Source organism: Bubalus bubalis, chromosome 14 (genome assembly GCF_019923935.1).
Source record: "Bubalus bubalis isolate 160015118507 breed Murrah chromosome 14, NDDB_SH_1, whole genome shotgun sequence".
Taxonomy (NCBI): domain Eukaryota; kingdom Metazoa; phylum Chordata; class Mammalia; order Artiodactyla; family Bovidae; genus Bubalus; species Bubalus bubalis.
The window spans coordinates 72262774-72549775 of record NC_059170.1 but is presented as its reverse complement, the minus strand read 5'-3'; the positions used below and the strand labels follow the sequence as shown (position 1 = coordinate 72549775).

The window sequence follows — 287002 nt, the reverse complement described above, 5'->3', positions numbered from 1 at the left end:
GAGACTACTATCAACAATTATATGCCAATAAAATGGACAATGTGGAAGAAATGGACAAATTCTTAGAAAAGTACAACTTTCCAAACTGAACCAGGAAGAAATAGAAAATCTTAACAGACCCATCACAAGCACGGAAATCGAAACTGTAATCAGAAATCTTCCAGCAAACAAAAGCCCAGGTCCAGACGGCTTCACAGCTGAATTCTACCAAATATTTAGAGACGAGCCAACACCTATCCTACTCAAACTCTTCCAGAAAATTGCAGAGGAAGGTAAACTTCCAAACTCATTCTATGAGGCCACCATCACCCTAATACCAAAACCTGACAAAGATGCCACAAAAAAAGAAAACTACAGGCCAATATCACTGATGAATATAGATGCAAAAATCACTAACAAAATTCTAGCAATCAGAATCCAACAACACATTAAAAGATCATACATCATGACCAAATGGGCTTTATTCCAGGGATGCAAGGATTCTTCAATATCCGCAAGTCAATCAATGTAATACACCACATTAACAAATTGAAAGTGGTCAACCACTTTTAAATGAATGAAACTAGAACCCTTTCTAATACCATAAACAAAAATAAACTCAAAATGGATCAAAGATCTAAACGTAAGACCAGAAACTATAAAACTCCTAGAGGAGAAGATAGGCAAAACACTCTCTGACATAAATCACAGCAGGATCCTCTATGACCCACCTCCCAGAATATTGGAAATAAAAGTAAAATAAACAAATGGGACCTAATTAAAATTAAAAGCTTCTGCACAACAAAGGAAACTATAAGCAAGGTGAAAAGACAGCCTTCAGAATGGGAGAAAATAATAGCAAATGAAGCAACTGACAAACAATTAATCTCAAAAATGTACAAGAAACTTCTGCAGCTCAATTCCAGGAAAATAAACGACTCAGTCAAAAAATGGGCCAAAGATCTAAACAGACATTTCTCCAAAGAAGACATACAGATGGCTAACAAACATGAAAAGATGCTCAACATCACTCATTATCAGACAAATGCAAATCAAAACCACAATGAGGTACCATTTCACGCCAGTCAGAATGGCTGCTATCCAATAGTCTACAAGCAATAAATGCTGGAGAGGGTGTGGAGAAAAGGGAACCCTCTTACACCGCTGGTGGGAATGCAAACTAGTACAGCCACTATGGAGAACAGTGTGGAGATTCCTTAAAAAACTGGAAATAGAACTGGGACCCAGCAATCCCACTACTGGGCATACACACCGAGAAAACCAGAATTGAAAGAGACACATGTACCCCAATGTTCATCGCAGCACTGTTTATAATAGCCAAGACATGGAAGCAACCTAGATGTCCATCAGCAGACGAATGGATAAGAAAGCTGTGGTACCTATACACAATGGAGTATTACTCAGCCATTAAAAAGAATACATTTGAATCAGTTCTAACAAGGTGGATGAAACTGGAGCCTATTATACAGTGTGAAGTAAGCCAGAAAGAAAAACACCAATACAGTATACTAATGCATATATATGGAATTTAGAAAGATGGTAATGATAACCCTGTATGCGAGACAGCAAAAGAGACACAGATGTATAGAACAGTCTTTTGGACTCTGTGGGAGAGGGCGAGGGTGGGATGATTTGGGAGAATGGCATAGAAATATGTATAATATCATATGTGAAACAAATCACCAGTCCAGGTTCGATGCGTGATACAGGATACTCGGGGCTGGTGCCCTGGGATGACCCAGAGCGATGGTATGGGGAGGGAGGTGGGAGGGGGGTTCGGGATGGGGAACACGTGTACACCCATGGTGGACTCATGTTGATGTATGGCAAAACCAATACAATATTGTAAAGTAATTAGCCTCCATTTAAAATAAATAAATTTAAAAAAGATGAATACAAGACAGAATGAAGGTCAAGATGAAACATTATTTTACAAACACAACAGAAATAGTGGGGGTAAGTCAGAGGAGGTGCTCTATATTATAAATATGAGATAAATTATTTCAAATTCAACGTAGGAGAAAGTGAGGTTGTGAAAACTCAATACTTATACACTTCTGAATGACATATAGCTGATTTTTATGAAGAACTGAAAGAAAATTTGATACTTAGCTTTTTTGGTGGTTGTTTTTGAGGTTGGTGGTTGTTTTTGTTTTTTTCTTTAAAGTGTAGTCATAAACTAACAATACTGTGTTAGTTTCCTGTGTATAGCAATGTGACCTGGTTACACTTGTATATGTATATATCTATATTGAATATAGTTCCTTCTGGAAGTTCATTTCAATTTGAAGTGATTTCTCTTTTTTAAAAAATTCTCACTTTGAAATTAATCAAGTGATGTCTTCTATTTAATCTAGCAAAACTTTCATTTATAGGCAATTCTAGATGAGCTCTATTTTAGGCCTTAGCAGATATATTATGAATTAAGAATTTGTGGCCCTTCTGTTTCTTGTGGTTACTAACTTACTGTTTGATACATACTTAATGTACTTAACTAATTTATCTTACTCTTTGGTATAATCTTGGTGGAGGTTTTGAATCTTTTTGAAAATAAAGAGGAAATAAGCATTTTATCTTGTCTTTTACTAAAATTATAATTTATAATTATATAAATGAGATTCTTAAACTCTTTTCATGTCATGAGAAAATTTTAAGCTGCAACAGTCTTAAAGAATAAAATGTAGAACTCCACCCCGCCCCACCCCCAGAGAGATTCTGATTTATCTTTTCCTAATATCTGCAAGTCACACACATTGAATGAATGAAATCACAATTCATGATTTTTTTCTTATGGAGACTACTTGTTATAAAATTATAAGGAAAGAATTACCAACAGAGTTTATAAAATTATCTCAGAAAGATAATTTTTTACTTTAAAAAATATCTCTAGTAATATGTATATTCCATTTTAGGAATTTTATTAAAGAATAAAATTTTAAGAAGTTTATTTTTAAGAAGTTTTTTTAAGTTAAGAAGTTATTTTTAAGTTTTATTTTTAAGAAACTTTATTAGCTTCAGTATTTGTAGGTGTTAAATTAGCATGTCAGTTCTTTGCTATACATGCTAAACTAAAATGCAAATTCTTCCATATCTAAAACTCAGTCATTGTGGTTACTTGATTGTTTCAGCTCATTTGTTCTTTCCTGATGTGAATATTGAATTCTGCTGGATAATCATAGATGTATTTGAAAACTTTTAAATCTCCAACTTGGATAATCATAGTTTTACTACTTTTTATATATCTAAATTGTTCCTTCAATCTTTATCTGCCATTGAAGAGGGCATAGAAAGAAAATTAGGGTCGTTAGTGTGCTGTTTACAGGGAAAAAAGAAAACGATGAAATTTTCAAATGGGGTTTTTAGAAAATGTATTTATTTTTTAATTGAAGGATAATCACTTTACAGAATTTTGTTGTTTTCTGTCAAACATCAACAAGAATCAGCCGTAGGTACACCCATGTCCCCTCCCTCCCAAACCCTCCTCCCATCTCCCTCCCCATCCCACTTTTCTAGATTGTCACAGAGTCCCTTTCTGAGTTCCCTGAGTCATATAACAAATTCCCATTGGCTATCTATTTTACATAAGGAATTGTAAGTTTCCATGTTACTCTTTCCATCCCTCTCACCCTCTCCCCACTTCCCCTCCCCCCATGTCCGTAAGTCTGTTCTCTATATCTGTTTCTCCATTGCTGCCCTGCAAATAAATTCATCAGTACCATTGTAGACTCAGAATCTTTGTAGATTCCATGTATATGTGAATAGTATATGATATTTATATTTCTCTTTCTGACTTGCTTCACTCTGGAGAATAGGCTCTAGGTTTGTCAACCTCGTTAGAACTGACTCAAATGTGTTTCTCTTTATGGCTGAGTAATAGTCCATTGTATATATTGTTCTAGTTCTATGAAAAATGCCATTGGTAATTTGAAAGTGATCACACTGAATCTGTAGATTGCATTTGGTAATATAGTCATTTTCACACTATTAATTCTTCCTACCCAGGAATATGGAATATCTCTCCACCTCTTTATGTCGTCTTTCTTTTCTTTCCTCGGTGTCTTAGAATTTTCCATATACAGGTCTTTTGTCTCCTTAGGTAGGTTTATTACTAGATATTTTATTCTTTTTGTTGCAGTGGTGAATGGGATTGGCTCCTTAATTTCACTTTCTGATTTTTCATTGTTAGTATATAGGAATTCAAGTGATTTCTGTGTATTGACCTTGTATCATACAACTTTGTTAAATTCATTGTTTAGCTCTAGTAATTTTCTTTTACTAGAAAATAGATAGTTTCTTTTGGGTTTTCTATGTGTGGAATCATTTCATTTGCAAAAGAGAGAGTTTTACTTCTTCTTTTCAGATCTGGATTCTTTTTATTTCTTTTTCTTCACTGATTGCCATAGCTAGGACTTCCAAAACCATGCTGAATAATTGTGGTGAGAATGGGCAACTTTGTCTTGTTCCTGATCTTAGAGGGAATGCTTTTCATTTTTCCTCATTGAGAATAATGTTTGCTGTGGGTTTATTCTATACGGCCTTTACTATGTTGACCGAGGTTCCTCCTGTGTCTATTTTTTGAAACGTTTTTGTCATAAACAGGTGCTGAATTGTGCCAAAGGCTTTTTCTGCCTCTATTGAGATGATCATATGGTTCTTATTTTTCAATTTGTTAAGATGGTGCATCACATTGAAATTGGTTTGTGTATATTGAAGAATCCTTGCATCCCTGGCATAAACCGAATTGATCATGGTATATGAGCTATTGAATGTGTTGCTGAATTGTGTTTGCTAGAGTTTTGTTGAGGATTTTTACATCTGTGTTTGTCAGTGATATTGGCCTGTAATTTTCTTCCTTGTGTTGTCTCTGCCTGGTTTTGGTATCAAGGTGATTGTGGCCTCATAGAATGAGTTTGGAAGTGTTCCTTCCTCTGCAATTTTTTGGAAGAGTTTCAGAAAAATAGGCATTAGCTCTTCTCTAAATGTTTGATAAAATTCCCCTGTGAAGCCATCTGGCCCTGGGCTTTTGTTTTTGGGAGATTTTGGAGAACACTTTCTATTTCAGTGTTTGTAATTGGCTTGTTTGTAATTTTTATTTCTCCCTGATTCAGTTTTGGGAGGTTGAACTTTTCTAAGAATCCGTCCATCTCCTCTCGGTTGTCCCTTTTATTAGCATGTTGTTGCTCATAACATTTTCTTATGATCCTTTTCATCTCTGTGTTGTCTGTTGTAACTTCTCCTTTTTCATTTCTAATCTTGTCAATTTGATTTTTCTCCCTTCTGTTCTTGATGAGTCTGGCTAGTGGTTTGTCCATTTTGCTTATCTTCTCAAAGAACCAGTGTTCAGTCTGATTAATCTTTGCTATTGTTTCCTTCATTTTCTTTTTGATTTATTTCTGCGCTGATCTGTATGATTTCTTTCCTTCTGCTGACTGTGGGGGGTTTTGGTTCTTTTTCTAGCTGCTTTAAATGTAGAGTGTTGCCTGTTCAAAGTTTTTCTTGTCCTGGAGGTAGGATTGTGCTGCTATCAACTTCTCTCTTAGAAGTGCTTTTATTGAATCCCATAGGTTTTGGGTGGTCGTGTTTTTGTTGTCATTTGTTTCTAGGAATCTTTTGATTTCCCTTCTTATTTCTTCAATAACCTTTTCGTTATTTAGTAATGAATTGTTTAATCTCCCTGAGTTTGTGCTTTTTTACATTTTTCTCCTGTAGTTGATATCTAGTCTCATAGTGTTGTGGTCAGAGAAGATACGTGACATATTTTCAATTTTTTAAATTTACTGAGGCTTGATTTGTGGCCCAAGATGTGGTCTATCCTAGAGAATGTTCCATGTGCAGTTGAGAACAAAGTGTATTCTTCTGCATTTGGATGGGAAGTCCTGAAGATATCAATTAGATCCATTGGGTCTAATGTTTCATTGAAGTTTTGTGTTTCCTTATTGATTCTCTGTTTTGATGATCTGTCCACTGGTGTAAGTGGGGTGTTAAAGTCCCCCACTATGGCTGTGTTGCTTTTGAATTCCCCTCTTATGCCTGTTAGTGTTTGCCTTGTGTATTGAGGTGCATCTATGTTGGGGGCATAAATACTTGCAATTGTTATATCTTCTTCTTGGATTGATCCTTTGATCATTATGTAGTGTCCTTTGTCTGTTATAATATTCTTTATTTTAAAGTCTATTTTGTGTGAAATAAGGGTTGCCACACTGGCTATCTTTTGGTTACCATTCAAATGGAATACCTTTTTCCATCCATTTACTTTCAGTCTGTATGTGTCTCTAGGTCTGAAGCGGGTCTCTTGTGGGCAGTATATATTTGGCTCTTGTTTTTGTATTCATTCAGTTATTCTGTATCTTTTGGTTGATGAATTGAATCCATTTATATTAAAGTAATAATCAATATATATGTTCCTGTTGACATTTTCTTAATTGTTTTGGGTTTGTTTTTGTAGGTCTTTCCTTTCTCTTGTGTTTACTGGCTGCAAATCCCTTTAGTATTTGTTGTAAGACTGGTTTGGTGGTGCTAAATTCTCTTAACTTTTGCTTTGTCTGTAAAGCTTTTGATTTCGCCATCAATTTTGAATCAGATCTTTTCAAATAGGGTTTTCTATTTCTTTCTTATGTCATAGTAGTACTTTAAAATGCCTCATAATTCCATCCTCACATAAGCATTTCTCTTCTACAAATTAAAACTTGTCTTTTAAGATCAATTTTAAAACAGAGTCTTCTTGTAGCATCTTGAATTGGTGTTTAACAATTAAACCTTTTCATTACACAAAATGCTTATTATGGTAATATGACAGAAATGAGTATTTTCATATATTTATAAAAGTATAGTTTTATATCCTTGAAACATGTTGAAATATATAATTGACAATTTTAATCTCATAGTTTTCTTCCCCTGGTATTGTTTTATTTTCAAAAGTTCAGATTTCTGCCTAGGGTTGCATTAATTATACCAGGTTAGTATTTTTTACAAATAATTATCTTTACAGTATGTTTTTCCTGAATAAGTTTATCTATTTCTAATTCAAATGTATTTACCCAAATCCTTTCTTCTGAGTCCCTTGCACGCCTCAAAATAATTTATTACACCCCAAACTGAAGGCATTGTCCCTGATGCTTCCCTCATCCCTGACTCTTTGTAAGCTATCCCTTCATCTGTCTTCCCCATCCTAGTAGACAGAATCACTGAAATGCCACAGCAGGAAAAATCCTGGACTCCAAACTTCCTTGAAATTACCGCTTCCAGTCACTCAAGAAGTTCAGTATTTTCTGCCTGCTTCTCATTTTTCATATCTTATCACCATAACTCACTGTCTCACCTATAATCTTGAAATATTCTTTTCTAGTTTTGCTACCCTGATGTTCTTTTTTATGTTGCTGCCAGAGTAATCTTTCTAAAATATACTTGTCAATCTTTTCATTCCTCCTGGCTCTGCAGTTTGTTTTAGAATGACTGTTACCATTTTTATTTGGCTATTTTTAAAACCAAATTAGCTTTTTAATTACAGTTTAATGGACACTTTGGGTGATGTACAGTATCTAGTGTGCTTACTGTCCACTCTGGAGCATTGCTTATAGGTTTTTGTTTTTGTTCTTTTCTTTTTAATGCTCTCCTGTAATACACTGTCATACTTGCTACTTCCTTCAATCTAAGTCTGAATTTGGCTATGAGGGGTTCATGGTTTGTGCCACAGTCAGCTCCCAGTCTTGTTTTTGCTGACTGTATAGAACTCCTCCATCTTTAGCTGCAAAGAATATAATCAACCTGATTTCGGTATTGGCCATCTGGTGATGTCCATGTGCAGAGTCTTCTCTTGTGTTGTTGGAAGAGGGTGTTTGCTATGACCAGTGCAATCACTTGGCAAAACTCTATTAGCCTTTGCCCTGCATTCTGTACTCCAAGGCCAAATATCCAAATAGGGAAAGGAGTACATCAAGGCTATATATTGTCACCCTGCTTATTTAACTTATATTCAGAGTACATCATGAGAAACTCTGGGCTGGATGAAGCACAAGCTGGAATCAAGATTGCTGGGAGAAATATCAATAACCTCAGATATGCAAATGACACCACCTTTATGGCAGCAAGTGAAGAACTAAAGAGCCTCTTGATGAAAGTGAAAGAGGAGAGTGAAAAAGTTGGCTTAAAACTCAGCATTCAGAAAACTAAGATCATGGCATCCAGGCCCATCACTTCATGGCAAATAGATGGGGAAACAGTGGAAACAATGACAGACTATATTTTCTTGGGCTCCAAAATCACTGCAGATGGTGACTGCAGTCATGAAATTAAAAGACACTTGCTCCTTGAAAGAAAAGGTATGACCAATCTAGACAGCATATTAAAAAGCAGAGACATTATTTTGCCAACAAAAGTCCATCTAGTCAAAGCTATGATTTTTCCAGTAGTCATGTATGGATGTGAGAGTTGGACTATAAAGACAGCTGAGCGCCAGAGAATTGATGCTTTTGAACTGTGGTGTTGGAGAAGACTCTTGAGAGGCCCTTGGACTGCAAAGAGATCCAACCAGTCCATCCTAAAGGAAATCAGTCCTGAATATTCATTGGAAGGACTGATGCTGAAGCTGAAACTTTGGCCATCTAATGCAAAGAACTGACTCATTAGAAAAGACCCTGATGCTGGGAAAGATTGAAGGCAGGAGGAGAAGGGGGTGACAGAGGATGAGATGGTTGGATGGCATCACCGAGTCAATGGACATGAGTTTGAGTAAACTCTGGGAGTTGGCGATGGACAGGGAGGCCTGGTGTGCTGCAGTCCATGGGGTCGCAAAGAGTCGGACACAACTGAACAACTGAACTAAACTGAACTTTCTACTTCCTAGTGCAGTGCAGTCTTTTCCCTGTCACTTGAATAAAAGCATGGCACCAAGTAAAATAAATTGGTGATGATCCCTGTCACTTGAAGGAAGAAGATGACACTTGCTTTTCCCTGTTTGAACCTGGTCCTCCAGTTTTGTCTCTCTATACAGTTCCCAGTAACTGTGATCTAGTTTTCCACATGACTTGTGAATACTGTTTCACACCTCATCTGTTGGTTCGGGCCTCCCTTCCTAGAACCCCCCTCACACCCCGGCTCTGCACTCTCTGTCTTCTGAGACACCGCCCTTTGTCACAGCGTTCCTTGAGCTTCCCAGGTACACCTGCCTCTGCTCTCCTTTGTGCGCGTCCTGTGCTCTGTCCACTTCAGCTGCAGAGAGGTCGAAGGATACTCTTCTGCTCTCGTTTGTTTCCACCTGTCTCTGCCTTGCCTAGACGCAGAGCAGAGTCGCTCTTCTCTTTAACAGTTCTAATTTCTCCCAGGACACCCTAGAGGATGTGCTAGACACCGTGATTGTCGTCTCACTGACGGGGTGAAGGACCAATGAATGAATATGTTTTCTGAAGTTGGGTTTTGGTTTTATTTTGTCTTGTTTCTATAGGAAGGAACCACAAAGCCAGAACTTGTTGAAAACGAAAGTGATGCTGATATTATTGAAAGGGCTCCCCAAGAGCAAGCAAATCATGACCATTTGACTTCTGTTGATAGAGCACACAAAAATAATAGAAGTGGTAAGTTAGTGAATGCCTGTGAATTTTGTCTATACTTAAAAGTAAATATAAAAACATGTAAATGGTATAGATCCAAATACAATATCCATTTCATTTGAAATACATTTCTTTTGCTCTCTTTCTTCAGAAGTGTCCCACTTACTACCAACTTTTTCTTCCTGAAAATGCTTCAACCCTCTGAAATTCTTTTCCACTACTTTATTTTATTGAAATATTTGTGGATAGGGAGAGACTTACATATGTCTTTAAAATTCATAGTAGTAAATGTTCTCATTAATGCATCTGTGACTGCATTTTACAGACATGATGTCAGCCATAGGATTGGGAGAAGAGAAAGATACAGAATCACCTAGGATTTCTGAGGTACTGTCTTCTATTATTATTTTGAAATGTAAGCCCTGAGTAATGTAAGTACATGAAAGTGGGAGATGCTGTGACTCTCTCACCTTTGCATTTCCCCATCAAAAGTCTTCTCTTACTTTTAACCTATATTGAATAAAATAATTCTATGCCAAATACTACCACCTAGTACACTGTTGTTCATTTGCAAGATTCACCTAGTGAAGTCAGTGTAGTACAGAAACCAAGGCTTAGAGCTCATAAGGAATCCGCTTGAGTTCTGAAGTTACATTTATCTGAAAACTGAAACATTATTTCAGGTCAGCCCATGGCCAAATGTTTCTTTGTTTCATGTGTGTGTGTATCACCTCTTTTTTAGATTCTTTTTCCCATATGGGCCATTGCAGAATATTGAGTAGCATTCCCTGTGCCATACAGCTGGTCCTCATTAGTTATCTATTTCATACACAATAGTGTGTAGTGTGTATGTGTCAGTCCCAATCTCCCAACCAAATGTATGTTTCTTTGGTACATGTGCACGTGTAAAACTGCTAGAGAGGGTCAGAGAGAAACAGGTTGAATTGTGGTTTTTATCACTTGGACCTTGAAAGATAGTGCTTGAAACTTAAAAGTGTTACTGTGTTTGGATTGTCAGGTTAATCTGGAAGAAACATTTCAAGAGAGGCAAAAGCATGGGGAATAGCAATAAATATGTGGGGTTGTAATAACAGCAGTTTGCTTTAGCAATGTTTTAATAAGTACAAACCATTTTGGATTGTTTAAGTAGCAGGGGGACTTCCCTGGTGCCTCAGAAGGTCAAGTATCTGCCTACGGTTTAGATCAAGGTTCGATCCCTGGGTCAGGAAAATCCCCTGGAGAAGGAAATGGCAACCCACTCCAGTACTCTTGCCTGGAAAATCCCATGGATGGAGGAGCTAGGCAGGCTACAGTCCGTGGTGTCGCAAGGAGTCGGACACGAGTGAGCAACTAAACTTAAGTAGCAGGGCAGAGTACCTTTATGGCAGCCGTACTTGAGGTAACATAAAGTAATGATGCCCTATTTGAAGGTGGCAGCTATGGAAGGAGATAGGAAGGGCCTGATGTCTTCGTTGCTGGCAGCCACTACCTGGTGATCCAGCAGTGTATGAAGTCAGCATCCAGGTTCTGTCATTTGGCAGCTGTGAGATCTTGGCAAAACCTGTCTTAACTGGGTTAAATGTAGGCAGTTTTTAAAAGTAGGGTATTTTCTTAAAAAGACATTAAGAAATCTTCATGGAACTCAATATTCATTTTAACAGAGTATCTCTGAGACCATTCCACAGAACTCTGTGTGTCATTTACCTGAAGATCAAAGAGGAAAAAATACATTAAATGGACAAGTAGAAGGTGAGAACTGTATTTTATAGAAAGGTTATTTGACAGAACATTGATTTAAAATGGGAATATTCTAACAGGCAAAAACAAACAAACAAACAAACAAAACATCTGTCAGATCCGTAGTGAGGAAAAAGACAAGAGGAGGAGGGAAATTGTGTATCTTATCAGGTGTCAGCCACAGATTAAATTGAGAATCCAGTTTAAGGAGCTAAATTATTAGTTCCTGGACTTCTTGGAGGTCCAAATGTTAAGACTGTCCAGTGCAGGGGTGGAGGTTTGATCCCTGGTCAGGGAACTAAGATTCCACGTGATGCTGGACAAGAGAAAAAATTATTAGTTCTGTCTCAAGATATTCTACAACCAAAAGAAGGCCGAGAAATAAGAGGAAAGAGGAAATGAACGATGAGAGAGGCAGAGAGTATAGGGAGGAAATGAAGAAAGGAAGCACAGGTCTGTGGGGGAAGGGGGCAATAAGTACTGAAAGTCTCTAGATAAAGGGAGAGTATTTGACATGGACGATGAATTTGAAGTGAGCTTCCAGCACCAAAACTTGTCAGAGAAGAACAGCAAAGTTCTCCCCTCTTCTTGTTTACTCGTTATTAGGAAGATGTTCAGAACTGTGGTCCCTGGGTGTGCAGAGCACTCTGTCATCCTCTGGGGGAGCGTGGGCACAGGTGCTCAGCTGTAAATGTGTGCAAATTGGTGTCATATGAAGTGTTGCTGCTTTCCAGCATGGTGTCACATGGGACAAAACAAGAGAGCTGGAAAGAAGGAGAGAGTGGGGGCACAACAGGGCGCTCAAGGAACCTACAGCCTGATAGAGAGTCCACTGGAAAGTTTCCACCTTGTAATGCAGTTTCAGTTTGGGAGGGGGGGAAGTGTTAGAGTGAGGAAGTTGAGGCTAAGATTTCAGGAGAATAAATTAAGTTGAAGTAATGTAGAAGCAGACTCCGTATAGACCAAATAGTTTCTCAAATTTTCATTAGTCGCCTGGGGACCTTGTGGGAAGTGCACATGCTGAGCACGAGGTCTGAGATTCTGCGTTTCTAACAAGCTCTCCGAGTAGCAAGGGTGTAGCCTTGCATTTAGAGAAATCTGGAAGAAGAGCATTGGCTAGTGCAGGACATAACAGGATCAAGGGAAAGCATTATGTTGTTTTTCTTTCTGAGCATGTTTATAGCCAGAGGGAAGCAAAGAGTCGAAGTAGCAATTATAGGTGTAAGATACCATTGCTGAGCAAAGAAGGAAAAGAAATGCTGGGGATGGTCCATAGAAAGAATGTAAAGGGGGAAGAATTCAGACCACGGATCCAGAGATTACCCTTTATAGAGGGAAGACTCTAGTGAAAGGACAAAGGGAGGAAAGTAAGGCTTTAGGGAGGTGAGTTTGGAGTCGATGAGGACACTTGAGAGAACTCCATCTGGATGGCTTCAGTGTATTTACCCTGAAAAGAGATAAGATCATTGTTGTTCCCGATAATACGGGAGGCAGGAGGGGGTGCTAGAAGTAGGGACAACCCCAGCTACTCCAAGTAACTATAGACATCAAAGACATATGTTGTACTGGTATTTGTTATTCAAATTAGATTAATTTGAATATGGAGGGATTGACTTTATTTTTAAGATAACTGAGTTTCTGACAGTGGTTTCACAGAAATCCTTTGAAGCATTAGCATGATGTACCCAACCAAACTAAGTTTTGAAACAAAACAGATCGATAGGGTTCATTCCCTAAATGCTAGAATTGTTATTTTCAATAAATACTACACTGATTTTAAAACATGCAAGATTTTTAACATCTAATAATTCTGTGGCAATTAAATTTATTATTTCCTTTTTGATCATTGTATTTCAATGTTGAGAATTTATTGTACATTATTTTGTAAGTGTGTCTTACATGCCTTCTTGCGTGAATGGATCGAGAAATTTTAAGATGACTAAACTAGAGGAGCCAAGATGTGCAGGCATACCAGTAGCCCACATGGGTATGGGAAAAAAATGAATATTTTTATGAACCGTTTTTCTACAAGTGTATATTCGAGCTAATCAGTTCATTACTCTTTCTCTGATGAGAAATGAATTATACATTCAGCTGAACTGTCATCCCAACTGTGCACTTCTTAAATGACTGGACAGGTTGAAGAACATGTTAAATACTTGCAGTATAATGGTGGAAATGTTACTGCTATATTGCATTCAAGATATACTGGTGCATTTTACCATCAGCTTGCACGTTTATCTTCTTGGGGTCATGATTTGCTCCTCTGATTAAGATTAATTTTCTCCTCATCAGTCAGCACATTCACATTGGTCTATGTACTCTTTAATATTTTCTGAAGTCATTGAAAACATGATGTTACTTTTGGAATCTTACTGCATGTTTTGGTAAACCTGTATTCCTGTTTTTTCTTCACTATCTATAATGGATTCCTATGTCTGTTTTGCCTGTGTCCTAACATCCCCCTAAAAACAAGACACTGAAACAGAATGTATTCAATGTCAAGGCTGAGCACGAGGATTCTGCTCGGTACTAACTCTGCCTGGATGTACAGCTGGCTTTCATGTTTACATGTAATTAACTCTGTGTCCCTTTTGCCTTTTAGCTTCTCCTGAGAAATGTCCTAATGTGAAGGTACAAACACGTATACTTTTATCTTGAATTATGAACTGTGGATTGTATCATATGTACATTATTTAATAATCAACTTGTTTCCAAACCAATTCAGCCTGCAGTCAGAGTGAAAGATTCTGTTCCTAATAAAACAGTAGGAATGAAGAAACCACAAACATCTAATTCAGGTAAATTTTGCAATACACACTTAACTCTGGCTGCTGCATTGCTGGCAGATGCTTTACCATCGAGCCATCAGGGAAGTCCCTTCTGGAAGGAGGGACACTGAAATATTTGAAATGCTAGCTCTTCGTACTCCTGACTTCTTTTTGCAAATTTAGTTGAAGAACTGGACATACATAAGGCAAATGTTATTGTTGGTATCCATGTTTTGAAAAAAAAGATATTTACAAGCATATGAACAAGAAATGTTTAAAATGTAAGCTTGAACTCAAGATGTTTCTGTATATGTTTCAATACCCTTAAGTTCTCAGTTTGGAATCTCTGTATTCTCAGGAATTCTCAGAGATTAATTATTAGACCCTAAGATTTTTCAGCAGATTTGGAAAACTCGGCAATGGCCATAGGACTGGAAAAGGTCAGTTTTCATTCCAATCCCAAAGAAAGGCAATGCCAAAGAATGTTCAAACTACCACACAATTGCACTCATCTCATACGCTAGTAAAGTAATGCTCAAAATTCTCCGAGCCAGGCTTCAGCAGTATGTGAACCGTGAACTTCCAGATGTTCAAGCTGGGTTTAGAAAAGGCAGAGGAACCAGAGATCAAATTGCCAATATCCGCTGGATCATCGAAAAAGCAAGAGAGTTCCAGAAAAACATCTATTTCTGCTTTATTGACTATGCCAAAGCCTTTGACTGTGTGGATCACAATAAACTGTGGAAAATTCTGAAAGAGATGGGAATACCAGACCACCTGACCTACCTCTTGAAAAACCTGTATGCAGGTCAGGAAGCAACAGTTAGAACTGGACATGGAACAACAGACTTGTTCCTAATAGGAAAAGGAGTATGCCAAGGCTGTATATTGTCACCCTGCTTATTTAACTTATAGGCAGAGTACATCATGAGAAACGCTGGGCTGGAAGAAGCACAAGCTGGAATCAAGATTGCTGGGAGAAATATCAATAACCTCGGATATGCAGATGACACCACCCTTATGGCAGAAAGTGAAGAGGAACTAAAAAGCCTCTTGATGAAAGTGAAAGAGGAGACTGAAAAAGTTGGCTTAAAGCTCAACATTCAGCAAACTAAGATCATGGCATCCGGTCCCATCACTTCATGGCAAATAGATGGGGAAACAGTAGAAACATTGTCAGACTTTATTTTTGGGGGCTCCAAAATCACTGCAGATGGTGTTTTCAGCCATGAAATTAAAAGACACTTACTCCTTGGAAGGAAAGTTATGACCGACCTACATAGCGTATTGAAAAGCAGAGATTACTTTGCCAAAAAAGGTCCGTCTAGTCAAGGCTATGGTTTTTCCCGTGGTCATGTATGGATGTGAGATTTGGACTGTGAAGAAAGCTGAGCACTGAAGAATTGATGCTTTTGAACTGTGGTGTTGGAGAAGACTATTGAGAGTCCCTTGGACTGCAAGGAGATCCAACCAGTCCATTCTGAAGGAGATCAGCCCTGGGATTTCTTTGGAAGGAATGATGCTAAAGCTGAAACTCCAGTACTTTGGCCACCTCATGTGAAGAGTTGACTCATTGGAAAAGACTTGGATGCTGGGAGGGATTGGGGGCAGGAGGAGAAGGGGATGACAGAGGATGAGATGGCTGGATGGCATCACTGACTCGATGGACATGAGTCTGAGTGAACTCCGGGAGTTGGTGATGGACAGGGAGGCCTGGCATGCTGCAATTCATGCGGTCACAAAGAGTCGGACAGGACTGAGCCACTGAACAGAATTGAAGATTTTTCCAGTGTCCAAAAATGCTTAATTGATCTCTGACCTTTACCTAGAGTAAAGCTTCACTTGTTAATATCAGTTGTAGTTCTGCTTATAATTATTTCATTTTAGTGTCGATACACAGGTGAATGTAGGCCGATCAGATGTTTTGATTAGCAGACTGTGTGTGTGTGTGTGGTATCTTTGATTATTAGAAGTAGGGGAAGTAATCATACCTTAGATTCGATAGACATAATGTTTTAAAACAGTGATTTTATTAAAAGCTTCTGCACATCAAAGGAAACTATTAGTAAGGTGAAAAGGCAGCCTTCAGAATGGGAGAAGATAATAGCAAATGAAGCAACTGACAAACAACTAATCTCGAGAATATACAAGCAACTCCTACAGCTCAACTCCAGAAAAATAAATGACCCAATCAGAAAATGGGCCAAAGAACTAAATAGACATTTCTCCAAAGAAGACATACAGATGGCTAACAAACACATGAAAAGATGCTCAACATCACTCATTATCAGAGAAATGCAAATCAAAACCACTATGAGGTACCATTTCACACCAGTCAGAACGGCTGCGATCCAAAAGTCTACAAGTAATAAATGCTGGAGAGGGTGTGGAGAAAAGGGAACCCTCTTACACTGTTGGTGGGAATGCAAACTAGTACAGCCACTATGGAGAACAGTGTGGAGATTCCTTAAAAAACTGGAAATAGACCTGCCTTATGATCCAGCAATCCCACTGCTGGGCATACACACTGAGGAAACCAGAAGGGAAAGAGACACGTGTACCCCAATGTTCATCGCAGCACTGTTTATAATAGCCAGGACATGGAAGCAACCTAGATGTCCATCAGCAGATGAATGGATAAGAAAGCTATGGTACATATATACAATGGAGTATTACTCAGCCATTAAAAAGAATACATTTGAATCAGTTCTAATGAGGTGGATGAAACTGGAGCCTATTATACAGAGTGAAGTAAGCCAGAAAGAGAAACACCAATACAGTATACTAACGCATATATATGGAATTTAGAAAGATGGTAACAATAACCCTGTGTACAAGACAGCAAAAGAGACACTGATGTATAGAACAGTCTTATGGACTCTGTTGGAGAGGGAGTGGGCGGGAAGATTTGCGAGAATGGCATTGAAACATGTAAAATATCATGTATGAAACGAGTTGCCAGTCCAGGTTCGATGCACGATACTGGATGCTTGGGGCTAGTGCACTGGGACGACCCAGAGGGATGGAATGGGGAGGGAGGAGGGAGGAGGGTTCAGGATGGGGAACACATGTATACCTGTGGCGGATTCATTTTGATACTTGGCAAAACTAATACAGTTATGTAAAGTTTAAAAATAAAATAAAATTTAAAAAAAAAGAAAACTAAAAAACAAACAAACAAACAAAAGTCTACAAGCAATAAATGCTGGAGAGGGTGTGGAGAAAAGGGAACCCTCTTACACTGTTGGTGGGAATGCAAACTAGTACAGCCACTATGGAGAACAGTGTGGAGATTCCTTAAAAAACTGGAAATAGAACTGCCTTATGATCCAGCAATCCCACTGCTGGGCATACACACTGAGGAAACCAGAAGAGAAAGAGACACGTGTACCCCAGTGTTCATCGCAGCACTGTTTATAATAGCCAGGACATGGAAGCAACCTAGATGTCCATCAGCAGATGAATGGATAAGAAAGCAGAGGTACATATACACAATGGAGTAGTACTCAGCCATTAAAAAGAATACATTTGAATCAGTTCTAATGAGGTGGATGAAACTGGAGCCTATTATACAGAGTGAAGTAAGCCAGAAAGAGAAACACCAATACAGTATACTAACGCATATATATGGAATTTAGAAAGATGGTAACAATAACCCTGTGTACGAGACAGCAAAAGAGACACTGATGTATAGAACAGTCTTATGGACTCTGTGAGAGAGGGAGAGGGTGGGAAGATTTGGGAGAATGGCATTGAAACATGTAAAATATCATGTATGAAATGAGTTGCCAGTCCAGGTTCGATGCACGATACTGGATGCTTGGGGCTGGTGCACTGGGAGGACCCAGAGGGATGGAATGGGGAGGGAGGAGGGAGGAGGGTTCAGGATGGGGAACACATATATACCTGTGGTGGATTCATTTTGATATTTGGCAAAACTAATACAGTTATGTAAAGTTTAAAAATAAAATAAAATTTAAAAAAAAAGCAATTTCAAAAATAACACTTAAAAAAAAAAACAGTGATTCTGAAAGTTTTTGGCTTTAGGATCCTTTTATACTTCTAAAGATTATTGAAAATTCCAAGGAACTTTGTTTAAGTCTATTGTTGTTCACTATATTGGAAAATAAAACTGAAAAACTTAAAATACAAGCACACACAATCATAGTTGCTAATTCCATTAGTCTTAGTGTTATGATATCACATATTGTCTCTGAAGAACTCCACTGTGCCCTCAGAGTAGAATGAGAATGGAAGTAATGTTTACTGTTGTTGTGAAAATAGTTCTGACCTCTTGGACCCCCTGACTCGATGGGTCTCTGGACTTCAGCAATTCTGAGGGGACACTTGAGAACCACTGTTTTAAAACATTGAAGTGGTTGGATGTAAAATGATAAAGGGGCCCTTGTGTTGACCCAGGGTTTTAAGTTTCACTTTTACATTTCTTGCTTGTTTCTTTGACTTCTCTTAAGAAATTTAGATCTGACCGTTTTAGTTTTTTGTGGTGTATTCATTCCTGTCTTCCCTCTGTGCTCTTTGGATCCAGTGTGGTCCTAGACTTACCTGTTTTCACATGGAAACAATTAGTCACACACCAGGCTATCATTTCTTATAGAAGTTTATGATATTTTTGTTTAGTCGCTAAGTTGTGTTCAACCACTGCGACCTCATGGACTATAGCCCGCCAGGATCCTCTGTCCAAGAGATTTTCCAGGCAAGAGGCAAGAATACTGGAGTGGGTTGCCATTTCCTTCTCCAGGTTATGACGTTTATCCAAGGCTTTAAAAATGAGTTCTGAAGATATTTCTACATTGAGGAAAGACTGTCTCATTGAAATTAAAGTAGTTGTTGATGGTGGTGGTATTCAGTCGCTAAGTCGTGCCCAACTCTTTGTGACCCCATGGACTGCAGCCAGGCCTCTCTGTCCCTCACCATCTCCCGGAGTTCACCCAAGTTCATGTCCATTGAATCAGCGATGCTGTCCAACCATCTCATCCTCTGCCGCCCCCTTCTCTTCTTGCCCTCCCCTTCTCATCCTGCCCTCAGTCTTTCCCAGCATCAGGTGCTTTTCCGGTGAGCCAGCTGTTCACATCAGGTGTGCCAAGTATTGAAGCTTCAGCTTCAGCATCAGTCCTTCCAATGAATATTCAGGGTTGATCTCCCTTAGGATTGACTGGTTTGATCTCTTTGCTGTCCAGGGGACTCTCAAGAGTCTCTCCAGCACAATTTGAAAGCATCAATTCTTTGGTGCTCAGTCTTCTTTGTGGTCCAACTGTCACATGCGACTACTGAAAAAACCAGAGCTTTGCCTGTACGGACCTTTGTCAGCAAAGTGATGTCTTTGCTTTTTAATGTGTTGTCTAGGTTTCTACCATTAATGAAAGTAGTACCACTCATTAAAAGTGTTTTTAAAACCATGGTCTCTAGAACACACAATATTATCATGCAAAATTAAATGTAAAATAGAGATGAATTTTGTTAATAAAATATTTGTATGTTGAAGGAAAATAATAATAAAGTTCTTATGAAATACAGGTAGACAGAGTTGTATTCTTACTCAGATCCTGATAAATGGAGACTTTGTTTTCAGATTTTTCAGATTGGGATTCGACTAGTTTGAGCTTCAATAGTGAGATTTGTCAAAGAGCCAGGCATTTGAAAGGTGATGATCAGCGTCCGTTGGCATCCCAATCAATGACCAAAAACCAATTGGCACCCACAGAACTCGGACAGAAGACCGTAGCAGATAAAGAAAAGATGAAAAATGCAGCGGTGTTTCTTGTAGGGAATTCCATGCCCCATCACCCGTGCCAGTCCCCGCTGCCAGGAAACAGAGGAAGCAAAGAAGGTAATAAAGATCGAATCAAAGTAATACTAGAACATAAAAAGTAGAAGAAATGAGACATGTTAGTTAATGTCTCTTCGTGAATGACAGTGACATGTAAGATAGAGTCACCTCTGAAGGAGTAGTGAGTTTGAGGGGAAGGGGGACGTGGAACTGATTCTCTGAAGAAAGACTTTGTACGAGGTAGTCAGAGTTGTATTCTTACTCAGATCCTGATAAATGGAAACTTTGTTTTCAGATTTTTCAGATTGGGATTCGACTAGTTTGAGCCTCAATAGTGAGACTTGTCAAAGAGCCAGGCATTTGAAAGGTGATGATCAGCGTCTGTTGGCGTTCCAATCAGTGACCAAAAATCAATCGGCACCCACAGAACTCGGACAGAAGACTGTAACAGATAAAGAAAAGATGAAAAATGCAGCAGTGTTTCTGGTAGGGAATTCCATGCCCCATCACCCGTGCCAGTCCCCGCTGCCAGGAAACAGAGGAAGCAAAGAAGGTAATGCAGAAGCCCAGGGCACTCAGCCATGCACCACCTGGGCACAGCCTTACCGCCCTTCTGACAGTTCTGGATTAGATTTTGTGGCAAAATCTACCTTGTGCTGACTCCTTTTATGCAACCTGCAGCCAAACAATATCTCTTAGCAAAGTGCTTGCATTCTCCCTCTGACCATAGTAATATAATAAATAACAGAGTTTGGAGGAAGCAAGTTTGTTTAGGCTAGTATTTAGCATACATCTGAGGGTGGGTAGCAGGATTATATTTAGAACTCTGGGACTCTTTGTGAGACCTAGGTAGACAAGTAATTATTGAAAAAAATAAAGAATATTTATACTAAGGTGATTTTTTACAGCTTGTCCTCTGCAGTCTAAAAGCCAAGAGGATAGACATGTGAAGAAATAATTTACAGCTCAGATCTATATCTATCACTAGAGAAGTCTAGAAAGGTACACTAGAAAAATCTACAAAGTACCAAGGTAGCTACAAGGAAAGGGATACCTCTTTATCAGGGGAAAGATAGCTGTAATCAAGGGCAACTTCACAAAGCAGGTTGAGTCTTAAGAGATGAAAAGTAATTTGTCAGAAGAGTACAGGGAAGCATTTCAGATGAAGGAATTGATAAAAGCATAAAAAGTAAGAGGAATTTTGTAAACTAAGAATAATAATGCAGTTGAAGCTTGGCGTGTTGTTAAAAAGGTACTGTGATGAAGTAGAGAAGAGAATATACTGTAACTTTATATGTCTGTCCTGTATTTTGAAATTTTGTTTAGTGTCTGATTGTTTTTTTCACTGATGCTTGGATGAATTCATGAATGAACCTTTGAGGTGTTTGTGTGTCTGTATCCTGGTGACATCTGGTGTTTCCCAAATGGTTTGTTGAAGTTTTTGATCATTGGAAGTATTTCTTAAAGAAGTAAATATTCATCTGAAGACAAATATCGACTTAAGCTGTCATTTGATACAATGTTTTAAATCTGTGTTTTAAATAAAGATTATGTCTTTTATCTAAATATTCTAAGTAATTTTAACTAAACATGCAGATTTGTCAGGAGAACTAGACTTGGAAGTGATATTGGAGGGAGAACAAGAAAAACCTGATGGAGATGAAAATAACCATACACAGGTAAGTAAAACTATAAATTTAAATTTCTGGTTTAATACCATTTTCTATGCTTCAGCAACACAATACAGTGTGTAACAGAGTCCATAACAAATAAAATTGCCTTTCAAAATTACCTTTTTAATTCCAAGCATCTTTTCTGACCACAATGCAGTAAGATTAGATCTCAATTACAGGAGAAAAACTATTAAAAATTCCAACATATGGAGGCTGAACAACACACTGCTGAATAACCAACAAATCACAGAAGAAATCAAAAAAGAAATCAAAATTTGCATAGAAACGAATGAAAATGAAAACACAACAACCCAAAACCTGTGGGACACGGTAAAAGCAGTCCTAAGGGGAAAGTTCATAGCAATACAGGCACACCTCAAGAAACAAGAAAAGAGTCAAATAAATAACCTAACTCTACACCTAAAGCAACTAGAAAAGGAAGAAATGGAGAACCCCAGTGTTAGTAGAAGGAAAGAAATCTTAAAATTTAGAGCAGAAATAAATGCAAAAGAAACAAAAGAGACCATAGCAAAAATCAACAAAACCAAAAGCTGGTTCTTTGAAAGGATAAATAAAATTGACATATCATTAGCCAGACTCATCAAGAAACAAAGGGAGAAAAATCAAATCAATAAAATTAGAAACGAAAATGGAGAGATCACAACAGACAACACAGAAATACAAAGGATCATAAGAGACTACTATCAACAATTATATGCCAATAAAATGGACAACGTGGAAGAAATGGACAAACTCTTAGAAAAGTACAACTTTCCAAAACTGGACCAGGAAGAAATTGAAAATCTTAACAGACCCATCACAAGCACAGAAATTGAAACTGTAATCAAAAATCTTCCAGCAAACAAAAGCCCAGGTCCAGACAGCTTCACAGCTGAATTCTACCAAAAATTTAGAGAAGAGCTAACACCTATCCTGCTCAAGCTCTTCCATAAAATTGCAGAGGAAGGTAAACTTCCAAACTCATTCTATGAGGCCACCATCACCCTAATACCAAAACCTGACAAAGATCCCACAAAAAAAGAAAACTACAGGCCAATATCACTGATGAACATAGATGCAAAAATCCTTAACAAAATTCTAGCAATCAGAATCCAACAACACATTAAAAAGATCATACACCATGACCAAGTGGGCTTTATCCCAGGGATGCAAGGATTCTTCAATATCCGCAAATCAATCAATGTAATACACCACATTAACAAATTGAAAAATAAAAACCATATGATTATCTCAATAGATGCAGAGAAAGCCTTTGACAAAATTCAACATCCATTTATGATAAAAACTCTCCAGAAAGCAGGAGTAGAAGGAACATACCTCAACATAATCAAAGCTATATATGACAAACCCACAGCAAACATTATCCTCAATGGTGAAAAATTGAAAGCATTTCCTCTAAAGTCAGGAACAAGACAAGGGTGCCCACTTTCACCATTACTATTCAACATAGTTTTGGAAGTTTTGGCCACAGCAATCAGAACAGAAAAAGAAATAAAAGGAATCCAAATTGGAAAAGAAGAAGTAAAACTCTCACTATTTGCAGATGACATGATCCTCTACACAGAAAACCCTAAAGACTCCACCAGAAAATTACTAGAACTAATCAATGACTATAGTAAAGTTGCAGGATATAAATCAACACACAGAAATCCCTTGCATTCCTATATACTAATAATGAGAAAACAGAAAGAGAAATTAAGGAAACAATTGCATTCACCCTTGCAACGGAAAGAATAAAATACTTAGGAATATATCTACCTAAAGAAACTAAAGACCTATATATAGAAAACTCTACAACACTGGTGAAAGAAATCAAAGAGGACACTTACAGATGGAGAAATATAGCATGTTCATGGATTGGAAGAATCAATATAGTGAAAATGAGTATACTACCCAAAGCAATTTATAGATTCAATGCAATCCCTATCAAGCTACCAACAGCATTCTTCACAGAGCTAGAACAAATAATTTCACAATTTGTATGGAAATACAAAAAACCTTGAACAGCCAAAGCGATCTTGAGAAAGAAGAATGGAACTGGAGGAATCAACCTACCTGACTTCAGGCTCTACTACAAAGCCACAGTTATCAAGACAGTATGGTACTGGCACAAAGACAGGAATATAGATCAATGGAACAAAATAGAAAGCCCAGAGATAAATCCACGCACATATGGACACCTTATCTTTGACAAAGGAGGCAAGAATATACAATGGATTAAAGACAATCTCTTTAACAAGTGGTGCTGGGAAATCTGGTCAACCACTTGTAAAAGAATGAAACTAGAGCACTTTCTAACACCATACACAAAAATAAACTCAAAATGGATTAAAGATCTCAACGTAAGACCAGAAACTATAAAACTCCTAGAAGAGAACATAGGCAAAACACTCTCCGACATACATCACAGCAGGATCCTCTATGACCCACCTCCCAGAATATTGGAAATAAAAGCAAAAATAAACAAATGGGACCTAATTAACCTTAAAAGCTTCTGCACATGAGAGGAAACTATTAGCAAGGTGAAAAGACAGCCTTCAGAATGGGAGAAGATAATAGCAAATGAAGCAACTGACAAACAACTAATCTCAAAAATATACAAGCAACTCCTACAGCTCAACTCCAGAAAAATAAATGACCCAATCAGAAAATGGGCCAAAGAACTAAATAGACATTTCTCCAAAGAAGACATACAGATGGCTAACAAACACATGAAAAGATGCTCAACATCACTCATTACCAAAGAAATGCAAATCAAAACCACTATGAGGTACCATTTCACACCAGCCAGAATGGCTGCGATCCAAAAGTCTACAAGCAATAAATGCTGGAGAGGGTGTGGAGAAAAGGGAACCCTCTTACACTGTTGGTGGGAATGCAAACTAGTACAGCCACTATGGAGAACAGTGTGGAGATTCCTTAAAAAACTGGAAATAGAACTGCCTTATGATCCAGCAATCCCACTGCTGGGCATACACACTGAGGAAACCAGAAGAGAAAGAGACACGTGTACCCCAGTGTTCATCGCAGCACTGTTTATAATAGCCAGGACATGGAAGCAACCTAGATGTCCAACAGCAGATGAATGGATAAGAAAGCAGAGGTACATATACACAATGGAGTAGTACTCAGCCATTAAAAAGAATACATTTGAATCAGTTCTAATGAGGTGGATGAAACTGGAGCCTATTATACAGAGTGAAGTAAGCCAGAAAGAGAAACACCAATACAGTATACTAACGCATATATATGGAATTTAGAAAGATGGTAACAATAACCCTGTGTACGAGACAGCAAAAGAGACACTGATGTATAGAACAGTCTTATGGAGTCTGTGGGAGAGGGAGAGGGTGGGAAGATTTGGGAGAATGGCATTGAAACATGTAAAATATCATGTATGAAACGAGTTGCCAGGCCAGGTTCGATGCACGATACTGGATGCTGGGGGCTAGTGCACTGGGAAGACCCAGAGGGATGGTATGGGGAGGGAGGAGGGAGGAGGGTTCAGGATGGGGAACACATGTATACCTGTGGCGGATTCATTTTGATATTTGGCAAAACTAATACAATTATGTAAAGTTTAAAAATAAAATAAAATTTAAAACAAAAAAAAAACACAAAATTACCTTTTTAGAATTGATAGATAATAATTTAATAGTTTTTATAGCACTTTAATTATACAACTTAAAATACTGTTAGAATCTATTATAATTTATAGTTCGTCTTTGGAATTGAGGGAAAAAAATTTCCTGACTTGTTTACTTCTTCCATTTTTATAACTTCATTACATGATTAAGAAGGTGATATCAAATACTGAATCATAAGATTAAGCAGTTGAAATTATGAATATGACAGCCCCTGACCTAGATACATGTAAAGAGAAATCATTCCCAGTGGCTCAAGGTTTTCCGTTGAAATCGCCAGCCACTGATGCCAAGATGAAAGATTCATTCTGCCTGTGATCTCAGCATAACTGACTTGGGATGAACATTCAGGGAGAGAGTAGGGTCATAGAATCAACCCAGTTGCCTATTAAGAGAATCGAACCTTCTAGACTGGACCTTTGTTTTTAGGGTACAAATAATAATGTTCTAATTTATTTCATTTCAGGGTGGGAAATCAGTAGATATTACTAAAAATGCTTTATCCACTTTCTTTGGTGGATATTAGAACATAATATAACTGAATGTAGGGGCTTCCTGGGTAGCTCAGCTGGTAAAGAATCTGCCTGCAATGCAGGAGACCCCAGTTCAATTCCTGGGTCGGGAAATTTCCCTGGAGAAGGGATAGGGTACCCACTCCAGTATTGTTGGGCTTCCCTGGTGGCTCAGACAGTAAAGAATCTAGTATTCCAAGTATGTCCTGAACAAAAAGAACCCAGTCTTGAAAATGTTTTTTCCTTGAATAAACTATGGGTCCCCAGGATATGCTTGTCAGTCATCTTCAAAGCTTTGTTTCAGTGAAAATAAAATAGACCTTGAAAGTGATAAACTAGATATTGAACATGTGTTTACCAAAAATGAGGAGAGTTTGTATAATGATGCAGAAAATAAAAAAGTAGGAGACCAGGTAGTTACATTTGAAGTGAAAGAAGACCAAGAGTTTGATATGTAAATGTCAGACAATATGAGGCAAAATCCCACTAGTCGGAAAACAGACATCGGACAGACACGTCGGTCTAGTCTGTGGCTTGTCTGCTCCGGTAAGATGAAACACGTAATTCAAATAAAAAGTCACGGTACTCCTGCTGTCGTTAAAAATACTGATAAGAAAAGCAGACCAATACAGGACTGGTTCCAGAAGCTACTGCATGCAGATAATTGCAGTACTAGTGAGGATGAAAGCATGGAGCCCGATTTAGAAAATGGGAATTCTTCTCCACCAAATAGTCACAGAGAATCCAAAGTGTATCTGAATGAAGAATTACAGAAGGATATGCAGAGGTTTAAGAATGCAATAGACATGTTACAAGTAGTGTTGTTAGCTTTGGAAAAAGAGAACATTCAGCTTCCAAAAGAGGTAGACATTCGTTTGCTCTTGCTTTGGTTTTTCCCTTTCTGGATGATCTGGTCGATTTTGATTTTCTACTTATGGATAAAGTGGGGTCATCTAAATAGGTAATTGTGTAGAAATAGATTATTTCTGCCATCCAAATAATAGGAATTCAGGAAACTGTTTTCATGGCTTTTGTCCTTCAATCAATCAAATTCTGTCTCTGTCAGTCTTTCATATGGACTGGGAAACTCATTTAGCTGTATACCATGTAACCTTCGGAGCCAGAATAAGCACCAAGGAAAGTGTTTAAGGAGTATGATCAACGAGGGTTTTGCAGTGTTTTTTTTTTTTTAAATTTTGTTGGATTAAATATAAGTTGCATTTCCACGGAATGGGAAGAAAGCAGTGACTGAGAGAAGGGACATAAACACGTGTTCCCTCTAATCTCTTCATTGTGGTTGAATATGTGTGATCTTTTCTGCTTTCCTCAGTCCCTGGGCACTTAGATATCCAACATGGCCAGGATGTTTTTAATAACAAATACATGCGCTCCCACATATGCCTTAATCACCACTTTCAGATGTCTCTTTTGAGAGAGACCTCTTCATGATGTTGTTTACTAAAATGTAGTAAGTTTTGATATGTGTGATTTTATCACATAGGTAGTATATGTGTGTGTGAGAGTTGGTCAGTCATGTCTGACTCTTGGCGACCCCATGGACTGTAGCTGGGCAGGCTCCCCTGTCCATGGATTTCTTCAGGCCAGAATATCATTGGAGAGGATAGCTGTTCCCTTCTCCACGGGATCTTCCCAACCCAGGGATCGAAGCCAGGTCTCCTGCATTGAAAGCAGATTCTTTAAAATCTGAGCCACCAGGGAAGCCCATAGGTAGTACAAACCCTCAGCAAAAAAAGAAAAAAAAAAAAAAATCAAGTGTTTATCTCCAAAGGAAAGAATGGAGGTTTGAGATGCTGTGAGATTTTTCTTTCTTCAGTAGTAGGTTTTTAAACTTGCTTGCTCTTTTGTGTAAGACAAAAAAAAGAAAAAAATGTAGCTATTCCCCTTTAAAGAAAAAGGAGAATGAACCCTACCCCAACTAATGAATTAAATTACTTTGCCAAAGTCACGCTTTTAACTTATCTGATTCATTTGAGGAATTCATTTGTTAATTTCATCAGATTCAAGATTATAGAATTGTATCATCTCTTTTGGTGCCATAAAATGTTAGGGAATGCCACTTTAGGGGCTTTGAACAAATCATTTAACTTTTTTTTTATTTTAAAGCTGTTTTTGGTAAATAGTGGGGCAAAGGTAGATAGTTATTTCCATACCCTCTAGCTATAAAATTTGATGGTTACTGAATGTGGAATTGGGAAGCATTACTTATATTCCAGAATTCCACACTAACACCTCCTCAGTTTCATTCTGCTCCTTGTGTTTTGGTCAACTTTGGTTCATATAGTTCAGTGAACACCATCAGGTTTTTGCTATCTCCTGGATCCAAATGAAAAAAGAATTAGAAAAGGCAGTGGGGAAAGAATAGCTTTAGTGCAGAAAGAAGAAAGTTTCCTTTCTGTTTCTGAGGCACTAAGGTGTCACATCCTCTACATCTGACTGTTTAATGGAAAATCCAGGTGGTAAAGACCGAAGAGGACAGATGTTGTGTGTTTTTATTTCTCTATCTCTGCCAGTCAGATGGGGAAGACTGGATGTGAATAATTGTATCTTATTAAAAAAGCCTTTCTTGAGATTTGGGGAATTTTGTTTCTTTCCCTCAGAAAGAAGCACATTTTACAAAAATTTCAGTGACTTGTAAGTGATAAAATTTATGTAAGCACAAATATATTTTTATCACTTAAACTCAGGGCAAATGCTGAGTCAAATAATAAATTGAAAACAGAGTCTCTAGAATTAAGTAATAGCGATTATTCTTAGTGTCAAACTTTCATTAAAGGTTGAAGAAGAAAAGAAGCACAAAGATGCTGCTGATGAGAGTCGACTGATTCAGCAGAGAAAGAGTGGAGGAAATAACAAGCAGACGTTTCCTGCTATGGAGAATAAAGGTTCTGATAGGTAAGCCTATATCAAAATTTAACAGTAGGTCATTTGTTATTTTCCTGTAAAATCATTTCTAACTTGAGCTAATGTTTGTGATTTATGAATTTTATATTTTACTAGGGATATAGTTATTTTGAATACTCTTGTCCTTTAGTCTTAATACTAGAGTTCCTTTGTTAACATACCACCGTGTTACAGTATTAGAGGATTCTGGATTTGACTGCATACTTGCCTTAACCAGTGTGTTGTAAAGTTAAATTTATGTCACTAATGAGCATCCTTTCATTTCAGTCGGAGGACTTCTTTCAGCATTTCTCATGAGGCGGGACTAGTGGTGATGAACTCCCTCAGGTTTGCTTTGTCTGGGAAAGTTTTTATTTCTCCTTCATTTCTGAAAGACACCTTTTCTGGATAGAGTACTCTTGGTTGGCAGTTTTCTCCTAGCACTTTGAGTATGTCCATGGATGGAGCCAGATCGCTGTTGGTGGCGGGAGAGCCGATGAGGCACCTGCCTTTCATCCGTGATGCTGACGTCACACATATGGGTGGTTTACAAGTAAACTGACCCCGCCCCGCCTAAATTTGATTTCTTCTTTCATGGTGGATGTGCCACATGTCATTTTAAAAATCATCTAAATTAAGCGTTACCTTTTTCTTTGAGTTTTTTGTTTTTTTTTTTTTTTTGGCTGCACTGGTTCTTTGCATCTGCAGTGCTTGGGCTTCTCAGTGTGGTGGCTTCTCTTGAGGCTGAGTGTGGGCTCCAGGGTGCTGGCTTCAGTGGTTGTGGAGCACAGGATTCATTGCTCTGCGGCATGCGCTATCTTCCCTGCCCAGGGATCGAACCTGTGCCCCCTGCGTCAGCAGGCAGATTCCTAAGCACTGGAGTACCAGGGAAATTCCTAAAATAAACATTACTGTATTTAAAAGCAAAACAAAAAAATATAGTGTAAATCTAATTATGACTCCCATGTCTAAGAGTCATGGTGTTTAGACAGTGAACTCCAGGTTTTCAGTGTAGCCCTTGAGGTTCTTCCCAATGTCTTTCCAGATGCATCTCTCTACTTTCTCGCATGTATTTTGTACTTTTCCTTCCAGGTTCCTAGGAAACAACCTAGATGCCGTGTGCCTGATCTGTGTACTCACATTCTAATCTCCCAGTAGAATGATTTCTCGCTTTTCTCTTCCTTTTGACCTCCTGTCTTCACTTCTTCTGTAAATCCTTCCTTATTTCACTTATCACTTTCATATGTCAACTCTTACATATCATATTGTATCATAATTGTATATCTCTGTTTGAAGGAAGAATTTGTCTTCTTGCATATAGTTGGTACTTCATAACTGTTTTGTGAATTAATCAATGACTTAATATGGGTAAGAGTTGGAATTTTACAAGAATTGGTTTTTTATTCTTTATTAGTCAAATTATTTGAGAACGTTGGCTTTTTTTGGACTTTTTAAAGTAGCGATCCTGGTGTGCACAGGAAGGGAGTAAAGAAAAAGCACGCTGACAAAAGGACACCGGAAGGACGTGTGATTGCACCGATATTTGAAAAGACCAATTCACTGACTGGTGGCCTGCTGCACGTGAATGGTGACAGCATTTTAAGGGAAGTGGATCAGGGTGATGGCAGGTAACATGGACAAATTCTTTATTTCTAGGGGAAGAAATATTAGCACTGAATACTTCTTCTGGAAATAGAGCAGCATAATATAGTATACAGGCCAAGAGAAGAGAATCCTCAACTCTACTGGATGAACACTGCAGAAAGGTTAAGGAGAGGACTCTTGCCTTTGGCCGGAAGTCATTTCAGTAAATAGTCCACTTGGAAGCTGGACTGTAGTGAATACACATAAACAACTCCGTAGGGAATACTTACTGGGACAGGCAATGGAGACCTGGATGGTAACTGAAGGGGAATGTGGAGTTCAAAAGAGTTTCTTGTTTAATGTTAAGAGGGGAGCTTGTAGAGTGTGTATGCTGTTGGAAATGAGCCAGAGGAGGAAGTGTGTCCTGAGTTTAATCTTATTTGCATTTCCAAATTAAAAAGCTTATTGATTGTATGACATTATCTTTAAACTATTACAATAAATTAATTGTACATTATTATTGTTATACATGATTATTATGTACATATGTACTTCTGTTCATATGTAGATTTTGGTAAGGCCTTGTTCATTGGCTCTGAAGCGTAATATTCTTATGTAAATGAATATGTAGATGATTACTTCAGTTAATTCTATCATACATAGATTTTTAAAAATTATATAATCATGAATTTACAATAGGTTATACTGAATAGGATTTAATCATTCCTTGATGATTCTAGTTGATAGTATCATCGTGGGTAGCTATGATTTTGTAAGGTGCTCTGAAACATCACATCATATTAACTTCATGGTTGTTTATAGCTTCCAGGGAAAAGGGGAGGATTTTGTTTATTTTCAATAGAAACAATTAACAATCTTTTACAGTTTATTACTTTGGATGATAAAGATCTAAATGACAAAACCATGCTTCCTGTACTAAAAGTTTCATTAACACATATTATGTGCTCAATAAGTGTGTGTCAGATGCATAAAGAAACAGCAGAATGGTTGAATGAATGTGTATTGATGAATTTCTTTACAAAAAACAAATCTTTATTGAAAGTAGATTTCCACTATTGCCTACATCTAAAGTATTTTTGTTTTGTTAGAAATATGTTTTAAGATTCAGAATTATCATTTGTAGTTATAGCTAGACATGAAATAATAATATAGATTCATTTGGTATCATATTACTTAAAAAGACTTTTCAATATCACTTTCTCAGCATATTTTGGAACAGCAGTGTTCAGGCCAGATTTCCTGGGTTTGAATTCTGGGCTGTTGGTGAACTGCTGTGTGGTCTTGAGCAAGTTCCTCAGCCTTTCTTTGCTCCATTTCTTCCTAACTAAAGGATCTAATATATTACCTATCTCCCAGAATGATCGTGAGGATTAAAATGCCTTTAAGACATGTCAAATGCTTGTAATAATGCATAGCCGTTGCATAATAAGCCCTCAAAAAGCTAATATCATGGTGATAAAAAATGGGTTTTTTCTTATAAGGACTTAGGGAATACTTCTGAAATAGGTTTTATTGCCATAAAAGTTAGTTCTTATTAAAAAATGACAACTGCAAAAAAGCCTGGTATACTGCTTCTATCACATAACACAAGTAGTGTTAGGTTTTTCCTTTTCTTTGATCTAAATTTAATGTTTTATTAATATTACAGATATATTTTCTTTGTCCTTTAATGCTACTCTTTTTTGTTGTCTCATCATTTTATAGAAATTACTTATGAATGCAAAGATGTTATATAAAAAACAAACATTTAGGTATTGTTTATATTTTCGAGTTATTAAATTTTAGCCTGAAAAGAATCATTTGTTTTTTTCAGGCCTGCAAGGAAAACAGCATATGAAAAGAAGAAGGTATAGTAAAAAAAAAAAATATTAACTTTAAAATATATTATCCTCTAAAAAATACTTTGTAAAAGGAATAGTGGCAAAATAGAAAATCTTTCTTTGCTGAAGAGACATTTACTTTGAAAACATAATTTAGAAACTCTGTTGATAAAGTTATCCTGTTGATAAAAACCTGTTCTTTTAAGAAGTCTCTGCTTTTGCTTTGATGAAGATATTTATCACCTTTGTACACTTGGTATATTTTATACATATTTTGAGGACTTTGTGAACCAGTATTATTTATGTGTAGGTCAAAGAACAAATTAATTACGTGAATGACCTTGATAACCTAACTCAATCATCTGAAACTGCTTCTGAGGATGGCAACATGCTTTACTCTAAAAATTCCCTGTTGCCATCTGGCAGGTGGCTGAGGGTCGTGGACCCACTCCCTCTGTGCCCGTCAGCCCTCCAGGCCACCTGCCCCATGAACAGCTCAGAGCTGGCTGCACTTTCCCAGCTGGGTTCTCCCTCACAGTAGAGTCCTCAAGGAAGGTGTGTTTAACTGGCATCCTCAAGAGGTGCAGGAATGCTCCCTGTGGATTTTTTCCAGCAGTTGGTAGAAACCAAACACTCTTGAAGTTGATTGTCCTTCATTCTGCAGAGCTCCCAAGTGGCATCTCAGAGCAGAGGAATTCACTCCCCAACCCAATGTCCCTCTCAAACACGGACCGGGTCCCATCCCCGAGGTACTAGCAGCAGATCTCCCACAACGAAAAGCTCTCAGGAAGAGCTCGGGAAAGTAGTATTTGTCATTCAAATCCATTGGTCTACAGCAGTCAGGTAGGGACACACCATGGCCTCATCCAAGGAGAGGCCTTTAATATTTTCCATAGGAATTGATCTCAAAATTTTTGCGACTGTCTCGCAGAGCCGGGACCCTGATTGTGGTTTAGGCCAGGACCGTGTGTGCTCCACCAACGACTGCATTACCCGACCAAAAGTCCCTGTGCTCTGGAGTGAGCGTGTCGCTCACTCCATGCACGGCATCACCTTCAGTGTCTAAATCAGAGTCTGTTCTTGGCTAAAAAAAAATGTCATTTTTTTAACCAGTACCCTATCAACGGCCTTTTCATATCATTTACAGTTTTTTAATTAATAAAAACTGCGACATCAGTTGTAAAAATACTTTTGTACACTTTAAAAAGTTGTTTCTTTAGAATAAACTTATAAAAGTCCCCCTCCCACCAAGGAAAAAAAGTAAAAAAACCTCTTGCTACTAACAGTAGCTATTCTGGCATTTGGTCGTGATTTCCCTTCCTTGATAGATGATTTAGGTTAGTTTATCACTTCCACTAAAGGTAAGGAGGAAACTACAGGCAGTTCAGAGACCATACTTTGGAAGTCATTCTTGAACTTGTGAGAAAATGAACCTTTGCTGTGTAGTGTCCTGTGTCAGTACAAGGAACTTTTGAAAACAGTGATAGATGTGCCATAGTATACATTTAGTGATAATTGTTTGTCATTGTATTTCCCCCATCTTACTATTTTAAACAGTATGAAGAGAGAATGAAAGTTATTGCAAATAATCTCATGATTCTCTAAGAAGAGCTCTCTAAATTTTACCTCATTTACCATTAGTGTATATACCAGGAATGAAATAGGAGGATTATTTTGTTCTGATATGTTTGTACTAGAGAAGTAACTGTGATTTGATGTAAGAGGACTAACAGAGTCAGAAGACCTGATGAAAAGCCTGCAGCTTACTTACATAGTTTTAACGTCTTCCTTTCCAGAATCATTATAGCTAATGAGTTAATTGATGTTTGTAGAAGTGCTTAGTATAGTTGTCAATAGGTATAAGCCTTACAATTGCCTATTAAAATGTTAGAAAGGTAGCATATTCTTAAGAGAATAATTTTTGTATGAAATTTCATCTATTTAAATATATACAGAGCTAAGGCTCTTACTTGAAGTAGCTGTATAGGAGGCATCAGATGCAGTTAAAGGTAGCAAGTGGTGTTGTTATGGAATTATAATTGATTTACAATATTGTGTTAGTTTCAGGTATACAGCACAGTGATTCAGACATATATGTATATGTGTGTGTATATTATATAAATGGGGCTTCCCTGCTGGCTGAGACAGTAAAGAATCCACGTGCAATGCAAGAGACCTGGGTTTGATCCTTGGGTCAGGAAGATCCCCTGGAGGAGGAAATCTTGCCTGGAGAATCCCATGGACAGAGGAGCCTGGTGGGCTACAGTCCATGGGGTCACAAAGAGTTGGACATGACGGACTAACACACACACACACACACACACACACACACATATTCCTTTTCAGATTCTGCTTGTAGAATATTAAATGTAGTTCCTTATGTTGTACAGTAGATCCTTACTGGTTATTTTATATACACTTGTCTATATATAAAATGGTATATGTTAAACCCAACCTCCTAATTTATCCCTTCCCCTACCCACTTTCCCATATGGTGAGTAAGTTTGTTTCCTATGTCTGTAGGTCTCTTTCTGTTATGTCAATAAGTTCCTTTTAGATTCCACATATAAGCAATATGACTTGTCTTTGTCTGACTTACTTCACTTAGTGTGATCATATCTACGTCCATCTTTGTTGCTGCAAATAGCATTATTTCATTCTTTTTTATGGCTTCATAGTTTTCCATTTTATAAATATACCACATCAGATACAATTTTTAAGTGTACTGCTACTGCTAAGTCACTTCAGTCATGTCCGACTCTGTGCGACCCCATAGACGGTAGCCCACCAGGCTTCCCCGTCCCTGGGATTCTCCAGGCAAGAACACTGGAGTGGGTTGCCATTTCCTTCTCCAATGCATGAAAGTGAAAAGGGAAAGTGAAGTCACTTCAGTCGTGTCCGACTCTAGCGACCCCATGGACTGCAGCCTACCAGGCTCCTCTGTCCATGGAATTTTCTAGGCAAAAGTACTGGAGTGGGGTGCTGTTGCCTTCTCTGATTTTTAAGTGTAGTCAGATCTGTAAATCTTTTAAGCTTTCTGTGTTTGTTGTAATTCAGAGAAAAGCCTTTCCAGTTCTGAGCTTCTTGAAAAGTCCCTCGGGCTTTCTTTTTCCTTTCATGGATTCATTGTCTTCAATTAAATTTTTGAACCTTTGGGAATTTCTGCTTGTATAAGGTCTGAGGTTTGTATCGAACCTCATTTTTTCCATTTGGAGATCCACTTGGTGCAGTCTTTTCACTGTATAAACATACAGGTTAGTCTTTTATTTCAGAGGAAATGATGAAATGTCATTTTATTGAGTACTAACTAAAAGTCTCCTTTGTCTCACTTAGGTTTCTGATAGTGGGAGAAAAGCAAAAGGTCTGTTGCGCAAAAACCACATGCAGGATGAAATTGCCCTGCCAAGACTAGAAATAGACACAGTGAACAATCAGAACCAGGAAAAAGAAAAGAAATGTTTTGAGGGTATTGAAATTGTAAAAGGAGAGAATGATTATCCTCAAGAGGCAATAAAATTGAACAAGGAAATGTTGACAAAGGCCATATTCCAGCATACTGGCCAGCTTAAGGTTCCAATAGCTGAAAATACAATGCTAAACCCTGAGCTGGAAAATGCAAAACAAAGCAAACAAAGACTGGAAACAGAAGTGGAATCCTACTGTTCTAGACTGGCTCCTGCCACACACGATCATGATCAAGGTCAGACATCACAAAGAGACCTGGAACTTGCCTCCCAGAAAGCAAAAGATAAGAGGTTACGCTTACAGGACCAAATGAAGTTCTATATGGCTAACCTGAAAAGTGACAATGAGATGCTTTCCCAGCAACTTTCTAAAGTGAAAAATAAATTCGATCAGCTAAAAATCAAGCTGCATCAGACGACAGATGATCTCAGAGAAAAGACTTTGATGTTAGAACGTGTCCAGAGAGACTTATGCCAAGCACAGTGTCAAAAGCAGGTTATTGAACACATGTTCAATGAACAATGCAAAGTGAATGAATACCTTGGAAAGCAGGAATCCTTAGAGGAAAGATTATCTCAACTCCAGAGTGAAAACACGTTGCTCCGACAGCAACTGGATGATGCACAAAACAGAGCCAACAGTAATGAGAAGATAGTTATTAGCATCCGAGACCAGTTTCAGCAGATTTTGAGAAAACTTCAGGCTGAACGTGAGAAACAAGGTCTGATGCTGGAGGAAAGAAACAAGGAGTTAATCAACAGATGGAAGCATGTACAAGAGAGAATGCGTCAGTATGAAAATGAGAAAGCAGAAGGAGAAGTGAGTATCCAGAAGGAGAAATAATTCTCAGATTTCCCGAAAGAAAATTCAAAGTGATTCTTAATTCTGGCTAAATGTTGAATCTAGCTGAATATAAAAAATACACGGGCTGTAAATCTATGGTCTCTAAAACAGACTAAAAGCACACCGTGTATCCAGCAAATAAAAATTAGACCCGAGAGATGCTTCACTTTGAGTAGAGACATCGTGTCGCTTATGAAATGTTAAGAGATTAAGTTCTAAATTTTTAATATAGATGGGTATTAGTAATTTACTCTTTTACTATTCAGATAATAATTTTAATCTCTATGTAACCACATGTCAGTATCATGATGAAGCAGATAAAAGAAATGCTCAAACCTAAACTGAATATTTTGAAATTAAGCTTCAGTTACATGGATTACCCTGACAGTCAATTCCAGGTTTCCCAGATGCTATTACTTATATATCCTACTTTGGCTTCCGTAGCTTGTCATACCTTTTTGTCATATTTGTTGGTATAATTTTAGTTTTATTCATGTAAATTTGAATTAACTTGGAAAGCATTTCAGGCTTGAATCATTTGTTCTTATGCCTCTCAACTCTTTAAAGAGTTGTCATTAAATTGAGAATTCATTGACAAGTCATTTAAATATACTTGTCATTAAATCATAATTTGGGACTCAAGTGGTGAGCTTTAACCAAGCTCTTCTTGATTTAAACTTCCCACTGCTATTTATACTATTTACTTAGAACATTTTTACAAACAATTTGCTCCTAATTCTCATTTTAAGGATCAATTACTGTCATTTGAATACCAGTTTGCCCAATAAAAATGGAGGGTGGCAGGATTCGTGAGCAGCAGGAATGGAGTGAGTCAGGGAGAGGGTTGTAGGGGCTGCGGTCTGGAGGCAGGTGGAGGCCAGGTTATCGAGGCTCCTTGAAGGCATGGGAGCAACCTCATTTTTTAAAATTTCATTATTCTTTTATATTGGAATATAGTTGATTTACAATTTTGCGTTAGTTTCAAATGTACAGCAAGTTGATTCAGGTATAGGTATACATATATCCATTCTTTTTCAGATCCTTTCCCAAGTAGATGCCTGCAGAATATTATGGTTAGCGTAGGTTAAAGATGGGGAGGAGGGATAAATTAGGAGTTGGGGTTTAACACAGACACACGACTAGATATAAAATAGATAAGCAGCAAGGGAATGGCCTCATTTTCCTTCTGAGGAAGGAATCTATTGGAAAGATCTGAGCACTGGATTGAATATGTGAAGATCTCTGATGTTAATTGAAGCCTCTAATAAAGAAAGAGGAAAAATGTTTCCACAGTGTGGAATTTTCCACCGCTTGTCCCACTTACACACCTGTTTCGTTCTGGACGTGAGGTGGTGAAGCTCTGCAGATTTATCGGGAGGGGCAGGGTGTGGACAGTGGGGCTGCCTCCTTCGTCTGAGGAACTTAATATCAGGAAGGCCGGTGGGGAGCCCTTCTGGGTCTGTAACCACATTCAGGGAGAAGAAAAGAAGGTGAGTTGCTGTCCATGGTGATAGTTTTCAAAGTACATGTGCTGGAGTCATTTATTACTAACATAACGTGATAGTAAAGTGATTTGATAAACTCAGTAACAAAGCATCTTATTAGGCACTTGTGAGACACCTTCAACAAGAACTGTCTGACACCTTCAAAAAGCAGTCTGAGTTGGCGGAATCCCTGGACGTCATGTCATATCACCGTGCCAAGTTAGAAGTTGAGGCACAGGATTTAAAGAGCAACTTACATCAACTCACAAGTCAGGTATGTGTGAAATTGAATGTGTCGACAGTTAATACATAGGATAAAGTGTTTTAGGATGCTCATTTTCATGGACAGCTTTCTTTTTTATTTTCATTACTAGTAATTTACTATAATTTTATTAATCTTTAAATGCACTCATTTCTTAAACTCTGACTTTCATTCTGCCATTTGCATTTTATATATATATATATATATTTCATATATTATATACCCTTAGGAAAGTGGAGAATTGTGCATCATTCTTCACACAGGTTGAGAGACTTTTTTTTCTATTGAACAATATTTTATTTCTTGATCCCTGTATTACCATGATGAGGCAAGCCAGATAAAATCAGAGGATAATGTTTAATGGAATGTTCCAGAAAATTATCATTTCTCATCTTCACTTTTGTGAATGGCTGTGGCGTTCTGTATATATTTATTTCGTGCATTTCAGATTAACTTGTGCAGAAAGTGTATTATACAAACCAGTTGAAGTTAGGCACTGCCTTCTTTTCTTTTCATTTAAGATACATTGTAAAGGCATGGAGGTACTCAGATGGAGTATAACACATACATCAAAAATAGAGAATTAAGAACATTATCTAGATCATGCCTTTGGATTTTTAAAAAGCTATTGAGATATAATTCACGTATCATATAATTCACCCATTCCAAGTGTGTAGATCAGTATCTCTTAGTCTAGAGAGGTGTCACCTGTGACCACAGTCAATTTTAGAGCATTTCCATCAGCCCCCCAAAGAAACCCTGCATCCCTTAGCTACCTCCCAAGGCCCCCCCATCTCCCCCAGCCCCAGGCAACCCCCAGTCTAATATCCGTCTCTGGAGACATGCCTGTTCTGGGTGTTTTACATAAATGGAATCATGCAGTATGCTCCTTTGGGATTAGCTTTTCTCATTTGACCTCATGTTTTTGCGGTTCATCCATGGTATAGCACGTATCAGTTCTTCCATTTCTGTTGACTGTCAAACAATAAACAGTACGTGGCTATATTTATCCATTCATAAGTTGATGGAGATTTGGGTGGTTTCCACTTTGCAACTCTTAATAATGCTGCTGTGAACATTGGTTTATACATTTCTGGATGGACATGTTTTTATTTTCCTGTGGTTGGATTTTATCCTGAGTTAACTGGCTGATTTCACCTTTTCTTGGCCTTTGCTCAGACTGTCCTTTCTGTCTTTACAGTCTCTTTTCTCTTGGGTAGTCCTCCATTTATTCAGACCTGGCGCCCAGTCTCTCCTCCTCCATGGAGCTTTCCTGACTCTCCAGCTCTCATGGAGCCTTTTCTCTTCAGCCCTGTTATGTAGTCTGTGAAGAACAGTTTAGCCCTTAATTGTGCATTGTTGTCATTTTTCCATGAGGGAGAATCTTATCTAGGTATACCTTGTTCTAACAGGGAATATTTATGGATATGCACAGCACTTGTCTTGCATAAATGGAAAACAGTTTAGTTTAACAACTGTTAGGACACAACTAAGTACTTCATCCCATGCCAGTTATTTTTTCCTGAAGATGTTTGTATAGTAAAACTTTTATTAAAATGTATTTTAAGCAACTCAATGTAAAATTGAAAGCGCTTAGTCTAATAGAGGAGAATTGTTCAATTAAATGCTCATCTTTCTCCCTGACTCTGGGAGAAAAGTGTAAATTCGCCTTCCTTCATTATGTAGGCAGAAGTGGGATTTACAGATTTCTAGCCTTTCACCAACTGTAAAGTTCTGGGAATAGCTTCTCTGATATCTGTACCTCGTAACCTTAATTTTCTCCCGGGAGTACTGGCTAGACATTAACAGTTGTGAGAATGAATTGACTCAGAACTTTGATTTAGCAGTAGAGTTATATTTCCATGGCAGTGACTTCATCCTTCCTCTGACAGTTGTGTCATGTTCTGTACCACTCCATCCAGGAGGTGCTATTTGCATATTAACCGGTGGTCATTGTCCACTGAGTAGTACAGAGAGGAAGGAAGTTGCAAATTACTGTAAGTGGAGAAAAGTACTAGAATACTAGTTTGTTAGTGGAGTCAGTGAACATTTTTGAAGTCTGAACGCATGTGTTCTGGGCCTCATGCTCCCCCTTACTGCCCCGTGCAACGGTATGGAGAGTGAGTTCACTGTGATTGTGTAGAAGACCATTTCCGTTGGCATGCCATCTGCCTGAAGTATCAGATTGTTTTGCAGATAAAATACAGCGACCATAATAACGCCAATTACAAAGAGCTCTTAGTATCTGCCACGTCCTCTTCTAAATACATTATGTATGCTGCTGCTGCTGCTAAGTCGCTTCAGTCGTGTCCGACTCTGTGCGACCCCATAGACAGCAGCCCACTAGGCTCCTCTGTCCCTGGGATTCTCCAGGCAAGAATACTAGAGTGGGTTGCCATTTCCTTCTCCAATGCATGAAAGTGAAAAGTGAAAGTGAAGTCGCTCAGTCGTGCCCGACTCTTAGCGACCCCATGGACTGCAGCCTACCAGACTCCTCTGTCCACAGGATTTTCCAGGCAAGAGTACTGGAGTGGGATGCCATTGCCTTCTCTGACATTATGTATAGTCCCCAATTTAATCTTCCCAGCATCCCACTGAGGTTGATGCTACCATTATCCCCATTTTATGGATGGAGAAACTGAGATACAGTAAGGTTAAGTAATTTGCCCCAGGACTCACAGCTCAGAACTGATGGAACTGGAACACAGGCCCACGGATTCTGGCTCCCATGTACCTACTGCCTCTCACACTCGTCCCTGAAGCAGCTGGGTGTCACCAACTGCAGTGCTGGCTCTCAGAATCACTGAAGAGCCGTGGTCATTCACAAATGTGGATATTTAAAGTGATGGCTGATGTGGAGCTTAGAATAAATATATATATATATATATATATTTATCCTCAGGTAATTTTCTGTCTTTCCCCCTTTGGCCAGTTTATAAATTTGTGTATTTATTTGAGAAAATCTAATTTAAAGCATGAGTGATTTTGTGTTTGAGTGCTAAAGGGGAGGTCAGTAATATACAAAGGGCAGACAGTAAATATTTTCACTTTTTGGACTGTAAGGTATCTATTGTAACAACTCAACTCTGCTGTATGGCAGGAAAGCAGCTGTAAACAATATGCAGATGAAAGAGACAGAAACTGACATTGGCAGATTCACTGGGTCATTAGTAATTAAAACAGTTGGTTTTTTTCCCTTTTTTTTTTTCTTTCTTTTTAGTTGCAAGAAACACAGGATCAACGTACAGAGGCCGTGAGATGTGCTGAAAAAACACAGGATCACATCCAAAAGTATGATTTAAAGCAGCACAGAAAACAACTTAAATATAAAGCAGATAAACAGTATAATATGAGAATTAGATCAGTAATGATAATAAAAAAACATCATTGTGAAGCTGGGCAACATTTCAGCTTTGAGCTGTTTTGAGAGGCATAATTTCCCCCCATTATTTCCATATTTTGCACATTATCCACAAGTGAAAAGTGAAAGTGTTAGTCACTGAGTCATGTCCCACTCTTTACAACTCCATGGACTCCCACCAGGCTCCTCTGTCCATGGAATTCTCCAGGCAAGAATCCTGGAGTGGGTTGCCATTTCCTTGTCCAAGGGATCTTCCTGAGTCGGGGATCGAACCTGGGTCTCCTGCATTGTCGGCAGATTCTTTACCGTCTGAGCCACCAGGGAAGCCAATTGTCCACAAAACACAACTAGAAAAACAGTGCTGTTGCCAGATCATTTACTTTTCAAAATTTTAAAAACCTATGTAATCGAACCTGCAGATGTTTTTCAGAAACAGTATGGTATTTTAAAAATCCATGTGTGAAGGACTGCCGTGACAGTCCACTGGTTAAAACTATGCCTTCCAATGCAGAGGGTTTGGTCCCTGGTTGGGGAGCTAAGATCCCATGTGCCTCCCAGCCAAAAAACCAAAACATAAAACAGAAGCAATATGGCAGTAAATCCATAAAGACTTTAAAAATGGTCCACATTCAAAAAAACCTTTAAACAAAAAACCCTATGTGTGAGAATCATTGTTTTAAAATCTGCATTTTAGGCTTAAAATGGAAAATACCGAGTTACAAACTACAGTCAAAAAGCAAGTGGGCAGAATCAAACAGCTTCAGGGAAAGCTGTTAAGCATAAGATTGGTAAGTCAACCTCTTGATTTCTGTCATACTGAGGAAGAGTTTTAACTTTTTAATAGTAATATATAAGAATATTTTGGACAATGTGAAAAGTCTCATTGATTAAAAAGTTTATGGTATTTTTACTGATACTGCCTGCTACTAGCAGCATAATTACTCTTTAGAGAAGAAATGGACTGAATTCATAAAATTAATGATTTTTGTAGTAAGATTTTAATTGAAAAGATTGTGACAATCCAGTCCAAAAGCAATATTTTATATAGAAAATATTTTGTGTGTTCATTCCTCTGTCAATGAAATCAGGGTTTTTCCACTGTCTGGCTATTATTAATAATGCTGCCTTGAACATTGGTACACAAACATCTGTTAGAGTCTAGAAATTTGAGTAATGATTTGATTGAGAATTCTGAGTATCTCTTGTAATCCTAACCCTTCTGTGAGATTTTTGAGAATGAATCATTTTTAATATTGTAGCTTATTCTCTTCACCAGGAATGAATACTACGTCTGTATAGACAGTGTTTCTGAAAGAATGTATTTTTCCTTTGTTGGATTTTTTTTTTAAAGAGCTGGGGTATGCATGGGGATTTTTCAAAGATTACTTTAGTAAGATGATATTTATCCTGGAATATCTTGAACCACTGATGATAATTATTTTAGAGCATCTTTAGAAAGTAAAATGTAAATATAGCCACACTTTTAAAAAATTTCACTAGCATTTAGTGTTTTATGTGTCAGTTCAGTTGCTCAGTCGTGTCCGACTCTGTGACCCCATGGACTGCAGCACACCAGGCTTCTCTGTCCATTACCAACTCCCAGAGCTTGCTCAAACTCATGTACATCGAGTTGGTGATGCCATCCAACCATCTCATCTTCTGTCATCCCCTTCTCTTCCTGCCTTCAATCACTCCCAGCATCAGGGTCTTTTGCAATGTGTCAGTTCTTCGCATTGGAGCTACAGCTTCAGCATCAGTCCTTCCAATGAATATTCAGGACTGATTTCCTTTACGATTGACCGGTTTGATCTCCTTGCAGTCCAAGGGCCTCTCAAGAGTCTTCTCCAACACAACAATTCAAAAGAATGAATTCTTTGGTGCTCAGCTTTCTTGATGGTCCAAATTTCACATGCATCCATGACTACTGGAAAAACTATAGCTTTGACTAGACAGACCTTTGTTGGCAAAGTAATGTCTCTGCTTTTTAACATGCTGTCTAGGTTGATCATAGCTTTTCTCCCCAGGAGTGAGGGTCTTTTAGTTTCATGACTGCAGTCACCATCTGCAGTGATTTTGGGCCCAAGAAAATAAAATCTGTCACTGTTTTCATTGTTTCCCCATCTATATGCCATGAAGTGATGGGACTGGATGCCATGATCTTCGTTTTTTGAATGCTGAGTTTTAAGCCAGATTTTTCACTTTCCTCTTTGCCTTTCATCAAGAAGCTCTTTAGGTCCTCTTTGCTTTCTGCCATAAGGGTGGTGTCATCTGCATATCTGAGGTTATTTATATTACTCCCAGATATCTTGATTCCAGCTTGTACTTCCTCCAGCCTGGCATTTTGCATGATGTACTCTGCATAGAAGTTAAATAAGCAGGTGACAATATACAGTCTTGATGCATATTTTCCCAATTTGGAACCAGTCCATTGTCCCATGTTTGATTCTAACTGTTGCTTCTTGAGCTACATACAGGTTTCTGAGGAAGCAGGTAAGGTGGTCGGCATTCCCATCTCTTGAAGAATTTCCACAGTTTGTTATGATCCACACAGTCAAAGGCTTTGACATAGTCAATAAATCAGAAGTAGATGTTTTTCTGTAATTCTCTTGCTTTTTCTATGATTCAACAGATGGATGTTGGCAATTTGATCTCTAGTTCCTCTGCCTTTTCTAAATCCAACTTGTGCATCTGGAAGTTCTCATTTCATGTACTGTTGAAGCCTCACTGGAAGAATTTTGAGCATTACTTTACTAGCATGTGAGATGAGTGCAGTTGTGCAATTGGTTGAACATTCTTTGGCATTGCTTTTCTTTGAGATTGGAATGAAAACTGACCTTTTCCAGTCCTGTGTCCACGGCTGAATTGTCCAGATTTGCTGGCATATTGAGTGCACCACTTTCAACGCATCATCTATAGGATTTGAAATAACTCAATTGGAATTCCATCACCTCCACTAGCTTTATTTGTAGTGACACTTCCTAAGGCCCACTTGACTTTGCAATCCAGGATGTCTGGCTCTAGGTAAGTGATCGCACTGTTATGGTTATCTGAGTCATGGAGATCTTTTTTGTATAGGCCTTCTGTGTATTCTTGCCACCTCTTCTTAATATCTCCTGCTTCCATTAGGTCCAACAATTTCTGTCCTTTAATGTGTCCATGTTTGCATGAAATGTTCCCTTGGTATCTCTAATTTTCTTGAATAGATCTCTAGTCTTTCCCATTCTATTGTTTCTCTTTATTTCTTTGCCTTGATCACTGAGGAAGGCTTTCTTATCTCTCCTTGCTATTCTTTGGAACTCTGCATTCAGATGATTGTATCTTTTCTTTTCTCCTTTGCCTTTAGCTTCTCTTCTTTTCTTAGCTATGTGTAAGTCCTCCTCAGACAATCATTTTGCCTTTCTGCATTTCTTTTTCTTGGGGATGGTCTTGATCACTGCCTCCTGTACAGTGTCACAAACCTCCACCCACAGTTCTTCAGGCACTGTCTATCAGATCCAATCCCTTGAATCTGTTTGTCACTTCCACTATATAATCCTAAGGGATTTGATTAAGGTCATACCTGAGTGGTCTAGTGATTTTCTGTATTTTGTTCAATTTAAGTCTGAATTTGTCAATAAGGAGTTCATGATCTGGGCCACAGTCAGCTCCCAGTCTTTTTTTTTTTTTTTTTTTTGCTGATTGTATAGAGCTTCTCCATCTTTGGCTGCAAAGAATATAATCAGTCAGACTTTGGTATTGACCACTTGGTGATGTCCATGTGTCGAGTCGTCTCTTGTGTTGTTGGAAGAGGGTGTTTTGGTATGACCAGTGCAGACTCTTGGAGGGCACAAACAAAACCTTGTGTGCACCAGGAGCCAGGAGAAAGGAGCAGTGTCCCCACAAGAGACTGAGCCAGACTTGCCTGTGAGGGTCCAGGTGTCTCCTGCAGAGGGGTGGGTTGACAGTGGCCTGCTGGGGGTCAGGGGCACTGAACACAGCAGTGCAGGAACAAGTCCTTTTGAAAGAGGTGGCCATCACCGTCATTACCCTGCCATAGTTTGACCTCAGGCCAAACAACAGGGCGAGAACACAGGCCCACTCATCAACAAAAACTTGGCTGAAAGATTTACTGAGCATGGCCCTGCCCATCAGAATAAGACCCCACAGTCAGTCTCTCCCATCAGGAAGCTTCCATAACCCTCTATCCTTATCCCTCAGAGGGCAGACAGAATGAAAACCACAATCACAGAAAACTAACCAAACTGACCACATGGATCACAACCTTGTCTAACTCAATGAAACAACGAGCCATGCCATGTCGGGCCACCCAAGGTGGAAGGGTCATTCTGGAGCACTCTGACACAACGTGGTTTGCTGGAGAAGGGAATGGCAAACCACTTGAGTATTAGTGCCTTGAGAACCCCATGAACAGCACGAACAGGCAAAAAAATAGGATACTGAAAGATGAACTCCCCAGGTTGATAGGTGCTCAATATGCTACTAGAGATCAGTGGAGAAATAACTCCAGAAAGAATGAAGAGATGGAGCCAAAACGAAAACAATGCCCAGTTTTAGAATGTGACTGGTGATGGAAGTAGAGTCTGAAACTGTAAAGAACAATACTGCATAGGAACCTGGAATGTTACGTCCATGAATCAGGGTGAATTGGAAGTGGTCAAACAGGAGATGGCAAGAGTGAACATTGACATTTTAGGAATCAGTGAACTAAAATGGACTGGAATGGGTGAATTTAACTCAGATGACCATTATATCTACTACTGTGGGCAAGAATCCCTTAAAAGAAAAGGAGTAGCCATCATAGTCAACAAAAGTCTGACATGCAGTACTCGGGTGCAATCTCAAAAATGACAGAATTATCTGTTTGTTTCCAAGGCAAACCATTCAATATCACAGTAATCCAAGTCTATGCCCCAGCCACTAATGCTGAAGAAGCTGAAGTTGAGCAGTTCTATGATGATCTACAAGACCTTCTAGAATTTACACCAAAAAAAGATGTCCTTTTCATTATAGGGGACTGGAATGCAAAAGTAGGAAGTCAAGAGATACCTGGAGTAACAGGCAATTTTGGCCTCAGAGTACAATATGAGGCAGGGAAAAAGTGAACAGAGTTTTGCCAAGAGAATGCACAGGTCATAGCAAACGCCTTCTTCCAGCAACACAAGAGATGACTCTACACATGGACATCAGCTGGTGGTCGATTTTATGTGTAAAATACCCTATTTTTAACAAATAAATGTTGGCAGTTTAAAATCCAGAAAGATGACAAAATGATGAAAAATTATTTTAAGCTGTTTGAAGGAAAGTCATTCATTTTGAAGTCTGTCCTGACTGGCATCAGGTTTATAAACTGTGTTGAGTATAAATGCATATCACTCATGAACCCATGAGAAATAATACTTTCTTTTATTTCTGTGCTCACACTCTGGGCTCTGTGCTGTCCTTTTCTTAAGAAATGACCTCTGTCTGTAGCTGAGTCATGTTTCCTAAGCCAGGTTCCTCTTTATCGAACTTCTAAGAAAATCCCAAAGGCCTTTTCTCATTTTGTATGTCTTGGTCTCTGTTGGACTTCCCGGATGGCTCAGACAGTAAAGAATCTGCCTGCAATGCAGGAGACCCAGGTTCGATCCCTGGGTTGGGAAGATCCCCTGGAGCAAGTGAGAGTGAAAGTGATCAGTTGTGTCCGACTCTTTGACACCCCATGGACTACACAGTTGTTGGAATTCTCCAGGCCAGAATACTGGAGTGGATAGCCTTTCCCTTCTCCAGGGGATCTTCCCAATGCAGGGATTGAACCCAGGTCTCCCACATTGCAGGCGGATTCTTTACCTGCTGAGCCACAAGGGAAGCCCAAGAATACTGGAGTGGGTAGCCTATCCCTTCTCCCACAGTCCATGGGGGACACAAAGCGTCAGACGTGACTGGGTGAATAACACTTGGTCTCTGTGAGGTCAATCAAGCAAGCAAGCGGTGTTTTTGCTGCCAAAGTTCTCTTTAAAGCTTTCGGTGTCCTGTGAATTTGATTGGGGTTCATGCCATTGGAAAAGCTACCCTCAAAAATCTTTTTTGAGGGAAGCATCATACCTTGGGCTTTCTGTGAAGCTTTGCAAGATGATGCCCTTAAAATTCTTAAGCTCTTAAGATCCTTAAAGGAATCTGAGGCACCATCTTAAGTCTTTCCAGGGTCTTAATGAAGGGTTTTACAGTCTACAGGTTCTACCTTTAGACCATGTTTTCCTGGCAGCACCCTAGGTTTGATCCTAGCCCAGAAGCCATTTCTGTCTTTTTGCATCATGTGACAATTGGACAGGTGGAGATGCTGTAAAGGGGATACAGCATTGAACCCAGTGAGTCCTGGTTCCTTTATATTTAATAGTGCTTTTTTTTTTTCTCTCATAGCTTATCCCTCTCATTGATTTACTTTCAGCTGCTTCACAACAAGAGTCTCTGCCCCCCATGTTTCAGTGTCAGTTTCTTCTCTTGCTTAGAAGCCGACACCGGTAGCCTCTTCAAGGACCATCAGGCTTCTGTGTACAATGTCATGAAACCCATTGGGTTTTCATTTCTTTCTCTGCATCCATTCAGGTCCCATCTACGTCCAGGTTCAAAAGCATTCTCGCATGTTTTAGTTCTTTTTTAATGGCAATATCTCATTTTTGGGCATCACCGCCTCGATGGACATGAGTTTGAGCAAGCTCCAGGAGTTGGTGATGGACAGGGAAGCCTGGTGTGATGCAGTCCATGGGGTCACAAAGAGTCAGGCATGACTGAGTGAACTGCACTGAACCCCATTTTTAATATCAGTATCTGTGCCAGTTATTTATTGCTAACAAATTGCAGTAGAGATCACCCAAAGCCTAATGACTCAAAACAGCATTTCCTTTGTTCACAAGTCTGTTTTGCGGCAAGGCTCAGTGAGTGAGGCCAGCTCATTTCTTCTCCAGTCATCATCAGCTGGGATGTTGTGAAGGTGGGGACCAGAGTCATCTGAAGACTTGCTCATGCACATGTCTGGCAACTGGAGCTGGCTTTTGGATGGGTCATTAGGTGGGGGAGGACACTGACTTGTGCTCAGTATGTGGCCTGGGCTTCTTCATAGCATGGTGACTGATGCTAAGGGTGGGCTTCCCCACGGAGCCAAAGTCAGAAGCTATTTAGCTTGAGAAATAACATAGCAGTTCCCCCAGATTCTGTCCACTAGAATCAGCTACTGAGGCCAGCACATATTTAAGGGGAGGGAATTTCGTGTGAAAAGTGTCAAAGAATTTGTAGACATGTTTGAAAACCACCAGCTCCACTCACCTTGACTTACCAAGTAATCATTCTGTCTAAATGAAAGTTCTTTCCTACTTTGTGTCACTGAAATTCCAGCAAATATTTTTTTGTTTGTTTTGTTAGCTATGTTCTCTTATTCTGTGGAAAGTAACAATGGGTTACAAGAAAGAAGCATTTTTTTGTTGTTCAGAAAAATGTATGGATCATCTCACTAAATTCTTAGGAAACGGGATATCTTTAGCCTTGGGAATCATTTCTCTTTGGAATGCAATTCAAATTAGGAAAAACTATTTCTAATTCAGAAAAAGGCTTATTGGATTAGAATCCATATTTACAAGATTTTGTCATTAGAGTCTTATTTTCACAACCTTCTTTTGGGAGGCATTTATTAACTCAGCCCTAAACTCAATACAATATACCTCTAACTTCTTTAAAAACCATGGGACATGTTGAGGGGAAGGAGTAAGAGACGTTCTACTATGGGGTGACTTGCAGTCATTCCATGGAGGAAAGATAGAAAAGTTTTATTATAGAACAATAAAAGAGTGTAAAATCAAGTGCAAATGTTGTGTGACAAAGATGATGACAGTGAAGAATATATTTTGTGACTCTTGGTGACTTCTTTCTTGATTCTCTGAGTAATTCCTGGTCCTACATTCAACAATACAGATATCATGATATTTATTTGATCCTTGGTTTGTATTAGGCTGGGCTCAGTCCACTTCCCTCATTACCAAATGGTATTTGTTTTATTCTTGCAGACTGATGATCTTCCAGCAAAGCTGGAAACTGTATGTTCAACATGTCTGCACATGAATGCAAAAATTCAAGTTCTTCAAGAGGAGTTCTTATCTATGAAAGAAATGCAAAAGAGATGTGAAAAACTAGAGAAGAATAAAAAGAAGTTGGAGCAAGAAGTAGTGAACCTCAAAAGTCATATTGAACTGAATATGATAGAACACAGTCAAGTAGAGCACTATAAACAGGAGGTTGAAGAAAGAGTGAGACAAGATCTCATAGAGAAATTAAGAGAAGTCAACATGGTTTTACAGGTTAATCTGTTGATTTGTCATATCCTTGAATTCGCCTCACTGTGAATTACATTTTGGATGTATACAGCTTATGTGTTTCCTCTGCTTCCCTTAGAACTGTTTGTTTTGTAGATTTCTGGAAGGAAGGGGACACTTGTCTCCCCCTGAAGAGAGAAATATTTCAGTTTCCATCACAGTTATCACTAAATTGATACTTCAGAATGATTCTCACTAGAGGATCCTTTTACTTATAAGACCAATTGGCATAAAACAACACCATGAGGAGGAAAAAAAATACTGTGGTTTAGAACGGGTACCATCCTCTTGAATTATTCTCAAATTGTCTTGTTCAGTTTTTAAATTTTAAGTTGATCCTCTTATTCTTTGAATTATCAGGTTATATAAGTACTACTATAACATTGATTCCACTTTAATTTTACAATTCAGATTTAATTCATTTCACATTGACCATGATTATTGTAAAGTTTTACTTTTCTTTTTTTCACATTTAAAATTGCTCTCTGAATTACTGACTCAAAACTAAAGGGAACAAATATAATTATTCAGGTTATAATCATTAACAAAAGAAATATATCTTTTAAAATTTGACTTAGATACAAGCAGCATCTCAAGAAAACTTAGAGAAGTTACGAGAGAATGATACTGCTTCCATAATAAGTCAGATAGAATTCAGAATTAAAGAGTTGGAATCTGAACTCTCCAAGACGAAAACTTCTCAAGCAGAGTTGGAAAAATATAAGAAACTCTACCTAGAAGAACTAAAAGTTAGAAAGTCATTGGAAAATAAGCTAGACACGTAAGTCAAAACACAGAATCACAAAATAAATTTAGTTCATTAATTTGTCTCTAAAGCCTAATTTTTATAGAGCCAGGTTCCTGAGATGAGTATGAAGTGAAAGCTAACTAGATAGTCACTGCCAAAGGGGCCCTAAGTCAAACTAGTAATACTATATCCTTGTAAGTTTTCCTACACTATGTAAAATCATGGTTGTGAAATCGGGGGAAATGAACACAGGGGTGACTGGCAGGATAATTCACAAAGTGCCTAAAAATAACATGGTGACCTGACTCAGGGCGGGTGTGGAAGATGCAAAGGGCAGATCGCAGCACCTCCAGTGCCTAGTCCAGGTTTCCCTACTATCTGAAGGCAGAGCATTCCTAGGAAGCCTTTCATAAGCCAAAACATCAGAAACCAAAGAAGCAGGGACCGAGGACACATTCTGCTAGTAGATGCATAAAATGAATATGCACGAGTAAAGCACAGGTGCTCCCACACAAGGTTTAGGGGTGTGGTGACTTGATGCTGAGAGGTGGGGTGTCACTCCCGGGGAAGGAGCTCGGTGGGGCCGGTCTCCCTGTTTGTGGAATACGATGCCTCTCACTGTAAAAACATGCACTGAACATCGTTTCAGCTTTTTGCCTTTTTAAATTAAACCAAAAATCCTCTTCAGATTTTTTTTTTATTATTATGAAAAACAGGTGCCTATGTAGGCCCTTCGTAGAAGTGAAGTAACATAAAATGAACTTTGGAAAAGCAGGGGATGCTTGAAATTGTTCCTGGGGCTGTTTTAGCCCTTTTCAGTCTCACCCAATGACTTTCTCATCCTACCCTCGAGATTGTGGCTCTAGGTGATTCCTCAGAGCCAAATGCTTAATTTTTCTGAGGTCACGAGTGAAACATTTATACTAGGGTGGTGAAAGCAAATACTTGAACGTGGCTTTGTGGGATGGGGTGTTTCTTCATCCCTGAACTCTTTCCTGGAGGCAGGTGTGTCCCAGAGGGCAGCAGATATCACTGTGAGGCCACCTCCCTTTCTCTCTGACGCCCTTTCTCTCCTCTCCCAACTGTGACTTGTTAGATGAGGAGCCCCAGACACATGTGTACTTCTTTAGAACATGTTTACAACTATCATTGTTTACAGGAGGTCTGCTCTGTGATTTCAGTGCTCAAACAGTTTAGTGGGACATTCCATTTACTATATGGCAACTTAAAAAATGCAAATCATTTAGGGAATCGTGCTGTAAAGAGCAATATTGCATAGGAACCTGGAATGTTAGGTCCATGAATCAAGGCAAATTGGAAGTGGTCAAACAGGAGATGGCAAGAGTGAACATCGACATTCTAGGAATCAGTGAACTAAAATGGACTGGAATGGGTGAATTTAACTCAGATGACCACTATATCTACTACTGTGGGCAGGAATCCCTTAGAAGAAATGGAGTAGCCATCATAGTCAACAAAAGAGTCTGACATGCGGTACTCGGGTGCAATCTCAAAAATGACAGAATGATCTCTGTTTCCAAGGCAAACCATTCAATATCACAGTAAACCCAAGTCTATGCCCCTACCATTAATGCTGAAGAAGCTGAATGGTTCTATGAAGACCTACAAGACCTTTTAGAACTAACACCCAAAAAAGATGTCCTTTTCATTATAGGGGGCTGGAATGCAAAAGTAAGAAGTCAAGAAACACGGGGAGTAACAGGCAAATTTGGCCTTGCAATACGGAATGAAGCAGGGCAAAGACTAATAAAGAGTTTTGCCAAGAGAACGTACTGGTCATAACACCCTCTTCCAACAACACAAGAGAAGACTCTACACATGGACATCACCAGATGGTCAACACCGAAATCAGATTGATTATATTCTTTGCAGCCAAAGATGGAGAAGCTCTGTACAGTCAGCAAAAACAAGACCGGGAGCTGACTGTAGCTCAGATCATGAACTCCTTATTGCCAAATTCAGACTTAAATTGAACAAAGTACGGAAAACCACTAGACCATTCAGGTATGACCTAAATCAAATCCTTTATCATTATACAGTGGAAGTGAGAAATAGATTTAAGGGACTAGATCTGATGGACAGAGTGCCTGATGAACTATGGACGGAGGTTCGTGACACTGTACAGGAGACAGGGATCAAGACCATCCCTATGGAAAAGATATGCAAAAAAGCAAAATGGCTGTCTGGGGAGGCCTTACAAATAGCTGTGAAAAGAGAAGCGAAAAGCAAAGGAGAAAAGGAAAGATATAAGCAGCTGAATGCAGAGTTCCGAAGAATAGCAAGAAAAGATAAGGAAGCCTTCCTCAGCGATCAATGCAAAGAAATAGAGGCAAACAACAGAATGGGAAAGACTAGAGATCTGTTCAAGAAAATCAGAGATACCAAGGGAACATTTCATGCAAAAATGGTCACAACAAAGGACAGACATGTATGGACCTAACAGAAGCAGAAGATATTAAGAAGAGGTGCCAAGAATACAGGGAAGAACTGTACAAAAAAGATCTTCATGACCAAGATAATCACGATGGTGTGATCACTCACCTAGAGCCGGACATCCTGGAATGTGAAGTCAAGTGGGCCTTAGAAAGCGTCACTACGAACAAAGCTAGTGGAGGTGATGGAATTCCAGTTGAGCTATTTCAAATCCTGAAAGATGATGCTGTGAAAGTGCTGCACTCAATATGCCAGCAAATTTGGAAAACTCAGCAGTGGCCACAGGACTGGAAAATGTCAGTTTTCATTCCAATCCCAAAGAAAGGCAATGCAAAGAATGCTCAAACTACTGCACAATTGCACTCATCTCACATGCTAGTAAAGTAATGCTCAAAACTCTCTGAGCCAGGCTTCAGCAATATGTGAACTGTGAACTTCCAGATGTTCAAGCTGGTTTTAGAAAAGGTAGAGGAACCAGAGATCAAATTGCCAACATATGCTGGATCATGGAAAAAGGAAGAGAGTTCCAGAAAAACATCTACTTCTGCTTTATTGACTATGCCAAAGCCTTTGACTGTGTGGATCACAATAAACTGTGGAAAATTCTGAAAGGATTTAGAATAGGATGGGAATACCAGACCACCTGACCTGCCTCTTGAGAAACCTGTATGCGCAGGTCAGGAAGCAACAGTTAGAACTGGACATGGAACAGACTGGTTCCAAATAGGAAAAGGAGTACGTCAAGGCTGTATATTGTTGAGATAGAGACAAAAGTGAGCTTCATTTAAAATTTTTTCATGTTTGCTTTAACTACAAATTTAGAAACATTCTACAATTGCTCAGAAAAATATTTTTTGTAAATCTCCTTGCTTCTCATGAGGAGGGTAGGAGTATAAGTCCTCCCCTTGAAACTTCGGGCTGAGGAAATGAAGTTCATCTGTAATTTCTGACCAGATTTATAGTTGAGATTACACTCATACTTTTTGTATATAGCAATTAACGATGAGAGCTCGGATAGAAGTATGCTAAATAGTAAAGAGAGATCTTATTTGTGTTTTAAATTTTGTCCTAAATAACTCAAAATGTGGATAATTCATTGTGCTGACTCATTTTAATAAACCAGGTTTTATCAGGAGGAAATGAACATCCTTTTAAGACTAATCTCTTCAGTTTCGGCCTGCTTGATTCAACTCAAGATTTTCAAGTTTCCTGTCCTGTGTTTAAAAAATATCTATGCTTTACAAATTAACTATATCAACTACTACAAATAGGAGTTTGATATTGATTTATTTTTGTTCACACATTTAAGACATATAATTTAAAACACTTATTAAATGCCACAAGCATTACTGGCATTAAATGCCACAAGCATTACCGAACTATGTAACAAGGTTTTACATATTCATTTTCTCTATGTTATAGTTAAAAATCTATGTGTGTTTTCTTAATCTGAGGAAGTAGCTGGCATAGGACTCTAGACTCTTTTGTAGAATTGTAACTTTGACTACATCAATGACTCTCGTACCTTAAAAACAACCTTTCTTTTAAAAAAAACCTTCTGCACAGAACCGTATTATATAAGAGACAAGTATAGAGTCATTTAGCTAAAGGAGTGGCCAGAGACCATGCAGCTGTGACTTCTCTGTTCCTCAACCCTTCAGTGACCCCCATGGGACCTTCCCCTTCTATGGGACATAGTTCAGAAACTAACACTTGTGAGAGACTCCTTCTCGCTAAACACCTTTAGAATTAAAACTTGCTGGTACATTGTTTTCTTGTGTATAATTTTCTTACCTTTCTATGTTTTGCTAAATGGAAAAGTTTAACGAAAACTGCAGATGTGTTCTTCTTATTAATATTCGACTTCAAACTACTTCATTTGAACATGATCCTCACCTAGAAATCAAAATAAAGGTCTCAGAAGTACATATTTAGGGCAGGAGCTGTTAAGGGAGAAGATGGTGATCTTGTGCATCATTACCAGGATTATGGGTCATTCCCTAATTCTCTGAAATTATGTGTACTCAATAGACTGATATTTATTATACTTTTTATCAGATTAATCTAAATAGCATTCCATATATATGTTCTCTGTTATCTAAAAGCAGAATAAGTAGGAATTCATTTTCTTTTATTTATGTGATTATTTTTCTACCTAAGTAATCTTCAAGTTAGGTCTAGTCTCAAAGTATTATTTAAATGTCACATGTAGGAAATTATATGTCATTCCTATGATAGTATCTCTTGTTTAACTTAAACATAAATAATATTTGACTTATTTCAGATGCAGGAGGAGTTGGACAGGAGTATAACTAGAGAACTAGAAGAAGGTATGTTGCCAAAATGTATGAATTAAATTTAGACATTGATTTCTGAAATACATGGTAAACAGTCAGTGGCATCTCTTTCCATTGTTTGGATACCAGTTGCTATCTTAAATATTTTTTCTTACATATAGCTAATGAAAAATGTGAGAGCATGAGCAGTCATAGTGAAAAATTCCTTCTTCCTCATTTATTCACCATGTTCCATTGCTTGAAAAACAAGCCCAAAAGGTCTATGTATTTCTTTTATTTCTGACTATTTCCTTCTTCTACTGCCTCCATCCCTGTGGAACTATCCGCCTACACCCTGACACTATTCTCAGGATACGTGGAGTTCTTCAACGTCTCAAGTGTCTGATGGTGGTTAAGGTTAGGAAACCCAGACTGAAGCAGTCATGTTTGTGTAGCTGTCACTTGGTGGGTGACTTTAAAATTTCTCTGTCGTTGACTTTGTCACCAGTTTATCTTTCACCCTCAGGAAAAGCTCCAAACACCCACATCAATTTGGGTCCTGCCAAAGTAGTTGGCCTTATCTCTTTACCACCCTCCTCTGCCCCTCAACTCTGCATCTCACCAGCCAGACTGTGTAGGATCCCACAGGTGTGCTTCCTCACCTCTGGTCTTTGTACATGTTTCTCCCCTCTACCTCTTGTACTTTTTCCTGTCCTTCAGATAGCTACTTACATATCACCTCCATCAAAAAGCTGGCAGTACTGACACAAAGCTGGCTGTCCCTTTTGAGTGTTCCTTGTGCCATCTTTTATCTGTCTTAGTATTTATGACTCTGTGTGGAAATCGGCTGTTCATCTATTTTTCCAGTTTAGGGCATATCATTTTTCAGCGTGCAGTGGGTCACCTTCATCTTGTAATTCCAGTGCTTGTCACAGCACCTTTGCACGTAGTTATCGAGTAAATGAATGAAGAATGAGAAAACCAGAAGCCCTGATACTCAGCCACACGTGCGACCATGAGCAGATTATATAATTGTAATCTTGTTTTTTGTGTTGTGTCATCTATAGATATATTTCATTCTTCGGAACACTTGGAAAGGTCTCCATTTTTTTTGTTTTTTTCTTAACTAATACTTAGTTAACTCAAGTATTTTAGGTAAAGAATATAATTCTTTCCTTTTCTTTCCAGTTGATGCTGAATTTGCATCTAATTCCTTTAGAGTGTCTCCTTGAGGATCTACAGATGGGTCAAATGTATATGAGGACCTACTATGGAAAACATCACAAGAATATGTACAGATTTTGAGGAAAAAAGATATGATTTGAATGATGAATAGTAAAAGTTTCCCTACGGGACTGTTTACAGGAAGTTTTCATTGTTTCCCATTAAACCTGATGAGAAATTCTTTATTAAAGGAAAATATTTTCATATTATGTGTGTATGAAAACAATGTATATGGTATTTTAAGCGATGTTTCTCTGCATCTAACTTAGCAGACTTAAAAGCCAGCACTGCTGAGTTTTCCATATTCAAAGTGATACTGTTAGTCACTCAGCCATGTCGACTCTTTGTGATCCCATGGATAAGCCCGCCAGGCTCCTCTGTCCATGGAATTCTCCAGGCAAGAGTACTGGTGCAGGGAGCCATTCCTTTCTCCAGGGGATCTTCCAGAATCAGGGATCAAACCCAGGTCAGCTGAATTGCAGGTGGATTCTTTACCATTTGAGCGGCCCTTTATGAACTCAAACCCTAATATCAGCTGTTTAAACAGCACCCAACCAACCAGACTTGTCATTAATATTTAGTGGTGCTGATTGATAGCTTTTTTGTATTTTCCAGTTTTTATCACTATATATAGATCTAAAGATTTAGATACTGCTGTTATGGCTTCCATCAATGTTTTGATGTATTACAACTGTTAATAGTGGCATAAAACTTACTATATGTAACTGTAAACATGGATTCATAGGTCTTTCCTCATGGAGAAATAAGATTTGCCTGAGTTTTTGCCTTTGCAATGAATTAACTTTTTTTTTAATTTTATTTTTAATTAGAGGATAATTACTTTACAATATTGTGATGGTTTCTGCCATACATTGACTTGAATCGGCCATAGGTATGCGTATGTCCCCCCCTTCTTGAACCTCCCTCCCACCTCCCTCCCCATTCCACCCCTCTAGGTTGTCACAAAGCACCAACTTTGGGTTCCCTGCATCATACAGCAAATTCCAAAAAGACACATGTAGCCCAGTGTTCACTGCAGCACTACTTACAGCAGCCAGGACACGGAAGTGCCCTAGATGCCCACAACAGGTGAGTGGAGAAAGGAGCTGTGTGTTATTCAGCTATAGAAAGGAATGCATTTGAGTTGGTTTTAATTGACTTTTGATTTACTTTTGGAAACCGTGTTAAAATGAGAGAAAAGTTCCAAGCGCCAGACAGACATTTTCACAAAACTCCCCTATCTCCCATATATCCTCCTAAGGTACCATTTATATTTCTTAAATGTTTTTGTTATAAGTGCCCCTCCTTCCCCAAGTCACCTGTTTTTCAGAAGATGCCTTTATCTCCTACTCCCTGTCATTTATTAAGTGGTATATCAACTCCCAGTTGTAGTCACCCCCTCAAGTCACATTTCTTTGTGAACCTCTGCACGTTGTTACTGTTCTGTCGCTCAGTCATGTCCATCTCTTTGCGACCCCATGGACTGCAACATGCCAGGCTTCCCTGTCCTTCACCATCTCCTGGAGTTTGCTCAAACTCAATGTCCATTTAGTCGAAGATGCCATCTAACTAGCTCATCCTCTGTCACCCCCTTCTCCTCCAGACACAATCTTTCGCAGCATCAGGGCCTTTTCCAGTAAGTCGGCTCTTCCCATTAAGTGGCCAAAGTATTGGAGCTTCAGCATCAGTCCTTCCAATGAATATTCAGGGTTGATCTCCTTTAGGATTGACTGGTTTGTTCTCCTTGCTGTCCAAGGGACTCTCAAGAGTCTTCTCCAGCACCACAGTTTGAAAGCATCAATTCTTCAGCACTCAGCCTTGTTTACGGTCCAACTCTCACATGTGTACATCATTCCTGGAAAGCTATTTAAATGTTTTTTTCTCATGGTTATCTGCTTTTGTCAATTTAATTGGCAGATTCCCAATAACTGAACCTAAAGGGTGGAGGAAGTGTTTTCCTCACCAACAGTTCCAAGAGCTGACATGTTATTACTGCTCACTTAATCCTTCATCCCCTTGTCTTTCTGTCCTCTCAGTGATCTGACTTGGCAGAACTCCAGTTTCATATGAGACTGATGATCCTTCTCCCCATCACCCTCTCCAAGGGTCTCAGTGCTGCACTGCCCAGTGATCCTGCTACTTTTATTAATCTGTATCTTCTGATAAGGATTTCAGATCTCTTCTCTACGAACTTCTCACCATGCTTCTCCCCTCTCACTTGTACCAGACAATCTGAGGTCCCACAACAAACTTCTTGAAAGGTTCACCTGTATCCCTAGCAGTTCTAGACTGTCTTCCCTTTCTTTCCTCAAAACTACTCCCAAGACACTGATGACTACCACATTGCTGAATCAAAGCCACACCTTTCCTGCCCTTGTCCATCTGAATTCCTCCTACCTCTTGGCGTTCACTCTAACTGACCTTTTGGAGACACTCCCTCCTTTTGGCTAGGCTTTCAGTATTCATTCCTTTTATCCTGAAGGCACGGACAGGTCATTGTGATCAGACACACAGTTCTTATTAAATATCTGATAGTAAACATACAAGTGTTGCCCCCTTGCCCAGGACTGCACCTGGGGCCGTGTGTTGAGAGCAGGTCAGTTGTTCCACACCAGCAGGTGCAGAACGGAAGAAAACCTTGTCCCTGCTGCTGAGAAGGGCCTTCTCCTCTCCTGGGAAGGATGTCCTCCTTACTCAGGCCTTTGGTACGTAAGTAAAGGTGTCACCCACCCCAAAAAGGGTCCTTCTGCCCCGTGTTTCTCCACCAATGAAATGAGTTGTGTTGAGAAGCAAAGGAACTGAGAAGTGGGAGCACCCACTGTACAGTCCACACTTTCCAACAGGCTATGGGTGGGGCTGCTCTGTAGGGCTCTCATCAGCGGGGGAGTGGGTGGAGTTGGCGGGGTTCTGGGGAGCAGAGATAGGTGCAGCTGCTCCTGGTAATGGGGCTCACAAGGCTCATTGCCATCTTGCATTAAGGTGGGTGCAGCGTCTCCACACACGGCACCTCCAGCCCAAGCAAGAGCATCGGCCAAGCTGGTTCACACCAGGAACTGGGGTTTGAAGAGCCAGGAGCAAGGCCTCTGCAGGAAACACCCAGCAAGCAAGAGAAACCAGACTACGCACAAGGGAAAGGAGGTTAGTATTTTTATTCCTAATATTGTTCTTTTTTGTTTGTTTGTTTGTTTGTTTGTTTAACCTGGTAACTGTTTATGGGCTTTGCTGGTAACAAATCTCTCCAGGAGCCTGACCTGGAGTCTCCAAGGTTCTGGGCCTCATCCCACCTTGAAATATAAATTCTTAGGGAGATGGAGCACCTTTGGGGGACCTACTCTGGGCTGTAGGTCTCTCCTGCTCCTTGGGGAGATGAGACTATGAATTCTTTCAGATCAGAGCTATTAACTAGATGAATGGTTGCAGATGTCTGTGCTGAAGAGTCTCAGAAGATCTGGGCTTTTTACAAAACTGATCCCAGGGAAGTTTATTTCCCCACAATTTCCCTCCTTGTTCCTAGAAGAGTTTTAGGCCGCAATTCAGCCACTGTAACCAGTCCAAGGAAACCTGAAGTTGATGGGCACCAAATCCTTTTGGCTTGTCTTGGGCAACATTTAATCAGCAAGACCCTTACTGAGCAAAAGAAATTGGTCTCAGCCAAAGTCCCCCAAGTCTTAGATTCAGGAATCTAAGCCAAGTCCCCCAAAATTTTAGGGACTATTTTGGGAAGCAAGGTGGCTTCCTCCTTTTGTTTCCATATTAACCTTTTCTACCTGATCCAGGGCACTGTAGGGAAGCTAAATTTGTCACCCCAAAATGTGTCTCTTTGGCAAGAGAATGATTTTAGGCAGAATATTTTTAAGAAACAAAAGACTCAAAGCCTTTCTTTTGACTGCCTCCTTAAATGTTGAATAGTTTAGATAAAGGGGCTGGCCCAGGAAGACAGCTACTACCAGAGATACTGAGAAAAAATGTGGGCCAGGTGTGGTCAGGGGAACTCCAAATATTTACAGAGAGTTCCAAACACTTGCTTTTCCATCTCCATGTGAATCACCTTCCTCCACATTCTAGTCCCAAACCACTACCCACAACATCCTCCTCTGTCTCTAGCTGAAGATGGCATTTAAGGTGAGGGTTTCAACCATTCTGGTGAGTTACTCACGTTTTCTGGTTCTCACCCATGTATACAGAAGTATACATGTTGTTAACCTTTTGTTTGCTTTTCTCCTGTTAATCTGTCTCATGTTAAGTCGCTTCTTAACCAGCCAGATGAACCTAGAAGGATAGTTTTTGTCCTCCCCCACAGGACACACCTAAGTACAGGTAGTTACACTCATTTACAACTGGCATAGACTTTGCCTCGTCTGCAAGAAGAGATCTCTGGTAAACTGTTACCTATACAGCAGCACCAGCCAGTGAGCTGACGCTCACTTGAAGGCCTTAGACATAAGTAGCATCATCCTGTTACCAAGTCCTGTTGCTTCCTACAGGATGGGCCGATAAATCAAGAGATGAATTATTGGGGCAAGGAATAGCAACTTTGTTTGGAAAGCTGGTAGATCAAGATAATGGTGGACTCATGTCCCATAAGAACCATCTTGCCTGAGTTAGAATTCAGGCTTAGTTTACACTAAAAGGAGAAAGAGTAAAGTCAAACCTTTCCTGGTTCCCATCAGCCTCTGAAGGGAATGTGTTAATTCCCTTCCTGCAGTCATTGACAGGCGGGCTTGGTCAGGTTGTTTCCTGGGAGGTAAACACAGGTATTTAAGCTTAATCCTTATTATGCGGGAGGCAAGGCTCCCAGCGACGAGCAACTATGTATAATATAAGCATAAAGGCAACATCCCTTTAGTGCTGAACTTGTAATAGAATACAAAAGGGTCTTCCCTGTTACAGTTGTTTACTTCAGCAGAAGTCAGGGACAGATTTCATACTGCCTTTTGTGAAAGAAAAACCATGGAGTCGGTAACGTTCCCTAATTTGAACAAACTCCATGAGATAGTGAAGGATAGGAAAGCCTGGCGTGCTGCAGTCCATTGGGTCAAAAAGAGTTGAACATGACTTAGCCACTCAATGACAATAATGCTCCCTAAAGAGCTCTCTGAAACAGAGCCAGGAGGCCATTAACGAGTGTGACACAGGCATGTCTCAGCCTGGATGGAATCTGACCTTCCGATCATTTGTTGTCCTAATGAAGTCCTCCAGAATATCTGCCAAAAACTCAAGCTACTTCTTGGACCACCCCTCCCCTAAATAACTTGTGACAAATATTTCCTGGCTTGTATCAGAGTCGCTCACAGTTCTCATCAGGCAATTTTTGACAACCTGTGGCTTTTTGTCTTCATACACCCCTGACTCCTTTTTGGAACACTCTTTCAGTTTAACCTGAATCTCTGTTTCCCGAATTGCAATTTTTTTCCCTTCCAGTTTTACTGAAATGTAATTAACATGCAGCAGTGTATAAGTTTAAGGTGTAGAGCATAATGATTTGACTTACAAGATGACTACCACAATGTATTTTACTATGATAATAAACATAACTATATTCCTGCTGCCTGGATATAGTGAAACATAACTAGAACCACACTGCTAGAATACAGTAGAATTTTTAAGGTTCTCCAGAGGGGGAATAAAGACAGTAGGGGATTCCCTATTTATCCATCTGTCAGGAGACCTGAAATCTGTAGAGTGAGCCAGCAGACTGGAGATTCAGGGAAGAGTTGATGTTGCAGTCTTGAATCTGAATCCCCAGAACAATAGTCTGGAAACTCAGCCAGGGTTTCTATGCTTCAGACTTGAACTCCTTCGACTTTTCGGTTGCTGTTCAGTCACTAAGTTGTGTTCCACTCTTTGTGACCCCATGGACTGCAGTCTTCAGGGCTCCTCTGTCCTCCACTGTCTTTTGGAGTTAGCTCAAATTCATGTCCACTGAGTTAGTGACACCATCCAAGCATCTTGTCCTGTGCTGCCCCTTTCTCCTCCTGCCTTCAATCCTTCCCAGCATTAGGGTCTTTTCCGAGCAATCGCTCTTTGCATCAGGTGGCCCAAATATTGGAGCTTGTTTCAGTATCAGTCCTTCCAATGAATATTCAGGGTTGATCTCCTTTTGGATTGACTGGTTTGATCTCCTTGCAGTCCAAAGGACTCTCAAGCGTCTTCTCTAGCACAATTTGAAAACATCCTTCCACTTTGAGGAACGTCAGTATTTGAGCTTGCAGTCTTCAGCTGATTGGATGAGGCCCATGGACATTACAGGGGGTAATCAGTTTTATTCAAAGTTACTGCTTTAAATACTAATCACATCTAAAATATACCTTCACAAAAACATCTAAACTGACTTTGGAAAAAATGAACGCATTTCTTGGTAAACTAGAAAAAGAAAAATATGTGGCTTAGGTTTCCTAAGGACAAAAATTATTTTTTTAAAAAACGTGTATTATTGGAGCATAGCCAACGAACAATGTGTTGAGTTTCAGGTGCATAGCAGAGTGACTCAGCCACACATATACATGTATCCATTCTCCCCCAAATTCAGGGAAGGGTTTCTAAAGGCACCGTTAGGGGTGAGGGTGTGAGATGCCTGATAGCTGGTGTACATCCTTCTGGATTGGTTGGTGGTGAACTAAGTGGGTGGTTTTAGGAGTCAGTATCATCAACCATTAGGTTTCAACTGGTCTGGGGTCTACATAGGTATAGTCAGCATGCCGGTTAACTTCTTCCACCTGGTGGGGGTTTCAGTATCTGCAGAACTCCAGGATATGGCTCAGAATGTTATCTACAGCCCTTGAGGAGGAGCTGACTTTGATGTTTTAACTATTGTTATTTTGTCTTGGACTGTTCATTTATTTCAGCTTTTTCTCACTTCTCTGATTACGTTTGCTCTTTGGGACTTGGGCAAAGCCTCAGAGGCTAAAGCTTTTCTACAAACAAGAGGCAGGTGCCATGGGGAGGTCTTCACAGTGTTCTGCTCCATGTCCATTAGTTTTTCTTTTTAGTGTGTCCTCCTTTATTTTAAATAGATTCAAGAGGTGGAGGGAATGTTCCTAGTTAGGAGGTTTTCATTCGTTACCCACCTAGTCTGAAAAGTCTAGAAAAATCTATCTTCTTAAAATACTCTGTGTATCATATTCCCCCACCTCAGCTATTCAGTGAGTATCATGTCCTTCAGAAGCTGCACACCTAAAACCAACCAAGTCCAGAGTCTAGTCTCTGTGCTGGATGCTAGAGATTCAAAAACCAACAAAATGTGGCTTCTTCTCTCTCGTGGGTTGTTACTGGTTGTCATTGGGCCCCTCAATGCTCATGACCCATTGGACTGAATAAAGGTACTTTAGGAATCTGCAAATTTAATGGAAGGAAGTCATAGGCATGACCCCTTAGAATCTGAGATACTTATTAGGAGTTGGAGAGATTTGTTCTAAAGAGATATAAAGCCTTGTTCCAGCAGGAAACAATTTTTTGAAAAATTTCATTGAAGTATATTTGACTCACAGTGTTGTGTTAGTTTCAGGTGTCTAGCAAAGTCAATCAGTTCTATATACATACATACCTCCCTTCTTTTCAGATTCTTTTCCCATATAGGTTATTATATAAAACTGAGTAGAGCTCTCTGTGATACACAATAGGTCCTCGTTGGTTATCTGTTTTATGTGTTGTTGTTGTCGTTCAGGGGGTCAGTCTTCTCCAAGTCTGTGTGACCCCATGGACTGCAGCACACCAGGCTTCCCTGTCCTTCACCATCTCCCAGAGCTTGCTCAAACCCATGTCCATTGAGTTGATGATGCCATCCAACCATCTAGTCCTCTGTCATCCCCTTCTCCTCCTGCCTTCAATCTTTCCCAGCATCAGGGTCTTTTCTATTAAGTTGGCTCTTTGCATCAGGTGGCCAAAATATTGGAGGTTCAGCTTCAGCATCAGTCCTTCCAGTGAATATTCAGGATTGATTTCCTTTAGGATTGACTGGTTAGATCTCCTTGCAGTCCAAGGGACTCTCAAGAGTCTTCACCAGCACCACAGCTCAAAAGCATCAGTTCTCTGGTGCTCAGCCTTCGTTACGGTCCAACTCTCACATCCATACATGACTACTGGAAAATCAGTTCAGTTTAGTCATTCAGTCGTGTCTGACTCTTTGTGACCCTATGGACTGCAGCAAACCAGGCTTCCCTGTCCATCACTAACTCCTGGAGCTTGCTCAAACTCATGTCCATCGAGTTGGTGATGTCATCCAACCATCTCATTCTGAAGTCCCCTTCTCCTCCTCCCTTCAATCCTTCCCAGCATCAGGGTCTTTTCTAATGAGTCAGTTCTTCACATCAGGTGGCCAAAGTATTGGAGCTTCAGCTTCAGCATCAGTCCTTTCAGGACTGATTTTCAGTCCCGAATATTCAGGACTGATTTCCTTTAAGATTGACTGGTTTGATCTCCTTGCAGTCCAAGGGACTCTCAAGAGTCTTCTCTTTTGAACACCACAGTTCAAAAGCATCAATTCTTCAGCTCTCAGCTCTTCTTTATGGTCCAACTCTCACATCCATACATGACTACTGCAAAAACCATGCCTTTGGCTAAACAGGAGTGCTTTGGTATTAACTACCAACACTATTTCATTTTTTTGTTTCTTTAATTTTTTACTTTTTATTGGGGTATAGCCGATTAACAATGTTGTGATAGTTTCAGGTGAACGGTAAAGAGACTCAGCTATAGATATAATACATGTATCCATTCTCCCCCTTGGAGAAGACTCTTGAGAATCTCTTGGACAGTCAGGAGATCAAACCAGTCAATCCTAAAGGAAATTACCCCTTGATATTCATTGGAAGGACTGACAATGAAGCTCCAATACTCTGGCCACCTGATGTGAAGAGCTGACTCACTGGAAAAGACCCTGATGCTGGGAAAGAATGAAAGCAGGAGGAAAAGGGGATGACAGAAAATGAGATGGTTGCATGGCTTCACTGACTCCATGGACATGAGTTTAAGCAAGTTCCAGGAGATGGTGAAGGATAGGGAAGCCTGGCATGCTGCAGTCCATGGGATCACACAGAGTTGGACATGAATGAGCAACTGAACAACAATTCTCCCCCAAACCCCTCTCCTATCCAGGCTGCCACATAACATTGAGCAGAATTCCCTGTGCTATACAGTAGGTCCTTGTTGGGATAGCTAGTGAGTTTGAGACAGTCATGTACACACTGCTGTATTTAAAATGTTTTGCTTTTTTTAGTTTTGGTAATGTAGTAATGAGAGTGAACGAAAAATCAAAAACGAGAAACCAAGATGCATGAAGGCTAGAATCTTGAAGAAGTGCTTTACAGAGGGAATGAATCCAGGGTAGAAGGGACATGAGAAAGCCAGTAAGGTGAGAACAGGCAAAATGTCTTGCTGTAACTGCACTTCCTAAGCACACAGTCAAATGAGACTTGCCCTTCTGATGGTTGTTTGGGGAGGCTGTTTCTTTATCCACAGAACTGTTTTTAAAAAAGGTAATACGCCTCCACTATCTTTGGACCAGCAGAAGAAAATGTCTTGGGCTCAGTCACAGCCAAAGCCCAAACCTCAAAACGTAAGCAGGCGTATTCCCCCATGCCAGTGGGCAAGATGCACTTTACTTAACTGTATCTTTACTTAGCTGTATCTTTCTGATGTTTTTCTTGTTTATGTAAGATCAGGAATCCCTTGTGGATTCATTCAGGAACTTTATCATGGTATGAATCTTCAGGTGTTCAAATGTCTACGGAGGTGGACAGTCAGTACTAGATTGTGTGCATCTATTAATAACAGAATGCAATTGCTTTGTATAATGGTTATAGGTGAGCATGGCGACTGTGGAGGTCATGTGATAAAACTACACAGAGGACCCCACACACCTGTGCTCATCTATGTACCTGTGCAATGGGAGTAAGGGCCCTGATAGTAGCAACGTCATAGCAGTGTCAGTTTCTTCTTGTGACTGTACTCTAGTTGTAATTCATTAACTTTGGGGCAAGATGGGGAAAAGGTGCATGGGACTTCCCGGCTGTCTTTGCAAATTTCTGATAAGCTATAACTAGGAATTTCAAAACAGAAAATTAGAACAATGTCATCTGTGCAATAATCATTTAGCGAGATGTTTCCAGAAAAACATCACACCTGGGACCCTTGCTATAGGCAGTGAGTGAATGAGTGATAGTCGCTCAGTAGTGTCCAAATCTGAGACCCCATGCACTGTAGCCTGCCAGGCTCCTCTGTCCATGGAATTCTCCAGGCAAGAATACTGAAGTGGGTTGCCATTTCCTTCTCCAGGGGATCTGAACATGTTCATTACAGCTCTCTGCTCTATCATGGGAGGCAGTCTGAAACAGAAGGCTGGAGCAGTTAACCCCACAAGGACAGCAATGATGTTCTGTAGGGGAAGCCTGAGAGGCTATGGTGTGGAGACTGACCAAGCGTGGGAATCTAAGATCGGCAGGAAAGGGTGGGGGTCTCTCTGCAAGGCCCGCCACTTACCAGTCGGCCTTCCAAGCAGTCGACGGCGGCCCCCCGGGCCAGCAGGTACCGCACGCAGTCCGGGTGTCCCATGGAGGCAGCCTCGTGCAGAGAGAGCCCGCTTGTAGTCCTGGTGAACGGCTTCGATGTCCAGGTCCCAGATAGGCCAAGATGTCCCAGCGGCTGTGGCGCGTAGCGTGTGCAGGAGGGTATCTCCGGCAGGCCCCGCGCAGCCCGCGCGCCCAGCCGCGTGCAGCTCCTCTCATCCAGCACCAACCAGCACAGCCGCCGCAGAACCCGGAGCGCGGTCACGGCCACGGGCTCGGGTCCGGCGGGAACGCTTGGCGACCCTCCCCCGGCCCGGCCTCGCGATCCTCCTCCACCCTGCCTGCCAGGACCCTTTCCCAGACGCCCCGACCTTCCCCCACACCCTCAGGTTCCGAGCTGACCACGCGACCCACGGGCCGCAGCGAACGCACGCGCGGAGACTACCGCCCGCAATGGTTTCACTTTGAGGAGAAAGATTAGGTGAACCCCAGGTACCACCACCTCAGGTCGTGTCACAGGCTGCGCGAGCCCGAGAGGACCGGGTGGGGCCCGTGCGGCCCCGCCTGTGGCCCCGCCCTCCGCGGCCGGTCCCGCCCATACTCTTGGCCCCGCCCATCGCGCCGGCCGCGGCCCCTCCGTGAGTCCCTGAGCTCGGAGGAACTCTGGGAAAGTTACTGCTCGCCTCTTCCGCCCTGGCGGAAGCGCAGAGGGGGCGGGGCCTGCTAGCGGTAGCGCGGTTGAGCGTTCCGATTGGCCGCCGCAGCAGTCCGTCAAGTGCACCCTTCCTCTTGCGTGCTTCAATTGGTCGGGGATGCATTCCGTCAGCGTCGGCGGCGGGCTCTTCGCGGCTCTGCGGCGGCGGCGGAGCTGGTGGAGGAAGTCCACGGCCTGCAGGGGCTCCCACTACCCCGGGAAGCCGCGACCCGGAGCCCGGGTGGCCCGGGACCTGAGGCGGCGGCGGCGGGAGCCCCGATGCGGATCGCCATAGTGAGTGAGGCCGCCGGCGTGGTGGGGGCGCGGACGGGCCCGGTCGCGTGGACGTTGAGTCTCTGGGGTCTTTAGCGGGTCTGGTCTCTGCGAGGTATGGTCCTGCGGGGTGGTGGAGCGCGGGCTGGGGCCAAGGCGGATGAGAGAGCGGTAGGCCGGGGCGCTGTCGGTGATGTGGGCGTCGCCGGAACGTGGCCTCGGCCGTGGGCAGCCAACATTTCCTGCTGCTCAGCTGTTTTGACCTTGGGCGAGTCATTTTGTGGCATTCTTTTGCCTTTTGCATTTGCAGTTGCCCTCCCCCTAACCTGAATATTGGGAAAACTGGGGTAATGTAGGGGGGGCTGGAGCTGGTGCAGAGTCTGTGAGTTCTGAGCAAGCTGTGCGGGGTGGTGGCAGACGTGAGGGTCGGTGTTGACTTCTCTACCTGATCTTCCGAGGTGCTCGTCGTTTAACCCTCCTGGTGTTTTCTGTTCCTTCCGAGGGAAAGTGGGAGCAGCTCTGCTCTTCAGGCCTGGAAATCGTTATACTTTGCATCTTGTATTGCACTGTGGTTTACAAAATACTTTACGTTAGTTACCTCATCCGCAAACAAGCCTGTAAGGCCTCATGGTAACCCACTCATGGCAGGTGGGGAAATTGAGGCCTGAAGAAGTTAGAGATTTTCCCACGGGAGGGTAAAGATCTCTGGAAGGAAGGATGGTAGCTGCCAGTGAGGGCCTGCTCGTACCTGGTATCTGCTCAAATAAGGAAGATAAAATGAAAAAAGATCTCTGACATGAAAGCAAGCTCATTTTGCTCATGAGTGGATTGAATTTGATTAACTGAATAGTAAGAATAGTCCTTGGAGACAGAATCAGGTCCGGTATCAGCTTTACCAAAGTTATTGTTCCCTTCTGTCTCACCAGTTCAATTAAAAAAAAAAAAAAAGGAAGGCATGAAAGTTCTTTAAGGTTCACTAAGTTTTAGGAAATGCCAGGGGTTATTCTTACTGCAGCCGTTGGTATTGGTGCAAGTGCTTGAAGTTGCGATATCTGGTAGCTCCACACACTTTTTACTGCTAACCTTCCCCTGCCACCACCCGCTCCATCCTTATTACCAGTTGACTCCCTGGAGAAGGGAAAGGCTACCCACTCCAGTGTTCTGGCCTGGAGAATTCCATGGACTGTATAGTCCATGAGGTCACAAAGAGCCGGACATGGCTGAGCAACTTTCACTTCACTTTGAGTTTCCACCTTTTCTTGGGTTAAGCCTCCAGTTTCCTTGCTTTTAAAATCAAAACACATATTTGCAGTATAGGACAGAATATTTTAAATTCAGATGATTGGTTATTTAACTGGTGTCTCACAGGCAGTTCTCCTCCTGTAGTCTTCTTTTTTTTTTTTTAAAAAAAAAAAAGAGTATTTTATTTATTAATTTGGCTGCACCAGGTCTTCGTTGTAGCATGCAGGATCTAGTGCCCTGACCAGGGATCGAACCCGACCTCTGCATTGGGAGTGTGGTGTCTCAGCCACAGGACCACTAGAGAAGCCCCGCTTCTGTCTTCTTTAGGAACTTATTTTGGCCTGTATCCCCCTTTCAACAACTAGAGGACAGTGTATGTGGATCTGTTCACAGCACCTGAGATTGTCTAGAGCGAAAGCTTGCTGTTCAGGGGACAGGTCTTGACAGTATGCTTGCGGAAGTAGATGTTCTGGGGTCTTACTGGTTTCCCCATTTGTCTGCTTGTCCCTTTTGTGCAGGTGTGTGGAAATTGTGGTGTGCCCTGTAGTAATTCGTTTCTCCAGTGGCTTACCTTGGCATCACTGCTCCTTGGCTATCCTCTTTCCTTTTCCTCTCTGATTTTTTTGTGGTTCTGTTGCATTCCACAGTTGTCATCAGAGCGTGTCCTGATGGGTTGACATGTTTTGTGGCCTCTGAGTGTGCAAACACTAGACTCTTGTTCATAGACTTAGAGCTCTGATTTCAGATTTGTTGTCATCCTCTCTCTCTCTGCTTATTGTCCCCCTCTGTCCTTCCTAAGCTGATTGTATTTAAAGATTGTGAGTTCTGTTTTCATTGGTCTGTGGAATCGTCTGCTCTTGGAGCATCTCAACAAGGCACCTCCAATCTTCTGTCTCCAGCTGTCACTTACAGATGTTTTGAGGGCTAGTTTCCTATTTCAAAATACCCCCTGGAGCTTAACCTGTCACTCGACAGATAATTTGAAAACAAAACAAGCAAGCATTTTCGAAACTGAAAACTTTCATTCTCCCTTGACTCCTGGAAGAAGTGATTAAAATGCAAGCACGATTACTTCTTTACTCCTCAATGTGGTTAATGCTGTTATGACTGAGATCTGGCTAGCAATGTCAGTTGCCTTTGTTGTTTTTTCTCTTCTGATCTCTCCAGTGTTGGTCTTCACTTTCCCCTTCTCCCTGTTTTTGCCACCGCTGCCCTCAGTCCTTGACCAACTCTTGCCTCTGTTAGTAAAGTGACTTTCTGCCTTGTTTCTGTGAGTTTACTCTCAGTCTGCGAGTTTACTCATCCTCTGCCTGCCTCCAGAGTTCCCATTCTAAGGTGTAAATTTGACCAGACATTGACCCTGCTTAGAAAAGTGAGATAATTCTCTGAATCCCTCTAAGATAAAGTCCAAGTTCATTAGCATTATACTTGAGGGCCTTTGTACTCTGTGTTTGCAGATTCCCTTTTCATCCTCCTGAGCCTCTCGGTGTGATGAAACCCGACTTCCACCACTCCACTGCCATGCATTTCTTTTGTGTTCCTGGATCCTGCTCACCTTGTGAGGCTGATCTCTTCATAAAGCCTTTTTCATCATTCCTAACTGGTCACTTGTCTTTACTCCCGTAGCATTTCATAAGTGCGTTTGTGTAGCACCTGTCATGCCTTACGTATAGTAACTTGTGTGTGTGTTGAGAGCTACCTTGTGGACAGGTGAAATCATTCATTTTTAAATCTGCCGTGTCTCAAGTAGCATGTGACCCCAGAGATGCCAAGAGAGGAAGCCAGGGGGCTGAGGAGAATCTAGTCTTCGGCTTTGCGCTTGACCTGGGGGTGCAGTGGGGTGATGACAGTCATCAGGGTGAAGAGCACAGTGATTGGCAGAGGGCTCCAGGTACTCACCACTTGGGAGTCAGACACAAGGACTGGGACCCGCACTTGCAGTGCCAGTGGTCTGCCAAGCAGAGTGGGGTGGGGGGAGGGCGACTCTAGAAACGGGGGCCTAGCAGTGGAGGACCTATGAGACGTCTCGCTATAAGAGAGCCGTCACAGGAATAGCAGCACGGGATGGGCAAAATCTTGTTTAACAAATGGTTTTCCTGCCTTCCCAGTGTTTTCCTGTCGTGACATAAGGGATATGACACTGTGGTCAGCTCTAGAGGCACAGGTGCCCACTGCCGCCTGGAGACGATTCTGCTGGACCCTTCTGGGGCCTCGCGTAGTTTGGAAAGCCCACCAGCAAGTGTCATGTCCCTCCATCCCTCTTAATGCATCACAGTGCACTTTAGCTGCTTCCTGAAGAATCACGAGCATCTTCTAATAAGTGCGCTTAGAGTGCCATGCAGAGAACACCTGCTGTTTGGAGGAGGGGACCTCACGAGGTCTGGGGACTCAGAGAAGGAAGGGGTAGCATTTGAGCATCCTTATTCTGGTAAAGTTAGGTTTAAGCTGCTGATTTTAAAATATATTAACAAAGCTAGAAGCTGATTAGAATTTTACTATAGTAATTTTAAATAATTTCACAAGAACATTGATGCTGTTAGAACATAGCATCTTTTAAGAGGTTCGTAATGGCATGGTCCACGTGTGATTCTGAGCTGATGGGCTGTGTCAGCCTTCCTGTGGGTGTCACTAGGTGCTTCCGTCTGTCTGGTTGGAACCGTGTGACTGTGGTGTGAACTCTGTGTGTCAGCTTCTCAGGGTCCTCACTGTGACTCGACTGTGAGTGATTGCATAGAGGAAGCCTCCCCGCTCCACATCTGAGCGCATCACACAGCCTCAGATGCCTTGCTAACCCCCGAGACGGTGGCAGGGGCCCCGGCTCCCACACAGTCACCTGAAACAGCTACAGGACAGAGAAACTTGCTGGAGTCCTGCGGCCACTGTGTTTTTGGATCTGCTTGTTACCGAGGTCATGCCCACCCTAACCATTCCAGGGTCACCTGAAATTGACACCAAGTCAATGTTTTATGCAATCACATCTAAGCTTTGTTCAAGAGAATAAGCAGATGGGTGAATTTGTGTCGGGTTTTATAGTTTGACAAGTCTTTGGGGGTGTGTTTTCTCATTTAATCATTATAGCACCCCTGAGCCTTCAAGAAGCTAAGTAACTCTGAATTCAGGTAGTTAAAAGGTCTCTCTAGCATACTTTCAGAGGGCCTTGTAGAGCTATTTTTGTGTGGAGAAATAATTTTCTATAAGTCTTGAAATATCCATGAAGTTTTTTTAAAACTTCTGTTCTGTTCAGTTCAGTTCAGTTCAGTTCAGTCGCTCAGTTGTGTCCAACTCTTTGCAACCCCATGAATTGCAGCACGCCAGGCCTCCCTGTCCATCACCAACTCCTGGAGTTCACCGAGACTCACGTCCATCGAGTCAGTGATGCCATCCAGCCATCCCATCCTCTGTCGTCCCCTTCTCCTCCTGCCCCCAATCCCTCCCAGCATCAGAGTCTTTTCCAAAAAGTCAACTCTTTGCATGAGGTGGCCAAAGTACTGGAGTTTCAGCTTTAGCATCATTCCTTCCAAAGAAATCCCAGGGCTGATCTCCTTCAGAATGGACTGGTTGGATCTCCTTGCACTCCAAGGGACTCTCAAGAGTCTTCTCCAACACCACAGTTCAAAAGCATCAATTCTTCGGCCCTCAGCCTTCTTCACAGTCCAACTCTTACATCCATACACTTCTGTTAAACCTTCAAAAAATGAATTGAAATTTTGAAGCATCATTTCTGAAGAAGCTATGGGCTGAGGGGGGTGGGTTATTGATTAATATAAATTATACCAGATACACGTATTAGTGTCTTGGTTTTAGATGTTTTCAGGGTTACAGGAAATGTTGAGTGGATTCTAACACGGGATGTTGCAGTTTACTCTAGAATGTTTTTAGGACCTCTGGCAGTATGGTGCTGGCAGGAAGTGGTTTCTGTGGGCCATCTGTAAAGGGTCACTTTAATTCTCTTGCATGTGTTGTTCTCCTCTCTTACTGTTTTTTTAAAATGTAACTATTCTTTTTTACAGTAGTGAAACTATTGTATTTAGTGATATCGGAGGGGTTAGATCGTAAATGCGATGATATGCAGAAACAGGAAGAGCATCAGCTAAATATGGAAAATATTTACCTGGCAGAAAATGCCTGATATAAACATAAATATGTCAGTACTCTCAAGACAGAACTCTGGTCACAGTTGCCGTTGTGTTGCTGAGGGGGAATATGAAACCTCGTCCCATGAAGATGCTGAAGAGTGGTCTCGATTCTTTTCCTCTCGGGGGCCTTGCTGCCATCCTCTCACACCAGTGCTGAGCGTTGGGGCGCTCGGGGGGTCGGGGGTGGGCGGAGGTGCACAGGGGTGAGCTGCCCCTTGGGGAGCCCGCAGGGACTGTCCCCTTGGTGCCTTCTGCTTCTGCCATTTGGGGAAGCTGGTGTATTCAGGGGACAATGTCTGAGTTTATTTTTAAAAAGCTACAGCCAGCTCTTAAAATATTTATGATTAATATGGGAATATAAAGGGCCTGGGTAAAGTCAGCAAAAGATGACAGATCTCCGTTTGGGCAATAGTGGCAACTTTTCGAATGAGCATTTCATGATCAGGGCTTCTAGAAAGCATGATAGGCGAAAAAGAAGGTTATTTTAGGATTCAAAAATCCTGAGGAGGAGATATTAAGAAACTATGAGATACTGAAAATTGATGGGAAAGTAGAAAAGATGGAAAGGGCTGGCTCGGGTGGTCCACAGTCACCAGATTCCTAAAAATTAAGTTTAATTTGCTGACTAGCTTGTAGAATTTGTGATAACTAACAAGAGTCCCATTTCTTCTGCCCTTTGGTACAAAACAGTGAGACGGTTTAAGCGGAAGCATCTTACAGCCATTGAGTGCCAACATCTCGCTCGGAGTCACTTGGCTGCGTCCCAGTCCTTTCAAAGATGGACAAGCAGAGACCCGAACCACGGTCTCTATCCTAGACCCAGAACCAAAAGAGGGGCCAGGGGTATGTCTTTCCCCCAAATACCCTGTGTTTCAGAATCTATAGTGTGTGTGGCCTTTGAGTATCTCAGTATTTGTAAATGTTGTTACTGTGATCTTACAGTCCTGTTGAAATAGTCTGACCATATGATAGAGCCTGATATAAATATTTTTTGTATTAAGCTTTATATGTAATCACTAGACCAATAAATATATCCTTGTCTCTTTCCCGTATTAAAATAGTTAATTGAAAATTAGTTTGTCTCATTCAGGTCAGCGAAGGGTCGTCAGTCATTCCTCATTTCTCATGTGTTCTTTGTGGGTTCTCTGTCTAGGTCGAGGATGCCTGAGATACAGCCTTGACTTCTTCCTCGCTGGCCAGCAGCAGTGCACCAATGACATGGCCAAAAGCAATTCTGTGGGCCAGGGCAGCTCTGAGGACTCAGAGGATGAAACGATCTTCGCGGCAGGGAGCCCCTGTGCCCTGCCTCCAGGGGGAGACGGAGAAGCCAGGCTGCACTCGTCAGGGTCCACTTTGCCTGCAAGGAAGCGGTCTCGGTCCTTAGAGGATGAGAGGAATCCGGCCCCAGGGACCAGTCCGTGGGATGGGGTGTCTAAGAAGACCCCATGGCATCACTCGTCCCCATCATGCACACGGCCCAGGGAAGCCAGGCCAGAAGCAGAGGTCGGGGTAGGGCAGCTCACTGTGCAGCCTGGAGAACCCGGCCAGGAGGCGGAGGACATTGGTCCAGACCCTGTGCCTGACTCTCACTATGGGCTCCTTGGGACCTTGCCCTGCCAGGAGCCCCTGAGCCACATCTGCAGCCTGCCCAGCGAGGTCCTGAGGCACATCTTTGCTTTCCTGCCCGTGGAAGACCTCTACTGGAACCTGAGCTTGGTGTGCCGCCTCTGGAGGGAGGTCATCAGTGATCCGCTGGTATGGAACGCGCTCTTCGTTCTCTGATGTTTGCTCTAAATCTTCACGGATTCGCCTCACTTAACGCGTCCTCCTGATGATGGCATTTCTTCAGAAATGTTAGTGTCCGTTGTCCTCTAGAATCAAATCCCAACCCCTGGAGGCACCTGAGACCTTCCGTGTGTGTCCCACCTTATTATTTATTCCAGGCTCACTGCTGACTTCTCTCCAGTCCACTCTGGTATTCTGTCCACAGCACGCGATGTGCTGCCTCTCAGCTGGGGACTGTGTGGTACTGCCCTTATGTGGATCTAATCTGCACCCCACAGCTGACCAGTCCAAAGAACCCCTCATATCTCGGTTGACATCTCACCTCTTCCGGGCTGCACTCCAAGTAACTCCTCTTCCCACAAAAGGCACCCTCTCTCTTCCTTACGCTATTATAGTGATTTATACCTCTATTCAAGCCTATGATGTTCTGCTATGATCTTAGAGAGCTTTCCTCCTTTATTTAACATTAGAGCACTGCTGGAGGGCTGGCTGTCCTGTTTGTGCATTCTCCACTGTATGTTCCACTGTGTCTCACAGTAGTTTACACGTATTAATAGGAGGTGATTGCTAAATGAGTGTTGCATGTAGTCACAGGAGTACCTTCTGAGAATGACACAGGGGCAACCCACACTCTCAGAAAGGATTTCCTGGTACCGTTAGCCCACAGCCCGTGCTTCCGTTTGTTGTGTCATTATACTTCTCAGGTTCAGGTCTCGGGGAGGGCTAGGAGAATGTTCTGCTTAGCTCGTGTGTCCCTTAGACCAGCCATTGGGAATAAGCCAGAGGTAGAGTTTAACCCGGAGAAGGCAGTGGCAACCCACTCCAGTGTTCTTGCCTGGAGAATCCCAGGGACGGCGGAGCCTGGTGGGCTGCCGTCTATGGGGTCGCGCAGAGTCAGACACGACTGAAGTGACTTAGCAGCAGCAGCAGCAGAGTTTAACCCATTCTTCAAATGTGTGTGTTTAGTCACTCAGTTTCATCCAACTTTTTGTGACCCCACGGATGTAACCCACCAGACTCCTCTGTTCATGGGATTCTCCAGGCAAGGATACTGGAGTGGGTTGCCATGCCCTGCTCCAGGGGATCTTCCCAACCTAGGGATCGAACCCAAGTCTCCCACATTGCAGGCAGATTCTTTACCGAGTGAGAAGTTGAAAACCTTGGAGATGGAGGGCAAGATGGATATGTTAAGAGTTAATACATTTCTCTTCCAAGCCCAAAGGATTTTGGAGGAAATTTCTCATTGCTCTTGCTCCATATTTTGCTTGGGGGTCTTGTCTCCTACCTTCAGACAAATATCTTTCTGTTTTTAGTTGTGAACTTTATTTTGGGTCAGTATTTCTGGGCATTTGATTAAAGTCTCTGGTGGGAAATGGGGATAAGTGAGGGTTCCTGCCGTTCTGCTTGAGAAGATGTTGGGACGATATCACAGCTTATTCTTACATCTTGAAATGTTAGAACAATGCCCTTTTTATCATCACCAGCAATGACATGATGGTGTTACTTTCAGTGACCTTGTCACAGCTCTCATTTTCATTTCTTGTGGTATCTTTGTCTGCCTTTGGTATAAGGTTATGCTGGCCTCAGAATAAGTCTGGGGTGCTCCCTCCTCTTCAGTTATTTTGAAGAATTTGAGGGGGATTGATACTACTTCTTTAAATGTACAGTAGAATTTTTCAGTGAAGCAGTCTAGTCCTGGATGCTTCCTTTTTGGGAGACTTGATTATTGATCCAGTCTCCTTACTCATTGGGCTTCCCTGGTGGCTCAGATGGTAAAGAGCCCGTCTGCAATGCAGTTGATCCAGGTTTGATCCCTGGGTCGGGAAGATTCCCCTGGACCAGGAAATGGCAACCCACTCCAGTAGTCTTGCCTGGAAAATCTCATGGATGGAGGAGCCTGGTGGGCTCATTATTGATCTGTTCAGATTTTGTTTCTCCATGATTTGGTCTTGGTAGGTTGTGTGTTCCTAGGGATTTATTCATTTCCTCTAGAGTGTCTGGTTGGTTGAGTGTCTGGTTGGTTGACCTGCAATTATTTGAAGTATTCTTATAGCCCTTCTTATTTCTGTGATATCAGTTGTAACATTGCTCTTTCATTTCTGATTTTGGTTATTTAAATCTTCCCTTTTTTCCATAATGTATCTAATCGTTGTCAATTTTGTTGATCTTTTAAAAAAAACCTCTTATTAGTTTTATTGATTTTTTTCTCCTATTTTTCTGTTCTTTATTTCATTTATTTCTCCTCTATAATCTCTTTTATTTTCTTCCTTCTGCTAGTTTTGGGTTTAGTTTGTTCTTTTTCTAGTTCCTTTAGGTGTAAATTTAGGTTGTTGATTTGTGATCTTTTTTAATGTAATTTTTATAGCTATAAACTTAACTCAGCATTGCTTGCATTTCATCCCATGCATTTTAGTACCTCTGTTTTTATTTGTCTCAAGGTGTTTTCTAATTTCTTTGTGATTTCCCTTTGGACCCATGGGTTGCTTTGAAAATGTGTTGTTTAATTTTCTCATATTTGTGGGTTTTCCAGTTTTCTTTCTGCTGCTAATTTCCAGTTTCATTCTGTAGTGATTGAAAAACATACTTTCAATAATTTCAGTCTTTTAAAATGGATTAAAACTTATTTCATGGCCACATACATGATCTATCCTGGACAGCGTTCTATGTGTACTTGAGAAGATTGTATGCTGTGGTTGGGTAGAGTGTTCTTTATATGTCAGTTGGGTTCAATTGGTCTGGTGTTATTTGTGCCATCCGTTCTTGAAAGTGGAGCATCAGAGTCTCCTGTTGTCTGTTTCTCTCTTCAGTTCTGCCCGTATGTGCTTCCTAGATTTAGGATGTTGATATTTGGTACATGTGTATTTATAATTGTTACAGCTCCTTGGTGAACTGACGCTTTTATCCTTATATACTCTTCTTTGTCTCTCCTAAAATTTTTGACTCACGGTCTGTTTTGTTTACTGTTAGTATAGCTGCAGCTCTCATGTTGTTTAATCCGAGTTGAAACTCTGAGTCATTAGTGTCTTAACAGGCACCAGACTGTTTCAGACAGGAAAGCTGAAGCTCTAGCTCTCCCCAGATTCTGTAACAAGTTGGTGTTGGAACCAAGAAACTGAGACCCACCTTCTCGTTTTCGACTAGAATCTGTGTGATGTTTCTGCCCTTTTGTCCAGCTGTTGAGTTGTGAGCTATAGTTGTTTTCTAAACAGCTGTCTATATTTGTAGCCTGGTCTCTAATAGCCATTGCCTGCATGTCGTTTTGGATTTCTTAAACTATCTAGTTCATTCCTTGGAAAAAGCTGTACCACCGATACCTGATGAATGAAGAGCAAGCCGTCAGCAAGGTGGATGGCATCCTGTCGAGCTGCGGCATAGAGAAGGAGTCGGACCTGTGTGTGCTGAACCTCATTCGGTAAGTCACCGTCCTGTGGGAGGAAGTGGGTTTCTGAAGTCCCTTCTGAGAAATCAGCACTTAATGGATCATTTCCCCATGGACACTGCTGTGAATGTCTTAACAGCTACACAGCCACCACGAAGTGCTCCCCGAGTGTGGACCCTGGACAGGCGTTGTGGAGTCTGAGGGATCACCTCCTCCTCCCCGAGGCAGAGGCCTGCGTGCGCCAACACCTCCCTGACCTCTGTGCTGCCCCTGCCGTACGTGAAGAGGCTGTGGGGAGGGCTGGGAGGCGGCGCCTTTCCTCTTTGGAAGAAAATGTCTTGGTGGTCATGTGTGGCTGAAGGTTGTTTTAGATTTATTTTAAAAATCTTCCTTAAATCTCTGCTTTGAAGCCTTAAGCTTTGTCATTGGTCCCATAGAGAAATGGCCACAGATTCTTTAATTTGGAAGGAGTTTTAAAAAGCATTTCATCCAGTTTTCTATTCTGTTGAGCAGTTTCAACAGAGGATGGTCACCTAGCCTCCAAATACTTTGATTTTAAGAGTTTCTTTACAAGGCAGCCCATTGTATTGGTGACAACTTGGGTTTTCTGAAAGTGAAAGTCGCTCAGTCATGTCCAACTCTTTGCAACCCCATGGATTATACAGTCCATGGAATTCTCCAGGCCAGAATATTGTAGTGGGTAGCCTTTCCCTTCCCCAGGTCGTCTTGCCAACCCATGGATTGAACCCAGGTCTCACGCATTGCAGTTGGATTCTTTACCAGCTGAGCCGCAAGGGAAGCCCAGAGAAATGACAGGCTTTGTACTGACACATGGTGAGTTAATGAGATGCTGGAAATAGTGCTCAGTGTCCTGACTCCGTCTTCTGGAATTGTCATCTAGATCAAGGGTTCTTCTTAAATGTTCTCTTGGAAACCGCGTGCAACCCCAGCCTTATTCTGCAACCAGTGGAAGGTTGGAAATCTAGCCCTGTGCATTTCTCTGCCTTTAGTGAAGTGGCTGTCGATGGTGGAGTGAGGTTTGTTTCACAGGATGGTTGTAGTGAGCAATGTGCAGAACTTTCCTTTTGTGGATGTGTTTTTAACAGGGAGGCTTGCAAGGAGTTAGGAATAGTAGTATCTATTTTTGATATATCCATGTTAGTGTACGTTTTCTCAGACATTAATAAATTGCACATACTGTGTCCATAATCATACACTTTGAATAATTTATTTACTATTTATTAAACTTAATATTTAATAAATATTTTAAAAAATTCTACCTATCTTTTCTTTTTTTAAAAAGTTTTCAAAATTTATTTGGCTGCATGGGGTCTTAGTTGCAGTATGTGTGATCTTTTAGTTGTGGTATGTGAACTCTTAGCTGCGTCATGGGGATCTGGTTCCTAATCAGGGACCAACCCCGGGCCCCTGCCATTGGGAGTGCGGAGTCTTAGCCACTGGACCACCAGGGAAGTTCCATTAATAAGTTATTAAATAATCGTAATGTAAAGTAAGGAGTAGATTAGCATTTCTTTTTAAAAATTTATTTTTTTAGGCTGTGCTGGGTCTGCACTGCTGCACGGGCTTTCTTTATTTGCAGCAAGCAGGGGCTGCTCTCCAGTTGTGATGCTCAGGCCTCTCGTTGCAGTGGCTTCTCTTGTGGCGCACAGGCTCGTGGGCGAGTGGGCTTAAATAGTTGCCGCTCACAGGCTGCAGGGGAGAGGCTCAGCAGTTGTGGCACACAGGCTTAGCTGCTCTGCGGCATGTGGGATCTTTCTGGATCAGGGATCAAACCCGTGTCTCCTACATTGGCAAGTGGATTCCTTCCCACTGAGCCACCAGGGAAGGGCAATAGTAAATTAACATCTTCATGCCATTGAATTGTCAGCCTTGATTTCTCTGTAAAGACTGCTGTTTTCTTTTTATGCGCCCTTTTTGGCACATTTATTAGTAAGCGTGTTGGACTTGAGTGTCTGGACCTGAGAGCTCACACTGACCTGGGTGGAGAGAGTATGGATTACCTCTGTGCAGGGTCTTATATATTAGGGACTTTATAAATATTATTCAGTCAACGGAAACTGAGAAGTCAGATCCAAAAGTGATGAGAAGGAAGGAATCCAGAGTAAGAGGAGACGTTCCTGTTGTTTCCCAAGTGTCATTTGGGAAGTTGGCCTCCTTGCAGAGGGTCTGTAGGAGACACGTGAACCCTGAGCCTGACTTTCCTCATTGTCATCCCGTGTGCTTCTCACCAACTGTGTTTCGGGTCTGCTCTCTCACCCCCCCGCCTCCCTCCTCAGGGCGTAAATGTGTGGGCCTTGGTGGCGGCCATCGTCCTCCTGTCTAGCAGCGTCAGCGACATCCAGCAGCTGCTCTTCTGCCTGCGGCGGCCCAGCTCCACTGTGACCGTGCCGGACGTCACTGAGACCCTGTACTGCATCGCCGTGTTGCTCTACGCCATGCGGGAGAAGGGGATCAGCATCAGCAACCGGTAAGGGCGCCAGGCGAGCCCCCCGCCCACTGTGCCCCGGGTTCTCGGAGAGACCAGAGTGCGACGGTGCCAGCAAGCGAGCGCACTCCGGGGACAGGAGGCGCTGTTTGGTCACGCAGCGTCCTGGGGCCGTGTGCGCACTCACAGCTGCGTCCTGTTCCCCAGAGAGCATGTGCCAGTCTCTCTGGCCCCTGCAGCCAGGCCTCTCTCCCAGAACATGCTCTCCAGATACTTACCCGCACTGCTGCTTACCTCCAACATTGCAGCTAAAGACACTACAGCTCTTGGTATATTTAAGCCCTTCGCTTCTCTTTTTTTTTTTTGTAAAATAATGGTACATATTTTCTTTTTTAGCAACAGTTAGGAGTCTGAGGAAAAATAATATACAGGTTATGACTGAATATGAAAATCTCTAATCTCCTTTCTTCCTATTAGGATTCACTACAACATTTTCTATTGCCTGTATCTTCAGGAGAATTCCTGTGCTCAGGCCTCAGGAGACAAAGAGGAACCGTCGGTCTGGCCGGGGTACGTCCGTCTGTAGATGTGTTGTGGTGTGTTGGCCCCTTTGATTCGTGACTGTCACACTTAAGGAGAAAAAGGGTTTTGTATTAAGCACTTTATTGAGTTATAGTTTACATTGCATAAAAATCACCCATTTTAATTGTTAAATTCAGTAATTTTTAGATTTACTGAGTGTTCAGCTAACATCATAATCTAGTTTTAGAACGTTTTTATCACTCTAAAGGACCACCCTCTCCTTTTTCTCTTTTCCTTAAAGAAGAGAGCATTCTTCTTTAAAAATAATTTTATTTTTTAAATTTTTGGCTCTGTTGGGTCTTCACTGCTGCACAGGCTTTTCTCTAGCTGCAGTGAGCAGGATTACTCCTTAGTTACGATGTGCAGGCTTCTCACTGTGGTGGCTTCTCTTGTGGAACCACAGGCTCTAGGCACTTAGACTCAGTAGTTGTGACTTGCAGGCTCTAGAGCGCAGGCTTGATAGTTGTGGCTGATAGGCTTAGTTGCTCCATGGCATGTGGGATCTTCCAGGACTGGAGAGTGAACTTGTCTCTCCTGCATTGACAGGTGGATTCTTAGCCACTGTGCCACCAGGAAAGTCCCTTCTTTTTTTTTCTCGTTAAATTTTATTCATTCCATTTGGTTTCCTATTTGGTTTTTGGTAGTCTATCCCCTGATCTTTTCAATTCCTTGCTCTTTTCCTAATTTCTCTTCTGTAATGATTAGAAAGAAAACAACCATCCAGCTGACACATGAACAACAGCTGATCCTAAGCCATAAGATGGAGCCTCTCCAGGTGGTGAAAATAATGGCATTTGCAGGTAAGGGGCTGCTGCTCCTGAAGGCCCCTGGTCGCTGCCTCCCCCTTCCCTCTACCTGCTGAAGTATCTTACCATCACCTGCTATTCCCCTGCTGCAATTTAATCATCTAAAAAGCAGTTGTCAAGGAATAATTGCGTTTTCTTACCACTCCAGGGAGCATCCACCCTGGAGTTCCTGGGGGCAGATAGTTCATAGTTTGTGGGATTGACCCAGCCTGTCACGTGTCATCGTGTCTGCTCACACACGGGTGGCTGTGGGGCAGGAGGTCATGTGACTGTCTTGTTCAGACAACATCAGGAGTTCCTGGCTTTCTGTAGGGTAAACCTAGAAGGGCTTCTGCCTTCTAATTCTAACCTGCATCCCCAGAGGTGTGGTCCAGTGTTTTGCCTCGATCAGCTAATTGTCCTAGCTGGCTCCCAAAGTACTTGGTCACCCTTTGTCTGACCTTTGCTCACAGTGCTTTTTCTCCCTGTGTGTTACCTGCACACGGTTGCGGAGCAGACTAAAGTTCAAGGAAATCAATGGGCCCCTCGCTAGAGCAGCTGGGTCTGCGACCCCAACCTGGGTGGCTCTGTCTCAACTCTGCTGCTCCCTTCACTGCTTGGCTTTTAGTTCTCATCTGTAGAGTGGAGAACTTGCCATTCTCGGGTCCCAGGCCGGTGGCAAGATAAGCATGGGGAGATCCTGATTAGAGTGCTGTTGGAGCAGTTCTTCCTGGTCAGAGGGTGACCTCCCTTCCTCTTGGCATCTCCAGGCACCGGGAAGACCTCCACGCTGGTCAAGTATGCTGAGAAGTGGTCTCAGAGCAGGTTTCTATACGTGACCTTCAACAAGAGTATCGCCAAGCAGGCGGAGCGCGTCTTCCCCAGCAACGTCATCTGCAAGACCTTCCACTCCATGGCCTATGGTCACATCGGGCGCAAGTGAGCATCACAGTGCCGCTTTCAGATTGCAGTCAGCGCACTGCAGTGACGGGAAAGCGTAGTGCCTTATCTCCGTTTACAGGCAGGGAATATAAGGAAAGATTTAGTGGTTTATACTTTTACCCCAGAGAGATACATTGTCAACTGAGGGAGGCATGCTCGTGTCTCTGGAGTTGAGGCACAGGTCAGACGACAATGTCTGAAGTCCCAGGTGCCACCAGCCTGATTGATCAGTTCAGGTTCTACTTGGAAGTGGGAGGGGAGAGGATGAGGGGCGCTAGACCCAGGCTCCAGGGCCTCTGAGCCGCACCCCATGGGATGAGAAGGCTACAGGGAGATTCAGGGGCCTCCTGGAGTTGGGGCCACACCATGAAACAGCGGTGTCTGCTGTGAACCCCTTTGTCTCCTGGGTTATTAGATCTGAATTCTGGAAAGCCTAGAGGAGCGCTTTCTGGTCCTGCAAGGACCTCACTCAGCCCCTCGCTGGTTTCCTCACCTGGAGGAGCCACTGCCAGCAACCTGGTGGTGTCATTTGGAGAGAAGGTGGGGAGGCCTGGGGGCTCACAAGTCCTGTGTGGCCAGGAAGGCCGACCCTGTGCTCTCGGGATGTGTGTTGCAGGTACCAGTTGAAGAAGAAGCTGAATCTCTTCAAGTTAACCCCCTTCATGGTCAACTCCGTCCTCACTGAAGGGAAGGGTGGCTTCATCAGGGCCAAGCTCGTGTGCAAGACTCTGGAAAACTTCTTCGCCTCGGCCGACGAGGAGCTGACAATCGACCATGTACCCATCTGGTGCAAAAACACCCAGGGGCAACGAGTCATGGTGGAACAGAGTGAAAAGCTGGTGAGCGGCTCAGTCTCTTTGGAGTTAAGGCTTGGGAGGTTGAGGGCGTGACCTGGGGTCAGGTTGTCCCAGCCTTTGGTGTCTTCAGAGCTGCTGGCGGGAGGCAGAGGCGGAGGCAGGCCACAGGCGGGTGTGGCAGCAGGGTGTCCACGGTCTTCTGTGAAGTGTGGGCCTCTCCCGTGGCCCTCAGCCTGGCCTGCGCTGCATCGACAGGGCTCCTGCCAGGGTTATCAGAGCTCATCATGGGGTCGGCTGGTCCTAGGATCTAAGGATGAAGTATCTCTCTCCTCATTTTTATCAATTCTTTTCAGTCATTGATCACTGTTTTTTTTCCCTCACTCCCACTGCACAGCATGTGGGATCCTAATTCCCTGACTGGGGATCTAGCATGTGCTCCGTGGAGTGGAAGCACAGAGCCCTCATCTCCAGACTGCTAGGGAAGTCCCTGGTCACTCTCCTTATGAATTATAATCACCATGGGTCATAAATCTAGAGGAATCATCCAGCCTCTCCTGGTTCGTTGGATGCTGTGCTCCCTGAGAGATGCTCTGCCGCTGGGTGTGGTCCAGCCCTGGCTGCTTGCTGGCTGGGTGCCTGATGGTGTCACAAGGCCCCCATGCAGCCAGGGGAGGTCAGGGAGGGGCCGCCACTCACCATGTGCTGGAGCCTTCTCTCTGACCCCTGCACACACGTGAAGCCCTTATTTCTGGGCCCTGACCTTGGCGTCACCGTGTCACTTGCTTTCTAGAACGGAGTCCTTGAAGCGAGCCGGCTTTGGGACAACATGCGGAAGTTGGGCGAGTGCAGGGAGGAGGCTTACCATATGACGCACGATGGTACGCATGGGCCTGTCCTGACCCCTGACCCCACGTGGACCCACCTCACCCCGTGTTCTGACCCTTCTGCCCCTTCTCCTAGGCTACTTGAAACTCTGGCAGCTCAGCAAGCCCCTGCTGGCCTCTTTTGATGCCATCTTTGTGGACGAGGCCCAGGACTGCACCCCAGGTGATAAAGCATTCGGGACACCAGTAGTCTCAAACACATAGAAACTGCATCACACATGTGTCAGAGGACGTATATGCAGTGAGTCCTTGGTTCTTATCTGTGGTAGGAGAAAGGGTGTCTGATGCTTAGTCACTCTGAAATCCTTTACTCTTTGATTCCAGATTTCAACAGTCTCTGCCCTCACCTCCACCCAAAGGAGACTTATTTTCCTCTAAATATTTTGCTTGGGTTATTCTTAAAATATTGGCTGAGCCTAGGTCATCACATTATTAGGACAAAGACTCACGCCGAAGGGAAAAGGTAGTCAATTCAGAATGAACAATTTTTTTTCTTTCTAGTGGCTGATAGAAAATAATGTGACTTGGTAGGTCATCTTTAGGCCCCAAGTTATTATATTAAAGAGGATAATTTGCATCATTTTATATTTGCCTCTATGATTTCTTAGACACAGTCGCATGTTCAGGAGTAAAAATAATCTTCACTTGTAGGATTAGAAACTGTCTGTTATAAACTTGTTTCTTCGGGACTTCTGGATGGTTCGTGGTTAGGACACTGCACTTCCACTGCAGGAGACGTGGGTTCAATCCCTGGTCAGGAACTGAGATCTCACATGCCTCGCAGCATGTCCAGAAATAAATACATGAATGAAAATTGTTTCCTTGGACTGAGTGCATGTGCCCTGCAGGGAAGGATGCCTGCCACCCAGTGTGCAAGTGTTCTCGCCCTCTGCTGTCTTCCGTTTGGTTTCCTTTTGCTGTGTGGGTGGGCCTTGCATCAGAGCGCTTACTTGCCCCTTCTGGACTGCAGCCATCATGAACATCGTTCTGTCTCAGCCCTGTGGGAAGATCTTCGTGGGAGACCCCCACCAGCAGATCTACACCTTCCGCGGCGCCGTCAATGCTCTGTTCACAGTCCCTCACACACACGTCTTCTATCTCACACAGGTAAGACTCTTCTTTGCTTCCCAGCCCCCACACGCATGTACACAGACACACACAACACATACACAAGCCTGTGTGGGGCTCCCCACCCCGGTTTTCCAGTGCTGCCTGTGTGCCGGGCCCTGTGCAAGGTTTTGCCTGAGCTCACAGCATGCAGCAAATCCACGCCTCTAAGTAGGGGCTCTCCGTGGTTCTTGGGGGTCTGCAGAGTCAGAACGGTTTTCAAAATAGTCACTTGCCTTTTGCGCCGTGTTGACATTTGCACTGACGATGCAGAGCCTGTAGTGAGCCATGGCCTCGGTGCCAGCCCGCCCTTGTAGTCTCTGTATTCTTCAATGTGAGGCGCTCACTAAGAGCATCCCTGATAGCAGAGGGAAGAAAGTCTCTGTCCTGCAGACCCTGAGCCCGTCTCTCCAGCAGTCCGCGTGCGGAATGGGAAGGAGAGGGACGCCCTCCTGCCCCTGCAGTGTGCCGGCCGCTCTCTCACCTGGGACACTTCTGTGACTGTGCTGTGAGCTCCACCGGCTGCTGCTTCCTTTTGTACTTAAATGAACAGTCGACAGACCAACTCTGGTTGTTCAGACTTGGGGATTTGGCATTTTCTCAAGAATGAATGAGATAAGCCGCGTCTTCAAGGGGAACAGCTAACAAATGTTCATTGCCAAAAAAGTCTTGCTTTCAGGTGAAATCTAGATTTTGAAAAACTGGTTTCCAGCACGAGCACAGCAACCCTTGGAGCCTTGATTGCCCGGAAAGGCTCTTAAATACTCCAGTTTTCTGCAACCATCTGTGTGAAGCCATCACACCAAGCTGGACACCCCACAGAGCCCCGAGAATCGGCTCTCCTAAGCTGGGAACTAAAGACATTTGCAAAAATGTAAAAGCAGTGCCACTCTTGTCTCTAAAATATTTTTTTGGAGGGGAGGAGACTACAGTTTTTGAAAAATGTGTCCTTTGTGTTTTCATGTAATGAGATTATTGTTAAATTAACTAAAATTGCTAACGTGGTAATTGTAGATAGATAAAACTCACATAAATACAAGCTTCCTTGGGTCCTCACTAGTTTTCTGAAGCATGAGGAAGTCCTGAGACGGAAATCTGTGGGAACCACTGGTTTTAGGGAGCTCCCAGTTAGGGAGCGTGCGCGGTGCTGACACACACGGACGTCGTCCGCACCGTGCGTTCCGCTCCAGGGAGCCCTGGGCCCCAGTCTGTGACGCTGTTCCCCAGGCTTTCTCTTACCGTTTGCTCTAGTGATCTAGGACGACGTCAGCGCAGAGGAATTTTTTTTAATGGACATTTTTAGTTTCAGAGTTTAGCGATCTAGGACGACATCAGCGCAGAGGAATTTTTTTTAATGGAGGTTTTTAGTTTCAGAGTTTAGCGATCTAGGACGACATCAGCGCAGAGGAATTTTTTTTAATGGACGTTTTTGGTTTCAGATTTAGAAAAAAGTTGAGAAGACAGTACAGACAGTTCTTAAACATGCTGCACTCAGCGTCCTCCAGTATTCGGGTGATGAGTTTGCCACAATTAATGTGTCAGTGTGGGCACATTATTATCTACTAAAGTCTGCAGTTTATTCAGATTCCCTGGTTCTTACCAAATGTCCTTTTCCTGTTCCAGACTCTTATTCAGATGACCCCACTGCAGTTAGTTGTCAAGTCTTCTAGGCTCCTGTTGACTATGCTCTGTGGTTTCTCCAGCTTGCCTTGGTCCTGGTGACCCTTGAAGGGCACCACTTAGGTGTCTTGTCACATGCCCCTCTGATGGCATTTGTCTGGTGGTTACACTGATATTTGGGTCCATACCATCAACATGATTTACAACTGATGACGTTGTCTTGGTGCCCTGGCTGAGCTGGGGTGTGGCAAGTGATTCTACTGTGACATGATCCCCCCACCCACCCTCACCTCTGTCTCCCCTTTCCACATTGTGTGCCCTGAAAGGAAGTCATGGCTCACAGCCCTCAGTTAAGAACAAGAGTTGGAATATCCACATAGATTGTTTGGAATTCTTCTGTGAAGGAGACACTGTGTCTTCTCTTCAGTTTATTTATTTATTCATTTATTTGTTTGTATCAGCATGGACTTGTGGATCTTGATAATTTGGGGATGGCTCACTTAGAATAGGAAACATCAAGATGGTGGAGTAGAGAACCCCATGAACAGTATGAAAAGGTAAAAAGATATGACACCGAAAGATGAACTCCCCAGATCAGTAGGTGCCCAATATGCTGCTGGAGAAGAGTGGAGAAATAGCTCCAGAAGGATTGAAGAAACTGAGCCAAAGTGGAAACAGCGCCCAATTTTGGATGTATCTGGTGGTGAAAGTAAATTCCTATGCTGTAAAGAACAGTACTGCATAGGAACCTGGAATGTTAGGTCCATGAATCGAGGTAAATTGGAAGTGGTTAAATAGGAGATGGCAAGAGAAAACATCGACATTTTAGGAATCAGTGAACTAAAATGGACCAGACTGGGCAAATTTAATTCAGATGACCACTATATCTACTGCTGTGGACAAGAATCCCTTAGAAGAATGGGAGTAGCCCTCTTGGTCAACAAAAGAGTCTGAAATGCAATACTTGGGTACAATTTCAAAAACGACAGAATGATCTCTGTTCATTTCCAAGGCAAACCATTCAGTATCATAGTAATCCAAGTCTCTGCTCCAATCACTAATGCCAAAGAAGCTAAAGTTGACCGGTTCTATGAAGACCTTCTAGAACACACCAAAAAAAGATGTCCTTTTTATCATAGGGGTGAGTAAAATTCACTCAGTCGTGTGCGACTTTGCAACCCCGTGGAATATACAGTCCATGGAATTCTTCAGGCGAGAATACTGGAGTGGGTAGCCTTTCCCTTCTCCAGGGGATCTTCCCAACCCAGGGATCTAATCCAGGTCTCCCGCATTGCAGGCAGATTCTTTACCAGCTGAGCCACTAGGGAAGCCCAGGAATACCAGCAAGGGCTATCTCTTCTCCAGCGGATCTTCCCGACTCAGGAATCAAACCGGTTCACCTGCATTGCAGGCAGATTCTTTACCAACTGAGCTTTCAGGGAAGCCTCATCATTGGGGACTGTAATGCAAAGGTAGGAAATCAAAAGATACGTGGAGTAAACGGAAAGTTTGCCTTGAGTACAAAATGAAGCAGGTCAAAGGCAAACAGAGTTTTGCCAAGAGAATGCACCCTAGCAAACACCCTCTACCAACAGCGCAAGAGACAACTCTACACATGGACGTGACTAGATGGTCAGTACCAAAATCAGGTTGTGTTCTTTGCAGGCAAAGATGGAGAAGCTCTATAGATGCTCTATATAGAAGAGAAGCTCTATATAGATGGAGAAGCTCTCAGCAAAAATAAGACCGGGAGCCGACTGTGGCTCAGATCATGAACTCCTATTGCAAAATTCAGACTTAAACAAAGTAGGGAAAACCACTAAGCCATTCAGGTATGTGGAGAAGGCAATGGCAACCCACTCGAGTACTCTTGCCTGGACAGTCCCATGGATGGAGGAGCCTGGTGGGCTGCAGTCCATGGGGTCGCTATGAGTTAGACATGACTAAGCGACTTCACTATCACTTTTCACTTTCATGCATTGGAGAAGGAAATGGCAACCCACTACAGTGTTCTTGCCTGGAATGTCCCAGGGATGGCAGAGCCTGGTGGGCTGCTGTCTATGGGGTTGCACAGAGACACAACTGAAGTGACTTAGCAGCAGCATTCAGGTATGACCTAAATAAAATCCTTTACAATTATGCAGTGGAAGTGACAAATAGTTTCAAGGGATTGAATCTGATAGAACTATGGATGGAGGTTCATTGCATTGTACAGGAGGCGGTGATCAAAACCATCCCTAAGAAAAAGAAATGCAAAAAGGCAAAATGGTTGTCTGAGGAGGCCTTACACATAGCTGAGAGAAGAGAAGCAAAAGGCAAAGGAAAAAAGGAACGATATATCCATCTGAATGCAGAGTTCTGAAGAATAACAAGGAGGGACAGAAAGCCTAAGTGAACAATGTAAAGAAATAGAGGAAAACAGTGGAATGGGAAAGACTAGAGATCTTTTCAAGAAAATTAGAGAGGCCAAGGGAACATTTCATGCAAAGATGGGCTCGATAAAGGACAGAAATGGTATGGACCTAACAGAAGCAGAAGAGATTAAGAAGAGCAAGAATATACAGAACTATACAAGAAAGATCTTAATGACCCAGGTAACCATGGTGATGTGATCACTCACCTAGAGCCAGACATCCTGGAGCGCGAAGTCAAGTGGGCCTTAGGAAACATCACTACAAACAAAGCTAGTAGAGGTGATGGAATTCCAGCTGAGCTATTTCAAATCCTAAAAGATAATGCTGTGAAAGTGCTGCACTCAGTATGCCAGCAAATTTGGAAAATTCATCAGTGGCCACAGGACTGGAAAAAATCAGTTTTCATTCCAATCCCAAAGAAAGCCAATGCCAAAGAATGTTTAAACTACTGCACAATTGCACTCATCTCACATGCTAGCAAAGGAATGTTCAAAATCCTGCAAGTTAGGCTTCAACAGTATGTGAACTGAGAACTTCCGGATGTTTAAGCTGGATTTAGAAAAGGTAGAGGAACCAGAGATCAAATTGCCAACATCCTATGATTGTTGGATCATAGAAAAAGCAAGAGAATTACAGAAAAACATCTGCTTCTACGTCATTGACTATGCTAAAGCCTTTGACTGTGTGAATCACAATAAATTTGTGTGGAAAATTCGTAAAGCAGTGGGAATATCAGACCACCTTACCCGCCTCCTATGAAACCTGTATGCAAGTCAAGAAGCAACAGTTAGAACCAGACATGGAACAACAGACTGGTTGCAAATCAGGAAAGGAGTACATCAAGGCTGTGTATTGTCACCCTGCTTATTTAACTTACATGCTGAGTACATTATGAAAAATGCTGAGCTGGATGAAACACAAGCTAAGATTGCTGGGAGAAATATCAATAACCTCAGACATGCAGATGACACCATTATGACAGAAAGCGAAGAACTAAAGAGTCCTTTGATGAAAATGAAAGAGGAGAGTGAAAAAGCTGGCTTAAAACTCAACATTCAAAAAACAAAGATCGTGGCATCCAATCCCATCACTTCATGGCAACTAGATGGGGAAACAATGACAGACTTTATTTTCTTGGGCTCCAGGATCACTGCAAATGGTGACTGCAACCATGAAATTAAAAGACACTTGCTCCTTGGAAGAAAGCTGTGACCAACCTAGACAGCATGTTAAAAAGCAGAAACATTACTTCGCTGCCAAAGGTCTATCTAGTCAAAGCTATGGTTTTTCCAGTAGTCATTTATGGATGTGAGAGTTTGACTATAAAGAAAGGTGAACACCCAAGAATTGATGCTTTTGAACCATGGTGTTGGAGAAGACTCTTGAGAGTCCCTTGAACTGCAAGGAGATCAAACCAGTCCATCCTAAAGGAAATCAGTCCTGAATATTCATTGGAAGAACTGATGCTGAAGCTGAAACTCCAATACTTTGGCTACCTGGTGGGAAGAGCTGACTCACTGGAAAAGACCCTGATGCTGGGAAAGATTGAAGACGGGAGGAGAAGGAGACAACAGAGGATGAGATGGTTAGAAGGCATCACCAACTCAATGGACATGAGTTTGAGCAAACTCCGGGAGATGGTGAAGGACAGGGAAGCCTGGTGTATGCATTCCATGGGGTTGCAAAGAGTCGGACACGACTGATCAACTCTGAACAGCACCGCTTAGAATAGTTCTGTAGCAGCAAAGTACTACTTGTTGAAAATCTCCCTCTCCTTCAACTGTGTTCTTGCTGGTCACCCAAATATATAGTACTTCTTTACCTCAAATTATAAATGGGTGGGAAAAGGCAGTAAACACCATGAGTTTGGGCAAAAGCACTGACTTTCCAGCTGCAGAGGTCAAGGAATTAGTGCGTTGGGTGCTGCTTTGAGGGTAGGAAATTACTTTGCCACATGCAGTGGGCGGGGACGGGGAGGGGGCAGGAAATGCTCAGGACTTGGTGATCTTTCTCACGGCTTGTTAAGTAGAGCAGTGGTTTTATTTATTTATTTTTTCCCGATCAACATTGTGCTCAGTACAGTAAGGAATAGCTGTGGGTAATGCTGTGTGTTGTAATGTCCACTTTCATCTCATCTGTGGCCAAGCTTTGCAGAAGCGGTGCCTTCCTCAGTGGGGCAGTGGCTTTACATTGGTGTTGAAGGAACCTCAGGGGGCAGGGAGTTGCACCCTCCCCCCTTGGTCTTCTGAGTGTAATTTATGTAATTTATGCTTCTTCAGATGGTGTTTGGAAAGAATGAGGGATTTGCTTAAAAGGAAAGTCTGCTGCTGGTCTCAGGGAACAAAGGAGCTGAGAGGGTCCTGAAAGTCCACACCCCACCTTTTTCTTCATGGGTTATTCTTCCTGTTTGCGACGAGGCACAGGGCTTTATGGAAGTGTGTGGCAGAGGATTCATCTGGCAGAGAGAAGGGGCAGGGGAGAAGGGTTGGAGGCCAAGCAGGTGAGACATGAGGCGGGGGTTTCTGAGCTATGCTGGGAGCAGCAATAAGAGAGTGTAAAAAATGTGGTGGAAAGATTGTCAGTTTGGATTCAGGGGCAAGAGATAAAGACAGATAGGTCAGTCTCAGGTTTCAAGATAGAAAATTCTGTTTTGAAAACTTAGAATAGTGATGTCTGCCACTAAGGCTCCTGTTCCATGTGAGTGGCTGTGCAGTAGGGAATTTCCAAGGACCCTCTCAAGGTTGGATGAGCCAGGGATGTGCAGCACGGTTTGCAGAGGCCAGGCCTCGGTGGTGACAGCAGCGTGTTCTCATTCTTTGGTGGGTGCTAACGCCATCTGTTCTGTTCTTCTCCCAGAGTTTCCGGTTCGGTGTAGAGATAGCCTACGTGGGAGCTACCATCTTGGATGTCTGCAAGCGAGTGAGAAGGAAGACATTGGTTGGAGGCAACCATCAGAGTAAGGCTGCAGTTCTTCGTATTTGTTACACAGATTAGCTTCCCTCGTTGCCTGGATCGACCCCAGAGTTTGTGCTCTCTCCCTCAAGGCGGCATCCGGGGTGACTCAAAGGGGCAGGTGGCTCTTCTGTCCCGCACCAACGCCAATGTGTTTGACGAGGCCGTCCGGGTCACAGAGGGAGAGGTGCCTGCCCGGATTCACCTGATTGGGGTAGGAGTGCATGTCTGTCCTCTGCTCTAACTTGGAAACCTCACCCACACACAGAGCCGATGAAAGTGCCCCTCGCTTAGACTCATCTTGCACACAGGAGTTGAGGTGACTGTCCTGCGTCTGGGCTGGGAGACACTCCCTCCAGCTGTTCTGCTCCAGCGAGTCCTGTAAAGTAAGGCCCAGCAAGGACCGCGGACCTTTTCCCCTGCTCTCTAGAAAAAACTGCATGCCCTTCTCGCCTGTGTGCACACACAAAAGCGTGCCACATTTATGCTCTGGCTGCAGTTTGAGAGTCTATTCCAAAAAGCCAGCTCATTTCAAAATCCCACCTGTACATCCTCTTTACATTGTCTTGTTAACAACAGTAATGAAAACAAAAAACGAAAAGAAGCCCAAAGTTTCACCAGCAAACTTTTTCAGGGGATTAAATCATTTGGATTGGACAGAATCATTGATATTTGGACACTTCTCCAGCCAGAGGAAGAACGGAAGAAACGTGAGTACTGCCTGGCCGTGTGGGGCAGCCACAGGCACCCTGGTGTTGGGCGGGAGGTGGACGGGCATGTTGAGTCGCTTGTTGTCTGCCCTGGAGGAGCCGATATGCTGCTTCTGGCAGCGGTGAAGTGCCTGAGGCCACCTGTTCTCAGAGGCGGTGATAGCTCTTTGCAGGCCCTGGTCTCGGAAGTCTAGATCTCTCTCTCACACACTGGCCCCGCAGCCGTCATCCTCACCCGCTTTCTCTTCCATCTGCCTGAGGACCTCACATGTGGTGACTTCTACCTGGGCCCTGTGCAATTGTTTCTAACACTTCCATAGCACACTTGCTTTTTAATTACCGCATTGTTTCAAATCCCCGACGAGCAGGGATCTCAAGGGCAGAGCTCTTGACCCCGAACTTGATGCACAGGTCACTGTGCTGACTCACCCCGGTGCCCAGGGCAGGTCATGGGTGCTGTCGGGCCTGGACTCAGGTCTCCAGCTCTGAGTCCATTCATTTGTCTCATGGTCCATTAGGAATGTGGAACTGCCACCACCGAGCATGGGTGCAGCTGTGTCCCCCTGACCCACACGCATGTTCCCTCTAGGAAACCTCGTCATTAAGGACAAGTTCATCAGGAGGTGGGCACACAAAGAGGGCTTTAGCGGCTTCAAGCGGTACGTGACTGCGGCCGAGGACAAGGAGCTGGAAGCCAAGATCGCAGTCGTGGAGAAGTACAACATCCGCATTCCAGAGCTGGTGGCGAGGATAGAGCGGTGCCACATAGAGGACTTGGACTTCGCAGGTGAGGACGTGGGGCGGGGGCGGCCTCTGGGCCTCTTGCCAGCGTGGACTTCACTGTCCGGGGCGACCACACCAACGAGAGGAGCTGGGCTGCCTTCCTCCCGCCCCCCTCTCTTTCTGCTCTACTTCCAGCAGGAAGAAGGGGCTCTTGAGCCCCAGCTCTGCCACCGCGTGAGCCTGGGCAAGCCCCTGCCCTCCCCTGGGCCTCTGTCCCCTCGTGTGCAGGCAGTGGGTGGCAGGTGGCAGCCGTGAGCTCTGGACAGGACTCTGCCGTGCACTCAGCCCCTGCAGTGGGCTTCTCATCCCCCTCACCTGTTTACTGTCTCCCTGCCTCCCTTTTTTTTCCAAACTGAGGTTCCCTTTTCTGCAGAGCTGCACCCAGGCGAGAAAACCAGGGCAGCATACACTTTTCTCCCCTCTGCTGTCTCCCCCTGCCTGCCCTGGCTGACGGTCGGCTGTGTTTCTGCTGCAGAGTACATCTTGGGCACCGTGCACAAGGCCAAGGGCCTGGAGTTTGACACCGTGCATGTCCTGGATGATTTTGTGAAAGTGCCCTGTGCCAGGCACAACCTTGCGCAGCTGCCCCACTTCAGAGTCGGTGAGCAGACGGAGTCCTCATTGTGGGGCTGCCTTGCTTTTTCCGGGATGGTGTGGCCTCTTGGAAGGATCCTCCTAGAACAGAAAGGTCCTCCTGGTCCTAAATTTATTATTCTTAGACTGTGGTTTTTAGAAAAACTGAGCTTCCAGGGCCTACTTCCGTCAGGCTTCTCCAAGGGCAGGTGCGCTTATCACGTCTTGGTATTTCGCCATCAGACAGAAGCTCTAAATCATATTTTACCTACCCACCAGGGTTTTCTTCCTGTAATTTTTTTTTTTTTTATTAAAGAGGCCTGAGAATCTTAAAAGGCGTCAGTGTACACTATCATTTGTCTTCTTTTGTATCAGTTTATACTTGAGGCTACCTGTTAAACTCTGAGCATCAGTGCTGTTGGTTTGGGGTTTAAGTCTTAGAATGAAACCATTTGAAGTCTTCCTATAAACAGACAAAATCTCTCTCTTAGTCATGGAGTCAAAATTTGGGTCATAGCCTGCATGGGCAAGCCCCAAATAGCAATACTAAAAATTCCTTATCTCTGACAAATATATTCCTAAAACAAGAGGAAGACATAGTGTTGAACATATGTTGCTGTGGAGCAGGGAGACACAGTGGCCACAGAGAGATACCAGCTGCTCTGTCTTGAGGAAGTGAAGTTTATTGAATAATGTAATAGAGTGTGGCCACATGCAGCCCTTAGCACGAGACTGTCGCTGTGTGTTAGGATTACAGCCGGACTGTTAGCAGTCCTGCTCTCTCATTGGTTGGTGCCGCAGGGGCCCCTCCCACAGGCAGCCGGCTGTCAGGGATCGACTTTTAGTGGTCCATTCAGCCAGCTATCAGCGGAGTGGTAGTCATCAGGAGAGTGAGGTAAGAGGCGGAGCCTGGCTTCCTCCCTGGGGCCCTTCAGCTCACCCAGCCCTGGGCCAGCACGTGAGCCAGGGACCCAGGGAACAGGCTGGGGTCCTTGTCCTGCAGGGCTCCAGAGCCTTCACCAGAACTGCACCCTGGCTGGGCCCATGCCTTGAGGTGGTGACCCGGTCCCTGATCCCCGCCTCTGAGACCTCACTGCAGCAGCTGTCTACATGTGTCACCGTCTGTGGGGCCTGCCTCCGCCGTACTGGCAGCCTGTAGAGCCTGAGGGCCGTTAGGGCCTGGGTGCCCAGCTCCCTCAGTGATGACAGCCGCACGGGGTCTGGAGGCCTGGCTCTGAGGGAGCCACCAGCTGAGATCTGCCTCCCCTCAGCCAGGACCCGCACTCATTGGGTGACGGTTGTGCCTGGGGACTGTGTCCTTTCTTGTCAGAACAGAGCATAATATTCACTTGGTGGAGGTTTACAGGAGCATCGTTCCCTGACCGTGACCTGATCTCAGGAACACAGGCTCTGCCACCAAGACGTTTGCAACAACTCACTCGTCCCTCCCTCCCCTTCACTAGAAAAGGGCTTTGCTGAGAGCTCTCGGGCAGCTTGGGCTGTTTAGGGCACAAGCCATCCAACTCCTTGCAGGGCCCTGCATTAAACTCTTCTCTGCTCCAAAGTTCAGTGTTGTGGTGTTTGGCCTCATCCTGTGCCCACCCTTCTAGGGTGGATGGCACAGCTCCTTGTGTGTTCTCAGACGGACCCCATGCCTTGTGGAGGGCTCCTGTGTGCAGGCACTGACAGGACAGAAACTGCACGAGCCCATCCAGACTGGCTGAGGGAGAGGGAGGGCGTTTGGAGGGAAGAGCATAGCCCCCGAGACAGAAGACTCAGGAGCCCCGGGACCCTTGTGTGGCTGTGGCTGAGGTCTGTCTGTCCAGGGACTTAACCTCCATCAGCCTGATTTCTGCCAGCCTCCTGGTTGCCATGACGATGCTCCAGGCACGTCACTGCTGACCACGCACCAGGTTCTGGGTGACCAGTGAACAAGCCCCCAGGACTCGCCAGAGGCAGCACAAACAAGAACTCAAGGTCCTGTGTCCCTTGTCTTGTAAGGTTTGTTTGTTTCTGGATTTGGTGTTTGTAGGAAAGCTTCATTTGTGAAGCCAGCAGATCTTTAGGGATTTTTGCGGGGTGGGTGGGGAGTAGTAAACGTTTAGATGAGGACACAAATTTTTGTAAGCAGGCTTGTGTGTTGATATATTTTTTTCCCTTTTCTTTCTTTAGAGTCGTTTTCTGAGGATGAGTGGAATTTACTGTATGTAGCAGTAACTCGTGCCAAAAAGCAGCTCATCATGACCAGATCTCTGGAGAACATTTTGACTTTGGCTGGGGTAAGTACAGACAGTTGTTTGCTGACTCCTGGTTTATAGATAAGCCTGGCTTTTCTTAGTCTCTAAACCAGTACCCCAGAGAGTGAAGTAGGAGAGTAAATTTTATGTACAAATAATCTCTACCTGTTGTGTGAGTTTCTGCATGAACTTTGACCTTGTGTATTCTTAGAACCTGCAGCGTGGTTTTCTTGTAGAACCTGCGTTATGGTACTGGTTAGATCTGTAACAGAAGCAAATTATCACATTGGCAGTTGATAACAGATGGCTTGTAGAGTAGTGATACCATTTCACAACATGGGTTATATGAGGAAATCTGAGACATTTTAATGTTGAGACAGTGATATATTGCAGTCCTACATCTGCGTTATGTTTGGAGTCCATGTCTCTGAAACACCAGGGACTTTTCTTTCACATCCGCAGCCCCCGTTATTGTCTCATAAAATTTATGGTGATTCCACATGGCCTCTACCACCCGATCCATAATCATACTTTTATGATTATCTCGAAAATGTCTTTGTACAGTTGATTTGTTCAGATCAGGACCCAGACAGACATTTGGTTATTAGGTCTCTTAAACTTCTTTATTTAGAGCAGCCCAGGACCCCTCCCTCATCCCTGACACTTCTGACTGTTTGTGGAAACTGCGTCAGTTGTTCCCCGGAGCATCCCCTCTTCTCTGTTTGTCCTGCAGTCGCCTGCCCTGGGTCGCCATCAGGGCAAGTCACCTGAGGGGCGTGACTGGGCTGGGGTCTAACTGTTCTGGCAGGAACCCTCCACGGTGCGGGGGCAGCAGGCTTCGTGCTGTGCCGTATCCCGTCAGGAGGTAGCGGTTTCAGATTCTCTCCCTCTTGGTGATGCTCAGACTGTTCACCTCTTTAGCAGACAGAGCTAGGAGATCCATATTTTTGACACTGATCATTTCAACCCCAGTCTTTAATTTAAGCTTCTTGTTGAATGCAGCACAGATATATAAAATAGACACGCAGGCGCAACGGGCAGAGGTGGGCTGCCCTCTGTCTGCACCGTCGGGAGCGGGTGGTCAACTGCACTTAACAACCTTCGTCACTTGTGGTTCTCCAGCCCAGTCCTTTAAGGATTTTTACGTCTTTACACATTACACAGTTTACTTTCTTTTACATTTGAATCTTTTCTCTTACACTGAAAATCTTGGTTCAGAACCGTATTTATTAATTGCTTATTTATATTATTCTGGGTGTCAAGTTTTTCAAGTAGTACCAATATTACTGTTGACAGAATACTGGGTGGAACTGAAGATTTCCTAACAGCTCTGTCTGTTAATATTCCACTGAAGATGTGTAGTCAGAGTACAGTGTTTTGAAGTACCATGCTTGAAATGAGTCTTTTCCCCTCTGTGTGACTTGATCACCAGTTTAAGCACAGGTAGACTTATTTGTTTATCTGCAGCACCTACAAGGATTGCTGTCCTTCTTCATTATCTTTTTTGAATGCATAAAGCTTATGTTTCTGAAATCAGAACTTTGTAACAGGTGTCCTTTGAGAAGTCTTGTTCCCTCCCTATCCCTTGTAGACTTTCTCTCCTTCCATCATTGATAGCTAGCTTTTAAAAATTAGTTTTTGATATTTTTTTTCACAGATATTGACAAATATGTATAGATGTATTTTTCTATTTTCCTTTTCCATGAAAGGTAGTATTCTATAATATTCTATACCTCACTTTTTATCAGTTTCTAAAGCTTTTTCTCCTCCTTTTTATAGCTGAGTAGTATTCACTGCATCCATCTGACATGATTTATGTAGTTCCTCACCCATGGATATTGGCTTTTTTCCAGTCTTTTGCACTTAATACTTTTGCCACCATGCATGATCTTAGGCACAAGTCATTTTCTGTTTTAGTTAATGCATCTTGGGGATACAATTCTACAGTAAAAATTTCTGGGTAAAGGATAATGAATGTATCACTTTTCTAGGTATTGCCATATTCATCACGGGAATTGTATGTCTTGGAGTCCCACAAGTTTTGTGTTAGAGTCTAGCAGACTTTTTAAAGCTAACTGGAAGCATGTCAGTTGCTCCTGCACACATTTTATGGGGGAAATGAGCTTTCTCCAAGGAGAAAAGAACACAGACTCTGGAGAAGTGCTTCCTTCTCACCAGGCTGGTTAGGAGACATCTGTTGGTCCAGGGGCTAGCACGGCCCGTTTGTGTGACCAGGTGATTCTTAGTCTGAAGGGCCTTGCATGAGGGGAGGACTTCTGCTTTTTCTCTGTTGTGGCTTATGACTCCATCTGGGAACATCCTGTTTCAGACGTGGTGAAGTCCACCCTGGTCAGCAGTTAGTTGTTTGTACACACTGGCAGGAACATGAGCATTTGTATATTTTCTGTTCTTTCCTGTAGCAGGTAGGCAGACCCTGAAAGACAGAAAAACCACATAAATCAGAACTGTAGACCTGGATTTTGGGGGAAAAAAAAAAAAATGGATAAATAGCTAGTTGTAATTCAGAAAAACCCATGAAATCATCCTTGTTTTGTCGGCAAGCGTTGGAGGTCTTTCTGGTGTGCCAGCCCTGGTTGCCCTCCTCTGCCGCGGTGGCAGACCAGACCCTGGTGCCTGTTCTCAGGCGTCTCCCATCTGGGGGGGCGCTGGCATTTGACGCAGTGTCCACTGTGTGCAGACGATGCGCGCCTGGCACACACTATTGTGCATCTTATCCAACAGCCAGCTGACCTGGGTGCTGGGTCTGTGCCTTTTGCAGGTAGAGCAGCAGAGGCTCAGAGCTCACTCAAAGGAACAGCCAGGGGCTCGGGGAAATGGGCATGTGCAGGTGTTTGAAGCTCACTGGGCTGTGAAGAGAACATGCAGATCATGTTTAATGTCGCAGAGGCAGGTCAGCCTCAGATAAAATCCAGAAGTAGTCCTAAAATATTATACCCGATAGTGTCACATGTTTGTCCATTAAACCTTTTTTTTAAACCAGTCATTTTAGTAAGAATGCAGCTGGACTGGGTCCCACTGTGCGTGTTCTTTTGGAATTGGTGTTACGTGCAGGGAAAAGGCAGAGAAACAAGGGAAGCCGCTGTGGTCCGTGCTTTTCTTATCTTGGGACTCATATGATGTCCTAGAGTGTTGGACGTCCAGGTAGAAAATTGCAGAGGCACTGCAGCAACACCCTTGTTCTCTCCTTCTCAGGAATACTTCTTGCAGGCGGAGCTGACGAGTAACGTGCTGAAGACAGGCGTGGTGCGCTGCTGCGTGGGCCAGTGCAGCAACGCCATCCCTGTGGACGCCGCGCTCACCATGCGCAAGCTGCCCATCACCTACGTACGTGTCTCGGCCGCTGCCGCTGCCCTTCCCAGCGTTTAGCTCAGTCATCCGAGCTTTATTGCCAGGCAGCCGTGAGCCTGTCCGGGCCATGGGTGAGGGAGGTGAAGGGGAAGCTTGTCTGATCCTTCCATGAGGAGGTCTGGAGGTGCCCTGTGGACCTCAGTGTCACAGACACTGGACCCCTTGGGGCCAGGCCAGGTGGCAGTCTGGGAGGCAGGCTGGTGCAGACGCCCAGATAGCTTTTTCCTGGCTTTTTCATCTCGTGCCTTAATACGTCCTGGGAACATGATAAAGCAGAGTCCACCCTGGATGCTTTGCTGGGGGAGGTGTGACCTCAGGGCCACATGGCAGGTCTGAAAGCATCAGAGTCTGATGGAGGGGGGTCATACTTGTTGGTGGAAAACGTTTGTCCTCCAACTGTCCCCCTCCCCTCCTTTCCTTACCCCGCCCTGCAGAGCAACAGGAAGGAGAACAAGGGTGGGTACCTGTGCCACTCGTGTGTGGAGCAGCGCATCGGGCCGCTGACCTTCCTGACTGCCTCCCCTGAGCAGGTGCGCGCCATGGTCCGCACGGTGGAGAACGTCGTGCTGCCCCGGCACGAGGCCCTGCTCTTCCTTGTCTTCTGAGCGCTGGGATGCCCGGGGGGCTCCTGCCCCTGCAGACAGTGGCGTGGGGGGCTCCCTCCCTGAGGCCAGAGTCGCTCACAGAGCATTTTCCAAGGATGATGACGGCGGCCAGAGTTGGACCTGCTTTGTCTTCACCCCTGGAGGTAGCCAGACCCTGCTGCCCCTCCTCCACGTCAGTGGGCCAGGAACGCGGGGGATGGTCTCTTGATAAAAAAAAAAAAAAAAAATTTATGTATTTAAACTTTTATTACAAGGTCTCAATTAAACAGGCATTGTAGCACTGGCATTCCACTGTGTGAGGCCCCTGCCTTCACCCCCGCTGTTTCTGGACTTTCTCCGTTTCTCCACTTACTGTTGTCAAAGCTCTGTGACTGTTCATATCACACACTGAACAGAGTAGGAGGCTTTATGTCCAGGGACAACTGACACATCAGAAAGGAGATTTTTCATGCTCTGGGGAGGCATGCACATGTGAGACCCAGGGTGCTCCCTTTCATCTTGGGGCTCACAGCCTGAACAGGGAGGCACATGACACATAACAAGTGTACAGCGACTGTAGCTAGACATCTCACGTCCCTGCAGGCAGAGCAGAAGGCCAGAGCCCGAGAGCGGGGCGAGGCCGGCCAGCCACCACACGGGGACACAGGCAGCTGGTTCCTGGTTGGGTACTGGGGGGGTGTCAGTAACACAGCTGTTCTCACAGAGGTGTGGCTTAGCCACACGTGGATCCGGTGTTTGCACGTTTTCGCCATGCAGCACATCAGGGAGGCAGACAGCAGGTGGGGCACTGCCGGGGAGGCTTTGGTGTCTGAGCCCAGGCCGCTGAGTGGGAAGCGGGCTTCCCGCCTTGTGTGGCTCCCCTCGTCTCTCCCACATCGGGCCTCTAGTGGAGCTTGGCGAGCGAGCAGGCCAGTGAGGAAAGCAAGGGTGCTGGCGGACGGGGTGGCTGTGTGGAGAGGGTGAGGGCTGCGTTAACATCTGCACAGGGAGGAGCATTCACGCGGTGGGCCCTGAGCACAGCTGGGGCGGACTTCCTCACCCCCCTGCCGTGCTCCTGGCCCAACCTCACTTGGTGCTCCTGGATCACTCGGCAAAGCAGCGAGTGGGAGGGAGTGGTTTGGATTTGCAGGGCACAGTGTTCAGAGTCTTTCAGTAGAAGGGTTTGGGGAGGGGATGGCTAGAGAGGGCCCCACGAACACGTTTTCTGGAAGTCTGGTTTTGCTCACTGGAGAGGAGGGTGCTTGCGATTGTTGGAGGAGTATATCCTAGGCCTCCACTGAGCACCTGTTGGGCAGGCCCGACCATGGGTGTCTGGAATCACATGCAGTCCTGACTGGGAGAGGGCAGTCAGGGCTGTGATGCTGTGTGGGGGCTTTAGAGGAGGGCGTCCAGAGCTGGAGCCGCACTGCTGCCATGGGGCCCAAGAGGCGCCCATCAGAGTGGAGGGTGGGGGACCACCAGAATGGGTGGTGCTGGAGCTGCGTTTAATGTCGGAGTGAATGGCTAGCTGCCCACTAAAGAAGGGGAGAAGCTTCTGGAAAGAAGGAGCAACGTGAAGGACAAGCGTGTTTGTGGTCATGGTGCCACAGTAAACACCAGTGTTAGGATTTTGGTACTTATTTAAAAAATAATAGGATCCAGGAATTGATACTGGTACTTTGTTTTTTAAGTGTCATATAAGAATTTCTAAAATGTCAGTAAAAGCAAATAGTTGGTGTGTTTCAAATAGAAAAATAATTTTTAAATACACAGTAAAAATAGAAATGTTATTTATTTTAGTTTCTTAAGGAAATCAGTAATCAGTTTATTAAGATAGAAATTCCTATATAGAATTTATAGTTTTGTTAAATATACTTATAAAGTTAATTATATTCTACTTATTTTTATTACAGATTTTTTTATTGAAGTATAGTTGATTTACAATATTATGTTTCAGGCGTACAACATAATTAATATTTTTATAGATTATACTCCATTTAAAGTTATTAAAAATGGTTATATTTCCCTGTGCTGTACAATATATCTTTGTTGCTTATTTACTTTATACATAATAGTTTGCATCTTCTAATCCCATACCCTTGTGTATAAGTGTTAAATATCCATTATCATTTTAATGAGTGATTAGCTGAAAAAAATAAAAGTGTTATTCAAAAATATAAACTAAGCACTGCATGGAAATGAAAATCTTTTAGCTCCTTTATAAAGGTTAATCTTTAAAACATGGGGCTTCCCTGATTTCATTTAGTTGTGAATGTGTTTTTGTGCACATTTTCTGTAGAGATTTGTTTTGTTTCTACACCACATAAATTGGGAGAATAAGGAAAATAATTATAAGCTAGCTCCAGATATTTTTCTTTGGTTCATTCATTTTTAAGTAACCCCTTCTCATTGATAGCTTAAATGAGATCTTTTTTCAGCTGTTTAAGAATGTTCAGTCTGTTAATAGCAAGTTCTAGTATTTTATTTCAAAGTTAGGATTTCTGATTTGTCTCCATCTTCTTTGATTTTATCATGTATAGAGAGGTTCTGATGCAGAATTAGCCATATAAAAACAAATTCTGTTATGTCACGTCATATTCCGTTTGTTTAGAAGTTATTGGAAATAAAAATTATTCTTGAAATAGTGTTAAAATATCATAGTGCATTGTAGATTATGCATTACTTTGTCCTTTCATATAATTATTCTCAAGGCAGATTTTAGATTTTTTTTAAAAAACTAGGTGATAGCATTTGATGAACCTAAAGTATTGGTACAGAGAAATTTTAAAATATCACAGAATATCAGCAACTGAAATTGCAGTCATTAAAGGTATGACCTGTAGGAAATGTTTGGAGAGATGAGATGTGTTTGGCTGGGGCATGTGTGCAGTAGGAGCAGGCTAGGGAGGGCCAGGTCACCAAGGGTGCTGGACACGAAGGAGTGTGGGTGGTGTGCTCAAAAATTATGAGAAGTCAGTGAGAAATTGTAAGACATTAGATTTCCTTTTCAGGAAGAGCATTCCAGTTGTAGATTGGAGGATGTTTTGAGAAGGTCAGCTCAGTTAAGAGGCTCAGAGTCCTGATCTCAGCTAGAAATGACATCTGCTGGGCTGGACCAGCACAGGCGAAGTGGTCCAGTGAGATGGGCTTGTCCTCTAGTGAGTGGTCCTCAGAGTGTGGCCCCCAGGTGAGCAGTGTCACATCCCCTGGGACCTTGATACAAATGCACATTCTGTTCTTCACCCACATCTGCTGGGTCAGAACTCATGAGACTTGAGGCCAGCAGTTAGTATTCTTATTATTATTATTACTTTTTATTAGAATGTCTTTGCTTTACAATGCTGTTAGTTTCTGTTGTACAGCAGTGTGAATCAGTTATAATACATATACATGCATCCCCTCTCTTTGGGGTTTCCTTCCCATTTACATCATCATAGAGTATTGAGTACAGTTCCCTGTGCTTAGTGATCAGTTTTATACATAGTACTGTATATACGTCTGTCCCTGTCTCCTACTTCATCCCATTCCCTTCCCCATTTTGTGTCCATACATTTGTTCTCTGCACCTGTCTCTTCATTTCTACTTTGCAAATAAATTCATCTGTACCATTTTTCTAGATTCCACATATGAGCGATATTTGTTTTACTTTTTCTGACTTACTTCATTCTTTATGACAGCCTCTAGGTCCATCCACATCTCTGCAAATGGCACAGTTTTGTTCCTTTTTGTGGCTGAATAATACTCCATTGTATATATGTACCACATCTTCTTTATCCATTCATCTGTCGAGGGACATTTGGTTGATGTTGATGTTTAACGAGCCCTACAAGTGATTCTGATGTGCACTGAGTTCTGAGAACTTCTGCTTTTGGGATTAAAGAGGTTGAATCAGTAGGACTTAGGGCTTCATTGGGGGTAATAAGTCGGTGGTAGGAATCCTGACAAGACCCCGGGGTTTCTGGCTCATTTGCAGCGTGGGTGAGGGTACCCTTCATTGGGACAGAAAACATGGGGTGTAGTAGGTTTGTGTAAAAACACTGATGGACTTGGTTTTGACTTGTCAAGTTTGGGTGCTTATAAGAAACCCAAGTAGGTTTGCTGGTGGGGACACAGGTCTGTAGGTCAGCAAACTGGCATGGACTGCAGGCAGTTTAGATTTGTCGTGTGTAAGTGGCGGGTGAGGAAGACCATCATGAGGGTTTCGACGAGTCCACTCCACCATAGCGTCCAGAAAAGAAAGCACAGAGGAACACCAGGCTTGAGCTGAGAAAGGAAGAGCATTCTCTGAAGAGGCAACAGCCAGTTCCCAAAGATGGAGTTGCTGCTGAATTCAGGAGAGGAAGGGGTTTAAGTGGAAGTGGCTTCAACATCCAGCACTGCCCAGACCAGCACGGGTGGGGAATAAAGTTGCAAAGCCAGAGGCGGTGTTAGCGTGGTCAGTTCAGTGAGGCCAGGAGCTGGACCGCGGGGGCTAACGTGGATGGGGCCTTTAGGTAACCGAACATGATCATGGACCAGTCATACATATGTACTTTGGTTGCTTCCTGAAGCCATACTTCAGGGACAGCAAATAGGATCCTTTTTTAAAGGCATAAACCTGTTCGGACAAAGACAACGGGGAGAAAGTGACAGCCACAGGAGTCTGGAGGTTGGGAAACAGATAAGTGAGTGACGACTGACAGCTCCCCAGGCCCAAGAATTCTGACAGGGGGCGGGACTTGATGGTGCTGGGACCACGGGAATTAGGAGTAAAGGTGGAGCAGGAACAGTGGCAGAGAGTTTGAATAAAAGCCAGTTGCATCCTCATGTCCTTGCTGTCCTGTGAAACTGGGCAACGTCTCGTCCTCAACCCTGGCGGAATCCAGAGCTTTGGTCTCTAGGAAGGATGAAACAGGAGGCTCTCCTGAAAGAGACCAGGCACAGCTGAGGGCCAGGGCCACGGTGGTCACAGGCCGTCATCGTCTCGAGCTCAGGCGGCTGCAGCAGAAAGCTTGTAACCTTCAGACTCCAACTCCTCCCAGCTCTGGAAGCTGGGAGTGTGAGGGGAAGGCACTGGCACCTGCCTGTTGAGCACCTGCTTCCTGGTTCACAGAGAGCATCTTCTCACTGTGTCTTCACCTGAGGAAGGAGCAGGGAGCTCTCGGGTCTGTTCCCAAGATGCTGATCCCATCCTGAGGGCTTCACCCCGTGACCTCATCACCCCCAAAGGCCCCATCTCCTGACACCGTCCCCTTGGTGGGGGTGTGGTTAGGAATCAACATCCTAGTTTTGTACATATACATGCACATGCTAGATGGGAGACCAGCAACTTCTGTAGGGAGTAGACCCAACTTCAGTGAAACACCCACAGTGATGTAGATTCCTTGGGTGACTGGCCCCCTGGAACCCACATCGGCATCAGACTACCCAAGTGCCCAGGGTTTCAAACAAGTTTTTAGTGCTCGACCCTTAAATAGGAGCTGCGGACCAACCAAATGTGGATCTCCAGCCATCTGAAAAGAGCCTCCAAGATGAAAGTGGGATATCAAAACAGAAAAGAATCAACTTGAAAGAAATGGTCTGTACAAGGAAAAGAAAAATCTAAACCTCTTAAATGTATTCAAAGAATAAGAGAAGACAGTGTATGCATGAGATAACAGGATCAGTTGTATGTGTGTGTGTGTATTTGGAGACAAAAGTATAAAATGAAAAACCAATAGAATAGTTGAAAGAAAGAAGTTGAAAAAATAATATAGGAAGTTGAACAAAAGATTGAAAGGAGACACGTGATCAGAACCACCTTAAGAGATTGAGCATCTCAATGCCAAAGGAGTTTGGCAAAAAGAAAACAAGCTGGCAACTTTCATTTTTAATATGAAAAATCACCCAGAACTGAATTATGAGTTTCCAGGTTGAAATGATCAGCAAAGTATATGAAGATAGACCTCCAGTGAGCCAGAGATGGAGATCCTACAGGAAAAGCATTACCTGTGTGCAAAGGTCCAGGAGTGGAAACGTCTTCAGGTTATGCAACTCCACACCGAGGAGCTGCACCTCAGAACCCAGGGAAAGCGATTTCCAGCCTAGCATCCCAAACCCAACCAAAGGACCAGTAAAATAAAGGCGCTTTTACATGTAAAAATGTCATCCACCATGCTGCCTTCCTTAGGAAGCTGCAGGAAGGCTGAATCCCAGCACAGTAAAGGGCCAGTCAGGATGAGGAGGACCTTCCCTAGCAAACAGCAAGCCTGACCCAGGACAGGGGAGTCCTGGGCAGAATATTTCCGTAGAGGGCAGAGTGTGGGCTGGAGTTGGTGATGCATAGAATAATCCAGATTTGCTTTCCTGGAGTCTGGGTGAGGTCCACTTCCTTTGATGCACACGACAGTGTGGAAGGTAATTAATACCCCAAAGTGGGAACTCATTTGAGAAGGAGGGAGGGAGCAGGCAGCCACTGGGGCCTGGTTGTCCGGTATTTACATTGACCTTATCCAGGAAGCAACTTCAATGTTTATGAGCCTGGTAGACACACTTGGGACACCAAGTGTGACCTCCTTCAGCTCTTCTGACAAGCCTGGGGGAGCAGGTGGTGAGCCAGGCTCTAGGGTGATTGATCAGTAGCACGTAGCGTAGTGCTCAGGTTGAAACCAGTGTGATCTCCAAACCCATGGTGTTTCCACCACCAGCACGTGGACGGTTGGCACTAGAGCTCTTCCGAAAACCCAGATCTGTCAGAAACAAAGCATAGAAGCCTTTCAGATGTTCTCAGCCATGGCATTCTTCAAACCAAATTTTACTCACAATAAATATAGCTGCCATACTTAGAACTCAGAGTAGCAGCTAGAATTCCTTCTAAGCTCTCCCCTGGGAAGCCCCCAAGCTGAGCAGCCTCTAAGGGTTCTGGGAAACCTTAGAGGTTTCTGGAAGACCAGAGACACTGCAGCCTCATGTAGCGCAGGGGGCACTGGACCTCTTGGAGTTAGAGCAACTCTGGCGCCCTCCTGATGTCGGTTTTCTCAGAGGGTATTCTGAAGATTCCATGCGAGTTTTGTAATTAGTGCCTTTGGCTCTCTGCCCAGATACATGAAGAAACAGTCCTGTACAGATAACGAAGTTCATGGTGATGGAGTCCATGAGAAAGGGCCCCCTGGGTAGTGCCTGGGACTTGAGCAGGACCCAAAGATTCTGATTGCAACCAGTCCCTGCACAACCTTCACTCTTCAAGGCTGCTTTTGTTTCAGTTTGTTTATATAATAGTCACTGAGCAGTCCTGGAACCACCTAAGGTCACAGCAACCCCTGGAACAGGGGAGGGGGTTGTAGGAGAACCACAAAGCTGCACAGTTGGTGAGTGTGCCATTCCAGGCCACTCCTGCTCCATCTCAGGCTGTTAGCAGAGCTTATGCTGTTTTTCTGTCATCTGTAAGGCAGATCACGATTCAAAGTTATTCCTCCTTCCCTACTTCTCTGTGATTAGCAATACTTGCTTCTACTACCAAATTGTTCTGGTGGGAATGCTTTGGTGACAAGTGGTGGAAACAGTCTGTAATAAGGAAAGAAGATGCAATGGAAGAATGTTGGGGGCTCGGAGGATCACAGGAAGTTGGAGAATTAGGTTAGGAAAGCTGGGAGGAACTGAGGCAGCCTGGAGAGCTAAGACAACGGCAACGTGACAACCACTTGGTGCTTCCGAAGCACTGCCGGCTGCTGCTCCATCAGTTCTGTTGTGTTTGCTCATTCCATACTCGGTGCTTCTCACCAGGTGAGGGCATCCGATGGGCCTCATGTGGGTCTGGGTCTGCACCCTGGTGGGAGCCGGAGAAGGGGATATCAGCCTCTCTGCGTGTGGGCGAGAGGTCTCCAACATGATTGCATATCACTTTGCCAACAGTGGTGTGTTTAATCAAAGCTTTTTCCAGTAGTCACATGCAGATGTGAGAGTCAAACCATAAAGAAGGCTGAGCCCTGAAGAATTGATGCTTTCAAAGTGTGGTGTTGGAGAAGACTCCTGAGAGTCCCTTGGACTGCAAGGAGATCCAACCAGTCCATCCTAAAAGAAATCAACCCTGATTATTCATTGGAAGGACTGTTGCTGAAGCTCCAGTACTTTGACTGCCTGATGAGAAGAGCTGACTCATTGGAAAAGACCCTGATGCTGGGAAAGATTGAGGGCAGGAGGAGGGGACAACAGAGGATGAGATGTTGGATGGCATCACCGACTCAATGGACATGAATTTGAGCAAACTGAGAGACGGTGAAGGACAGGGAAGCCTGGCCTGCTGCAGCCCTTGGTTTTGCAAAGAGTCGGATGTGACAGCCACTGAGCAACAACGACAAATTGGAGAAGACAGAGCGTCACACCCCAGGTTACTCAGGTCCAGAGAAGTAGAATGGGTGGGTTCATAGACAGGACCCTAGGGGAGAAAAGTGTGAACCATGACTGCTTTATACTTGTAACACCATATATTTATAAATTCTGTGAAAATGTCACATGTTGAGTTCCTGATTTGTTCCTGACAGTGTGAGGTGTTGGGGATGCTTTGATTTGAATTGAGCTGGTTTCTTTGCCTTCAAGACTTATGGGAAAACCAACAAGTAAACCCAAGATTCTCAGCTACGTTCTTGAAATTCTGAGGCCAGAATTGAAGCAGATCGGTCAGTTGGAAACATGTAACCACCCTTAAATGTGCCCCTTTGGTCCCTGTTCTCTTACTTCCTAACATCTAGAAGAGAGTTTATAAAGACGAAAGTCTTATTTACTGATCAAGTCAAGGTAAAAAAGATGATAGGCATTTTTCTTTGTGACAAATGTTGTGTAGGACAGGAAATGAGAGCAGGGAAAAATATGAATTATGTAGGTTCATAGCCAGCTGACAGTGTCATCTGGGCTCAAGACCTCTAACACCTGTAGAGCTCACAGATCCTTTTGAGTCCTGTGTGCTTTCTCCATTAAAAATAAAAAGATGGACTCTTCCCAGTGCCTGGCAGGTGCTGACTCCTATCATTCTCCTCACTCATCCATCCAACACTCCTTGGCATTTACGGACTACCAAGGATGGAAAGACAGATGCTGGCCCTGGGCAGTACCGAGGTAGAATCTCCCCAGACGGTTCCCCTGATTCCTTCCCTCCTTTTTTGTCAGCCCACCACATCTCCGAGAGGATGGGTGGCCCAGCGACTTGCTTTGACCAATGAAATGAAACAGATGTGCCCATAAGATGTGGCAGTCCCCACCCTTAAGGGGCCTGGCAGTTTCTTCTTTCACCTGGAAGTGGTCTGGCTGTCCCAAGGCCACCATCTGTGAAGAAGCCCAAGCTAGCCACATGGAGCATTCATGCAAGGGAGCGCTAGGGCCTCACACAAGGGAGGTCTTCTCAGACCTTCTAGCTCAGCCCAGCGACTAACAGAATGCAGACAAGTTGACGACGTGCAGAGCAGACCTGCCTGGCTGAGCCCAGTCAGCCCCCAAGGGCAGCAAGCAGTAGTAGTCTGGAGCTGCTGCTGGGGAGGCCCGACACGTGGTGACAGGTTGAAGGAAGTGGCATCACATCGGGTTCACCTGCAGGACCCTCCAGGTTGGCTGAGTTGAGGCTTCCAGGTTGGGTGGGAAGTGGTGGTTTTGGAGAACTCACAGTTAGCCTGCACGTGGGCACAGGTGTGAGGGGATGGGAACGAGTCCTGATGCAACAGAAGAAGGGCACCAGAGACCCCACGTGCCACTCATCTGCCCTTCCAGGTACGTTGTGGTCTCCGTGATGACGCCTCATTTCTGGGCCCCCTGTGTCCTCCCAGGCCAGCCCTCTGGGATCAGTCACTGCATGTAGAAATGGGGGACATGTAGAACTCGAGGTGCTTGGAGATGTTGGAGAAGGATAGGGAGCTGGGTGCTGAGCGTCCCCAGGTTACCTCCTTTTAACTCTGCCTGAGAACCAGCTCAGAACATTTGACCTTATTTTGATTAGGAATATTTTAATTAACCTATTTTTTTCTTTTATATAGATTGTGAAGAATTATGGACTTTGAGAATTTATTAAAGGGATGATTTAAAATGGGCTACAGAAATCATAGGCACCCATAGGGTCTTAGCCTGAGATACATTGTGTGATCATTCATTCAGTTGTGTCCGACTCTTTGTGACCCCATGGACTGTAGCCCGCCAGGCTCCTCTGTCCATGGGATCTCCTAGGCAGGAATACTGGAGTGGGTTGCCGGTTCCTTCTCCAATGGAATCTTTTAGTTTGTTGATCTAGCATCTGTTAATGACCTTCAGGGCAGTGTGCCAGTCTCTGAGAGAATTCAAAGACGAACACATAGTTCTTTCCAAGATGTTCACTGCATGATGGATGCATTCTGGGGCCTTGGTATGTTTTGGCATCATAGAGGTTGTTTAAACTTTCGCCTAGAAGAACTGCACCAGCTGGTAAAAGAATTCATTTTATCCCTTGGACTGGAAAAAAAAAGCCCTGATTGAGTGAGTGATTGATCTGTCCCCACCCAAGCCCTCTTGGTCCTTTTAGACTGCAACTCCACCCAGCCCTGCTTGCTGCTATGTCTAGATCTAACTTTTGACATATAATTCACCCAGCTTGAACTTGGTTGGTGCTTGGTGGACAGCAGACTTCGTGCTGGACATGAGTCAGGTGATTCCACAGCATCACATCACTCACTCTCCCCAAGAGGATGTGCATAAATCCATGAGCTAGCCCTGTGACCCAGCCCTCTTCCATCCCATGCTGCTGCTGCTGCTGCTAAGTCGCTTCAGTCATGTCCGACTCTGTGTGACCCCAGAGACGGCAGCCCACCAGGCTCCCCCGTCCCTGGGATTCTCCAGGCAAGGACACTGGAGTGGGTTGCCATTTCCTTCTCCAGTGCATGAAAGTGAAAAGAGAAAGTGAAGTCGCTCAGTCTTCTCCGACTCTTACAGAAACCTTTCAAATCCCTGGCTCCACTGAGCATGTGCCTTTTTGTTCATGTTGTTCCTGTTAAATAAGTTTTAAAAATAACAAGGGTCATACACTTAAAAATTCTTGTAAAGAACAAACTGGGTCCAGGTATTAATAAACTCTAGAAACTTAGGGACAAACAGCTGTAGAGAGAAGCAAAAAAGTGTAGGTAACCAGTGTATGTAAGGGTAAAAGAAAGTGAAAGTGATGTCACTCAGTCGTGTCCGACTCTTTGTGACCCTGTGAACGAACTGTAGCCCACCAGGCTCCTCTGTCCATGGGATTCTCCAGGCAAGAATATTGGAGTGGGTTGCCATTTCCTTCTCCAGGGGATCTTCCTGACCCAGGGATTGAACCCAGGTCTCCCGCATTGCAGGCAGATGCTTTAACCTCTGAGCCACCAGCTGCTGCTGCTATGTAAGGATAACCAGACAACCAAGTGTATGTAAGGCTCAGCTCAAGTGTTAGCAGTGTTTCCTGTTCATTGAAAGAGACAGTGAATATGGTACATCTCTGAAATCCCCAGCACCAGCTATTTAGCATTCCTGCCCTTTCTTCCTTCACTCTTTTTTAAAAATTAATTATTTTAATTGGAGGCTAATTACAATATTGTAGTGGTTTTTGCCATACATTGACCTGAATCAGCCTTGGGTGTACATGTGTTCCCCATCCTGAAACCCCCTTCCCACCTCCCTCCCCATCCCATCTCTCAGGGTCATCCCAGTGCACCGGCCCTGATGAAGGCATCTAAATTCATGACCTGAAGAAATTCACAAAAAAGAACACTCTGAGAGCCCCAGCAGCGGGTGGACTGGTTGCTCTGCCTCCAATCCACCTCCCCATCCTGGCTACCCTGGCCATGTGATGGGGCGGCTGACACCTGATTTACAGTCCCGCCCCTGTACCTGCCCCCATCCGACTCTGTGCAGACTCTGCATGAGTAAATGGGCAAGTCACTTCTCTAGGTCTCAGTTTTCCCATCTGTAAAATGAAGAGCTGGGACAAGGCCCATGATTTTATAAACAAACATAAACACCAAAGAAGGAAAGAACACAGGGACAGCGTGTGCAGCAGACACGCACGTGCTTCTCAAGTGGAAACGCTACCGGAAATTCTCCAAAGCCACAGTCCGACTTGGCTGCAGGCAAGACTTTTTCCTCCTTTCAGAAAAGCTGACCTCAGTCATGCGGGACTCTGCATTCCTGATCTCCTTTTTTTCTTTCTGGTACATTTCTCGTCAGTGGTTCTTTCAGTGCAATCTTTTTTTTTTTTTTTTTTATTGAAAATAGACATTTTATATTGTTTGTACAAGGAACAAATTTAAAAATACAAATCTTACAATACGTAGATATAAAAGACTAGGATATAAATATAAATGCACATCTATAGAAAAACGTCAACAACTTTTCTTCTTTCTGAATCCTTAAATCTAGAGGAGCCACTAGGCACAGTCTCTCTCTGCTCCCTTTCCATGCACGCAGAGCACCTGGCCGAGAGAAGGTTTTACAAGTTGAAATGCTGGTGTCATCCTTGTTAACACCTCCCAATCCAGGAGGAGTCTGGTAGTTCACTTGGAGCCTCGGGTGGGTTTCTTCTCTTTGTAACCTGCAGGTCAGGCTGAGGAATGGGATTGAATCGAGTGGACAAGCTGTCCTGAATAGATGTCATGATGAAATAAAAGCCCTGATAGGAAGCCCTGAGGCCTTCACTCCCTCCCGGGTAACTGTTGACAGCTGGGACTTTGGGAACTGGGCCTTACGCCCAGGACAGGCAGGCAAGGCAGGCGGACGGCGGGCATTTGTCCTGAGCCCAGAGAACCCACCGGTAAGGGCGATGCTTGAGCTGGGCCGTTGGTAAGATGATGGCCGGATGTTTCCTCACCCTGGGGGTCTTTCCCCTGGGACCAGCGCCCCAAGTCTTCCCTAGGTCCTCTCTGACTGGGGAAGAGCTGGGCCTTCACTGCGGCCGCTGCTGGTCTCGGCGTCCCCAGAGCCTCCTAGGCCATGCGGGTGGATTTCCGTGTCCTCCCCTCTGGCATCGGCCCCTGTGGTCATTGGCACACTCTCCATGCTCTCCATCTCAACACCCGGTGTCTGGTGGGCTCGCCTGGAAAGCAGGATAATTGACAGAGGAGAGACTGTGTCAACAAACAGTTCCTTTCGGGCACTCTGATGGAGAGCACCTGGACTGCCTCCACTCACAGGTGGTCTTTAGATCTTATTTTGCATTTCACCCCTTTGTCCACCAAGTTTTACCAGCACTGTGGGGGCAGCTCCCCCCACCTTGCCAACCCCCTGCCAAAAGGCAGTGGTTCCAGTGCCAGGTGCCATGGGAGGAGTGAGTGACGAGGAGCCTGGCCAAGCCAGCATTGACAGTCCTGATAAAAGTGATGTAATGGTTATAAAGCTCACTCAGTCATGTCCGACTCTCTGTGACCCCATGGGCTGTAGCCTACGGGGCTCCGCTGTCCATTGGATTTTCCAGGCAACGGTACTGGAGTGGGTTGCCATTTCCTTCTCCAGAGGATCTTCCCAACCCAGGGATTGAACCCGGGTCTCCTGCATTGTACACAGAGACTTTACCATCTGAGCCACCAGGGAAGCCCTGACATTTATTTAGTAAGTGTTAAATAAATAAACAAATATATTAATCAGTTCTTGAGAAGCCAGGAGTAGGGGATGCAGAGAATCTTCATCCCACGCCTCCCCACCTGTCACTGGAAGTGTGTTTTAGGTCCTGAGTATGCGGACCTGTGGATTACACAGTCTGCCTCCTGAGAAGAAGCAAGTTTTTTGTAGAGTCAACACCCGAGCCGCTTGGAGTAAGGCCTAAACTATAAATCAGAACTCTAGGCCAGTTTATAAAACCAATTTTCTAAAACCCAATTTGTTGAATCACTAATCCACCTAATAACCCATTTGCAGATTAATCAGCTTATGGAAAGAATCAGCTCACCACATGCCCAAGTAGCAATGTTTATCATGTTTACCAGTTCTTAAAGATACATTCATGACTCGTACCATAAATACAGTCAGTGAATATTGGTGTATTCCTTTTAGGAGCACATTTATTGGCCATATTTATCAAATTTACAAATTCTTTTTAAGAATATATTTTTAATGTCTTTAAAAAGATTGTATATTTATTCTTTTTTAATATAATCAATGAATGTATTCTATCTCCTAAGAATAATTCTATATATATTTTATGTAGAAATTATTAAATTGTAATGATATTCTTAAAATCCTTTTAAAAGTAATTTTCTATTTTGCAAATATTTTAGCATTTAGGGGGATTTTTTGATGAATTTTTAAGTAAAATATCAGCTTTCTTTTCTTGATTTCTAGACTATGAAGTTTGTGGTATTTCTTTTTGGATAGGGTGATATTAATAGCTTTTGAAGATGTGTGTGAATATTTTGATGGCTGTTTTATATTTTGGCTTTGCAGTGCCATTTCATGGAATATTCATTTCATCAAAGTTAGGCTCGAAGAGTGGTATAATCTTTATATTGATATAATATTTAGGAAGAAATTTTTGTGACTAGTGATTGAAAGTTTAGTTTCAACACACCTGATATGTCTGGAACAGCCATATAGCTATGGAATGGAAAAATACTGGTTACCAGCTGATGGAAGTACAGAATTAAGGCTAACATGCTATTTGAGGCTTTTATGAAGAAATGGTAAAAATGCCTAAAGATTAGAAAAATAAAAGCTGAAATTTCAGCAAGTGGCAGAAACAGTCTTGCTGAAATATAGAATTTCTAGTATTATAAATGCCAAGGCCAACACGTATGAGCCTATTTATGGGGACATGTGTCCGTATTTAACAAGTACATTCAAGAAGAACAATCCGTAAATATATCATACAAATTGCACGTCCATCAAATCGGTTACTTGGCACATTCTTTCCCTCTGAATTGGCTTTTGGTGAATTGGCCCCATGCCGTCCATTCATTTCTGGCTGCCCAGATTCTGACCAGTGACCTGCAGGCTGCCTTTGGACGGTGAAGGAAACAGGCCTGACTCAGTGACCACTTGGCCTGGACACCCCTTTTGCCCAGCACAGAGTGGGTGGGAGCACCCACACCTCCAGCCAGGAAAGGGTCTTCCTTGGCAAGGGCAGACCCAGGTCATCAGATGCAACCCTGCTCTCGGGGGAGGAAGCATCTTGTCCAGCGTGGGTCTCCTGTGCTACTCACCTTGACCACAGGCAACGTCCCAGAAGAAACACCAGGCATACTACAAAGAGCACGGTGACAGTTGTGGAGACGGCTGCTGGAAAGAGAGCAGAATGAGTGGCACCCTGCTCAAAGTCCCAGCGTTCCTGAGCCTGAAAATTCTGTACAGTTTACGCTTCTGCAGGGAGATCCAGATGCCTTCCCAGCCAGCTCACAGTTACTAACAGATCCTGAGATCCACACTGTTCTGTCTGTTCTACATCAGGGCAGAGAGGACACTCCTTTCCCGGCAGCACAGCCACAGTGGTTGTTTGGGAGTTGTTAGGGAGGGTGGGACCTTCATGTGGATGCAAGAGGGCTGGGCCCAGGAGCAAGTGAAACAGTACTATTTTTAAAACACTTTTATCCATCAGAAGCTCCCAGCAGATTTGGCCAGTTTGCCTTACTATTGTGAAATCTCCCTGCAAAAATCACCAACGTGCCCTGCATCTAAGATGACAATCTGGGGCTTCCCTGGTGACTCAGTGGTGAAGAATTCACTTGCCAATGCAGGAGACATGGGTTTGATCCTTGGTCTGGGAACATCCCACTTGCTGCGGAGCACCTGGGCCCAAGTACCCCAACTACTGAGCCTGGGCCACAACTACTGAAGCCCATGCAGGCCCTAGAGCCTGAACTCCATGAGGAGGAAAGCCACTGCAACGAGAAGCCTGAGCACTGCAACTACAGAAAAATGCACACAGCAGTGAAGACCCATCACAGCCAAAAATAAACTAAATTTTAAAAAATTTAAGGTGACAACCTGAACAACTGCGGACCCAGGAGTCTCACTGTGGCCCAGGAGGCATATTGATCACCTGGAGCCTTGAGCTTTTCAGACCTGTGCCTCGACAGACGGCCACAACTGTGTGTGCCTTCAACTAGAACTGTCCTCAAAAACAGCTAGAGATAAGATGAGGGAACATACCCGGATTTCTACAGCCTAGAAGAGGAAACGGGTGATGCGTAACAGAAGCTTCAGAGAAGACCATTCCTTTTGACTCTAATTTCACTTCTAGAAATGTATTCTAAGAAAATGGGAAATGCATACACAGGAGTAGTCACTAAAGCATTAAAATAATTTTTTTAAATATTAATCTAAATCTCTTATCAGTAGACAGTTAAATGAAATGTGGCATACCCATACAATGGAGTATTATTCAGCTTTTCAAAACTTTGAAATCTACATTTGTTAACACAGAAAGATGTCTACAAAATCTTAAGTGAAAAAGCTGGTTGAGATAAAAATGAATAAAAGAATTTCCAGTAAGCCACGTATGTGTCCATATATACAAAATAGTCTTGAAGAATATATGCCAAGTATTAAGTAATTCTTTGGGCTTGTAGATAACTTTATTTTCTTTTTTAAAATGTTTGCATTTTCCCCAACCCCCGATCTTTTTGCAATGATGCTCCAATCAGAAGAGACACTAAAGTTACAAAAACAAGACTACTTTTATTTATCTAAGTAAATTAAACTTAGAAAAGCTATTCCAAAAGAAGTAAGAGAAAACATGAGAAATTAGTGAACATTATTCTGAGCTTCTAAATTTAACATTAATCATCATTATGACTAAAAGACAAATTTCTTAGCAGAGATGTCTTACCCTCCAGTAAACTATTCCTTCACGTTGACTAATCAGGTTGGCATGCATTTACTGTTCATGGAGAGATTTATTGGAAAAGGCGAGCTGATGTTAACTCTACTTCCACTTTCACAATGCTGCTTCCTGTTTCTAACTGAGAATAGAAGATGCGGACTCAGACTCAAGTGCAAAGAGGGGTCCTGAGCCAATGATATGACAAAGCAATTTGAATTCAGCCCCTGGAACTCAGACACTTGGTTCCTTCCCCAGTTATTTCCAGGCAAATGTAGTAAAGAAACTGAAACAAGAATCACCAAATTTAGTAAAGAGATTGAAACCAGAATCGCCAAAACAGTGGATTAATGCATCAACTGTCATGTTTTCCAACCTTTTATGTTTCCTAGCAGGCTGCGTGGGTTGGAGAAAGAGGAAAAGAGATTTGATGAGACAGAGAAGGGAGGAGGATTAGCTTGAGAGAGGAAGCAGAAGATGGATTATTGCACAGGCCAGAAGGCAGGAGCCCCTGCCTGGCCTTCAGCCTACAGTAATGTTGGGTCTGCAGTGGAGAAGACGGCCGAGGTGGCCAGTGGACCATGTTCAGTGTGGGTGAAGGAGTCCTCTGTAACCACAGTGAGGTACCACCTCATGCCAGTCAGAATGGCCACCATCAACAAGTCGACAGATAATACTAATTTGAAAAGATATGTGCCCCCCAGTGTTCATAGCAGCACTATTTTCCAAATCTCAAGACATGGAAACAACCCAAATGTCCATGAACAGATGCATGGATAAAGAGGTAGTATTTATGTACAGTGTAACATTGCTCAGCCATAAAAAAGAATGAAATTCTATCATTTGCAGCAGTGTGGATGGGCCTAGAGTATATTATGCTTAGTGAAATAGGTCAGAGAAAGAGAAATACTGTATGATATCACTTATATGTGGAATCTAACAAGTAATACAAATGAATGTATATGTAAAACAGGAACAGACACAGAGAAAACAAACTTGTAGTTACCAAAGGAAAGAGGGAAGAGAGAGGGACAAATTAGAGATAGGGGATTAGCAGATATAAACCACCATACATAAAATAGATGAGCAATAAAGATATACTGTACAGCAGAAGGGCTTACAGACAATTATCTTGTAATAACATGAATGGAGGGAGTATAATCTACAAAAATGCTGCACACCTGAAACACATATTGTTGTAAATCAACTATACTTCAGTTTTTGTGTTGTTTTTTTTTTTAATCATCTATTGGTAGCTGGCTATTCTTTTTTTTTTTAACTTTACAATATTGTATTGGTTTTGTCATATATCAACATGAATCTGCCACCGGTATACACGTGTTCCCCATCCTGAACCCTCCTCCCTCCTCCCTCCCCATACCATCCCTCTGGGTCATCCCAGTGCACCAGCCCCAAGCATCCAGTATAGTGCATTGAACCTGGACTGGCGACTCATTTCACATATGATATTATACATGTTTCAATGCCATGAATGGATGGAGTATAATCTACAAAAATGCTGCACACCTGAAACTAACATTGTAAATCAACTATACTTCAGTTTTTAAAAAGTGTTCTCTGTGCATATCCAGGGAATCGTCATTTCTTGGCAGTACCTGCAAACTAGCTCAGGCAGACGGTAGGATCTCTGACATGCTTTGTGCCTACATTCGCTGAAAGCAGTTATGAAATGAGAATGTCAACACCTTAGTCCCTGCCAATGGTTTCTCTTTTGTGTCTTCCTGTACTGAGCACATAGGAAGTGCTGGGTTCAGAGTGGGTAATCAATAAATGATTAATTGATGGAATTAAACCATTAACCTTCTGCAAGCTAAAGAACTGGAAAAGGTCAGTTTTCATTCCAATCCCAAAAAAGGGCAATGCCAAAGAATATTCAAACTACAGCACAATTGCACTCATTTCACATGCTAGCAAGGTAATGCTCAAAATCCTGCAAGCTAGGCTTCAACAGTACCTGAATCAAGAACTTCCAGATGTACAAACTGGATTTAGAAAAGGCAGAGGAACCAGAGATCAAATTGCCAACATCCGTTGGATCATAGAAAAAGCAAGAAAATTCCAGAACATCTGCTTTATTGACTGCGCGAAAGCCTTTGACCGTGTGGATCACAACAAACTGTGAAAAATTCTTAAAGAGATGGGAATACCAGACCACCTTACCTGTCTGCTGAGAAATCTGTATGCAGGTCAAGAAGCAACAGTTAGAACCAGACATGGAACAACAGACTGGTTCCAAATAGGTAAAGGAGTACGTCAAGGATGTATATTGTCACCCTGCTTATTTAACTTATATGCAGAGTACATCATGCGAAATGCTGGGCTGGATGAAGCACAAGCTGGAATCAAGATTGCCGGGAGAAATATCAATAACTCAGATATGCAGATGGCACTACCCTTATGGCAGAAAGTGAAGAGGAACTAAAGAGCCTCTTGATGAAAGTGAAAGACGAGAGTGAAAAATCTGGCTTAAAATTCAACATTCAAAAAACTAAGATCATGGCATCTGGTCCCATCACTTCATGGCCAATAGATGGGGAAACAATGTAAATAGTGACAGACTTTATTTTCTTGGGCCTGAAAATTATTGTGGATGGTGACTGCAGCTTTGAAATTAAAAAGCACTGCTCCTTGGAAGAGAAGCTGCGACCAACCCAGACGGCATATTGAAAAGCAGAGCCATCACTTTCGCGACAAAGGTCCGTCTAGTCAAAGCTATGGCTTTTCCAGCAGTCACGTATGGATGTGAGAGATAGACCACAAATAAAGCTGAGTGCTGAAGAATTGATGCTTTTGAACTGTAGTGTTGGAGAAGACTCTTGAGAGTCCCTTGGACTGCAAGGAGATCCAACCAGTCAACCCTAAAGGAAATCAACCCTGAATATTCATTGGAAGAATTGATGCTGAAGCTGAAGCTCCAGTACTTTGGCCACCTGATGAGAAGAGTCAACTCATTGGAAAAGACCCTGATGCTGGGAAAGGTTGAAGGTGGGAGGAGAAGGGAATGACAGATGGTTGGATGGCATCACTGACTCAAGGGACATGAATTTGAGCAATCTCTGGGAGATAGTGAAGGATAGGGAAGCTTGGCATGCTGCAGTCCATGGGGCCACAAAGAGTTGGACACAACTGAGAGATGGAACTGAACTGCAGCTGAAGGACATGTAAAGTGCCATTTGCTTTTTAATGAGAAATCTGCATGTTGTTGCAGCTTAGGACCATGTCTGGCACAAGCTCAATTTGTATCATTTGAACAGACGAATGATATGATATAGAAGTAGCTCCCTTTAAAGGCTGAGCATGTAAACTGTAGCAGATATACTTCTGCTCTGAGAGATCAGTCTGAAAGATGAACCCTTCCCCTTGGGTGCACTAAATGGACATGGCAGTGTAAACACCGTCGTAGCTGACATTCTGTCCTTTCATTTCACAACTAGGAATCTTCAAAAATAGCCTAGGTAAGGAGCAGAGACAGACATTGGAATAATCGAATAAGGTTATTGATTACAAAACAAGGCTGCCAAGTGAGTGCATAGATATAGAAGATAGTGAAATGAGAACCATTTCCCTCAACATGTATTAAAATGTTAGAGCCCTCAAACTCCAATGAGTATTTGCTCACTCACTTATGGAACATTTACTATTTACCATTTTGTTGCACTAAAAGAGCCACTTTTAAAAGTTGTGAAAGGGACTTCCCTGGCAGTCCAGGGGTTAAGACTTCCCCTTCCAATACAAGGTGTGCAGGTTCAATCACTGGTCGGGGAGCTAAGACCCCACAACCCTCGGGGCCCAAAACCCAAAACATAAAACAGAAGCAATATTGTAACAAATTCAATAAAGACTTTAAAATGGTCCACATCAAAAAAAATCTTCAAATACATAAAAGTCATGATAATCATTTACATGATTCATTTTTTAAGAACTGATAATGGTAATACCAGTGGACTGATTAAAACATTACATTAATATCTACTGAGCAACTGCTATGGTAAAGCATTATTTATATCATCTTCCAAAGATGATCAATCAGTGGCTTATTGCTGCAGAAATAGGAGCCCCTACCGACGCCCAAGGTGCCATGAGCGCCTCTGCCTCTTGTAACCGGCGGGACACACTCCTAGGGCCCAGGTGGCTGGGATTGTGTGTGACAGACATACTTTGGAGAAACTGTTCATCACTAAGTGTTTCTAGACACCTACCCACTCCAGTGTTCTTGCCTGGAGAAACCCAGGGATGGTGGAGCCTGATGGGCTGCCATCTATGGGGTCGCACAGAGTCGGACACGACTGAAGCAACTTAGCAGCAGCAGCAGCAGCAGCAGGGTTTTAGTTTTAATTCCTATCTTCTTAGCCAATAAAACCATTTAAATGGATCTCATTTTCATGTCTTTGCTGACTAGGCCTGTCTTATAGTTAGTGTCTACATTAAGCAGTCTGGAAGAAAGAAATCTTATTCATGCCACATAAAAGATTTAAAGTGTTTTTTTTTTCATCTCTGTATTTCCACAGTTCCTTGAGCAGAGCTATCTTTGCCTATTGTAGGTATTCAGTTAATGTTTATTATCTGGCATTTTAGAATAAGGGAGAGAATTTTTGATATTTTAATCCAGTGAAAGTCATGAAGTGGAAAGAAATACAGATTAGATCTCATAATAAAATAGTTTGGAAATCCACATTGGAAAAAAATGGCCCTCAAATTTTGTAGGATATTTTTTCTTTCAGATATACTTGTACATGGGCTTCCCAGCTGGCTCAGTGGTAAAGAATCCACTTGCCACTGCAGGAGATGCAAGAGTCTGGGGGGTTCAATCCCTGGGTCGGGAAGATCCCGTGGAGAAGGAAATGGCAACCCACTCCAGTATTCTTGCCTGGGAAATCCCATGGACGGAGGAGCCTGGCGGGCTACTGTCCATGGAATCACAAGAGTCACACATGACCTAGGGACTAGACCAGCGCACCACCAACCTCGCACATGTGTGAAGCCATATAAGGCTTTCCAGTTAGTCCTCCTTTGTTACGTAGCCCAAGAATGTAAGCAACCCCAAGGCCCAGTAGGGGTTTTGGCTAGATAAATTGTGGCAAATCCATATAATAGAATATCCTGAGCTGTTGGAAAGAATGAGGTGGTTTTTTCATCTATTGATATGAAAAAATTTCCAAGACATATCATTAGGTAAAGACAAGGTGCAGAATAGTGAAAATAATATACCTAACTGTATCATGTATCTTCTACATGCTATTTACAGATTGACTTTCTCTGAAGGATACCCTGAATTCTAGTAGCAGGAGTTCCTGCCTAGCCTGCAAGGGGACTTTCAGTCAGAGATGGGCTTTTTACCGTACAGCCTTTTGTAACTTTTAATTGTTAAGCCCTGGGCAAATATTAACAGTTCAAGAAAATGACCAAAAAAATGTAAAAGTCTGTAGAAAGATTAATGTAATATGTGACATAAGGAGAAAAATTTGGTCAGCTCTCTGACTTACTGGCTACCTCTTAAATGATAAACATACTTCTGTTTCAACATCGTTGTCATTAAACGCCACAGTTTTTCCATGAAAACAGTCTCCAGAGAGCCTTTTAAAAATATCTTGTGTTGGCATATGTTTTGATCGTTCTTAAAACCATTCTAATCAACTAAATGCAAAAACGACCAAAGCCACTTGTTTTTTTTCCCAGAACACACTTGATGCAGATAAAATATAACTACAAAAACTTGAATCATTCTCTAGCAAGGAAACTTGTGAATAGAAATTAGAAATTAATTTTTGCCTGCGTTGAAATTATAGTTTTTTTTTTCCTCACTGAAAACTTGCATTTCTTCCTGCTTCTGTTTCCTTGCATTTCTCCCTGCTTCTGTTTCCTCCCCTCTCCTTTTTTCTCTCTCTCTTCCCTTCCTCTTCGTCTTTCATTCTTGCAAGCACTTTTCCACTTTCCTCCTTATACTCTCTGGGACTTTCTCTCTCTCCCAGCCTTAAAGTCATGTGTCTTCTGTAAAGATGCCTTTTAGACCAAGAACGCGAACTAATCGCTGTTGAGTGTATAGTGCTAACTCCCTGTGAAAGATAAGAGCGTCTCGTGGCAGAATATCATTTAATGATGTTAACTGGTTTTCCAGTGGGTCCTGAATGAGTCCAGCCCCCAGTTAGTAGGCCTGAACAGCTGCACGAGGGGGCCCTGTGGCGCACCGGCGCTGGCTTCTGTACTGATCGCCTGACAGTGAGAACCTACCAACATTAAGATAACTAGCCAACCTAGAATTCTGCACACACTAAACAGCACAGTCATGTAACTCATCTACACGGAGACACTTCTGAGAGTGAAAGGGGCAGCTGTTGGTGACCACACTGGAACAGCAGGCGTAAGTCAGGACCTTCCAGCTCCCTGGCACTGAGGTCCCCTGAACATAGACACCACCACTTGATGCAGATAAAATATAACTACAAAGGACCAAGGAAAATACTTACCGGTCACAACTCTGGGATTGTACTGATACGCACCTGCAGGGAAGAGATTACAGCTCAGTTATTGCCACGGTCCTGAAGGCACTAATTTCTCTAAGCAGGAGAACTCCTGGACGGTTTGCCTCTCATCTTAAAGCCTTGAGAGATTCACAGCCGGCAAAATCAGACTAACTTTAGCACAGAACCAGGATCACTTGTTTCCATGCTGAGCCATGCTTAGGAATCAGAGGTGCATTTACAGAACATGCAGATTACCCAGAGAGCATGCCCCCATCCCTCACACTGTGATTCCAGATGGCAGAAAGCTTCCTCTGTCCTCCCATGTCAGGAGGAGGCAGATCTTCATCAGATTCTCAGCAAAGGCTCTGCCATGCAACTTAATGTGGGGCGAGACAGTTCTCTCCCCTCTGAAGCAGGGTGGAGCATAGAGCACAGGCCAGAGCGAGAAGGCTGTGGCAGAGAGCAGGAGGCAGAGGGTCACGCAGTCATCCTGATTTTGGATTGGACGGTGTGATGTGATTGGCCTACTCTGGATCTGCACCCGCGTCTCAGAAACAGCCCCTGGGAGCTGCGCTGTCCTCCAGCAGGCAAAGCCAGCACTAACCGGGCGTGTCCTGCAAGGCCGGGTATGTGTGTTCCGGAGCCTTGGCTGCTGTCTGAGCTGGGACGTAGGTGGTCTCCTTACTGACTACCCCTGTGGTTCCCACAGGAGGAGCTGTGGACGGCAGCCTGGAGCCTGGTCCAGTAGCTGGCCTTGTGGCCACTTTGGTGTCTGACTTGGAAGTAAGATCTGGCTCTGCAGGGGAGTGCAAGACATGGACAATGAAAACATTGAGAACAGTGTCTTTTCTCAGCTTCGGAAGAGAGTGGACCAACACCTTCTCCCGTGAACCCACCCCAGCCAGCTCTCTCCCAGCAAACTCCTCCACAGCTCTGGGGGAAGATCCCTTGAGTGGGTAACATCTTCGTCGGTTCCGAATGGCCAAGAGGTTTTTGTGGACACTAGTGGATTTATGACTCTTTATCATGGGCCACATAAGCTAACAATCTCAAAGATTTGAGTAGAATCAGGCACTGGAGAAGTGGTTACCAGGAGACCCAGCTCAGACAAACAAATGGAACTGGAGATTTCCCTGGTTGTCCATTGGATAAGTATCCACCTGCCAATGCAGCGAACAGGGGGTTCAACCCCTGGTCTGGAAAGATCCCTCATGCTGTGGAGCAACGAAGCCAGTGCACCATGACTGCTGAGCCTGTGCTCTAGAGCCCACCAGCCTCAACTACTGAGCCCGTGCTCTGCAACAAGAGAAGCCACAGCACTGAGAAGCCTGAGCCCTACAACTAGAGGGTAGCCCCCACCCACCACAGCCAGATAGAGCCCTCGCACAGCAATGAAGAACCAGTGCACCCAAAAAAAATGAATAAAAATAGTTAAGAAAAGAGGAACTGTACTTGCCAAAGACATCAGGATGCTAATTTTAGTTTACTTTGTACATACTTGCACAAAACTTTTGAAATAAGGGGAACCTGGGATTCAGCCCATCTGACCTTTTGTGAGTGGACCTGAGGGATGCGTCCTGGCTCGGCGCCCATCTCTGGGAGGCGGCTGAGCCACCTGCCTTGCCTTGAGGTCCTTGACCTCCTGTCCCTCACCGGCCAGCAGCTGCCGCAACCTGTAGGCTGCAGTGCACAACCCTGCTGTTCTGTTTCCGTGGTGAGTGGGTCTTCCAGGGTGATAATACAGTCCTGATGAGCCCAGCCCTGGAGGGGAAGCTGTGATCACACATTCCGGGCTATCCGGCCCCTGGTTAGGCCTCTGCCCCACGTTCTCCCAGCCACGTGCGCCGGAGGAGTCACTGTGCCCTTTCACCCTCTGTCGGCACCTCGTAGGGCCCAGGCACTCTGCAGACCATGCTCCCCCTGACCTGGAGCAGGCCCATGAGGTGCCCCTGGCCACAGCACCCACCCTGGAGGTTGCACTCACACCTGAGATTTCCCTGCATGGCTGCGATCTGCCAAGTGCTTGGGGCATGAAGGCCAGGCTGAGGGAGGTCCCTCGAGCCAGGTGTGACTTGGGTCAAAGGGGTTGTGGTCACCCCAGCATCTTCTTCCTGTTTGTCATTGGCTCAGTAACTGGAAGGAAACCCTTGCTCCACCCCTCCACCTTCCCGTCAGTGATGGTGTTCAGCCCCGGCCCCCTGAGGGTCCCAGGAGAGCTTCTGGAACTCCAGTAACCAGGTGCTCCCCAGACCACCCAGAGTTCCAGGAGATCTCAGAGAGCATACTTAGTTAAGAACTGGCTCTCGGGGGAGGCGGCCCGAGAAGCGCTGTCAACCACTGTGGGATGGCTGCGCCTGGAGGGAAAGGAGGAGACAGGGCCAGGAGAAGCCTGGCACTGGGCCTTCCCTGATGGCTCAGTGGTAAAGAAGCCACCTGCCGACACAGGAGACGCAGGTTTGATCCCCGGCCCAGGAAGCTCCCACATGCCGCAGAGAAACTAAACCTAGACACCACAACTAGTGAGCCAGCACACTAGAGCCCTCGAGCCACAACTCCTGATCCATGAGCTGCAACTTCTGAAGCCTGGGCACCTAGAGTCTGTGCTTCCACAGCAAGAGAAGCCATAGCAATGAGAAACCCATGCACCGCAACGCAACCATAGCCCTTGCTCACTGCAGCTAGAGAAAAGCCTAAGCATCAACAAAGACCCAGCACAGCCAAAATAAATAAAAAATTAATGAAAACCTCACACTGGGTAATGGGCCACAGAGAATCAGGAGTCAAGAGAGGGTGTCAGAAGACACAGGGCGAGTCTTCTCAGGATATTTTGCATCCAAGAGCTCAGATTTTCTTAACAGTGCAGAGGAAACTAGGGTAGAGTTTCCTAAGACTCGGTCAAAATGCAGAACCCTGGCAGCTTTGTGCAAGCGTGTGTACCAAAACAATCACGGGTAGGGTTGTTGGGAGATGGTGTGCTTGGGTCTCTCCCAGTTCTGCATGTCTTGCCATTGGAGGCGCCATCTTTTCAAGGATGCTTAGATGGCCTTGGCAGGTGGAGATAGTACCTCCCCTGGAGCACAGGGCAGATGTGTTCACACCAACAGTAAAACATCAGGTTTCTGCTCAGGCTCCCTCCTCTCCAGGGATGTCCGCCGCCCACACAGGCACCTGCTTAGGCCTGTTTAAGGCACGTGTGGACGAGGGACTTGATGAAACCTGCCGGTGGCCCCGCTGCCTGCAGTGCCAGGCAAGAGTCCTCCGTCTCTGATCCAGGAGGATTGGGTTTTCTGCCAGTGCCCATGAGGCCCAGGAAGGCTGATACGCAAAGTGGGCAGAACCTCAGCCCCCAGCCCCCCATTCTCGAAGCTACACATCTACCACGAAGTGTTATCTGGCCTAGTAAGAGTGGCTTTTAAACCATTATGAAGTGTGCACCCGTGAAGCCTGGTTATCCGGCAACTTTGGCTTAAAAGAGAAAATGAAGCTAATGTCAGTTCTTATCCTTGACGTGAATAAGGGGTGTTTGCGGTCGAATCCCGGCAGCGGTCCACAGATCTGCAGGCTCTCTGTGGACCTGAGGGCAGCCGAGGATGGGAGTCCTGAGAGAGTCTGCAGCATTCCTACCTTTTCCGGAGGGGGTGGGGCTCTCTGGCTCTGGGGTCAACCCTGTCGGCGCTGCTGTGGAGGGTGGCCTTTGGTGACTCAGGGAGGGGTCTCCTAGAGAGAGGATAACCACACGGCATTTATGATCCCAAGGGTGGAACCTGGGGTGGCTTCAGAACTGGATGTAGATAAAAGAATAATAATAATAAATGTATACTTTAAATAAATAATACATTTATAATTTAAAGTGGACACATCTGGCCACCCAGGCCTGGCCAGACACACAGGAGATAAACAGCTGTTTGTCCGCAGTTCCCAGTGCAAACAGAGTGCAAAAGTTCAGAGGCAAGTGTCTTATCTTTGGCTAGAATGATAGCAATGACATCAACTCGGCTTTTTAACGCTGGCTCTTGCATGACAAAACAAATGATTACTCAATGGATTGTTCTGGGCACAAGTTGTTGGGGAAATCATGGAGGGAGTGGTTAGTAGTAAAAGGTGGGGCTTTGGGGGCTAAGACCTAAAGGTTCCCCTAGTCTTTGGTTCTAAACATCTATGATTCTAGGCTTACCCCCATCTTTCATTCCCCCCCACCCACCCTGCAACCCACCCTGTTCAGTTCAACATCCTTGATTCATTCACCCAGAGGAATTGGAAGGTTGAGGAAACGCCCACTTTCTCTACAGTAGGAAGCCCTGATTTTTGCCCCTGGACTACAGTTCCAGTGGGCCCCCGGGCTAGACCAAGGAAGACAGCCATGCTCTCCCCAAAGTTACTGCTCAGACCTGGCCTCACCCAGCTCATTCCCATAGGCCCAACGGTCCATGCAGTGGGCACCCTGTTCCCAGCCCAGCGATGCTTCTGCTACAAGCAGAACGCCTGCCTGGCCTCTGAGCCCTGCACGGCAGACACGCGGTGGGAGGGCAGAGGCTCAGGGTGATCTCAACACTACAGATTCAACAGGAGACTGGTTTTTCAAGGAGTCCCCCAGCCATGAATCTGCTCTTGAACAACCCCGTTTGTCTGCTTTCCCCGGAAAGGAGCTGAGAATGTCCGCAAATGTTACGTGAGAACATGTCCCAGCTGGACACACACCATGTGTGCAGTAACTATTCAACACATCCTTCTCTTGGAAGACTATGGGTTGCTCTTCCTTCTCTCGAGTACAGGGCTTAGTCTTGCTGAAAATAACACTGCTGGCTTCCACTCTAAGATTCTTTGACTTCTCCTGGCATGGTTATCCAGCTGTGGATTTTTTTTTTTTTAAAGGTGGGGGAATCCCATAGATCTCTCTTCATTCTTGGTCTGGAGCTCTGGCTGGATCCCAGACAATGTCTGGACCAGGAGGTCTCTGCTCCATGGGTCTCCCCACTTCTCTCAGGGCAGGTATCAACAGGGGAGGAAGGGCCGTGATTTCCCTGTGGGCTGTCCCCTGGGGAGGAATTGGGCAGCCCTCCAGGGAGCAGGGTGCTATGAGCAAACACCTCTGTCTGTAGCCCAGTTCTTGCTTCTGTGATCTAAAGCACTGATGGTAATAATAGTTAATATTTACCAGAGTTTGCTTACTCCTCCTACAACCCACAATGTTGAAAGGACCTGATGAATCAGGCCCATTTTCTTGATGAGGAATCAAAAGATTGAAGACATTGAGGCCCTTGCCCAAGGTCTCATGGGTGGTTATGTGGCAGAGCCAGGATTTGAATCCAGAACTGTGTGGCCCCCAAAGCCCACATAGTTCCCCCTCTTTGAGCTGTGTTTAGAGGCCCATTGGTTTATTTAGCCTCAGTCCTCAACCCAGACATGTAGCCTCCCTCATCAGCTGCCCATACTGCGGTCTGCTCTCTGCGTGGCCATGGCTAAAGGGGTGGAGGGACAGTACTGGGACAGCCACTTACTGATGCACTTGAGGTTGGGAGTGGTCCAGTGGGCGACTTTCGCGGTCTCGTTAAACACACACTGGGTCAAGCTGGAGGTCCCAGCTTTACGCTTGAAGCCAGAATTACAAACATACCGCTCCCTGGAGTTGATGCTGTAACTCTTGACCTGGATGTCTGCATGCTCCACGGATGTGGGAGTCGGGCAGGTGATGCCTACAGAAGCGTAGAAGAGAGGGAAGATGTGAGCAGATTGCAGCTTGCTCTGCAGGATGCTTGGGTGGAAGTCAGTAACTTTAAACCCGAGGCACCCTGGGGATCCACCCCCCAGATTCAAGCATGTGGAAGGTGTCACGTAAGGCGCCCACCATCTAGAAGTGGTCCAGGATCTTTCTTTAAGAGCCAGCCACTGAGCATCACTAGAGCCTGGGGGTCATCAGTGGAGACCCCTCTCCCTATCCTCTACCCCCATGTCTCCAGCCTCTGTATCTTTCAAACATATCCATCTCTGTCTCTCTCCTACCCTGAACAACAGCAAAAGGCTCCAGATGGCTACCTTTAACAAACCTTCCATTTCTACAAGGCAGCTGGCATCATCTTCATTTTTTAAATAGTTTATGTATTTATTTCTTTGGCTGCCCCGGGTCTTAGTTGTGGCATTCAGGATCTTTAGTTGTGGCATGTGAGATCTTTAGTTGCAGTATGTGAGATCTAGTTCCCCCACCAGTGATGGAACCCAGGACCCCTGCACTGGGAATGTGGAGTCTTAACCACTGGACCATCAGGGGAGTCCCCAGCAGCATCTTTATAAATGCATATTTGATGACTTCACTTTTTCCTGGTTGCCCACTGCCATCTTTCCTAAGCTGAGTTTAATGTCACTTTCTTAGGAAAGCCCTCCCTCACCCCTACAGTCACCCGAGTCCCAGAGTTCTGTGTCCTCTTCCTCTACAATGGGTTCCACCCACAGCTGTAATAAGACACGGAGCCTTCAAGAAGGCTCTGCTGGCCCCGTCTGCCTCTCCAGCTACTCTTGTCTCTGGCCACACTGGCCTTTGGCCTATCACCACCCCCCATGCCTTCACCATGCCCCCCTGCCTCCCCCCATCCCGCTCTTCCTACTTAGTTCAATGTCACTTCCTCAGGAAAGCCCTCCCTCACAAGGGTCCTCAGTTCTTACAAGGTGAGGACCCAGCCAGGTTACCACCTTTCCTCCAAAGCAGCCTCCTTTAAGACTGAGTCTCATGCAAAGCCAGGAAGAGTTTATTGAAGCTAAAGTTTCAAAGCAAGATTTTCCTGTAGCCATTTGAAACAACTGTATGATTTCTTAATGCTCTTTCCCCTATCAATTCAGTACATTATTAGGTTTTCTTGTGCATGGAAGAGATGGGAGAACTAGTTTCTGAGGGCAAGCCTCGCATATGTGGGGCGGTCGAGGCAGCTGAGAGTGGGCTGTCCTGGAGGGAAAGTCCCACGGAGGGAAATTCCTCAATAGCATTTGCCATCATCCTGAAGGCTCCTTTCTCAGTTACTAAAGGGTGTGTCTGTGCTGAGTGGCTCGTTGGTTGGGTGCCTGGCTGCCCACAGCTGCCTGCAGAGCTGACTTCCGGGTTCCAGGTTGGGAAATGAGTAAGTCTCTGCTGAGCAGCTGCAGCATCATGAGGGTTAGGACTCTGGCAAGAGAAGTGAGTGAAGTAATCTTTCTGCCAGTGAGGGACTCTGAGGGGAAGACTGAATGTAGCGCCAGTTGGATTCACAGTCTGGAGGAGGAAGGCGCCCTAACTGCCCCTGTGTCAGGGGTCCAACCTAGGGCTCAAGGGCCAAATCCAGCCTGCCATCTACTTTTGCCAATAAAGTTTTATTGGCACACAGCCTTGCTCATTTGTTCATGAAGATAGACGCTTTCACTCTGCAACAGTAGGACTGAATTGTTACAACAGAGATCTAAATTATTGACTTCCTGGCACCTTTTCAGGAACAGCCTGCCCCAGGCTGTGTAGCCTTGAAACAAACCACTGCCCTGGTTACTAAGACCAGCTGAGTGAGTCAGCAGAGAACTAGTGCCGTCCTCAGAGTAACTGAGGTTGACAAAAGTAATATTGCCCCACATAAAAAGAAAAACTGCCCCACATGGCAAAACTCAGTGTAAGTCAGAAGACAAATGACCAAAATGAAAAAAAAAAAAAAAAAACTGCATTTTCTATCACATAGGGTTAACTTCTCTCATGTCAAGAGCTCCTGAAAGTCAATCAAAAGACTGCCAATCCCACAGAAAAATAGGAAAAGAGTATAAACCGGAACTTGACAGAAAAGGAAATACAAATGGTGTTAAATACATTTTAAATATACTCAACCTCAGTCATAATGAAGGAAATGTAAAATAAAACTACCTAAGACAGTGCTTTCAGCTCCCAAGTTGGAATAGAGCCAGAAGTTGGTTACTATACCATTACTGGAATGTGGCTCATACAGCCCCAAGTGAGACATACTTGTAATCTAAATACCCATGCATTTTGACCCTGCAATTCTGCTCCCAGGGATTTTATTTTACAGCTATATCTGCATTCCTGTGAAATGTTGTTACAACATGCATATACCCCTGAACTCAGCAGTTCCACCTCTAGGATTTGCCTTACTGGTGTATTTATGAAGTGAGTGTGTACAACATTATCCATTAAAATAGCCAGTGAATTACCCTGTATGTCGTCAGTAGGAGAATAAATAAATTACAATAGAGATTATAGCACCACTGTACCATGAAGTCCTACCCAGCTCTTTACAATAGAGATTAGAAAAAAAAAGAAAGAAAGAATTTATTTATGCACTGAAGTGGAGAGATTTCCAGGATAAACTGTTAGGTTTGGAAGCAAAGGGACAGAGCACTGTGTTTTATACACTACCCTCAGTGAGAGATGAAGCAATACATATATCCAGTTTTTTGTTTATACATAAAATCTCCAAAAGCATACACAAGAAACTATTCACACTGGAGGTGAGGCAGCTGAGGGATAAGATTGCTGCCTTTTCATGCTTTCTGAATTTTTATTAAAAATGCTTTTGAAATATTTTGTAATGCTGTTTCTTCTGCTGATGTGTACACCGGTGTTTTTTTTTTTTTTTTCCCCATGATATATACTGGGGTAACAATCAAAATAGCTAGCAGCCAAACAGTGGCCTGATTCAGACAGCGAACAATCAGAATAGCTGCTGGCATTAACCAGGACCCGATGGGGTGACCACTAGCCACAGGTCAAAAGCCACACCAAGGATGAGAACCGGCAGAATATCAGTCATGTATATATACTATATACTGTTTTAAATATATGAAATACTTCATAATAAAAAAGTTGGGGATGGCATTTAAAAATACCCCACCACAGGAAGTCAGAAATCACAGGACAAAGGAGAACTAAACCACGTGGAGCGTGCTCATTGCTTTTACTGTAACACCATGCCGCCTCTGCCTGGAGCCCTAGCTTTCTGCTTTCCTGCCTGACCCTCTGCCCAGGGCTTACCCATCTTCTCCTCCAGAAAGCGCCCTCTGGGTTTCCACACTCCCCAGCTGCTAGCCTAGGTACAGATGTCAGAGAATCACTGCCAGAATGAGTGGGACATGTACTCACCTCTCGGGGTCACCACCTCCTGAACCCCTTCTGCCACATCCTGCTGGCTAGGAGGGCCTCTTTAGACATCAAATCAGAGGGAGCCACATTCAGAGTGTGGTTGGAACAGTTAACTGCCAAGTGCTCAGCAGTCTGCAGACAGGCCAGCCATCACAGAGCCAGCTATCAGACCCTCCCCTCCCACTTCAGGGTGTATTGGTGAGGCGTCAGCATCCTCACACCAGAGCACACCTGAGTCCAGTGGGTCAGTCACTCCAGGCTTTACTTTGGTCTTCCTAGTCTCAGAAGGGAAAATAGACTGTTTGATTTTCATTCTTAATCCAACCCTGACTCTTCCTTTAAAACCCCATCAACATCTAATATTAGATTTTTAAAATATTTATTTACTTATTTAGGGTGCACTGGGTCTCAGTTGCCACATATAGCATCTAGTTCCCCAGTCAAGGAGCATGAAGCCTTAGCTACTGGACCACAAGAGAGGTCCCTAATGTTACATTTTTAAAACTATAATATCCAGCTTGCTGTCCTTTATCACTCCATCCTGATGCTGTCAATGCTCTCTCCACTTACAGTGATTCTATAGTGGACACAGCATTTTCATTCCCTTTTCAATGAGATCATAAGATAACCATTATATTTTAATGTAGTAGTTTTCTAAAAAAAATTTTTTTCCCTATTAACTTGTGTGAACAGAGATCATGGGATAAGCGATCTGGCTATTTCGGTGTACTCCCTTCCTCCTCCACTCTCTCCATCCGATGTCTGGGTTGCATCTTGCTCACCTGAATCCCTTCCCAAACATTCTTATTCGCCTTGTAGTCCTCAAGTTCAGCTTCATCCACGGATTCCAATTTCGAATCATGTTTTGAATCTATTGATCTTTCCTTGGTCACCTTTTTTTTTTTTTTTTTTTTTGGTCCTCACATTTTCTATGTTGTCTTCAGGTTTGAGATCATGTGTCAGCAAATTGTCCTACATCTTCTAAATCTGGAAATCCTTTCCTCCATTTAGGGCAATGGATTTCAACTTTGAGTGTTTGTGGCACTCTGAAATAAAACATTTGCCCTGTCACTCGAGGGGATTTAAAAAGTTGAGGCCATGGCAACCGTGTCAGTAAGAGCCACGAGAATCATTGCCACAGTGTAAGGACGCCGTGCTAATGTGTCATTCTGCAGAGCTGCCTGCTATGTGGGTGGGACAGTTTATTGAATGTATAAGTACCTAAGTTTATGGCATATGTAATAATTCTAAGTTTGGGGCAGGCTTAAGTAAATAGGCAGTCTTCTCCACGGTGGCCTGACTCCACCTTAGATGCATAGTTAACCTGTGACACGGTAAAGATGTGTGTGAGCACCCTGGCAGGATGGAAGAAGCACTCCTGTTCCTTTGCACTTGGGAGATGGCTGCCCTTGCAGCTCCCGCTGTCACTCATCTGCAGCCCCCACGGGCGGCCGAGCAGCTCCTCCAGCCCTGTGACCCTTTGCTGCAGCTTCTCCCACCTTTGGGCCAGGTGTGTCCAGCTCCAGGATGAGGAGCGCCCCTTGTGGAAGCTGGAGTCTCAGAGGGAAGATGAAGGACCCACATGGGTTCCAGCTCTGCCTCTCGGCTCCCAGGGGGCTCTTGCTTCCCCCCGGTTTACATCCATCTTCCCACCAGACCATGACCTGGAGGCTCCGGCTTCAGATGCCGAAAGGACAGCTCACGTAGAGAATAACCAGCTCCCACAGCAGCACAAGGTGGTTCTGCTCCTCTTAGATCCTTAGGACCACAGTCCTGACAGATACAGTCTCAGAGTATCTTTTCACAGTTGGTTACTAGTTACAATAGGGAAAATGGGAACTATGTTGCTTCCCACAGTTGGTTACTAGTTACAACAGGGAAAATGGTAACTATCTTGAAGAAAGCTGACAGCTGCCACCTGAACCAAGTGATCAGACATAACATCACAGGGACTTCCCCCTGGTGGTCTAGTGGCTATGACACTGTATTCCCAATGCAGGGGGCCTAGGTTCAATCCCTGGTCAGGGAACTACATCCTGCATGCTGCAACTAAGACTCGGTGTGGTCAAATAAATAAATTAAATATTAAATAAAAAGAAGTAAGATCACCAACATGGGGATATACAGCTGTCATATGCCTCCTGATCTGATTCACTGCCAAGGACACAGGACCACATCTGTGGTCTCCCTCCCCTAAATCCATAACCTGAATCTAACCATGAGGAAACATACAGAATGTTTCAGACTGAAAGAGGCTCAAGAGATATGATAACTAAATGTTACACGTGGTCCTAGATTAGATCCAGAATTAGGAAGAAAACAGCTAAAAGGACATTAATGGGACAACTGACAAAATTTGAAAAAATGGACCTTGTATTAGATAATATTATTATGCCGAGATTAAATGTCCTAATTTTGATAGTCATACTGTGATCTGGTAAGAGTGTTGTGTTTTAGGAAGGTATGTAATAAAATGTGTTCCTGGGAAATACACATTGAGATATTTAGGCATAAATATTTCAAGCATAATGTGGCAAACCGTTTAGATGCTTCAGAAGAAGATGTACATGTAATATAAATATGCAAATGTACGTATACTTAGAGAGAGGGGGAAACAGTAAATAAAACGGTGGTCCAGTGGTCAGGAATCTGCTTTGCAGTGCAGGGGACACGGGTTTGATCCCTGGTTGGGGAACTAAGATCCCACATGCCACGGAGCATCCAAGTCCACATGCCACAACTGAGAGTGTGTGCGCCACAATCTCACATGACGCGACTAAGCCCCAACAAAGCACATAAATACATTTGAAAAAAATAAAATGCGGCAAGATGTAAACAGTGGGCAAAGATGGGTAAAAGGTATTCAGAAGGCCTTTGTACTGTCTTTACAACTTCCTGGTGAGTTTGAGGTTGTACTGGAATAAATAAAAGTAAAAAAATAAATAAAGAAATAAAAAAGTAAGCATCCAAATCAACATTAGCTGAGTGGTGCCTGGGGCCCTTTCCTTGAGATTTCCTCTTGAAGCAGACTCTACGAGCCCTCTACAGCTCAGACCACGATTACCTTTTGGTCAGGAAAATCTTTGATTATTTCCCTCGTGATCTTCACGGTGCTCACTGCCCCTCATTACCTGTCCTCTCTTCACACCTTTTAGAGTTTCTTGCTCATTTCCCCGGGGGCCGGTAGTGGTGCTTCCACTCTTTCTACACTTGGTTGTCTTTTTTTTTTTTTTTTAATGTTTATTTCGCTGCTCTGGGTCTTTTAAAAAATTTGACTATGCTATTTCTTTATTTTTGGCTGTGCTGGGTCTTTGTTGCTGCGTGGGCTTTTCTCTAGTTGTGGTGATCGGGGGCTACTCCAGGTGCGGCGCTCATGGCCTCTCTTGTTGCTCTGGAGTCCGAGAGCTTCAATAGTTGTGGCTCTAGAGCACAAGGTCAATGGTTGTGGCGCATAGGCTTAGTTGCTCTGCAGCATACGGGATCTTCCCGGATCAGGGCTCGAAACCAAGTCTCTGGCACTGGCAGGCAGATTCTTTGCCACCGAGCCACCAGGGAAGCCCTGCTCCGGGTCTGAGCTGCAGCGTGTGGGATCTTTTAGTTGCCGCTCACAAGCTGCAGCCAAGAGTCCTGCATTGTCCCTGATGGGAGTGTTCGTCTCCATCAGGGCCACACTGGAGGCCTTGCTCTGCCTTGTCAACTCTGCTCTTTGCTGCCTTTACCCTCCTCTTCTACCCTCCTTGTCAGTGCTTCTCAGATGTGCACCAAACCGTCTGGAGGGCCTGTGACAACACAGAGTACTGCACCCTCTTCTTGGAACTCCCGAGTCAGCAGGTCCCGGGCAGGAGCCGAGCATCTGACTTCCTAACCCCAGCCCTAACAAGCTGCAGGTGATGACGATGCTCCTGGCCCAGGGACCATGCCCTCTGCTATTTACAGGCGTAGAAGCACCTTGGCATCACAGCAAGTTACTTTTCAGCATGAAAACTGCTTGTTCGTTCTTTTTCAGGTCATGGTCTTGGTTCCATCAGTGAGGATTTCTTTTACAGTTCTTCCTGGTGTGCTCCTCTGAATTTATAATATTTTTTCATTGAATCTAATTCTCCCCCACCTCCAGCTCAAAAATGTTCTGTGGGTGTGTTTGTGTGTGTCTAGCTTGACAGTACCACACCACAAAATCTCAAATTAAATCTCAGATTTTTGCTACCAAAATCCTAAGTCTGTACCTGTGGGGCTTTGCTATACGTGAACAGAGCTGGGGAAGTATTTAGAAGTGGACGGGTAGGTTAAGTGGAGAGGAATGACCGTAAAACTCAACCCTGGAAGCATTTGACCATGACCAGCATGGATAGTCCCATAAAAACACTAGACTCTGTTCTGTGATAAAGTGTTCCTTCCTTCTGTGGGAGCCTGAATGGACCTTGGACCTTTGGACCTCTCAGGGTACATTACTGATGGCTGGACGGTCTCTCCAGTCACAGAGGAGTAACTCCAGAGAATACAGCAGATGGGAGAGGGCTCGGCAAAGACGGGATTTAGTTGGCAAGAGTGTATTTAGCTGGTTTCCTTCCTTATTCCAAGTCTGGTCTCTGGAGCTGACACCATCATTGTCTTGGCCTTGGGAGAGTCTGTAACGTCAGAGTCGAGTGTTGAGCCTCTCTGCCAGAGGTTGTTGTGAAACCTTAAAAGGGAGGAGACTCAGAACCCCCGCCTCACCCCAAACACCACACACACAGTGATGCTCAGGACCAGTCCATTTCCTCAGAATTGCAAAGGCAACGTGCTCAAAGCTGTACCTGTCTTTTTTGTGACCAGCTTATTTCACTTTAAGGGCTTCCCTGGTGGCTCAGATGGTAAAGAATCTGCCTACACTGCAGGAGACCTGGGTTTGATCCCTAGATGGCGAAGATCCCTTGCAGGAGGGCATGGCAACCCACTCCAGTATTCTTGCCTGGAGAATTCCATGGACAGAGGAGCCTGGTGGGCTACAGTCCATGGGGTCGCAAAGAGTGAACATGACTGAGTGACTAACACACTATTTCATTTAGCATAATCAATATTGTAGCATATTTCAAAACCGCCTTCCTTTTTAAGGCTAAATATTGCACTCTGTATCAACCACATTTTGATTGTCATTCATCTGCTGATGGACACTTGTGCTGCTTCTACGATTTGCTTACTGTGAGTAATGCTGCTATGATCATAGGTGCACAAATATCTCTTTAAGACCCTACTTTCTTATCTTTGTTCCTCTGTATATAATGTATCTTTATTCTTTGGGTCATGATTTTCTCCCTCTCCTCATTTTTCAGCAGTCTGAATATGATGTGTCTAGCATGAGATTATTTCAAGGGGCTGGCATTTATCCTGCTTGGTGTTCTCTTAGCTTCCTGCATCTGTAATTGAATAGCTTTTATAAATTTGGAGAAATTCCCAACTATTATCTCTTCAACTATTTCTTCTGCTCCATTCTCTTCTGTTTCTGGAGCTCTGATTATACATGTATGAAACCACTTCCTATCGTACCACAGCTCTTGGATGCTCTGCTCTGGTCTGTTTTCCCTCTCTTGTTTGCTCTTTGTGTTGCTGTTAATGTGTACTGACCTGTCTTCAAGTTTACTGATTCTTTTCTTGGCTATGTCAAGCGCTCTGATAAGCTTGTCAAAGGCTTGCTTCATCTCTATTGTTGTTAAGTTTTTTCTAATATTACCATTTGAGACTTTCTCATGATTTCCATTTCTCAGCTGAAATTCCCCCCTTTACTCATGAATGCTGTCGATCTTTTTCATCTGAGCCTTTAACATGTTAATGATATTGAGCTAGCCAAAAGGTTCCTTTGGTTTTTTCCATAAGATGGCTCTCATAGAGCTTAGTTGTCTTTAACTTCATTGGAAACAATTTTGTTAGATTGTATTGTGACAACTATCATATCAGCATACATTTTTAAAAGCTTATCAAAATTGGTGAATTTGTATGTAGCCATTTTAAATATTGAAGATGGAAGGAAAAAGCAACATTTTTGGCATATTGTGCATTATTATTTCAGGAAAGGTAAAAGCACAACTGCAATGCAGAAAGATATTTGTGCAATGTATGGAGACGATGCTGTGACTAATCGAACATTTCAAAGGTGGTTTGCAAAGTTTCATGCTGGAGATTTCTCACTGGATGACACTCCATGGTTGAGTAGACCAGTTGAAGTTGATAGTAGTCAAATTGAGACATTAATTGAGAACAATCAATTAATTGTTATATCATGCAGGCGATTGCTGACATACTCAAAGTATCCAAACCAAGGGTTGAAGATCCTGTGCACCAGGTTGCTTATATTCGTAGCTTTGAGGTTTGGGTTCCACAAAGTTAAGAAAAAAAAAAAAAAAAACAACCTTCTTGACTGTATTTCTACATGTGATTCTCCACTTAAATGTAATATCTTCCATTTTTAAAACAAATTGTGACAGGTGATGAAAAGTGGACACTGTACAATAATGCAGAATGGAAAAGATAGTGGGCCAGGTGAAATGAACCACCACCAACCATACCAAAGGCCGATCTTCATCCAAAGAAAGTGATGTTGTGTATATGGTGGGATTGGAAGGGAGTCCTCTATTATGAACTCCTTCTGAAAACCAAACAATTAATTCCAACAAATACTGCTCCCAATTAGACCAACTGAAAGCAGCACTCAGCAAAAAGCGTCCAGAATTAGTCAACAGAAAACACATATACATCAGGATAACGCAAGATCGCGTGTTTCTGTAACACCCAGGCAAAAACTGTTGCAGTTTGACTGGAAAGTTCTGATTCATCTGCCATATACACCAGACACTGCACTTTTAGGTGTCCATTTATTTCAGTCTTTAGAAATTAATGGAAAAACTTTCAATTCCCTGGAAGATTGTATAAGGCACTTGGAACAGTTGTTTGCTCAAAAAGATACAAAGTTTTGGGAAGATGGATTTATGAAGTTGCCTGAAAAAAATGGCAGAAGGTAGTGGAACAAAACAGGGAATACATTGTTGAGTAAAGTTCTTGGTAAAAAAAAAAAAAAAAAAAGAAAAGAAAGTTCTTGGTGAAAATGAAAAATGTGTCTTTTATTTTTACTTAAAAAACTGAAGGACCTTTTTGGCCAACCCAACAGTTCCTTTAACTTCCAGTGCAAAGAGTCGGACACGACTGAGCGACTGAACTGAACTGATAGTTTCAATTTCTGGGTCATCGGTGAGTCTTGTTTATTGCTTTTGATCCCTGGGTCGGGAAGATCCCCTGGAGGAGGAAATGGCAACCCACTCCAGTACTCTTGCCTGGAAAATCCCATGGACAGAGGAATCTGGTAGGCCATAGTCCATGGGGTCCCAAAGAGTCGGACAAGACTGAGCGACTTCACTTTCACTTCATAGTGGGACTTTTCTGTTGTTGTGACGTAGACATACAGTATGTTGAGACATATTTTTTGGTATGGCTCAATTTTTGATTGAATGCTTAACCATATTTGTAGAACTGAGATAAACAGTATTTATACCTGAAAGTGTGAACACTTCTAATGCTAAACTGATGATGTGGGAAAGGTTGAGTCAGTCAAGTCAGTTGTTGAATTGGATTTAGATTTTGTTGTTGCTATGGTTACGTTCAGACTAGCATTGGCTTCAAATTCCCCCAGTTTTGTTGTTTTTTTTTAAGTGGGGGGCTGTGCTGGGTCTTCGCTGCAGTGAGCAGGGTCTCCTCTCTAGTTGCTGCGTGCGGGCTTCTCACTGCAATGGCGTCTCTTGTTGCAGAGCATGGCTGCAGGGCACACACAGGTTTCAGTAGCTGCTGCTCCCAGGCTCGAGAGCACAGGCTCAGTAGTTGTGGCACACACACTTAGTTGCTCTGTGGCATGTGGGATATTCCTGCGCAGGGATCGAACCTGTGTCCTCAGCATTGGCAGGTGAATTCTTTACCACTGTGCCACCAGTGGTAAAGTCTTTTCTTGTGCTTAGGGTGAATTTGAGTAAACTCTGGGAGATAACGGAGGGCAGAGGATCCTGTTGTGCTGCAATCCATGGGGCTGCAGTCAGACACCACGTAGTGACTGAGCAACAAGTGCTTCGAGTGGGGGCTGGAGTGGCAGGGGGTTTTTCTCAGTGTTCCTGCTCCACCCTCATCTTGAGTCCTTTTCTGTTTATCTAAACCACAGGGGTTATCTCTCCACACTCCTGCCCACCCCACCCTGGGCAGTTGATGGCCGTGCTTGTGACTTGGCGTTTGCTTGCCTGGATGGGGTGGGGTCAGGGGAAGCTGACTCTTGTCCTGGTCCAGCCTCAGTCTTAGGCAGGCCCGCTGTGCCTGGCGCTCAGGCTTGCAGCTTTCAGTCGTCTTGCTTTTTCCTTCCGTGGCAGCCAAACGCCCCCTCGTTATCTTTAACAGGGTTTGTGCAGGTAAAAGCGTCTCCAGCAGCAGCAGTAGTGGGCCTCCAGTGCTGTTGGTATAGGATCTGTACCCAGGACCAAGTATACGTGGGGTTATTTAGGGACTTGACATTCTGTTCCATTGATATATTTGTCTATTTGTTCATCTAGACATCCAATACCTTGCTGTCTTGATTATTGTAGCTTTATTGTTGAAGTCAGGTAGTGTAAATCCTCTGACTTTGTTCATCATTTTCAAAGCTGACTTTGGTCCTTTACTGGGTTATCGAATCAGTATATCAATTTCTAACTGGAAAAAAAAAAAGCCTGCTGAAAGTTTGATTGGAATTGCATTAAATTTATAGATCAAGTTGGTGAAGAACTGACATCTTAATAGTACTGAGTCTTCTCAATACCCAATAACTCAGTCTTTCTTGATTTAAGTCTTCAGTAATTTATCTCAGAAATGTTTTCAGTGTATCAATTTTGTACATCTTTTGTCAATGTATCCCTAAGTACTTCATATTTTTACTACAATGCAAATGACATTATGTTTATTTCAGTTTTTAATTGTTGCTAGTATTTTGTATATTGATGTTTGTAAATTGGTTGTGTGCTCTGCAACTTTGCTCAACTCATTCCATTAGCATTTTTGTAGATTCCATGGGATTTTCTATGCAGGTGGTTCCATAGAAATTTCATGATTCCATTTCATTTACTGTGTTGTCTTACTAAATGTAACGCTCTGTTTTATTATTGCAGTGTTTGCTTTCAGATCTGTAGTATATGTCTTTACCTCATCACAGCTCACCCACAGGTGAAATCATACTACTTCACATGTGTAGTATAAGAACCTTGAACAATATACTTTCATTTCTCCCCATCCAGCCTTTTGCTATTCTCTCAAATGTTTTGCTTCTACTTATAAACACCACAATACATTATTATTATTTTTACTTTAAACAGCTGATTACATATTTTATTGGCTATGGATTTTAATAGATGTTTTCTATCTATTATTAATCATTTCTGGGTGTTTTGTTTCCAGCAGGATTTTTCAGAATGTCTACTCTGTCATTTTACTGAAAAAGGAAGTCTACTTTCCACTGTGAACAGTGTATGTGTGTGTGCGTGCACGCTTAGCCTCTCAGTTGTGTCAAACGCTTTGCAACCCCATGGACTGTAGCCTGCCAGGCTCCTGTGTCCATGGGATTTCCCAGGCAAGAATACTGGAGTAGGTTGCCAATCCCATCTCCAGGGGATCTTCCCAACCCAGGGATGGAACCTGTCTCCTACATTGCAGGCAGATTCTTTACCACTGAGCCACCTGCACAGCCAATCAACCACATATTGGTCAGTAACTCACTTTATGAAGCTAGGCTTTCACAAGTGCAATGGAGGTAACACATTGGATTGTGTCAATAATCTTCATCTCAGAGGCCTTAGTCACACCTTTTGATACTTCAGTTATAATTTCTCTTCTCATAACATTGTTGTCTAGATAGTCAGTGAAGCAAATCTCACCTTGTTTACAACACTGTAAGCTCCTGATTACAGTTCTCAGGTACTCTTATTACAGGAGCTAAGCCCAGTATGTGATGGGTGTTTTCTGAAGTTAGTTTTCAGCTTACAAATCTATAGGATGGAATGGATGAAGTAATGGAAATGGGAGAAAATGTAAGATTCTTGGATTTTCAAAACTCCTAAGTAGGCAAAAAATATACATAACAAGTCTTAACGATTGTTTAAATGAAGTCATCAAAATATTTGTGTAGGGCTACACCTCTTTCTACTTCCCAGAACCTGTGAATCAGACTTTTTTCTGACATGAGTAAGTAACCCTGGCCTACTCTCGAATCCAGAGTTCAAGAGTAGCAGGCTCCTCCCATTCTGTAAGAAAAGTCAGAATCCATTTCAGTATTTTCTGCCTCTTATTCTGCTGTTGAAATGCCTATAGCACGCTGACTGGTGGGATGCCAAGACGTATAGGATATGATCGCTGCCCTCATGCTCATTGTGACGCTGATGTAGCCAAGGCATAAAAGCCTTTCTGTGTTTTCACTAATCCATTCTCCCTCTTTATTCTGGCTGAAGCACGAGCCAAGCCAACACACATTTTCCTCTTGGCACTCAGTGTAAGTACCCACTACACCCAGGTCATGCCTTTAACTCATCAGCTCTCTCAGGCTTCTTAACTAAGCCTCCCAGTCTACCTTTTGTGTGGTAGGTAGACTCATCGTCATTCAAATCCTTAAATTATGACTTCTGAAAGCTTGGGAGACTTGAGTGGCTGTAGGTTGAAGGAAGAACAAAAGGGAAAGAATGAAATACATTCTATACTCGAAGGACTCAGGAGGAAATCTGCCCCCCCCACCTTCTGCCTTACCAACACCGCCTTGGTTCAGGGTTTCATCACCACTTACTGGAACTATTGCAAAAGTCTCCAGTTTAGCTTCCTGCCTCCAGACTCTCCTGCCTACAGTTTATTCTCCACACTCTTGACAAGAGTAACCCTTACACCACGTGCGTGCATGCTAAGTCGCTTTAGTTGTGCCCAACTCTTTGTGACCCTGTGGACTGTAGCCCGCCAGGCTCCTCTCTCCATGGGATTTCCCAGGCAAGAATGCTGGATTGGGTTGCTATATTCTCTTCCAGGGGATCTTCCTGACCCAAGGATCAAACCTGGGTCTCCCACACTGCAGGTGGATTCTTTACCATCTGAGCCACTAGAGAGGTCCAACTCTTCCGCCATACAGCTCCAGCAATATCCCCCTGGACCCAGCCCTTAATTACCTTCCCTCTGTGCAGGAGAAAATCATCTTTCCAAGTAGAAACATTCAAATAACATCAATCATGTTTAATAAGTAACATGGATATGACTCCAAGAGAATGTACTAGGGGACTTTATACATGTATTTACTTAGTTATGTGCTATTGGGTAAAATCAGTTCGGTAGAAGTGATCTAGCCCAATACAAGTTAGCTGGAGTGATGATTTTATTGCAAAAGAATATCCTCAAATGTTTATGCCATTTAAAAAAGACTTTAAGGGCTTTCCCCTTGCCTTATTTGTTCTATATAGCTAATTTTCATCCAACTTATTTTACTCTATGCTGTTTAGAATAGCAGAGATTTTGAAACAACCTGAATATCCATCCTTTGGCAGGTAACAGAAGCCTACCAACAACTCTAACAATAAGGGATTATTTAAACAAGTCATAAAGGATTGTAAAATATATGTATATAATGCAGTTATATGCAGTGACTTTATAGAGCCCGATTTTGAGCAATCTGCAAAATTTACAAAGCCACCAAAACATTGCCAAACAAAATTGGTTATAATTAACTAAAGATGAATTAGAAAAAACTCCAAAATTCCTGCTCTTTTTTGTGTTACTTCTTTTGTAGTTTTATTTTTTCCTTTTATTACAAAAGCAATGCAAATTACATTGGAAAGACAAGAAAAGGCAGAAAACTACACAGACACAGACGCATACACACACAACCTATCATCTCTCGACTCTAGATCTCTAGTAAAGGCTGAATCATACAGTGCATACTGTTTGAAAGCAACCCCATTATATTTATTGCAGTCCTCCACTGTTGGACATTCAGGTTGATTTCAACAAATCCCATATTTTGTACATTTAAGTTTGTATCACTTTTTTGCCATCAGTAGCAGCACAAAGCAAAAATGAGATAAAAATGATTTGACAAAAGTTTTAGCAAAACTCCCCAGATGTCTGAAAAATGGCTTATTAATTTAAAAAATGTTTAAAGACACAAGCTGTACAACCACCCTTAGGCACACCAGCACCCTGCATAACAAAACCCAAGCTGGTGAGCAGGGATATTGATCTTGAAACAAATCATCATCGTCTCCAGCTGCTTTGGGCAAATCACCTGAAGCCTCACGGCTTACGAGGGTCTTTAAGAAGCTGCCTGGCCAAGATGATGCATTCCCCTCCAGAGGAGGCCTCCTGAATCAGAACAGATGACAGCAACTCGCTTTGTCTATTAGCACTGAAAACTAGCGGGAACAGATCTGAAACTATCATTTACCCAGCTAGTTGTAAGGAAGAAGCTGCTCTGTATAACTCCCGACCAGGATCACACTGCCAAGTAGCAAATCTAATCATCTGTGTCCACTTCCCTTCTCAGTTCACTTAAAAACATCAGGTACCCTTTGTTCTCTTAGCTATTCATCCATTTTTACACCAGGAGAACATGTCCTGGCGGCTACCCAGGTGGCATTAGTGGTAAAGAACCTGCCCGTCAATGCAGACCTGGGTTTGATCCCTGGAGGAGGGAGTGGCCGTCCACTCCAGTATTCTTGCCTGGAAAATCCCATGGACAGAGGAGGCTGGAGTGCTTCATTCCAAGGAGTCTCAAAGAGTCGACACAAATGAAACACTTAGCATACACGCTATCCTGATTACTGCAACTTTATAAGTCTTAAAATCAGAAGTGCTGATCCCCCAGCTCAGTTGTCTTTCAAAGCTGTTTGATTGTGCTAGGTCTTTTGCATTTCCTGTCTCGATTTTGCAACCAGTCTATCATTTTCTATAAGAAAGCCTGCTGGAATTTTTATCTGATAAAAATTTTATCTGGAGAACTGATACCTTAGCAGCATTGATTTGTCCAGTCCGTGAACATGACACACCTCCATTTGTTTAGATCTTCTTTAATTTCTCTCAGCAGTGCTTTGTGGGTTTTAGTGTACAGTCTTTCTTATTTTTTTTTTTTTTTTGGTCAGAGTTATCCCTAACTTTCTGATGCTATTGCAAATGATATTGTTATTTTAAAAATTCAGTTTCCAATTACTCATTGCTAATGTATAGAAATATAATTGATTTTCATATAGTGATGTTTTGTCTATAGCAACCAATATATACAAACAGCTGATGCTGAATACAGGTGTAAGAGCAATTCAGCAGAGATCATCTTTTCAACAAATGGTGCTGGAAAAATTGGATAGCCACATTTGCTTGGAAAACCAAACAAATACAAAATTTTCAACCCATATTTCACATTATATGAAAAATTAATTCAAAATGAATCACAGACATCAATAAAAGCTAAACTATAAAACTTCTAGAAGTAAACATAGAAGAAAACCTTTGTAACCTTGACTTAAGCAAATATTTCTTAGATATGACACTAAAAGCACAATGCAAAAGAACAAATTAATGAGCTGAACTTCATCAAAATTAAAAATGTCTTCTCTTCATCAAACACTGTTATGAAAATGAAAAGAGAAGTCACAGACTCTGAAAATTTTTTTTTGCAAATCATATATCCAATAAAGGACTTATACCCAGAAAATATAAAGAACTCTCAAAACTCAATAATAATTCAATAACTCAATTTTTTAAAGGGCAGAATGCTTAACTAGACACTTTACCAAAAGAAGACAGATTGATGGCAAGGAAGCACAAGAAGAGATGCTCAATATTATTAATTATTAGGAAAATGCAAATTAAAACTATGAAAGACAACTACACATCTACTAGAATGGGAATGATTAAAGAGAAAGACTGATCACACACACATAATTGTTTTCTTTTGGTAACTATGGGAGCTGATGATGAATGTGTTAATCTTATTGCGGCAATCATTTCACAATATATACACATATCAAATCATCACTTTGTACACCTTGTGTATGCGGTCAGTTGCTCAGTTGTTCTGATTCTGCGACCTCATGCACTGTAGCCCACCAGGCTCCTCTGTCCATGGGATTCTCTAGGCAAGAATGTTGGAGAACATGGGTAGCCATGCCCTCCTCCAGGGGATCTTTCTGACCCAGCGATCAAACCTGTGTCTCTGGCATCTCCTGCATTGGCCAGGTGGGTTGTTTATCACTGTGCCATCTGGGAAGCCTTTTGTACAGCTTAAACGTGCACAATATTATATATCAATTACATATACCTCAATAAAACTGGAAAAAAATTAAAAGTTAACAAAAAAAGACTGGCCATACCAAGTACCAACAAGGATGGAGAGGAAGTGGAACTCTTGCCCACTGCTGGCGGGAATGTCAATGAGTACAATTACTTTAGAAAACAGATTGGCTGTTACTTTAAACAGTAAGCATACACATGTCATGTTATCCAGACATTCACTCCCAGCCATTTTCTGTACCCAAGTGAAATGAAAACCTCTGTCCACACAAAAACCTATATGGAAATGTTCATAATAGTTTTATATTTAATAGTCAAAACCAGAAACCCCCAAAACGTCCAGCAACAAAGTGGATGGATAAAAAAACTACAACATCCGTGCATTAGAACAGTTCTCAGTAATAAAGAAGAATGGACTGCTTGATACAAGTTACAAGCTGGAGAATTCTCAGGATAATTATTATAAGTGAAAGGAACACAGGACATGGGGAAGCTTCTGAGAGTGATGATTATATTTACTTTCGTGATGGTGGTGATGGTTTCCTGACTTTACGTTTACCTCTAAACTTATCAAATTGTGCAATTTATATGTGCACTGTTTATTATCTGTCAACCGCCCCCCAAGAGAGCTGTTTAGGAAAAACTAAGAACCATCAAGAGCTAAGAGATGGAAGCCGTGCCTCTGTGAGGTCAAAGAGCTGCTGGAGCTGAAGAGCTTCAGGGAGTTTGCCTGCAGCCGGCTCTGCCCTGGGAGGTACACTGCTCTCGGTTTTGCTGGGTTCTGACTAAGGCTGCATTTCACTTTCACATCGTCCAGTAGACTTGCCCCCCCATTGTTCTCCCCTGGGTCATGCGGGACATTGGCTAGGCAGGTGGGAGGAATTGACATCACCCTCATAACTCGGATTCTCAGATATGGGGGGAAATCCAAACATAGTCTCAGGAAAAGAAAACCTCAGGAAAGCCAGAAGAGCTAGGGGATTCTCAGCAGGCCAGCCTGCGACCAACGCGGATGGATCCTCCAGTGGAGGACCGGCGGACTGACTCGACTGGATGTAAGTTATGAGAAGTGTTGCCTTAAACACACACACGTGCACAGACAGATTGCGGGATTACTCTCCTCTGGAGAGTCCATGGATGGCCTTTGGGGGCCCCTTAACCCCAAAACTATATGCAGGTTTTGTTAAGTCGTGCGTTCGTGTGTTTTTCAGAGGAGAGGGTTTGTAGCTTTCATCAGACCCTCGCAGCTCCGTGACTGCGAAATGATTAAGGCGTGCCAACGCGGATAAACGCGGATACATCCCTACTTTCTCCTCCCTCTTGTCCAGCTCCTGGGACGAAAACCCACCAGCAGGACACTCATTTGAGTCTGCCCAGTGAGTTGACAGCTGTGTGTCTTAAATTCCTCCTGAACACACACACCCAGCCATCCTTCCACTTCATTTTTCCCGGTTTGTCTGGGAGCGCTCCGTCCGGACTGCGGCCCCCACCCCCGCGCGCCCTCAGGGTTTCCTAACCTGAGACTTCCCAGCTGTTGCCAGGCCCCCCAGGTGTGCAACCCGCCTGACACGTTTGCTGTCCTCTGGGACGTACGCGGTCCGTACCCCGTCGTACCGCCGCCCACCCGTATAACCTGCTTTGGTCGAGGGGAGGGACCCCCGCGAGGACTGCCGGCTGTTGAACGCTCTCCCTGCTTTCCTCGCGGGGCTCACCCATTTCTCGAAATCGCTGTAAAGCTCCCAACTGGAGCTCGTGCAGCACACCCCGGCTTCATCCCTTTGCCTCGGAAATTGGGGAAAACGTAGAATGAAAAGCCCGGCGACTCGCTGCCTGCCTTGAGTGGCCAGGGGAGCGGGGCCCGCAGCCTGTGGTCCCCGCGTCCCTCCACGTGTCCCCGGCGCGCGGGGCGCACCTCGTGCTGGGGGCCGCCCCGCGCCCGGCCGCCCGCCTCCCTGCCCGCCCGCCAGGCGCGCGCGCCCTACCCGGCGTGGCCGAAGATCCGAGCAGCAGTAGTAGCAGCAGCAGCCCCAGCGCGGGGAGGGCGCCGGCCCCGCGGCCCCGGAGCCGCCCGGACATGGCCAGACTTCGGCCGCGCCCCCGCCGGCAGCCTCCCGGGCTCGCCCCGGCCGGGACGCCCAGCCGCCGGGGCGCTCAGATGCCCACGGCCTGGGGGAGGCGGCGGGCCGCAGCTCCAGACTGGCCGCCCCGCGAGCCGCATTCGCTTTCGCTTTTGCTTTAGCCCCCGAGGGCAGGAGAGAGGTGAGAAGCGGTGACAGTTCCGTGACTCAGCATCCCCGCCCCCTCCCCTGGAAAAAACCCAGGCGGCGCCGTGACCCCCGCGCCGCCGCCGAGTCCCCGCAGCGCCTCCGGCCGCGGCCGGACGGGGACCCGGACTGTGCCCCGCGGAGGCCCGGACTGTGCCCCGCGGAGGCCCGGAGTCCTCGCCGGCTGTGCCCTCCAGCCCCTGGTGTCCCCAGCGGTTTATTCCGTCGCGTGTCCCCGCGCAGAGGGAATGGGAGAAACCGACTCGTTCCCGTAAACACGGCCGGTGGGCGTCACACCTGGCTTCCACTCCACTCTGTCACCTCCCCTGGCTTGTGTGCGTCTGTCGCTCTGACTTAGACGGCCTGGACCTTGGGCTGCCTGCGAACGAGCGGCCCCACGCCCTGCCGGTCCGGGCCTGTGACGCTGGGTGACAACTGGGCTGTCGCCCCGCGTGGCTGGCTTGGTCACCTGCCCTGTGTGTCCAGGCCCAGACCTGGCGCGCACCCGGAGCTGCCTGACCCAACGTTCCCCGACTCCTGGCACTGGCACTGGGGCTTCTTAATCTTGCTGCATCTTTCTTCCCCAAGAACATTTCAGCTATTTAAAGGGGGCTTGGGAGAGAGGACCAACCGTGGTTCCCCTCTGTGCCTTATTCCTGCGTTAGAGGAATTCGCCTAGCCTACCATCCTGCTGCTGGGCAGGCAGCTTGCTTTCTTGGGCTCTCCAGTTAAGCTGCACAGTCCTGAGAAGCAGGTGCGCTATGAGAAAGCTCCCGATGCACAATCGAAAACCCCCAGTTTGGGAAGTGAAATGAGGCCGACGCGGCGTCTTTGGCCTGGGCCTCCCTCCATTCTCCAAGCGCTAAGATCCCGAATAACTCGGCACACAGCCAACTGTCACGAATGCCAACCGCAGCCCTTACTCAGGTTTAGTCCGTTTTCTATGACTCAGGGGAGGGTGTGTGCTCAGTTCTAGGCAGTCTTGTCATGTGTGAAGATGTCTGTGCCCCCCACTGTCAAGACGGAGAGCACTCGTCCCCAGCACCCTCTCATGGAGCCCTGGCCATCGTCGAGTTTTTCTCCATCTCTGTGACCTTGTCATTTGAAGGATGGTATGTAAGTGGATTCGTACAGTTTGTAACCACTAGAGGTCCACTGTTGTCCCTTGAGATCCATTCAAGTTGCTGTGTGTCAGTACTTTGTCACTTTTAGTGAGCAATACTGAGGGTTTCTTTTTTAAAACGTGTGAGGCTCCGCCATCCACACCCAGACAACCCTGTGCTTTTGGGTCTGTGTTAGTTTGCTAGGGCTGCCTTAACAAAGTTTCAAGAACTAGGTGCTTGATTACAGCAGAAAGTGATTCTCTGATGTTCTGGAGGGCAGGAGTCTCAGGTCCAAGTGTCCCTGGGGGCCCAGCTCTCTGGGAAGACGCTGGGGGACCGTCCTACCCACGTCTTCTAGCTTCTGGAGTTCCTGGGTTTGTCAGTTCTCTGAGGTTACTCCCAGTTACTAACTTGCCTTCCCTCTGTGCCTGTCTCTGTCCAAATTTCTCCCTCTTCTATAGACACCAGACGTAATGGATTAGGAAGCACCCTAATTCTAACGACGTCGTTTTCTCTTGATGACCTCTTAGAGATTCTGTTTCCAAAGTGGTGACATGCTGAGTCACTGGGAGTTAGGACTTCAGCATATGTTTCTAGGATGACACATTTCCACCTAAACAAGAGGGTTTTTTTTTATTTTTTTAATTTGTTTTATTTATTTATTTAATGTTTGGCTGTACCAAGTCTTCATTGCTGAATGGGCTTTCTCTAGGGATGGCGAGCAGGGGGCGTCTCTTTAGTTCCAGTGTGCAGGCTTCTCGTTGTGGGGGCTTCATATTTTCTGCCCCCAGGCTCCAGATCGAGGGCTCAGTTGTTGTGGCTCCCATGTGGCTCACATGGGACGTGTGACTGAACCAGTGTCCCCTGCGTTGGCAGGTGGATTCTTACCCACTGAATCAGCAGGGAAGCCCCTATGGTATCTTTACTTCTGAGAACAAAGTCCAAGACCTATTTTTCAGGCCAAAGGGAGTGAACAGCTGGGTCCCTGAGGTATCCACACCTCGAGGGTGACTCATGTAGGAGTTTGTCCCAGGGCCTTCAAATCAGAGGCCCTTACAGGGCTGGGGAACTCGGTCATCAGCCGCCACTCAGAGCGCAGCTAGGGTTGAGGACACAGCTGTGGGAACAGGAAAGATGATTCCTGGTAGCAGGGTCTTCAGCCATAGCCCTTCCTCTGGAGGAGTAGACAGTGGCCCATCAGGACAGAAGGGTAATGGGTCACCCAGAGGAGGAGGCCGTGGATCAAGGCTAATGGATTATTTCCCACCCTCCTCCTCCTCTGCCTCCTTCTTGCTTTAGAATCTTAATTAAAAAAAATTGTTTATTTGGCTGCACCAGGTCTTAGTTGCAGTATGCAGGATCTTCAACCTTTATTGTGACATGTGGGATCTATTAATAGTTCCCTGACCAGGGATTGAACCTGGGGCCCCTGCATTGGGAGCTCAGAGTTTTAGCCACTGGACCACCAGGAAAGTCCCAAAAATGTTAAACTTTTAAAGTAAACTGTAATTCATATAACAGTAAATTCACCACTTTATTGTGTATAATTCATTTGTTTTTATTCATGACATTGTATGCGTGCGTGCTAAGACATTCCAGGTGTGTCTGACTCTGTGTGACCCTGTGGACTGTAGCCCACCAGGCTCCTCTATCTATGGGATTCTCCAGGCAAGAATACTGGAGTGGCTTGCCATGCCTTCCTCCAGGGGATCTTCCAGACCCAGGGATCGAACCCGCATCTCTTACATCTCCTGCACTGGCAGTCATGTTCTTTACGACTAGCGCCACCTGGGAAGCCCATGACATTGCTGCTGCTACTGCTGCTGTGTTGCTTCAGTCGTGTCTGACTCTGTGCGACCCCATAGACGGCCTCCCACCAGGCTCCCCCGTCCCTGGGATTCTCCAGGCAAGAACACTGGAGTGGGTTGCCATTGCCTTCTCCAGTGCATGAAAGTGAAAAGTGAAAGTGAAGTCGGTCAGTCATTTCTGACTCCTAGCGACCCCATGGACTGCAGCCCACCAGGCTCTTCTGTCCATGGGATTTTCCAGGCAAGAGTACTGGAGTGGGTTGCCATTGCCTTCTCCATGACATTGTATAACCATCACCAATAGTGAATTCCAGAACACTTCCATCATCCCAGAAAGAAACCCAGTGCCTGTCGGAGTTACTCCCAGTTCCCCCTCTCCTTAGTCCCTGCTAACCTCACACCTTTCTTTTTCTATGGATATGCCTGTTCTGAATCTTTCACATAAATGGAATCATGCAGTATGTCCTTCTGTGTCTGGTATCTTTCACTCAGCATAATTTTTTCAAGGTTCATCTGTATTGTAGGATGTATCGGTACTTTATTCATTTTTTTGGCTACATAATATTCCATTAACTAGATATTCCACATTTTGTTTATTCATAAGCCAGTATATGGATATTTGAGCTGTTTCTACCTTTTGGCTGTTAGGAATAAAGCTGCTGCGAACATTCATGTACAAGCCTTTGGGTGAATCTATGTCTTCAGTCCCCTTGGGTGTGTGCCTAGGAGCAGAATTGTTGGGTCGGGTGGACACACTCAGATTCTTGAAGGACAGCACAAAGACGTGGGGGCCATTTAAGGACCAGGCACGACTGGTCCCCAGACTGGGGGTGATCATTCCACTGCTCACTAAGGGATAGCATCCTTGACTTTGGGAGATGCTGACTCAGGAGCTAAGGCGAGGGAAATCTGTAGGGATCAGCATACGGGCATGTAGCAGTAGACAGCCCAGGGAAACCAAGGCCGCAAACTGCAATACAGGGACCAAGAGAAAACAAGTCCACGCCCAGAGGAGCCTTGCTGAAGAGCAGACAGACGAGTACTGGCTGTGCGAGGCAGGAACTGCTTCTCAATCTTCAGAAAATAAAAAACACCACATTTTCTATTTTTGTAAGTCTTCATATCTGGCCCCAAGCTTCCATTTGCCAAGATCAACAAAAATCCGATACGACTCCCCCTTCCCCCACCTCCGCACCCTTCCCAAAGCAATGGCTCTCTTCCCTTCCCATGGGTTTTTTTCAGGAAAACTAGAGAGGAGGCCTGCCGCCTCTAACTTCTTGATTATTTCTGGATAGTTGTTGTCCAGACCCAGGCTCCAGCCTCCGGTTTCAGCAGGCCTCTCTGACCCCTTCTAGGGATTCCATCTCCGTTCCCCTCGATACACCATTTTGCACAGCCTCATGGGCAGTCTCAGCAAATGCTCTCAATTAGCTGAGGTCCTTATCCAGAAGAGTCCTATGTGGGTCCACCTCCCTGGTACCCAGCCATCAGTCAGACAAGTAAACATCACACAGTCTGTAAACTGCATCCCTGGGAGAGCCTGGATTCTGGAACACAAAAGCCTATTCACCCTCAGGGAAAATCACCGCTTAGTTTCTTCCCTGTGATAAGTCTTCAGCAGCAGAAATCTCCAAGCAACCAATCCATTCCTTTCATCTACTTGCTTCATTTTCGTTTTGGCTGCATCAGGTCGATGCTGCAGCACACAGAGTCCTCGCTGTGGCTCACAGGCTCCTCTCCAGTGGTGGTGCTGGGGCTCAGTGGCCCCTGGAGTGTGGGATTTTAGTTCCTTGACCAGGGATCGAACCTAGGCCTCCTGCATTGGAGGTCAGATTCTTACCCACTGGACTGCTAGAGAAGTCCCCCAATCCATTTTTTGATATCACAATTATATTCATTTGTAGTCTCATAGCCATACTGGAATCACTTTTGTAGTTGAAAAATGGAGTGATGGACTCTGAATTTTAAAGATTTAAACATGTCAGAGCAGAGTGTGTTTAACAACTCTTTGCAGTTTCATTTTTTTTTTTTTGACTCAACATTGTTTTGGATCTTTTTATTGAGGTGACAAGACTTATATAGCAAGTTTCATTTGTAAAGTGTTTTATTTTTACTTCTGTCTACCCTGCAGAGTGCTCACCACCAAAAATTTACTTTCGCTCCATCACCATACAGCTGATCCCCTTTATCCATTTTACCCTCCACTACCCCTTCCCCTCTGGTAACCCCTATTCTGTTCTCTGTATCTGCGTGTTCGTTTTTGTTTGATTTGTCTTGGAACTTTTGCTTTTTAACTGACTTTGAACCACATTCTCTCCAGTTCTGCACATGTGGTAATAATAAGATCCACATCATAGGGTGGCCGTGAAAATCAGATGAATTAATAAAATCATTTTGTGTGCCCCACATATAACAAATACTCGATAAGTGTTACATATATGACATATAATGTGTAATATGTAATGCATTGTCCCTCAGTTCAGTTCAGTTCAGTCGCTCAGTCGTGTCTGACTCTTTTCGACCCCATGAATTGCAGCACGCCAGGCCTCCCTGTCCATCACCAACTCCCAGAGTTCACTCAGACTCAAGTCCATTGAGTCAGTGATGCCATCCAGCCATCTCATCCTCTGTCTTCCCTTTCTCCTCCTGCCCCCAATCCCTCCCAGCATCAGAGTCTTTTCCAATGAGTCAACTCTTCGCATGAGGTGGCCAAAGTACTGGAGCTTCAGCTTTAGCATCATTCCCTCCAAAGAACACCCAGGGCTGATCTCCTTCAGAATGGACTGGTTGGATCTCCTTGCAGTCCAAGGGACTCTCAGGAGTCTTCTCCAACACCACAGTTCAAAAGCATCAATTCTTCAGCGCTTAGCTTTCTTCACAGTCCAACTCTCACTTCCACACATGACCACTGGAAAAACCATAGCCTTGACTAGACAGACCTTTGTTGGCAAAGTAATGTCTCTGCTTTTCAATATGCTATCTAGCTTGGTCATAACTTTTCTTCCAAGGAGTAAGCATCTTTTAATTTCATGGCTGCAGTCACCATCTGCAGTGATTTTGGAGCCCAAAACAATAAAGTCGGATACTGTTTCCACTGTTTCCCCATCTATTTCCCATGAAGTGATGGGACCAGATGCCATGATTTTCGTTTTCTGAATGTTGAGCTTTAAGCCAAGTTTTTCACTCTCCTCTTTCACTTTGATCAAGAGGCTTTTTAGTTCCTCTTCACTTTCTTCCATAAGGGTGGTGTCATCTGCATATCTGAGGTTATTGATACTTCTCCCGGCAATCTTGATTCCAGCTTGTGCTTCTTCCAGCCCAGCGTTTCTCATGATGTTCTCTGCATATAAGTTAAATAAGCAGGGTGACAATATACAGCCTTGATGTACTCCTTTTCCTATTTGGAACCAGTCTGTTGTTCCATGTCCAGTTCTAACTGTTGCTTCCTGACCTGCATATAGGTTTCTCAAGAGGCAGGTCAGGTGGTCTGGTATTCCCCTCTTTCAGAATTTTCCACAGTTTATTGTGATCCATACAGTCAAAGGCTCTGGCATAGTCAATAGAGCAGAAGTAGATGTTTTTCTGGAACTCTCTTGCTTTTTCCATGATCCAGCAGATGTTGGCAATTTGATCTCTGGTTCCTCTTAAAACCAGCTTGAACATCTGGAAGTTCACGGTTCATACATTGCTGAAGCCTGGCTTGGAGAATTTTGAGCATTACTTTACTAGCGTGTGAGATGACTGCAGTTGTGTGGTAGTTTGAACATTCTTTGGCATTGCCTTTTCTTTGGGATTGGAATGAAAACTGACCTTTTCTCTAGATGATTGTAAAGAAAGTTATCAGCTAGAAATGTTAAGTACAAGTTAGGGGTGGGAAAGGGGTTGGGAGAAATATTATCTGTGACACTAAGTCGAGCCATCTGCCGAGGTGGGGGCCAGACAGCCGGAGGAGTCCAGTGGGTGTAACAGAAGAAGAGCACGCAGGCAGTGATCTGCTGAAGGAGGCAGCACCCGCCACCCTCGTGGGGTTGGCGGGGCGCTTTCTCAGCATGCCAGCTCCAGCTTTGGGGAAGTAAAACCCATGGGGTCCTCTTGACTGAAGGCAAAGTCTCAATGCATCCACACAAAGGAGGCAGAGGCAAGGATTTATCATCACTTACAGATCCCAAAAGCGAGGAGGGGGTCACAACTGACTCCAGCTGACTCCAGGAAAGACAATTCTCCATCGCAGGCCACAGTGAGCAGGAGGTAGCGAGGAGGGGAGCAAGCATCTATTACTCATGAAGTCTTTGGGCGGAGGTCACTAATTTTTCACAGGCTTCCCTGTAAGCAGTAACTTTAAAAGGCGCCCCGAGAATACTGAAGAGGGAACTCAGAGTGGTATCCTCCATTTGAGTCTTTATCCGGATGTCCAGACTCTGGGTGTGAGAAGGATTATCACAGCATACAATGTCTCAGCAGCAACTCAGAAAGACAAAGTTGTTTTTCTCAAAAGTTTTTTTTTTTTTTTTTCCCTCTCATCACACCAAAGTCCCAAAAAGATGGACAGTGAGGCCTCATGAACAGATGGTGAGAATAGAAACCCCACCCTGGGTGAAGTCCCAACAGCTGGGACCAATCTTCCTGCTTCCGCCATCACCTCCTACAGCAAGATTACAGCCAACTAAGATGCCAAACTCGTGAAGCAAACCAGCCCGAGCTGAACTGCCTTTGTGTTTCACTTTCAGTTACACCATGAGAATCCCCTCCTGTCCCTCATCCACCCAAGGGCCCAACGTGGCCAGTTGCCCTGAGGCTTCTTCCTTAATCTTCAGAAATACACCTGCCCCTCCTCTCTGCCCCTCATCCTGTCTCTTCTTTCTCCCTTGTCTCATCTCCCAGTGAGGAGGCTTGAAGACGAGGACCAGCTTCATGAGCCTCCTGCTCTCTCCATTGTTTTTTGGTTCATTCCTGAATAACTCAGGATAAAACCAAGGAAGAAAGCAACAGAACCTTAGGGTTTTAAAAATGCAAACTCATGACTTACCCCAGGATCTCAAACCCAAATAAATGCCCTCAATGGCCAGACAGCAGGACTCGGGGCATGAGAGGAAGTGAGCTGAAAGCCCTTGCAGGCTTTGTGCGTGTCCAACATTTGGGTCCTTGTGTGATAACTCCTGGCTTTCAAATAGTGATTATTGTTTTAGAAACAATCAAGACACCATGCAAGCCCAAGAAAACCCATTTATAGGCTTTGCAACATCTAATATATAGTAATCTTTTTATTCAACCACTCAGCTTCCTCCACCATGCTAAAAATCAGAAATATTACTTTATTGGAATAAGTTCAGTTCACACATTTTAAAATCTTATGTCTATGACCAATCACAGATTGCAGGGTAGCCACAAACCTTCAATTTGTGAAAGAAGATGCATTATCTGCAAAACACAATAAAAATGAAGTGCAACGACTCAGTAAATTTACTAAAGTCATTTAATTGTACTTTAAAATTGAGTGGATTTTTTGGTATGTAAATTATACCTCAATAAAATTATTTAGAGAGGTAAAGAAAAGTGCAATACATTGCTGTAATTGCCTGATAGAAGAACATGCATGCCCATTTATGGGTGTAAATATTCTTTGCTTCAGTCTCTACTATTCTTGTACACAGAAAATTTAACATTCAATCCAAATAACAAGCTATCCCCCACCCAAAAAACAAGATGACATGAGATAAAACAGTCAACAGAACCAGACACAGAGGTGATGCAGATGTGGGAACTATCAAAAACTTTAAAAATAACTGTGACTAATGTATTAAAAGGGCGTAGTGGGAAAAGTGAACACTAGAAAACGGTTAAATCAAAATTCTGAAAATGAACATCATTTTTACGGGTTAAATTCCCCCCAGATTCATCTGTTGTAGCCCTAACCCCCCAAGGTGACTGCATTTGGAGATAAGGCCTGCCCTAGCAGACTAATGAAACCATGATATGAGATATGAAGAATTCCTCAACAGGCTTATTAGCAGAGGAAAGAACCATGAGCTTGAGGAAAGGTCAATAGAAATGATCCACACTGAAACATAGGGTGTGAAAAGGGAGGACAAGAAATAACATCCTGGAGCCACAGGACAGTACAAGATAGTCTTACATGCATGTTACTGAGCCCTTGAAGGATGAAAGAGAGGAAGATGGAAGAAGAGATAAAAGCTGAAATTTTCCCAAAGTGCATGAAAAACAACAAACTCCAGAATAGGAAGCTGAAAGCACCCCGATCAAGATAAATACCAGTAAAAACAAATAGCATGTCATTGTCAAACTGCTTAAAATCAGTGATATAGGGAAAACCTTAAAGTCATCCAGAATGAAATAATGAAATGATCCATAAGGAATATACTGCATTCTGAAGACTTCACACCAGGTACTGTGTGAACCAGAAGAGGATGGAGGGACATGGCTAAGAAGCAGAAAGAAAGGACTTAGCTTGTGGTCCGCTGGTTAGAACTCCACGCTCCCATTGCAGGGGCACAGGTTCAATCCCTGGTTGGGGAAGTAAGGTGTTACAAGACATTCAGTGTGGCAGGAAAAACAAACAAACAAACAAACAGAAAAAACAAAACTGGACTTGCAGTTTATTTATTCTCCAATATCCTTGTCTCTAAGGATCCCAGCACATGGTTTGTCACTATAATATGACTGAGACATCTCTAGGGAGAGGAACCATGGGAGCAGAGGGAAGGAAAAGCCTGCCAACCTCGCAGGTGTAGTGTTGGGGAGCAGAGATGCCATCTGATTTCCTACTAAGTGAGCAGACATCTGCCCTCACAAGGACCTAGGTGGCAGCATTCTAGAGTTGTGACAATAATTTCTTTTTTAACATCTTGCATATACAATTTAAGTATCAAAATGAAATATTATTTTAGGAACACAGACATTATGAAAGAAAAAACACACTGTATTTCTCTTCACCGAGGCTCCATCCACTCTGAAATGTGTGACAATAATTTCTGACTAAACCTCTGACCTGCCAGGTACATTCCATCCCACCTCGCCCACTCCACGCTGTCCCTCCATCCACTTCAGTCAACTTGCAGGTCAATTATTAACTGGGTCTGAGTTTCATCCCTCTCTTCCTTGGACGGGGGATGTCTCTCTTCGATTTCTGTCCCAGTGTCTCCAGGTGCTGAGGGAGGGTTTCCTGTTCCAGTCCCAGCAGTTCCGGGGGTGCCCTGCAGGAGATCCGCTGACATCCTGAGCCTCAGCTCCCTGCCTGCACCCAGGCTCCTTCCTCGCTGAGGCCTGGAGAGTGTGCGGCCCCTGCCTGCGGTGCACCGGGCACCTGGGGATGTTTGGATTCTGTTCAGGCCTCATTTGCCCCGAGGGGAGCTCAGAACTTGGGCCATCTCTGACAGCTCCCCGGCTTTCCCCACTTCTAGGAGCGCAAGATTAGTGTCCTGGCTGCCCATCCCAAAACAGTCAGACTCCCCTAGGCTCTTTTTGTTTTTTTTTTTTTTTAACAGCTTTGTTGATGTTCTTTGACATATAAAAATTACGTACCCTAAAGATGTTTGATACATGTTATGCATCATGAAAAGATCACCAGGGTCTTTGCTGTCCCCTGCCCTCTGCAGTTGCCCCGGTCTCTCCTGAGTCTCAGTTTAACAGTGCCTGTGTCAGAACCTCCCACCTGCCCCAGAGCAGGGGACAGTGGGCTCTGAGCTCGCCCCTCCCCTGCCCTGTCCTCTTCCTTACGGGCTGGGGAGGCGATGGGCATAGGGAAGGAAACTCGCTCTCCCGGTTGTCCCGAGATCCCCCTCCTTTTTTGTCCCACGCAGTTTGGTGGAGTTTCCTTGAACCAGATTAGCATCTGGTGACTTTGTTTTCATGAGTCCCAGCGTCGGTGGTTGCGGGGGTGCAGAACACAGACTAGTCCTTTCATTTCTAACACAGTCAAAACGTCCTCCTTTATGTATGATCCTATCATACCAGCTATGAAGCTGTCTGTCTGGTTTTCTCTAGAGAGTGGCGCTCCATATTTGTAAAATGAATACACAGGAAGCTGAAACTCCAGAGGCCCTAGAAGAGGTTTCAGCACCGTGGTCCTGATCTCTATAGACTGGATGTCCCGCACCCTTGAGTTCACCAGTGAAATCCACCCCTCTCGGGGCATGCCTGCTGTACCTCTAGGGACAGTAAGCAGGAGTCTATTTGCAGTTTTGGAGGAGTGGGCCCCAGGGACAAGCCCACGGGGGAAGAGAGGACAGGCTGGTGCCTGTCTGAGGCTGTCCCACTGGTCTGGCCCCCTAGCTGTGGATGAGAACCTGAAAAGCTATTTAGGTGTGAGCTGAGAACTTGGGGTTCACAGAGACTCTAGGTGAGATTCCAGGGTGTACGGAACTTGTTTTAGTGCAAATGCAGTCCTGACGGCCAGATCCTGGGGATCCCCAAAGGTGTCCGAGGGAAACAGTGTGTGCGTGTCAGCGTGTGTGTGCACGTATGCCATGGGTGTGTGCGGGGTTGAAGTCCAACACTAGCAGGTGGAGCAAGAACAAGGCATTATGGTTTATCCCCAGTACCCTGGCTTTATCTGAACCTGCAGGCTGGTGAGGCCAGAAGACATTTCATTCAGACGCCAGTCTCCCCTCGAACCTCCCAAACCCTGCCACCCCACCAGGAACTTCAAACAGAGGTGAATTTTTCAGAAAGCATGTTATTGGAGGGGGTTAATATTTGAAGCATACGGTTGAATAGGTTTTGACATGTCCGCACCTGTAAACCCACAGTCACACAAAAGCCCTTTGTAACCCTTACTCTGCCCCTCCCTGCCCATCTTCCATGTCTCCACTTAACGTATATAATCTTTCCTCTAGCTTTTAAAAAATCTTTTAAAATTAGTTAATTAATTTTGACTGTGCTGGGTGTTTGCTGCTGTGGTTGGGCTTTTCTCTAGTTGCGTGCAGCGAGAGGGAGCTACTCTAGTTGGGTGCGTGGGCTTTTCATTGCAGCGGCTTCTCCTGTTGCCAAGCGCAGGCTCCAGGCACACAGGCTTTAGTTGCTCCATGCCATGTGGAATCTTCCCGGATCAGGGATCGAACCCGTGTCCCCTGCATTGGCAGGCAGATTCCTAGCCAGTGGACCACCAGGGAAGTCCTCCTTTAGCTTTTTTAAACAGATGGAATGCCGTTACTGTTCCTGTTTTAATGGGTCACCAGCTTTGGTTTTGATCGATTGACCTTTACTCATTGTGAGTCATGTACTCCTGCTTGCTTGCATGGCCCGTACATCCTGACTGGTTTGTGGATTTTATCTCGTTGGCTGCTGGATGTTTCTCTGCATTCCTGTAAACAATCTCGAGCTTAGTTCCAGAGTGCAGTGAAATGCGTGGATACGCTTTGATCCTTTTGGATCTCGCTTTTAAGGTGTGTCAGGAAGGATTTACACAGCTTGTAGCCTGGAGGTTGTTATTCCCCAATGCTGAGGTGTGGCCCCTCTGAACACTCTACCCAGTGCCTCAGGAGTTACGGAATCCAGAGAGCTTTAGGCTGGCTAGTGGAAGCGGGCATCGTCCGTGACCTCCCAGGTCTCAGGCTGGTGGGAGCGGGCATTGTCCACGACCTCCCGGGTCTCCAGGCTGAGAGTGGGCACTGTCCGTGACCTCTCGTGTGCTGAGTGTTGCCGCCCTACTTCTTCAGGGGGCCCTTTTCCTGGCCTGAGCAGTCCCTCACACACAGCCGATGGCCGGCACTTCAGTGAGAGGAAGGGCAGTGGCGCAGTCTCTCCAGAACCCGCTGGTCTCCGAGTCCTCTCAGTGCTGCTCTCTCCTGGGTCCTCCTCCCTGTGAACCATGAGGCCTGGGCTCTCTCTGGACACTCAGCTGCATCTCCTCCCCACGCCTGGCCTGAAACATAACACATAAGCTGGGCCAGCGTAGGCTCTCCTGTCTGTTTCTCACCCCTCAGGGATCGGTATCCTTCACTGCAGCACATGCAATGTCTTGAAAACCATTGTTGGGCTTCCCTAGTGGTCCAGTGGTTAAGACTTTGCCTTCCAGAGCAGTGGGTATAGGTTCGGTCCCTGGTCGGGAAGCTAAGATCCCACATGCCTCAGGGACAAAAAAGATAAACAAGAGACGCGGTATGATAACAAATTCAATAAACACTTTTAAATGGTCCACATTTTTTTTAAAAAAGTCTTTAAAAAAATCTTGTTATCTCATTTTTGGTTGTTTCAGGCATGAGGGTAAATTCAGTTCCTATTTCCCCATCTTGGCCTGAAATGGAAGCCTAAGCAGAGCTTATTTAATACAAGGATCTGGTTGCATTAAATAAACTAAAGGAGCAAAGTAGGAGAGGTTTTTATTTCAGGAAGCGAAGTGTTAGTCACTTAGTCCGTCATGTTCGACTCTTTGCGACCCCATGGACAGTAGCCCACCATGCTCCTCTTTCATGGAATTCTCCAGGCAAGAATACTGGAGTGGGTTGCCATTCCCTTCTCCAGGGGATCTTCCTGACCCAGGTATTGAACCCAGGTCTCCCACATTGCAGGCAGATTCTTTAAGGTCTGAGCCACTCCAGGGAAGCCATCAGGAACACAGGGAAGAGGTGGGATTACATAAGCAGACTTTCGGCTGATTCTGACGGAAACTGTTGCTGCGGTTGAAATAAGTGCTGCTCTAATTGCAAAACTGTTTTGGAGCCTGTAATGGCAGTCAACCGCTGCTGACTGTACCAGGGCTGCCAAAGGCTGTTGGAGCCCACAGCCACCTCTCGCTGACGGAGAGGCCACAAGAAGCTGAAAGGAAGGACTATGGCTTCTCTTTCTTCATCGGCTTTCCAAACTCTTCCTTGGACTTCCCGAAGGCCACCTAGCCCACAGCCAGGGCGGGAGCAAGTGCGAAGCTGCAAAGACACAGCCCCTCACAGCAGAGACCCGAGTGTGCAAGAACAGAAGTCATCACCTATCTGCGGCTGCATCTTTTACTCCCTTGCTGATCAGTGGTGTTTACCTTCTCAGTTAATCACGTGGCTGTGAAGCACTCCACTGAAGATTTCAGATAGTTTATAACTTCTTATATTGGGGTCTATTCTTTCAAGGTAATCTAAAGGACTTAAGCCAGATTCTCTCTTCCAACTCTACTAATGGAAATTAGTAGCCGTCCATCTTACCTGACTGCTTGAAGGTAGTTCTTAGCCTATTTTTTTCCAGATGGTATACTCTGTTATCCTACCCTCGTAGCATTAGAATAACTTATGTAAGTAGGATAACTTACTACTGTAGAAAGAAACTGTAGAAAGAAAAAGACGTACATTTTGCACTGCACTCTTTCACAGGAGGAATGGAGTAACAAGGGCACTAGCTCTGCAAATCTCAGCCCTCCCTCTTTCTGATTCCTAGCTTAGCCAGAAAGGACTGTCTGCCTGGAACATCCGCATGTGAGCCCACATTTTTGGAAAGCCTTCAGGGACACTGCAGACTAACTACAGTCATTCTCTGAAGATTAGTAAGGAAGTAGTCACATGAGTGCGGAGTGGCAATGCTGTTTTCTTGGATGTACTTGTTTACCTCCTGGAGGGAGAAATTTTTTAGATAATATTTATGAACAGCAAACATGTACTTACTTGAAAGTCTGTTTAAATGTTGCACGATCATTCTTGTCTCATTTCCCACTGAAAATATTTGGATACTGATAAGACCATATCAGCCAAATTTGGGGGCGAGGCATGTCTGTCTCTGATATTGGTAGGGGTGGATGTTATGGGGTGTTGATACAGCTGTTCTAACAAGGGCAGACATCACAGTGGCCTAAAAAGGAGAGTGTTCCTTTCTTTCTTTTTGGTAGTTATGACTGTTATAAGGGCTTCCCAGGTGGCTCGGTGGTAAAGAATCTGCCTACCAATGCAGGAGATGCAAGAGAAACTGTTATAAATGTTACATCCGCATTTTATTTTTCAAAAATTTTATTTTATATTTGCGCATAATTGATTAACAGTGTTGCATACGTTTCAGATGTACAGAAAGTAATTCAGTTATACATATACATGTATCTATTCTTTTTCTTTTTTTTTTTTCAGATAAAATAGACTTTATTTTTTTTTAATTTTATTTTATTTTTAAACTTTACATAACTGTATTAGTTTTGCCAAATATCAAAATGAATCCGCCACAGGTATACATGTGTTCCCCATCCTGAACCCTCCTCCCTCCTCCCTCCCCATTCCATCCCTCTGGGTCGTCCCAGTGCACCAGCCCCAAGCATCCAGTATCGTGCATCGAACCTGGACTGGCAACTCGTTTCATACATGATATTTTACATGTTTCAATGCCTTTTCCCATTTAGGTTGTTACAGAGTATTGTGTCAAGTCCCCTGCGCTATGTAGTAGGTCCTTGTTGATCGATTTTATATACAGTAGTGTGAACATGTTCATTCCAAACACCCAATCTGCCCCCAGGGGAGGTTATTTCTGTCTCACATCCAGTACGAGTATAAGCAGTCCTGGGATGGCCCCGCCATGCCAGACATCCTGGCTCCTTTGGTGTTATTTCCGTTTTGATCCCACTCCTGGTCTGACTCCCACCACCAAGGCCACCTGCCGGCCAGCGGAGGAGGTGAAGGAGGGGCGGGACATACCAGTTCTCTTCAAGGGCACATCCTAGAGACTGCTTGCTTTACTACACTCACGTCTCCTGGAGCAGAGCTTAGTCCCGGGACGCACTGAAGCCCAAGGGAGGCTGGCAAATGTAATCCTCAGCTGGGAGAGGACTGTGTCCCCCTAAAACCCGGGGCTAAGGGAAAGATGGACTTAGGGAGTCACACAGCAATCTCTGTTAGAATGACTTATTTTCCACAGTTGTTTTAAATTCCCAACCTGGTAATCCCAGCATCTCTGCCATGTCTGTATTTGGTTCTGATGCTGGCTCTGTCTGTTCAAACTGTACTTTCTGCCTTTTAGCTTGCCTTGTAATTATTTATTTTTTTTTTTGCCCCACTGCTTGTCTTGTGGGATCTTAGTTCCCTGACGAGGGATCGAACCAGGGCCCTTGGCAGTGAAAGCATTGAGTCTTAACTACTGAACCACCAGGGAATTCCCTGGCATGCTTGTACTTTTTTGTTGAGAGCTGGATATGATGTCCCAGGTAACAGGAGCTGAGGTAAATAGGCCTTTGGTGTGAGGCTTTGTATGTTGGTGTAGGAATTAGGCTGTGTTTAATCCTTACAATGCCTGGGATGTCAGAGGGTGAAACTGCCTGTGGTGTAGTTGTTTTTTCCCCCTGATTTTCCCTGGGTTTTCTCTGGGTTTCCCTTCAGATTTTTTCTTAAATAGGGTCTGAGACATGCCTGTCTTTGGGCTGTTTTGTGGTTGTTTAGTCACTCAGTCATGTCCGCATGCTCTATGTAGCCCACCAGGCTCCTCTGTCCATGGAGATTCTGCAGGCAAGAATGCTGGGGTGGATAGCCATTCCCTTCTCCAGCGCATCTTCCCTACAGTCTCTTACAGTCCTGCGTTGGCAGGTGGGGTCTTTAGCACTGAGTCACCTGGGAAGATTTACTACCCTGTGCCCATTAAGCAACCACTCATGCCAGCCCTGGTGACCAGTAGTTTGCTTCAGTCTCCTTGGAGCTGCCTCTTCTGGACATTTTGTACAAAGGGAATCACACAGCACGTGACATTTTATGTCTGGCCTCCTCCACTTAGCCTCATGTTCTTTAGGCTCATCTACATGGCAACCTTTCTTAAAGGCTTCATTCCTTTCTGTGCCTGGGCCGAATTGCAGTGTGCGGAGGGATTACGCTTTGCTTACCAACTCATCCACTGGGGGGCGTTTGGGTTGTTTCTGTCTCTTGACTGTTTGGCTGTGATGCTGTTATAAATAGTCTTATACCAGTTTCTGTGTGCACATGGGTTTTCTTCACCCCTGGGTAATATACCCAGGAGTGGAATTGCTGAGCCATGTGGTCATTCCATGTTTAACTTTTTCAGAAACTACTACCACCGTGGCGGCACCATTTTACATTCCCACCAGCAATGTATGAGGGTTCCTACTTCTCCATATTCTTGTCAACATTTGTTATTTCTTTTCTTTCCTCCTTAAAGTCGTCTTACTGGGTAGAACCATCTCACTGTGGTTTTGATTTGCATTTCTTTTTAAAAAAATTTTTGTTGAAACATAGTTGATTTACAATGTTCTGTTAGTTTCAGGTATATGTATATAAATGTTCTTCTTGTACATTCTCTTCCATTATAGGTTATGATAAGATTTTTGAGTAGAGTCCTCTGTGCCATACAGTAGGGCCTTGTTAATTATCTATTTTCCTATATAGTAGTATTTATATGTTAATCCCAAACTCCTAATTTATCCCTCCCCACTTCCCCTTTGGTAACTTTGGAGATGGGCCCAGGCTTCCAGGTCTCACCAAGTTCTCCAGGCAATTTTAATTTGCTCACAGTGTGAGGGTCATTGATGTGACCTCGTCCATAATTACATGCGCTCCCCTGCCCCCATCCTTCTTTCTTTCTTTCCTCTCATAAGCATTGGATGTACTGCTCCGTTATCAGTGTTTTTATGACACCTCTTTGCAAATGTACACATTTGCACACTGTGTGTCTGTCTGTAAACATCGAATTTGTGGCAGCCAAATGCAGAGCATCATTTATAGCAATCCCAGAGAAAAAGCTCTTAGAACAGCCAGTCACAAACAGCTGAAGCTAAATGTTAAGGATAACCCACTACCTGGGACCCAGCTTCTCCCCCTTCTCCTGGCATTAACTCCAGTGAAATCCTTTCAAACTCTGAAGCTCAACAGTTCCATGGGTTTGCTTGCTGTCTTCTGTGGTCACCCAAAGACGCTCCCCCAGGGAATCTGTTCTTTAGAAACTCAAACTGGAATGTTCAGTAGAGGGGGCTAGCTTCGAGGACTGGGCTAAGGTCAAAAGGATTCCTTTGGGGGTATATGAGCAGGAGAGTGGGCTGGTCAACCAGAGGCTTGGAAAGGACTTATGTGGATCCAGGGACAAAGTCCACTCACCTGGGCAGAGAGCATGTGTGTCTATTTACATCAGTGCTAGGGCTTTCTTTGGGATTTCTAACCTGGGAAGTCAGGATGCTCTTAGCATGAAACTACTCTTCTTTATACTCTACATGGTGTGGAGAGAGCTCCATGCTACTTGTGGTCTAGTGAACGCATATACCTGGAAACAGGAGCAAGAGTTCTGGTTGTCTCTCCCCGTTCCTCCAGCGACCTTGGACTTGCTGCCTAGACGCAGGTCCACCTCAAGGGCTGATACTACAGAGCTGGCTTCACGATGGGGTTGCAGCTTCCCGGTGTTCTGTTCTGTGACTTCAGAGCTTTCCAGAGCCCACCGGATCAGGAAAGGCCTCTTGGATGAGTGTTTAGCTTCTTTGATTTTGATTGTGGTCCATGACATCTGTGGGCTGTTCTTGACTTCTTCTGGCCTTGGTTTTCTAGATTGTCCTTCTGTTCTTCTTCCTGTGGTGATACAAGTCATAGTCATGGGTGGAATGCTGCACCAAAACCAATATGATCTCACTAAACTGATGTGGGTTGAGCATCCCGCAAAAGCCCCACTGGCCCCCCAACTTTAAGTCCCACCTCAGGATACCCTGACCATCCCACTGATCATCCCTCTAGAAGTCAAGACCGGCAGCCCCGTGGTCCTCACGGGGACATGATCCAGTCATCGTGCAGCCTGTGGGGCTGAAGATGAGCCCGAGGTCTGGCCAATTACAGGTGGGGGAGCTGGTGGGTCTTGGGGAGGGGCTGAAAGGTGGGCTGTGCTCGGGGGCTGCTCCTCACGGGGTGCATATCCTCACTCTGCATTTTGTCCCAGTAGGTGGTGGTGACAGCCGCTGGGGAGTGGGTACCTGCCTCATCTCGAGTTGACCCTCCTCCTTCACACTCACTTCCAATCAGCCACCAGACTCTGCTAACCTGACTCCTTTATGTGTCTCTCCAATCTTTTCCTCTGGTTTAGCTGATGCCCCCACCTGGTCCATGCTCTCCTTGTCCCCTGGGTGGATTTATTCCAGCATAACATATCAAACTGCCACCGCTATTACCACCCTCAATCCAGCCTTTCTGGTGGCTGGGCCATTCAAATGCCGAGGCTACCATTTACCGCATAAGCCAGCTTCTGTGGCTGCTGTTGCCCTCAGGATGGGCCTGAGTTCCCCAGTCTGGCCTGATCTTCCAGGACGTGGTCTCTGGCCATCACACATCGGGGCACTGCGACCACTGCCCTGGGCACTTTACCCCTCAGTGAGGAGAACTGCCAGACCCTCACAGACGGCCTCCTGCCCTTTAGGACGCTTCCCTTCTCCTCCTGTCCCTCTGCCTTGCAGCTGCTCCTGCTGTTCTTCACCTGTCTGCCGGCGTGGGCTCTGAAAGCCTGTTGGGCGCCCCCCTGTAGGATGGCGTGTGTCATTTCTCTCTTCATTCTCTGTAACACCTCAGTCTTAGGCTTTCACAAATTGCATTTCAAGTCTCTCTCTTTTATTTTCTCTTCTCTTTGACTGGTCTATAAGCTCCTGAGAGCAGGGGCCCTTCTTAATCATCCTGAGGCCCCTACCTAGTGCCTTGTACCCAGGAGATAGTCTCTGAGTCCTTTTAAAATCGAAAGATAATTGGCAATGAACACTGTGGATGTTTAAGGTGTAGTGTGTCGATTTGATACATTTATATGTTGTGTCCTAATAACCACGTTGCTGTTAAGCTAACACTTCCATCACATCACATGGTTGTCATTTCTTTTTTGGTGGTGAGAATATTCAAGAGCTAGTCTCTTAGCAACTCTAAAGTGTATAGATACACTGCTGTTGCTTGTAGTCACCTAAGCTGCTGCGTCAGATTCCCCAGAACTTGGCCATTTCCTAACTGCAAGTGTGTGCCCTTTGACCCACATCTACACAGGAGCTGTTCTACAAAACTTTTTGGGAGTAGAAGACAATAGCTGCAGAAAAAGAAAAATCATAGCACAGCTAGCTGTGCCAAGGGGATTTCCTGAATTGAAAACTGCTAGTTTCTAGCCAGGACTGTGCTGTAAGAACTTTCTGTGAAGATGGGAGTGTTTCGTATCTGTGTTGTCCAACAAGGTGGCCACATGTGGCTATCAAACACCTGAAATGTGGCTACTGCCACGTGTAGACCGAACTTTTAATCATATTTAATTTATTTAAGTTTAAGCTGAAGTATCCGCACGTGGCTAGCGGCAACCCTGTCAGACAGCTCTCAGCAGCATCTGGTTACCTCCTACCTGGCTAAGAGCTCCCATGGGGTGAGGCTGCAGGAACTGGCATGCAGGCAAATGCTTAACAACCAGCTCTCGGAAACCGTCTGCTCACCTGCATGGTGTAAAAACCCCCACCACACCCAGTGTCAATATGTCCTGCATACAGAGCTGGGGAGAGAGGCACAGTGTAAAGTCATTATCTAGGCAGTGTTTCCTCAACACGGGTACACAGATGCAAACAACCCTGAGAATAAAGTAGTCAAATGCAAATAAAATAATTAGAAAGTGATTAATTTTTAATATTTATTGACTTTGTACTACTTAACTTATTTAATTGTAAGCTTAATACTTTAGTTTTTAATGATGGCTAAACTTAAAAGCAGATTGCAAAACTCCAGAACACCTAACTTTCGGCTTTCAGGAACCTTTGTAAGCCAGCTCCATCTCATCACCAGTTCCTAGTTCAGTTCAATAGCTCAGTTGTGTCCGATTCTTTGCAACCCCATGGACTGCACCACACCAGGCTTCCCTGTCCATTACCAACTCCCAAAGCCTACTCAAACTCGTGTCTATTGCCTCAGTGATGCCATCCAACCATCTCATCTTCTGTTGTCCCCTTCTCCTCCCACCTTCAATCTTTCCCAGCATCAGTGTCTTTTCAGATGAGTCAGTTCTTTGCATCAGGTGGCCAAGGTATTTGAGTTTCAGCTTCAGCATCAGTCCTTTCAATGAATATTCAGGACTGATTTCCTTTAGATTGACTAGTTGGATCTCCTTGCAGTCCAAGGGACTCTCAAGAGTCTAACACCACAGTTCAAAATCATCAATCCTTCCGTGCTCAGCTTTCTTTATAGTCCAACTCTCACATCCATATATGACTACTGGAAAAACCACAGCCCTGACTAGACAGACCTTTGTTGGCAAAGTAATGTCTCTGCTTTTTAATGTGCTGTCTAGTTTGGTCATAGCTTTCCTTCCAAGGAGCAAGCGTCTTTTAATTTCATGGCTGCAGTCACCATCTTCAGTGATTTTGGAGCCCCCCAAATTAAAGTCTGTCACTGTTTGCATTGTTTTCCCATCTATTTGCCATGAAGTGATGGGACCGGCTGCCACGATCTTATTTTTCTGAATGCTAGCAATTGCTTAAAAAAAAAAAAAAAAGGAAGTAGTATTTCATTTGGCCACAAGAGGGCGCTCTCAGATGGCACTGGATTCTAAGAAGGCTTTTGGTGGCTTAGTCGGTAAAGAATCTGACTGAAATGCAAGAGACCCGGGTCTGATCAGAAAGATCCCCTGAAGTAGGGAATGGCAACCCACTCCAGTATTCTTGCCTGGAGAATCCCATGGACAGAGGAGCCTGGCAGGCTACAGTCCATGGGGTCGCAAAGAGTGGAACGCGACTGAGTGACTAACACTTGGAACAGCTCTCTGGGTCAGTCTGCGGTCTGCTCCCGTCTCCCGGAAGACTGCAGTTCTGGGCATCTGGGGGACTCACACAGCGTCAGGCAGTTCTCTGTTTCACTACTACTCACCATTTCCGCTGCCAGGTGAGGCAGCTCAGGAGGAGGATGCTGGCGAGCAGGAGGGCGCAGCCGGCCACTGTGGACAGAGAAACAGGTCAGGGAGGCAGCCCCAGGGCTGAGGGAGCCCCTTCCCGTGTGTCGGTGCCCCCAGCCCTCCACACCCAGCTCAGTGCCTCCGGGGAGGTGAGCGCGGCGCTCTCCGCCGCCCCTTTTCAGGACGCAGCTCCCTCCTGGCCAGGCTTCCCTGGAGGCTGCAGGACCAGGACCTGGGGGTATGGACCAAAAGGGCCCCAGCCTTTCCCAGGGGGGCTCCCCTCCTTCTCGGGGAGCAGCTGACAGGTACCCTTTTCAGAGAGGGTCAGCGGCCCAGCCTCAGTTAAGAGGCCTTGAGTGAGGCCCGCAAGGGGTGAAAGAAATGTTGAAACACCAAGATGAGTATAAAGGTAAGTGATAAACACTTGGCATCTCCTGAAAGCATCTCTGTTTCCCATACACTCTTTCCTTTGCCCTGGAGCTGGCGGTTATCCATCCAGCCATCTATCAGTCTCAGACGTGCCTCAAAGCCTGCTTTTCTCCCTCCATCCGCCCCGTCAGATATAATTGACCTGTAACAGGCTGTAATTTTAAGGTGTGCACTTTTATTGCAAAATATATTGTAATTACTATTTCTTTTCTGTGCCAAGAACATTGAAGATTTACTGTTAGCAACTTTCAAGTCCGCAGCACAGCATCGTTGGCTGTAATCCCCACAGCCTGACTGTCCCCAGACTGACTCCTCTGCCGATGAAGTCCGTGCCCTTTGTCACCCATCTTCTCTTTGCCTCACCCCCAGGCCCTGGTCACCAACATTCTACTCTAAGAGCTCCGTTTTGGTGTTTTGGGGTTTTTTTGTTTCCCTCAAAGCCTGTTTCTGGCTCCCACCAGAAGGCAGCTGGAGTGGTCTTGGCGTGTTTTTTTCTCTCCTGCGCTGGGCACGCCACCTCCCTCCACTCACATCCAGGTGCTGGGTGTTTGTCCTCTGGGAGCTGGTCAGGAGGCTCTGGTTGAGGCTGGTTGGAGACCTCACTGCTGACTCACCACAGCCGTGCCTGTGACTCTGAGTCACGTTATGCTCTGGATTCGTCTTTGAGTTTTATACACATCATATAGTGTAAAGAGTTCATTTAGACTAACTCACCGAGCAGCTCACCACCCACCAAGCAAATGTGTAGGTTTCTGTTGGGTCACTACCCACCTGCAATCTGGTACTCAGTGGTAAATATGAACGTATCCAGCGTTGCAATCTCATCTGTGGGCTTCTGGAAATCTGCAAGAGAGGGGGAGGAGCTTGTGGATGCTGGCTGTGGGGCTGCCTGGGGCTGTGAGAGTCCAGGCTTCTGGAGGCAGGGGACTCGGAGGCCGCTGGAGACCTGTGAGAGGCCAGGGGAGCCCTGGCCCAACTTCTGAACATCTCGTTCTTCTGCCTCGAGCTGCTGCCCTCCAACTTGCTTATCCTCTGACACTGGCGACATTGACCGTGTTTGAGGCCTGGGAGGTCGTGTGCAGATGTGGGACCGTCTCTAGCACCAGGGGGCAACTCCCAGGCCAGCTCTTCCCTCTCCTGCCTCACAGTTTAATAGCCAGGCTTTTATCTTCCAAGAATGCCAGCCGTACCTGTGGTCCCTGCCATCCTGGTTGTTAAGAAAGTTCCACTCCCAGGGGGAGCTTCCGTGTTCTCCTGAGGCTCTGCGTCATCTGGAGGAGAGAAGAAGGATGCTTGTGGGGCAGAGGTGAGGAGTGGGGGTCTGGGGTCTCCCACTTACCCCCTCCACCTCATCAGCTGACCCCAGACTGGTAGCTGAGGTGTGTCTCGGCTCTGCGGTCCCCATCAGGGTCACAGTGAAGTGGTTCATTGACCCCAGCAGAGCGGGAGGGAGGGACCTGTGACCCTGACTCTGGCTCTCCTTGGAGCTCTGAGCAGCTTTCTCCCCAAACTTCCTACTCAGCTCTGGTTGCCGTCTGCAGCTTGGAATTGGGTCATCCTAATACAAATTCCATCAAACCATTAAGCAAAGTGCGTGCGTGCTAAGTCGCTTCAGTCTTGTCCGACTCTTTGCGACCCTCTGGATTGTAGCCCATCAGGCTCCTCTGTCCATGGGATTCTCCAGGCAAGAATCCTGGAGTGTGTTGCCATTTTCTTCTCCAGGGATCTTCCCAACGCAGGGATCGAACCTCTTATGTCTCCTGCATTGGCAGGTGGGTTCTTTACTACTAGGGCCACCTGGGAAGCCTATTAAAGTAGAAACGCCCAAAAGGAGAGCTTTTCTTTGTGACAGATTCCCCATTGCTCGTGGACACGCCTGGTGGGCAGCGTGACTCACGGGGGGCGGACTATGGGAAAGAAACACAGCACCCCCCACAAGAAGATCCAAGAGAGAGGTGTGGGGCCTGGGCAATGGGGGTGAGCAAAGAAACTACCGACAGTTAGGGCCCAATGGGGGGCCTTTTGATTGTAGATATGGTAATACGATTTCAGGACGAAAGTAGCAGAAGAACTCAACGTAGGTGGCGTGTCCGTGTGCGTGAACGAGCATACAAGCATGTGCATGTGTCTGTGCTTGAAAAGTCCCTGCCCTGCACGTCTGCACTTTGGCAAAGCTCAGGTGGGATTCACATAAGAAGGGGGGTGGCTTTCTCCTGGTATAGAAGGAGGATGGATTTACATTACGTATCAGCAAGTTGGAAACGTATGCAGGGCAGGTGGACTTTCCCTTTTGAATGAGGAAGCCTTGGTAGCTTAGAAGCAGAGGTGGAATTTCAGGATCATCTAGAAACGGGAGCAGCGCCGTGTGGGGGTGGGGGGGCCCCTCTGGAAGACGCCTGCCTTCCTCTTTCAGATCCTGCTCTTTATCCCCATCAGGGAATGGGGGACCCCAGGGCGTGGAGACCTTACAGTTCATCTCATCCGTTTTCTAGAGTAAGAACAAACCGAGGCCACAGGAGAGGGAGCGGCTTGCCCAGGACCACGTGGCGGGTGGGTCAGGGAGTCCTGCCGGGCCCGCCTCAGGGGAGCCGCCAGGCGGCGGGCCCTGGGCCCGGGCACCTCTGTACCTGGAGCCTGACCGTGCTCCCCTTCACGTATGCACTTGAGCCTGGGCCTGGTCCACCTCAGCTCCCCGTTGATCATCGTGCAGGTGCTTTCAGCAGGGCTGGTCTGTAGGGCCCTGAATCCCTGGGCACACTGGTAATGAACCATCTGCCCCAGCGTGAAATGGTAGACTCTCTTTAAAGGTTCACGTTCATGTTCCCATGGTGGCGGTTCCTCGCAGTGACCTGGACGAGGGGAAGGGAATTCCAGAGGCAAGTTCAGGAGATGCTGTGAGTCCAGGCTGCCTCTTCCTAGAGACCAGACCACAGTCCTTCTTCTCTTCTTTGGCCCCTCCTCCACCCCTCCCCCGCTTTCTTCTCATAAGTATTGGTAACATCTATTTGTTAGGGCCTTTGCTAGGCACTTTGTGAAAGGCATGAAGACCCAGTCCCCCTCCCCTGCAGTGAGCAGACAGTGGATCAGGGAAGGGAGCTTCTGCAGGGAGAACGTGGGGAGCATGACACTTGAGACACAGGTGCTCGCTCTGGGAACACAGAGAAATGAGCTTCTGCTGACAGGGAGACATTTACTAAGTGGACAGGTGTGTGAACAGTGGCTTCAGCTTAGGGTTAAGGGCAGGCTCCAGCCAGTCTGGGCCGAGGAGATGTGGAGACCACCTAGATCTCAACTGCTAAGTGAGGAAGCACGTTCTCAAGTGGTCGTCTTGGAGCCACGGAGAAGTACTTGGGACAAATCCAAAGCTGGGAGGAGGGAAGCACCAAGACGATCTTAGAGAAATGGAGCCTGGTCCCTGATCAAGCCATACCTGAAGCTTGCCCTTTTAAGGCCTCTGAAAATTCCCATGTCCAGTAACCTTCCCCTCATCCAACTAAAACCAAAGCCTGGCTGACCTTTAACCCCACAGATCATGTCCTGTCCTGATTTAATCCCTTGCCCCCCAAATCTGGACACATGGAACCACAGATCCTTCTAAGCCCAGAACTGTGAAGCTATATGTATGCTCTGACCTTCCACAACCCCAAGGATCCAACATAACCCCTCCTACTGCCCTCCATGACCCTTTGCAGCAGGAGGCCTAGTGGTCCCATTCTGAGGGGTCTGCTCAGTACAGCATCTTGCAGTCCATCCTTGAACATGTGTTTAAGTCTCACAATCAAATTGCCTTTCCAGTCAGTACAATTCATAACCGTCCAGACCCATTGGAATTAGTTTTGCTTCTTTCGAGTGAAAACCTCCAAATCAAGACAGTCTGCGCAGCATCCCTTAGCCAGAGGCAGCTGGTTATCTCTTGAGTAAGGAGAGTAAACACTGACCGCTTGAGAAAACTTTCAGTAATTGTGGGATATGGGAAGCGAGAAGGAGAGGAAAACAACGAATGTGCTCTGAATCCTCACTCCAGAAAAAAGTCACAGTGACAAGGAGAGGAGACAGCATATTGCAGCAGGTTCCCCAGATTAGTCGTTGTCTTTTTATTTTTTGTTAATTAATAAAAGCTTAAAATAAATTCAAAGTAGCTTAAATAATCGTACCAAGAGCCCCTGGTCTAATTCAGGAGACCCGCGGCCTTATTTCAGTCCCATTTTGTGAGTTGCGTCGTGTCTTTAATTGTCTCCGCATCTCAATTCCATCAGTAAATTGAAGGAATATTTCCTGCTCCCTGACACACTGGGTTCTGAGGTTGGAACGAGATTATATACCAAGTCGTAAAGTTCTTTGTAAGGTTGTACAATCGGCGTAGGGACACGGGGTATTGAAAGGTCAGCTGGCCCCCCAAAGCTCAGGTTTGCCTAACGGGCTCCTTTCTTCCCGATGTCAAGGCTGACTTCCACCGTATTAATTTTGGAAAGTCGGGGCAGCAGCTGGGTGACACAGCATGGGCTCGTCCACAGCCCGTTAGCTCAAGCTCTGTCCACAGCTTCCAGAAGCCAGTGTGGCCCCACCCACCTCAGAACCCTGTCCTGTTAGAGATAGAGACGTCTGGAAGTCAATTACTTGGCTCACAGTTCAGTGTCTCTTCCTTAAGGGAAACACAGAGCATCTTTTGAGGCCAAGGAGTACTGGCGACTCAGATTGCTATTCTCTGGCCACTGTGCTTGGGGCAGTTAGCCCCCAAAATGCTATTTGAATGGAAGTGAGTTGAGTTGAACTGAATTGAGCCCTCTTGGGCCAGTTCCCAAGCCTGGAGGATGCACAGTGCCCAGGCTGGCTGCTGTAAGAGGGGCTCAAGATGCTGAGCAGACAGCCTGCCACCACCGCGCCGCGGCGCCGGTCCCCAGGGCGTCCTCGGGAGAGAGGACCACAGGCCGGACTCCCCTCCCCGGGGGCGCACTGCGTGTGTCTGTGAGAGAGCGGTCCACTCCTACCTGGAAGGTCAGCTTGCTCCGGAGGCTGCATTTGGCTCTGTGCATCTGTGGGTTTTCTCTCCCTCTGTTCTTCGGGTGCAGGAGTGACTTGTTTTACTGGGTTCTTAGCAGGGGCTAGAGAGTATGGAGGGAATGAAGAATATAACTTCACAGGTGTTTAAAAGAGAAAACCCGCAGAAAGAACATCTTTCTAGGGCTTGTAACGTGCCAGGCAATACTGGGGGATGCAGAGGTTATAAAAATGAGCCCCACACATCCTGTCCTCAGGGGACTGGCTCTCAGAGGGCCTGTTCACGGGCAGCAGAGCACCAGCCCGCCAGGCAGGCTTCCTGTATATGATGATGGTAGCCTACAGTGTGTTTCCGAAGGACCCAAGCTTTTCTGGCTGAATGGTTTGTGCCTGTGTGTCTCCCCAAAATGGACCCCGTTCTGGCCATCAGCCTGTCAACGTCATGCATGGAGGTGAGTGTGGCTGTCAGAGGAGCAATCTCAGCCACTCCTGTCTCCCGAAGGCAGGTCCTTTAAGAATCAGACGGCATCCTAAAGAATGGCAATGTGTGCAGTCTCAGAAAAGACAGAATGGTCTCTGCTTCCAAGGCAAACCATTCAATATCACAGTAATCCAAGTCTATGCCCTAACCACTAATGCTGAAAAAGCTGAAGTTGAACGGTTCTGTGATGATCTACAAGACCTTCTAGAACTAACACCAAAAAAAGGTGTCCTTTTCATTACAGGGGACTGGAATGCAAAAGTAGGCAGTCAAGAGATACCTGGAGTAACAGTTTGGCAAGTTTGGCCTTGGAGTACAAAATGAAGCAGGGCAAAGGTGAACAGAGTTTTGCCAAGAGAACACACTGGTCATAGTAAACACCCTCTTCCAACAACACAAGAGATGACTTTACACGTGGACATCACCAGATGGTCAATACCAAAATCAGATTGATTTTATTCTTTGCAGGTGATGATGGAGAAGCTCTATTCTGTCAGCAAAAACAAGATCAGGAACTGATTGTGGCTCAGATCATGAACTCCTTATTGCAAAATTGAGACTTAAATCGAAGAAACTAGGAAAACCACTAGACCATTCAAATATGATCTAAATCAAATCCCACTTCCCTGGTGGCTCAGATGGTAAAGCGTCTGCCTACAATGTGGGAAACCCAGATTCAATCCCTGTGTTGGGAAGATCCTCTGGAGAAGGAAATAGCAACCCACTCCAGCACTCTTGCCTGGAAAATCTCATGGACACAGGACTGTGGTAGGCTACAGTCCATGGGGTTGCAAAGAGTCAGACAGGACTGAGAGACTTCACTTTCATTTCCACTTTCTATGATTATACAGTGGAAGTGAGAAATAGATTCAAGGGATTAAATCTGATAGGCAGAGTGCCTGAAGAACTATGGACGGAGGTTTGTGACACTGTATAGGAGGCAGTTATCAAAACTATCCCCAAGAAGAAGAAATGCAAAAAGGCAAAATGGTTGTCTGAGGAGGCTTTACAAATAGCTGAGAAGAGAAGTGAAAGGAAGGGAAAAAAGGAATGATATACCCATTTGAATGCATAGTTCCAAAGAATAGCAGGGAGAGATAAGAAAGCCTGCCTAAGTTAACAATGCAAAAAAATAAAGGAAAACCATAGAATGGACATGTTTAGAGATCTCTTCAAGAAAATTAGAGAAACCAAGGGAACTTTTCATGCAAAGATGAGCACAATAAAGGACAGAAACAGTATGGACCTAAAAAAAGCAGAAGATATTAAGAAGAGGTGGCAAGAATATACAAAACTATACAGAAAAGATCTTCATGACCCAGACAAGCACGATGATGTGATCACTCAACTAGAACAGACATCCTAGAATGTGAAGTCAAGTGGGCCTTAGGCAGCATCACTATGAACAAAGCTAGTGGAGGTGATGGAATTGCAGCTGAACTACTTCAAATCCTAAAAGATGCTGCTGCTAAAGTGCTGCACTCAATATACTAGCAAATTTGAAAAACTCAGCAGTGGCCACAGGACTGGAAAAGGTCAGTTTTCATTCCAATCCCAAAGAAAAGCAATACCAAAGAATGTTCAAACTACCACACAATTGTGTTCATTTCATACATTAACAAAGTAATGCTCAAAATTCTCCAAGCTAGGCTTCAACAGTACATGAACCAAGAACTTCCAGATGTTCAAGCTGGATTTAGAAAAGGCAGAGGAACCAGAGATCAAATTACCAACATCCTATGATTGCTGGATCATAGAAAAAGCAAGAGAATTCCAGGCAAACATCTATTTCTGCTTTATTGACTACACTAAAATCTTTGACTGTGTGGATCACAACAAACTGGACAATTCTTAAAGAGATGGGAATACCAGACCACCTTACCTGCCTCCTGAGAAATCTGTATGCAGGTCAAGAAGCAACAGTTAGAACCAGACATGGAACAATGGACTGGTTCCAAATTGGGAAAGGAATATGTCAAGATTGTATATTGTCACACTGCTTATTTAACTTATATGCAGAGTACATCATGCGAAATGCTGGGCTGGATGAAGCACAAGCTGGAATCAAGATTGCTGGAAGAAATATCAATAACCTCAGATATGCAGATGACACCACTCTTATGGCAGAAAGTGAAGAAGAACTAAAGAGCCTAGTGATGAAAATGAAAGAAGAGAGTGAAAAAAAATGGCTTAAAATTGAATATTCATCAAACTAAGATCATGGCATCTGGTCCCATCACTGAATGACAAATAGATAGGGAAACAATGGAAACAGTGTCCGACTTTATTTTTGGGGGCTCCAAAATCACTGCAGATGGTGATTGCAGCCATGAAATTAAAAGACACTTGCTCCTTGGAAGAAAAGCTATGACCAACCTAGACAGCATATTAAAAAGCAGAGACATTACTAACAAAGGTCCGTCTAATCAAAGCTATGGTTTTTCCAGTAGTCATGTATGGATGTGAGAGTTGGACTGTGAAAAAAGCTGAGTGCTGAAGAATTGATGCTTTTGAACTGGGGTGTTGGAGAAGACTCTTGAGAGTCCCTTGGACTGCAAGGAGATCCAACCAGTCAATCTTCAAGGAAATCAGTCCTGGGTGTTCATTGGAAAGACTGCTGCTAAAGCTGAAACTTCAATACTTTGGCCACCTGATGTAAAGAGCTGACTCTTTAAAAAAAGACCCTGATGCTGGGAAAGATTGAAGGCAGGACGAGAAGAGGACGACAGAGGATGAATGGTTGGCTGGCATCGCTAACTTGATGGACATGAATTTGAGTAGGCTCTGGGAGTTGGGAAAGGACAGGGAAGCCTGGCGTGCTGCAGACCATGGGGTTGCAAAGCATTGGATACGACTGAGTGACTGAACTGAGCGACTGAAGAATGGCAGTGGTGCAGCTGCTATGGAGAACAGCTCAGTTGCATGTGCTACGTTCACATCATTATGAACTACAGTTATTTTCAGTTGTTTAGTAATTATTAGTGTAACATCTGCCCCCCACCCCGCCCTCTTAAAGTGTGGTTTCCTTGAGGGCTTGGTGTGTCAGACTCTAGGTCCACCCAAATCTCTACAAATGACCCAATTTCATGCCTTTTTATGGCTGAGTAATGTTCCATTGTATATATGTAGCACATCTTCTATATTCATTCCTCTGTCAGTGGACTTTTAGGTTGCTTCCATGTCCTGGCTATTGTAAATAGCGCTGCAATAAACATTGAGGTGCATGTATCTTTCTGAATCATGGAGAAGCGGTACAGATGAACCTATTGGCAGGGCAGGAATAGAGACGCAGATGCAGAGAATGGGCGTGTGGACACAGCAGGGGAAGGGGAGAGTGGGACAATGAGAGAGTAGCATTTACATATATACACTAGTGTGTGTGGACCAGCTACTGGGGAGCTGCTGTACAGCACAGGGAGCTCAGCTCAGTGCCCTGTGGTGACCTAGAAGGGTAGGATGAGGGGCGGGAGGGAGGCTCAGGAGCCAGGGGATATATGTATACTTGTAGCTGATTCACTTCCTTATCCAGCAGAAACTAACAACATTGTAAAGGAATTCCACCCCCCCCCCCCATCAGCCCCCAAGGAAAGTTGCAGCCCCGCCTCCTTCTTTGCTACAGTTTTTCTCCTTCCCTAGGGGTTACCAGTGGAAACTTACAGGTGCTGTTGCAGAAGCATCTGTTTTCCCAGGCAGAGTGGCTGGAGTCCCCCACGCAGCGCATGACGGCGGACACTCTGCGGAAGCCTGTCTTGCAGTCGCAGTTTATCATGGTGCCCACCTTGTACCTGAAGACCTTGAACATGGCGTTTCTGAGACTCGGAGGGTCATCATGACAAGCCTCTGCCAAGACAAAAAGGCACCTTAGTGATCCAGGAGCTTCCAAACACGGGCACAGTCAACCATCGAAATGATCGAAATCCACCTTTCTTCCCTTGATTTAAGGGGTTGACATGTACCCCACTTTTTCCTGGAAAGAAACTCAGGCTGTTGAAGGTTCTTTAGAAACCTTCAGATTAGAGATGGTTCAGAATTTAACTTCAGCCAAGTTCTTTGCCAAGCTACAGTGTCTGTCAAACTAAATGAATAGAAACAGCTGGGGTTTTATTCTGATGACTGCTGCTGAGCAAGCATAGTTTCTATATAAGGAACAAGAGGAAGGGCTTCCCTGGTGGCCCAGCTGGTAAAGAATCTGCCTGCAATGAGAGAGACCTGCGTTCGATCCCAGGGTTTGGAAGATCCCCTGGAGAAGGGGAAGGCTACCCATTCCAGTATTCTGGCCTGGAGAATTCCAGGGTATAGTCCATGGGGTCACAAAGAGTCGGACACGACTGAGTGACTTTCACTCCACTAACATGAGCAAAGGTGGGCAGTGGGGGAAGCCACACGGATTTAACTGAGGAATGAAATGTATCTGTTGAGAAATCGTTTCTTGGAGGAGAAATATTTGTTAAGTGTTCACTCAGTGTGTGGTGAGTAGGAAATGTGTTTCTCACCCATCTACCCACCTCTGAGTTTACCAAATTTCTTCTCACACCACAAAACCTGACCCTCCCTTGGCCCAAAAAACCATCACTGGTTTCCCACTAAAGACACTTGAAGAAGTGGCCGAACACCCAACTATTATGGGGAGGAAAGTGTGCTGGTCTCATCAGAACAGGAATTCCACTGTGTGTCTCTAGACATGTTGCCCTGCTTCAAGAGATGAGATTTTTCAGGAAAAAGTCATAGGCTGTGTGGAGGAGGTGGAGAGGACGGAACAGGAAACGGGAGAAAGTGAGGCGGCCAGGGCTGCCCGCAGCTGGCCTCGCCACCCAGCAGAAAGGCATCGGCTCTGGGCAGGTGGCCGAACCCGCGGCCGACAGAGGACCATCTGCCAGTTGTGAGTCAGTCACTCTGCTTGGAGTGGAGCTTCTCAGAGTCCTCATGCTCTGCCCAGCCACTCACCGTCCTGGAGAACACCCCCATCCCCATCCAGGATGCAGGACCCTCCTGACACCCCCCAGAGAATGAGGAGAATGTGAACAGCTTGCCTCACCTCTAACCCAGAAGGAACTAAACAACAGCAATTTGAATGGCCGAGTGGGCCAGCAGTTGCAGAGGAACCTGTAACATAACGTGCATGCTGAGTCACTTCAGGCATCTCTGACTCTTTGCGACCCCATGGACTTTAGCCCACCAGGCTCCTCTGTCCATGGGATTCTCCAGGCAAGAATACTGGACTGGGTTGCCATGCCCTCCTCCAGGGGATCTTCCCAACCCAGGGATTGCACCCACGTCTCTTATCGTCTCCTGCTTTGGCAGGCGGGTTCTTTACCATTAGCGCCACCTGGGAAGCCTGTCACATAATTAAATTCTGGTAATTGTAGTAATCATAATAAGGCAAGAAACGTAGAGTGGTGGAAAGGGAAGGAAGCTGGGTCTCTAAATTGTAGCTCCACCAGCTTAATAGCCACACAGTTTTATTGTAGTTACTTATCTAAGATGCAGCTTCCTTTTCTGTAAAATTTGTATAATAATTATTATTTTGCTGATTTGTTTTAAATATTATGTGAAATAACATATCAAGGTAACTTGAAGAGTACCCAGCACATGATAGTCATAGAGTATATGCTAGTTCAGCTCATTTTTTTCTCTGTCCAGAAAAAGCAATCTTAGATGTCCCTCAGTAAATGAGTGGACAAATAAACTGTGGTACATTCAGACAATGGAAAGTTATTCAGAGCTAAAAAGAAATGAGCTCTCAAGCCAGAAGAAGACATAGAGGAAACATTAATGCATATTACTAAGTGAAAGAAGACAATCTTAAAAGACCACACATTGTATGATTCTAACTATAAGACATTCTAGAACAGGAAAAACTATTAAGGCAGTAAAAAAAAAAAAAATCAATGGTTGTCAAGGGTTACGGAGAAGGCAGTGGCACCCCACTCCAGTACTCTTGCCTGGAAAATCCCATGGACGGAGGAGCCTGGTAGGCTGCAGTCCATGGGGTCGCTAAGAGTCAGATACGACTGAGAGACTTCACTTTCACTTTTCACGTTCATGCATTGGAGGAGGAAATGGCAACCCACTCCAGTGTTCTTGCCTGGAGAAGCCCAGGGATGGGGGAGCCTGGTGGCTGCCGTCTATGGGGTTGCACAGAGTCGGACACGACTGAAGAGACTTAGCAGCAGCAGCAGCAGCCACAGCAGCGGCAGGGAGGCTGGAGAGACGGATTTGTAGAGCACAGAGGATTTTTAGGTAGTGAAATTACTCTGTATGATACCATAATGATGGATACAATAAATAAGTGGGCGAAGATTGTTCAAGTCACTTCTCCAAAGAAGATATCTGATTATCAGTAATCACTTGAAAAGGTGCTCAAGACAACATTAGACATCATGGAAAAGCAAATCAGAAGCCACTGTTAAAAGAGTCCATTAGAATGGTTAGAATAGACACAAGACTGATAATACCAAATGTTGGCAGGGAGCAGCTGCAACTTGCTGACATTACTGGTGGGAGTGAAAATAACACTGTTACTTTGGAAAATTCAAAGTTTTTAAAAATGAAGTTATATATATACCTGCCCTAGGATCCAACCATCCCACTCCTGGGTATTTATCCAGGAGGAGTGAAATCTTGTGTCTATGAAAACACTTAAACATTTATAGTAGCCTTAAGTAATCTCAAAAACATTATGTTGAACAAAAGAAGATAAAACAACACACACGCACGTTGATTCCACTTATATAAAGCTTCAGAAAAGACAAACTAGTATACAGAAAGAAATTAAACCAGGGTTTGCTCGTGGTGGGTGGGATTGACTGCAAGGAGTCGGTGGGGTGATGGAAATGATGGGTCCTTGGGTGTACATCTTCATCCTGATGACAAATTGAAATTATAATGGACTCATCACAGTTCAGGCAGACAAAAGTGGAGTCAGGAGCCATGGAAGACCTGCTCTCAGACACCTCCTTGCACCAAGAACTTGAATTTTCTCTGAATTGCACGGAACTTAAGGACACCACCAACCGTTTTCAAAGCAGTATCTGCCAGCAGCTGCAAACGGATGGTCTCAAGGTCCCTCCTTGAAACTGTGTATGCAGCCTTTTCAGATGTCAACCAATTGGTACTTAACAAGCATCCGTATGCTAGCCAGCTCCAACTATAATTCTTGGTAAACAAGTCATGTCACTAAATGTAACCTTGTGGGTTTTCCCTTTATAAGCCTCCATTGTTTTATTGTTGGGGGTGGAGTGGGGAGACAATTCACGGGCTCCTTTTCTTAATTTTTATTGGAGTCTAGTTGCACTACAATATTGTGTTAGTTTCTATTGTACAACATAATGAATCAGGCGTAGATATGCACAGAGTCCCTATTTTTTAGACTTCCTTCCCACTTAAGTCACCCCAGAGGATGGAGTAGAGCTCCCTGTGTTATACAGCAGGTTTTCATTAGTTATCTATTTTATACAGAGTATCAATAGTGTCAGTCCCAATCTCCCAATTCCCACCACCCTTGCCCTTTCGCCCTTGGTCAAGGGCTTCTCTGGGGTATTCCTAACAAACCCCAAATAAACACCTTTTTATTTCAATCAGGTCTCCATTTCTGAAATTTTTGGTTAGTGGCCAAAACTCATCAAAATCGTACACTTCAGATCTGCGCATTACACTGCAAGTAATTTTACTTCCAAAAAATCAGTAAGAAGTATACCAAGCAACTCTCACGATTATTCACTAGCACAAAGAATCAAGGATTGACCTCAGATGCATTCGGAATCTGACAACTCAATCACAAACCAAGAAAGTTTCCAAACACAGAAATTGGAAAAGAACCAGGAAAATTGCCCTTGGGACAACTTGGTGTCCTTAAAAACTATTTACATGGTGATATGCTTTTTTTAATTAGGCCATGGGAATTTTTCCGGAATCATCATAAATTAGCCTGAGCGTCGAGGAGGTCATGTGGTGACAAGGGAAAGTTCCAGAGCTTCTTACTCCCACAGACTTGCTTTTTATCAAAGCATCTTTCCTGGAATCCAGAAGCAATGGAACTTCCCTGATCTATAGCTAAGAAGTAGTAAAGAACTTGACTATAACCCTTTGCCCTGGAACCATGCAAAGACTGAGCCAGATGTTATCTGAAGAAGGTGGAGTGGGAGGGTGTTCAGCAAAGGCAGACAGAGGGTGGGGTGTTCTTTTTAATAGGATTAAATATGAGATTTTTTAAAAGTCCTTCTCAGACTAGTCATAAAAGAAACAGCAGTACAACATCTTTCAAAAAAAAAAAAAAAAAAAAGGAAAATGCCTCTTCTCTCCTGAAATCTTGCAGAGGAGTGAGTGAGTGAAAGTTGCTGAGTCGTCTCTGGTTCTTTGTGACCCCATGGACTGTAACCTGCCAGGCTCCTCTGTCCATGGAATTCTCCAGGCAAGTGTACTAGAGTGGGTAGCCATTTTCTTCTCTAGGAGATCTTCCTGACCCAGGGATCAAACCCAGGTCTCCTGCATTGCAGGCAGATTCTTTATCATCTGAGCCACCAGGGAAGCAGAGGAGTGTTGATGGACAATTCCGTTTATGTGACTCAGCAAAATGTCTTTACATCCCCTTCCCTCATATTATCCTTACAAATTTTCTTCTCACACAGCATGGCAGCTGCCCTCATTCCCTAGTTTTACTCTAAAATTCTCAGAGTTCAGCTAAGGGGCTTTTTCTGCCTTTACTCTTGCACCCACATTTCCAAATCTATTTCCTGTTTCCACCCGAGGCTCTGCCTTTCTAACAGAAGTCTTTCTTTGCTCTCCACTCTGCCCATTTCCCCAACTCTGGAGGCAAATGCAGAAAAAGTTTTTGCAGTGAGAAGGGAACTGTTTTTCTCTCTGTCGTTTTAAAGCATCGATACATTTCTAAATTGGATGTTATTTTCTCTTCGGAGAGGATTGAAAGCGAGTGCTGCTTCTGGAGTAAAGGAGAACTGTGTACATTCCTAGTCTGGTGCTGGGACTTGGGGTGAATGCTCAGAGCTTGGACCGGGGGTCCAGGCGGGGTCCTACCAGGGGCTCAGAGGAACACTGATATGGTCTTGCCACCTCCTACCTTTCGTGTGATCAGAGGTAGAAAGAGAGCCAGTGATTATCATTAATCCTGCAAACCCCAAGAGCTTCCACTCTCACTTAGAGAGTTTAAATTGAGCTCTTCTGATGTCGAAAGTGTTTCCTGTCTCATTTCAGATTTTAGCTAAGACAGATAATTGGAAAGACACAGGCGGGACGCCACACACGTGTCCCTCTGCCCTGCACCCACCCCACCTCCATCCACACTGGCCCAGGTGCAGCTCCTCTTGGGATATTTGTAGGTTTGTTGCCTCCGGGAATTCCCTGTTCAACTGAAGTGCAGGAATCCGTGCACTTTTGATGTCTCCAGCTGACACTGGCAACAGTCACTGAGAGCTGCCTTGCTCTGGGCTGTGTCACCACGCAGGTCTAGGAGGAAGGTGGACGAGGGCGGGGGCCCCTGGGACACTCACTGCTTTTGATCTCCGTTGTTTTGTTTTCCCTCCAGTGGGTCGCTGGAGCTTCACCTCCTCCATCTCACCACGCCCATGCAGGGGGAGAGAGAGCGGAGGCATCCATTGCAACGCTGCAACAGACCAGCTGTTCTGTCTCCCAGGTGTCTGCTCTCTCCTTTCTGGCCTCTTCTTCTTCTTTTCATTTTTTTAAGATTTATTGATTTATTTTTGGCCATGCTGGGTCTTCTTTGCTTTGCGTGGACTTTTCTCTAGATGTGGCAAGTTGGGATGCCCAGGCTTCTCGCGGTGGCGTTGCTTAATGCAGAGCACGGGCTCTAGGCACGTAGGCTTCGGTAGCTGTAGCTCAGCAGCTCTAGAGCAGGCGCTCAGTAGTTGTGGCGAACAGGCTTGGTTGCCCTGCAGCAGGTGGGGTCTTTCCACACCAGGGGCTGAACCTGCATCCCTTGTGTTGGCAGGCAGATTCTTTCCCACTGGGCCACCAGGGAGGTCCTGCTCTCTCCTTTTGAACGTTAGACCAAACCACCAACCATCTGCTGCTGTTTCCAGAAGGACAGCTCCTGCTGCTTGGGTTTCCAGTAACAGATGAGAAACTTGGTGACTCAGGGCAGTCACTTCCCTTCCTCTAAGTGACCGGCCACCCGGTAGGAGTGACATGAGATGCAGACCAGGGCTTCCTAATTGTAGGTGGGATCCTGATACCCCTTCTCTGGCCCCGCATGTGCTTTCAATGCCACTCCCCCCAACATAAAGCTACCCTTTGTGTTTTGCCATTTTGTTTTTAGAAGAGAACCGAACTAAGATGCGGGCTTCCCCGGTGGCTCGGTAGTAAAGTGCCAATGCAGGAGACATGGGTTTGATCCCTGGGTTGGGAAGATCCCCTGGAGAAGGAAATGGCAACCCACTCCAGTATTCTTGCCTGGGGAATCCCATGGACGGAGGAGCCTGGGGGGCTATAGTCCTTGGGGTCACCAAGAGTCCGACACGATTTAGCGACTAAACAATGGCAACCGCAAAGAACTAAGATGAGTTTTGGGCTGAGGTGTTTTCGTGTCCCTCAAGTTAACCAGGAATACCAGCACCTGGAGGGAAGTAGGTCCTTTGAGCGGGAAGTCTGATAAGAGCCGGCAGGACTCTGCTTCACTTGTGCACAGCAGAGCCTCTCACACTTTGACATGCAGACATGTGGCCTGCGGGGGGCTTGTTGAAATGATAGGGTAAGTGTGGATGCTGAGATGATTTCTCACGAGTGCCTCGAAGCTGCTGGGGGCTGCAGCCACGTTCAGCATCTAGCAGTGGCTGCCCCCTCAGCAGGGGCCCGCCTCCCCCAGGGGCCGACCAGTGGGGTCCTTAAGCGCCGCTAAACCTGCTTCTGGAACACTTTGTTCCCAGGAAAAGCATCTGAGAGGGTGCACTGAGAACTCCCTTGGCTGGAGGAAAGGTAGATGGGTGAAAACAGTTGTGGACTAGGTGATTTTTTTTTTAATATTCTTTTCTGATGTTGCTGAAAACAAAAGAGCACTCATATGGCCCCTGCGGCCTGTGTGAGTGACATGAAAGACAGGGAAAGGGAAGGGGCTTTGAAAGGATGTGGACAAGGTCTGAAATAAGATTCTTCGCTCTGTGCGTGAATCAAGAGCAAGTTGTGTTTGCCTGAACAGCCAGGCCAGCTCTGAGTGCCTGGCTTCATCTCAGGGAAGATGTGCCTTTGGGCACATCCGCCTGGCCGTCCATAGGCTCAAGACTGGGGGCAGGCATCAGAGGAGCTCACTCAGCACAGGAGCTTCTGGGTGATGGTTCACTGAGCTTTACACAAGGGATGTGGGAGCCATGAAAGTTTGGGCCACTGGATAAAGAAATGGTGTGGTTCTTGACCTCAAAACACCCATCTGTGTCAAATCTAAGAACCCCGAGATTTGCTGTTGTTGTTCAATCGCTAAGTTGCCAGCAACTCTTTGTGACGCCGTGGACTGCAGCACGCCAGGCTTCCCTGTCCTTCACTATCTCTCAGAGTTTGCTCAAACTCATGTCCATCGAGTCAGTAATGCCATCCAACCATCTCATCCTCTGTCACCCGCTTCTCCTCCTGCCTTCAGTCTTTCCCTGATGAGAGCACCTCATCAGGGCACCTGATGGTGGCCAAAGTATTGGAGCTTCAGCTTCAGCCTCAGTCCTTCCAGTGAATATTCAGAGATTTATCTAAATGTAAGAGACAGTCTCCAAATTCCTTGGGGGGCCCACCCAGCAGTCTGAGCCTCAGAAAAAGCAGGTATTTCAGGTACAAACTAAAATATTATAGGACACATTTACCATTAATCTCAATAGGATCCCAGGATCTGAGAGCTGGGAGAAATTCCAGAGATAATTAAGGCTAACCTGCCCTTTTGTTGATTAAGTAAACAGGCCTTGTTCCATTCGACGAATAGCTGCAAACCTGAGACACGACAGAGCCCCGACTTCCGGTTCAGTGTTTCCCCCCATAGCTAGCGTCAGGAGCAAGCGTGCTTGTCACCAGCGGTGGAAGCTCCTCTAGCTGGAGGCAGGGCTCTGTCTACACTATCTGGGTCACTGGGAAGTATTTGTGAAGTGTTGTGGTTGAATTCAGATCCTTATCTTTGAAGGATTCAGAGCTCACGTCCTCCATCTGGGGCTATTTATATAACAGTAGCTGTGACCCCTGAGCCCCGCCTGCGGCTGCTGCCTTGTAGAGTTACCTTCCATGCTCTCTGCAACCCTCAAAGGGAGAGACTGTCACCCCACCTTCCACGTCAGGGAACTGAGGTTCAGTCAGTTGCCTGAAGTCACACAGCTCAAGGCGATGGGACCAGAATCACAGGAAATCCCACTATTGCTGCCTTCATGCCTACCTTTCTTTTTTTTTAAAGGAATGCCTTTTTTTTTTTGTTTTGTATGGCAGATGATCTGCTTACAATGCAGGAGACCTGAGTTCAATTCCTGGGTTGGGAAGATTCCCCTGGAGAAGGAAATGGCAACCCTCTCCTCGCCTGGAGAATCTCATGGACAGAGGAGCCTGGCGGGCTACAATCCATGGGGTCGCAAAGAGTCTTACATGACTGAGTGACTCACACTATTTCTTTTTTTAAAGAACATCTATTTATTTTTGGCTGTCCTGGGTCTTCACTGCTGCTTAGGCTTTCTCTAGTTGTGGTGGGTGGGGGCTGCTCTCTAGCAATGCACAGTCTTCTCCTTGCACGGGCTTCTCTCGTTGCAGAGCACGGGCTCCAGGACATAGACTTCAGCAGTTTGCGGTTTCCCAGCTCTAGATTACAGGCTCGATAGTTGTGGAGTATGGGCTTAGTTGCTCCGCGACCTGTGGGATCTTCCTGGACCAGGGATTGAACCGTTGTCTCCTGCCTTGGCTGGAGGATTCTTTATCACCAAGCCACCAAAGAAGCCCCCTCATGCCTACCTTTAAAAAAAGATCTCACTTTTACTTTCAGGAAATAATTTCAAATAGCAAACTTAAATGAGTCAGAAGAAGCAGGGATGAAGAAGACAGCAGGAGAAAAGGTTTTCATGGACCCCAGGTCACCACAAAAACACAGAGGGTGACGCAGTTGGTTTCTCTGTAGGCGTGAGATTCAAAGTGTTGAACAAGCAGGATAGAGGGGGTCGGGAACCAGTGTGAGGGATGCCAATGTAAGGGTGAAACCAGCGTCCCACAGCCCCCGTCTGCCACAGGGTGACCCTTCAGTTGCTGATGTGTGGGAGGAGCCAGGGAAAGGAGTGCAGACGGATCATTTGAGAAGTTCAAAGACCAGATGTTGACCAACAAACCTGGACATATTTCAATTCTTTAAACAAGCAATATGACAAAGGCGGTGATTCTCAAACCTTTTGGTGTTAGACCTCTTTACACTTTCAAAAATTACTGAGGTCCCACCGCAAAGCTTTTGTTTTTGTAGATTATATCCATCACTGTTTGCCACGTTAGGAATTAACGCTGGGAGAGTTTAAGAGTACATGTTAATAATTCGTCTTAGAGTAACAATGACAAGCCCTCACAAATATGCCCTGATTTGATCCTGACATTCCTACCATTTTACAAATGAGACACTGAGGCACAGTGAGGTTTGGAGAATTGCCTGAGGTTGCCCAGCAAGGTCGTGTGGCTAGAGGACCCTCAGTGATGGGACTAGAGGCTTGTCTGGGCTTCTGAGCTGAGGTCTTGGCAAGGATGCTGTGCTGCCCCGTGCAGATGCCTACCTCAAGCCCTGAGCTCACGTCGAGACATAGTGCCTTCACCTCCCCATCTGGCCATCCTCTGGTGCTCCAGCTCTGCTCAAAACCTACTATTTCCTCTTCTACTTAACTCGCCACTGGGGTTTTAATCAATGCAATCAGATGAAAGAACACGTAGTCGCCTAAATACTAGAAAGAAAAGAAATGAAACTATCTCTACTTGCAAATTTTATGACAGCGTGTCCAGTAAACCCAAAAGAAGCAATGGTGGTAGTGATAAAATAATGAAATGGTTTTAAAAGCTAGCAAACGATCTGTGTGTGTGTCCCAGCTGCTCAGTCGTGTCCGACTCTTTGTGACCCCATGGACTATAGCCTGCCAGGTTCCTCTGTCTATGGGGTTCTCCAGGCAAGAATACTGGAGTGGGTTGCCATCGATAGTGATACTGAAAAAGCATGGCATGGAGTGAGGAGGAGAGAAGCACTTTTTTGGATAATGTCTGATAATACCAGCTAAGGAATGCAGAAAGATGGATTGGAAAGGAATTATGTGCAGAAAGGTAGATCGCAAAAGAATTAGGTTGAGTGAAAAAAAGCCAGTTTCAAAGGTTACATATCATGTGATTCCATTTATCTCGTAGTCTTAAAATGACAAAAATCATAGAGATGGAGAGTGGCTCAGTGTCTGCCAAGGGTCAGGGAGGATGGTGGCCTGTGGCCATGGTCACAGTAAGGCAGTGGGAGGGATCTTGGAATAGGAACTTTTGTGTACATTGGCTCTGCTCATGGTCACAGAAATCTACACACGTGGGAAAGTCGCATGGAAATAAAGACACACATGTATCAATGAGAGCATATAAGATTGTTAGATCAGCAAGACTGATAGATTGCAGTGAGGTCAACTTCCTGGTTGTGATACCATGCTATAATTGTGGGGAGGACTGAATGAAGGCTGTACTGGATCTCTTGATATTGTTATTTACAACTTCATGAAAATCTATAATTCTCCCAAAATAAAAAGTTAAAAACAAACATGCACTCAAACAACCCTCAGGTCTTCTTGTCCTTGTTTCTTTTAAGGGCCCTCTCATGCCCATGAGGTAACTTTTCAGTCCCTTCAGTTCCCCTCGCCTTTGCCATCGGGTGCAATCCCTTCCCAGGAGTTGTTGCTTGGACCTCTCCAGGACCCTGGCATATGTAGCCCCCTCCATCTCCTGTACCGCCCACCCTTGCCTCCAGCCCTCCGGACTGCAGACCTGCCAGAGCATCTTATCATTTCCTTCCACCTCCCAACTTTCCCTGCTTCCGATATGTGTTTTCAAATGTCACCAGTTTTGTGCAGTGGCAGTATCGTGGCCAATGAGGCTTATCCGAGCTAGCTGAAAAGGAAAAAAGACCATCCAGTCAGGGACTTGACTGGCTGTCCAGTAGTTAAGAATCCTCCTTACAATGCCAGAGTTAGATCCCCGATCAGGGAGCTAAGATCCCACATGCTGTGGGACAACTGGGCCCTCGAGGAGCATCCAAGCCTGTGCGCCACAGCTAGAGAGTCTGGGTGCGGCAACGGAAGATCCCGCATGATGCAACTAAGACCCAACACGGTCAAATAAATAAATACCTTTTACAAAGTAAAGAACGTTGAGAAGTCAAGCATCCTAGCAGCCCAGAGCACAAGGGACGGAACTAGTGCCGTAGTCAACGGCTGCAGGTGCGGAGCTCTCCACCTCTGTGATCCACCTCCGGGTATCACAACCACTCTCCCTCTTTCGCCTTGGATTCAGGAAGTGGGCTTCTCAAGCACCAGACTCGGCTTTTGACAGGAGGGATTGACAACATTTCTTTTCTTTACTTCAGGAATCAAGTCTGCCAGTCAAACCACAGATGGCAGATCCCTCAGCGCCATTAAGGAGCGTATGACCTTAGGGGCTTCTTAGACACTCCAGGTCCTCCAGGTTACTGCCTTTGCCAAGCTGATCTGGGCCTCCTGGCATGGTGTCCCTGATGGGGAAGCCTTCCCAGCCTGTGAGTCAGGTCAGGAGGAAGGCTGGTCTCGGCTTTACCGGGTTTGAAGGATAAACCGTGGTTCGCCTGGCAGAGAGAATGTCAGATTCAGGGGACTGTGCGTGTGTGCCAAGTTTCTTCAGTCGTGTTTGACTCTTTGGGACCCCGTGAACTGTAGCCAGGCTCCTCTGTCCTTGGGGTTCTCCAGGTAAGAATATTGGAGTGGGTAGCCTATGCCTTCTCCAGGGGATCTTCCCAACCCAGGGATCAAACCCACTTCTCTTATGTCTCCTGCATTGGCAGGTGGGTTCTTTACCACGAGTGCCACCTGGGGACTTTAAGGGGAATGTTTTCTGGAGTGTGACCGGCAAGGGTGTGAATGACAAGAGATGTATCCATGGAAATAATGTAAGCGAAAGATTTCAATATTTGGCCCCCAGGTCTTGATGTTGCTATTATTATCTCTGGAGCAGGGTTGTTTTTAGGACCAAATGATAAGATACGTAAGCTTTGTGAGCTGGAAGAAAATATCTAAAGTGTTAATAAAGCTTGATTGTGTCAGAACAAGGAAATGGAGAGTCTTTTGATCTTTATCTTCTAAGAACTATTTGTGAGAACCCTGGATCTGTTTCCTTCCTCTCACCTGCGTTCACAATGGCCTGCACATGTAATAAAGTACGGTCAACTTCCTGATCACTGCCCACTGGCTCACCACTGTTGAGTTTCAAAACTTCTGGTCATTTCTGGTTGTTGTTGGCCGTCCATGTCACCTACTGTTTGTTTAAACTATTTCCTCAATGCAGGCAGCCATAGGCCCTGAACGAATGCTTGAGTGTATTAGCAATCACATCGATAATATGGTCCATTGATTCATTCAGTCAACACAGATCCATCTTCACTCAGCGTAAGTGCTGAGGCGTGCATGCTCAGTCATTCAGTCATATCCAACTCTTTTCAACCCCGTGGACTGTAGCCCATCAGGCTCCTCTGTCCAGGGGATTCTCCAGGCAAGAATTACTGGAGCGGGTTGCCATTTCCTTCTCCAGGGACTCTTCCTGACCCAGGGATTGAACCTGCGTCTCTTATTGTCTCCTGCATTGCAGGTAGACAATGCTTTACCACTGCACCACCTGGGAATCCCCCACATGCTGAGGGAAATGTGGCAAAACCAAGTTCAGGGTCACCACGCTGTGGGCTGGGTGGGGGGATGGGGTTAAGGCAGGTTAACGGCATCAAAGAAAAGGTCGCCCGACTCCCCAGGTGGGAATAAGTGGGGGTGCTGTGTGCTCTGGGGTGAGGGGGGGACTCAGTGCAGCTGGGCTGGTTCTCTGGTACTGAGCATCCTTCGCTCACGAGTTCTGTATCTGACCCACAGTTTCTGAGACCCGGCTGGGCCTCTCAGACCAAAGAGTCAGAGTTTCCACAACTCAAGAATGAGAACACCTTCTGCCTTAATCAACACTTGTTACCAAGAAAAATGGGGGGCTGGGTGGGAAAAGAGTTCTTTTCTCTTTACGTTAGAAGGGAAGAAAGGAAAGTGAGAACCAGTAGTATTTCTGTCCCTAAGTCAAAGCTGTCGCATTTGGGGGTCTCAAATGCTCCTGCGAATGAAATGTTGAGGGTGGTGGTTTTGTCCCTGGGAGGCTTAGCTGATAACAAATTTCTGTATGTGAAAAAGTTAACCACACATTTACCGCCGAATGTCAACCCGATGAAAATTAAAATATTGTCAGATAAGAAAAACAAGGGGTGTAGAAATATAACAATGTTCTTTCTCTGAAATCGAAAATCAGTTTTCCTTCAAACCTTTGAAAGCTGTTTCTTGGGACGAAATAATGGTTTCAGCAGAAATGTGCTACGTTGGTGAATCCCACCCACCATCTGCCCCAAGAGGAGCCTTCAGAGAATTTAGACCATGGAGTCGTGAGATTTTCAACTCCATAGCCACAGAGTTTCCACTGTTTTAAAGAATGCCAGGCGCATAGGTACAATGCTGGGTAGAAACTCAAGACCCAAGGGGAAACATAGGAGAGAAGAAAAAAGAAAAAAGTCACAGGAGAACATGGAGACATCCAGAAGGAAGAGTCACTCGTCAGAACTGACATCCCGTTCAGGTGTCGTGCAGGGGCTGGCCGTGCCAGAGTGGGCCCCGAGCGCGTCAGGCGCCCCAAATCCATGTGTCCTGGGAAGACGAGGGTCAGGTTTGCCAGTAGCCACCCCCACCTCCCGGGGTACCTCCCATACCCCTCACTCTGGGCACACTTCTTCCTGCCTGCTCTCAAGAATACACTCCGTTTCAAATAAGTGTTTGGATTCACATTCATATGAAGAAACCTTCCTGCCTGGAGCAACGGTGTCAGGAGGTGGGGCATTGGGTGACTTAAGGCCGTGAGGTTGGACCCTCATAGGTGGGTCTGGGTCCCCTAGGAGAGTCACAAGAAATCCTCTGGGGGGAACCATAGCCCTCGCTCAAACCCCATCACGCCACTTGCCCCCACCCCCGGCTCAGATCTCAGCCCCCAGGAATAAAGTGAGGGGTAAGCTGTGTTGTCCTAAGGCCCCCAGGCCGTGGTCTTCTGCTAGGACAGCCTGCTCAGACGAAGACATCATTGTTTGTCTTGGATGGTGACCAGCCTTTCCATGGAGAAGGTCAATGCCGCTATGGAAATGGAGGCCACAGGCCAGCTGGAGGGAAGGTGCTGATTTAGGTTCTGAGGTTCTTGGTGCTTTGGAGGCAGCCCTGATCTGCTTGTCTACTGTGACTAGCCTAAGATGGGTTCAGTGTAGACCAACAGCAGCCGGAACGTGTTCCCCAAATCCACACATCAGTAGGCGAGGCCCCACAGAGAACAGGGGGATGAGGCTGTGTCAGAGGGAACTGATGATGGGGGTGGCCACACAGTCGGGAGGAGGGTGTTTAAGACTGTCGCGTAGACGAGGCCCAGAGCCCTCTCCAGTACTCCAGGAACTGGCCTCAGAAAGGCAGCCTCAACTGAAAGGCTTTTAATGAGCTTACTCTGTGGACTCAGTAGTCCACAGAGTAGTGTATGGACTACTGAAGGAAACAGACTCCAAGATCCCCAGAAAGTGAAGTGAAACTGTTAGTCGCTCTGACTCTGTGACGCCATGGACTGTAGCCCACAAAATTCCTCTGTCCATGGAATTTTCCAGGCACGAATACTGGCATGGGTTGCCCATTCCCTTCTCCAGGGGATCTTCCCATCCCAGGGATTGAACCCGCATCTCCTGCACTGGGAGGCAGGTTCTTTACTGTCTGAGCCAAGTTCCCCAGAGCACCTTTTAAAGTATCAGCTCTAGGGACTTCCTGGTCCAGTGGCTAAGACTCCAAACTGCCAGTGCAGGGGGTCCAGGTTCAATCCCTGGGCAGGGAAGTGGACCCAACAGGTCACAACTAAGAGTTTGCATGCTGCAACTAAGACCCAGGACAGCCAAATAAATAAAAATATTTTAAAATCCACACCATTCCTGCCTTCTCTAAATTCATAGGCAGCACCCACAATGTGGTCTCTGATCAAAGCCAGAGGCAAGCACTGTTCCTTTCAAGGGACACCCAACTTAGAAGGTTTGACCACAGGCGATGAATTTGTAAGGGGTTTTCGTGTTGGGCTTCCTCTTACTGAATTTAAATCCAAGGTGGTAGTATTTTCCAAGGACATGGGAACTAAGACCTGTTTACCATGATTCAAGGGGAATTGCTTTGTGCTGAAAAGAACAGATGGGAGCCGTCAAGGATGTAGTCGTTGTAGCATGAACTGCATAGAGTTCCTCCCATGGTGTGAGTGATGCCTTCAGTCCTGCTGGTGAACGGATGGGACGCAGTAGGGGAGCGGGCTGGCTGGTGGGGAGCCTGAACGGCTCGATCAGCACAGCGTGGAAGGGATGGGGTTTCACCCTGCTCTGGGGTGTTTATTAACCACAGAATGTCAGAACTGAAAGGGACTTAGAGAGCCTCTCTGGCATCTCCTCGGATGCACAGAGCGTGCCCGCTCTGTCCAAGATGTGGCAGTCACTGCATGCTGGCCACTGATCCAGGCACACAATTGGCTTCCCCGGTCCCCCCAGCCACCTCTGTAGGAGGCTGTTATGAACATTCATGACAATTAATATGACGACTATTTTATAGTCCATTATTATAAGCAAGACATTGAATATACAATAAACTGAGATATACAGAATGCTACAGTGTTATTGATACAGCTGTAAATAAGAATCACTTCAGTGTGATTAATGACGGGATGGCCGTCCCTACTGGCTCCGTGTTATACACAATGCGGTGAGCCGGCAGCGTCAGTGCCCTGCCCAGAGTCACACAGCCGGTTCCACGATGCCAGGATCCGCAGCCTCTCGGGGGGGAGGCGCCCATGACTGTATGCGCCCACCTTTCCTCCTATGTCGCAGCTACTTCCTGTCCCTGTGGCCACAGTAGCCTCTGACCTCCTTCCGCCCCATCCCCCGTGCGTCCTGTGAGGCAGGAAGGCCATCTCGGGCACCTCGGACTGGGGTTTGGGGGGCTGGAGCTTGGAGAGTGGAGACTGGGTACTAATATGCAGAGATGGTTCAGACTGGACTCCCCAGGGACTGGGCCTTTTTAAGGAGTGTGGGGCCAGCAAGGCGAAAGGAGCGGGATTCCGGGCATGTTCCCTGGGCAGCTGGAGGTGGTGGTGGTGGGTAGCATCTTTCATTAAAACTGGAGATAACGGAGGACGAGCAAGCCGGCGGGGTGGGGGGCGGGGCGCCCAGCACTGGCTGTACTGAACTTGGGAAGCCTGTGGAGAGGTACTCTGGCTCTCGGCAGTGCAGACTGCAGGCCCAGCAAGCCGTGCTGACTGAGCACCTACTGTATCCTGATTACCTTAGGCAGGCTGCCTCGTCCCACAGCAGTTGAGGCCCCTGGAGGCTTGAAGGACCGGCCCACTCCCGATTCTCCCCCAAGTCACTCAGCACCCTCAGGGGCTGCACCCCTTCCCCCGTGCCACCTGCCATCAGTCATACACACAGATAACAGGGCTGATGCCCTCAAGCCCAGATGGCCCCCATCCCTGCAGCTGCTCTGTGGCGCTGGCTCCTCCCCAGGTACAGTCCATGCCCCTGCACTTGGCCCGGCTCCACGGCCAGCTCACAGCTCCACCCCACGGGTGCTCCCCGACCTGAAGGACTGTGCTGTGTCCTCTGTCATTAACTCGCTCGAGACTTTGCTTCCCCCTTCCTGCCTGCCTTCTGCCTGTCCTGCAGTACCCTTCCTTGTCACTTTGCTCTGGGAAGCATCCTTGGCCCTTTCTTCTGGGGTTGGGCATGCCTCTGCCTTCCTGGACCATCTGCTCTCACCTGTCCATCAGCTGTCCCTACCCTGCTAGTGCTGGCAGAGAATGGTATCCAGTGATGGTTTTACAGGAAAACAGGATTACACAAGTTCAAACCAGGTTCTGAATCCAAGCCCTGTGGAATCCCAAGTTCCTGAGTCCTTTCTACTCTCCCCAGATGCTTCCCAATTGGGAAGAATTCCAAGTAGGCAGATGAGATGTGGTAGATTATAAAAGGGGAGGTGTCCCTAGGTGCCAGGCTTTGAAACTGTAGGTGAGGAAGCTATGTTTGCAGAACAGGAGCCCTGCCTGCTGGAGTGGCTGGAGCTGCAGGGGGTCCAATATGCAGAGGACATTCAGAAGGACCAGGTCAGAAAAAACACCAGACGCCAGGCAGAGGAAGCATGCCCCACAGGTGGTGGGGGAACAACATGAGGTCTTTGATCAGGGAAGAGGCATTGTGAAAGTTGCTTTCAAGAGAATTAATTTGGGAGTGGATCAAAGAGTGACTCAAAATAAGAGACAGAAAACTTGCCTAGGAAGCCCAGGGGAATTGATGAGACCGGTTAACTGCCTTCTTCCTCTGTACAAGGATGGAGCAGGTAGCCTGGCTCCGTCACTTTCTGGGGTGTGTGAATGAAAGCCTAACAACTTCAGTTTCCTTGTCTGTAAAATGGCAATGATCCCAGTGGTCCCTGACTCACAGGGCTGTTGTGAGACTTCGGTAAGATCACAGGTGCAGAAGGCACAGCCGGGTGCCTGGCTGGCCCACAGTTCCTCTCCCAGGAGGAATAGGAGGAGCAGGAGGGTGGGAGTCCCTCCGCGGGAGCCCACCGCAAACTCAGGCTAGAGGAGCGAGACAGGAAACCCTGGGAGAGGGAAAGTGAAACTTGATGGCCTGGCGAGTGAAAGGCGTTGAAAGTCAAAAGTGAAATAAAGTGCCTGTTAGCACATTTGAGCCTAAAGCGCTCACCCTTTGCGGTCCCCGCACTCTCCTGGGTGTCAGCAGGATGTCAGCGGAAACTGCCCTCCTATGGTTAAAAGGTGTTGGGGTTTGTGACTTTTTCTGGTAGTTGTTTGTTTTGCCTTCCACTTGAAATAAGGAGTTTTCTCTTCGCGAAGATCCTTTTATTCTAAATCAGACGCTGAGCAGAGGTGTCACTACCGCAGGGGCCGGAAACAGATACCACACTCAGCTGGGTCTGCAGGCGCTACTGGTTTCGCCCGCTGGGGAAGCCGCCAGCCTGCCACAGCCAGGACCGGAGCCGCAGCACAGCCGCCCCGAAACTCCCGGGAAACTCACAGGGCCCCGGGCAGGAAGAGGCTGACGTCAGCCCGGGCCGCGGGGATTTCAAGCAAAACTTGTAGAAACGGCTCGCTGCCCTTTAACTGTGCCACAGTCTTTCTCTGAGGAGGTAGACTGATTCACTCCAAGGGCCTCATTTCATGAAACCATGTGTATATGGTTATACACATATATATGTACACATTCTATACACGTGTATAGTTACACACACACACACATATACACATTGTATATGTTTATATATATCCATAAAGGCAAGTCGCTCAGTCGTGTCCGACTCTTTGCGACCCCATGGACCGCAGCCCACTAGGCTCCTCCATCCATGGGACTCTCCAGGCAAGAGTACTGGGGTGGGTTGCCATTTCCTTCTCCAGGCGGATGTTCCCGACCCAGGGATCGAACCCGAGTCTCTCACATTGTAGGCAGATATATATCCATACACACACACATATATGTATGTGTATATATCATGTGTATATACATATATGTATATACACATAGTGTATATATGTATATTTGTGTACATGTATGTATACACATGGGCTTCCCCAGTGGCTCAGTGGTAAAGACTCTGCCTGCCAATGCAGGAGATACAAACTTAATTCCTGGGTCAGGAAGATCCCCTGGAGAAGAAAATAGCAACCCACTCCAGGACTCTTGCCTGGAGAATTCCATAGACAGAGGAGCCTGGGGGGTTACAGTCCATGGGGTTGCAAAGAGTCGGTCACAACTTAGCGACTAAACATATATATAGAGAGACACATATATGTACATAAACACACACATACACGTATATATCCATAGTACATATATGTATGTGTATACATATATACACTATATATAGCATGTGTATACAACCTGTATATATCAGGTTGGCCAAAAAAGTCATTCAGGTTTTTCTGAAAGATGTTACAGAAAAACACAAATTTTTTTTATGAATCCAATATATATATGTGTGTATATGTGTATATATATTTATATGTATATATATATATATATATATACACATATATAGTTTAAAAAAACACTGTTCCTTTTAAGTACCTAGCATAACCAGACTGACTAGGTTCCACTCATCCCTTTCTTGGAGAGGCAGTTCCTTCTTGGGTGTTTGAAATTGGAGACTGGCTCACACGCTGGTGAGGAGGTGCCATCTGTCAGCTCCGCATGATAACGGTGTTTCTACAACACCCGTGCGCTGTGAGAGCCATCCGTTTCTCCTTTAAGGAAAGTAACTGCTCCCACCAAAAATATTCCTATTTTCTTGGTCAGGGAGTTTCTTGAGCAAAGGAAAACTTCCGCACATTTTCTGACTATGCTGTTCTAAATTCAAAATCCATAGTGTATGATTTCAATAGCTTTAGTAATGACAGAGAAATGCCTTCAGCCCTCGTTTCTGTCCCAGGTATTAGGACAGTGAGGCAGTTCTTGAGTGACAATGTCCAGGGACTTGCATGGGAACAAATGCCTGTCTGTGTGGCCATCCACTCTTTCTTTGTATTTGCATTCTGAGTCTCAGCTCGGTTGGCATTGTCTGTGCGATGTATTTTTCTCCTGCTGGATGGTGGGTTCCTGGAGACCCAGGGCTGGGTTCCACCCATCTGCCGACCCTGTATCTGACACATAGTATTTGCTTAATAAATGTTCGCCAAGCGAATGAATGAACAAAGGAACGACCGTCCCCAGCCGCCCTCCTGCGTCCCTCTTCTGCCTGCCACACCTGTCCTGCGGGCCCAGCTCAGCGGCCGTGTTTTCACTGCAGAGAACTTCACAACAGAGCCAACTCCCTCCATCATGGCTTGGATGCACACCTACCCTCGCCTTTGTTTTCTTATTGCTGAACTACAGAAAGCAGGGAGGCTTCTGAAGGAGGTATCTATTTTGGGCCCAAACAGAAGAGTGGGTGATTCTGTGGGCAGAGATTCCTGAACATGGTGGTGTTGACTCATGCCTGAAGGTGCTCAGAATTTCCTTGCTTCGTGGGCGGCTGGGGCAGACGTGGCTTGACGAGTGCTTTCTTTGAAGCCCAGTCAAATGCAGGAAAGACACCCCGAGCTGCTGTTTGGCGGGTAGGAGGGGGGAGAGCAGGATTTAGAGAATTTAAACTTCAGGTATTATGCGGGCCTGAAAAGCCAGCCCCTCGAGAAGACAGCAGGGGGCCTCTGGGCGTCTGGGGCTGGATGCGGTCGGAACAGGCTTTTCATTTATCGACAACCACAGGGGCAGGGGGCCTACTCAGAGCAGACTTTCAAAAGGAGAAACTAAACTTCTTTATTAACAGCAGTTTACGAGAATCATCAACAAAGCGGGCCCTGCATGGAGCCAGCCTGGCTCCCATCCGGCACCCCCGCACCCCCGGTTGTATTCCATGCGATAACTGATTCACCTCTGTGAGCCCCAGTTTACTGGGTACGAGAAGGGGGTAAGAACAAGGTGGACCCAATTTTGAGGATTAACAGAGCCAACACGTTTTCACGTAGTGCCTGTGAGAGAGCTGTAAATATGAGCTCTTGTCGTTATCGCTCGTGTTTCAAATGTTTCTTAGGGACGTTCCTGGGGGTCAGGGGTTAGAACTTGGTGCTTTTACTGCCCGGACCCAGGTTCAGTCCCTGTTTGGGGAACTAAGATTCCACAAGCTTTTGTAGTGCAGCACCCTCCAAAAGTGTTTGTTTCCTGGCACAAGGCTGAAGGCAAAACAAGCCTCAAAGGGAAAAGTGGGTGCTGGGATCAGGGTTTGTGCGGGGCCTGCCCCAACCAGCCAGCCATTGTGCAGTTCACAGCTCTGCCCACCTTCCTCATCTCCCTCTCTCCCGAGAGCCTCCTGGAGCCCAGTGGGCTTTCCATGCTGTTTAGAGTAAAGGGACCCATCACTTTCATGCTCTTTAGAGTAAAGGGACCCATCACCTCCTTAGCACGCACTTTGTGTTCTTTAAAAACCTGCTGCTCTTTCTTCTTTTCAGAAAGAAGCATTTCACTCTTCCTAGTCTCCTGATCCATCTGGCCCTTTCGTTGTGTCTGGAGGGGTGGGTGGGGAAGGGGGCACCCAGAAGCCCAACTCCACTGGCCTGCACCGGCCACCCCGCTCATGCTCAGTGGCCTTCTGGTCACCCCACCCGGGGCAGCCACACTTTGGTGCCTTAGAGTTTCTGCTGCCTGAAATCCTCGTGGGTCCCTGGCCCTGGGCTGAACACTGCAGGCACCATGGCTGATGGAAAGCTGTGTACAGGGTGGGTTAGGGGCAGACGGTCACGTGGGCAGTCAGGATGGAAGCCCTGGTGCTTGACAGAGGTCGGGGCAAAATTTGAATGTGGGGAAATAAGACCCCGGACTTCTTGACTGTTACCCAGAGGTGTCATGAGGTCCTAGTGATGCTGACTCGGTGGCCCATTGTGGGAGTGCAGACTCCAGACCCCAACGATGTGTGTTACTAGAGGATCAAAGTGAGAGGGCAAGAACCCAGGTGCCTCTTGTCAGAACAGAAGTACTAGTTTTTATAGGATCACTAGGCATTTGAGCTTCATTTTTGTTCAGCAAGCGACCAACATGGAGTAGGAAATATTTGAAACGTGGGGCATTTGTTTCTTTGCCCTTATGAACACCTCAATCTTCAGTTTGTTGCTCAAGGAGCATGACTCATGTATACAACTTTAGCCACTTCATTAGGAAACACCACCCCTCAGCCAGCTCCTGAGATTCACAAGCGCAAGCTCAGAGCCACCTTCTCCAAGAAGGCTTTCTGAATGCCCCAGGAAGCACCTCTGGATGCCAGGGTGTCATCAACTCTGCCACCTACCACGCTGCTACGTTCAATCTTGTGTCTTTCCCGGACTGGTTTTCCCATTTTAGTTGCAAGTTCTGTGTGGGGTGGACACAGCACCTGCTTCTTCTCTCCCATGACAGCTTTGCTACTCAAAATGGGTTCAGGCACCAGGCACTCGGATCTCATGGAGGAGCCTGTTTGAACCAGAATCTCCTCCCTCACCCCAGATATCGTGAATCAGAATCTGTCTCACAGCAAGCCCCCTGCCTCACCCGTATTACAGGTGGTCTGTAATACACTGAACTTTGGGAAGTACTATGCTAGGGCATCTATTCCCAGTGAATAGGAATAAAACAATGGACTCGGACCAACCATGGAAATCACTACTCTGTGGATTTTAATCCTAACTGCATCTTGAATCATTTGAGCAGCTTAACAATACTGCTAGCCTTATGTCCAGTTCTAATCCCCAGAGAGTCTGACCTAACTGGTCTGGGGTGGGACTTGGACATCATTTGTGAAAGTTTCCCAGATGCACATTTAATGTGCACTTTGTGCCAGAAACTGCTGTTATAAATACAATTCCCAGTTAGACTTGTGTTTTCTCACTGATGGAAGCAAATCCCAGAGTAAGCTCCAAACAAGTCAAAAGCCGGAAAATTCCTGAGTAATCTTAGAGTGGAAAATACCTAAAAGACCCAGAGATGATTCTAGTATTGTTTTCCCCGAAATGGGTGACTTATTTGAAAGCCTGGGGAAAGGGGGGATTCAGTGATGGCTGTTGAGTCATTGGCAAATACTGCTGCCTCCCTTGGCAAGTCCTCAAGGTGGGAGTTGCTCAGCAGATGTTTTATCTCCAGTCTTAGGCCAGGAGCAGTTTGAGAGCAAAGACCTTTTCAATCTCAGTAATCCTAATGCATGGATAGATTGATGGATGGATGGATGATGGATAGATGAAAGAAAGGAAGGATGAATGAATGGAGAGATGGATGGATGGAAGGAAGGAAGGTAGGAGGGAAGGATGGATGGGTGGATGGAAGGAAGGAAGGAGGGAAGGATGGATGGATGGAAGGAAGGAAGGAGGGAAGGATGGATGGATGGAAGGAAGGAAGGAGGGAAGGATGGATGGATGGATGGTTGGATTGAAGGAAGGATGGGTGGATGGATGGAAAGTAGATGGATGAATGTCACTGAGAGTTGATGTGAAGACATATGGGGAATATTGTACTGGAATTTGAGAGGCCTGACTTCTAGTGCTAGATCTCCACTCCTCTTGCTTCCCTGGTGTCTTTGGTTTTTCCTTGGAAACCTTTGCTTCCAATCTTGTCTAGGCACCCAGGCCTTTTAGGTTACTTTTGCCAAGCCAGCTACATCTCCCTTACTAGTGAGGGTAACATCCTGTGTCTCATTCTCTGTGCTCAGAGTATGGCTGTTCAGATATTAAAGAACCTGATCGGAGGTCTTACCTGGAGACCCTGGTTGACAGGGAGGTTATTACCCCAAATATTGCTCTCAAAATTTTGTGCATAAGAAAGTTTTCTAAGGAAACAAGTAGCAGCACTCCCCAAATTTGCTCAAGGACTCACTACTCAAGAAAGATGGAGCTAGATAGAGTGTGTCTATCACACTGTTCTTCCTGTTGGGAGTTTCAGGATGTATATAGGAGTAACAAATGAGGTCCATCTTTATGTGGTAAGGTCATCTCTGGGCTGTTTCCCACCACCACCTCCCCCCCACCCCCCACCCCGGATAATACTTGGGACAGCAGCTGACTCCACCTAAGCAGAACTTCCTGAAGAAATTACTAGAAAAGGTAGCAAAAGAGGCAGATGAGGGTCCTCATTAGTGGCCTCCAATCTCTCCTCCCCTGATACATGCCTGGATGAAGAGCAACAGACAGAAGGGTCACAGGAAGTTTAGGGAACCCCCCCCCCCACCTATGGCTTCAGGGGCTTCTCTGGTGGCTCAAATGGTGAAAGAATCTACCTGCAATGCAAGAGATGTGGGTTTGATCCCTGAGTCAGGAAGATCCCCTGGAGGAGGGCATGGCAACCCACTCCAGTGTTTTTGCCTGGAGAATCCCACGGACAGAGGAGCCTGGTGGACTGCAGTCCATGGGGTCACACAGAGTCGGACACAATGGAGCAGTTCACAGTACTGTGACTTCAGAGGGCCCCGCTGGGCTACGGTGACGCACTCTGTTAGCCTGGAGACAGGAATCCTAGGTCCTGAGTCCAAAGGGCTCAGAAGCCATCCCTTGAGCCCTGCTGCCCAGCTCTTCATACCACTTGTGACCAATGTTCTTCTACGCTCTGCTCAGGTACTTCCGGAGAAAGGGTGCCCAGGACTGTCTGGGGAGGAAAAGATGGAGGCACCCTTTCCTCTGAACGTTGAGCTCCAGGGCACTCACCTGAGTAAATCCACGGCCCAGGTCTTACCTCTTCAGTGCCAACCTCCCTCACCCAGCCTCAACCTCCTTCCTGCTCAAGTCTCTTTCCTTCTCTGTTTCTCGCTGCCACCGAAAGACTGGGACAGGGAGCAGACGAGGAACGAAAGCCGAGAATCGCGCGTAAGGCCGAGGACCCACGGGTACGCGCTTGGGTGCTCTGACGTACGAAAAGTACGAATGTCATCACATATGCATACATTCATTTTCTCAGAGGGGAAGTTAGAGAACAGGGATTGGAGGGGCTTCCCTGGTGGCCCAGTAGCTACGACTGCATGCTCCCCATGCCGGGGGCCCAGGTTCCCTCCTGGGTCAGGGACTAAGCTCCCACGTGCCGCAGGTAACCATCTCACATGCTCCAGCTGAGACTTCACAGGCCACAACTGAAGACGCCACAGGCCTCAGCACAGATCAAAGAGCCCACGTGCCACGACTAAGACCCGTGCAGCCAAATGTGTGAACAAAAGTCAGTATTAAAAGAAACAGAGACTGGAGGGCAGCAGAGAAGAACCAAAATTCTGCCCTGACTGTCTTCCTGCCCAGCACACGTGCCCCTCTGAGGCTCCCCCGAAGTCGTTAGAAAGCCTCAATTTAACCGCTTTCAAGAATGCAAGGGCTTATAGCTTTTTGAAGCAATTGACTGAATGAAGACCCTCTTTGCTCTCCTCCCAGGGAATGGCCTGGGATGAAGAGAAGAGAAATAGGTTCCCTCTTACGTAAGCCCTCCCCTACGAGAAGCAAGGACATCGACTGAGGGCAAAAAGGCCCCAAGAGCAAATAGCAGAAGCCTCCCCAGCAGGGAGCGGTATTACAGCCCTCCCCCTGCCTGAAGCCGCGCTCCCGGCCTGAGCGCAGGGCGGAACCTCCCAGAGGCTGGAAATAACCGTGATGACACGTCAGCCTTGGCGCTCGCGCCTCCAAAGGCCTCTCAACCCGGACCCTGCTGTATATGTCTTCGGTTTGGAAACTTTTTCATCTGAAAGTGCCCCAGCTTGCAAAGGCCTTTTGACAGAGCTTATTTTATTTCCTGTTCAGAATTCTTGACATAGAGCAAGAGAACCAGAAGGCAGTCTCAGGATCAGCCCCATCAACCTCCTCATTTTACAGAGAAACTGAGGCCCACAGAGATCCAGCAGTTTGCCCCCAAATCACGCCCTTCACCCCCCTGCAAAATTCAGCTTCCTCCTAACATTTCTCTGCCCTGGCCTCGGGGGACATGGCCCCACTTCCCAAAGGAACCCCTGTTTCTCTTTCAGGTCTCTGCTGGTCATGAGGCGGTGAGGAGGGCAGGGAATGTGTGGGGGCTGGGGGAGGGCTAGCCCGACTTGAGAGTGACTGTCGCTCTGATGAGAATGATCTCAGCAAGAGGTGACACAGGCGCCTCGAGACCACTCAAGGCTTTGCTCAGAGAAGCTAAGAACTCTTCTCTTGCACATCAGCCATTCTTTACAGCAGCTGACTGGCAGCGAAGCCAGCTCTTTCTGGCGCCTTGATGCTCTCAGATCTCAAAAGGACCAGATGTACAGGTGATAAACAGCACCACCTACTTAAGAAATGCTGTTTTTAAAGAAAGTAGCAACTGTTTTATGAGATACTCCCTAAGTTTACCAAATCCATATATATATATATATATACACACACACACACGGTAATGAGCTATCCATCTATCTATATACACTACCGTCTCCAAGGCATATCTTAAAGATAAACAAGGAACATGTGGTAATCACACTTTGGGATCTAGAGAAACTGAATGATTGAATGTGAAGGGTTAAGCGTTTGTGTTTTAATGACAAACGTGAAGATGGAAATTCCAGTGTGGGCAGTCATCTTTACAAGAAGGGATAATTAGACGAAAATATCATCTTCATGGGTTTCCGCACTGGGTGTGTGTTTTTGAGTCTAGGGCATGCAGATTTGATCACAGAATTCCTAGAATGAAAGAAAGATGATGAAGGCACAGATAAACTCTCAGAATTTCCACAATGCTGAGAAAGGCACCATCAATAACGTGCCTGTTGGCAACATCAGGAGAATTCTATTTTCAACCACATCCCAGGACCCAGTAATACAGAGACTAAAAACACCCACGTTGACCAATACACTCCCTGTCAGCCCTCAAGTTTTAAATGGTGGCTTTGGAAATTTTCAGAATGAAAATCAGCCTTATGAATCAGCTAGAAATTGCATCTGTTGACAGTCTGATTGATTTTGTTAGTGACCTCTCCCTTCCTAGGAATAAGATTTGTTTATTTTAAGACTGGGCTCCTCTGGGAGGAAAAAGTCTGAGAGATTATTTCTGACCCTGGAGAGATTCCTAAGCCATGTGTGGATCCCAGAAATTCAGCCCATGTCATTCTCTTTGGCTGCCAAGTCCTTACTGGTCTCTGGAAGAGATCTTGTCTGCCCATCTTTCTCTGTGGAGTCACCTCCATAGAGCTTGGGCCCTGTCCACAGTGAACAGAAAGAGCACTCAGCGGAAAGAACCGGGTTTGAGTCCCGGCCGTGTCACTGCCTCTGTGGCCTCTGACTCTTGGGGTCTTCTTCATCTCGTGGGTTGGTGACATCCACTTTGCAAAGGAACTATGAAGGTGGAAGGAAGACATGTGTCTGGCCTATACAAGGTACTTTGTGCTCACTCACTCAGCTGTGTCCGATTCTTTGGGACCCCATGGACTATAGCCCGCCAGGCTCCTCTGTCCACAGGATTCTCCAGGCAAGAATACTGGAGTGGGTTGCCATTTTCTCCTCTGTGGATCTTTCCAACCCAGGGATCAAATGCATGTCTCTTGTGTCTCCTGCATTGGCAGATTGATTCTTTACCACTACTCCACCTGGGAAGCCCCGTAAGGTACCCTATAAATGGTAAATTTTACTTTCTCCTTGTCTTTGATTGACTCCCAAATGAAATTTAAAATCCTCAACTTGGGGTCATCCAGTCTTAATCCCCAGTAGCCCTGTACCTCCACCCGAGGCGGAGGGCTTTTCCTGGCACTCTGCCGCATCTCTGCGCGTGTGGTCCTCTCTCTCTGGAATCCCCATGGAGGGAAATTCACTGGCCCCTCGGGGCTCTTTGTGCTGCCGCTTTTGTGAAGCCTTCCCAGATGGCCCCCTGCTCCCATAGATCTTATCCCACCCCAACCACATTGTTGTCATAACTCTCTTCCCCTCACCAGGTTATATCCTTTTTAAGCTGAGGCTATGTTTTGTTCACATTTGTATTTCCTGTACTGTTGAAGAGGGGAACAAGAGGCATTGGATAGATTTTTGAAGATGTGAGTGTATGGCAGAGCACTGCGATCAGACCATTCACATCCTCAGATAAGTCACCAACACCTGTCAGTAACCCGCACTTACTCGAAATGTGCTCCCTAGAGATGAGGAGCAGTCAACCGTAAAGACTTTTCTGTTCCCTTGGCCTGCCTCTCACTTTGCAAAGACCCAGCAGAGGCAGAAGTCACATAAGTCTTCCTAAAATCATGTCCACTTTTCACTTTAAAGTAAAGAAGATCCTACCCCTGGGTCAGTTCATCGCCCAGTCACTGGTCACTTCCCCTCAACAGGCCCAAAAGACTCTTTATGCATCATTGTGTTTCACTTCTTAACACATCTTTTTGTGGCCACTTGGCATTATTATATGTCTAGAAATGAAGGATATGAAATTATAGATGCTGATACGTTTTCCTGCATAAGCAAGGGAGGACATTTTTAGAAAATTCACATGCCATTAGGAAGGAGGTTTGAGGCTGAAATTGGTGGCTTCTTATTTCTTTAAAAAAAAACAAAAAACAGAAACAGACAATATCCTTCTGAAAGGATGAATGAAATGCAAAACTTTCACATATGTACACATACACACACATATATATACATGCATGTAGACACATAAGAAGATAAGAATTAATGTTCTCAAAGTGATATGCTTATATTTTTTAAAAAACTTCTATAAAGTTGCACATACAAGGAGCTTCCTAGGTATCATTTCCTTAGGCAATAAAAAACAAAGTACACATCCTTGAAGCTTAACTTTTCTGAGATCCTAAATGATCCCAGTGCTTCATAAATGAGTTACTGACATCTGAGGCACATTCACCTGGTATTAGAGAGATTTCTATCAGACTTCTAGTATTACCCTTACAGCCAGTGGATGCAGTGGAAAACTAAACTCACGGGAAAATAAAATCTCATGAGGAATCTGCTCATTAGTATCCGGTTAACAGTCAAATATCACACCACTATGTTCTTCCCAGAATCAACCGTCAAAGACCTTGAGTGACAAGAACTCCCCATTCCAAGTTCTCTTTATAAGTCGGTGATGACTGAGGCAAAGAATGGGGCCCCGGTGGGCCATGGACACAGGGGCAGAACCCAGGGTCCCGTCCCCTCCCTGAACTTTCTACTTAGATGCCCCTCGTATTGTGTGATTGGGAAGAGTCTACATCCTTAGCCTTCCCAGGACTCCAAAGACACCAGTGACCTCTTACCTGTCACGCAGCCAGGTACCACGATGAATACGAAGAACCTCCACATCAGCAAGCTTGGCTCCATCCTCCTGGCCCCTGAGACCCCTGCCGATGTTGGGGCTGGGAAGAGAAAGTGCTGCTCTGCAGAACGCCGGGTTTCCCTTCAGCCTCTTGTTGGCATCGCACCGGGAGACGGGAATGAAGCGTGAGTCCGCTCAGGTTGTCATCCCTGCCGGTCCGTCAACCTCTAGGGCAGTCAGTGCTTACTCTGTATAAGTATTAGCCTGGGTTCTTCAGCCAGGAAATTGTGCATACCACTCTCTTCTCTAGTCTCAAATATAGGAAGTGGTTTTAACCAGGTTTTTTTTTTTTTTTCTTTCTCAAGTTCAGTTGCTGGGAGGTGTGGGCTGGGGTTGGTGAGAAGGATTGGGGTTCGTTTATGAATCCGTTCTTTGGCTTACCCCTGAAAAGGACAGGGAGATTCCCACTGCCGTTAAAGCAGGGTGAGCAAGCCCTTCTTGGCAGTGGTCTCAACTAGAGTTTCATAAGCTGATGTCACCGTGAAACTGAGGTCCCGGACTCGCAGCTCCCCGGGGAGTCGGCAGGTGCCACTCAAGACGGAGGGGCGCCAGGTCATGCCAAGCAGTCTTGGCCCTAGATGGGAATTTCCTAAAGCTGTCTGACCACGGAGTCCTTGAAGAAGTCCACTGGGTCTTCGGGTGGGGTCTCCAATATTCATATAATTGAAGAGGAAGCACAGACTGCCCCACGCTCAGAACTCCTGAATATTCTCCCAAGACTTACAATCAGTACTAGCCGTAATTCCCTCACCATGATGCCCTGGGTTCTGAATATGAGTTGTCGTTTTATAAGATATTTTGCCACCAGCTGTGTTTTTCTCTTGAAAGATCATTACTAAAAGTGGATTTTGGTTTTCAACGCTGGACTTCTTTTTTTCCAGAAAGTTGAATCTTGCTTTCCTGTTTAGTGATCAGAGCTATCTTCTGATTTTCACAGAATAGTTGACTATGTTTTGTGCTCTAGAAATTCATGTCATCGTGTATTTATAGTAAAATAAAATTTAAAAAATATTAGCAAGTAAGCAAAAACATTGACAAAAGGAAGACTATCCAGGCATGCCAAAGCAGTTCATAGTTCCAATATGTGTTACTGATAAGCTCTAAGAATATTCTGACATTCTCTAAGAAAGGCAATTACTGGGTCTAAGAAAGACAATTACTGGGACTTCCCTGGCTAAGACTTCAGCTTCCAATGCAGAGGGTGGAGGTTCAATCACATGTCCCAGGACCAAATACCCAAAACACGAAACAGAAGCAACATTGTAACAAGTTCAATAAAGACTTTAAAAAAAGATGTGTGTGTCTTAGCAGCTCAGTCCTGTCTGACCCTTTGCAACCCCATGGACTGTACTCTCCAGGCTCCTCCTTCTGTGGAATTCATGGAAAAAAATGCTGGAGTGGGTTGCCATTCCTTTCTCCAGGGGATCTTCTGAATCCAGAGATCAAAGCCAGGTCTTCCTCATTGCAGGCAGATTCTTTACCGTCTGAGCCCCAGGGAAGAAGAAGAAAGAAAGAAAAAGAAAGGAAGGAAAGAAGGAGGGAGGGAGGGAAGGAAGAAAAGCAATTACCATCTCTGAAAAGAGCCTTGTGCATGAGTGTGTGAGTGCTCAGACCTGTCCAACTCTGTAACCCATGGGCTGTCGACCACTAGGCTCCTCTGTCCCTGGAATTTTCCAGACAAGAATACTGGAGTGGGTTGCCATTTCCTACTCCAGGGAATCCTCCCGACCCAGGCAGGGATCAAATCCGCTTCTTTTGCGTTTCCTACTTTGGCAGGCAGATTCTTTACCACTGAGCCACAGCCACCTGCAGATGAACTAAAAGTGGTTTTCAGACTAAATACCAGAGTTTGCAGGGAAAAGCATGAACTGCTCTCTTTCTGGGAGTGCAATACTTGTCAGAATGTGACAGGATCATCGATAGCATTCCAGGACAGGCTTACGCTCGCTGCTGGAAACATTCTCAACCCGCAGAATGAGAGCAGCAGTTCCTGTTGTCTGTAGGGCTGGCCCAGTTATTAAGCTGGAGATTTTCCCTGGCTACAGGTATCAAAGTATAATTTTGAAACAAACACAGAAAAATTGGAAATATAATCCAAATAACATCCCCTCCCCCAAAGCATTGAAGAGTGGCTGCCAATGTGATATTTAGGGCTGAATTATTCAGAAAGGGAAGGAGCAGAGAATGGTTAGTGCTCAACATTCAAGAGTAAAGCAATGAAAACGAGACCAAAATGTGAAATCCAGCCAAGATCAGTGAGCATGTTGGTAATGGAGAAGCAAACAAACCAGAATGACCTCCATGCTTTTTTAAAATTAATTTCTTTATTTGGCTGTGCCAGGTCTTAGCTGTGGCACATAGGACCTTCCATCTTCATTGCAACATATAGGATCTTTAGTTCGGCATGCGGGATCAGGAATTGGGCCTGGATCCCCTGAATTGGGAGTGTGGAGTCTTAGCCACTGGACCACCAGGAAGTATTGACATACAAGCTTTGAAGGTATTTCATATTTTTTTAACTCTAGAGGGTCTTTGGAATTAGTATTTCTCCTTGGAAAGTAACAATTACCTAAAGTTTACTAATACCTTCAGTTTTATATCAGTTTTCTTCTGTGAATTTAAAATTAAATGTAATGATATTTATTTACAAAATTTTTGAGGACCAAGGAAATATTAACCAGGATTTGGAAGATATACTTGGACTGAAGTAAGTAGACAACATTAATTTCACAGATTAATTCACTGTTATATAAAATAATCAAAATTTGAATTGTAATTTTTAAAATTGTATTAGCACATAGTTAATTTATAATGTTGTGTTTAGTTTCAACTGTGCAGCAAAGTAAGTCAGTTATGTATATATCTATTCTTTTTCACATTCTTTTCCATTGTGGTTCATTACAGGATATGAAATATAGTTCCCTGTGCTGTACAGTAGAACCTTACTGTTTATCCACCCTGGACATATTGGTTTACATCTGCTAATTCCAAGCTCCCAACCCTTCCCTCCCCTGTAAAAACCGCAAGTCTGTTCTCTATGTCTGTGAATCTATTTCTGTTTCATAGATAGGTTCATTTGTGTCATATTTTAGCAAGTTGTAATTTTTTTTTTTGCTTTACAACAGAACTTCCCTCAACCCCTTCTCATAATTATTAGAAAAGTTAAATCCATTTTATCTTATTAGCAACAAAATAAGAAAATAATAGCAAGATAGTTAAACACCTTTAATTTTATCTTGTTTATTATTTAAAATAATGTATAAACTGTGGAAACAAAAATAGTGAAACAGGGCTTTTTTTAAATAATGTAAAAGCTTTATTTCACCCCACAATTAGCAGGTGGGTTTTTTTTTTAGTTCAACTAGAAGTTTTCTTCCTACAGTTGCCTGGTTGGGGGTTCTTTTTAATCAAATAACTGTATTTTTTATGAGTAGTGTTGCTGAATTAGAGCCTTGAAAGAAAGCCACATTTGACATTTTATTCCGCACTGGAATGTTAGGGAAAAGGTAGGGCGTAGAAATTGCACACTGCTCCCAAAAACATCAGGTGGTTTACCTTGGGATGCTCATTTTTCCATTTGTAAGAAATTTCAGGTTGAAATTTTTCATTTTCACTTTGAAATGTTAGGATGTGTTGTTTAAGTCAATCCAAGTTGGAAAACCATGAAAAATCTTTTTAAGTCAGTCTTCTTGGGACAACCATGTAAAACTCTTTTAAGTCACAGAGCTTAGTCAATATGATATACATGTGGGGGTTCATTAAACTGAATAATATCATAAGTACATGATGAAGTTATGGACAGGGACCAGAGACCAGTAGGCTGACAACCACATCATGACTGTTGTCATGGAGACGACATGCCATGGTAGGGTGGAGACAGCCAGCAGGTCCCCCAGGTGACCTTCCCTTCTTCTCCGGTGAATGATCAGAGCACATTCCCTAACCCCCTGGAGCTAAGTGTGGTTCTGTGGTGATGTTCTTGCTGAGAAACATTAGCAGAAGTGGCGTTTACACCCCTGCCTGTTTCCCTTCTTTCCCTTCATTCCATGGCTGGAATGCAGTGACCAGAGTCATCCTGGAAGTTGAGTGCTCCCCCTGGGTTCCTGAATGCCTGGAGCACACCTATCCATGAATTGTCATTTAGGAAACCAGTAGATTTTCTGGTATATTAGGTTGCATTCTTGTTGGGTTTTTGTTACAGCAACTTAGCTTACCCTGACTGATATCATTGGTTCCCACAGATGGATCAAACATCGTGTGCCCCTGGATCAGTGACTTCCTTTGGGGTGGCAGGTCTGCTTAGGGAGGACTCAACCATTCTCAAATCCCATAAGAATTGTCATAATAGTCTCAATCTGACTCATCATAAATGGAAAAAAAAAAAACCCAGCATTTTGTGAGCTTCTAACCAAAAATGTTTTCCCTTACCTTTTCAAAATGTGGGACTCTAAACATTAAATCTAGGTAAATGATTCAATTATTTGACATGTTATTTAATTGAGGTTTCTTCCTAATATTGTTTCATATAAACACACCTTGACCTTCGAACCAAGAGGTTGGTGAAGTTCAAGTAGCTAAGCAGCACCTAGTCCACTAGTAAAGCAGCAGAAAAAAAATCGTCTTGAAGTACTTAATGGAGTGTGATGATAAAATATCTACGTGCATATGAGTAACAGTCACAAAGTCTACAGAATTTTTCTGACAAAATAAGGGGACCAGCTCCTGGCGCTAAGATGGACTCATATAAGACAAATAACTTGGTCAAGTTTTACAGTTTGCACTGACCTGAACTTTCAGTCTTAGTCTCCTGACCTTGACAGCACTGGGTGGAGGCAGAGACAGGAGAAGAGAGCAGACCCATTTTGTCGTGAATTGTGTATATATTGTACCAAGGCTGCATAGAGCAAAGCTACTCCCCACAGTGGATTCACATTTGAGAAGGAAAGACACTTGACTATCACTTTCTAATCCTCAGACTCAAACCCTGGGTTGAATTTCATTTTACCTGCCTTCATTCATCAAGGTCATTTTAAGACTTGCATGCCGTCTAAGCAGCACGTAGCCTGAACAATAAGATGCTTGCCCAAGTTGTCGGCTAGGAATTTGGAGTTTGCTGTGTCCAGTTCAAGCTGATGTGGTTAAGACTGGATGGAACCAAAGACCTTTCAACTGGGCAGGTGTGAATGTCTGCATGGTGACCTTTTGAAGGTAATTTAGTCACTCTTGCACAGAAAGATAATCATGGCACCTTTTCCCAACCGTCTTTCCCCACACTCCCATGCCTCAGACCATCCTGCTTCTTCAGTCTTCATCCCAGAAATACTCCAGCCCCTTGCCATCGGGGAGTCTAACTTGAGATTTGCTTTTCCGTCTCCTCACCTGGCTGCCTTGTAAATAACCCCTCTCTGCTTCAAACCTCAGTGTCCTAGCATTTTGTCTTGCTATGTCGAGTAAGATGAACCTGGTTCAGTAACAGACTGACACTATCACAGCACTTGCTTTGCTGTATTATCATCCACTCTTTTTTTTTTAACTTTTGATCGTTTTATTTTGCATTGAGGTGGAGCTGCTTAACAATGTGATAGTTTCAGGTGAACAGCAAAGGGACTCAGCCATACATATACGTGTATCCATTCTCCTCCAAGCCCGCCTCCCATCCAGGCTGCCACATAACATTTAGCAGAGTTCCATGTGCTGTACAACAGGTCCTTGTTGGTTATCCATTTTAAATATAAGTGTCCATCCCAAACTCCCTAACTATCCCTTTCCCCTCATCCTTCCCCCGACCACCATAAGTTCTTCTCTAAGTCTGTGAGTTTCTGTCTTGTAAGTTCATTTGGATCATGTCACTTTAGATTCCATATATAAAGGATGTCATATGATATTTCTCTTTCTCTGTCTGACTTACTTCACTCAGTAAGACACTCTCTAGGTCCATCCATGTTGCTGCAAATGGCATTAATTCACTCTTTTTAATGGCTGAGTAATATTCTGCGATATATATGAACCACATCTTCTTTATCCATTCCTCTGTTGATGGACATTTAGGTTGCTTGCATGTCTTAGCTATTGTAAATAGTGCTGCAATGAACATTGGGGTGCATATATCCTTTTGAATCATGTTTTTCTCCGTCTGCCCAGGAGTGGGATTGCAGGGTCATATGGTGCCTCTATTATTAGCTTTTAAGGACCCTCCACACTGTTCTGCACAGTGGCTGTACCAACTTACATTGCTGCCAACGGTGTAGGAGGCTTCCCTTCTCTCCACACCCTCCCCAGCATTTATGGTTTGTGAATTTTTTATGATGATAGCCATTCTGGCTGTTGTGAGGTGATATCTCATTGCAGTTTTGATGTGCATTTCTCTAATAATGAATGATGTTGAGCATCTTTTCGTGTGCCTCTTGGCCATCTGCCTGTCTTCTTTGGAGAAATGTCTTTTTAGGTCTTGTGCCCATTTTTTGAGTGGGTTGTTTGTTTTGATACTGTTAAGTGTCATGAGCTATTTGTAAATTTTGGAGACTAGTCTCTCATTAGTCACATCATTTACAGATATTTCCTCCCAACCTGTGTGTTGTTGTCATTCTGTTTGTTGTTTCGTTTGCTGTGAAAAAGCTTTTGAGTTTAAGTGTGTCCTGTTTATTCATTTTTGTTTTTATTTCCATTACTCTGGGAGACGGTGTCATCCCCACCTTCATATGCCTTTTCTTCCTCTAGTCTGGTGGTTAATCTGTGTTTTGGGGGGATGTGGTTACGCTTTTGAGAATTTGATAGAATCTCTAATTTCTTCCCTTGGAAAAAAATATACATCAACACATCCCCAGGAAGTTAGGAGTCCATTTCAGAAGAGTCTCCTTCACTTTGAGGACTTAGATGAAAAGATTTTCATGCCAATTTACGGGCCTCTGGGCAGCTTAATTCACACGACCCAACACAGAGTGTGACACGTGGGTATCCAATGGCTATTTGTTAAAATACATACCTATAAGAATACAACTGGCATCTATTAAAGCAACTTCAGACATTCTTCATGAGCACACATTGAAGGTTTGTTTCAAGCCTACTACTGCAAGATCATTTCCAATCAGTCCAGGTCAAAGATCTTCCTGGTAGAGATTCTTTTTGGAAGAAAAGGTGACTAGATGACACAGACAGATTATGTTCAAGAAAAGAAAGTTTGGTTAAAGGTAACTAAGTTTCTCCCAGGAGAGGCGGTCAACTGTTCAAGTTGAATCTCAATTTTTCAGGAAGTTGCTCAATTCTGTTATCAGAAACACTTGGTACTTCCCAGAAGAGACCATTCATTGCATCAGACAACACATTTCTGACCCAGACTGCCTTTTCTGAGGTTTGTCACAATTTTGTAGCAGTAGAAGGTGATAAATACTAGTGATAATGATAAGAGACATAGAAGTTCAGGAAGAGAAAAATTCAGGAAGACTGATATGATCAGTCTCAGAACTGTCCTTGAAGGATGAGTGGGTAGGTGGATACTGGGGTTAAGAAGGCGTGGTCTATGGTCGAATAGAAATAGAGGTAGGTAGACAGAGGATAGGCTTCCCTGGTGGCTCAGATGGTAAAGAATCTGCCTGCAATGTGTGAGACCTGGGTTCGATCCCTGGGTTGGAAAGATCCCCTAGAGAACAGAATGGTACCCACTCCAGTATTCTTGCCTGAGGAATTCCATGGACAGGGGAGTCTGGTGGGCTACAGTCCGTGGGGTTGCAAAGAGTCAGACACGACTGAGCAACTAACACACAACAACACAGACCAGGGGGTGGGAGCCAAGAGCAGAAATGGCAGTTGGATTTAGATGGAGGTGGACCTCAAAGGAGAGAATGAGATGTGTGGACTTCAGCCGCTAATGGAGTCTAAACAGAGTGGGACATATTCAATGACATCATAGTCAGCCTGAGCTGGTGCAGCAGAAAGTAAAGGTATGGGGACAGAGATCCTGAGATGCTCTTCAGGCAGGAAATAACAGGACCTGAATGAGGGGATGATGCAGATTGGAATGGCAGAAGGGTTACTGTCAGAATATACGACAAAAGAAAAATGCAGCTTGTAATACCTGGTATTTGGAGGCAAGAGGTCGGGGATGGACACTGTGAACTTTGGCAGAAGTGAAATTCATTGATTGGAGTTTAACCTTTTCCTTCCCTTGAACATTCCCAGGCAAAGATGTTAATAAGTGTGAGATGAAGAGACCAGTGGGAAGTGGCGCAGCAAGGGAGGAGGTGGAAGAAGACCATGGATGTTTAAACCCGGGTGCATGAGGCTGAGGTTAGGTGAGTGGAAGAAAGGTGGGTTAATGCAGGGGTCCCCAACCTCCAGGATCTAGTACCTGATGGTCAGAGGTGGAGCTGATGTAATAACAAGGAAATTAAGTGCACGATAATTGTAATGCACTTGAATCATCCCCAAACCATCTCCCCCCCGGCCAGTCCGTGGAAAAATTGCGTTCCTTGAAACCAGCCCCGGTGCGAAAAAGGTTGAGGACTGCTGGATCAATAGGAAGGAGTTAATCGATTACTGGTGGTTGTCTGTCATTCTTTGCTCTCTTGTTCCGTCCTTGAAGACATGAACTTTGTCATTTATCATCCAGACTATCCTAAGCCTTGGCTCTCCAATCTTTCCCCGCACCCCTTATAATGAACAAATTGCAACAAACTGCTTCTATTCATCAGAATCTAGATTGGGGAGGGAGGGTAAAGGAGCAGCAGGCAAAAGAAGAAGAGATGGTGAGAAATCAATCCTCCTCTTTCACTTTTCCTTCACTTTCCGTTATGGCTTTGTCAAAGGTCATTTCAACAGTGCCCCTAGTCCCGAGTTGCACAGATTCTCCTATGAAAGGCCAATAAAAGAAGTGGATCGTGAAGGATTGAATGCAGAAATAAAAGGATGAGGTAAGAGAAAGGGTAGGACAAGGAAGATAGAGATAAGGAAGAAGTGACTGCAGCGAGACCCTGAGTCCCACCTGGGGATGCTGACCCCTGATCACTGGAGTTGTTGTCCTCCCGCAGATGAAAGGGTGCTAAGGTGAGCTCTCTATTGAGTCCACCGATTACTGTTTTCAGGTATTAAAATGCCACTGCTCTAAGCTGTGCTTGCAAAATGGGCATGAGTATGCGCGTTAGAGCAGTCAAGGCCCAGAAAAAGTGCTCCATTAAAAGAAAGAAATGCTGGACCAAGAGGAAGTAGGGTTGAGAGAAAGTGGCAGAGAAGGGATTGGGATAGAGTGAAAAATTAAGGGGAATTTAAAATCATTGGAAGATTTTGCAATTTGCTTTGCAATGTTAACCCTTTCCCCCAATGAAAATTCAATGAAAATCTTGGTTCTGGTGCCCATTTCTTGCTTATGCCTTTTGGGGTTAATTTCGCTTGGAGAATGTGTGCAAATGCTGAGCACAGCTTTCTTTGACAGATTGGGACAAGAGAGACAGCTGTTTAGCTCAGAACTTCATGATTTCTCTCTGATCTTTCCTGCCTCTGCTTTTTTTTTTTTTTACCATTTTATTTTCTTCTAGCATCTTCAAGGAAAGTTCAAGAAAGAGAAGAGGTGAGACTTGGATAAAAAGGATTTCATCTTTGTCAAGTCCTACATCAACAGAAGTTGATAACACCTACAGTTAAACATGCACTGTGCTAGGACCTGGGGGGATCTGAGAAATGAGGGCACGGCCCTGCTCAGGGGATGCTCAGGGTCTCCTCAAAGGTGAAACAGATGCGCCCTCCACAAGGGGAATGACTTGAGTTGCAGGGTGTCTTAGCCACCAGGGCTGCCCTGCCTCACCCAGCCATACCACATAAAAGCAGCCTTGCTCTCTCATCTTGTACCTCCTTTCTCTAGCAGAGCTATGTGCTGAGCTGTGGTCTCAGAGTCAGAATCCAAGAGAAAAGAAACTTGGCTCTCCCGGATAGAGGCAGTGTGATGACCAGAGGGAGTGCAGGGAGCCTGTTGTTTACATAGCGCATATAGGTTTCCCAGGTGGCGCTAGTGGTAAAGAACCCGCTTGCCAATGACAATGAGACATGAAAGACTTGGGTTCGATTCCTGGGTCGGGAAGATCCTCTGGAGGAGGAAATGGCAACCTACTCCAGTATTCTTCCCTGGGAAATCCCATGGACAGAGAAGCCTGGAGTTCTACAGACTCTGGGGTCTCATAGTCAGACAGGACTGAGCAACTGAGCACACACATGCCTTATCCAGTTGAAAAAACAGGTGGTTTTTCCAGGTCTGTGGTGTGGTGTCCCAGGTCTTTCTGCCTTTGACCTCTTAGTTATGGACTTGAAATCTCCAGTAGAAGTCCCACAATTTACTCTTTCCTGTAGTTCGTGCACTCTGGCAAGCATTCTTCAGTATAATTCAATTCAGTGAGGACTGGGAGAGGCAAAAGGAAATTTACAAGGGCTCCTGCTCTCAAAGAGCCCACAGTCTAATCATGGGGGTTGCAGATTAGAAAAGCCCCAGCTAACTGCAGACACATTGTCAGCTTGATAATCCCCCAAACTGATCAATCAATGCAAGAGAGGCTGCAGCGTGGAGGTCTTCAAACCACGCCTGTTAGACGGTGGATGGTATCTGCCATGGCTGATACCTGCTGTCACTGAGAAGGACATAACAGTACCTCAGATTTCGCCCCAGTTGTTACTATGAAAACAGTCTTATTTCTCTCAAACTCGTGTCGAGAGAATTCTGCTGCAAATTCTACGAAATCTACAGGTGCATCCTGTTATTGAGACGCTGAGTTGAATTTCTGCAGTTCGTAATTTCCACCAGATCTCACTAGTCAAATGGTACCATGAAAAAAACAAAACCCACTATGCATCAAATTCCTCTCCCCGACTCACACATCTGGTATCCAAGAAGCTGTGGCTTGCCCCACCCATAAAATACAGGGAGTAAACAGCTGGTTGGCATGAACCAAAAACCAAGTCCTCCATCTCGAATGGTCAAAAAGGGATTTTGCTGTCATTTTGCAGCTTATGAGGACTTTTCCAGCAGGATTCCACCAAGGTTGTCCAAAAGCGAGGTTCCTTTTCTCCCTTTCTGTTCGAGAGCAGGATGTGTTTGCTATATGGAGTTCAGTAAAATCCCCCTCACCTCTTCCACTGTGGCTCTAGTTCGGGGATGGATAATAATGTGTTTTCTCTCTCAAGCCAGTGATGATCAATTACCAATAGTTGCCTGGAGCAGGTTCTGGGCGGCGTCTGGGCTCAGGGGCTGGGGGTATTCGGAGGGTGCGTAGACCTGTATCATTTTTTTGTCTAGACCTTTACCCAGCTTCCCACATGGGCTTCCCTGGCTCAGATGTGTCTCTCACTCCTCAACAATTCTCACTTATTAGATTCGGCTTAATCTTTCTAAAGAACCTTGTCATTTTTTCTCTTCTTTTATCCAAAACTTAGAATCTTAGGAATGTCCTTAATGTCCCTGAAATTAAGCCCAGGTTCCTTGGCCTGGTACTCAGGGTCCTTTATAATCTGCCCTAGCCTCTCTTTTCAACATGAATTCTCCACCTCTCTCTTTCATGACAACTCTGCTACAGGAAAAAAAAACAACACAAGAGAAAACCAAAGTCATCAACTTCTCACTAATCCCCTTAGGTTCTCTCTGCCAGATCCTCAAGGCCAAACCTAAGTCACTCTTTAAGATCCAGTTCGGATGCTCCTTCCTAAAGGGATCTCACCTAATTTCTCCTTCCTGTGCCTCAGTAAAAGCGATGACAATCACTAACAGTGATGAAGTGTGTGCAACAGGGCAGGCCCTGTGCTAAGCGTGCCATATGTATCGTCTCCCCATCCTCTTGTACAAATGGGTGTGGTCAGTGTAACCATCACAATTTCCATTTTACAAATGAAGATACTGAATCTCTTTGAGGTTGTGCAACGCCCACACTCCCCGTTACCTGGGGGTGGGGACCTGTCTGGGTCCCCAGGTCTACCTGCCACATCCCCTCACTCTCAGGACCCTTCCCAACTTCTAACTGTGTCCTGGGTCTCTGGAGACACGTCTGATCATTACTACTCAACTCCACGAGTCTTAGAGGCAGGAAGTGCCTCTATGTCCCCTTTTATTCCCCATGCAGTACCTGGCACAGAACAGACACTCAGTAAGAGTCTGCTGAAAGAGTGATCACATGGGGAACCCATTCTGAGCTCTGCTTTTGAGAGCCGAGTCATATGCTGTCGGTCTTCACCGGTTTTCAGCAGGCTCTTTCTTTATGGAATTGGGTTTCAGGAGAAGTCATTTGATGATGGCATGTCTGAGTCCACACATACACCAAGAGTCTGGTTTATACTCACACCTGCAGTGTCAAGAGGCAGGATGGTCAGGATTTTCAGCCAAGAATCCAGAGACTTGGGTGCAGTCGGCCAGCTGGGGTGAGGAGCTGAGATTGTCCTCTCAGGTTCTGGATTCGCCTCTTTTTAAAAGAGCAGTTGAGCCTCCAGAAACTGAGCCGAGGAGCCTTGTCTTCTGAGTAAGGGGCCAGAAGGCGGGGAGGTGGGGGTGAGGAGAGAAAATAACATTCCCCTCGCTTTAGATTCTGGGCAGCTGTGATCCTCTGTTAAAAGCTCCCACTTTGCCCCACCATTCTTTCTGGAAACCTCTAGTTTCAGAGCTTGAGAAAACAAAGTAAAACAAAGCAAAAATAAAAAACAAAAACAAAGCAGGGACTTTTGGGGGTCATGAGGCCAGAATAGTATTTCATAATAGGCAAAAATTTTTTATGACACCTGGAGGATGAAAATAGAACAAAGGAATTCATTTGAAGACTCTAGAAGTGACATTAGCAAGTGGTTAGATTCATGGAATCCAAATATCTGTTTCATCAGTCATGGCCAGATGGAGTATTAACAATACCTCGAATTGATGAAATTATTTCTTTCTTAGAACTTCAAAACTTTTTGAGTAACCTCATATTTATACTCCTGAAACTACTGTGATGTATTCTGTTTCTTGTTTGAGAAATTACGGGATTGAGATCTGTTGAGACTAGATTGATTTCATCCAGGGTAGAGACAGGACTAATTTCTAATTTACTCACCTATCTGGTTTTTTTTTTTTTTCTGAAAAACAAAAACAAAAAACTCTATCTTGCCTATTGATGGCATATTTCCCACCTTGGTGACATGCCTGTTTTATGCAAAGAAGGAAATTCTTCATTTTCTGCTGAGCTCGTTTGCTGTTACCACTGCTATTTATTGAGTATCTACTGTTTGCCCACTCCAGTATTCTTGACTGGAGAATTCTACAGTGGCTCAGATGGTAAAGAATCCACCTGCAATATGGGAGACCTGGGTTCGATCCCTGGGTTGGGAAGATCCCCTGAAGAGCGTAGCAACACACTCCAGTATTCTTGCCTGGAGAATTCCTGTGGATGGAGGCACCTGGTGGGCTATAGCCCATGGGGTCGCAAACAGTCAGACACGACTGAGTGACTTTGGGCTTCCCTGGTGACTCAGTCAGTAAAGAATCTGCCTGCAGTGCAGGAGACCTGGGTTCAGTCCCTTGGTTGGGAAGATACCCTGGAAAAGGAAACAGCAAATCACTCCAGTATTCTTGCCTGGAAAATGCCATGGACCGAGGAGGCTGGTGGGCTGTAGTCCATGGGATCACAAAGAGTTGGGCATGACTGAGCAGCTAACACTTGCACAATTTTACTTTATACACCATTTACTTATACTGTTTGCCAGGCACACTGAGCCAGCTACTATATTTAGCAAGAACAAAACAGACAAAATCCTTGCCATTGTTGTGGTGCTTAAGTCCTAGTGAGGTAGACAGACAATAAGCGAATAAAGAAAGGAAAACCTACAGTGTTAATGTTGCGTTGTTTTACAAAGAAAAACAATTCAGGAGAGTAAAGCGGGCCGGGGGAGGGGACACAGAGGATGCTTCTAAAGGTCAGGGTCCACACAAGCCCCGCCAGGGACTTCCCTGGAGGTCCGGTGGTTAAGGCTCTGCTTCCACTGCAGATGGTTGGTCGATCCCTGGTCAGGGAACTAAGATCCCCCATACATGAAGCATGGGCAAAAGACCTTCAAAAAACTTTTTTTAAAGCCCCTCAAAGTTGTAGACACTTGGCCAGAGACCTAGGTGAAGTGAGAGAACAAAGCATGTAACTGTCAACTACAAATTGGCACTTGACAAGAGCATTTGCCAGCCCTGAACAACAACTACAGCGCTTGCTATCTGCCTCTGTGGAGACCGAACCCTGTGCTTCTGCAGGGTCCTGTGCTGTGGACGTCCAGCACCCAGCGAGGGAGCTCAGGGTGGGCTGAGGCACTCTGTGCTCTAGGGAATCCGGTAGAACAGGTCTTTAGAGTTAGACGTTTTCAGGAACGGATTTCATGATCCCAATGCTCGCATCTCTTCATCTCTAGAAAAGCACTGAAGTCCTTTCATGGTGACAGATGCTCCTCGTGACTGGCAGCAAACCTCTGGTAAAGTAAGCACTGCGTGGCACTAAACTCCCCTTCACCAAAATCTTCTATATTGACCTTCCCCAACTGCCTCTTTGGCGCAGTCTCTCAGAGATATATCTGAGGTGCTCTCTCCCGGGCTGCAGTCCTCATCTTGCTCCCAAAAAAATTGAACTTGCGACTCTAACATTGTGCATCTTTTTAGTCGACATAACGATTTGGGGGAAAATCGGGGATGAGCTCACCATCTAGGAACAGAAAACAGAGAACATCTTCAGGACTGTGTGGCGGCTGAGCCAGAAGACACAGGCGAGACGCATCTGGAAACGTTCAGAGGCATGGCTTGTTTGAGTGTCTGTAGACACAAGTCAGGAGTTAACGATTTTATTTTGATTTGACCAGAAGCCAAGGGAAGGCTGCATGTCCACTGAAGACTGTCTGAGCCCCGCCATGGCTGTGGCTCTGCTCCAGGCTGCATGTGTGCTAACTCACTTCAATCGTGTCCGACTCTGTGCGACCTCATGAACTGTAGCCCACCAGGCTCCTCCATCTATGGGATTTCCCAGGCAAGAATACTGGAGTGGGTTTCCATTTCCTCCTCCAGGGCATCTTCCCAACCCAGGGGTAGAACCCATGTCTCCTGGGGCTCTTGCATTGGCAGGCAGATTCTTTACCACTGAGCCACCTGGGAAGCCCATACATCGCACCACTGGCCAAAGCAAGTTGCATGGCCCAGAAAGATGCCAGTGGGTGGGGAGGCATTGTAACTCACAAGAGAAACCGCCAGCAGGGATGCAGAAGCTCTGAGAAGGGGGGGGGATGTTTCTGTTCTCAGTATGTCTAGCCATAGCTTTAGTTACTTTGATCTTGTAAATCTTCATTCAGCCCAAATTTTCCCTGTTGGTTACAGAGTGATACATTCATCAGACTGCCTTGGAGAGACTTATATTCAGGTGCCTGTCACCTCTCAAAGGTAACATTTCCCAAACTGGACTTACCATCTTTCCCCCAAGTTGTTCTCCCAGACTCCCCAGCTCCTTCAGAGTCGCTCCATCCATTCAGCCATCCAGCCTAGAAACTGGGACTCTTGTACTCTTCCCTTTCCTCTCTGCTTCTTCCACCTCCAGTTGATGGTCAAGTCCTTTGGATTTTAACTGTTCTACATTCCTCATCTCCTTTTCCTGCTCAGAGGATTTATCTCAGGTCCTCAGCATCCCTCTCCTTGACCCTGTCTTGTCCTCCAGCACCTGCTCCGTCACCTGATATACACATCTGATTGTATCAAGTTCTCTATTTCGTAGAAGTCAATTCCAGAATCCTGGCCAGAGCCTGCAGTGCGTTTGTAAATAGCCTCTTCTTTCCACACTCCTCTGAACAACTAGCTATGCCAACTAGCTACTCCCCAAACTGTGTCAGGCCACACTTCATACCTCCTCAGCTTTTCTCAAGCTCCTCTGCCCAGAAAAGTCCCTCCACTCCTCATCTGTCAAAATCAGCCCATCTTTCTCCTTTTTTTTTTTTAAGTGAGTTTTTATGACCTTCATCCCCAAGTACACCATTCTATGTTGCACCAGGTATGAATGTGATCATTGACAAAGCATTTTGGACTTGCTTGTCTGTCTGTCTGTCTCCCCGTTTTTGTGGGTGGCTGGTCCTGCCTCAAGTTTTCATGGGGGGAGGGTCTCCAGCTGGAGCGAGCAGTTGGCTTCTCCTCCCACCCCAACTTCCTCCTCTCCATGGAGAACTGACATCCACCTGACCTCTGTTCCTCAATTGGGTAGAGCTTATCTACTGAAACTTTGAGAGCACTCAAGATTCGCTCTTGTTTTCTTCCGTTAACATTCCCCAAGCCAGAAGTTTTAGGAAGTGGGTCTAATCTGCCACAATCTCAAGCTAGAAATCCTTTTCCCCATATTAAAGGAAAACCCTCCATCAGGATAATTCCCTGGTGGTACGCTGGTTAAAACGCTGAGCTTCCGATGTAGGGAGCGCGGTTTTGATTCCTCGTTGGGCAAGTTTAAGATCCCACCTGCCGTGAGGCAACTAAACCTGTGGGCCACCACTAGAGAAGCCCGAGGGCCACAACGAAGGCCCAGTGCAGTCAAAAAATTAAAAACAAATACTTTTTTAAAAAGATATAATTGGCACATACACTGTGTAGGTTTAAGGTGTGCTTGTTTGAAACACGAATATATTGCAAAACCATCACAACAGTTGCGATCATGTCTCATAGTTGTCATTTCTTTCTTTGTGGGAAGAACATTTTAAAATTTACTCACTTAGCAACTTTCAAGGATATGATGAAGCGCTCTTAACCATAATTACCATCCTGCTCATCAGATTCCCAGAACCTATTCAGCTTCTGACCGGAAGTTTGTACCCTCTGACCAATTTCTTCCCATTTTTCCCCACCACCGCCCTGCCCCTGGGAACCACCACTCTGCTGTTTCTCTCAGTTCAGTTTTTTTAGATGTCCCTGAGATCACATTGTATTTGTCTTTCTCTGTCTGACTTATCTCACTTACCATAATGCCCTCAAGGTTCATCCATGTTGTCTCCAGTGTCAGGATGAGAAGCCAGAAGTCTTAGAAAGTAGGTCTGCTCTGCAGACCGGTCTCCATGGGTGGACTCTCCGGAGCCCAAGGTCTGTCTAGGTTTGGGTGATAAATCTAAAGCCATGTTCTCCAACCCTTATGTCAGTAATAATGCTCGCATTCTGATTTCTTGTACGTCCCTTTGCTTTTTATTTTTCTAAGTTATTAGTATTAATTGTAAACCAAGGAGGAGGTTTATTATAAGGTAATTATCTATTGATTGTTTAAAACTTCAACAACTCCCTCCTAGATGGAAATTTCCTTGAGATTTTATTCATATTTAAATCCAAAAATGCTTAGCACAGATCATGGCACATAACAGAGGCTCTGAAAATATTCATTAAAAAGGTTTTTGCTGAAGTATGATCTTAGTGTCTGTAACACTAAAATGCACACATCTTAAATGCACAGGCTGATGAAGCCACCCTTGTAACCACAATCCCAACCAAGTTGCAGAACGTTCCCCGCCCCAGGAAGTGCCCCCATCCTTCTTCCAACCAGTATTCCCTTCCTGCCAGAGATAACCACTTTTCTGATTTCTATCACAATGCACTTGTTTTTCTTCTTCTTTTACTTCATATAACTGTAATCATGTGTATATTTTTTTCCAGAGGGCTTGCTTCTTTCACTCAGCATAATCATTTTAAGATTTCTTTATGTCATTCCACATATCAGTAAGTTTTTCTCTTTTTTCTATTACTGTATAGTATTCCACTGTATAAACAGACCAAAATTGTTTATTCTTCAACCAGTGGGCATTTTGAATATTTGCAGTTTTTGATTATTATAAATAAATCTCCTGTGGGTGTTCTCTTTTTTTTAATTTAATTTTTTAAATTGAAGTATAGTTGATTTACAATGTTGTGCCAACCTCTGCTCTACAGACTGACTTATACACATTCTTTGTTTTAATATTCTTTTCCATTTTGGTTTATCAGAGGATATTGAGTATGAGTCCCTATGGTATATGTCAGGACCTCGTTGTTTATCCATCCTATATATATCAGCTTACATCTGCTAATCCCAGATTCCCAGACCGTCCCCCCCACTCCCAACCACAAGTCTAGTCTGTTCTCTATGTCTTTGAGTCTGCTTCTGTTTTGTAAATAGGTTTCGTTTGTGCTGTATTTTAGGTTCCACATGTAAATGATATCATATGGTATTTGTCTTTCTTTCTGACGTATTTCACTTAGTATGAAAATCTCTAGGTCCATCCATGTTTGCTGCAAATGGCGTTATTTCATTCTTTTTTATGGCTGTAGTGTTCCACTGAACACACACACCACATCTTCTCCACCCATCCGTCTGCTGTTGGGCATTTGCGTAGTCTCCGTGTTTTGGCTACTGGGCATAGAGCTTCAGTGAGCATAGGGGTACGTGTATCTTTCTGGATATAGTGTGCTCGGGACAGGTGCCCAGCAGTGGGATTGCCGGGTCAGATGGTAACCCTAGTTTCAGTTTTCTGAGGAAACTCCGCACTGATTCCCGTAGTGACTGCACCAACTTACAGTCCTACCACCAAAAGTAGGAGGGTTCCCCTGTGAACATTCTTTTTTAAAAAATTAATTTATTTATTTTAATTGGAGGCTAATTTCTTTACAATACTGTGGTGGTTTTCGCTGTACATTGACATGAATCAGCCATGGGTGTACATGTGTCCCCCTACCCCATCCCAAACCCCCCTCCACCTCCCTCCCCATTCCCTCCTCAGGGTCATCCCAGAGCACCAGCTTTGAGTGCCCTGTCTCATGCATCGAACTTGGACTGGTCATCTATTTCACATATGGTAATATACATGTTTCAATGCTATTCTCTCGAATCATCCCACCCTCTCCCTCTCCCACAGAGTCCAAAAGTCTGCTCTTTATCTCTGTGTCTCTTTTGCTTTCTCACATATAGGGTCATCATTACCATCTTTCTAAATTCCATATATATGCGTTAATATACTGTGTTGGTGTTTTTCTTTCTGACTTACTTCACTCTGTATAATAGGCTCCAGTTTCATCCACCTCATTAGAACTGATTCAAATGTGGTTTTTTTAATAGCTGAGTAATACTCCATTGTGTATATGTACCACAGCTTTCTTATCCATTCATTTGTCAATGGACATCTAGATTGCTTCCATGTCCTGGCTATTATAAACAGAGATGCGATGAATATTGGGGTACACGTGTCTCTTTCAATTCTGGTTTCCTTGGTGTGTATGCCCAGCAGTTCTATTTCCAGTTTTTTAAGGAATCTCCACACTGTTCTCCATAGTGGCTGTACTAGTTTGCATTCCCACCAACAGTGTAAGGATTCCTTTTTCTCTGCACTGTCTCCAACATTTATTGTTTGTAGACTTTGTGATAGCAGCCATTCTGACATGAGAGGTCATGAGATGGTACGTGATGTGGTTTTGATTTGCATTTCTCTGATAATGAGTGATGTTGAGCATCTTTTCATGTGTTTGTTAGCCATCTGTATGTCTTCTTTGGAGAAATGTCTGTTTAGTTCTTTAGCCCATTTTTTTGATTGGGTTGTTTATTTGTTGGTATTGAGCTGCATGAGCTGCTTGTATATTTTGGAGATTAATTCTCTGTCAGTTGCTTTGTTTGCTATTATTTTCTCCCATTCTGAAGGCTGTCTTTTCCCTGGGAACATTCTTGTACAACTTTTTTTGTTGACATACTCAAGTCTGTTGGTATATGTTGGAGTGTTGACTGCACAACTGCCAATCACTTGAATACTGCCAATGAACACAGCTTCTAATAGCATCTTTGTAGATACAGACAATCCGTTCTCCTGGGAGGCTTCACTACCTAGGTACAGTTGATTAAATCATTGGCCAGTGGAGATCGGACTCCATCTTCAGCCCTCTCCCCTCCCTGGAGGTCAGTGAGAGCGGGACTGGAAGTTCCAGCCCTCAAGTCACATAGTTGGTTCCTCTGGTCACCAATCTCCATCCTTAGATGCTTCCTAAAATTCATCTCATTAATATAACAGAAGACACTTTTATCATCCTTAAAACTCAGAAAATTCCAAGGGTTTTAGGAACTCCTTGCCAGAAATGGGGACAAATACCTAATATATATATTTCTCATCAAAAATCACAATATCACACTCCCTGTTTTCTTTCTCAACAGGTTCAGAACTCAGAGGGGAAAGAGAGGAAATTAATCAGCACATTGAAATCCTAGCACTGTGGGTATAATAGAGAAGATTTATACATCGAATAAGATTAAGCCTCTGTCAGCCCTATAATGATATGATCCCATGATGACTGTTCAGTTCCATCCCCTTCTCTTACTCAAGAAAGCATAGAGGCGTGCAGGCAAGTCACTTTACGGCCTTGGATGAGACGGTGACCCATATCAGATTTCAGGAAGGTGTTTTTAAATTGCCTTCTTTTCTGTGATGATGTTCAGGTCCAGACAAACAAAATGTCTCTTCCTAGAGCAGGGAAAACCAACTGTCAAAGAAGAGGAAAACGAACAGATGGAAATAATTATGGTTTTCAGCTTTCTTATAGCAGAGAGAAACTATGTTTTTGCTAAAGGAGGAGGTCTGAGCTTTAAAGGAAATGAAGGAAGGCTACTTGTGAAAAAAAGTTCACTAGCACTTCTCGTTCTGTTTCTTTGAAGGTCACAATTACAGATATTTTGATAAAGACATCCTCTTCGATGCTTGTGGTCTTTCCACTTGATGGAAGAGATACAGTTGGTACTGTTTAGTCACAGTTACCATCTTACCTTGAAATGTGCTAGAAGATAGGAGGAGGGAAACAGAAAAACATTTTTTTCATTTTCCCCAAGGTCATTTCATCATTTTCTAGCCATATATGTCTACTGAACACTTTCATTTTGATTCCCATACTCCCTGTTAAGAAACAACCCTCTGGGTTAAGAATGTGTGTTTTGGAATATGAGAGTGGGCTGTAGCGAATCGTTATTTGGAATTACACAACTAGGGGGAAAAAAAAGAGTTTGATATGCAACCTGCAATGAGGTAGGATCATAAATAGACCACTGAATAAATCAACAATCTGTCACTGAATTTGTCATTGAATCAAGAAATAAGAGACACTGGTGAGTTTTCACTTCATAAAGCCAAAGGTAAACTTGAATAATTGTTACATTTAGTCCAAAGGAAGATTGTGTCTAGCCTGTGAATTACATCTGTAATAAACCTAAATAAAAACCTCAACAACTTCATGGCAAAAAAAAAAAAAAAAGAAAGAAAGAAAGAAAGAATGAGAGATTTTCTTGAAATTTTTATTACAAAGGACATTCTTATATGAGTCCCTCAGGAGCAAAAGCCCTGTCTGGGTTCTGTGGATCCTCAACACTAGCTAGAATCTAGTGGCTGGAGGAGGCAGTAGGGAGGGGTTCTCTCTTGTGCAGAAGAGGTCTTTGCATCTTCTTGAAATAAAGGGGATGCTGGCTGGGGATTTTCACAGTGTCTTCCACCCTCCCGCCTGCTCAGGAGATGAGAGACCCTGTATAAGCTTCTGGAATTCCTCTGGCTTTCAGTTGCTCTTTAAATGCCCACAGCTTTTTATTTCCTTTGTGTAAAACAGTAATGGAACCCAGAGACAGCCATCTGCTATGGTTTAAATGTTTGTGCCCCCCACCTCAATTTGTATGTGAGAACCCCAAAGCTGATGGTATCAGAAGGTGGGGCTTTGGGAAGATAATGAGGTCATGAAGGTGGAGCCCCCATGAATGGGATTAGTGCCCTTACAAGACACCCTGGAGAGCATCCTTGCCCCTTCCTCCACGTGAGGACACAGCGAGACTATGGCTGTCCATGAACCAGGAGGAGGGTCCTCACTGATCCTGAATCAGCCAACAGCTGGATCTTGGACTTACCAACTTCTAGAACAGTGAGAAGTATGGTTCTGTTGTTTACGACCCACCCAGTCTCTGGTATTTTGTTATAGTAACACATTAACCTCAGACAGATCTGGGTTCTCATCGTGGTTCAGCCACTTACTGTGTTTAGCAAATTATTTGATCTCTCTGAGTCTCAGTTCCTGTTCATAATAACGCCTGTCTCATTGGGAGTTTAGGGAGAAATGAGACTGATTTACATTAAAATTCCCAGCACACAGTGGGCACTAATTCTCCTCTGCTGTTCTAGGAACATCTTACCTTGGAGGTGAACTGTCGTTGCCCCTCTCTGCAATGCTTTTGCTCCAGAGAGGCACAGAGTGTAACTTGAAAGGGTTACTAATCCCTCGAAACCCTCTGATCACAGATAAACTCATTTCCCGATCCTGCCACGTAAGCCACTGATCTGGCTTTGATGACCCGATCACACGTTGAGGACCACATGAAGGTTGCCACTCAAAGCTGTACTCAAGATCAAAGTTCTGGAGCCAGGCTCACTTCTGCCCACGCTCTCCGGGGAGGCACCCAACGACTTGATGGAAAAGATAACAGACCCCCTCGAATCATTGCCTACAGATCAGGCTGTTGGTCTCCCTGCTCAGAGAGTGGGAACCTTAGTGCTGGAAAATGATAAAGACATCTTAAAACTTACTGGCCGATTTAGGTGTGTGCATACGTGAACTAGGACTTCCCTGGTGGCTCAGCTGGTAAAGATGAAGTTTCCTGGTGGCTCAGCTGGTAAAGAGATGCAGGTTCAATCCCTGGGACAGGAAGATCCTCTGGAGAAGGAAACAGCCTCCCAGTCCAGTATTCTTGCCTGGGAAATCCCATGACAAGAGGAGCCTGGTGGGCTACCATCCATGGGGTTGCAACGAGTCAGACACGACTGAGCAACTAAACATGTGTGAACTCGGCTTCTAAAAAATATCCACAGGCAAGTCACAAAATATGCACAAAAATCATTTTTAAAAAGGTACATTTCTTATTGGAAGGATTAGTTTTCAACCAATCGAAGCAATTAAAAAGTTATGGAAAACCTTGTCAAAAAAGCAGGACAGACACCAATTAGTAGCAAATGAATTAAAACTTTTTTTAAAAAATTCAGAAAATTGTATGTTCTTTAACAATTTTTTTACTGAGAAAAAATACAAAAGCAAAAAATATATATATAAATGGCTATAATCCCACTTATCTTGATAAAGTCTTATTGGTAAATATCTGGGTTTTTTTTTTTTTTGGTAACTATCCATTAAATACTGTCTGTGTATATATTTCCATATTTTTAAACCAAAACTGGGATCCTTCAATATAAATTGCCACCGAACATCATTGAATTTCACTAAATCTTTATTATTGGACTTCTGAATTTGTTTCTAAGTGTTTGCTGTTATCAACATTACAGGAATAACTGTATAGAATGACTTAGGAAAGAAATGAAGGGGAAAAAAGTCAAAAAAAGTTTCTGAAAAGTGGACAAATTGTTTAGAAATACATTAAACAAAAATCATCCTCTGTGGAATATCAGAAATATCTCTACACAAAGAGTCCCTGGGAATTAATTTCTGGTCAGATTATAATTTTGATCTACCCATCATCTTAAAAACTTGTTTCTTCTGTATTCAGCATCCTTTTATTTCTCTCCTCTGCTCCCTTCCTGCACTGTCATCCGAAAGCCAAGGCATTTCATGCCAGCCTTTCTCCTGCCAGTCCAAGCTCCTCCCAAGCCTCCTCTCTTTCTAGGACATCTGCTCTGCTAATGTCTAGCTTTTGATTAATTCTGCCACCTACTTTCTGCCCTTCTCTGTCCAGGCTGCTGAGTGCTGCTGGAGAGAAAACCCACAGCTTGTTCTGCGGGTGTCACTAGGTAAGGTTTTCATCCTTGCTGGACTGGCCCTCTCCCAGGCCCCTCATGTCTCGTCCCAGTCTCCACGATTTGGTCATCTTGCCCACTCATCAAAAAGCCCGAGTTCTATCCCTCCATCTAATTAAGCCTTAGATCCTCAGTTTGTAAAAGAAAGGGAATACTGGTTACAATGGACAACAAGTGAATGTAAGAAGGATGTTTCTAATGTGCTCAGAGACGAGAGGGAAAAAAAAAGATGTCCTCCTGAGAATTAAGCTAGAAAATTCCAGATGGAGAACTGCATCTATTGTCTGTAAACCAAACTGTTGTTGTTCAGTTGTTTCGCTGTGTCTGACTCTGTGATCCCGTGGACTGCAGCATGCCAGGCTTCCCTGTCTTTCACCATCTCCTGGAGCTTGCTCAAATTCATGGCCATTGAGTTGGTGATGCCATCTAACTCTCATTCTCTGTTGCCCACTTCTCCTCCTGCCTTCAATCTTTCCCAGCATCAGGGTCTTCTGCAGTGAGTCAGCTCTTCTCATCAGGTGGCCAAAGTATTGGAGCTTCAGCTTCAGCATCAGTCCTTCCAATGAATATTCAAGGTTGATTTCCTTTAGGATGGACTGGTTTGGTCTCCTTGCAGTCCCAGGGACTCTCAAAAGTCTTCTCCAATACCAGTTCGAAAGTATCAATTCTTTGGTGCTCAGCTTTCTTTATGGTTCTGCTGCTGCTGTTAAGTCGCTTCAGTCGTGTCCGACTCTGTGCGACCCCATAGACGGCAGCCCACCAGGCTCCCCCGTCCCTGGGATTCTCCAGGCAAGAACACTGGAGTGGGTTGCCATTTTCCTCCTCCAATGCATGAAAGTGAAAAGTGAAAGTGAAGTCGCTCCATTGTGTCCGACCCGACTCCTAGCGACCCCATGGACTGCAGCCCACCAGGCCCCTCCGTCCATGGGATTTTCCTGGCAAGAGTACTGGAGTGGGGTGCCATTGCCTTCTCCAACTCTCACCAAAAAGCTGTCTATAAGTGTGTGACAACAATTTGTGAACACAAAGAATCCAACTGGAAAAGGAGGCAGAGCCGGTGGTAAACAGCTTGCACACTGGACATGTCCAGTCTATGAAGGAGGCCCCAGGGGACAGAAGATTCCACCTAGAAGTGCCCGCTCTGCCCCACGAAGGCTCTGGCCTCAGAAGGGAGGTCTTTGCACCCCCACCTGTAACTCCATCAGGGAGGTGGGGACACGGGACTGGACGCCTTCTGTCTCACCTCTGGGCCGTTTCTCCTCCAGAGCTTGGTGGACAGGAGGTGCTCAGCAAGTTCATCTCATGTCTCAAATGTTCAAGGTACACATTTTGTTGCAAGAATGACTCCTCAATCCTTTTGCACTAAATCAGCCTGAATTCTTGGCCCCAGCTGCCTTCCTATCTGGCATCTGGGGAGGCAGAGCCGCCTTGGCAACTCAGGTGTGTGTTCAGCACTGGCTGTGCCCATGAGAAAGTCACTTCCGCTCAGGAGACGTCATCGGTTAAGTGGGGACGACACTGCAGCTGTGTGGAATTGTTCAGTGTGACCCAAATAAATGGTCTTCCTCCCCCGCCCAGCCTCTGCATGAGGTGACAGGGCCCGAGGACCCCAGTCTGGAAACTTTGACCCAGAAAGAGCAAAAGCAGGAAGGTCATTAGCATACCTTCCTTTGAAAGGCACGAGGCAGCACTTTGTACTGTTTCACGTGGAGAGTTCCCCCAGACTCCAGTAGGGACGTCTCTCCAGCCCTCAGGGTTTCCAGAGGAAGAGAAAAGGCTGAAATCTTTCTTCTTTCTCCGCTGTGCTCCTCTGGGCACTGTCCACTTTCTGGAAGTTTCTCAGACCCCATATTCTGGGCCCACAAACTTCAGGACCGAGAGAGAGCTGTGCAGGCAGCCAGGGCTCCCTCCTCCCCCTTCAGTCCCCTCGAAACGAAGCATCCAGGGCCCCCAGAAGTGTGGATCTTTTCTCTCCCTGGCGGTCAGCATGTCTGCGTCACCCCAAAATTCACCCCCCCCTCCACCCTGTGTGATGGTCTCTGGGAGGTGATTAGGCTTAGATGAGGCCTTGAGGATGCAGTCCCCATGATGTGAAGATGGAGACGGGAGCTAGCTGTCTCCACCGAGGGAGCGCACAGCGAGAGCGTGGCTGCAGACAGCCCAGGAGGGCGCCCCACCCCTCCAACAACGTAATAAGCAGCTTCTCCGGGCTCAGCTCGGAGGAGATCTGGTTAAGCCTCACTGCTAAGTCGCTTCAGTCGTGTCTGACTCTGTGCGACCCCACAGACGGCAGCCCACCAGGCTCTCCCGTCCCTGGGATTCTCCAGGCAAGAACACTGGAGTGGGTTGCCATTTCCTTCTCCAATGCATGAAAGTGAAAAATGAAAGTGAAGTTGGTCAGTCATGTCTGACTCTTAGCGACCCCATGGACTGCAGCCCACCAGGCTCCTCCAAACATGGGATTTTCCAGGCAAGAGTACTGGAGTGGGGTGCCATTGCCTTCTCCAAGCCTCACAGTCTGTGCTATTTGTTATGGCAGCCTGGGCTGACTAAGACGGCCTCAGTGCTTTTCTCTCAGTTTCTCTGGGGAATTTTCTGATGAACGTAGGTCTCCACCATATCACATGAGATTTAAGGTGAGGTTGCTAAGAGTCGGACACGACTGAGCGACTTCACTTTCACTTTTCACTTTCCTGCATTGGAGAAGGAATGGCAACCCACTCCAGTGTTCTTGCCTGGAGAATCCCAGGGACCGGGGAGCCTGGTGGGCTGCCGTCTATGGGGTCGCACAGAGTCCGACACGACTGAAGCGACTTAGCAGCAGCAGCAGCAGCAGCAGCAATGTGAGTCAGACGCCAGGAACAAGAGTAAATCGTAAGCTCTCCGAGATGAGCTGCGCCTGTGAATCACACATTTAGTGCTCTTGTTAAAAGACTGGCAGGGTCGGGACTTCCCTGGTGGTCCAGTGGCTAAGAATCCTTGCTTCTCACGGAGCGGGGCCTGGGTTGCATCCCTGGTCAGGCAACTAGATCCCATATGCCACAATTAAGATCCGGCATAGCCAAGAAAATAGATAAACAAATATTAAAAAAAAAAAAAAAAAAAGACTGGCAGCATTTCTTCACCAGAGGGACTAAGAGAATAGTCGGTCTCCTGCCCATCTTGTAGGATGTGGGATGGGAAGTTTCACTTCCTTATGCCCTTAGCTGAACGTTACTCCCATTCCCTGTTCCCCTTTGAGCTTGATTTCCACAGGATTGGCTCCTTCTAACATATTCTGCAAAATACCAGGTGCTATAAACTGAATGTTTGTGTCCTTCCCAACTTTCACAGTTGAATCCTGATTCCCAGTGTGATGGCGTCAGGAGGTGGAGCTTTGCAGAGGTCATGAGGGTGGAGCCTCAATAAATGGGATTAGTGACCTCGCTGGAGAGACCCCAGAGAGCTTCCTCACCACTGTAGATGCCTGAGGACAGACTGAGACATCAGGCCATGCTTGCTTATCCAGCTGGCCCCTGCATGGTCCTTCAGCTGCATTCAAATAAATAACAGACTGGAAACAAGACAGCAAAAATGGCAGCTGGCTGGTAGGCTGCACGGCCAGATGTGTAGACCATCATGGGTCTGGCTCGGGTTCTCTTCCTGAGAGACAGCCAGAATCCAGACAAACACATTTGCTCCCATCTGTATCATCTGTTTGCTGGTCTTTGGACCACGTGCAGAAGTGGCATCTACTCACTTCCAGCCACAGACTGCGTGGAGAGGTAGCCAGGGATTTACCTTGAGGATCTCTCTCTCTCTCCACTGGGATTCTGATCTGCTAGTTGAGCCATCACCTGCATGTCTAAAACAAAGTTCTACCCGTGAGGATTGAGCCTCAGCACTCCCTAATCACTACACCACTTCCTGCCCTCGGCTGACTCCCTGTGACAGGCATGCTCCCTAGGGTTGTACCCATCCTTGGTTCATGACCTAGCTCTTCCCAATTGTGTCACCTCTAGCAACTTCTTCAATGTGTCTAATCCTTTTTTCCTACCCCCTTCTCCTTCCACCCAGGCTGCAATGCTGCGTGGTCCACTACAGGCTCCTAAGAGCAGCAGGACCCTTTAAGGAGCCCCCAGAGTCCACAGCTGAGTCCAAAGCTTAGAATCAGATCTATTTATGATCCTGACCCTAAGCCTGATTGCACTTGAACCTGCATCAGGGTTTCCCTCCAGGAATGACTCCCCAGCTTTGGAAACCCTCACTTCTAAAATGGAGCTGACCCCAGGACTACCCTGGTGGTCCAGTAGTTAAGACTTTGAGCTTCCAATGCAGGGGGCATGGGTTCAGTCCCTGGTCAAGGAGCTAAGATACTACATGTCTCAGGGCCAAAAAAAAACAAAACATGAAGCAGTTTCGTAACAAATTTAGTAAAGACTTCAAAGACTGCACATCAAAAAAAAAAACAAAAACAAAAAGATGAAGAAGAACTAAAAAAAGGATCAAATAAAAAATAAATAAAATGGAACTTAACCCTACAAACCTAGTTCTCCAAGAAACCTTAGAAATAAATGCTTTTAAGTCAGAACTGATTCCTCCAAAACTACAGCTGAGCACTCCAGCCCTGACACATTATTTTACTGCCAGAATGCGTCACATCTCACCCAGAGCTGATCCCCAAGCCTTGGGACTGACGATTTCTGTCCTAATGCTGTGCTAATATTTTATTTAGGATTTTTGCATTGAGGGTCATAAGTGAGAATGGCTGACAGTTCTCTTTGGGCTGTATTTGTTGGGTACAACTACTATACTAGCTCTGTATGAGAAGTTTGACACTTTCCTTCTTTTTCTACACTCTGAAACTGCAGAACAGAGTTCATTGGCCCTGGAGGTCTCATTGCAGGACTCCCCTGCTGGCTCAGCAGTAAAGAACCCACTTGCAATGCAGGAGACTTGGTTCGATCCCCAGGTCGGAAAGATCCCCTAGAGAAGGAAATGGCAACCTACGCCAGTATTCTTGCTAGGAAAATTCCACGGACAGGCTAGAGAGGAGCCTGGCAGGCTATAGTCCATGGAGTCACAAAAGAGTTGGATACGACCTAGCACTGAACAACGACAAACAACAGAAGTCTGATAAAATTTCTCTGTGGAGCATCTGCACCTGGTGTTTTGGAAAGTAGCTCTTTGCTCTTTCCTCCTGTTTATCTTGTGATAGTTCGTTTGTTTAAATTTTATAACTCATCTAAAGTCCGTTTTGAGAAATTACATTGTCCTAAAAATTATTTCATCCAGATTTTGCTGTTGGTGTTGTTCAGTCACTAAGTCATGTCCAACTCTTTGCAACCCCATGAACTGCAGCACGCCAGACTTTGCTGTCCTTCACTATCTCCCTGAGTTTGCTCAAACTCATGTCTACAGAGTCAGTGATGCCATACAACCATCTTGTCCTCTGTCACCCCCTTCTTCTCTTGCCCTCAATCTTTCCCAGCATCAGGGTCTTTTCCAATGACTCAGTTCTTGGCATCAAATGGCCAAAATATTGGAGATTCAGCTTCAGCATCAGTTTTTCCAATGAATATTCAGGGTTAATTTCCTTTAGGATTGACTGGTCTGATCCCCTTGCAGTCCAAGGCACTCTCAAGAGTCCTCTCCAGCACCACGGTTTGAAAGCACCAATTCTACATGCTAACCTTGCTTTATGGTCCAACTGTCACATCCATACAAGACTACTGGAAAAACCATAGCTTTGACTATGCAGACCTTTGTCAGCAGTGATGTCTCTGCATTTTAAATATTCTATTTAGGTTTGTCATTGCTTATCTTTCAAGGAACAAGCGTCTTTTAATTTCGTGGCTGCAGTCACTGACCACATTGATTTTGGAGCCCCCCCAAATGAAATCTGACACTGTTTTCACATTTCCCCATCTATTTGCCATGAAGTGGCAGGACCGGATGCCGTCATCTTTCCCCTTCATCAAGAGTCCGTTTGGTTCCTTTTCACTTTCTGCCATTAAAGTGATATCATCTGCATATCTGAGATTGTTGATAGTTCTCCCAGCAATCTTGATACCAGATTATGATTCATCCAGCCTGGCATTTCACATGATGTGCTCTGCATATAAGTTAAATAAGTAGGGTGATAATATACAGCTCTGATATATATATATAATAATAATAAATAAATAAATATTATAATAAATTATTATATTTATTTAGTATAATAAATCTGAACAAAGTCATCTCTTAAGCTAATTTTACTTTCCTTTGTATCTGGAGTTTATTCCCCTTATTCCATATTTTATATTTTTGTGCTTTCTTCCATTTTTCTTTTTTAGTTTATGTTGATTCACATAGCTTAGTTCTGTCTTATTGTTTTGTTACAGTTTCTGTTTTTCAGTTTTTCCAAATATTTCATTGAGTGATTTTATGTGATTTGCTGCTGTTGTGTGCAGGCCTCTTGAGAATTTGAAAGGTTTGTATTTTAGTTCTGGGTTAATGATAATCAGAATGCCACATGATATCCTTAACCACCTATTTCTTTATGTTAACTACCGACTCCCTGCACTATTTCCTTCTTTTGTCCCTTCTCCTCTCTTTTCTTAACCACCAGTTTTTAATTATATTCTTTCTTTATATGTACTAAGGTGCATATTTAAGTGCAGACTATTTGATTTATCAAACTAAAATGTTTTTACCCCCAAATATGTTATTGAATGAGCTTCCCTGGTGGCTCAGATGGTAAAGCATCTGCCTACAATGCGGGAGACCTGGGTTCAATCCCTGGGTCAGGAAGATCTCCTGGAAAAGGAAATGGCAACCTACACCAGTATTCTTGCCTGGAAAATCCCATGGACGGAGGAACCTGGTAGGCTACAGTCCATGGGGTCGCAAAGAGTCGGACACGACTGAGCGACTTCATTTCATTTTCATTTCATGTTATTGAACCAAAGCTGAGTCCACTTGCCCACAAGCAGTAAAACCCAATCATGACGAAGAGAAGTCTAGCACTTATTGCAGGCATCTAGCAAGGAGAAGCGGCAGCTCATGCTCCGAGGACCTGAATCTGATAGCTTTGAGGGAAGAGGTTTTAAAGGCAGGGTGAGGGAAGGGGCTGCAGGGGCCTGATCAGCTCCTGCACAGTTCTCAGACTGGTTGGCATCAAGGTGAAGTTTCAAGTATCTTCAACCTTCTGGTTTCAGCCAGTTTCGCGTCTACAGGCTTGCCGTCAGCAGTTCTCATCTGGCAGAGGCTGCTTCCTGTAAAAGCAACCTAGGAATGTGTGTCAGACCTTTATCGTTCAGGGCCCTGGGAAGTGGGTGATTCTGCTCTGGTGGGTTTATAGTGTAAATTGTTACCAGTTTCCTGGCTCAATAGCTACTTTACATCTTCACATTTTCCAATCATTAACTCTTGAGTCAGCCTTTTGAGACTCAGGGAGGCTCAGGCGACTAAGCAAAAATCTTTTACTTCAAAGGACAGGGACCTATACAGGTTGTATACGATTTCAAATATAGACGAGAAAATCACATTGACACAGAATCCTATTTTCTCTTTCTTCCCAAATTTTGTCCTATCGTTTTGAAATCATGAGGCTTTATAACATGTACCTTGTATGTATACATGTATGTATACGTATATAACATGTATCCTGTAACCCTAACTTCATATCCATGGTTTCCTTAGCCCTTCCCTTGTGACTCAGCTGGTAAAGAATCCGCCTACAATGTGGGCGACCTGGGTTCGATCCCTGGGTTGGAAAGATCTCCTGGAGAAGGGAAAGGCTACCCACTCCAGTATTCTTGGGCTTCCCTTGTGGCTCAGCTGGTAAAGAATCCGCCTACAATGCAGGAGACCCAGGTCTGATCCCTGGGTTGGGAAGATCCCCTGGAGAAGGGAAAGGCTACCCACTCCAGTATTCTGGCCTGGAGAATACCATGGACTGTATAGTCCATGGGGTCTCAAAGGGTCAGACACGACTGAGCGACTTTCACTTCACACAGTTAATTCAGCACTCCTGGTCTTGTCTTTTACAGCCTTTTGCCCATTCATCTCTCCTACTATGATTTGTCTTTAGCTTTGTGCACACTGATGATGAACAGTTTTTTTTAATATAAATTTATTTATTTTAATTGGAGGCTAATTACTTTACAATATTGTATTGGTTTTGCCATACATTGACATGAATCCGCCACGGGTGTACATGTGTTCCCCATGAAGCCGACCTCTGTAGCCCTGGACCAGTTGTCCTCTCCGCCTGAGGTCAATGCCAGGCTCCCGGGGTGTGTAGCATCACAACCTTGTGCCATCGCGACCCCTCTTGGCAGCAGAGGAAGTTTCTCGGCTCTGCGGGCTCGGTCCTCCGGCCGGCAGGGGGCGCGCGGCAGCAGGGGCGCCCTCAACGCAGGCGCCGGGCGCCTCTCTTCCGGCCGTACGCGCCGTGACCCCGCGCCGCCGCGCGTCCCGCGGAGTCTGCGTAGGGGTTGGCGCCGGAGCGGTGCTGCCGTCGGGGGCTGACGCCGAGCGCCCAGCCCGCGGTGTCGGCGGCGCGTCGGCCTCGGTGCGCCGCCGCGGCCCGGGAGCGTCGGCCGGGCGGGCCGGGTAAGTGGTCTCTGGGGCCGGTGGGCGGGCGGGGGCCGGGGCCGGCGCCCCTCCTCGGCCGGGCGTCGCGGCAGGTGAGGCCGCGGCTTTAGGCCGCACCGCGAGGGGCGGAGGTCCCTGACCGGCCCCGCGCCGCTGGCTGCCCCGCGCCTGGCGGCCTGGCCGCTGGTAAGCCTCCCTGTCTTCTCTCGCTCCCTGCTGCCTCCTTCCTTTATGTGCCTCGGTTTGCCGGGCCCTCGCACCCCTTCTCTACCCTTTTTCTTCCTCGTCTGTTTGCTCTGTCCTTGTGTCTCCTGGACCCGAGGGCGCCTTTCCCTTCCTCTCCCTGTCCGTCTGTCCGGGAACAGCTGTTGGTCCCTTGAACCCGGTAGGAAAGTCTGAACAGTCTGTGGCCGGGGCCGGGGGCGCCGAGAAAGGAATCCGTTTCCGCCCCCGGCTTCGAATCAGATGTGGCCATCCCTCAGAGACCGGGGTTGTACCTGGACGGGGCTCCGGCACTGCCTCGGACCTTGTCTTCTTAAAGCGGTATTTTAGCTTCGATATCCAGTCACCAAGCGTGTTTTTTTTTTTTTTTTTTGCTTGAGCGTTTCCTTTTGCCCAGGTCATGTTTAGGAACAGCAGATAAGTTAGATCAGTAAGATTCTGTCTCTACGCTCCCGTGAGTTTGGTTTCCAGAGAAACAAGTGTAAAAAGCCACGCCTCGGTCGGTCTGGAAAGGCTTGCAAAGGAGTGAGGCGTGTAACTGAGCCTTGGGGGTGTTTTGTTAGATGTGCAGGATGGGGGAAAGCTTCCCTGCAGAGGAAATAAGTGTAAAGGTAGCAGAGGTGAAGCACCTTAGTGCATTCTGGAAACTGCAGGAAAGGCAGATCGAAGTTTGAACATGGGTAGTCAGGTCGGATCAAGAAATCAATGAGAAATCATTGAAGGAGGGCCCTGGGAGGTGCTTATTCCTAGGGGCAGGCAGTATAGTGTATAGTGAAGGCGTTCAGTCGTGTCCGACTCTGCGACCCCGTAGACTGTAGCCTTCTCCGTCCATGGGATTCTCCAGGCAAGAACACTGGAGTGGGTTACCATTTCCTTCTGCAGGGGATCTTCCCGACCCAGGGATCGAACCGGGGTCTCCCGCATTGGAGGCAGACGCTTTAACCTCTGAGCCACCAGGGAAGCAGGCAAGTGGGTGGGAAATAGGATATTCTGGGGGAGGGCAAAATTCTGCACATTCTCAGGTAGGTGTGGACTGCGTCTCCCCTCAACAGGTGGAGTTTTTAAAGGATGCAATTCAGTTTCCACAGTTCTGTGAGTTAAGGGCCACAGGCATTTTTTTATAGTGAGGATATTTAGGCGATATGGGATATTACATTAGTAACTTAAACTGTAAGTGTTTTATTTTTAGAAGAAATAAAGCAAATGGTATATACTAAGAAATATGTGCTGACTGACCACTCACTGATATATTTAGAAAATATTTAAAAAGTGCTTAACAATGTCCCCAGCAAGGTGCTCAGTTGGAGATACAAAGATGAAGACAGAAACAGCCCTTGCTATCTCTGCGGGCTTTATGATATAGTAAGAGACAGACATGTCACCCATTGGAGCCTAACATGATGTGAGTGTGTTCAGGGGGTAGCTGGTTTTATGTAAGGGTTGTTGTTAGCAAAGGCTTCAGAGATGTACTTAAAAGATGAGCACGTGGGGTGCTCCTGAGAGGATGTCTTCCACGTTCTTTTTTGCCAGTTGCATGTGTTTTAAAAAAATACTTCTCTAGCTTGGGTAGAATCTTGAAAAGTCATCATTCTTCCAGAAGAGCTGTGTTTACCATGTTTTTCTTTAGTTAAAAAAAAGGAGCATACCTGGAAGATGTGTTGATCAAAGGCTGATGTTACTATGAAAACGAAGTCAATTAGTGAGGTGGTATTTTAAAGAGGTTATGAAAATCAACTGTTTGTATTTCCATTTGGTCCTGGCTTCCTAAGATATATCCAAATGTTAGAAAGTGCTCCGTTTCTATTACCTGTCACCAGACTTCATGAAGTAAATGTGTTGTATCATCTGAAAGACATCTGAGCGTTAATGAGGTGCAGTTCAGGTCATAACAGAGTCTTGTTAGTGCACTTGTTGTTTTCAGTGTTTGCCGCAGAGAGGATGCACGAATCAACTGTGACATATTTACAAGTACTCGAGGCAGCTAAAGTGAAGATACATACACTTTTTAAGGAATGGATGCAACAAGCTATGTTGGTAAGGTTATATAAAAGGAGGAAAGGAAGGAATTAGAATGGGGTTCAGGCTGCTGCTGGGCCAGGGAGATCACTTGGGTGGATGGGATGGGATGGGGACCGTACGGGTGAAGGGTGGTCTCTTGTCTCACTGGTGCTTGTTGCATTATAGTAGTTAATTAAAGCAAGTCTTACAAGTGCAGGTGGGTAGAGCGTGTCGTTGCTGTGGTCCGTCCAGTTCTATGAATTTGAAGATCTGTGAAGAGAGCTCTTCTGCCTTTACTGTGATGAGGAGATCTGGTGTGTAAGCTCCGAGGTGCAGAAAGCTAGCAGATGTTAGTAAGGGGGCATCAGTTTCTGATATTTAAGCTATGTTTTTGAAGGTTTTGAGAACAGAAACAGGGAACTTTAAATGAACATAAGATTTTGCTGCACAATGACTTTTGAAGCAGACGGAGGCGAATCAGGTGCCGTTGTCAACAACTAGCTTCAGGTAGACTGGAGTTGGAGGAAGTATGGTGGCATGGAACCTCACCAGTTGGATGATGAAGTCTTAGGAGTTGGGCTCTTGGCTGAAAGCACTCTGTTGGAGGTAGAGCGCCTCTACATTGCTTGAGCGTGTAGCCCTGAAATAGGGAAAATGTTTCCGTCAGCATTCACTCCGCCCCTAGGGGCACATCCAGCGTCCTGTTAGCTCACACTGCCTTGCCTAGTGCTGCTGCTCCTCTCCCTTTTACCTAGTTTTTTAAAAATTTTGATTGTGGTAAAATGTACATAACATAAAATTTGTCATTTGAACTGTTTTTAAATGTGTTGTGTGCCCATTACCATCATCCACCTCAGAAGCTTTTGTTTCCTCTTTACTTCCTAGTGGAGCCTGTGGGCATTGTGTAGTTTCACTGCTGAATCATGTGGCTAAAAAAGAATTTATTTAATTGTTGATATTTAAAAATGTTTATTGAATGCCTCCTCTTTGCCACAAATTGGAAATGCAAAAGTAAATAAGTTGGTCTTTTCCCTTCAGTTTAGTGGGCATTTGGTTACTTGATTTCCATTGAGACCATTATTTGTATCCTGCATGGGACTCTGTGCTTCCTAGACTTGGTTGATTATTTCCCTTCCCATGTTAGGGAAGTTTTCAGCTATTATCTTTTCAGATATTTTCTCAGGTCGTTTCTCTCTTCTCCTTCTGGGACCCCTAGAAGGCAAATATTGCTCTGTTTAATGTTTTCTCAGAGGTCTCTTAGGCTGCCTTCGTTTCTTTTCCTTCTTTTTTCTATATTCTGTTCTGCAGCAGTGATTTCCACCATTCTGTCTTCCAGGTCATTTATCCATTCTTCTGCCTCAGTTATTCTCCTATGGATTCCTTCAGCTCTATTTATTTGTTCTTTAATTCTTCTCGGTCTTTGGTAAACATTTCTTGTGTTCCCTCCATTCTTTTTCTGAGATCCTGGGTCATCTTCAGTATCATTATTCTGAATTCTTTTTCTGGGAGGTTACCTATCTCCACTTCCTCTAGTTTTTCTGGGGATTTATCTTGATCCTTCATCTGGGACAGAATCCTATTTCTTTTCCTCTTGGTTAGCTTTCTGTGATTGTAGTATTAGTTTTGGAGGCTTCTGGGATTATAGTTCTTATTTCTTCTGTCTGCTCTCTGGTGGATGAGGATAAGAGGCTGTGCAAGCTTCCTGATGGGAGGGACTGGCTGTGGGAATGCTGGGTCTTGCTCAAGTGGGTGGGGTCATGCTCAGTAAAACTTGACTCCAGTTGTCTGTCTATGGATGGGGCTGTGCTCCCTTCCTGTTAGTTGTTTGGCCTGAGGTGACCCAGTCCTGGAGTCTACAGGCTCTATGAGTGAGTGAGTGAAGTCACTCAGTCATGGCCGACTCTTTTGCGGCTCCATGGACTGTAGCCCTCCAGGCTCCTCTGTCCATGGAATTTTCCAGGCAAGCATACTGGAGTGGGTTGGCATTTTCTTCTCCAGGGGAATCTTCCCAACCCAGGGGTCGAACCCAGGTCTCCCACATTGCAGACAGACGCTTTACCCTCTGAGCCACCAGGGAAGCCCACAGGCTCTACAATAGGGCTTTGGCACCTCCCAGAGGACTTACACCAAGCCGAGATGCATCTCCCAGTACTGCTGCTACCAGTGCCCCTGTCCCTGGCGGGCCACTGCCAACCCACACCTCTGCAGGGGACCTGCAGACACTCATGGTAGGTCTGGATCAGTCTCCTATGGGGTGAATGTTCCTTTCCCCTGGGTTCTAGTGAGCACAAGGTTTTGTTTGCACTCTAAGAGTGGAGTCTGTTTCCCCCCAGTCCTGTGCAAGTCCTGTAATCAAATCCCGCTGGCCTTCAGAGTCAGATTTCTAGGGGATTCCCAGTCCCTTGGCCAGACCCCCTGGCTGGGGAGCCTGATGTGGGGCCTAGAACCTTCAGAGCAGTGTGAGAACTCTGGTGGTGGTATTTGCCAGAGTATGGGTCACCCTCCTGGCGGGTGTAAGATGTGATTTTGTCAAGATTGTGCCCCTCCTACCATTTCACTGCAGCTTCTCCTTTGTCCTTGAATGGAGGGTATCTTTTTTGGTGGGTTCTGGTATCTCCCTGTTGATGGCTGTTCAACAGCTAATTGTGATTTTGGTGCTCTGGCAGGAGATGAGCGCACGTTCTTTTGCTCCACCGTCTTGAGCCAGTCTCTAGAGACCAATCTTATTTGTAAATACCTTTCTTGATGATGTTTTCAAATTTCTTACTAAGCAGTACTGAGAGAAGTAAAGTGAAAAAGGACTCCCCTGTAGTTCAAACCGTAGAGAATCTGCCTGTGATGCAGAAGACCAGGGTTTGATCCCTGGGTTGTGTAGTTTCTCTGGAGAGAAATTGGAGGCAATTTCTTCTTCTCTGGAGAGAGTGGAGGCAATCCACTCCAGTATTGTTGCCTGGAGAATCCCACGGACAGAGGAGCTTGGTGGGCTGCAGTCCATGGGATCGCAAAGAGTCAGACATGACTGAGCGACTAACACACACACACAAAGTAGAGTTTGGTTTGTAAACAAAGTTTGATAATTTAGCTTTATAATTTCCCAGAAAGTATTGTTTATATTTGTTTGCCAAAATGTGTCAGTCTTCTCTTGCCTTTATAAGAATAAAGAAAGGTAAAACAAATGAACCCACAATTTGTTTACTAGGCTTTGGTCTGGTGATCAACTGAATGATGAGGTCTCAAAACATTAGACTAGGTTAGATGAAAGATGCATGGTCATTTCTGAAGTAGTGTTCTGAAAACCACAGTACAGTTGACCCTTGAAAAAGGCAGGGGTCAGGGGCCCCGACCCTCCGCAGCCGAAAAATCGTATAACTTCACAGTTGGCCCTCCGTATCTATGGATTCCACCGACCTCGGATGTTGTGGTCCTATAGTATTTACTGTGGAAAACAGGCCACATGTAAGTGGACTCGTGCAGCTCAAACCTGGCATCATTCACGAGCCCTTTGCAAGCTGGTCACTCAGCATTGTTTTTTCTTTGCTGTTGTTCTGAGTTTTTCAGGTTAAATTTAAACTTTAAGGATGTGTACCTGGAAAAGAAGGATTAGTTTTGAATACCAAGTAGGCTGGAAGAAAAGTGCATGACAGCCTCTGCAGCTCTGTGGTCTTATGCAGTCATCAGTGGCCAGAAATTCTGAAGTCCTGGATGAGAGGGGGTTGCAATTAGTGTGTTAACTGAGCAGTTGGCCTGATTCCCTGTTCGACTCTGGGGCAGACACTGATCTTAGTCTGAGGGTAGAGCAGTGACCTCCACACACTGAATATAGGTTTTCGTGGAGTTTACAAGACTGTGGATTAAAATAGTAGGTTCTGAAGTGGACCCCAGCAGTATTCCCTGCAAAACTTTGGAGACCTGGTCAGATTTCAGGCATGCTTAGATGAGAAATGGAATTCATTAACTTTTCTACGTTTAGCCTGTCTTGCGCTTGTCTGGCGCTTGTCTCAAGCTTAATCCCGTGACAAAGTGTTGCCGAGTCTGCTTTGTCTGGTGCTGAAGGCAGCGGGCGTGCCCCTGCGGGATACGCTCTTCAGGGAATTCTTCGTCCCTGCCGAGCCAGTGAGTTGTCCTAGAAGCCGTAGGAGAGAACCGTTAGGCGTGTCTCCGTTGTTTTATTTGTCACTTGGAGCACTCAGCCACCAGTACCCTGGGCTCTGCTCTTATTCACTCTGCTTCTGCACTGCCTTGGGGCCTTTCATTTAGCAGTCAGCACTGAGAGCTCTCAGGTCATCACAGCGTTCAGGTGTAAAGTAGGGAAGGAACTCTGAAAGGCACCCATAGGTGACTGGGGCTGACTTCAGCTCAGGAGCCGAACAGCTGTCCTGAGGGAGGGAGGCGGCATCCAACCCCTCACCCCCGCCCCACGCACCATGGAACCAGGTCAGCCGAGGTGTTGGGGTGTCGGGGTCTTAAGATCCATGCACAGAAGGGTGGAGAAGTGAGCAGACACACAAGTTTTGCCCCAGGTCAGATGTGACTCTGGGGGAAAATTAGATATTTCCCTTCCTGTATGTATCACCTTCTCTTTCTGAGACATAACACAGGCAAAACAGGATTTGTATGACACAGTTTCAATGGCGAAATGCTGTCTGAGCCTGGGAACTGACAGACTTTTGGGATGTGTTCATAAGTTAGCAACTCCTGTGTTAAGCACTTCTTTGCAGTTTAAGGTTTTCAGTCAATTTTTTTTTTCCCCTTTCCAACTGTAAGAAACAAATTGCTGTCTTATTTTGAGAAATGAGCCGTATTTTGGGTTTCAGAATGTTGAGGTTTTCAAATGTGGCAGTAAGGACTTAGCAGCTAGAGGTGTGGACTTCTGACTGGGTTTGACCTGGAGCAGATTTATTTCCGGAAGTCCCCACCCGATCCTGGACTGCTCTTGGCTTTACTGGTAGCCTCCTCCTAGGCTTCTGTAGCAGTTACACCATTGACCACCCTGGCAAGTGTGATAGGCTGTTATCCTAATGTCAGAAAGTGAAGAGGAACTAAAGAGCCTATTGATGAAGGTGTAAGAGGAGAATGAAAAAACTGGCTTAAAACTCAACATTCAAAAAACTAAGATCATAGTATATGGTCCCGTCAGTTTATGGCAAATAGATGAGGAAAAAGTGGAAACAGTGACAGACTTTATTTTCTTGGGCTCCAAAATCACTGTGGATGGTGACTGCAGCCATGAAATTAAAAGACTTATTCCTTGGAAGAAAAACTATGACAAACCTAGCCAGTGTATTAAAAAGCAGAGACATTACTTTGCAGCAAAAGTCCGTCTAGTCAAGACTATGGTTTTTCCAGTGGTCCTGTATGGATGTGAGAGGTGGACCATGAAGAAGGCTGGGTGCCAGAGAATAGATGCTTTTGAACTGTGGTGTTGGAGAAACTCTTGAGAGTCCCTTGGACTGCAAGGAGGTCAAACCAGTCAATCCTGAAGGAAATCATCCCTGAGTATTCGCTGGAAGGACTGAAGCTGAAGCTGAAATCCTTTGGCCACCTGATGTAAAGAACCCACTCATTGGAAAAGATCCTGATGCTGGGAAAGATGGAGGGCAGGAGGAGAAGGGGATGACGGAGGATGGTTGGATGCCATCACTGACTCAGTGAACATGAGTTTGAGCAAATTCCGGGAGATGGTGGAGGACAGGGGAGCCTGGGGTGCTGCAGTCCATGGGGTCCCGAAAAGCTGGACACGACTGAGAGGACTGAATGAGTGTTACCTGTTGTCATTTTTGTTGTCTTCATCCTCTGTCTGCGGGGACAGCATGTGTCAGTCATTCACATATAGATTGTGGATTCTCTCTTTGTGCTCAGTCATTAAAGATCACCAGGTTTGGGATACGAGGAAGCCTGGGTATTATACAATCTAACCTTCTACTCTCCTGGCACATCTGTAAGATCATTTCTGGGGTTTTCCCCTTATTTGTAGGCATATAATAAAATTTTATAAAAGGGTAGCTTCCTCGCCATCAACCTCCACCCCCACCCCCCCTGAAAAGGTGGTTAATTGTGCTAACTCACCTGGTAATAGGTGTTTTTGTAAGGCTTCTACTTTTTGTTACTGACACAAAGTAGAATTTTTTTTTTAATGAATATCTACAGTTAAGAATGCCCTGACTGTAGAACTTCCTTCCCTCATTCTGTAGAACAGAATGATTTCACTCCTAAATTACTTGATCACATGATCTCTATATACAGGAAAATTCATGCTAGAGGTTTATTTTGAAAATAGCACATGGGTATTAGAAAGGGCACTGATTGGTGATATCAGGTGTCTTGGCTTCTGTCACTGAATGTTCCTGGATGAGGTGATCTCATCAGATACCTACCTCTGAAATTCTATGCCACTGCATATTTTAATTAGAAATCTTCACTACATTCTTACATTCTTTAACCCCTATCCACTTTCCCTTTCAGCACTGAACTGAGAAGATGTCCCTGTATGATGACCTGGGAGTGGAGACCAGTGACTCAAAAACAGAAGGCTGGTCCAAAAACTTCAAACTCCTGCAGTCTCAGCTCCAGGTGAAGAAGGCAGCTCTCACTCAGGCCAAGGTGAGAGAAGCTAAGCCCACCTGTGAGGAAAGAGGCCCGGCAGGTGCCTGCTGAGGCGTGAGAGCCACTGCCCTACCTCTTTGTTGAATATATAGGGCTCCTGCGTGGCCGGAGGAGAGGCTGGGGTAGGGAGGGGAGGAATAGGAGCTGAAGGTCATTTCACGTCTCCTGGAAATAGAACTGTTTCAGAGAATCAGGATGAGGAAAAGAGTAGTTTCGATTTCCAGCAGTGATGCTGGTTTTCAGACTTCAGTATGTCCAAGCATAGAGTTTTTTCAGTGTATTATTTCATCTGAAAATTTAACAGTGGCCAATCTTTCTGTAAACCTTTTCTAAAAATGGAGATTTGTGTTGTAAGGAAAAGGAACTAGTATATGGTTATCGTAATAATTGAATTAAAAGGCTATTGTTTTAAGATTGTTTCTCTCATATCTGACAGGTTTGTTGCAGAGACCAAAAAAAAAGCTTTGTTATAAGTAATCTGAATTTTGATTTGAAGCCTCAGTATGCTTTTCTTGGTTTTTGATGATTTTAGAGCCAGAGGACAAAACAAAGTACAGTCCTTGCTCCAGTAATCGACCTAAAGCGAGGCGGCTCTTCGGATGAGCGGCAGATCGTGGACACTCCACCACACGTGGCTGCAGGCCTCAAGGTACACCCCGCCCCCAACACACACACACGCCCGTGGGTGGGCTCTCTTGCTTTCCAGGCTGCACTTGCCACACGTCACTCTGAGCACACCTCCTCTGTAGGCCTTGCAATCTAGTCAGTATCACGTTCAGTTTAATTTTTGCTCTGGTTTTATCAACTTTAAAACACTTACTCTGTTTAAAGCTCAGTAGTTAATTAATCAGAAATTGGAGGTGGGCAAAAAGAAAAAGAAATGACTTAAGAATTTAAGAACTTGGTATTCTTTTCCTCCTGCATCTTCTGTCCCCTCATTGCGTTTCTCACTTAATATACTGTGCTGTCCACCTGTGTCAAAGAGTGCAGGGCCAGGCGCTCATCCCAGTGGCTTCACTGCGCTCCCCTGTGTGGCAGGCGCTGAAGCTCTCCATGGGGTTTCATGGCCAGAGGAGCTGATCCTTCTCCTGCAGTCTGGTAGTCTGTCAAGAGGGAAAACCACTTGGTTCCCCACAAGGGAACTTTTCTGATGATTCTTAGTCATTTAACATTTTTTCCCACAAATTCGTCACCTAATTTTTTCTTGCTGCATCTAATCAAGAACTGGTTAATCATCTTCTGTTACTGTACAATGACTCCAGAACCTATAATATCACCCCCAGATTTAATCAGTAAGCATTTTCTTCTTGTAACATAGCCAATTTTTAGTTGTAAAGTGTTCCCATCAGGTAAGTGTGTGGTGATTTACACACTCACTTCCTAACTGTAGGGCCAGTAAACCTTTTAGGGACACCTTTTCAGAGAGCTTTCTGTGCATTTAAAATTTTCTTAGGATAGACTTCCTGAGGTAACTTCAGGAGATAATTCCCTTTCCTGGACAGTTTATTTGTTGCCAAGTTGTCTCTGGCAGAGTTGTATCACCTGCAGCGTGTGAGCGTTGAGTTTTTCCCACCCTCTGCAGTGTTGGGTATTAACTGTCAATCTGTTATAATGAAGCAAGCCCCTGTATTCTTCATGGCATTTACAGCAGGATGGCTCATTGTTGAACTTAGCAGGGTTCACACAGTAAAAGTTGTTTGCTGTCAGATTTTAACAACAGAGAATTATCCTTCATGCTGACAGTTTGTTCTGAGTTGGAACTTTGTGATGGCAGTGTTAAATAAATTGAGTTGCTGATTGTTAGCTTCTCCTGTCTTAATAATAACTGAATGGAAATGTTGTTCAGGTGCTTTTGTGTGTTAGAAATGTCTTTTTATGTGCATACAAATGAATACCTTCCCTTTGGGAGCCTTGCGGTAAATAGATTTGTGTCAGATTTCCAGTGATAGGGCCTGGGAGGTGATTACAGTTATTTTTCTAATTTTGTTTATTCAACAAATCAAAGGGATTTTTGATTTTTAATTGTAAGGAGACCATGAAGTGTTTGTTTTATTAATATGATGAGAAAATGTCATCCACATTGTAATTCAGTGCACAGTGTAATCCAGGAATTGTTAGATTTAGATCCATGGATACTGAACATAAGCTCTCTGTATCATGCCTGTTTTGTGTTCATATGTAAAATACATTTTACAAACAGCCGTCCTGCCTTTGGCAGTGCTGGGCACGCTTCTGACAGTTGCAGAGTGGGAGCTTAGGGACCTTGACCTGCACTCATTTGGGTGTCTGTGGGGACCGGGAAAGGGTGTCATGCTAGAGAAACAAACAAGAAAGTACGAAGATGTAGGAGCGTGAGTCCATGCAGTGGGTCAGGGCTTATGAGAACCACGGATCTCAAGACCCCCAGCCTAGGGCGAAGCCCCCTTTTCATCTTGTGTTTCTAGTGCACTGTTTGCCTTTTGTTCTTTTTCTCTCAAAGAGCAGTTTGTAAATGAGCAAAAGAGAAACACAAAAACCTGACTTAGTGGACTTTAAAAAATGAACCATGCTGTGAAGGGAGTTACGTGCCTGTTCAGACTCAGGGCCTGAGATGCAGCAGCCTCGGGAGGCTGTGGACTCCAGAGCATTCAGAGCCCAGGACGAGGCTTTCTACTTTTCTTTCCTCTTTTTTGAGAGTCTTAATATGTCATGTCTCCATGTAATCAAAATCTGGGATTATTATATTAAATGACTGCAAGAATATGTTATTCTTAAGTTGTTTTGTATTTTAAGTTTTTATGTATGTAAAAATAGAAGTATTCTATATTTACTCTAAAAAATCAAATTTATTGCTTAAAATTTTGGGTAATGGCAGCTTTTTTTAAGAAAATGCTGTAGGGTGTTTATGGAATTGATCCTGAACTGAGAGGTGAACTTCGCCATGCTCTGCTGCTCCTGGGCTGGGCGCCTGAACAGGCCATGTCTCCGAGCCTCCTCAGGCATCTGCTCCCTCATCTGTAGAACAGAGGCGGACAGGTGGTCCTCAGGGCCCTGCATGGTCCTTGACCTTAATTTTGTGAATAAAACTCCAAGACAGAGGGTGATATTTACTTTGGCATTTTCCCTTCCTCAGGACCCTGTTCCCAGCGGGTTTTCTGCAGGAGAAGTTTTGATCCCCTTAGCTGATGAATATGATCCCATGTTTCCTAACGATTATGAGAAAGTAGTGAAGCGCCAAAGAGAGGAGCGACAGAGGCAGCGGGAGCTGGAAAGACAGAAGGAAATAGAAGAGAGAGAAAAGTAAGGCCTCGTGCAAGTGTGGGATGGGGTTATGTTTGAAATGTTCATTCAGATGTTATGAGAACTGTAGTGCTGTCTGTGGGCTGAGTGGGTTTTGTGGTTGGTCTGAACAGTTCTCAGGAGTCAGATTGTTGTTAAGAGCGTGTGGTTGTTACATCCCATCATGGAAACAAACTCCAGAGCAAGTTCGCGTATAGATGCAGAAAACTTAGAACATACATTTTGAGTGAATTTTTAGAAAAATAGCTTACAAACTGATGTTGAATAATAGGTTTTGCTTTTTTTTTTCCCCTATGTTCTGACTCTACTAGAGTCATACTGCTTAAAATACTTAAAATGTTTTTCCACCTTTTACTATTTTTGAGCCCGATAAAGTTTTTAAGAACTCATAACATCTTTTATGTTTTTCGAAAGTATGGGTAACAAAGATTTATTTGCATTTCTTCTTTTAAAAATGCTGAGTATTAATTTTTAAATGATTATATAAAACATTAATATACTATTTCTTATTGTTTATTGACTCATTTCATGAAGTGAAAGCATGTTCTAGACAATCGAAATTATTTCATTAACTGTTACCTGTGTTGATTCGCTTTAGTGTTGAAAGAGGTAAATATCAAGGAAACTTTTTTCTTGCTATTTATATGCGTATACCTGTTAAATTTGTTCAGTTTATCTTCTGGATTTTTCTCACTTGTCATATGTTTGCTGCTTTGGTGTTTAATCAGTTGTTTGCATATCCCCTACCCCTCACGCCCCCTAAAGTCAAGGTGACGTCCTTGGGTTCACATCTCTGAATTGTTCCATCTGTTATCACAGGCGGCGTAAAGACAGACATGAAGCTAGTGGGTTTTCCAGGCGACCCGATCCAGATTCTGATGAAGATGAAGATTATGAGCGAGAGAGGAGGAAAAGAAGTAATGCCTGAACATAAATGTCATGTTTTAGATGTGCAGTTCTACCCTTTCCTTCTATATTCAGTTTGATAACTAGTTCAGCTGACATTGATGTGGGTAGTTTTCTGTCTGGCATCTCAGCAAAAACCCACATTTGTATGGGGTTTAACTTTTCGTTGTGTTTTCACAGATGATCTTTCTAACATTTACTTTTTGGACCTTTGAGCACACCTTAAACTACATGCCTGTGCTCGTCTCTGTCCGTAGCACAGTCATGCCCACCTGTTGTCTGTCCATCTGCACTTTGATTAAGAACAGCACTGAGTGGAGAGTCTGCACTCGTGTCCAGAATCCTTGCCACCCCCATGCATGGCTGGGCTTCCCTGAATGCTGGCTCCTGGCAGTGTCACAAGCGGGGCAGGGAGACGGTGTGAGCTCATGCTCTGTCAGGCCGCCTCCATCTCTGAAGCCTCACAGGCGGCATCGTTGTTGTGTGAGAGCCAGGTGCTTGGTGACCACTAGCTAGCTAGGCCCTGTCCATTCTGAGAGAACAGCTTCATCACATGTGGTTGCCGCCTGTACACTGATTGTGGGAAATTTCTTTGAAACATTTCATGCTGGTGCAGCATGGTTTTGTAATTGGTTTCTTTAATTTACATTTTATCATTTTTTGGAGTGTCTCATTGGTGATTTCCCATGGATGGAGGAGCCTGGTAGGCTGCAGTCCATGGGTCGCTAGAGTCGGACATGACTGAGCAACTTCACTTTCACTTTTCACTTTCATGCATTGGAGAAGGAAATGGCACCCCACTCCAGTGTTCTTGCCTGGAGAATCCCAGGGACGGGGGAGCCTGGTGGGCTGCCGTCTCTGGGGTCACACAGAGTCGGACACGACTGAAGCGACTTAGCAGCAGCAGCATTGGTGATTAAGTTATAATACATATGTTACGGGTTTTCTCTGGTGAAAAATCCCTATGTTCCCTGTTCGTGTTTTCCCTCTGGTTGTCTGATAGCAAATGGAGTCTGCTTTGGTTTGTTTGTGTCCACCGTTCTCTAGGAAATGTGAACAAGAATGATGACAGCACAAAGCAGACTGTGACCAGAAGTACCCACACACCCGAGGAGTGATACCTACTTGTGTACTTTTAACCCTGGTTTCACACACTGAACTCTTCAGGTGTTAGCGAGAGGGTGGAGTAGTGTGCCTTCCTGCCTCTTCCTTTGGGGTGGGGGTGCGATCCAGCGGCCCCGGGCTGACTCCTTCCTCCTCACTCAGCCCTTGCTCAGCGGAATGTGTGTTTTGCAGGTATGGGCGGAGCTGCCATTGCACCTCCCACGTCTCTTGTGGAGAAGGACAAAGAATGTAAGTACCTGTTTCTTCCCTTTTCTGTTCAGATACATGTCTTTAACCCAGTCTTGGGAAGCCTTAGCTGGAATCAGCCAGGCACCTGGGTGCAGGGAAAAGGCCCCCAAACCCTCTTCACTCTAGCCCTCGGCCAAGAGCACCTTCCACCCCGTATGCATCAGGAGTTTTTATGCCAGTTTCTAGGATTTTTCTGCAGCAAGATGCTTTTTTGTTTGCTGTTAAACGTAATTCATTTTGTTTTTTCTAACATTTCATATTTGGAATTAGGTTAAAACAAATAGTAGCTCAGTTGGCAAGTTCTGTGCTCAGTGATCTCAGTTTAGTTCAGTCGCTCAGTCGTGTCCGACTCTGTGACCCCATGGACTGCAGCACACCAGGCCTCCCTGTCCCTCACCAACTCCCGGAGTTTACTCAAACTATGTCCATTGAGTCAGCGATGCCATCCAACCATCTCATCCTCTGTCGTCCCCTTCTCCTCCCACCTTCATTCTTTCCCAGCGTCAGGGTCTTTTCCAGTGAGTCAGCTCTTCGCATCAGGTGGCCATAGTATTGGAGTTTCAGCTTCAACATCGGTCCTTCCAATGAACACTCAGGACTGATCTTTAGGATGGACTGGTTGGATCTCCTTGCGGTCCAAGGGACTCTCCGCAGCTCTGTGATCTGGGAGCTGTTACATTTGTGCCCCTCCACAAGGTGGCAGCACATTCCCGAGTTAGGTCCCTCAGGCACAGGGTGTGCCTTCACTCAGAGTCCCACAAGTCTCCAGGGATCTGTTCTCGAATTGGGGGTTGGAACTGGACTTTGATGAATCTTCTAGTTCATTTTCCTACTCTCTGTGTTGGAGCATACCTAAACTATCCCGAGAAAATGTAACCATCCCCAGAGTTTTTAAATACCTATGAATGTTATCTTTTTATAAAGAAGATAATACAGAAAAAAAAAGTTAAATAATAATGAAAATACCTGACAAACCATAAACCCCAACTGAAACCAGTCTCTGGGAGTGGAGCCCAAGCATCTGGAGCTCTCTGAGCTTCCTTGCTGATTCTCTTGCACAGCTGGGGTTGCACTTCACTGAACTGGCATGTGGTCCCTGACCTCAGAGACCTTTGTTGTATGCTGGCATAAGGAGGCACAAAAAATAAAATCCTGTTTCCTGTCATCCAACAGTACCCCGAGACTTCCCTTATGAAGAGGATTCACGACCTCGCTCACAGTCTTCCAAAGCTGCTATCCCTCCCCCAGTGTACGAGGAACAAGACAGACCCCGATCCCCAACCGGCCCTGGCAACTCCTTCCTCGCCAACATGGGGTAATGGTCAGGCACTTGCGCCTCGGCGGGTGCAGGGAGGGTGGGACTCTAGGGGGCTGGAGGTGGTGTGGTCAGACTTTCCAGTGGATGCAGCGCGTTTGGAGATGAGGGCTTTAGCGGGTTTACAAGGAGTGCTTGGTGCGCTCAGTCATGCAGGATCAGGACTTGAGTCACTGGGAGGGTATTGCAGCATGACCCTGTTACCGTTTTGTACAAAACGTAAAGCTTTTTATCGGAAGTGTTCAGTGATTGGGATGCTGAACATTATATTCTCTAGGTAGGAACAGTTTCTGATTGTTATTTATATTTGTTTTCAGAACATTTGTAAATAGCTCATACGAATTAGACCTGACTTACACTATGTCCAAAAGATGAATGACATCCTTTTTTTTCTTGATAAAATGACCTTTGCTTTAAGGTTATAAGTCTATACCTTTGGTCTAAAAACTTTTAGTCATTCTACCTATAATTAGAAATTTGCCAGTGTTTGAAAATCAGTTTTAAGGTTGACTTCAGGTGGGGCTTGTGGGTTTTTTTTAGGACTCGCTGGATTTGGCACGTGTTGTGGTTAAGAGAGTGTTGTGTATTGTTTATTCCTCTAGTGCTCCGGGGGTGGCAGTGGAGCAGCACTGCGCCGAGGCCTTTGCTCTCTGTCCTCTAGAAGGACGGCGCCTCTGGTGGAGAGGCTGTGCCTGCAGAGGCCTCTCTGGTCTGCCTTCGCCTATGTGAGCGCTTTGATTCTGCCTTCGCTCCTTCGGGGCCGGGCTGGCCAGAGCTGAGGAGCAGGCTAGGGTTCACACGCTGTGAGAGGATTTGGAGTTCTCACCTTGATACCTGTCTTCTCGACCTGTGCTGTTCTCTGGGGCCTCCTGGCCACTCAGGGCTCTTGAATTAATTGAATGTGAATAGAATTCAGCATGTATTTCTTTCCTCACGCTAGTCTCGAGTGCTCAGTAGCCACACAAAGCTCACAGCTGCTGCCCTGGGCAGTGCACACAGAGGATGTTCCCCATTGGAGAGAAGCTTGTGGGGCTGCCCTGGAGTGTACTGAAGGGGCACAGGCATGACATCACTGGGGGCTGATTGTGTTTTTCCTGCTAGTGAAAAAAATTGCCTTATTGCTGGCAAGAAAAAGGTATTAAATCTTTATGCCAAAAGAAGGTACAATATAGTACAGTTATCAGTCTTCAGTCTTTTTAGCCCTGGAACAACTTGTTCAAATGAAATATTTAAGGAAATTACGTATGTGAGATATTGTAGGTAAGGTCCATCTAGTCAAGGCTATGGTTTTTCCTGTGGTCATGTATGGATGTGAGAGTTGGACTGTGAAGAAGGTTGAGCGCTGAAGAATTGATGCTTTTGAACTGTGGTGTTGGAGAAGACTCTTGAGAGTCCCTTGGACTGCAAGGAGATCCAACCAGTCCATTCTAAAGGAGATCAGCCCTGGGTGTTCATTGGAAGGACTAATGCTGAAGCAGAAACTCCAATACTTTGGCCACCTCATGCGAAGAGTTGACTCATTGGAAAAGACTCTGATGCTGGGAGGGATTGGGGGCAGGAGGAGAAGGGGACGACAGAGGATGAGATGATGGCTGGATGGCATCACCGACTCGATGGACATGAGTTTGGGTAAACTCTGGGAGTTGGTGATGGATAGGGAGGCCTGGTGTGCTGTGATTCATGGGGTCGCAAAGAGTTGGACACGACTGAGTGACTGAACTGAACTGAACAGTTCTGTTTGAAGCAGGGTTTTAGGGTTCAGGCCCTAAGAAGCAGTGTTCAGTACCCTTGAGGCTCCTCCCTGTGCAGTTTGAAAGCTCTCACTAATAGAGGAAGAGCAGTGGACTAAGAATTCAAGAGTTGTGTGTTTCAATTTCAGTCCTACCGTTAATACCAACATGTGGTGTCTTCCTTTGCTGTCAGTCAGCCTTAAGCTAGGCAGCCACTGTGGGCCCCAGTTTCTTTATTTCCATCTATTAAACAGATAGTCCTTAAGCATCCTTCATTTATGAAGTCAGTTATTGGAAACTCTTCTGTACTATTTAGAAAAATGCAGTCATCTTCATTACATGAAACCATACTTAGTTTTTGAGAGGATTACTTAAACTGGTTATGAGCCTTGTAACAGAGCAGGTACAGGGGCACACAGGAAGTCTGGTATTTTCTAACAGGCCCTGGGGAACTCTTACCAGAGGAACTAGTGTTTCCTTTACCTCAGAGGTAATCTCAGTGCACCCAGAATTTCAGCATCCACTTTTTAATCTTTCTCCTGAACATCCCACAACTTCCATCTCATAGCCCGTTAGGTATATGGCATCATCAGCGCCATTGTGGAATCTACATTCTCTCTTCCCGGAAGGAGATTACTGTGATGTAAAATCCAATTTGTGCTGTAGCTGATGACTCAAGTGCAGGGACCTTTCTCCTTTTCCTCCTCGCAGGGGCACGGTAGCACATAAAATCATGCAGAAGTATGGCTTCCGGGAAGGCCAGGGTCTCGGGAAACATGAGCAGGGCCTGAGCACAGCGCTGTCGGTGGAGAAGACCAGCAAGCGGGGCGGCAAGATCATCGTGGGCGACGCCACCGAGAAAGGTGGGCCTCCGCTCGGGCAGGGCTCCTGGGGGTGTGGGCGGGGGCAGGCCATTCTGAATGAGAGAATTCCTCATCGTGATGCCTTCCAGCTCTGGGTGGTGGAAACAGAGTTCTGAGGCCCATCTTTACAAATAGTTCAGGACAGAGAATGCCTGTAGGAGGAAAAGAAGATGAGAGGCTTTGGCAGAAATGAACAGGACTCCAGAAATCCTGGCATGCCTGCTTCTCCTCCAGAAAGAGCCTTGTTATACTGATAGAACCGTTACTGTGTTTTTATAGCAACACAGAGGCACAGAGCCGTACAGAGTATATCAGTGATTCTTTCTGCTGTATCTCTATCCTGTAAGGGTTCTCTGCTTTTTGCTTTTTTCTGCCCTTTCATCCTAATTTTCTTACTGGCTGCTCTGTAAAAGTAGCATTATTTTGCAGTCTTCTGGTAGGTGATGCCTACTTGGTGTTTTATTTTCATTTGATTGTTACAGTCTGTTCTGTAGTGAGGGCGTACTGGAATGAGTCAAACATGATTTAGCACTTTGAACAGCAGAACTCAGTAGTTTTGAATCAGTCTTAGCTGAATGCCTTTTCCTGAAGAAGGAAGAGAACTTTTCCTGGCAGGCATGTTGACATAGAGCTTGAGGAAGCAGCAGTAAGCCTCACAGACTGGAACCAGAAACCAGCAGTCAGCCCACTCTGGGAGGGTATCTGACAGTGGTCAACTCACGGCTGGCTGATGGACTGCTCGTTTACACTGGGCTCAGGACCTCTGACCACTGCCTGAGCCAAGACTCACTTCTGAGGGTGGTGATCACTGTGCCCTGTCGGCCCTTTAGGAAGTGAACTAAGCAAAAATGCACCTGAGGATGTTAAAAAGTTCTAGAAGTTATGGTAAAAATTACACCAAAGCAAAATGATGCTTTCAGATAGGAAAGGCTGCATCTTTGCTCAGAGACTATAGATGCTGGCTCTAGGATATAGAGAGTGGGGATTGCTGTTGAAAGTAAATTGCTCATTGTAACTTAGACTTGGTGCCCTAACACTTCTGTCTGATGACATTTTTCTTACAGACGCAGCCAAGAAGTCAGATTCAAATCCATTAACTGAAATACTTAAGTGTCCTACCAAAGTGGTCCTACTCAGGGTAAGGAGCTGAGGAAGGAGCCCTGTTTGCCTTGTGGGTCGCATGTCCCTCCCCCCGCCCTGCCCCTGCACGCAGTCAGCCCCACTGATGATGGGATAGCTGAAGCGAACTGAAAGTGGTGCTTGTGGGTAGACTCCCTGGAAGACTGGTTTTTAGATTCCTTTTCTCTAGTGTTTCTTCGCGAAACATTAGTATTTAAGACTACAGTGAGAAATTACTTTAAAATGTTTGAAATTGTCAGAAATTCAGCTTGGTTTATGTATTCTGGTGTTTGCCCAGTTGCTCTGGTAACTTATTGAAGCCTAATGTATATTTTTTAATTTTTTTAAAAAAACTAAACTACTTCAGGATATTTCAGGAATGAAAATTTTCTTTTGGGTCATTTAGGTTTGGAAACATTTGCCATCTTGGAAAAAAGTTACTTATACATCTCTTTTACATAGTTGTCAATTATACTTAATACTGGAATTTATTTATTTTTGTTTATAGAACATGGTTGGTGCAGGAGAGGTGGATGAAGACTTGGAAGTAGAAACCAAGGAAGAGTGTGAAAAATATGGCAAAGTTGGAAAATGTGTGATATTTGAAGTAAGAGAGATTTCTTTGTTTATAACCCAAATTACGATTGATAAGTTACAAAGCATTTTCTGTAAATAGAGGATGCATTGTAAGTAACATACTGTCTTACTTTAGAAGGTGACATGTGTTGGTTAGTTACACTGCTTTTACTCAGTTATTGCAATTTCAGATACTAGCATAAGAAGAACTTCAAATTTATTTGGTGAAGAAACATTTCATTTTGTGACTGACGTTTAGACTTGATGACAGTGGGTTCAGTAGTTTAGTGATGGGGGGTCACATGTGCCTTGGCTTCCTTCTTTTGGCAGGTGCTTTATTTAGTGCCTCCCACATACCAGTGCTGACTGCCCTGGGGTCGGGGAGGTGCCTCCTGTGCTCTCGGTGACACGTTCAGTTGAAGAAACAACAAACAAAGTTAGAGAATGTTCAGTTGCTAGACTCATCAGCATTGACTTACAAGTATAGGAGTTTGAGAGGAGGATTAGATCAATGCGGAATAGTTCGAGGAGGCTTTGTGAACAGTATCAGATGTGAGCGGAGCTTTGGACTGTGTGGGTAGGATTTGGGTCGGAGGGAACAGGCGTTCCCATAGGGTCACGGCTTCTGGAGACTGGGGAGGGCTGCAAGGTGGTGGGTGTGGTGGGGATTAGCGGGAGTCGTACTTACACAGTGCAGCGGGGCCTAGAAAGCTTAACAGAGGAACTCAGCCTGGTATGAGAGACAGTTCGCGTACAGATGTTTTATTTTAGTTCCTGCTCACCTCAGCTTCTCCTCCATGCTGGGTTGCATCTGTTGACTGCATAATTATCTGTTTATGTGTCTGATGGCACAGGACCTGCAGAGGTCTTGCTTAGCTGCCTTTTGCTCACACTTAGCACACGGCCTGTCCAAAACAGACGTTCAGTGAATTTTGATGACGAGTAAATTACACTTAACTGGAAAAGGAAATGGCAACCCATCCCAGTATTCTTGCCTGGCAAATCCCATGGACAGAGGAGCCTGGTGGGCTACAGTCCACGAGTTCGCAAAGAGTTGGACACGACTGAGCGTGCACATGCACACACAAACACAAATTACACTTAGATCCTTGGCATTTCAGCACTGCTTATCTGTAGTTGGAATACTTACTCTGACAAAAATCATTTGTGGAGGAAAACTCACAGTCAGTGACATCTCTGATGATATCTTTACTTACTGTACTCCATTTCTTTTCCAGATTCCTGGTGCCCCTGATGATGAAGCAGTACGAATATTTTTAGAATTCGAGAGGGTTGAGTCAGCAATTAAAGGTACGTTGTACAGCTAACGATAAAGAATTAAAAAGTTGAACTTGTGATCTTAATATTTTGAAGACGTATTGTTGTAATGTCTCATGGAATTCCTGCCTTAACTAACTGTCTTTTTGTTTGCCTTTTAGCTGTTGTTGATCTGAATGGGAGGTATTTTGGTGGACGGGTGGTCAAAGCATGTTTCTACAATTTGGATAAATTCAGGGTCCTGGATTTGGCAGAACAAGTTTGATTTTAAATACTAGAGCCTGAGTCATCTCCAGCGATCCTTCAGCGAGCTGCAGACTGAGCAGAGGAGAACAAGGCGTCAGGGGGCCTTCATGGCTATGGGTGCAGAGACTCTGTAAGACTTCTAAGATATATGTTGACTGATCCCTTTTTTATTTTGTGGTTTTTTAATATAGTATAAAAATCCTTTTAAAAAAAAACAAACAAAAAGCAATCTGTGTGCCTCTCTGGTTGTTTATCTTTTTTATTACCACTTCTGAGGTGATTACATTTTTTGCTAGGATTTCATGATAATTCTCAAGTGCTTCAGTGATACAGCATTTCTTGCACTTAAAAAAAAAATCTAGAAAGTTTTGGTGGGGTAGTGTTCCCCTTTTCTTTCTTTTTTTGATTTCTTTTAATAAAACCTGCAAGTTACTAAACTGTAGCTTCATAAATTCTGTAATAAAGTATCATCTTGGCAGTCTGCCTAAGGTGAAAACCTCTCCTTTCTCTAACAGAGAAATTCTTATTGACTCCAGTCATAGAAAAAGCTCTTTACAACCTAAACTAAGGTTGAAGAATCTTGAGCCTACCATGACCTGTTTGGATGAATCATTTTCAGTTAAGCTAAGTCAGACTCTAGAGATTGTGATGGATTTAGGAGTATTTGGGTATAGAAATCATGAATATAGCATTTGTTTTCAGAGATTGAAGCCTCTTCTTTAGCGTAGCTCAGCAGTGACAGGTTCACTCAGAACTTCATGGGTGCATTGTAAATTTGTGCCCAATAATGTTGTGGAAGTGGTGATTCCCTGGGGTCATGTTTCTACTGGCAAAATTTGCAGTCCTGTTCTCATATGTAATTTTTAAATGGATAAAATTCCACCACATCAGCTACTTAAACTGTACTGCCAATTAATACAATTCTGGAATTGTGAAAACCTGTACCATCGAAGTACAGTGGTATATGTGGCTTAATTGTTTAGCAGGATTGCCAGACAAAACAAATAATAATATTTGGCCCGAGCAGAAAGTGTTTCCAGAATCTGCCTGCCTGTATTCTGCTCCTTGCTTGCCCGAATATTGCATGTGACTTAACCTGAAGCGGTGGCTGGGGCCATGCACCATGGTGTCTCTTCAGGTCCTTTCAACGTGACAGTGTGTGTGACCCTGCGGGGGAGGAAAGTAGCCAGCGTTTCTTTGCATCCATGGACTTGGTTTGGAGACATAAGGAATATTTTGACCCTTTTTAAAAAAGGATTTTCTCATGTTTTTATTTAACATAAAATAAAAGAATAACATTTTCTCTTTTGTGGTATTATTTTACTGAGTTAAAGTGAATTAAGACTGCTTCTGAGAAGAAAGTGCACATACTCTATGAAATAAATTTGAGTTTAAGAACAAAAGGTGAAAGAGCTACACAGTTAGACATTTTGTAAGACCTGAGAGTCAGCAGCCAGCCTCACACTTGGCTCTAGATACCCATGACGGAGTTGGTCTTAGAAGGGCTGAGATGTGCTCGTGCTAGGCACTCGTTATGATGGCTTAGTTTAATTTGTGTGAACCCTGAGGTCTTGGAAGTATACGTTCCAACTCCCTTTGACAGCTCATTACTATTGAGCTTTATAATAACATCATTGTTGAGGTGGCTTTTCCCAACATTCTCACCATCAACCAGAGAAATGCCAGTGCTTCATTAAGATTTCTATTAGCAGGGGTAAAATTTAGTGAATATCCCCGTGATCTCTCTAATTGTTAAACTCTCCATGATTGCAGTAATCAGCTAGTGCATTACTTGCAGTGAATTTCCTGTATTAGAATAATTTAAAAATTTTATACAAGGTAGTGCTTAAGAAATGTGAAATTAATTTTCAATATTAATTAAAATTCAAGTCAATGTCAATGGAAAGTTTCCAGTGTAAGTTGAAAATGAATGAAGCTCCAGTATAAGTAGAAAGCCTCAATGTCAGACATTTGTCTTTGTGGGCCTGCCCCTGATCTGAAAGCCCTTCCTGCCTTTGAAGGTCCCCTGTGTTCACCTGCCTCCCTGAGGTAGAGACTCCGAGTGCGCTCTCCCAGCCTGTCTGCGAGTCCCTCGAGGCAGGAGAATGGCCCTCGGCTCTTTCCGTCAGCCATCCTCAGCTGGTGCGGGTAGGCCCAGTGTTGTCTAGCCTTGGGGGCAGAGATCTGTCTTGAGGCAGGGCCTCTTGTGTGTCAGGGCAGTCTTTGGAGCAGTTTGTAGCTGTGATTTGTGATTTCTTTATGTAAAGCCTCCAGGCGTGAATGGAGCTGGTCTGGAGATTGCGTTTGCTGTCTAGGTTTTGTTTTTCTCGTAAGTGCTTTTTCTGCTTAAACCAGTCAGAGTGAGTGTGCTCACTTGTAACCAAGAATAAGTCGATACCTGGAACTGAAAGTGACAGATCTTAAAAGACGGAGAGGGGAGGGCCTGCTGTCCTAGGTTAGTTGGTGAAAAATTGATGAACTTAGTTATTTAGTAGCAAAACATTTTGCCAAACTGTTACTGTACTTTAAGGTCCTGACCGGACCGGCGTTGACTGAAGGACGGGGAATCTGCTGGGTGTGGCTGTGCTGATCGTCTGTTGAGGCAGTTGCGGTGCCAGGCCTCATGGGGTCGCTCTGTGTGTTGACCAGGTGGCTCTGCTCAAAACAGAAGTGACTGATCATACCCACTTCTTAGGGTTGTCAGGAAGGTGAAGCAAGCCATACATGGGGAGCTGCAGAGCCCTGCGTGAGAGCTGGACAGTCAAACTGAAGGGAGCTGATTTGAAAGCAGGGTGAAGAAGAAAGTATGGCCTTGCCAAGAGAAGCTTTCCCAGACTCTGGCTTGCAGTCCGAGTCGGTTGAGAGTTGCATGATTAGAGTCCTGTTGGTTTGGGAAAACCTACCAGAACAGCTTCAACCAAGAGCCCAGCAGCTGGCAGCCGTAGCAATTGAGACTGGAGAGTGTGGTCTTACAAAATGGGGTTAAAGGCATTCTTTCCCACTTCAAGCGATGGTTTGAATTGCCACAAGACACTGGCCACTGAGGTCCAGGAGGAACTGGACAGCCCAGGATCAGCTGCTGTAAGACAGAGCACTTGGACGAGAGCTCGTCCAGGGAAGCCCTTTGTCGCTCAGGCAGGCTGGGGTGTGAGGTCTCTCCTGGTCCTCTCCAGCCATGGCGTATTGGGTCTGTGTCCAGGGCAGCTGGGCTGGCTTTCTAGCAGAAGCTGCAGCACAGAGGCCACATCTGCCCCAAGAAGACACCTCACCCCGAAGCTGCATTGAAGTCGACTGCAAGAGACTGGAGTCGTCTTCCTCAGCCCAGGGTGAGTGCTGTTAAGTCAGCGTGGGAGGATGGACGTGTGCTTTGTGAAGAGCCAGAAAGGTCGGCTGTGGCAGACACTGTCCAGCACAGCACCTGTTCCCAAGCTCCTTCTCACATTCTTAGGCTTCTGTTTTAAAAGCCAAAAGACTGAACTTCTAACATGGAACTAGGGGTGGCCCTGTGTTTGGCCAGTGAGCTGTAAGTGGCAGTTGAGGTAGTTTTAGAAATGCTTTTCACATTTCCAGTTAAACCAGGGCAGCTGTTCAGTGAACTTGAGGCCAACATGCTAAGCATGCTGGGGAGGGGAGTCCTGGTCACAGGCAGTGAGGGGCTGCCACAGTCCTGGGTGCAGGTCTCTTGGGGGAAAACGGAGGGAACCCCTGGACCCTTGGGCTCTCAGCTGCTTGCAGGCAGATTCACCTCTTGCTGATAGTCTGTGTGTGTCCCAAAATGTGTGATACATTCAAAGGCTGGGGGAAATTACTTTGTAGACAATTAAAAACTACTGAGTATAAAACCTCGCAGACTTAACTTTCTTATAGTCTGCCTTCTTAGTCATCCATACCTAAAGGAGAATTCAGTTCTTCATTTTGTTTCAACAAGCATTTGTTTGTGAGTTGCTATGTATATATTGCTAATTGCTTTTAGCACTGAGAATGAAAAAAAGGAACAAGGGAATAATACTTTCAAAGAGTTCATAGTTTGTTTTAGAGAGAGAAGCAAAAGCAAGGTGAAAGGTGAAACAGGCTAACGTGAGAGATGTCCCTTGACTGAGCTCTTTGGGGTCAGTGGCACTTTATCTCCAGTCCTAGCGTCTGGCACGCACAAGGTAGGCAGTAAATGAGCAGTGAGTCCGCTGCCTGCGTGTAGAGTACCGAGGTCACAAATGACTGAGCAGGTCTGTTAGGCGTGGTTAGGTGCAGCATGGCCATAAACACAAGGGGACGTGTGCTGGGGCTGAAGGCAGAGGAGGCATTGCCCCGGGGAGAGGCCAGGGGGCTGCTTTCCAGGCAGAACTGCAGGGGAGGGACGGAGGAGGGACAGTGCGACCCCGCCTGTCTCGCTGCAGCCTGCTGACCCAAGGCTAGTTGTGCTGGCACGTCCCGCCGTGGTTTTTAGGATACAGCTTTCATTTCAGATGCACACTTCACTGTGACAGGAGTGGAGTTCCCTTCTGCACCCCTCGCTCCCCTGTCAATGGCACCCTACCTCAGTGTGGTGCGTTTGTCACGACTAATGAGCTGATACGGACACATTAGCGTGCACTTGTAGAACCCAGTATTAGCGTATTACGTACTTTACTCATTTCTCTAGTTTTCAGCCGAAGTCCTTTTTCTGTTTTGGGATCCCGTTCAGGATTCCTCATTACGTTTAACAGTTTTATCTCCTTAGGCTCCTCTTGGTTGCGACTGTTGTCAGACTCTGCTTGTTTTTTGATGACCTTGACAGTTTTGAGTACTGGTCAGGTGTTTCGTAGATCACCCCTCAAATGGGATTTGTTGAGTGTTTGTCCTCATGGTTAAGGCTGGGGCGATGTTTCAGGGAGAGGAAGGGAGGTGAAGTGCGTTCCCATCACTTTGTATCAAGGTGCACGCTGTGAACAGGACTTGCCCTGAGGATGTTGTTTTCATCACCTGGCTGAGGTTGTGCTTGTCAGGCTTCCCCACTGTGAAGTGACTCCTTTCTCTCCTTTGCTCCTCTGGAGGAAAGTCACTGTGCCCAGCCCACGCTTCAGGAGTAGGAGTGTGTTCCACCTCCTTAGAGCGGAGTAGCTTTTTTGAGCTCTGCATGGAAGATTTTCTGTTAACCTATTCAGCCATTTATATCAGTATGAGCACATGGATTACACTTTGGGTTATAATCCAGTAGTCCTTTGTGGTGGTGCTCACATGGTTCAGCCCTGGCTATTGGAAGCTCTTGTGGTTGGCATCTGTACCCCTGTGGCTTTGACATCCCATTGCTGGATGGTGTTTGTTTCTTTAGCACTTCCTCACTTTCTGGAATTGCAAGATCTTCCAGGCTCATCTTGTCTACTTCCTGCCCCAGTCCTACAATCAGCCATGGTTCCTTTATTAAAGAGTGGGGGTTAGGATCCATAATCTGGGCATCAGGCATGCTTATTGCTCTTGTGACTTGGCCCTCTCAGCTAATAGAGCAAGGAAGTATATGTGGATGGATATGTGACCACCTGTATGTGTATTAAGGTGAACACAAGTTCATACTGATGTCTAATCTGGTCATTCTAGCCTCCTCCACTTGCTCAGCTGTAACCCCCAGTGCCATGGGGAGAAGCTCCCACTTCTGCCATCTACTTAGTGGTGAAGTTCCAGTATACACATGCCGCACTTTGAGAATTGTTAGTCCATGCCCTTGTGGGAAACGGCCCTGTCAACTGGAGTCCAGTGCTCTGTGCATCGTTTACCATGCCCTTGGCCTACAGACTCCATGTGTTTCCACAATTACTTAACACTGTTTTCCCACCCCGCCTTCAGCAGTACTGTTTTATGTATTTGTAATACATTTAGATTTATTTGCCACATTCTACTTTTCATCCTAGGATCCCCCAGCCTGTTAAATGAGTTACTAAACATGTATATACATTAAGGCTTACTCTCTGGGCTGTAAAGTTTTATGGATTTTGACAAATGCTTGATCTTTTGTGTTCACCATCACACTGTCATACAGAACGTTTCACTGCTCTGAAAAACATGCCCTGTGCTGCGCTTATTCAGATTTCTCCCCTCCCCGGTCCCTGGCAGCTACTGCCCTATTTCTTGTCCCCTTACTTTTGCCTTTTCCAGAAGATCAAGTCATGAAATCATATGGTGTGCAGCCTTTCCAGACTGGCCCTCCTTCAGGTAGCATGGTGTATTTCAGAGTCCTCCGTGTCTTTCTGTTGCTGGATAGCTCATCTTTTATTCTGTCCCCTGGATGTACCAGTTTGTTTATCTGTTCCACTATTGAAGGACATCTTCCAGGTCTGGGCGATTATGAATAACTAAATAATGGCATGCACGTCGTTAGTGTGCGGGTTTTTCATGCACATAAGTTTGTATACTAGTGTGGGGAATGCCTGGCAGTGTGAAGCTGGATTGCATGGCAGGCGGTTCAGTTTTGCCTCTCCTGTGCTGCACACTCTCCCTGTGCTGACTACTCTTCTGACTCAAATAAGCATCCTCAAATCTCGCCCTTCTTTAGGGGAAAAATGTGAAACCCTTATATTTTAACTCCCTCTGCTGCTCCCAGCGCCCCTCCTCTTCCTTCTTTTCACAGCGGACTTCTCACAGAGTCGCCTGCCCTCTGCTGCTGCCACCTTTTATCACCACCTCAGTTCAGCCCACACTCTGGGAACGGGGGCTGTGACTATTACAAAATAGACCTCTGTTTTCACCAGGCTTCCTCTTGGCCACTCTGCTGCAGATCACCGTGTCCCATGTCTCACGGGATCTGCTCTGTCCTCTTCCTTGACCTTTTATGGCATCTGACACCGTTAGCCACTCCTTCTTGAGGCCGGTGACCACTCTTCCTGTTAGTGTTTCCCTTTCTCTTACCCTGCATCTTCTTCCTAGGTGTTCTTAGCTCCTCTCCTGGTCTGGAGTTTCTTCTGTGGCTGACAACACATTTTTATCACCACCAGGCCTCATTGTGAAACTTGAGGTCTGTATCCAACTACCTGTTATGTGACCCCTTTCCATCCCAAACACGTGTCCTGAACTTCACTCACTTTTCCCCTTTCAGGCTGGCCAGGGTCTCTACTTTGGGGAAAGCATTGCCCAAGTCAGAAGCATAGGCACCATCCTAGGTCCCTGCCTTCCCCTTGTGCCAGCCCAGTCTGTCACTGAGACCTGTGGATTCTGTTTCTCATCTTTCACGTTAACCTGGAGGAGCTCCTTGATCTCAGACCCTTATCATCTCTTGCCTGTAATAGACTCTGGTCTCCAGCTAGACTCCCTGCTCTAATCCTCTTCCCTGATCTCCCAAAGCAGTGCCCCAGCTATTCATGTTACCCCCGTGTATTGGAGTCTGTGATTATTCTCCGTAGCCATGTCTGCACTCCGTAAGTGACTAAACTGGGGAGTTCACCCTACCCCATGCTTACGCTTCCCCCGCCACACCTTCACCTTCAGTTCAGCAGTAGAAACACTGGCTGGGTTTTTGCTTACGTTCTTCCCTCTGCCTGGAGTACTGGACCTTTCCCCTAGTCTTCCATCAATTATTTTGCCCCTAGCAGATTGCTACTCATGCACCAGAGGCTTATAATGGAAAACCACCATCCTCTACTCTGTACCTCTCATGCGGTCACTACTTTTAACTGTTTCAGCTGGTTGCTTCTGGCCTCTGACTCCGTGTTTCCAAATGCACCCTTATGAAGCTTTCCCCTGCCAGCCACACACACATTGCCCGCCTTCTTCATCCTTCTCTCCCTGAGCAGGTATCTAAGGCCAGTAGTCTCCAATTCCCTAATTCCCACTATAACCCAAGGAGTAAATCCAGAAAGGATGACATTGCCTCAGGGAAGCAGGGGACCTGATAGGGGAGAGGGAGAGCCGTCCCCAGGATGAGGGGAAGGAAGGCTTGGCCCAGGAGCCGTGATGTGCAGACAGCCTGGAGAGCTCAGGCCCACGGGAGCAGGAGGAGCAGGGCTCTCAGACCCGTGTCTCCCCGGGGGAAATGGAATGGACTTACTACAAACTTGACTCCCTTCCAGGAAAAAGTTGACTCAGTTAAGTCCAGGAAAAGTTGTATAACAATGAAAATTAGTCACTGTATATGGTTGACTCCACTGAGAGCAATATACAGAATGTCTTAAAAATAGAAGTACTAATTTCTGACTTGTTTTTAATGTTTTATGACTAACTTGAAAGAATGAGCAGAGAGTTAGAAGGGATGTTTGGAGGCTGGACTCTCTTGTTTGCTACAAAGTCAGTGGGTTACTAAAATTCTGTCTCTGTCTTTCCTGTATTGGATCTTTTTCTTGATATCCTCTCTATTTCAGATGGAGCTTATTCTCTAGTGGTTTCCTGAGAAAAGAGACTGGGGAGATACATTTTTTTGAAGCTTTGCCTCTGAAAATATCTTTCTGTCATACTTTATTGGTAATTGACTAAATATAGACTTCTTAATTAAAGTCCATTTTCCCTCAGAATTTTGAAGGCATTGCCACACTGTTCTCTTCCTGCATTGCTGTCGAGAGAGGCAGTACCGTTCTTGATGATCTATCTTCCTTCTCTGGAAGGTTTTGGAGCCGCTGTTCTCAAGTGTCATGACTGTGTGTCTGATGTGTCTGTATTCACACATGTGCTGGGTGTCAGAGATGGACTCTCTTGAGTCTGGAATTCATGTCCTTTGAGTTAATACCCTGGAAATTCTTCATATCATTTTGCTTTGATAATTCCCTCCCCTTCTTTAATTGGATCTCTTTCTGGACCTTGTTACTAGTTTGTTATGGAGCCCGTGTGGCTGCCAGTCTGCACCCCACAGGCTCCAGACTGTGCAAAAAGTGTCCACACTGCCAACATGCCAGGCATCAGTGGGCACAGAGTAGGCTCTCTAGTCTCTATTTAATGAAGGAGTGACAACTTCTTTGAGCTCTGAACGTTTTTGGTGTGACTTTTGGACAATTATTCTTGACTTTTTCCCCCCGTTGTATCAGTAAGTTAAGGTTTGTGGTGTTTTAAGGGAATTGATAATGTGTATCAATAAACCCAAAGGAAACTTTTTAACCTTTAATTTTTTTTGGAGTATAGTTGATTAAGGATCTCGCAGTTTGCACAGAAAGCGCCTCTAACATGTCAGTTACCCAACTCAGATTCTGGTCATTGTATTTTATTTTTGGAGTTAGTACAGTTATGAATCTGAAGTTTGGGCATAGAAGACTTAGTTACCACAGCTCCTCTAGATGGGTATGAACGTACTTCCCAGTTAGCAGTCTGTGACTTAGGTCTGGGATGGCTCAGGGAGAGGAGGACAGGAGAGGGCACAGAGGGATGAGGGCACAAGCGTGGAAGAGAAACTGAATGTTGGAGAGGAAGCTCTGAGTGACCTTCCTAACTGAGCAGCTGTCCTGCTCTGCGCTCCTTTCCTATAAGGCCATCCTTCGGTATCCAAGGGGCATTGGTTCCAGGGCAAACACACCCCCCTCCTACCCCCAGAATACCAAAGTCTGAGGATACTCAAGTCTGTTATATAAAATGGCATAGAATTTGCATATAACCTACGCACATGCTCCCATATACTTTAAATCATCTCCAGATTACTTATAACACCTAATAATGTAAATGCTGTGTAGTTGCCAGCATGGGGCAAATTGAAGTTTTGCTTATTGGAACTTTTTCTGGAAGTTTTTTCAGATATTTTCATCTGTAGCTGGTTGAATCCGCAGATGTGGAACCTGTGGCTATGAAGAGCCAACCGTCCTGCATTTTTTTATCAGTGGTGCAGAAAGCCAGTCACAGAGCACTGCTGAGTCCCAGTGGGAGGTGCAGGGAGGAAGTTCTGGGCAAAGTTAAGAGGAGCTGGTAATAAAACCTTCATCTCCTGTAAGTCAGTGGAAACCATCAGCCATTTGCCAGCAGAATTTCCCATCCCTGAGTGAGCAGTGATGTTGGCGTGGAGATGAAAAAAGCAGTGGTTCTGCAAGGTTAATACAGAGGGTTGGGCTAGGCCTTGCGTAACAAAGATAAAACACATAACAGGAGCTGTACTGGTGGTTTCCTGGGGCTGCCGCAGCAAATGACGACAAACTGGGGGGCTGAAAATAGCAGACGTTTTTTCTCCCACAGTTCTGGAAGCTACAAGTCTGAAGTCAAGGTGTCAATAGGGCTGAGCTCTCTCTGACGGCCTCTTCCTTTCTTCTGGCGGCTGTGGCCAATCATGTAGTTTCCTGACCTCCATCCTGTGGCGCTCTGTTTAGGTATCTCTTTCCTTACAAGGACACCAGTCCTCTTGGATTTAGGGTCACTCAAATCTGGTTTGCTCTCATCTTGACTAATTGCATCTGCAAAAAGCCTGTTTCCAAATAAGGTCACATTCTGAGGTTCTGGGTAGACATAAATTGGGGGATACTGTTCACCCCAGTACAGTAGCTTAAATAAGCTAGAAATAAGATGTGTTTTCATCTCTCATAGAAGAGTTCCAAGACAAGCAGTTTGAGGGGCCCAGATGAGAGTATCAGGAGCCCACGGGTTGCCTATCTGATTGCCCCACCATGTTCAGCACATGCCTTCTACGCATGGTCTGTGAAGACTGCCTAAGTTCCAGCCATTGCATTTGCCTCCCACCTGCAGGAAAGAGAGGGGATGAAGAGTTTACAGAGGCACGTGCCATCTGTTCTTTGAGAAACAGTTCATTATTTCGTTTTGTGTTATATCGGATGGAACTCTGTCAGATGCAGGGTCAGCTGAAAAGGAGGCTGGGGATGTAACCTTTTTTCAGACAGCTTTGTGTCCTGCTAAACCTTGGAAGTTCTCTTTCTGAGAAAAAGAGGGTTAATGGGTATTAAGTAGGCAAACAGCAATCTTCCACAGTCAGGGTGGCTTGTCTTTATCTCCCCATGATATGTAAGAAGTAGTTTCTTAAGTTTATCTCCAAAACCTACTGTGCTTATTAAATGATTTTCTAAATGTCTTGATAATATAGTCTCTTAAAAAGTGACAAGTTTGTAGGAACCAGAGATGACTTGAAGAACTCCAAAAATGACTTAAATAAATAAATAAGATGCAGGCTGTTGGTTACCTGAGAAGCTAAGGGAAGTGATGGTGCTTCATGTCTGCCCCTTTGCAAGCCCCCATCCCTGCCCAGGCTGCCCTCGTGCACAGAGAGTGGCGCCCTCCACTCCCGCATGCGTATCCAGGTGTCACGCAGTCTCCTCCTCGCTGTTCTTCCAGATGTGTTCTCAATGCTCCCTCCTCTGGGGGCTTTTCTAAGCCCCTGAAAGCATGAAAAAAGTTAAGGTTTCTTGCAACGATTTCTTAAGTCTGGATGTTATCAGATAAAGGGGAGACATGGCGGTTACTAAGAATAACATCCTTGGTCGCATAGAAAGCCTGAGGGAGGCTGGAGAAGGGTGGAGGAGGAGAGTCTTCTCACTTCTGTTGCCTCGCTTGTGCCTGGTGCAGTGAGTCATCGTCTTCTCGCTGACTCAGGTCTCTGACTCACTTTGCTGGTCTCTTGTCAGTTTGTTCCCGGTGTTCCCACTGAGGGGAGCATCCTGTCTGTGCATGTCGTGGTCCTCTCAAGCTTTTCCTCACAGTTGTCTTCTCTTTCACTGTCACTGCCCACCCACCCCCCTCCACTCCCCATTGGACTTCCCCAGTTGCTCTGCGGTAAAGAATCCTCGTGCAGTGCAGGAGCTGTGGGAGAGGTGGGTTCAGTCCCTGGGTGGATCAGAAGATCCCCTGGAGGAGGAAATGGCACCCACTCCAGTGTTCTTACCTGGGAAAGCCCATGGACAGAGGAGCCCAGTGGGCTACCGTCCGTAGGGTAGCAGGGTGAAACATGACTGAAGGACTTAGCATGCACGCACGTGCACACACAGCCCCTTGTGAGCGAGATGTAGGACGGGCTTGGTCACGTCTTAGCTCAAATGCAGGCCTTGGTGTGGGTAGAGGGGTGACATGGGAGCTGGGACCACAGATGGGGACAGTGCACAGGCCCCTGCCCTGAGCCCACCCTCGCGCCTCCACCTTCTGGTGAATGCCTGCTCTTGCAGCACAAAGTCCTGCCCACCCAACAGCAGGGCCTGATGCCGGACGGCCTCCTCCTGAGCACTTCTAGCTGGCGGTATGTACATGCACAGCCGTGTCCGACTCTTTGCGACCCCATGGACTGTGGCCCACCAGGGTCCTCTGTCCACGAGGTTTTCCAGGCAAGAATATTGGAGTGGGTGCCATTTCCTCCTCTAGGGGATCTTCTGACCCACCCAGGGATTGAACCAGAGTCACTGCAGAGCAGGCAGGTTCATTGCCGCTGAGCCACCAGGGAAGCCCTCTAGTCCCAGACTCCATTCCTTCCTCGAGAGGAGAGCTGACAGTTTCTCTGATTGTCTGCACACTTCAGAGTGGACAGTTGCTTATAAAACTCAAGAAGGCTGGTGTATAATTTCCACATTTGCCACATCTCACCAGTTGTGTTAGTTTCGTAACAGTGACTATGCAGGACTAAAAGCAATGCTTTTTCCTCCAGGCGATCAGACAAATGCGTATTTTTCAGACAAAAATAAACTTTCCTCCTCACATGTCCTTTTAGGTTTCCCACCAATCACCCACACACCTCTTGTTCAGAATAGCTGGTCCCTTCCTACTAATGACAGCCCTTGGGGGCAGACCCAGAAGTTGTGTCCAGAGACTGAAATAACATTGCGAGCTGGGTGGTGCCACTACAGTACTATTTGATGGCTCTTATCCAGTTTAATTATGTTGAGACATTTTGTCTTCCCAGGGCTTACAGGGAGGAACAGGCTAGAGTAAGATGTTTAACTTCTTTTTGAAACAAGTCAACTTGAAAAGTATTGGGCGAGGCAGGGAAGAGTGATAGAACTTGCTTTTCCCAGTGTTGGAAGATGCCATCTCTCTGCTTATTGGCACAGAGGAGTCATTTAAGCCAAATTGCATAATTTGTTTGTTTATTGGGGCAGGTTAAAAAATGTATTCAGGAAAATCATGTATCTTTATACCAGTTAGCCTCTGAGTAAGTATTTGTGAATTGCTTACCATTCTGTTAGGCAGTAACATAAACTTTAAAAGTTTATCAGCTGTCCCAAATCCACATTGAAAATGAGGGAACAAATACAGTTCTAAAATACGAAAACCATAATGCTGACAAACAGATGAAGGTATAATTAGCCTGAAAAACCCCAGAGCTTAGAAGAGTTGTTTTTTTTTTTTGTTTGTTTGTTTGTTTGTTTTCCTTTTCCAGCTCTTAGAGCACCATTAAAACATTCAGTTCAGTTCAGTTCATTCGCTCAGTCGTGTCTGACTCTTTGCGACCCTGTGAATCGCAACATGCCAGGCCTCCCTGTCCATCACCAACTCCCAGAGTTTATCCAAACACATGTCCATCAAGTTGGTGATGCCATTCAGCCATCTCATCCTGTTGTCCCCTTCTCTTCCTGCCCTCAATCCCTCCCAGCATCAGGGTCTTTTCCAGTGAGTCAACTCTTCTCTTGAGGTGGCCAAAGTATTGGAGTTTCAGCTTCAGCATCAGTCCTTCCAATGAACACCCAGGACTGGTCTCCTTTAGGATGGACTGGTTGGATCTCCTTGCAGTCCAAGAGACCCTCAAGCATCTTCTCCAACACCACAGTTCAAAAGCATCAATTCTTCGGCACTCCGCTTTCTTCATAGTCCAACACTCACATCCATACATGACCACAGGAAAAACCATAGCCTTGACTAGACCGACCTTTGTTGGCAAAGTAATATCTCTGCTTTTGAATATGCTATCTAGGTTGGTCATAACTTTCCTTCCAAAGAGTAAGCATCTTTTAATTTCATGGCTGCAGTCACCATCTGCAGTGGTTTTGGAGCCCCCCAAAAATAAAGTCAGCCACTGTTTCCACTGTTTCCCCATCTATTTCCCATGAAGTGATGGGACCAGATGCCACGATCTTCATTTTCTGAATGTTGAGCTTTAAGCCAGCTTTTTCATTCTCCTCTTTCACTTTGATCAAGAGGCTTTTTAGTTCCTCTTCACTTTCTGCCATAAGGATGGTGTCATCTGCATATCTGAGGTTATTGATATTTCTCCCGGCAATCTTGATTCTAGCTTGTGCTTCTTCCAGCCCAGCATTTCTTATGATGTACTCTGCATATAAGTTAAATAAGCAGGCTGACAATATACAGCCTTGACGTACTCCTTTACCTATTTGGAACCAGTCTGTTCCATGTCCAGTTCTAGCTGTTGCTTCCTGACTTGCATATAGGTTTATCAAGAGGTAGATCAGGTGGTCTGGTATTCCCATCTCTTTCAGAATTTTCCACAGTTTATTGTGATCCACAACAGTCAAAGGCTTTGGCATAGTCAATAAAGCAGAAATAGATGTTTTTCTGGAAGTCTCTTGCTTTTTCGATGATCCAGCGGATATTGGCAATTTGATTTCTGGTTCCTCTGCCTTTTCTAAAACCATCTTGAACATCTGGAAGTTCACGGTTCACGTATTGCTGAAGCCTGGCTTGGAGAATTTTGAGCATTACTTTACTAGCATGTGAGATGAGTACAATTGTGTGGTAGTTTGAGCATTCTTTGGCATTGCCTTTCTTTGGGATTGGAATGCAAACTGACCTTTTCCAGTCCTGTGGCCACTGCTGAGTTTTCCAAATTTGCTGGCATATTGAGTGCAGCACTTTCACAGCATCAATCTTTCAGGATTTGAAAGAGCTCAACTGGAATTCTATCACCTCCACTAGCTTTGTTCGTAGTGATGCTTTCTAAGGCCCACTTGACTTCACATTCCAGGATGTCTGGCTCTAGGTGAGTGATCACACCATCGTGATTATCTTGGTCATGAAGATCTTTTTTGTACAGTTTTTCTGTGTATTCTTGCCACCTCTTCTTAATATCTTCTGCTTCTGTTAAAACATTAGAGCACATTAAAACAAAAAATCCCAAAGTACAAACCCTTTGCTAAAGCCACGGAAAGGCCATCATGCATGCCCAAACTTCAGTGTTTACTTGGCTCGTCAGTCTTCCATGAAAGGCAGGCAGACTTCTTCCACCAACAGAGGGGGATGAGGGCTTTAGTTCCACATCCTCATCTGTGTTCAGTTCTAAGTCCATTGACCAGACATGGGCTGCTCAGCGTCCTCTGTTAGCAAAGATGAAGACACTGACTTAACCTAGGAGACAGCAAGTTGACCGTGAATTCCAAGCTGATCATGGACATCAGTTCGTTTTGAGTGAAGTAAAAGTTGCTCAGTCGTGTCTGACTCGTGGCCACCCCATGGAATTCTCCAGGCCAGAATACTGGAGTTGGTAGCCTTTCCCTTCTCCAGGGCATCTTCCCAACCCAGGGATCAAATCCAGGTCTCCCACATTGCAGGCAGATTCTTTACCAGCTGAGCCACAAGGGAAGCCCATTTTAGTTCATTTTAGTCAGATGTTTTAAAACCCTGGGTCCATGATCGGTGCTTATCTAGAATCTTTGCTTTGAGTAAGTTCTCAGGACTGGGAATGGAAGAACCTTGAATATCCTCAGATCCTGCTTCCCCTCACCACCCTGAACAAGACTGAAAAGCCTCCGGATGCCCTCATCCCCACACACTGGGGTCACACACTGTCCCCTGGCCTGCCTTTTTCCACCTGCTCTACCCTAGGAGACACACTTTCTGCTTCCCCAGCAGCAAGCCTTAAGTCTGCCTCACGAGATGAAAGTAGGACCATGTTAGGTCCTCCAGGCAGCGCTTTTGCTTTCCTGCTAAAGGGGAAAGGTGAGCTGGTGCAACCCTGTGTCCCTGTTGTGCCACGTGGCCCCAGCGCCCGGAGGTGCAGCAGTGGCTGCACTGTGGGCAGCAAGCTCACTTGCCGTGGTTGATGGAACAGAACCTGTGGACTCATCACCAGCTCTGAACTGCTCACCTCTGGACTTCTTCCCCCCCCAAAGAGGAAGCTTTTCTTGTTAAGTCCCAGCAGACCCAGGTTTCTGTAACTTGCAGTTAGAAAAATCCCAGAATGGTACAGAGTTAGAGATCTGAAATTAATAGCTCGCTGGATGATTATTATTATTATTTTTTAATATAGAGTATAGGAGGTATTAGGAGGCCCATCTCCCTTGGGCCAGAGGCAAGGTCACTGGCCATACATTTTATTTCCATACATTTTACTATGGAAAATGTAGTCTGTGGATAGTGGGGAAAGAACTTGGTCAGTGCACGGACTGTGAAAAACCAAAACAGGAGCAGCAGCTGTGCTTTGCTGGAGTGAGCAGGTGTGAGGAGATACCCCACGTCCAAGATCAGAGAAACCCCAGTAAGATGGTAGGTGCTGGAGCAGCTGTGAGGACATACCCCACATCCAAGATCAGAGAAACCCCAGTAAGACGGTAGGTGCTGGAGCGGCTGTGAGGAGATACCCCACGTCCAAGATCAGAGAAACCCCAGTAAGACAGTAGGTGCTGGAGCGGCTGTGAGGAGATACCCCATTTCCGAGGTCAGAGAAACCCCAGTAAGACGGTAGGTGCTGGAGCAGCTGTGAGGAGATACCCCACACCCAAGAGCAAAGGAGAAGCCCCAACAAGATGGTAGGAGGGGCGAGTTTGCATTTGGAATCAAACCCCATTCCCACCAGAGATGCTCAGAGGGCTCAAACAAACCTTGTACGCACCAGGACCCAGGCACCCCACCGAGACAGACAGAACTGTGTTTGAGTGTCTCCTGTGGAGGTACAGGTCAGCAGTGGACTGCCACAGGGCCAGGGGCTCTGGGTGCAGTCGACCTGGGTATGGCATAAGCCCTCTTGGAGGATAGAGCTGCCTGACCTTACACAGGACTGGGAAATAGGCTCTTGGAAGGCACCAGGACCCAGGAGAAAGGAGCAGTGACCTCACAAGAGACTGACCCGGACTTGCCCATAAGTGTCCAGGAGTCTCCAGCTGAGGCATGGGACGGTGGTGGCCTGCTTTAGGGTTGGGGGCACTGAGTGCAGCAGGGCCTGCATGGGACCTTTTGAAGGAGGTCTCCATTATCTTCATTACCTCCACCATAGTTTGGCCCCAGATAGATAGCAGGGAGGGAACACAGCTCCACCCATCAACAGATAATTGGATTAAAGATTTACTGAGCATGGCCCTGCCCATCAGAACAAGACCCAATTTCCCCCTCAGTCAGTCTCTCCCATCAGGAAGCTTCCATAAGTGTCTTTATCCTTCTCCATCAGAGAGCAGACAGAATGAAAACCACAATCACAGAAAACTAACCAATCTAATCACATGGACCACAGCCTTGTCAAATTCAATGGAACTATGAGTAATGCCATGTAGGGCCACCCAAGACAGATGGGTCATAGTGGAGAGTTCTGACAAAATGTGGTCCACTGGAGAAAGGAATGGCAAACCACTTCAGTATTCTTGCCTTGAGAACCCCATGAGCAGTATGAAAAGGTAAAAAGATGGGTCAATGAAAGATGAACTCCCCAGGTTGGTAGGTGCCCAACATGCCACTGGAGATCAGTGGAGAAATAACTCCAGAAAGAACGAAGAGACGGAACCAAAGCAAAAACAACACCCAGTTGTGGATATGACTGGTGATGGAAGCAAAGTCGAATGCTGTAAAGAGCAATATTGCATCAGTACCTGAAATGTTAGGTCCATGAATCAAGGCAAATTGGAAGTGGTCAAACAGGAGATGGCAAGTGTGAACATCAACATTTTAGGAATCAGCTAACTAAAATGGACTTGAATGGTGAATTTAACTCAGATAACCATTATGTCTATTACTGTGGGCAAGAATCCCTTAGAAGAAATGGAGTAGCAACAAAAGAGTCAACAAAATGGAGCAGCAAAATGGAGAGCAACAAATGGAGTCAACAAAAGATTCTGAAATGCAGTACTTGGGAGCAATCTCAAAAACTACAGAATGATCTCTGTTCGTTTCCAAGGTAAACCATTCAATATCACGGTAATCCAAGTCTATGCCCTGACCAGTAATGCTGAAGAAGCTGAAGTTGAACTGTTCTATGAAGACCTACCGGAGAAGGCAATGGCACCCCACTCCAGTACTCTTGCTTGGAAAATCCCATGGATGGAGGAGCCTGTTAGGCTGCAATCCATGGGGTTGCTAAGAGTCGGACACGACTGAGGGACTTCACTTTCACTTTTCACTTTCATGCATTGAAGAAGAAAATGGCAGCCCACTCCAGTGTTCTTGCCTGGAGAATCCCAGGGACGGGGGAGCCTGGTGGGCCGCTGTCTATGGGGTCGCACAGAGTCGGAAACGACTGAAGTGACTTAGCATATGAAGACCTACAAGACCTTCTAGAACTAACACCCAAAAAGATGTCCTTTTCATTATAGGGGACTGGAATGCAAAAGTAGGAAGTCAAGAAACACCTGGAGTAACAGGCAAATTTGGCTTTGGAATACAAAATGAAGCAGGGCAAAGGCTAATAGAATTTTGCCAAGAGAACGCACTGGTCATAGCAAACACCCTCTTCAAAGAACACAAGAGAAGACTCTACACATGGTCAACACAGAAATCAGATTGATTATATTCTTTGCAGCTGAAGATGGAGAAGCTCTATACAGTTAGCAAAAACAAGACTAGGAGCTGAGTGTGGCTCAGATCATGATTTTGCCAAATTCAGACTTAAATTGAAGAAAGTAGGGAAAACCACTAGACCATTCAGGTATGACCTAAATCAAATCCCTTATACAGTGGAAGTGAGAAATAGATTTAAGAGACTAGATCTGATAGAGTGCCTGATGAACTATTGACAGAGGTTCGTGACATTATACAGAGACAGGGATCAAGACCATCCCCAAGAAAAGGAAATGCAAAAACGCAAAATGGCTGTCTGAGGAGGCCTTACAAATAGCTGTGAATAGAAGAGAAATGAAAAGTAAAGGAGAAAGGGAAAGATACACCCATTTGAATGCAGAGTTCCAAAGAATAGCAAGGAGAGATAAGAAAGCCTTTCTCGGTGATCAGTGCAAAGAAATAGAGGATAACAACAGCATGGGAAAGACTAGAGATCTCTTCAAGAGATTTAGAGAGACCAAGGGAACATTTCATGCAAAGATGGGCTCGATAAAGGAGAGAAATGGTATGGACCTAAAAGAAGCAGAAGATATTAAGAAGAGGTGGCAAGAATACACAGAAGAACTGTACAAAAAAGATCTTCATGACCAAGATAATCACGATGGTGTGATCACTCACCTAGAGCCAGACATTTTGGAATGTGAAGTCAAGTGGGCCTTAGAAAGCATCACTATGAACAAAGCTAGTGGAGGTGATGGAATTCCAGTTGAGCTCTTTCAAATCCTGAAAGATTGATGCTGTGAAAGTGCTGCACTCAATATGCCAGCAAATTTGGAAAACTCAGCAGTGGCCACAGGACTGGAGAAGGTCAGTTTCATTCCAATCCCAAAGAAAGGCAATGCAAAGAATGCTCAAACTACCGCACAATTGCACTGACCTCACACGCTAGTAAAGGAATGCTCAAAATTCTCCAAGCCAGGCTTCAGCAGTACGTGAACTGTGAACTTCCAGATGTTCAAGCTGGTTTTAGAAAAGGCAGAGGAACCAGAGATCAAATTGCCAACATCCATTGGGGATCGTGCAAAAAAGCAAGAGAGTTCCAGAAAAAACATCTATTTCTGCTTTATTGACTATGCCAAAGCCTTTGACTGTGTGGATCACCACAAACTGTGAAAAATTCTTCAAGAGATGGGAATACCAGACCATCTGACCTGCCTCTTGAGAAATCTGTATGCAGGTCAGGAAGCAAAGGTTAGAACTGAACATGGAACAACAGACTGGTTCCAAATAGGAAAAGGGGTACGTCAAGGCTGTATATTGTCACCCTGCTTATTTAACTTCTATGCAGAGTACATCATGAGAAACACTGGGCTGGATGAAGCACAAGCTGGAATCAAGATTGCTGGGAGAAATATCAATAACCCCACATATGCAGATGACACCAACCTTATGGCAACAAGTGAAGAGGAGCTAAACAGCCTCTTGATGAAAGTGAAAGTGGAGAGTGAAAAAGTTGGCTTAAAGCTCAACATTCAGCAAACTAAGATCATGGTATCCGGTCCCATCACTTCATGGGAAATAGATGGGGAAACAGTGGCTGACTTTATTTTGGGGGGGCTCCAAAATCACTGCAGATGGTGACTGCAGCCATGAAATTAAAAGATGCTTGCTCCTTGGAAGAAAAGTTATGACCAACCTAGATAGCATATTAAAGGAGATCAGTCCTGGGTGTTCTTTGGAAGGAATGATGCTAAAGCTGAAACTCCAATACTTTGGCCACCTCATGCGAAGAGTTGACTCATTGGAAAAGACTCTGATGCTGGGAGGGATTGGGGGCAGGAGGAGAAGGGGACGACAGAGGATGAGATGGCTGGATGGCATCACCGACTGGATGCACATGAGTTTGAGTGAACTCCAGGAGTTGGTGATGGACAGGGAGGCCTGGTGTGCTGCAATTCATGGGGTCGCAAAGAGTTGAACACAACTGAGCGACTGAACTGAACTGAACTGAGAGAGCATATTGAAAAGCAGAGACATTACTTTGCCAACAAAGTTCCATCTAGTCAAGGCTATGGTTTTTCCAGTAGTCATGTATGGATATAGACTATAAAGACAGCTGAGCGCCAAAGAATTGATGCTTTTGAACTGTGGTGTTGGAGAAGACTCTTGAAAGTCCCTTGGAGTGCAAGGAGATCAAACCAGGCCATCCTAAAGGAAATCAGTCCTGAATATTCATTGGAATCACAATGAATGTTGATGTTGAAGCTGAAACTCCAATACTTTGGTCACCTGATAGGAAGAACTGACTCATTTGAAAAGACCCTGATGCTGGGAAAGATTGAAGGCAGAAGAAGGGGACGACAGAGGATGAGATGGCTGGATGGCATCACTGACTCAATGGACGTGAGTTTGAGTAAACTCCGGGACTTGGTGATGAACAGGGAGGCCTGGGTGCTGTATTCCATGCGGTCTCAAAGATTCGGACACGACTGAGCAACTGAACTGAACTGAACTTAGGAGGTATTATTTATTAAATTGCACTTTTCCGTGTTTACTGAGCATCTTCCACATGCCATACATTGTGCAAAACCAGTGACATGGAGGACAAAATGTTATTTAGAGTCCAAGTCAGACAGAAATAAGAATCCATATTCAGCAAGGGTAGCTTTGTGATCGGCTGACTCATTCCTTTAACAATGATTGTGCACCTACAGTGAACCAGGCTCTTGGAGCTGGAGATACAGAGATGAATGTCATAGCTATAAGCCTTTAGGAGCACAGTCTTCTAAATATTCATCCATCATTCATGCAATAAATGTTCATTAGGCACCTACTATGTACCAGGCAGGCTCAGAGCTCAAGCTGAGGGGAGAGTAAACAGGATTACGGAGTCATTCTGCTTTTGAATAGGACCACAGGTGCCGGAAGTTAGATTCAGGAAGGAATGAAACAAGGGGTAGGGGACCCAGCTGGAGGCATAGCATGAGAGGTCGGCTGTCCTCGCAGGGTGACCGGTGGTCTCCAGCAACACTTGAGCCACAAGTCCCCTCCCTCACATGAGTGTTGCGTCTGGCCAGGCCGTTTCCCTCGGCCTGCATCGTTTTCTCCAGAGCCCGACTTCCTCTAGGCTGTTTACTGTGTGACCGCTGCCTGCGCCAGCCTGCCCAGTGCCCTTGTTGCTGCTAGTTACCTTGTGACCCGAGTATCTTTATTAAAAGTGAAGTGTCCCTTAATAAGGAACACGTACCCTTTTTCTCCAGAAGTGATTATGTGACTAATTGAAATCACAGTGACTCCTATTTTCCCCTTCAGAGGCAGCAGTGTATTCTCAAACCGTAATGGGGTGGAAAGCCGCCACTTGGCCCAAGAGGTTTAGCCTGATTTCTGGGAAAGAGGCATCCTGGCTACTCAGCCATAAATAGGTTATCGAGACAAAATACACCGAGACTGAATGGCCCCCCATTCCCGGCTGAGCTAACCCCCAGAGGATCCTGATATCCCGCCCAAGGGCACTGACAGCAAGAGAAAGCCCAGCTCCCTGGAGATTCAGGTCTCTATTCTGTCTTGGTCTGGCCCAGCCACCAAAGCAAGCCACTTCCCCCATGGGGCCAGCTTTGTCATTCACAAAACGGGGTGAATGCTGGATGCTGCTTGAATCAGAACTTGTCAGTGCAGTGAAAAAAACACATGAAAGCCCTTTGTAACATTAAATAAAAGCCTAGTTGTACTGACACAGGAGTGACTTCCCAGCAGCAGACTGGTTACGCTCCAAGTCCTTTAGGACTCTGACGTTTTCAGTGGCTCCTTCCTCAAGGTAAACCCATCCCTGGGCCCCGCGGGCTTC

The 287002-nt window shown here is 44.9% G+C and overlaps 5 protein-coding genes, 2 long non-coding RNA genes and 1 other non-coding gene across 21 annotated transcripts in view; 5 read left to right on the top strand and 3 right to left on the bottom strand.

Moving 5' to 3' along the window:
- The window catches only part of LOC102405323 (ankyrin repeat domain-containing protein 26), a 90018-nt gene extending 40217 nt beyond the window's left edge, over nucleotides 1–49801 (top strand). Inside the window, exons 10-20 of the mRNA XM_045162576.1 lie at nucleotides 19727–19901; nucleotides 20137–20394; nucleotides 21438–21520; nucleotides 28486–28604; nucleotides 30050–30220; nucleotides 32011–32044; nucleotides 35351–36301; nucleotides 37931–38083; nucleotides 41292–41362; nucleotides 42127–42220; nucleotides 49466–49801. Coding sequence (XP_045018511.1) covers nucleotides 19727–19901; nucleotides 20137–20394; nucleotides 21438–21520; nucleotides 28486–28604; nucleotides 30050–30220; nucleotides 32011–32044; nucleotides 35351–36301; nucleotides 37931–38083; nucleotides 41292–41362; nucleotides 42127–42220; nucleotides 49466–49801 — 2445 coding nt within the window. The remainder of the gene's footprint in view (nucleotides 1–19726; nucleotides 19902–20136; nucleotides 20395–21437; nucleotides 21521–28485; nucleotides 28605–30049; nucleotides 30221–32010; nucleotides 32045–35350; nucleotides 36302–37930; nucleotides 38084–41291; nucleotides 41363–42126; nucleotides 42221–49465) is intronic.
- A 5453-nt stretch (nucleotides 49802–55254) lies between these two features.
- LOC123329279 lies at nucleotides 55255–56679 on the top strand. Its single transcript, XR_006544681.1, has 2 exons — nucleotides 55255–55303; nucleotides 56438–56679. It is a non-coding gene; the product is annotated as an uncharacterized LOC123329279 (long non-coding RNA).
- A 1690-nt stretch (nucleotides 56680–58369) lies between these two features.
- Nucleotides 58370–67697, bottom strand: LOC112578868. The gene is made up of 2 exons (XR_006544680.1): nucleotides 66950–67697; nucleotides 58370–61210 (listed from the first exon to the last, which is right to left on the bottom strand). It is a non-coding gene; the product is annotated as an uncharacterized LOC112578868 (long non-coding RNA).
- Nucleotides 67698–67815: 118 nt separating this feature from the next.
- On the top strand, nucleotides 67816–101576 carry FBH1 (F-box DNA helicase 1). 7 transcript variants are annotated; one of them, XM_025264525.2, is made up of 21 exons: nucleotides 67816–67963; nucleotides 74011–74163; nucleotides 74474–75075; nucleotides 78387–78517; nucleotides 78624–78759; nucleotides 80782–80972; nucleotides 81408–81500; nucleotides 82218–82312; nucleotides 83068–83236; nucleotides 83856–84078; nucleotides 84827–84914; nucleotides 84997–85083; nucleotides 85891–86027; nucleotides 92918–93017; nucleotides 93106–93227; nucleotides 93648–93723; nucleotides 94313–94510; nucleotides 94880–95107; nucleotides 97252–97358; nucleotides 100545–100661; nucleotides 101120–101576. In XM_025264525.2, coding segments are annotated over exons 1-21 (3225 nt in total). In that variant the 5' UTR covers nucleotides 67816–67962; the 3' UTR covers nucleotides 101291–101576. The 7 variants fall into 7 exon arrangements, 5 of the variants coding, with proteins under 5 accessions (XP_025120310.1, XP_044784202.1, XP_025120309.1 ...); XM_025264524.2 differs by having other exon boundaries at nucleotides 67817–67963; nucleotides 100530–100661; XM_006044084.3 differs by having other exon boundaries at nucleotides 67818–67963; nucleotides 94982–95107; nucleotides 100530–100661.
- An 11386-nt stretch (nucleotides 101577–112962) lies between these two features.
- On the bottom strand, nucleotides 112963–150712 carry IL15RA (interleukin 15 receptor subunit alpha). 7 transcript variants are annotated; one of them, XR_006544676.2, is made up of 9 exons: nucleotides 149861–150712; nucleotides 129991–130185; nucleotides 128117–128209; nucleotides 125097–125288; nucleotides 124496–124528; nucleotides 118020–118152; nucleotides 117341–117440; nucleotides 116395–116470; nucleotides 114254–114296 (listed from the first exon to the last, which is right to left on the bottom strand). XR_006544676.2 is itself a non-coding variant. In XM_025264518.3 (7 exons), exons 1-7 carry the CDS (start codon nucleotides 149952–149954, stop codon nucleotides 114113–114115), a joined length of 864 nt encoding a protein of 287 aa, XP_025120303.1. In that variant the 5' UTR covers nucleotides 149955–150668; the 3' UTR covers nucleotides 112966–114112. The 7 variants fall into 7 exon arrangements, 5 of the variants coding, with proteins under 5 accessions (XP_025120305.1, XP_025120303.1, XP_025120302.1 ...); XR_006544677.2 differs by lacking the exon at nucleotides 114254–114296 and having other exon boundaries at nucleotides 116395–116467; XM_025264518.3 differs by lacking the exons at nucleotides 117341–117440; nucleotides 118020–118152 and having other exon boundaries at nucleotides 112966–114296; nucleotides 116395–116467; nucleotides 149861–150668.
- TRNAG-CCC lies at nucleotides 135549–135621 on the top strand. Its single transcript has one exon. It is a non-coding gene; the product is annotated as a tRNA-Gly (tRNA).
- Nucleotides 150713–165950: 15238 nt separating the features above from the next.
- IL2RA (interleukin 2 receptor subunit alpha) lies at nucleotides 165951–211301 on the bottom strand. Of its 2 annotated transcripts, none has more exons than XM_006044081.4 (8): nucleotides 210774–211301; nucleotides 181405–181587; nucleotides 177257–177370; nucleotides 174896–175117; nucleotides 173459–173539; nucleotides 173040–173111; nucleotides 171815–171881; nucleotides 165951–168523 (listed from the first exon to the last, which is right to left on the bottom strand). In XM_006044081.4, the coding sequence occupies exons 1-8, from the start codon at nucleotides 210835–210837 to the stop codon at nucleotides 168499–168501; spliced, it is 828 nt and encodes a 275-aa protein (XP_006044143.1). In that variant the 5' UTR covers nucleotides 210838–211301; the 3' UTR covers nucleotides 165951–168498. The 2 variants fall into 2 exon arrangements, with proteins under 2 accessions (XP_006044143.1, XP_025120301.1); XM_025264516.2 differs by lacking the exon at nucleotides 210774–211301 and adding an exon at nucleotides 181670–181810.
- A 31735-nt stretch (nucleotides 211302–243036) lies between these two features.
- On the top strand, nucleotides 243037–265948 carry RBM17 (RNA binding motif protein 17). Its single transcript, XM_025264515.3, has 12 exons — nucleotides 243037–243175; nucleotides 251840–251977; nucleotides 252513–252629; nucleotides 255093–255259; nucleotides 256079–256176; nucleotides 257462–257518; nucleotides 258692–258833; nucleotides 261275–261426; nucleotides 262491–262564; nucleotides 263054–263152; nucleotides 264360–264432; nucleotides 264561–265948. The coding sequence occupies exons 2-12, from the start codon at nucleotides 251855–251857 to the stop codon at nucleotides 264662–264664; spliced, it is 1206 nt and encodes a 401-aa protein (XP_025120300.1). The 5' UTR covers nucleotides 243037–243175; nucleotides 251840–251854; the 3' UTR covers nucleotides 264665–265948.
- The last annotated feature ends 21054 nt before the right edge of the window (nucleotides 265949–287002 follow it).

Excerpts from the sequence above, each read along its gene's own strand:
- FBH1 (XM_025264524.2), top strand. Across the intron at positions 80,973-81,407 it reads GGGATCAGCATCAGCAACCG|GATTCACTACAACATTTTCT; the intron begins GTAAGGGCGCCA and ends TCTTCCTATTAG. Across the intron at positions 93,018-93,105 it reads GGTTGGAGGCAACCATCAGA|GCGGCATCCGGGGTGACTCA; the intron begins GTAAGGCTGCAG and ends CTCTCCCTCAAG.
- IL15RA (XM_025264517.3), bottom strand. The coding sequence starts at position 149,954 with ATGTCCGGGCGGCTCCGGGGCCGCGGGGCCGGCGCCCTCCCCGCGCTG. Across the intron at positions 116,471-124,495 it reads CAATCCCAGAGTTGTGACCG|CAGCCGTCTCCACAACTGTC; the intron begins GTAAGTATTTTC and ends CTCTCTTTCCAG. Across the intron at positions 114,297-116,394 it reads GGACGTTGCCTGTGGTCAAG|GCGAGCCCACCAGACACCGG; the intron begins GTGAGTAGCACA and ends CCTGCTTTCCAG.
- RBM17 (XM_025264515.3), top strand. The coding sequence starts at position 251,855 with ATGTCCCTGTATGATGACCTGGGAGTGGAGACCAGTGACTCAAAAACA. Across the intron at positions 256,177-257,461 it reads GCGAGAGAGGAGGAAAAGAA|GTATGGGCGGAGCTGCCATT; the intron begins GTAATGCCTGAA and ends TGTGTTTTGCAG. Across the intron at positions 264,433-264,560 it reads GGTTGAGTCAGCAATTAAAG|CTGTTGTTGATCTGAATGGG; the intron begins GTACGTTGTACA and ends TTTGCCTTTTAG.
- IL2RA (XM_006044081.4), bottom strand. The coding sequence starts at position 210,837 with ATGGAGCCAAGCTTGCTGATGTGGAGGTTCTTCGTATTCATCGTGGTA. Across the intron at positions 173,112-173,458 it reads CAGGATGGCAGGGACCACAG|ATTTCCAGAAGCCCACAGAT; the intron begins GTACGGCTGGCA and ends CCTCTCTTGCAG. Across the intron at positions 168,524-171,814 it reads CTCACCTGGCAGCGGAAATG|GAAGAAGAACAGAAGGACAA; the intron begins GTGAGTAGTAGT and ends GTATCACCACAG.